We start from the raw sequence: 281,166 nt of genomic DNA on the forward strand, positions 1-281,166 counted from the left end.
TGATATTTAAAGAGCAACTGTCAACAGCTTGGCACACATAAATGATTGCAAGTCTTGGTCAATATATGACGCATACGACAAGTGTGCCAGCAGCAGCAGCAGCAGCAGCAGCAGCAGTGTCAGTAAATGAACTATATAGAGACTGAAATGCACGTTACACTAACGGCAAACAACAACAGCAGCAACAAAAACAACAGATATGACAGCAACATCTACTAACGCAGAGCTTTAGCCGGCGGCCACGGCTGCGACTGCTGCTGCTGCCGCTGCTGTTGCAGTTGCTGCTCTGCTTGTATCCCGACGATTTAGCTGATTTATGTTGATTTGTGAGCGAGAAGTGCCAGAGCTGCTTGCGTGCTGCCATACCCAGCAGCAGCAGCAGCAACAACAACAGCAACAGCACCAACAAATATAGTTAGTGGGGCTTAGACAGCCATCAGAGGCCCAAAACGTTTGCTGCGTCGCTGAGGCAGGGCAGGGCAGTAGCGTGAGCTTAATGCCAACAATAACAAGGACTTACCAACAGCTACAGTTACATACAGCAGCAGCAGCAGCAGCAGCAACTACTCACTCACACCCTTTGCTCCTTACTCTCACTCATTCCCACTCCCACTTCCACTCCCACTCTCTCGCTCTTTTCTTTCGCTTAGTCTGCTGAGAGCTGAAGCGTGCAGCTGTCGGCCCGGTTTAGGCTTCGTCTTTCGTGCTTCGGCTTCGAATGGCAGCTTCGGCATTTGTTTTCTGTTACGCTTCGTCGGCTCGGCAGTCGCGCCCAGCTTCGTGCTCTACTCTAAACACTGTGCCAGTCGGTCCTGCACGAAGAGTGCTGCCAGCCTGCTGCTTCTTCTTATTTCAGTTTCTGTGTGCTGAGCGCGTCGACGCTGACGCCGGCGACGACGCCAACGTAGGCGCTGCTGCTGTTACTACTGCTGCTGCTGCTGCTGCCCGAGTCACAAGTCCGAGTCCGTGTCCGTGTCGAGTTGAGTGCAGACGTTTTGTCCTCGTGAACGCTGTGTGCAAAAAAAGAAAGAAAAAAAAAAAAGAAAAGAAAAACAGAAAAAATAAAACAGAAAAGAAAAGAAAATAGTTCAAAGCGAGCCATAGATACATTTTCCACTTCTTCTCTGGTATGGCCAAGAGCAAACACAGTTTAAATAAATGCCAACAAAAATATGCCAAATTCCGCACAATGTAACTCACTTAAATTCGATAATTTTGGATTATAACAAATATGTATAAATATATATGTATATGTATACAAAGTGTAATATATATGAACTGTGCTTCAATCTGGCGCTGGGCGAAAAAGAGGCGTAGCTGCAAAAATCGAAGCCAACTTTATGCATATTTCTTGGTGTAGAGAGCGCGTCGTGCGTTTGTGTGTATGCGTGTGTGTGTGTGTATGAGTGTGTAAGAGCATAGCACAGTAAATGTAGGCTAAAAAATTGAAACATATTTAAATTAAATGTAATATATATATTTTTGGCTCAAATTTGAATTACAAAAAAAAAATAAAAATAAAAAAAAAAACAACTTTTTTAAGTATTCATTAAAAATGTAAAAGTGTAAAAAAAAATAGCCAAGAAAATTTTAAACGTGTACGCTTGGCATATACGCACAAACACACACACACTCACACACATACGCACAACAAAAAAGAAACCCTAAATAAATACTAAGAAATGTAGGCAAAAAGGAGTCTGCTGCAGCGCGTGTGTATTTGACTGTGTGCGTGCGTTCGTGTGTGTGTGTGTGTGTGTGTGTGTGTGTGTGTGTGTGTATACGTTTCTTTGCCTGTATTAGTGGCACTCTGCATAAGTTAGGAGCATCGCACCGCGCCGTCAAATTCGTCGGCGTCTTCGTGCGCTTCGCTTTGGCAGCCGCCTTGACGCTTCAGTTCTGACAGCCTCCGCCCCATGCGTCTTGCTAACTTGGCTTTGTTTTATTTGCCAGTAAATTGTTGTTGGCTTGGCCGCTCGTTGATTAGCCTGATGAGGCAGGCCGGCCCGCATATGCTTTTAATTGCCAAAAACGTGCAGACCCACATATCAAACAGCCAGCAGACACACACACACACACAGACAGTTGGTTAGCTGTGATAAAGGAGCTCGCTTGTGCTAATGATACTGGCCCCAAAGCTTAATGGCTTAAAGTCTTAGCCAGCACCTCAAGCGCTGGCAACTGAGCCGAGAAATATATACCTATATATATACCTATATATACAGAGTATGTATATATATATGTAAGATCTATAGATATACTCGGCAGACTTTGGCAGAAACTTAACGGCAAAAGCTGTCTATAAAATCTGATTAAGTAATTTGCAAGTTGGCCATCATCAAATATGCGAGCGAGGCTCCAAAAGTTGTTGGCAGCTGTATGGGGCCATGCATATTAAAGCGCCTCGTTTTGTAGGTCATCAAATATGTAAAACTCATTAATAAACTCTCAGACAAAGGCCATAGGCTCAGCACGCAGTTTCAATGGCAGCTTACACGCACACACGCACACTGATACACATATTCATAACTGAAACTTAATTAATATGAGCTAAAGTCTTATCAGGCATAATACAGTGCAGCGCGTATGTTCATGTACGCCAATCAGTGTGTGTGTGTGGGTGTTTGTGTGTGTGTGTGTATGCTTATGTAATTTATTTGGCAAGGCAAAAAGGCTTAGCTCCTCGCATGCCTTTTTAACAAGTTGAAACAACAGGCAAAACAGCCATGGCAACAATACAGCGCACACTAACACTCACACACACACACATACACACATTCGTGCACAATCGCATACAAAACAACAATATTTAAGCGTCTGGCACAAATTTGAAATGCTTTGCCACAAAATGCAATCAAAGCAAACGGTGAAGGCGAAATTTTTGGAAAGCAAAAACCACGCACACGCAAGCATAGACATACAGCCACACGCACACACACTCACTCACATACTAAACAAAACCAATTAACGAGATATGTGCAAATGTATAAAAAGGCACGAGAATTTAGGGGGAGAAAAAATAACATATTACAATGAGGAGGCGCCGGAAGAAGCCTAAGCGGCATACAAATCAAATGCGCTTAGAGAGAAAAAAAGCTAAAATTAAAAAAGAAAACACCCACACACACACATCCGTACATACATACATATAGCAATACAAAGGACCTACGCGCACTCACACACACACACACACACATGCAGCTGGCTGGTGGCAGGAGCCAAGTAGCAAGCGTTTATGCTAAACAGAGTGTAACTGCCGGGGTTGCCTGTTTGCCAGTGACATTTCTGCAAAAAGCCAAGTCCAAAAGGGAACAAAAACATGGCCCAAAGCACAGTCAAACAGACCGACAGACAGACAGCCACAGAGAGATGTCGAGAGGCAGAGTCAGAGGCTGAGCGTGAGCTGAAGAGCCTCTGCCTTTGCAGACTTAGCATACTTACAGGAGCGCGCTCTCTCTCGCTCGCTCGCTCTCTCTCTCTCTCTCTCGGTGTGAAGCAGGCTCAAGCTATTTTTGGCTTCAACGAACTCTCTCTCTCTCTCTCTGCGGGCTGTGCTCTCTCTCGGCCAACTGGCACTAACCAACTGTCAACGGGTCTGGCCCGATTGCCAACGCGGCCAAACGCCATTCAAACGCGCAGCTGAGAAAATGTAACGGACGCAAGCAGCCAGCAAAAATATAAATAGTATATATATACATATATATTTGCATATATCTATATGTCTATCTATATGTGTACAGTACATATATATGTATATATCTACGGAAGACGAAAGCTGAACAAGCAGAAGAAGTGGCAAAAACCAAACAAAATTACAAGTATACAAAAGAGCTAACGCATCTGTGTGTGTGTGCGTGTGTGTGTGTGTGTGTGTATGTGTGCGTGAGCGAGTGCGTATGTGTGTCAGTATAACTGTGCTGTTGATATGTGTCTGTGTGTCAGTATACTAATACGCATGCATAGATTGAATGCTAAATTTGCAAGGCTTTAGAAATTTGAAATGGAAAGCAAACTAAGAGCACAAGCTAGACAGATTCATATATGTATAGACCTATATATATATATATATATTTATTTATACATTTTGTAATTAACTGATATTGCTAAAATTGAAAATTATTATTAAAAATATATTCTAATACTGAAAAATTCAAAATTCCAAAAGAATGTAATGCAATATTTTAAAAGTGCAACAAAACTGTGAACTCAGATCAACACACTAAGCTGAACCTGTAAAGACAGAAAGTGACTAATTGGAATATATAAAAAAAATATTTGAAAAAATTAACTAAATAAATAAATTGACAAAAATTAATTCTAAAAGAAATAACAAGAAATAAAAATAAATCATAGAAATATGTATTTATTATATGAAGTTATATATACAAAATAAATATATAAAAAATATATATATATACAAGCAAAAAAAAAAATTTAAGCTAAATTAAAAGGAAAGTAAAATAAAGTAGAAGCATTAAAAAATATATATATATTTCAAAATAATCATAATAATATAAAAAATAAATTAATTAAAATAATAAATTAAAAATAATGCTCACTAAAAAAAAAAAAATTAATTAATTAAAATGAAAACACCTAAATTACAAATAAACAATCTTGAAAAAGTTTCGAAAATTCAAAAATAAAAATACAAACTTGAGTTAATATTTTTCTATCATGCAAAATATACACTAAATGAAATCGGCAGCTAACTAAATTTTAAATTCGGAATTCGTTAACCAAAATCACAAAACAAACATGTTTTTTTAAATATTTCAGTGTTGAACTATTAGAAACTTAACAAAAGAAATCAAACAATAAGGAAAGACACACAACTTAATTGGAAACATAAATCGTAGTAAAAATGTCAAAGGCTAAAGCTAAAGGCAAATTAAATACACGAACAATTCCCAAACCCAAGCACCTAAAATGAGAGAATTCAACTGCAACAACAGCAACATCAGCAGCAACAACAACAATAACAACAACAGCGGCAGCAGGCGCTGCTTAAAGGTCGAGGACAATAAAGGTGCAGTGCGAATATAGCAATAAGCAGGACACTTAACCAAAACAAACCACAAAGGCTATGGAATGGAGCACCTATTTGGATGACGAATTGAAAGAGCGACAAAGCGACAGAAATAGAAAAATGAACAGCATACTGAGCTAGAGTCGAGTCAACGCAGCAGCCGCAAAACGAATGAGAGAGAGCAGAGCGAGGGCTAACACGAGGCAATTGGCAATTGATGTGGCCGCGGACAACAACAACAACAACAGCAACAGTAACAGCAACAGGAACAACAACAAGGCAACGGAGCAGAGAGACAACAAACGAGGAGACGGCACAACAACAACAACAACATCAGCATCAGCATCAACAGGAGACAATCGCTGGTATAGTGTCTCATGCCAGTCGTCGTCTGCAGCGGCACACGCCCAGCGCAGTTGAGCTCGAATCGATCTCCGATTCAGTGCTGCTCTGTCAGCAATTGATGCTATTCGTTTTGGCATTGTTCTGGTTGAGCTACGCCTGGACAGCGCGCAGTCAAACGATATCGCATTGGCAGCGCATGTATTGAGACATTAACTAACACACGCACACACACAGAGACACGCTCACACAAAGACACACACACACACACCCACACACACATACACAGCTACTAACGCATGCACTGATGTACTGACTGAATGCCTCGCTGCCTAAACATACAACAACAACAACTAAATCACTGACTGAGCGACAGGAAATTAGAATTGGATAAGCAAAGAAGCTATACAACTGAACGAAGACAAAGAAGAGGAAGAAGAAGAAGAAGCAGAGATCATTACTTAACTAAATACTGCAACTGTAACTGTAAAACATCAACTAATACTTACTTTATACCAACAACAACAACAACAACAAATTACATTGTTAATGCCACGCTAAAGCAACAAAAACAAAAACCAAACGAAAAAATTTTTAACTAAGCAATAATACGCACCCTCGAATAAAACCCTTCCAAGTCAAAAGTAAACCCTTTTGACTTTTGCCACGCACCACAACAGCAACAACAACTAATTGCACCACCATGAGTGTTTCAGCAATGGATAAATTAACTATACTAACGCCCCGCACCCGGACGCCCCTGCTAACAATTTGGCTAGCCATAAATATGGCGCTAATCGTACAGGAGACGGGCCCCAAACGGAGCACCACAGTGCAATCTGCGTAAGTTATGCAAATTGATTGATTGATTGACCAACTGAATAGATGTAAGCCTTATGTAATTGGGAATGGTCTAATATCTTAGTTCTCATGAGTCCACTAAAAAAGTAAAAGCTGATTGACTGATTGCTAGACTAAATATGCATCGAATGCATTATATATCTTTAGTATGTGAATCAATTGAATATCAAAAAGAAATGTTTTTATAGAGTACACAGTCGATTGCATATGTAATCTTTCTGTATAGGAAAATTCCCGCATGTGGATAATAATAAATATCGTTTAATAGGAATAAAAACAGAGCATAGATTAATTACTATAAAGACACATATATATATTGATTGATATCACTGAGCAATATAATACAAATTTTTCCGATTATCCGATTGATATATCAGCACATTGACTTTTTGACACCCCCTAAATGAAAATACATTTGCCTAAGAGCCAAGCGCAAGTGTTGATTGAAACAATTAGTTGATTATTTGATTTACATGGTTAGGCTGATACTTTGAAACTCTTGTTGTCATTCCAATCAGAATAGATATAATTAATGAAGTTCACATAAACAAGTTATTCAATTTGTGGTAGAATGAGAAAGTTCAATAGTTGTTTGAATGATTGACTTTGTGTAATTAAAACAAAACTTTGAGATAATAGTTAGTTAGAGATAATAGTTAGCATAGTTTGATATACTTCCAAGTGCATAAAAAGGATTACTGAAGGGTAAATGGAGATAATAGTTAGTACCGATGCTATGATATACTTCGAAGTGCTTAAAACAGATTTTTCAAGACTTTCATTTCATATTCCAGTCTACTTGGCTTAGAGATTGAGATAGTAATAGAGAGATATCATATGGATAGAGTGCTAAGAAGTTACTATGAAAACCTGGATACTTATGATCAGTTTATGTTGAGATTATGTAAATATATTAGATACACAGATATAGTTACACCATATATAATAATTAAACATATAGTATTCATATAAAAATCAATATTTTTCTCACTCAACCTATCCAAAATGAATTGCTGAATAAAAAAAAAGCGCTTAAGCTCAATATTTTAATAACAATAAATTTTATTGTAGCGACAGTTTGCTGCAATGCACAACTGCAGCAAGTGCTGTGTGTGTTTGAGTGTCTGTGTGTATGTGTGTGTGTGTGTGTGTGTGTGTCGCAATGGAGTCATAGTTCATGCTAATTTATGATTATACAAAATTAGTTGACTGCGGCTGGCTCTGGCGCTGCCACTGAAAAATGTTCAGCGTGGCTAATTAGGCGCAATGACAGCTTGTTTTCGACCAGGTCAACAGTAAATGCTACAGTAAATACTGCTACAGTGAGGACGCGTTTTGCTTTTTTTTTTACTTTCGAAATAAATGTTAGCAATTTATTAAGCTCGCATTTGCATGCGGCCCAAGGGCCATTAAAAAGCGACGCAGGCTTAAAAATGACAACTGGCTGGCGCAGCACTCGTAATTACCAACTGGCTAGGTACAGGGTAGAGGGGAGCGCGAAGGGCTGTCACATACCTCTTACATATTAAAGAGAAAGGTAGTTTGTTTGGCTTTCGAGAGGTGCATGCGACATATTTGATTAGCGGGCCAAAAGAAATGTCCACAATTGTGGCATTTGGCAATGTTTTGCTTTTCCTTTTCGGGTTAACGTTCATTAGGCCATATTTACGTGCAGTGGAAAAAGAGAATGACAGAGGTTGAGGTAGTGTAGACACACACAAACACACACACACACACATAACATTTGCATAAGCCGCCCAAAGCAGGCAATTGAAGTAAATCAAATGGCTGGGCCCAAAGTCTCTGAGGCGACTGCCACTAACTAGAGCTGAGACATACAAATGCACGTTTAAGGGCTGAGCCGATCGCGTGTAGTGCCTATCCAGCTGGGCGGGGCAGGCAGAGGCAGAGATGGGGCCGCGAATGTCGTGGAAATGTGGCAAGTGGCACGATTTTCAGCACAGTTGGCTGCTTATTTGGGCCAGGCGGCATTGGAGTTGACTTTACGCCACTTTTTCATGCAACATTGCACAGCCAACACACATCCAGCACATGCAGCACAGCAAATGATAGCCTTGCTTGTACACACACACGCACACACACACACACACACACATACACGGAGTAAGTTGCCGCCAAGAAAGGTTAAAGGCCAAAGCAACACATCGACACAATTTGTGCGAGCACAAAAAAAATGAAATCAAAGAGGAAAAAAAGTGCGACGCCTGCTGCTGTTCACTTTAGACCCAACAACTTCCTGCCTGGCTGGAGACTGGACACGGCTGGCACTAGCTGCTGCTGCTGCTGCTGCTCCTGCTCCTGATTCTCCTCTCCTTCTCCTTCTTCTATCGCCCGCTGTGCCCTGTTGTGCGGCACTTGCCACACAAGTGCGCACTTCACTTGGAATTTATTGATGGCAGATAATGCCGAAGTGCCACCGACAAAGCAACACCGCCCAACTGACGACAGCAGCAGCAATGTGTATTGGTAGTGCGTGTGTGTGTGTGTGTTTGTGTGTTTGTGTGTGCCAAGCTGCATCGTTCAGCAGCATGAAAGTAGATTGTTTTGATAGGGCTTGGCCGACTCGCAAATGCACTAAAAATAGATGTGAGCGGAAGAGTTAGGGTCTGAAATATACTTGATTTAATGTGAAAAATGTTGACATTTATCTATTTTATTATTATTAAATTTTATATTTTTAAGAATATGAAATATAAAATAAATTTAAAAAAAAATAAAAAATAATATAATAATTTATAGAAAATTAAGAATATTAATATTAACAAAAAACTCAACAACGAATAATGTTGAATGTAATTTATTTATTAAATTACCTATAACTTTTATACGTCATCTTGAATTTGGAAACTACGCCGTAAATTCTGATCCAATTTTTAAGCAAGTTTTCCTCATTTTCCCGTTACACATTCGATAACCTTGGACCCATGCCCTATGCAAGTGTATTTGCAAAAAAAAATATCCTGCCCGAGACGCTGCCAGCAGCTGGGACAACAGCTCGCCGTCGAGTGCCATTGAGCGTAAATTGTTGTTCCTTCACATTTTGAGGATGATTGAGAATATCCACAAAGGGTCTGGCCACAGACAGAATAGAGAATGATGACGCAGGGGGCGAAAGGGGCTAGCTAGCTAGCTGGGTCGCTGTTCGGCCAGCCTTTGCCATTTTCAATGCGCTTTTCAAATATTTAATAAAGCCCAGACACGGCAGCAGGCGGCATTGGCCCCAGCCGTTTCATTCCTCAATTGTATCTCGTAATGCAATTCGCTCAGCAACATTTTTGCCTTTTCTTTTCCAATATACTTGCCAGCCTTAGCCTGGTTGCTAGACTCTTTTTGCGGGCTTCTGCTGTCTGTTGATGTTCATTTTGAAAATGTCAAGGACTTGTCAGACTAATGCAGTTTTTTTATGCATTTCCCCTCACATTTAGCTGTTGAATCAATTGAATTTGAAATTTGATTTCATCAAAACACAATCTAATGCGATGCTTAAGCATATCCCATAAGTGATGTAAGTGAGAGTAAAGTGAGAAATTTTCTCTTATGGGGTATATATTATATAGCTATGTCTATGCAGACTGTCTTTGGCTATATATACATATGATTAAAAAGAATCATTTATAATGATTTAAAAAAATATATCAGTTCATTTTCCCTTCAATTCTTTTCTCCAATTGTGTCCTCAATTTCGAGCATATTTCTAATCCCTCAAATATGTTTCTCTTTATTCGATTCAATAATGTTGTCACACCCACACAAAAATCTAGCTTTTATGCTGTTTGTGTGTGTGTTTGCGTGGGCGTGGTCAGCTGCTAACATGTTTATCCGGCCATTTTTCCTGTGCTCTCATGCTCCAAGCATCAGCTTTCGCTTCTGAAATATGTTTATTTTTAGGAAACGTCAGGCATCAAGTTATCACTTTATTAAAAAACGCTTAGTCACATGATGGGTTTCACAATTGCCGCGTAAAAGTCCCGAGTCACACACCCACACACACATACACACGGAGAGAAAGTCGTTTTACTGCGTAAAATAAAGGCCTTTGCCAAGTTGTGCTTATCTTGAAGCTGGCAATGCCAGCTAGACTTTTGTCTGACATGGGTGTCCCGGATTTGGAGAGCGAGAGAGTGAGCAGGAGAGAAAGAGAGAGGAAGAGAGAATGTGGTTCTAGCTGAGTGGCAGCAAGATAATGTTTTGCTAGCTGCTTTTTCATTTTCATTTTCATTTTTTTTTTTTTTTTTTTTTTTTTTTTTTGCTTTTGCTTCGCATTTCCGTTTTGTTTTAACATAACACTTGAATTTATGCAATGGCGCGTGTCCAACGCAACGTATACGTAATGGCCCAACGCTAAAAGTGCCACTAAAAACGACAATGACAACGGCAACGGCAATGGCAACAGCAACAGCAACAATCACAACAACAACAGCAACGGCAACAAACAATAACAAAGATATTTCTTACATTTTCATTTGCTGCCGAGCAACATAAGTTACGCAGGGGCGTTGCCACACACACACACACACCAGCACACTGTCACACACACACACACACAGAGGTACAAAGGCAAGCATTCAATGTGAGCAGCAACGCTACAGATAAGACAACAAAACAACTGTGGCCAGCGATAATATGGCGGATGGTGTTGGCATAACACTTGGCGACACGTTTTGGGCTTGGACCTAGCACTCGCTGCTGCGCATGACATTTTATTGTTGTTGTTGTTGTTGCTGCGGCTGTTACAACTTTTATTGTGCTGCTGCTGCTGCTGCTGCTGCTTGAAACTTGTGCAAGCCACTTTGCAATTTTGTGTGTTACTGAAAGGAGCAGAGAAAAAAGCATTGCCTACTTATGCGCGCAGTGCGCCTGCACAATGGGCCAAATAAGCACTTCTGGTGTTCAAAAATGTATGGCTGAAAATGGAAGTTTGTAGCGAAGTTTTAAGAGTTTTCACCAACATTCTCTAGCTGAAACTTAAATAAAATATTTTATTTTGCATTAACTTTTCGGAAAGTTTCAGCATTAGAATTTCCAATTAGAACTTTTATTTTGCTCGAAAAGTTGTTTTATTTCTATTAGCATTATATGCATTCACATTATGTCTTAGGTGTAATAAACATATTTATGCAGCAGTAAATATAACTTTTTATTAGTTCATGCACTTGCAGCAATTGCCTCAGGAAATATGTATATTACAATAAAAATATAATTTATGAACTGGGCCACACCCACGGCAGATTATTTTATACATATTAATCAAGTTATTATATCACAAATTATATTTGAAGGAAATTGAGGCTTTGCTTTGTGTATATATAAATATTTTTATACATTTTGCATACCCTGTAACATATGAGAATCTTTTATCAAACGCTCATGATAGACGAATTATCATGCTCTTGCTTTACAAATCAACATTGAGTCTATAAACAAATACTTTGCTTGAAGTGCATATATTGTATACCCTGTAGTCTAAAAGTGTTGGGCATTAGCATTTTTGACAGTTATTGCGAAGACTGTGAAACAACGGTTTCAAAATTATGAAACAAATCTATGAACATTATTTCATCTACATTTAAATCGTCTGCTCTAAATCAAATACCCTGTAATTTCTTGAAAGGAGTTGAGCACTTTTTCTGGCCATCATTCGAAATTTAAAATATATAATTTATATTTTTAGTAATATATAATAATAAAATATATATTTATATCATCTATGCCATTATTAAATACAGGGCAACTGCTAGTTCATCACTTTCGTTGGCTAAGCAGCTAGTAAAGCCTTACAATAAGATAACAAACAGTCAATTCAACTTGTGTGCTTGCTACATGTCTCAATAGGCAAATATTTGGACGCTGCTTGAATATTTTCGAGTGCACTCAATAGCCAAGTAATCCACAGAGACACACACATATGTACACACACACTCACACAGTTATTTACACATGTCTCCCCCTTGTGTTTGCATTGTGGCGGCTGTCCTCGCGCAGCTGCATAAATAAGTTGATAAAATGTGGCATTATAATTAGTTCAGCTCATTTGCATATGACGTATACGACATGCTGTATACGGCCGGCCACGCCCCAATACTGCTTGCCTAGCAATTGCCAGCGCAGAGCGCTGTCAGATTAAACATTTTCGCTGTCCTCTTCTGCAGCCGCCGTCTGACATGCTTTATGTACAAATATTGTAATAGGCGCAATAACAAATATTGCGCATACGCAGCGGTGTAGGCGCGTATGAAGTGCTGCCATCTTAAACTCAAATCAAATAGCAATCAAAACTTTTTCATTATCCAAAAGGCAAAACCGCATATCAACTGTTGGCAGCCCATCAACTGAAACAACAACAACAACGACAACAAGTGTAGGAGCTAGAAGCTTGCCTTTTTATTGTATACTCATCTATGTGCGTATATGTCTATGTCTGTATATGTGTGTGTGTATTTATAAATAGGCTGCCATTTTTTTTTTTTTTTTTTTTTTTCATTTTGCGGCGGCTTTTGGCTTAATGCGTATACATAAAAGAGACTCAAAGCGAGAGAGAGAGAAAGGCCGAATGAGAGTAAGAGCGAGCGAGCGAGCGAGAGAGAGAGAGAGAGAGTTAGAGAGCGTGTGCGCTCAGTCGAGACTGCCTTGATTACAGCTTACAGCTGCTTGCTAAATTAAAAGCAATTCAGCTCTAATAATAATTGAATCAAAATTTATATGAAAATTTTCAAAATGTGACAAAAGGAAAACGAAAAGCGAACAACGAAAAACGAAGCATTTTCTTGAACTGCGCGCGCGCACAAAGCAACTCATATTGGGTGTTTATTTACAGGCGTAACTTTTATTAAATTGTGATTTCACTCACGCACACACAAGAGCGGCAGGCATACACACACACACATACACTCGAGCAAGACAGTTAAAATGCCAACAAACGCGCTTTAATAGCACAGTTTAGCGCAGAATAGACGCAAATAAACAGAGTCACGCCAGGGACTTGCCATAAATAATACACACAAGCACACACACACTCACATACAGTACATATATGTGCACTCACATAAATAAATATATAAAATATATACATATATATATATATATATGTACATATATGTTTATGTGGCCCGTTTGACTGTTTGACTTTGCGTGGGTGTGTGCACTTGGTACCAAATAAAGTAAATGTAGCACAAAAGCACGCACACACACATGCATACATGTAAACATACATGCAGGCAGAAATACACTCACACACAGACACATGTACCTGCAGCAGCCTTTTCCATTTCATCCGTTTTTATACCCTGTAGCCATAAAATGTCTAGCAACGCAAGGCCTTAATAAAGTTGTATAAATGTTGATTACAGCCAAGAGCTCTGGCAGCTAGCAGCCTATAGAACAAATAACATATATGTATACATACATTATATGTCCTTATTTATATATCTTTTACAATATGCTTAAATAAATGCATATAGAAAATTTGTTATGTGAAGCACTTTTCTAATATACTGTATGTATGTTATGTACTCTGGATGTATGTGAAATAAAACATGACTGAGATATATATACAAATGAATAGACTGTATTCAAGTAACGACGGGACAAATGAATATCGGATTTGAAGATAATGTCTCGTAATAAATATAAAAGAAATCAAGGAGACAATGGAAGATGGGTTAAGATTTGCTAAAGAAGTTCTCGTCTTTTTATTTGCATTTCTCTTGGCTTTTATCTCACACTCCCTCTCTCTATCTCTCTCGCTCTCTCAGTCTATCTCTTTATCTCACTCATAGTCACTCTCTCTCTCTCACACACACAGCCCGTCTCTTTCTCTTGTTCTCTTTCTCATTATTTCTCACCTTTGGGTGTTTGATTCTTTTTCTAGAGTTTTCGGGCTATGTCTCAGATCTTAAAAAGAAATTCCTCCATTTTCTGTAGGATTACATCAATGTATATTTATAAAATGTTTCCTCACTTTTTATTACAGATTTTTCCAATTTTACTCCAAACATTACTTAAAATTGGACTATTTATTTTACTATAAAATTTTATTCTTCTTCTTTGTCTTTAATATAGAACTGGCGGCGGCAGCATGTTGGGTGATGTAAACATATCCGCTATACTCGACTCCTTTAGTGTTAGTTACGACAAAAGAGTAAGACCCAATTATGGTGGTAAGTACGAACAAATGAACCATTTAAAATATAAATAAATATATTAATATATGAAGAACAACTAGACAACACTATAAAAAAAAAAAAATATAGGCTAAACGCGGCTTGAATGCGAGGGGGCACCAACTCTATATATCAACAACAACCAAATATTTATAATGTAGCAAAGGCCGTTGCCTCATCATATATCTAGTTTTCTTTTAACTGACTAGCGTTATATACATATATATATTCCATATAAAACAATATATATCAGTATATATATATATACCTATATAATCATGCCGTGTTTCAGGACCTCCTGTCGAAGTCGGAGTCACCATGTATGTGCTATCAATCAGCTCGCTCTCAGAAGTGAAAATGGTACAAACTAAATGAAACTTTGTACCTTAAAATAATTTTTTTGTAACGTTAAGCGCTCTCTCTCTTTCTCTATGTATATCTCTCTGTCTCTCTCTCTAACTCGCTCGCATAATCTCTGTCTCTGTTGTTGGAATTATTTCTGTTTTCATGATTTTTTTATTGTATTTCGATTTCACTTTACTTTAGTATTTGAATTCTCAATAAACACTGCTTCAGTTATATAACAACACACACACATACAAATATATATATAAATAAATATTTATTAATAAACACTTGTTTTTGTTTCTGAAACACGAGTTCGTAGTACAATTTGTATAAAAGTAATTTTCTTCGTTTGTGTTTTCTTCTGGCTTTAATTATCAGTTTTTTAGCTCTTCTGTTTCTTTCAATTATGATTTAGCTTATCTTAATTTGAACTTCTTGTAGGTTTCTCGCCAGTTAGTGCTGACTCCTCTTAGGTTCAAACTGTTCGAATAATAGGTACCGAAAGTGAGGCAACCAGAAAAGAAACGAAATCTTGAAGTTGATCTTGAACTTGTTTATTTTAGAACTAACTACAAAACTAAACTTAAGATTGGCAATGCTTTTTTCCTAATATACGACTCTCACGCTTTTACTTAGTGTGTAAAACGAGATTCACTCTCACTCTCTCTGTCTCTCTCTGTGTCAATTTTGTTCTGTAATTGGTTACGAGCACAATTAAACAAGCTTTCCTTACCCTAATTACCTAATTAATCCAATCACACAACAATCTAGAGATTCATCCAACACTCACAATTCCAAAAAGAAAAAAATCAAAGTTAACTTTCGTTTAGCCATTTCATTGTGGATTTTTTGTTCGTCTCCTTCTACTTCCTGATTTTTAATGAGCTCTCTGTCTCCCACACCCCGAAACCACTCACTCACGCATATCATACAAGGCTTTAAGATACAAATTCTCTTAACTTGCAGCTGCCAACAATTCTGAGCCACTCAAAGCTTTTTCAAATGGTGTGTTTAACCGCTTTCACAGCAAACGATAAATTATAAATAATTTTAGAAAATGAAACTATTGTTTTTTCATTACGCTAGCGTTTATAGCTTTAATAGAGCTGTGCAAAAACATGACAAAAAAAAAAAAAATACTTAGAAAAAAACTCGAATAGTTGATTTGGTTTTCATTCGGCGCGTGCAATAAGACAAAAGCAAAACCTCAAGCACAACCAAATAAAAAATAGAAAAACGCGCACAACTGTACTTTATAAACTTAATTTTGCCTGTAAAAATTAAAAATAATAATAATAGTGTGAGAAAAACAAAATATTATATAGAGATAAGGACATTAAAGAGCTGACAGTGCTAGCAAAAAGTCTGCTGCCTGTCTGCATTCCTTCATGGTGTGTGTGTAAGATTCATACAATAATTTTTTGGTTACACTAACAACTACAACAACAACAAAACGACAACAACAAGAACCACAACAACAGCGACAGTCAAACACAAAAATAGCAAGAAAAAAAAAAGAAAATACCTCAATCGTCAATGTGTGTGTGTATATGTTGCAGGTCCCCCTGTGGAGGTCGGCGTCACAATGTATGTGCTCAGTATCAGTTCGGTTTCGGAAGTTCTCATGGTACATACCAACCAAATATAATTTAAAAAAAAAAAAAAAAAAAAAAAAAAAAAAAAAAAAAAACATCATTATCAACAACAAAATATATATATAAAAGAAAAAATAGAAAATCAAATTTTCTGTTTTCTTTCAAAACAAAAAAAAAAGAAATCATATGTCTTCCTAATTTAACTCTCAACCAAAAATCTGTACTTCTTATCTCTCTCTGTCATACTCTCCTATTCTCTCTCTCTCTCTCTCTCTGTCTCTCTCACTCTCTCTCTCTGTCCTTTTTGCCTTTACTCTCGCTTAACACACATTTTGTGTCCACAATTTATTCATAGTTCATTTCGCTTGATTTTAATTTCATATTATCGACTCATTTTTCATTTAAAAACATTGAAAGCAAATTGCAATTTTCCAAATGCATATATAGTCATTATACAAAAATATTTAAACTTTATTTTAAATATATATATATATATAAACATATATTCTAAAAAACAAAATTTTTAACAATTAAATGTTGTGTTCATAATTGTTTTTTTGCAATGCCATTCAAATTTGTCCTTGAGCCAAAATAAAGTACAAATCAAAGAACTCATATAACTTATTTTCAATTGGAATTTCATAGGCAATCGAGATAATCTATCTAAGTTTCAATCTTTTGCTACATTACTCTTTGCCTCGTGTTCTACTCTATGCTTTAAATCTGATAGCTTAAATTTAAAAATAAAGCCATATTTAAAATTTTTATTTTGAACATAACTTGCTCGACTCCTCATCTTAGTTTTTTTTTTTTTTTTTTTTTTTTTTTATTGCATCCCACACTAATTGGATAATCTTCATTAATTTTCTGTGCAAATGCTATTCTATTCAAAGGCTTTAAGCTACAAAATTTGTCCACTAATCGTACTTTATTATGGCCAATGGCAAACGATAATCACAGCAGTCCCCACAGACAAAAGGCTGCGCGCATGCGTTTTTGTTAAAAAAAAAATATTTATGAAAATATGAATGAATATGAATCATGTATGTCATATAGCATACTCGTACAATATATACATATATTCAACTCAATGTCATATGTGATATACATATATATATTCAACTACTCAATATAGCAAAACGTATATAAGTGTTCAAGATACTTCTGTGTTTAATTTTTAACATTTTCGACAGGTCAACTGAGCGCTACAGCAAAAAGACAAAAATAAATAAATTAAATTAATTCATATTTTGCTTATTCTTTCGAAAATTAATCAATTTTTTAGAGATTTTCGTTCAGCAGCCAAAGACTTAAAAAGACTTAAAAGATACAGACAATTGGATAAACACAAGTTTCTGTTCTAATTCCTTTAATACTCCACTTAATAAAGTAAACATCATGAAAGTTCTGCATTTGACTATATTATAGTTTTCTTCCCCCACGATTTTTCTAACGATTGGATAAATTGGCTCGAAATTTAGCTAAATATATATATAACACTTGCTAACAAACACTTCACTTGAAATGAGGTCGCTAGAGAATAGCATTCGATTGGCCCCCACCCAAGTAAGAAAACAAATAAAAACTAAAAAGTAAAATACTTTTGCGAGCAATGCCAAAACCCATATATGTATAAATATATGTGTGAAATCAGATACACCGTACTTAAGCACCCTCAATACGATACACATACTAACTGCACCGTTACCGGAGCGCACAATGCTGGGCGAATTGACACGTGCACTGTCTTTTTCTGGTTTTATTTGCTGGGCTTTGGCATCCAGTCAATAGCAATCAATTTATGTGAAATAAACGTGGTTAACATAACAGCAACATGTACACGAGATCGGGGCAACGCAAACACAAAACACGGCACACGAAACAATACCCAGCCGCCTCATGCCAACAGCAATAACAACAAAAACGACAACAATTTTGTAGTTTCTGTCATGCATACACCTTAACAGCAAAACTAAAACACGCGCATAAACATACTATTATATAACTTTATTTCATTTATAAGTTTACACTTTCTATATCGTTGAAAAGAGAAACACACACACTCATAAAACGAATAAAATGGGTATCTGAAAGATTGTTCAAAATAAAACGAATAGAAACAAGCCAAAAATTTAAGCAAGTGATACTAGTCGGAGCTTGAGAAGCAAATGTGGTTTCAAATATAGGATGGAATGGAGATATACAATAGGTGCCAATACATAGATATTTATGCTGATACAGATACAGATACAGATACAGATACAGATACAGATACAGATACAGATACAGATACAGATACAGATACAGATACAGATACAGATACAGATACAGATACAGATACAGATACAGATACAGATACAGATACAGATACAGATACAGATACAGATACAGATAGATTCAATACGACAGATAAATAGGATATAAATATATAATTATATTAAAGGTACCTTGACTATATGAATATAATATATAATTTATGATTTTGCCTAGAGTGGAACCTGTATATATAAATATATATAGCATATGAACACCTATATATATAACTGTCTGAACAGCCCTTTCTTATTTTTTGCTGTTCACCTTTGTTCAAGTTTTGTTTTTGGCGTGCCTGTACCGAGTGGAAACCAAATCTGCTAGAGTTGAACTTAAGCCTGAAACGTAGATTAAATAATTTATAAAAGGCGTTGAGAATTGCATAAATTATGTCACGAGTGCCTCGGGCGATTCTGTGATCAAGTTAATACATACGATAAAAGTACCTAAAAGTACCTTAGCTATGCGATTTCTTACAAATATCACTTGCATCTAAAAAATTTATATTTAATTTTGTTGATTTTATTATTTGAAGAGTACGGAAAACGATTTGTGTGAAGTCCAATCCTATAGCAACCAACATACACAATACACATACAAATGTTTAAACACCTATTGACTGTACCATAACAAAAATAATTCCTAAGCTCCCAAACCTCGCCTTGCCTAGCTCCAGTACCGCTTCCTTAAGTAAATATAACTATATAGAACGCTTTAGCTTTATGGCACTGCCAACAGCCGCAGCAGCAGGACAACAAAGAGCCAAGCCAAGACAAGCCAACCCAAGCTAGCAAAAGTTAAGATCTCTCTCTCTCTCTCGCTCTTTGTCTCTCTATCTCTAACTCTTTAGCCATCTTTCTCTCTTTTGCTGTACAAATGGATTTTATATAGTCATTTGCCTTAGATTTAGCGAACAAAATAAAACCTAAAATATAAGTAACAAATCTCTCAACTAAACAGAATATCTCTAAACTACTTCACATCACAGCAAATCAAACAATTTGTGAGAGGTTTCTGAACTGCTTACTGTATATAAGCTTGTCTACTATTACCATTCTTTCAACTTGATTTCATTTGATTTTTCGTTTCAAGCTTTTCAGTTTTCTTAATTTCAGTTTATTTCAATTTAAAAAATATATATTATTGCTGCCCAAAATATTGTAAGTTTGATGTTTTTGCATGCCTGAAACTTAAATGTATTTTTAGACCCACCCCTGCCAAAAAAAAAAAAAAAAGTAATACATAAAAAGAAAAGGCCCGTCCAAGTCCATTATATTTATAAATTGTTGCACGATATTGTTAACTTTTCCAATAATTTCAGTTGATTTGTGAATTTTCTTTGTGTTGTGTCTTATATAAAACGCATTTATGATTTTCATAATTAGCGAACTCTATAAATATACATACATATATCTAATATGAACTCTATTAAATCTGTGCGAAATTTTATTCTATTTTCCAAAATTCTTTAAGCAAAATTTTCTAAAACTTACTTTTCAATATATCTATATTAGTTTCATATATTCAATATTTTTTTTATTTTATACATATATATAATATTTAGTCCTAACTGCTATCAAGTTTACTAATAAGGAACAAACATCTCTTTTTGCTCCCACTTTGTAATTGAAATCGAAATCAATATACAAAAAAAAAAAAAAAAAAAAAAAAAAAAAAAAAAAACCAAACAAATACGTATGATTATCGTATATGATATAGGACTTTACATTGGATTTTTACTTTCGTCAATTTTGGACCGATCCTCGTTTAGCGTATAGAAAACGACCTGGTGTAGAAACACTATCGGTTGGATCAGAATTCATAAAGAATATTTGGGTACCTGACACCTTTTTTGTAAATGAAAAACAATCATATTTTCACATTGCAACAACCAGCAATGAATTCATTCGTGTGCATCATTCTGGATCGATAACAAGAAGTATTAGGTAAAAATCAACTATCTTCAGCAAATTCAATGCAAAATTTTAAAATTTTTTACAATCTATATGTGTATGTGTGTAACTAACTAACAAAAAACAAAATACACTTTTTATTAAAGAAAAAAAACTATTGACTGCAAATAGTACAAAAAAAAAAAAAAAAAAATTTACTAACAAAAAAATTATTTTTTTTTTTTTGTTCTTTATTAATTCTTAACCCTTCTTGCAACTTTGTACTGTTTTTTGATGTGTGTGTATAAATGGATGTTGTAATTTACTAATCCAAAAACAAAAATGTTATATTTAAAATTATTTTAAAAACAAAAGTATATTTATCGATATGAAACGAAAAGTTCAACAAAATGAAAAACAGTTTTCAATCAAGTGAGTTCAATTGGCAAAAGTGAAAGCGATCGAAAGTTGGCGATTCTTACTATATATATTCCGAAAGTACTTAAATAAGTAGTAAAAAGAAAAGAATATATTAAAATATCTATTTTGCATATTTCATTGCACAAATGAAGTTTGCAAAGGAAATTGTACAAACCCCTCCTCTGGGAAATCCCTTTCAGGCAGGTTACCAGTTGCAGTATCTCATGTGTCTTTTACACCACAAAAAGGTTGCGCACTGGTCACAGTAGCTACTGTAGCTACTGGGCATATAATTTTCTACTACCTTTAAACGAAGAATCTGTCCAAAATCTATGTATCAATAACCAGCAGCCGACTAAAACTCCAAACTCAAACCAAACTCAACTCCAACTCAAAACTAAACTATATTTATATAAATATATCTATATATGCTATTATGTATACGTAGTATTTAGGTCACAAAACCTCATGTTAATAACAAAAAAAAAAAAATTTAATTACCCTGCGCCACTCGCCTCACTCAACTACAAAAATAACCAAATGCCACTCGTATCACTAACAAAAAATACAAATGTTGTTTCTTAACAATTAAATATAAATGAATGTAAACTCATATCCAATTGAACTCGCTCTACTAGAACAAAAAAATATATATATATTAATAACAAAGAAAACAACTTTGCCCGCCCCCCTAATAATCCCTTAAATGTCGTAAATTATTTGCTCCTCCTCCGCTTATTTAATTGTTGTGTAACCATTAGCTGTGTTCATTCGCCAAATCTTTCAAAAACTTACTAATTATCTTCTTCTCTATATTAACTTCCCATTCCACAAAACAAAAACATAAATGAAACTTTCCAGATTGACTATCACCGCATCGTGTCCAATGAATCTGCAATATTTTCCAATGGATCGACAGCTCTGTCATATTGAGATCGAAAGCTGTAAGTACTATGGATAATTACTTTAACAAATCAAATTTAACAATAAAGAAAGGCAAAAAATTAAAATAAAATTAATATCAATAATTAAATTTGAATATCGATATAAAATAAAATTGTAAATGTATTTGCATATCGATAGATATATACATAAAAATATATATGTATCGATAAGAAATGAACTCATTCAGAATATGAAGCACTTTATCAGTATAAACCCTAAAAGTGGCCAAAGTAAAGTGCCGATGTGCTTAGTGCTGGGTAACACTCAACTGCCCCGACCAAAACGATATATATCAATAGCTCTGTTTTATATCTTATATATATATTTATAGTTATAGCCCTTAGCTAATTGCATCCGCACCAAATTTTGGCCACTAAGCTTAAGGCCGCGCGCTGTTTGTTCAGTGTGGGCAGAAAAACCATTTTAAAGAAAGCAAATAATAAAACAAAAAGTGTTAAAATAAGCGCTAGAAACACGCAGAGAATATACAACGATAATCGTATACCGTATATCGAAAAAGGAAATAAACTTTAGTTATACAGGGCCCTGCGTACCTTATTTTCAAAATCAAATTAAGGATTTTTCTCTTTAGTAAATCAAAAATCGACATAGCTCTAGATAGTGCTTACTGCGTAGATATTTATATACATCTATATATATATATACATACTATTGCCCAAGTTGTTTATGATTTTCGAGACCATTGTTTGCACAGCCGCCAAATCAGTTAAAACTTAATCGTCTAAAATTTTATTCAAGCGACTTATCCAGCAGCCATACAACGTACAACTCTTTAATTCTCATGTTTCATTCATGTGTCCCCGCCCTTCCAATAAAAATAAAAATAAATCAACAAAAACAACAACAATCTCGCAGATCAACTAACATGATATATGTCTGTATATCATATCGTAACATTAAAGCGAATGAATTCATAAGATTGGTTGGTTTTCGGTCGCCTTCTCACTTACAGCAACCGCAGAAGGCTCCTGATTGTGATCGATCGACTTGAACAGAGCCAAAAGAAACCAAAATATAAGAAATATATATGCTTAATAATAAATGATCTAAAATTATAGCAACTATCCATATACTTAAAAACAATTCAATGTATATTATAAAACGAACTTTTTATAGCACGCTTTAACACCAAGATCTCACAAACACACACACACACATAAGCAATCTCTATGTAAATACATACTAAATATGATTAAATTCTTTGTCAAAACACTCGCTCACCCTAGTTTTAAACTTACCTTATTTAAAATTTAAGTCTAAGCTAATTGTAACACCCCAAAGTGAAAACAATTGTGTTACTATACAAAATAGAGTTGTCAGAGTTGACGTTCAGAATAAGTTCAATTGAACAAGTGATGAAATCGAAACTACTAAAAATACATGCACTTATTGACTATGTCTTTTTAATGATGTAGTGAACTAGTGAAATAGTAAACGTGAACTAATAAACCTATTTCCGTAATCGTGAGCTAGTACAAATTGAACGAGAGACTAGCGCGCTAGTAAGTTAGTTTACTAGTAAATGTGAAACTAGTATGTAAACTATTAAACTGCTTTTTGTTGTTATTCAAAAGTTCAATTACGGTTCATCTTGGTCAATCATTCGTACATTCCTTGGAACTAACTAGCTGTTCATACGATTGTATTCACCAATACGACTAAACCTGATTGAATTGAACTTATTCAAAGTCAACTCTCCTTCACCTTCACAAAACAACAACAAGCGAAACAAACAACAATTACAATAATTAATTAACCACCTGCCCCCTTTTTGCAACAACAACAACAACTACCACTACAACAACTACATCAACAATAACTGCATCCAGTTGGTTACACGATGCGAGATATCCGATATTTCTGGAGAGATGGACTGAGTAGTGTGGGAATGAGCAGTGAGGTCGAACTACCGCAGTTCCGCGTTTTGGGACACAGGCAGAGGGCGACCGAAATAAACCTAACCACAGGTACCCTCCATACATTACAAATTCATACCAGAATCCAAAAACAGATCCAAAAAAAAAAAACAACAAATACCAAAACATTGTGAATGAAACACACACAAAACAGTTTTCTTTGTTGTGACTATAAAAAAATAATAAAAACACTTTTCATTATTTTAATTTACTTTCATTATTACGTAATCTGTTTTAATTTCCTTTCAAAAGGGTTTATAGCGCATTTATATATATATCTCTCTCTATATATCAATATATATACCAAACAACATGCACATTTTCTTTAGTTTTGTGTTCACCTATATCGAGTGCTAACTGTAACTTGTTCTACTAACTAAAAAATTTATATATATATATGTATATACATATATATATACATATATATATATATATATATATATATATATATATATATATATATATATATATATATACATATCTTGTGTTTCGAGTGTCCTTTACTAACCTCTGTTGTGCCATCATCATATGATTTAATAATAGTATATATATAAACAAAAATACTTAAGAACAGTACGCAGCAGTTGTAGACAAGTGTTAGAAAATGTTGTTAGGCGTGTTTGCGAGTGTTAACTCTCCTTCTCTCTATAAAAGTATATATGTTTTCACTTTTAATTACGAGCTCAGCTACAGTTTTTCATTTGGATTTATTTTAGCGCATTTGCTTGGGTAGGCTTACCAACAACAACGACAAACAAGAAAATATTTTATAAATCTTGAAGTTATGATACACATATCAATATTATTCATAAACAGAATACACAAGAGCACAAATTTCTGCCATATTAGTGTGCTTAACTGAAAAAAAATAAATATTACAAAAAATATATAAATTAATAAAAACTACTGCCAATAAGAACAAACAGTAGCTTTAAGTTTAGTATTAAAAAATAGAAAATTATTGTATGCTGTAAAATAATATATAAATACTTTGTACTTTATTGTATTATATATGAACAACATTTTAACTATACTTATATCTATATGAATGTAAATCAAAAAATATATTTGACAACACTTCAAGCAACAAGTTCTGAATGAGACTATTAATTACCAAAAAAATATATATATATAAAAAAAAAAAGAACAGAAATTAAAAAATGTATGAGAAGAACAAAATTGATAAAACTCACTATGAAATTCTTTTTTTGCCAATCATTAATAGTCTCACGAAATGTATTTTTTGTTTTGTGCATATTTTTCGTCAAATGAACAACTACTACGACAACGACCACAACATCGCTCTGCGCCAAAAAAAAAAAAAAAAAAAAAAAAAAAATTATAACAATCAAATCAACATAAAACTCAAAAATTTAATTAACTTATATGTATATATACACTATACATATATATATACATATAAATATAAATAGTCGGCTACACGATGCGTGACATACGCTATAAATGGAACGAGGGCCCGAACTCGGTTGGTGTCTCGAGCGAGGTATCGCTGCCCCAATTTAAGGTCTTGGGTCATCGTCAAAGGGCCATGGAGATCAGTCTTACCACAGGTACCTGTAGACGGTTACCGATTTTTTTATAACTTTACTTTTAACTTTATACATACATACATCAATATACATATATATTTAAATATATATATATATGTATATATACATACTTATTTATATTTACCTTTATCTACACACAATACATCGTATGTATGTATATACAAAATAGTGCTGATGACGATTTTAACTCTGCCTATATATATATATATATATATATATATATATATATATATATATATATATATATATATATATATATATATATATAATTTTTGCGTTTTCATCTTGAGTTCGATTTGTTGCTTAACTTTTAACATATTTTCATTCTTTATAACAACCCAACAAATATTTTTATAAAGCACTCGTATACTTCTTCATCTACCTAGAACAAAAAGTCGGGTTATATAACATACATATACATATATTGAGCAAACAAATTGCTAAGATTACATTTGAAAATTGCGTCGCCATATGACAAATGCATGAACTTAAGCATAAACATTTTGCTTTCTCTCAATTTACAAATAACGCTCAAAAATGTATCAGCAGATCAGATAGAACTAGAAATGATTTCGGCATGCCGAATAATTCATATTTTTGCAGATATCCTTTCACGATTCATAGGAGCTTTTCATTATACATTATTATATAGAGTTAGTACATTGCTTAGAAATCATTGTAATGATTTGAGCATTTCCAATCATCGATATATACATAGCTTATAATTGGAAAATATATTTTAAATTTAATATATACATTATTATCCGAATACCAATAAATTAAGAAAATCGATCGATTTTAACAGATTTTATGATTGAAAATTAGGAAATTGATATGAACAATATAATACTAATTTTCTTTAAGAATGAAACCTACTATTCACATAAAACCAGAGCATTCAAATAGGACAGCTGCAAGAATATACAAGAAAAGAAAACATTGCTTAGCCCATTACATAGAATATGAAATTATAAAATAAAAGAAGACGAAAAAAGACAATATTTTAATATAAGAACAAAAAAAAATGCATGTTAAGCTAGTTGGATTTTTTTTTCCTTTCTATTAATTTAGTAAACCATTTATTTGATTTATTTCCTTTCAAATTTATTTAGTTTCCAAATCTTCATTTCGTCATTGGTTCATAAACAAAATTAAATTATTGGCCCAAGCCAAAGCGAATCAAATTAGTAACTAAAATCAATTGAAAAGTTTTCCGTACTTCATACAACAACAAAAAATACAAAAAATAAAATTAAAATAAAAAAAATAAAAAACGAAAAAAAATCATTGAAAACCAGCAAACAAAATCAAACTGAAATTGAATTAGTGACATTTGTGTCATGGCAACCACTAAGAGTAAACTTTACATATATATATGCAAAAATAAAATTAATAGAAACATACGTATATCTTCTATATATCTATATATTGAACACCGATACAAATAAAAAATAGCTATGCTTAACTTTATATGGCTTTTATACCTAGATAATCATCCTTTCGATTTATGCCTGGCATTAACAATATATTATATTTTTCATAAACACACACACATATATGACTATATTACATTATTAACTTAGTCACATTTAGTTAATAATACTATAATGCCAAAATTAAATACGCTATCAATATTTTCATTAGCATAACCCGAAACAAAACCAAATAGCAAAACAAAATCACATTAATATTGTAAAAAGAAATACAGAAAAATACACATCTAAAAAATATATACTGCAAAAATACTAGAATTTTAAAAACTTGAAATTTTAAAATAAAAATCCGTTTATTTCCATAATAATTAGCAGAACCAAGCAAAATCTAACAATATATTTATATATATAGTTATATATATATATATAAAAAAAAAAAAAAAAAACAAGAAGTAAAAAATAGAAAAATATACAAAACGCCCTCCCAAGCATGCTCTCATCTTTAAAGTTTCCTTTCAAAAACTATATAATAATACATATATAAATCTGAATTCTCGCAGGCCAAAAAAAAAAAAAAAAAATAACACAATAATTTTCGCCTTAGGCTAGCTCTCGCTCGCTCTCTATCTCCTGCTCATGTTAACTTTTGGTTTGTGTTTTTTTTTTTTTTTAACTTTTAGTTTAATATTGTTTTTTATTAATAATATAACCAAAACATATTCGTCTTAACAGTTTTCAGTCTAGTAAGCGTTAAATATTTCATCTAATTAGCACTTAACACAATTTTGACAATATCTAGTTAATATAAACATACATATATAGCCCATATTATCATAATGTTATTTTTTTCGCTTTACTTACTAATCAAATACATCATCTTCATCTTGCATAAGTAACACATAAATATCTAAATTATTGAAGCGTTTTTATGGATTCATATCGATTTATCATGCAGACAACCCTAAAGTTCCTACAGTTAAATGCGCTCATCTTTTGTTATTAATTTTTAAATTTTGCTTTAATTTTGTTTGTTTTTAATATGTGTTATAAATAAAACTTAAATTTTGTTTAGTAAATAAATGATATGGAATTATAGTGAAACATTTACTAATAATATTTTTACTCTCTGCTCTTTTTTTCTCTTTCTTCCTCAAAAAAAAAAAAAAAAAAACTAACGAATTGCCGGCAATTACTAAATTTGTTGTATAAAACTATTAATGACTAATGACTGATGGTTAATTACTAATAACCAATGACTAATGACTAATGACTAATGACTAATGATTAATGACTAATGATTAATGACTAATGACTAATGACTAATGACTAATGACTAATGACTAATGTCTAATGACTAATGACTAATGACTAATGACTAATGACTTATGAATTGTGAATACCGATGATTGGTAATAAACAGGCAACTATTCGCGCTTAGCCTGCGAAATACAGTTCGTGCGCTCGATGGGCTATTATCTTATACAAATCTACATACCCTCTGGACTGATCGTTATTATATCATGGGTATCATTTTGGCTCAATCGCAATGCAACGCCGGCGCGTGTGGCGCTCGGTGTGACAACCGTGTTGACAATGACAACGTTGATGTCGTCAACAAATGCGGCGCTGCCAAAGATTTCGTACGTCAAATCGATTGACGTCTATCTGGGAACATGCTTCGTTATGGTCTTTGCCAGTCTACTGGGTAAACAAAATCTAGCGACAAAAATATAAACCTCAACCAAAAAACTAACATTTACCAAAAAACAACAACACATTCCAATTCCAAGTAGCCAACATAGAGCACCACACACACATAAGCATCTAGTACGAAACACAGACACACATATATATACCCTACATTTATGTGTGTTGCTTTATTTATCCAATTTAACAATTTCTCATTTTATTATTTAATTTTTCCTTGGCTAAAGGCTCCCGAACAAGCCGAAATGCCAATCTACCTCTTTAAAAAAAAAGAAAAGAAAAAACACTTCGCTTAGCGTTTTGCAGCATATAAAAAATACCACAACTACAAATACACTTTCTTTCAACAGTCTTTTAATTTTTTACAGCAAAAAAAAACACACACACACAGACAATCAAAAAAATTCAAGTGAACTTTAAAGAATATTTTTTACTTGAATTTTTTAACTTTTTTGCGTAGTTTTAAACTCTATATTCATTTAAAAAAAAAAAAAAAAAAAAAAAAAAAAAAAAAAAAAAAAAAACACAAAGAAATCAATGAATTTTTAATGTGCTTGAACTATAGTTAACAAAATTTCAATGTCTATGTATATACCAAATTTCCATCAAATTTTCGAAAAAATATATTTCAAGCACTTGTACTACAGTCCAGTCCAATGCTCTAACTTTAACTTTCTCTCTTAAAATCCTAACATCTTAAGCAACAACTCACACTTTTACCTACAAAAAAAACTCTCAACTCCGGTCAACAATGAAAAAAAGAAAACTAAAAAAAAGAAAAGAAAAAATCTCTTTTTTCGTATTTGTATGTTATTGTTAATTTTTCTTTACAAAGAAACAATGCAACTATCATCCAAAGAAAATGTATGCAAATTCATAGATATGCGCTACCTGAACAGTAGGGGCCACAAAATTTCCAAGCGAAAAGTTTTGCACACACACACGTACACACACCCACACACTCAAAGACATACATGCACTCAATACAGTTAGTTAACACACCTGCAGAGCTTTTAGTAACTCAAAGCAAAAACCCAACTGAAATCGAAGCATGCTTCTGCAAAAAAATTAAAAGTTTATATGCCAAAAACCAATTATTTTAGCTTTAGCTTTACTCGTACTTGTACTCTCGTAGACGCCTCCAGGTTGACATTGTGTTCCACAAAAAAGAAAAAATTTCCAAAAAACGACCAAAGCTTAAAATGAAAGTCATTTTTCATCATGATAACTGCATAGAGAATGCACATGAACGAACACATTTCAACCTGCAATGGTACCCAGATATTAATATACGCCCAGCTTCCACTCAAAAAAAATATGTATAATAAAACGCAAAGCCTACGAAACAGCCTACAACTAAAGCTACTCAACATACTACATACTATATAATGAAATTTAAAAAAGAAAACTGAAAAAACGCCATGAATTCAAAAGAATAATAACAAAAGAACTCCAGCCCAGGGGTACGAGCTAAAAACCGAGCGCATAAAAATGATAACAGCATGCCTTGCGTCACACCTGGCTTGAGTCGCGATTGAATTGAATATAATATAATATATATAGAAAGAAAAAAAAATCACAACACTGTATATAGACCTCAAAAAAGAAGAAGAATGTCCACGCCTAGCTGAAGATCTAAGAATCATACCTCAACAAAAGATATATATAATCATAGATATATTCAAGCATTTGGTTTGTCAAGTCTGAGGCATTTGAATGTATGTCGCAGACATGACAATCGCAAATGCTAATGCCAAAGCAATAAATATCTAAATATAAAAAATTTGAGGTTAGGTAAGATATGTTAGCTGTTCTCTATCCCATATGCATATATATATTACAGCAAAGGCGCTCTGGAACTGGGTAAGTAAACTTGTTTCGTTTAAATGTTCTTTGAAACTATATACTCTAATTCCTCAAAAAGTAAAGAAAAATATAAATATATACCCTATTCCAAAATTAAAGTACATAGAACTTACAGTGTGAGTGGATCTCATATTGGATCCCTGCATGCCCTCTCTATTTAAGAAGTCTCATAACCATACACTATATATGACATAAAACGAAAAGCTGGAAATTGTGTGTGTATGTGTGTACATTCCATATATGTAATACACATATATAAGGATGTGACCCTCCAACCCGCCCACCGATAACCCCTACCAGAGGCGATTGTTCAATGAATTTGCATTTGAGGCACGCACATCAACATTTTCCTTGAATGATGGTTTCTCAGACTGCAGATATAAAAAATTTTATACATAAATCATTTGGCTAACAAATTAACCTGTATTTTATATATATATGATAACATATATATATATATATATATTCGTTCACTCATTTCAACACAACAACAACAACAATAACAGCCACAACAACAATTACAAATACAACAACAGCAACAAATAACATTTGCAGCAGACAGACAGAGATACTGACAAAACACACACACATACACATACACACGCATACAAACTCACATCACTCTCACAAACTCACACACACGTTTAGCCGTTACACCTTTATTGCTCTCTATCTATCTTACTCTTTCTCTATTTACCTCTCACACACACTCTACACTTGCTTTACTCACAACTTTTTTTTGTTGCTTGGCTAAAGTACAGAATATGAAATTTATTCAGTTTTTATTTCACTACCAACTACAACAATAACAACAACCACACATACAAGTGACGTTGCTTATTTATACCCTGTACCTTGGAAAATTGAGGAAAATTAGCAAAGGAAAAATGTCACTTGGCCTACCTTAAGCGAAATCCATCCTGCATAAGTGAAAAGTGAATTACAGTTCTTATAAGATATTTCTTATAGAACATATGCAGATATTACAGTTCTTATAAGATATTTCTTATTTAACATATACAGATATATATGGCGATTTTTTTCCCCCTTTCTTTCTAGTTCTTAGACTCGATTTGTGCATAGGCATATTGCCAAATGCTATATACTCGTCATACTCCTATACAGAAATATTGAACATATTGTACAACTTCTTCTATATCACTTAAGCTATATAGAATATACTATTTTCTATAAATATTCTATATCTGTATCGAAATCCTAATAATATACACAGCATTCAGAATCAAATGATCAAATGATTTTCACCTATAGGGGAATCAAATCCAATTCATATACAATACTTCTTTAACATTCCTTTACCCATTTATACATATGGAATTACTATTTAGAGCTTATGTAAACTCTTTGCAATTATTTTCCATCATTTATGCCAAGTATAACAGTTTAACATTCCGGTACAGGGTATCCATCAGTCGAGCATTCTCGTCTGCCTTTTTTACCCGTAGTGCTTTTACCCCGTAACCCCAACACTTTTCCACTTTTGATTTAATATGCCAACCCGAAGACAAATTCATGTACATATATTAACATATATCCAAATTTTTATAACTCACAAATTTCTTATTTTCCTATTAATCTTTCTTCACATATACATATATATATATATGCATATACGTATATAATTGCATAACTATTTGTGCACACACATATGTATATTTGTATATGTGTATATCTATATGTGCTTTTGCGTACATATATAAATGAATGCCAAACAAAAAAATTAATATTTTACAACAACGCTCCATTTTCCCTCCATTTACCGTTCCAAAAACCGTACTTCAAAATTACCAAAACTGTGCAACAACAATCCAACTATTTGACAACAACTACAACTACAACAACAACAACTACAACAACAACCACCACCAACAATAACAACAACAACAACAATTATTCAACATCATCAAAAATCTCATCTGGAACGCGGACTTGATTCAAAATTTTACTATGCATCCGCATCAAAATCCCCAACAACAACAACATTTCCTCCCCACACACCACGTACCGCCCGCAACCGACCGCTCTGAACCATTATCAAAATTCTTAATCGCAATCAATTCTCTAAAACAAAAAACTGACTCAATTCGAAACTGTATCCACTATCCAATATATATCATATCGCAATCGTAGAATACGCCACCGTCGGCTATATGGCAAAACGAATTCAAATGCGAAAACAAAGATTTATGGCGATCCAAAAGATAGCTGAGCAGAAAAAGCAACAATTAGATGGTGTGCAGCAGCAGGCCAATCCGAATCCGAATGTCGGAGGCGGACCCGGTCCTGAGCATGGACATGGGCATGGTCATCATGCCCACAGCCATGGTCATCCGCATGCGCCCAAACAAACAGTGAGTAACCGCCCAATCGGCTTTACAAATATCCAACAAAACGTTGGTACGCGCGGTTGCTCGATAGTGGGACCCTTGTTCCAGGAGGTGAGATTCAAGGTCCACGACCCCAAGGCACACTCCAAGGGCGGCACTCTGGAGAATACGGTGAATGGTGGCCGAGGTGGCCCCCAGCCCCATGGACCCGGCCCGGTACCCGGCGGTCCAGGCGGACCCGGCGGCGGTGGTGGCGGAGGCGGCGGCGGCGGTGGAGGTGGCGGACCTCCAGATGCTGGCGGCGACCCGGAGGCGGCCGTACCAGCACATCTATTACATCCGGGCAAAGTAAAAAAGGTGAAAATCCCAAATTTTAAATATTTAAATATGATCATAGCCAGTATATCATATATTTTTTAATGAGCATCCATAAAGTTGAAAAGTAAAAGCATGCGAAAATCATAGCATGGCTTAAATGCCCTTTCCTCTGTCTTGTTGTATATTTATAATTCACATTCTTATATATAATGTATAATATTAATAAATTGTATATTATTTCCTCACAGGATATCAACAAACTGTTAGGCATTACGCCTTCGGATATTGACAAATATTCGCGCATTGTGTTTCCCGTGTGCTTTGTTTGCTTCAATCTGATGTACTGGATTATCTACCTGCACGTTAGCGACGTCGTTGCCGATGATCTTGTCCTGCTCGGCGAGGAATAAGCGGCCATGCCCCCTAAGGGTGGCGCGGAGCCGGAAACGGAGCCTGGCCGGAGGCAACAAGTGAGACAACAGCGCACGAGAGAGTTAAACTGTGCAACGCGCTGAAAAATAAAGTTAAAAAAAATCATTAACCAAAAGTAATTTTAACTAGAGATATGGAAAAAGCAAAAGGCAACATATTATTGTTAAATACTAATAAAAATAATAATGATAAAAAAAAGAAAAGTAAACCAAAATGGATGAAAAAAACACACATATTATGGACGAGAGCAAAGAATATTGTTAAATAGATTTACGCAATTAAAAAAAATAAAATAAAATAAATATATATATATATAAATATATAAGCATAAATAAGAAGAGGAGAATGCAAAAGAACACGATGAATAATCAAAAGCAGCAGCGTATAGCAAATAGTAGAACAAATCTAAACTGAAACAGCCGAAGAAGCAGTAAATTAATTAATAACTATTAATATTTAAACAACAGTAAAAAGAAAAAAAAACCAAACAAAAAAAAACAAAAAAGAAAAACGATAAGATTAATGAAAGAATTAAGTAAAAGAAAAACGGAACAAATAGCAAAAATAAATACACAAAAAAAAAAAAAAAAAAAAACAACAACAACAATAAAAGCACAGTCAAACAAATTTATTTCCGACTCACATAATTCCAATTTTAAGGACACCCAATGCAATTAAATATATAGAAAATGAATCATATAAACAATTTAATAAATCAAAATGGAAAAATTAAAAGAAGAATAGCAAATTGTTTGGATAGATTTTTACGTTTCCCAATTAATTTTCAAGTTTCGATATATTTTTAAAAGTTTTTGTATGCCATGTATGTGAAAGCCACGTAACATCTAAAAGATCTGGACCTCCCTTAATAAGTTTACGGTTTATGTCGTTTGTCTGTTTCGAAATTGAAAAGTAGGAATATCAATATTCTGCAATACTACATTTGATTAAATAGACTCTTCGAAAGTGAAATTAGAATATTGCCTGTCCGTCCTCTATCATTATCCTTACTACTTGTGTAGACTCTCTTAATACTCACACAGATGATGTATGAAAAACACTCTCATATATAACTCACAGTCATGGCAGCTGGAATGCTTCTATCAAGAGGTGAGGGTATACTCTAGTCGTGACCACGCCGACTAGAGTGTACACATACTTACTTATTTACTTTGCCATTACTTCCCCTAAGCAGACAGTCAAATGGTCTTCCTTAATTTAGGCAACTGAAAACAAACTTAATTTAGTTTATGGTTTATGAAACCCCCTTATATATTAATTGCACACCTCATCTACTATAATGCCCCTTTAAAAATATATATGGATCTACTATGTTTCTTGATTTCTCAAAACTGAACACTTTTTAGCGCTTCCAAGAAAAATGGCCAAATTTTGTAGGAAATGTCGAAGAACAAATTTCGCAAATTAAGCAAATCATTTAATTTAAACTACTCGACCATAAATATATATATATAAAGTAATATATATATATATGAAAAGAAAAGAATTTTTAAATAATTTGCACATGAACAAATTATACAGAAACAAATTACTTTCAAGGGCACCTTTTGTAAGCGAAAGGCATCGGACAGATAGATATATACAAAAAATAGTTGATATGATTCGATTTTTAATAAAAATGGATTTTAGTTTTACCAATTTTATATAAAAACAAAAACACATGAACTAAAAAACATATTTTAATTGCACTCTAAAACTAAATCCAATAGACGAGTTACAAAACGAAAGAAAGAACAAAAATTTGAATGAAAAAACTGCCTAAACAAGAATTTAGAGATTAAGCAACAAACAAAAATAAAAAAAAAGAAATACTAAGTATAAGGAGTTAGACGTTAGTTTAATTGGGGAGATTTATAAAATATTTATTTTCCACAGAGGAAGAGAAACAATTGTAAATAAAACTCAAGAAATACACACTAAACACACACACATACACAAAAAGTAGGAGCAAAACTTCGCAAAAAGTAAGTTAAATTAAAGTTAAAAAACAACAACAATTAAAACAATTAATTAAATATTAGTTAATGTAATTACAGCTAGTTAAATACAAACATGTTCAAGCAGTCAATAAAGCGCTAAATCTAGCTGATAAACAAACAAACATAAACAATGCACCATTTAAGCTTAGTAAAAGACAAATACACACACTAATACACATACATACGGACACATATACACGTACATATATTTGAAGTTTTGGTAAAGTTCCTCAATGAAATTTTTCACTTTAGTTCAAAATGTGAATTTTAAGTTTGTGAATACCAAAACCTAGCACAATACTGACTAAATTTAATGATAATTAAATACTATATCAGCGTAACGTTTTAATTTCTTAATTATAATAAGTCGAAGCTGAGGCAGCGCAGGTTTTTTGTACAGTTAGCTGAGAGATATATATATATATATAGCTAATGCTGAGGTATACACCATATGAGTAGCAACTAAAATATTTATGTATATGTATTATGAGCATAACTATTATATAAATACATAACACACACACAGCCACACACACATACGAACACACACACATCTACATATTTATATGAATGTATGGATGTACTTTATGCAATGAGTATATACAATAACATAACGTATTTAAGCACTTATATGTAGCACGAGTTTTTTATATGTAAACCAAAACAAAAGAAAAAACAAAACAAACAAAAAAATATATAAGAAAAAACGTGAAAAAAAGAGAAGAAATAAACAATTAATTTTATATAGACTATATGCAAAAAGTACTCCCATAATAAGGTACACTGGCAGTTATAAGCAAACAACAAAAAATACACAATTCTAGGCGCAAGACTGTCGATAAAATGAGGAATATATAAAGTATATATAGATCATGGCATATATATATTAATCTACACAGTCAACAATGAATGAAAGGAAATACTCTATATACATATATACATACACTTAACCTAAAACATACCCTAACTAATAATAATCTGAATGTAACAACAACAACAACAAGCGAAAATTACTTTATTAACTTTCTAGACAGACAAACACAGACTCCAACACACACACACTAATAAACATACACACTCGTAAACGTGTAACCAATTGAAGAACTTTTACCTAGATTTTTGTATTGAACCAGTTGAGCCAGGTGGTACTTAGCTACTTAGGATTTGACCTAACAAAATAAAAAAGCAACTGCAATTGATTTACACCAATAAATAGGAAAAATTTAATGAAATAAGAAACAGCAGAGTTAGTAGAAGCAGCAAATGCAGTGAAACATACAAAACTCAAATTTAAGCTTAGCCACACACACAGAATTTTTTCAGAACACACTCACCCACACACACACACACACAGACTTAACTCGACATCAAGTGAAATCGGTGATAACATGAATATATATAAGTATAACTGGGCATATACTATATATATATATATATTTTGTAGCTATACAGGTGTCGGAATTCAATTATATATATGTACATATATACATATATACGTATATGACCGAGCGAAAAAAAATAGTTAAATCAAAATGTTTCTAAATTGCGTTAAGTGCGTGTTATGTGAGAGGCTTAACTGTAACGATAACAACAACAAGCCGATTACAAAATCGATAACAACAACAAATAGCTGCTCAACGGTTTCGGAGCGTATTTCCAAAAAAAAAATATATAAAAAATAAATACTTTAGTTATAAAAGAAGAAGAAAACAAAAAAATAGCTGAGAATTTTTAAATAAACAAAACTAATTAAGTTAATATATTTACTTTTCGTATTCTTTTTTACTCTACACCTAGTTAATGGTATCATTTGTCGAGAATCGAAAATCGAAAATATTTAGTTTGGCTATAGTGAAAATTTTTTAAATGGAAATGTTTAAGAATATTTATAAAAACAGCAAACAAAACGGAAAGAAATTTCAAAACAAAAAAGGGCAAAGCATTTAGGACAAATAATGACACAAGCCCCGCAAAAATATACACAACAATATATATAAAAAAATATATATATATAAAAAAAATAAATAAATAAAGATAAAAAAGAAATGTTTGAAGCATTTTTGGTGCCGTTTTTTTAGAGAGCGGCACCAACACACACAAAACAAAAACATGATTATGATAAATATGTATACATATAATGAGAGTTGTATGTGCATGATGTAACAATTACATCATGTATGTGCGTAATGATGTATAAATACAAATTGTATGTATATTATATATGTATGTATGATGGTCTCAACAAAATGAAATTCTAAAGTATATAGATAAGGAAACGAAAAACAGTTAAGAACTTAAGGCATTTAGTTAAAGAATAAAATCTAACACACACACACATACACATACACACATATACGCACACACAATCATTAAAAGCGCACCAAAAAAAAAAAAAAAGAAAAAAAAAGGAAAAACATTTTTTAAATGCAAAAAATATATATAATAAATAAAAAACAATTATAATTCTTTAAAACATATATAGAAACAATATAAAATAAAATAAACATCAATTGGATAATTGCACAAAATAAACTGCAAAATGAAATTGAATACTTAACACACATACATTATCACAAACAGACACACACACATATACTTATGGTTGTACATCTTTTTGATTACCTTTCAGTTGAGCACAAAGCTTAGAATTATAAATAATTATACAACTTAAGTCTTGTTAACTAAATGTTTAATTTGATTTGTTGCTCAATTATTGTTAACAGCATACCATCCTTAAAGAACAAGAATAACGAAAAACAAAGAAAAGTCCTTAGCACAACTCGCTGCATTTTCGTAGTTTTCTTTCAAATTTTCTTCAAACTCTTTCACATCCATCATGAGCTGCCATAAACCAGCTAATATAATGTATCTATTGTTATTATTTTGTTTATCCGTCCATTAATAAAGTTCCTAATTTCAATAAATGAACTATTTGTTATGATTAACAGCAGTCAGCGAGAAAAACTCTAACTCTAACTCAATCTCAATCTCAATCTCAACTCAACTCAACTCCCACGGAGCAGTCAATTCTCAATTTGTCTTATGATCGCTTTTCAGTTTATCGCATCTCATCTACAGCTCGAACTCTCGTCAATTATATTTTCAAAAATCTCTCTCTATCTCTCTCACACTCATCGTCTAAGTTTGGTTATTTCCTCCCGATGCACGTTTTTGTTGCTCAATCAATAATCAATCCAGTATAAATACCCCAGAAGAAATCGTAGTTAAGCCAGCATTATGTAACTGTTCAATGCATAAAAACAAAACCCAAAAAAAAAAAAAAAAACAAAAAAAAAAAGATAAATATTATAATGAAAAATAATTTAAAACGTAATGAGTATGTAATGATTGATCACTGATCACAAATTTTGACTGTGTTAATTTCGTTATATAAATAAAACTAAAAACAAAACAAAAAATAAAAACCAAATGGTAAATAATAATAATAATAATATAATGAAATATCTATAGCGTATAAAGAACAAATAAATACACACATAACAACACGCAATAAATGTTACGGAAAGAACAAAAACAAAAAGAACCTATAAACTTAAGTTGAATGCTAAATGAAATGCGTCAAGTCAAGACAATGGGAGAACATCCAAACCAAAAGCAAAAGCAAACAAAAAATGAAGATAATTATTATAATATTGCAAATGAAGCGAATACGAATAAAGATATGAAGAAAAAAAATTATATAGAAATTTGTTTTCTTAACCAATGATAATGGAACCACAATCATTCTGAAAACTTAACTGGGAATTCCTTGGCAGAGTCAATACACAAAATATTAGATTTTGATAGCACAAAGGTCATTGTTAAAGCTGAAACTGAAGAGGACATCTCTATGCTACGATTGAGGTGATGAAAACAGTATCGAAGGAACAACTAAACAAAATGACAAAAATTGATTATCTTTAGTACATGTAAAATGGGTAATGGTTGACAGTTCACACAGCTTAAGGTTTCAGGATCTTATCAAAACTGAAGAAATGTTTACTATTTGTATTTTTCTAGGGCATCTTCTATCAACTATATAAGAGAATCCTAATTGATATATTTAATTGAATATTCTTTATATTGCCTAAGTACTTCTTTCACACTTCAATAAAAGTAACAAATTTTACTGTTTTGAAATGTTAATTTATTGATTAATCCATTAAACAGAAGTTTTGCTTATGACATGAGCTTTAATTGTTTCACTGGAAAATTAACATACAATAAATTATGGTATATTTAATTTATATTTATGTCATATACATATATATTTATATATATATATATATATATATATATATATAATTATTTATATGAACACTAAGAGAGTTGCTCATATTTGAGTATTTTAACTAGATGATTCGCGAAATTTGAATAGGCATTTCAGGTATAGTAAAAACCAATCAAATATATTTGAACTAAATTGCTAACACATTGAACTAATTGATGAAGAATTCTTCTTCTTCTTTTTTTCTTTTTAATAACAGTGTACAACAATATATAGTTAAAGAAATCAGAAAACATACATATATATATATATATATATATATATATATATATATATATATATATATATATATATATATATATATATATATATATATATATATATATATATATATATATATATATATATAGGTATATGTGTATTTGAAGCCAACTAGATGATGAGGAATTTGTCTATGCAACAATTCCTAGTGCTAACAATGAGTATATTTTTGTTTACTTTTCTTGTCTTTTCCATTCGCAACAGAACTTGAACTATGAGTAGAAATTGCTTTTGGCTGGTATTCGTACTGTTAATAAAGCGTAATTAAAGTATATATATTAAATTTTCTCTTTTAACTAGTTTATGTTGACTTAGATATATACATACATTTATATATATATATATATTGCTCGATAATAAGCTGATATTCGAATATCCAATTCAGAGACTGAGAGAACTACAACACCAGCATAACAATATACATTCATATATGTATATTATTCAGTTAGTATGCATATATATGGGTCTGTTCTATTGAGCTGTTTACACTATGGCATCGTTGTATTAGATTATTCTTTGTATTAGATATATCGTATATTGTTTATTGTTTTGAGTGTTTGGTGTCTGGTGCTGTGAGGATTTCAATACAGTGTGATTCTCAGCTGTGAGCGCTTCGGCTATAGTCTCCATATATAACATATATATATATAGATCGTGCTCAATGGTATGTGCCCTAGTTTATAACGAACAACATTTAATTAGCCAGGAAGTTTGAATGGGCCTGCGGCGCTTAGGCATTCGATTCCTTTAGATTCTCTAGGCGTGCCAATTGATTCGAGTCTAATTCTTCGGGTATGCTGGCTCGACCGCCAACCACCTGTTTGGGTGCTTCAATAACATCCTCTGCTTGTGCCTCGGGGTTCATATCCAAGCCGGTCGACTGACCACCGCCACCTCCTCCCCCTCCGCTTGCTGCTCCTGCTCCACTGCCAGCAAACGCATCATCGAAATTAGCATCGAAATTTGCCTCAAAGTCCGCCTCAAATCCCGCACTGGCACCGTCAGTAGCAGCAACAGCAGCAGCCACAGCTGGAGCCGCACCTGCCGCAGGTTTCTCAACAAACGGATCCTCAGGCTGCTGCACTACGGCTACCGTCCCATCAGCCGAATCGAAAGATTGATGTTCATCCTCTGCTGATACATGATACTCGGTCAGTGTTATGGTTACAGCAGGAGCCACTTGATCCTCCACTGCGTCACTTTTACCAACATTACCTTCTTTTGGCGGCTGTTTGTGGGCCGCGATTTTCGCTGCCGATGGCTTGGGCACAATGTCTGGCTTTGGCTTGGCCTTTTTCTCCACATCCGGTTGCGGCTCCTTCGTTTGCTGCGATTCTGTATTGTCGCTCTCTCCTACTGGTGGGAAAGATTTATCGGCACCGTCTTCAACCATTGGGGTTGCAGCGGTAACAATTATTTGTGCCATACCTAAGTTCAAAGTATTCGCAACGCCCCCCACATTTCCACCAGCGGCCACGCCCCCAGGCTTGACCAACTGCGGTGGCGGCAAAGACGGCGGCGGCTTCTCATCGTCGCTGAAATCGTCCTGCAATAGAAAATATATAGAGTTAATCCAATTTTTAAAACAAATGATTAATTTAAATAGATGGGAAAGGTTCTTTGTCTAGTTACCTCCATGCCAGGCTCTTGTATAAGCACTGAGTTAGCATTAAATATAAATGAGAGAAGAGAGTTTCTTTAATCAATTTGATCGTAATACGATTTTAATATTTTTTTTTTTTTTTATTAAATTCACATAGTATTTTTATAACCCTTTATCGAGTGAGTAGAGCGATGAGAATACAATTGAATATTGCAGGGCTCAATTCAAAGGGTACAAGAATCAAGATATTCAGATACATATAAATATATATACAAGGAAACGGATTTGAACTAAAGGGATTATAACACAAATACGAAAAGAGGGTAACGGATAGGGAATTGCGTTTGAGGGGGAGGTCCATGCACATGCTACATATAGTAGACAATAGTTTCGATAAATTTTAAAGCAAATACTTTCAAATATTATAGCAAATATTTAAAGTCGATAGCTCATAGAGCTGAAGAAGCTTACGAGTGATAAAAAAATCAAAGACGTCAATCGAATTGATTGAATATATTGAAGATACGTGTAAATTACAAGGAATCTACCAGGTTAATAATTATTATCTTAAAGTCAGAATAAGTTATACGATCTTACGATATAAACTTGAATATATGTATAATGGAATATAATTGAACATTCAAACGAATTCTAGTTTATAAATAACAGGGTGTTTCGGACAGATTCAAGCAATATATTGGTTTCCAAGTTATTTATGACGTTTATATATTAATATGACGCATTAAGAAGAATTAAAAATATTTGACTTAAATAAAGTCATTGTTGTTTTGAGAAAAAATCAAGGTGTAAAGGGAGGATAGTATCAAAAAAGTTGACATTAAAAACGGATTCTTTTTTTATTTTCAAACTACAAGGTATTTCGGACTTGTTTTAATCAAAAGAATTTAATCTAAGTTTGGTTTGTAAGGGGTTTCAAGATATCTTTCATCTTAAAATGCCTCCGCTGCTTACTTCTCAACTTGGGAAAAGTCAACAAAACTAGCAAAAAAAAAAGTCTTTAATAAACATAAACTACAAACTATTAATACAGAAAGAATTCCAATTTTATGTACAACATTATCAAAGATTAATCGAGAAAGCTTGAAGATCAGAGATAGGGAAGATATCATATATAACACATATATAAATATCATATTTTTGAGTAAAGATAAAACCATTTAAACACGAATTGCAGCTTCTTACACTGAGCGAAAAGTAAATACAAATTGTGAATAATACCAATATAAAGTAAAAAATTGGTGCCAAACAAAAAATGATACTACAAATTAGAGAAAAATAAAAAATTATTGAACATCTGGTTAAGAATAGTCGAAATATTGAAAGATCGTAATCGTAATATATCGAGATCGTAATTAGTAGCATAGCAGGAAACACCAACACACACGAAGAGGAGGAGACACGTTGTTAAGCAGCCTAAAGTACACTGTAAAAAATTGATTTTTAGTTCTTAGTTTTTGTTTAGCTTATTCATTGGCTTGCAAAGGACACATAATTCGAGATTGCTGTTTCGATAGCACAATAAACGGAGAGTGTTACGAAGAATAGTTACAGTGAGTGAAGGTGGTGGTGGTTGAGGTAGTTAAGGTGGTTGTGATGGTGGTTTTTGGTAGTAATTGGTAGTTAGTGGTTGGTTGGTTAGTAGTTGGACGAGCTGCAGTTGAAGATTAAGTTTTGGCTACCTCTAGAGAATATAGAAGCAGGTATCAAAAGTACTTCGAGTATTTTTGTTTTATTTTGTTTTAGGTGAAACATAAAAAAAATATATATATTTAAAGAGAGAGAGCGTAAATCGGATATGGATGTGTTGTATAAAGAGAAAGTCTTTGATAAGAGAAAGAGAGAGAGTGAAGTAGAGCGTAGATAATTTTTGTTCATATAGAATGAATTACCTGGCGGAGGCATGCTGGGTACGCCGGCGCCATTAGGTATATAGCCACTATCCCGATCCTCATCTGGAGTGCGGGCGGAAGGAACGACGAGAGGGAGAGAGACGTATTGTATACACCATGTAAACGCTCTTTGGCAATCTCACCCACCTGCTGTATCCTGTGAGGCAAACATATCCTCCGTTATGTCTGTTAGCTCGTGGGCGTACTCTGGCGGCAATGCGGGCGCTGGGGGCAACGCAAAGCTGGGCGCAGCTGTGGGTGTTGGTGACTCGTCGCCATCGCCATCACTGAGTGGCTCACCCATCTCATCGCATTCCTCCACGACCAGCGATGGGAAATTGCCAAATTTGCCATCCAGTTCGCCCTCCCACCAGCCATCGTCGACGCCGTGCGCCGTCTTTGTTATGATCTTGATCTTGTCGCCCTCCTCGAAGGTTAGCTCATCCTCGGCGGTGGCATCGTAGTCGTAGAGCGCAATACACCATTCGGTGTCGGACTTGACACGCTTCTGGGGCGCCATTATGACTGACACCTGATCGGGCGATTGCATCGAGTCCACCGTTTGATCTTCGTTGTCAACAGTATAATCGACAGATGAGAATGAAATTTGTGTGCGCAATTGATTGGCAGAACTACCATTGAAAGCCCCGTCGGCAGCCGCATCCTGCTCGATGTCCAGATAATTGTGCGGCACGTAGCCCTCCTCGCCGCGATAATTGCGTGCGCGCAGCCAGCCATCGCCATCGCCTTCGCCAACCACTTCCAGCTGTTCGTTCTCCACAATGGTCAACTCATCCGGATTTTGAGCCTAACCAAAGAATGCAAGCAGTAGATTAAATTCTCTTCTATTTCTCTTAAATCTTCTCCCACTCACCGTATAACTATAGAGCGCTGTGCACTTGAAGATCGCCTCCTTGGGCTCCGGTACAATCGGCTCATCCTTGTCATCCTCTGCCTCGTCCCAATTAACCTCGGTCGGATCATCCCATCCGCTGGACATTTGCACTGGAGCCGCAGCTGTTGGCTGTGCTCGTTCGCGCTCCTCGGCATCATCTTCGCTGTCGCTGAAGGTGCGATCCCGCGAGAGCTGCTGGTCCTGCTTAGGCTTCGTGGCCGCCACAGCTGTGGCACCGTCCTCCTTGTCGCTGTCGTAGAAGGAATCAGAGCTGGGATTTTCGCCCTGGCCGGAGGCATCGGTGCGCATCGATATGGAGCTGGCGGATCGTGTTAGCTCCTGTACGCCCATAATCTCCGCCTCCTGTACCCATTCGTCCACATTGATGCCGCCGTCGCGTAGACACTGCAAACACGCCTCTGCCTTGGCCTTCTCTGTCTCCGAGCGACGTATCTGATCGCGGAACTCATCGATCTTCGTATCCAAGTCGGGGCCATTTGGATCATTGGGATCTGTACGCTGGCCAGCATCTCGCAGCGACTGGCACAGTGCCAACTTCTTGGCATACTCCCGTATTGAGGCATTCTCCTTGACCACACGACCGGCCAAATTCTTCGCCTCCTTGGTCAGCGTCTCCGCTGCTGACTCGTGCTCGGTGGTGACCTTACGCACCGGATCATTGTCACATGCCTCAAAGTCGTACTGAATGTGCTGCTTCAGCACCGGATAGAATAGATAGCAGCACTGCAGATTGTACTCCCGCGTCAGCTGTTGGGCCTGGTCACGGATCTTGCCAAAGCTGTTCTGCATGGCCGAGCAGGTAAGCAGCTCAGTGCGTCTGTTGAGGATGATAAATGACAGGTTGGTTAAACGAGAAAAACATGCAACAGGCAGAGAATCTAGTCTAAGACACTACCGATCTAAGCAACCTCAAGGCTTAAGGCTTTACCCCCATATCTGAAAAGTCAATTTCCCCAACTAAATTACCCTCCGAAAGAATCTGTCTCTCCCGATCCTTACCCCATTAGCATCAGATACTCGGCAACTCGTTCGAACACATAGTTCTCCATGGTGGTCATTGTCGTCTGCAGGTCCACAGTGAAGTAGCGATTCTGATGCGCGTTCGCTGCGGCCAGACTCAAGATGTAATCGTTGCGAGCGCCCGACGACTTCTCCTCGAGTAGCTCCTTGCGCGACGTGACCCGGGCGCTGTTCTTCTGCAGCGATGTAATTGACTGAAAGAACGAGCCCTTCTTTTTCTTCAGCTTCTCCTCAATGTCTTTGGCCTTGTCGCGGACATCGTGTGCACAGTGCTCCTCGTCGAAATAGGATTTCTTAGTCTTGTCCACGTCGCCGACGCTCAAGTGCAGCTCCTTTTGCACATTGACTATGCCGGCGAGCGCGCGTTTGGCTATGGCCAGCTTATAGTCTCGGAGAACTTTGGCCTCATCCGCTATTTGTTGCTGGAACACCTCGATGGCAGCGAGCCGAGCGCGTGCCAGCTTCTCGTTCTCCTCAAGCACAGTGCGCCAAACGCTCCACATATTCCTGATGCGGAAGTGAAAAAAAAGAGAGAGAGAGAGAGAGAGAAGAGTGGTCGTAGACTTTTAGGAAATAATTCATTTTTTATCACTTACCATCTCTCCTCCATGCCATCCATTTTAATATCGGGTATATTTGGTATTTTCTTATTGAGATACTGCGATGAGATCTTGAGCAGACCCTCGCTATATGATTTCTCAATAGCGGAGCGCTTGATTGTGAATTGCCGTATATCCTCCAGTAGATCGCACTCATGTTGATTCTTTAGCTGCAACTTGGCTACCTGTTCCGTGTGCAAATTCTTTAGGAATTTCACATAGTTTCCCTGTTGAAGCAAAGAAATGTCATATATTAAATTAAATATAAACATAAATTAGATCTGATTAATTTTTTTAATATATGCTTTAGCTGGTTTACCTTGCGCGGCGGCGGCTGCATTCTGTTCTAGCTTGGCTACTAGCGCTTGATTTTTTTTTTTCAAGCAGAAGCGATTTCTTTTTCTTTTTTTTTTTTTGGGTTTTTGTTTATGGTTTCTTGTCGCGCTTCAATCAAATGCCGTTACATTACCTTTAGTAGCTGCAAATGGAGTAGGGGGTAATGGGGGAGTTGTTAATGGCTTGAGTTAATATTTGGTTCGAATTGTATAGCTTATAGAATTGGAATGTGAAGCGTGCATCTAAATTAGCTTTCTTAAGCACTTTTACATAATCGCGGAAAATGATTGAGAAAATGTTGTGTGAAAATTTTCACAGCATTTCCCCTGCTGATATCGATTTATGCTGCAGCAGCGGATTTTCTTGAGTTTGTTTCTCGCGTAGCTTTACGTTGTCAAAAGTAATTCTATTGCTCTAACACTTTTCTTCGACATGCTCTAGTCACTAGGCTACCATAAAAATTCGGAGTTTTTTTAACTAATTTCTTAGCCAATTGTGTAGTAAACTTTTTCTTTTCTCTAGCTTTCGCACAGTTTTGCTTTTGCTCCTGCCCTTGCGTACTTATCGATTTCGATTTTAACGCCGTTTTAACAGTTTTCCAAGCAGACACCGTTAGCTGGCTGCGTGAGAGCTAGCATGAATGGGAGAGAACAGAAGAGCGGGAGAGTGCACGCAATATTCCACTTGCAGAAACAAGGCGCCCACTCTGTCTTCCTCTCTCTCTCGCACACTTTGCAGTACATTCTCTGTTTTTGGTGCTTGTCACAAAACAGGGGTGGGTGCTTAAAGTTTCATTCATGGCCTTTTAAAAATACTCCGCTCATGCGCTTAGCCAAGCCAAAGCCTAACACGTAAAATGCATCCAACCAATCTCAACACACCCACGCACTTTCTTAGCCACTCTATCATTATTTAAAGCTCAATTCCGACTCTTTCCATAGCGATTCACAAGAATACTGAATTATATTCGACAATTGCCATGACTTTTGCATACTGATAAAAACCAAGAGTATGCTCCATTATCAATAAGCACTACATTGATAAACAATTTTTGGTGTTCGAAAATTGATAAGGTCAACGGTTAAAAGTATGCAGTGCTTTCAAATCGACTAGGCGTTGAGTATAACAATTTTGTAAGGCTGATACGGTGTGTGCGCAGCTGTATGCATAAGTGTGTGTGAGTGTACGATATACAATTTCGAAATAGCAATGTAACTGCATAACATAGAAACTATCGCCAATTCGATATATAAATACGATGTAAATAAAGCTGTAACGGCTGTCGTAAAACGTATATAAATGAGTGACTAATTAAAAAATCAGGTTTGCAAATCCAGTTATAAATTAAGAAATCGATAATATTATCATTTAAGATATATAATCTTGTAGTTCATTATACCCGACAGTAGAGCAGACAAAACACATGGGGCTCATATCGATATATCGATAGAATGGTGAACAGCTGTTTAACTGCTGGAATGCAATAAAACGCAAAAAAAATGAAAGAAACAAATAAATGCTGCAAGGGGCGGCGGTGGCAGCAGGTGTGTTCGGGCCATCGAAAACCTGTTTTCGAGTCAAGAGCAAACAAACAAAACGGCATACCGCGTCGCAAAAGTGTAAAAGTGTGCCGCCAACGAAGAAGCAGCACCAACAACAGCAACAGAAGCAGCGCAGCCAACGTCAAGCTCGAGCAGCCACTGTGATTTCACTTTTCAACAGTTGCCAACAGAGAGCAGCAAACGAGTGCACGGATCAGCATAAATCAGCAGTTAATAGTTGAATTGTGCAATACATTGGATTTAGAAACTACCGTTACAAAGATGAATCGAGTGGGTGCAGTGATTATGCAACAAATGCTGCGACAAAGGATGCAGCCGCGGCAGCTGCAACGATGCCTCGAACAAGTCTCACCTGTTGAGCAGCCACACCTGTCAACTTTCACTCAATTACGATGCACGTCTGCGTCAGCGGCGAACAACAAACAGGTGACTCCACCGCGCCACGATTGGAATCGCGCCGTTAGCGAGGCGGAAAGGATCGTCGGGTATCCCACGTCCTTTCTAAGCCTGCGCTGGCTCCTGAGCGACGAAATCGCAAATGTAGCGCTACATCTGCGCAAACTGGTGGGCAGTGCGCATCCGCTAATGAAGACAGCCAAGTAAGTGGACTACAAATCATGTGCAGATTCAGATTAGAAAATTCCTACTCCTATAGGCACCTCCTCTACAACGGCAAGAATACCATGCAAGCGTGGGGTCTCATTGTCTTGCTTGTATCCAAGGCCGCTGGACATGCTCCTAGCATACCCGATGTGGAGCAGGACAAGAGCGCCGGGGTGCTCCACTCACAGCGCGCGCTAGCCGAGGTCACCGAGATGATACGAATCTCCCATTTGGTGCACAATGTAAGGGAATCCTTTAAATGCGAAAAATTTAGCCTAAACAGTTTTCCACTCGATTCTCTTTAGAGCGTTGTCAACTTGCAAAGTGGCACTGAGGCAGGCCAGGATACAACCACCTACGATGACATGTCATTTGGCAACAAGATTGGCTTGCTCACCGGCGACTATTTGCTTGGCCATTCCAGTGCGGAGCTTGCGAATCTGCGCAATCAGGAAGTGTCCGAGCTCATCTCGTCAGCTGTGCGAGATTTTTCCGAATCGGAGTTTATAGGGGAGCGCGATGAGCAGAACAACCCGCTGCCCTTCAAGCCGGGCACATTCCAACGTCCCTCACTCACCGTGGGCGTCGACTTCAACGAGCACGATGTGATGACGCCCATGCCGATTGGCCAGGTGATGGGTAATCCGGAGCAGGAGTGGGAATGTCGGAATATCTTGAATGCGGGTAGCCTGCTCGGCAAATCCTGTCAGGCGTCCCTCAAACTGGCCGGCCAGAGCGAACAGATGCAGCGGCACGCCTACCGCTTTGGCAAGCATCTGGCGCTGGCCTGGCAGGCTTGCCTCGATGCCGAGAGTTTTCAGAGCCCAACGCTGCCACCGGATGCAACCTTCAGTCTGGTTAGTGCGCCTGTCCTCTTCCATTTGGAGCACGATCCCAGTCTTTATAAGCTAATCGAGCCGGGCAAAAAGTCCGTGGACCTCGTCGACTACAATCAAATACACAAGGAAATCCTTGCGGGTCCAGCGCTGGCCAAGACAAAGGAGCTGCAGCGAAAGCACACGGAAGCTGCCCTAGGTGTCCTGCAACATTTTCCAGCTACTGATGCGCGCCAGGCTCTAGAGAACATTATCCTGGCCATGCAGGACTTGTGATCAACTAAAAGCGGCGACAGGAAAATGGATGCATAGAAACGGGTTCAGGGTTATAGCATAATGACATTAAACTTAAAGTGAATCTTTAATCTTAAGGCAAAAGACAAAGTTTTTATAGCTGTGGGAATTTATGGTCTTGCATACGATGCAAATTGTTAAATATTGTACAAAAATATTTCTATTTGTTGCAATCCTCTATGCGAAACTAAAATAAAATCTAACAAACTGTTTTATTTATAAACACAAGTGTGTTCACATTTAGGTAGATTACTGTACAGTAGAGGCGTCAACGTCTGCTAATGCGCATCAGCACCAGCTGCGGGCATCGCTCATATTCAAAATATTGTGGAAAATCCAAAGGCAACTCCTCCATGCGCCAAGGCTTCTTCAGTATTTGCCTTAGGAAATGCTCATACATGGGCGCCACAGAATCACAATCCTCCAGGGTGAACACATAACGCTTCTCCATGGCCATGTAGATGCACTTAGCTCTGCCAGTCTTCTCTCCACGCTCCAGTATGTGCTCCATGACTGCGACGAAGGCGTCGGTGAGCGTATCATCATAGACGACATCCGCTGCCAAGATTATATCACTATCATCGATGGCGGCAATCAGTTCTTTGCTGAGCTGAGATCTTGGAGCAAGGAAGTCATATTCCAGCACAGAGATGTGGCCTTGCAGCAGCTGCCTATTTCGTTGGACATTCTTGCGCATCAGCTCGAGAATGCAGCCGAGATTCACGTCGGTACAATAGACTTGACCTTTGTTCATCATAGCTGCTGTAATGCTGGTCAAACCAACTCCAGCGCCCAGCTCCAGGATTGTCTTGGAGCTCCATGCTTCCCTTTGATGAAAGGCAAAATCTGCCAGGAGCAACGCTCCACGCCAAACTTGGAGACCAACTAGCTTAAGTTCCGTTGCATCGGAATGTTCGATTTCTATGATGCCGCGCTTTGGACGCTGCACCTCCAGATCACCATCATTATCTACTTTAGCTTTACCGTTAGGTAGCTGCTCGTCAGGATAGCGAAAACGAAATTTTGATACAATGTTGCCTTCAGCATCGTGCACTGGCTGGTAGTTTGTCTCGCTGTAGATTTCCGACTTGACCGTGTACATCTGATTGCCTTATATACCAACATCCAACTAATAATTTATCTATTTTTCTGGCTGTTTGCCAATTTCGTAAATAAGCGAGCGACATTGAAAATTGTTAATGCTTTTATTAGAGATGCAGCATTTAACTCTGAGAGCTGAGCAACTAACATCGATTACAATGCTAACTCATCACGAATCTCTGTAAATGTGACCGCTGCAATTAGTACTTAACAGTGACTCGCGCGGTCTGGCAGCCGCAATGTTCGAACTTCGAATGTCACGCATCTCACAGATACGACTCGCTGAATAAGAATGGCAAAAATCACACGAGCGCCAATCTCTATCCAAAGTGTGGCTGAGCCTTATATGAAAAATACTTCCTTAAAATACTGTAATTACGCTAGTTATTAGATTTGATTTTGTTAGTTAAAGATTCAAATTGTAGCATTTAACCACTGACCAGAGAACACATAGACTAGACATGTAGAACAAACTTTTTCAACACCGAAAAAATGCGCTGAACAGACCGGACAACTTCGTATTTGGTCGGCTCGGTCTTCTGAGGCTCAGGCAGTGAAAATAAGGCAAGACAAAATCAGTGTGCTGCGACTGCTGCCACGAAATGCACGCATTATTAAATGAAGCATGGCTATGCGCTCTTTTTCCCTTACTCACTCTCTCCCTCTCTTTATGGTCTCGAATAGCAGCAACGCACAAAAATTGAATATTGTTCGCGACGATCCCAGCTCTTTCCTCTTGAGTGAAGGGTATACCGAAATCATAAAAGCATTTGTCACGCTCATGCAAACAAAATGTAAGCGTTTCGATGGTTATTCGTGGGAAGGGTATGAAAGCGTTGATACGCATAAACAATATTATTTCGCGACGGGCAAGTACACACACACTTGTAGTCCCTTGCTACATGTATGAGCATTTGTGACCTGCGTGCGTTACTCTTGCTGCTTATAGAAGACCTCATAAGACCGAGCCGACCAAATACGAAGTTGTCCGGTCTGTTCAGCGCATTTTTTCGGTGTTGAAAAAGTTTGTTCTACATGTCTAGTTTATGTGTTCTCTGGTCAGTGATTTAACTGTGTGATTTTTGTCAACTGCTAACTTTTAAAAATATATTGAGAATTAATAAAATTTTTTACTATAATTTACCGCATTCGGTATATTGTAATTTTCATCATTAATTGTGTTTTTAGCAAATAGCACAATTATGTTAATTCAATAATGGCTATGCTGCGTATAAACGCACAAATACAATTAGTGCCATTTTGAGCACTTAACAGTGACCGTATTGAGTACAGCAGTGCCATTTTGAGTTTAACATTACCCTTTTTACATCAGCGTGGCAACGCAATTTTTTAGGTGAAAAAATTATTAAAGTCGTTGTTAAAAAAACAGAGTGCAAAAAACAGCAGCAACTACACACAATTAATAAAGCAAAAGCAAGAGAAAAGCAAAGCAAGCGTGTGCTGCCGCCTCCATTTCTTAGCCAACAAGCCCGAAAGTGTCACCGCCAAGACGTACGTGCGAAAAATGTTTTGGGACAAGTGTTATGCGCCCTCTGCTAATATAGAGGCGCTGCTCGAGAAGGAGGTGCGTAAAAGTGTGTGTTGATGTGTGAATGTGCATATGCATGTGAGTGCATGTGCGTGTGTTTATATGTGTGCAAATAACATTGTTCAATATACTATATGTGTGTACAATTTCGTCTCCATATAGAATTCCACAGTGGAGGAATTCCTGGACGAGGAGGATATATTGCAGGAATGTAAAACGCAAAAAAAGAATTTGGTCAACTATTTTACACGACCAGAAGTGATTCGTCGTCTGGTCGAGCTCATCACAACGGAACCATCAGAAGATTTGCCGATGTCGCAGCGTTTCCACTACGCAAACATGTCATGTGAGATACTCACACTGTAAGCAACGCCCCCAACCCCTACTATATACATACATACATAACATATATTTATATTGTTGACGTTTGTTTCTTAGTGGTCTACCTTCGCTGGATGAGAAATTGCTCTCGGATGCGGATACATTGCAATTGCTGTATTCATATTTGGAAAAAGAACCACCGTTAAATTCATTGCTATCGTCGTTTTTTAGTAAAACATTTAGCATGCTCTTTACGAAAAAGCCAGAACAAGATTGGTTTTTGTATCAACATATGTGCCTACAATTTTTGGAGTATATTAAAGCGCAGAAGAACTTTTTGGATTACATTTGTAAACACTTTGACACACCTGTTATACCCGATCTAATCATGCAAATGATGAAGGACATCGATGGTGGTCAACTGAAGCGCAACCTATTCGAAGTAAAATGATTGAATATAATACCTCAATTAACCAATTGCTTACGATTATTAATATTCATATTTTCTTTTCGATTCTGCAGTGGTTAACTGAAGACAAACTTGTTGAGAGACTGATTGCAATATTGCGTAATCCTCTGGAGACCGATAAGCATGCAAATGTTGCGGACTTTTTTTGTGATCTTATTAACCAGGGCCGTCTAATGCGTCAAACGGAGCAGGAGAATGATTCATTTGAGCCGGCCTTTGATGGGTCAAATCCCATATTGCGCACGATTGAATCTGCACAGACAATTGAAGCCTTGTTAAATGTGATTTTGGAACCAAACGCTCTAGAGAGCGCCATCTTATCAGGAATATCGGTTGTACTTACGCTTATCAAGCCCCTTACATTCACGTGAGTCATCGCGAATACAACATCAAATTTATATATAATCACTTATCTGTTTATTTTTCGATTTGTCAGTTATGAGCCGACTTCGGATCGCCAGCGTTTGCTGCAGAAACGCGAGAGAGAATTCCATCAGGAAATTCAAGAGACTGTGATTGTGGTGATGGCGCCTCGTTTACATGAATTTGTGCATTTGCTGAAGAATCCGCCAGCGGTTCGTGTTCAACGGTTTAACGAAAATTCGAGTATAATGTATCCAATCCCTCTTTCAGAAACCGCAACTGGAGACCACAGCAGCGATTCTTACTCCTCCATTTGGCAAAACGCGCCTACAGGTCTGTCGTGTATTCACCGCTCTGCTAGAGACCAAACACGAGACCATTCAACAGGCGTAAGTTGCAGCTAGCTCAACCAACAAGTGTCACTAATCTGAATTCTTATCCCTCTCACAGCATCTGTGCCACCGAATACTTTTCTCTGCTGCTGGACTTTTTCAAGGAATACTGCTGGAATAATTTTCTTCACAGTGAACTGGAGAAGGCATTGCATTTGGTCTTTTATAATGAGCTCTCGAACAATAATACAAATTCTACGGACTGCACCGAAATATTCCAGGATGATTATATATTCAATTGCTTAATGAAGATTACGAATGATGCCATGGGAACGACCACGGCCGAGGTGGAAATGAAGAATGCTTTGAACGATGTAAAGCGCGCCGAGGGCGGTAAAGAGAATCCAACAGGAGAAATTGAATTTGAGGCAGCAGCAGCTCAGCAAGAAGCTGAAGCTGAAGCAGAGGCAGCCGCCATCGCAAAGGCTGCCAATGAAGTTAAAGAGGCCAATGAAGTGGAGGGCACGCAGGCGAATCACATTGAAAACAATGCAACTGATGAACCTGCCTCTACATCTGCTCCTGATGATAACCAAGCAGAGCCAAATACGACGACTGATGCCACTCAGGCAACGCTCAACGATTTGGACAATACCAAAGCGCCAATAAACAACCCGCCCACAGAGATGCAAACATATGTGAGTAGAACAAACACAGTGGAACTTACATTCTTAATAACTTATTAACTTTTTCACAGCTGATTGTCAATTGCCAACTGGTGACCAAATTGGTTAATTATTGGCGGCACAATGCAGAGACGCAGTAAGTGAAATGCCAGCTGAATAATTATTAATTTATTATTAATCACATATATGTACTTTTCTCATCCATACAGATCAGCGGAAAAGGGTCGTCGGCTGGGCTATATGGGCCATCTGATCAAGATACTCAGACATATTACGAATTGTATATCGGAATCTGAACATATCGCTAGCCTGATTGCATCTAGTTTTGATAACGAGGCGGACCTGCAGCTCTGGCAATCGCTAATCGCCCAGGAAGGAGAATTTACGCTGGCCGTTGCGCAGCAAAATAAGCTGTTGGCCAATTGCAATCCGCACGAGGATAATGAGTATAATGCGGATAACTCGCAAGATTTCTTGAGTGAAGCTAATACTTGGGACATTTGCACCACATCGTACAGCAAGATACATGGACATGAAATGGATAACACGCCGTTTGGCCTCAACATCGACGACGACGATGATGATTATAGTTTCGATGGCGAAAAGTTTGCCTATTTCCAGGAACATTTCGACATTGCTTTCAGCGCTCTGTGCTTGGCTAATACCCAGGCGCCTTTGAATGCTGCAGCGCAGTCTACGAGCAATAGCTCGGAGCAGCAACGAACGCTGAACGAGGACGATGTATCTATGACTGCAACCGATAATCTGGAATCGATCGTCAACAATGATGACCAGCAAGCGGAGTACGACAACAACGCCAATGTAGAGAAAGCAGCTAGCGATAAGCTGCAGGAACTAAACGATGTTGATGCATCCGCCACCACGGCAGCCACATCGATTGTAAGTCGATTGCAATCGGTGCTGCTCGCCGGCGAAGATGATTATGAGGATGATGAGGGCATGTGGACGAAGCCTCTAGGCGGCAGCAATCAGTCTGATACAATAGCCACCGATCCACAGACAACACTCATCACGAACGGACCCAGCAAAATTGCCGAATTGTAAGCGAGTAAAAGAAATTGTGGTTCAGTAGAAGTTGTGGAAGTGTGTGATAAAGTGAACACCTAATCTATGTTCCAGGCAGGCTTAGACTGCAATCATAAATACTTTTGAGACAGGAACGTTAGCCAATAGTAAACTGAGCTAATTCTTTATAATGTAGAAGTTGGCATTCAGGCATTTACATTTATATGCATAAGCGTCAATCTATAGGATATGTGATATGATCTGATATGATATTTAATACTTATGGATTACAGCTAGACCACGAACGGCTGTGGTTACGCTACCTAAGCAACTACTGCTGCATTTACTAATGTTTTTGTTGTGTTTATTGCAGCAACCATGCCAACGACAACAACAGCAGCAACAGCAGCAGCGGCAGCAACAACAGCAACAACAGCGAAGCACGCGACGACAGCAACATCACAATTGAAGCAGAACCGGAGCAGCAGCCAAAGAAGTCGGAGAGCATAGCTACGGCTGCCACAAAAAATGCGGAAATTGCAACAACGACAACATAAATGTGCCGACACACTCACGCTCACACACACACCTACACTCAACATACCCAACACGCAACACGCCCGCATGGCCCACACTATATACGCACACACACACATACACACACACGCATACATACAGCCTGAGAGACGACGTCAGCAACTGCAATTTGTATAGCATATACATATATATACATAAAAGAATGTGTCGAAAAGTTGTAAACATAAAATGTAAAGCCTTTGATTTGCTCTTTAATCATTTCTTATACATAAGCATGCATACATATTTAAGTGTATATATGTGAAAACCATTTGTGTATAATTGAAGCCCGCCCAAAAAGTTGGTAAGATTCGAAATTATGTTGTTGATTCATTGTAATCCTCTCTTGCTCTCATCTTATTGCCAATTTCCTATTTATTATAAGCTATCATTTGTTTTCACATTCAAATACTCTATAAAAACAAATGAGCATTACTTAAGAGCTACCCAACAATAAATTTTGTTTATTTTTTTTTTAGCTTGCAACATGTACTATATACATATATGTTTATTATTTGTATTAATTAGAGACTTGTGTTAATTTTTGTTTGTACTTTGAAACAAAGCAAAACCAAATAATCAAACCCTTGCTACCCACACTCACACAGTTGCTGAAAGCACAAAACAAATGCAGGTATATATATATATATATATATATATATATATATGTGGGAATATGACATATATTTTTTGCCCTTTCTCAGACTAATTCTTGTACCAAAAAATGAAAACGAAAATGTATTCAATGTCGAAAGTACAAAAGAGAGAGAACTACTAAGCAACAACAGCATTTGTCACGCCCCACACAAAACAGACATACACAAACACATGAATAAGACATATGTGTAATCCTTGTAAAACCTTTTTATACTTTTTTAAAAACAATGTACGTCTGAGCAGACATATATATAGATATTGCAGCAGTATATATATAACTAATTTGTGCAGCTTTGTTGTTGTTGTTGAGAAATGTTTGTGAAAACAAAAAAAAATATATATACAAAAAGAACAAAACCTAAATGAAAAATGAACAGATATGCCATCATTTGCTTCCAAATAATTATATTATAATTATGTTTAAAAAAATAAAATGAGTTAAAAAGAAAAACCAATTCAAAAAAACAAAAAAAATCTACTTTAAAAGTAAAATTTGATGTTTATTTCGCACACACAATGAATAATTACAAAATGACATCACATGCCTAATTAAAATTAATTGTTATAAAAAGTTGATAGACATAATAAACACTCGAAAGGTCGATAGTTGAGGAGGCAACATATCAGCTCAACATTAAACCCAATCTCTAACTGCAATGAGATTTGATTACAAAAAAGAAAATACATTAAACATACAATTTAATAATTAAAAACAATAGTCATAAGGAAGCACTAATCTAACCAAACAGCAAAAAAAAAAAAAAAAAAAAAAAACAAAAAAAAACTTTAAACCCATAAAAAATGCTTGCACAAATTTCAAATCGCTTGCTTTTATTTTTGCAATAAATAAAACAAAAATTGAATGGAAAAAAAATTAAGTAAAAACATAGGAAAAATGTTTAAACTATCTCTGATGTAAACTGTGATAATTAAATGAAGTTGCAGGGTATTTGATATAAAAGGAAAAAAAAATACAAAAAAAAAAAAAAAAAAAAAAAAATACAAAAAAATACTGAATAAAATGAAAACACGAAAAGCTCAACAAATTGTGAATTGTAAAACATTTTGTTGTTCACACACACACACCAGCACTCACATTCACACACACACATACACCGACATAATTTCTTATATGAACTACAACAAACAGCAATAAGTACTGCAATAAAGTCTCTCATTGAAGAAGTCTATTATTATACGGCATACGTAAGGAATTAATGTTTAACCCGTAATGAACCCAATTTTGTAAACAACTAAATTTGCTTGTGAACCATAGACAATTTTCATTATCGTTTCGGTCTTCCCTAAGAATTGTTTTTGTTCGTCGTCTAATAACCAGCAACCGAATCCTTCCCTCGTGCATATGCCTTACCCAAACAACTTCAATGACAACTTTCGTATGGAAATTGATTGGATTATACTATGATGAAGATTTGTTGTAATACCTTATATGAGTAGAGATAGATTTACTTACATACTGTGTGTCTTTTAAATATTAAGCAAGCATATTCAACTTGGACAGCTCGATGGATTCGAGAAGCAGAGTATTTCCAATTTAAGCTGATTTACTAAAAATATTGAAAAAAATAAATAAATAAATAAAAAGTGAAAAAATGAAATGTAGACAAAGTCTTGTGCGCAGCTTTAAGCAATTTGTTAAAGTGCAAAAAACCACAACAAATTGAGATTTAAACAATAAGTGAATGAAAATATTAAAATTATATATATATATATTAAATACCAAACGTCCAATGTTTTGCATGCGACCCATGCATAAACAAAACTAACAACAATTGTGAACATTAAAGTCTTCAACAAGAAAAAAAAAAAAAAAAAAAAAAAAACAGTTTTGAGATCTGCTAACTAACAAACACTTATACTCGTACATATTAAAGTTATATATTAGATAAAAGGAAAAACCAAAATGTAAGAGTGAAAAAAGGAAAAGAAAAACCAATTGTACTTTATAATAAACATTTTTTGTCTGTGTGTGTTCAGCAGTTCAGTATTTCAATTAAGCCAAGTTAAATCAAATCCAAAACGTACTAAAACCAAGGTTTCCCATTGAAAACCAAAACAAAATTATAAAAAAAAAAAAAAAAAAGTGAATTATTAAAAACTTAAGCGTAGCGAAATTAAAGAGAATGCTTCAAATAAAATTCGGAAACACTTCAAAGATAAAGAACCAGCGGGAACAACAACGATCGAGCACGAGCAACTGTAATACAACCAAAACTTCATATATATACTACTACATACATATATATAAATAATATACATACAAAGACCCTCTATTAACTGCATACGTACATTTATTCAAGTAACTGTAATAAATGTTGTTAGTATTAACTTGAACAATTGCATAATATTAATAATAATAACATTTTGTTAAACGAAAAGGAAATCGTAGTTAACCGAACCCAAGTGTGCTTCATGTAAGAATTTGTGTTACGATTTTTACAATGCAATAAAAAATTCCAATAAAATACCCCACACTTTAAGCTAGTATATATATATTCATGTATGTATTCCTAAAAGTCTTAAGTATTTACGATCGGTGTCTAATGTGTATATGTAAACCTTATGTAACGAGTAGAGACTTTAAAGCCAACAAAAACGTATCGTCAAATATCCAAAATAGGTAAAAACGAGAAAGATTAGCTAAACCTTGCATACATCTATATATACATAATACGAATAACGGTTTAATTATATACTAAGTGCTTCAAGTGATAAATACACACCCACACCCACACACACACACACACACACAAACATACACCTACACAGCGTATTGTCAACCTTAAGAATTTTCTGTTATAACTGAATCGAAACTACTTGAAACAAACCCCCCAAGGGACACTCTGGAATAGAAATTCCTTGAGGTAGTGCCTTAAACTGTATAAGAACAAGAACACAATGTTTTGTTTAAACAAAAGAAGACGAGAAATGTACTAGTTCCAGTATCGTAAACAAATATATAGTTAACTCTATGCTCCGATCTATATACTACATAAACACACACACACACATATATGTGTATATATACATACTATATTGTATTTAATAATATACTCTTAACTTACCGTCGCATTTTCTACCTTATACTACAATATATATGTATAAATCTTGTATTTTTGACTATTTTGGAACATGTTTTGCTCAAACGACAGTTTTCTAACAGCACACACATACACACACCAACACCAACACACACACACATATATATATATATACATAGTTAGGTATCGATCTGCTTTGACATAGTTAAAATACATTTTGTGATTGCTTTGCTGTATGATGTCTGAACGCCCAAATGGGATATCCTGAATGTATTCATCTATATTTATGTATACAGTCACACATACACACACACACATACACTAACTGTTATGTATGTGCTCGTGTGTGTAGATGTGAGCGAACATTATCGAATAATTAATACGATTTGTGCATTATTTCGATAGAAATACACTTTGATTACGTATTGAAATGAATAAAGCGATTAAACAATTTGATTCATTTGATTTTATAACTTGATTTGACTTGAGACCCTGTGAGGAAGTGGAAAGAATGAAGGATGAGCGCAGATTAAAAGTAATATATATATTCTAAACATCAGCATCATATCCTTATAAATGATAAATATAAATGATCCTCTCTCTGTCTCCAACCCTCTCTCTCCCAATCCCTCTCTCGAAGTGAAAGATCTTTAAGCAATCTATATCATAACAAATTATTTATTTCGACTCTGCAAGTCTCTACGGGATTCCAAACCCAATCACAGCCAGACTCCTCCAAATATAATCTATCCAAAGTCCTCTAAATATATACAGCTTTATATAAATCATACAATATATAATCGCTGCCACGCCCACACTCAGCTATGATGCGGCACGGCGCTCTCTGTCGCCGACGCTGTTGCAGTTGTCGTAGTGCTGGTTGCGGAATGTCGCGTCTCCATGTGCCGCTGCAGATCTCTGGCCCGGGCAAGCGTCTTGTGGCAGATCTGGCATTGGTAGCCCGTCTCCTGCTGGCCATCGGCTTCGCCACTGCTGCCACTCGGCTGCGTTTGTAGGTGGAGGCGCACGTGCTTGTTGAGATTGCTCGGATCGCCGAAGGGACGCAGGCAGAACTTGCACTTGAGTGGCTTGAAGCCAGTGTGGGTGCGTATGTGAATCTTCAAGCCGTACTTGCGCGAGTAGACCTTGCCGCAGTAGATGCACAGATGGCCCTGCTTCGAGGCGCCCATATTGCTGACGATCGCCTCGATCTGTGCGGCTGCGTTCATCGGATGCGGTGCAGCCATCGCTGAAATGGAGGGCAGATAGGACATCGTTGCTGCCGGCGGCTGAGAGCTGTGTGGCAAGGGCAGGCCAAGCGATTGCATGCCAGCCAGCGGGCGAAAGGCGGAGAAGCGTGCGGATGTAGCTGCAGGAGGCGGTGGTGGCGAGCGATTCGGCGAGGCCGAGGATGTCGAGGAGGTGGCCGGTGTGGGTGACAGAGTAATCGTTGTTGTTGAGCTGGGTGCCGTCGCCTTCAGTGCGTAGTGCAAGCGCATCCACAAGAGATCCATAACGCTGCGGCCACAGCCCAGGGCCAGATGGATCTTCAACGGATGTGGCGTCTCGAAGGTCAAATGGCACAGATGACAGGTGTACCGATTGTTGCCTAAGGGAAAAGCGAAGTTGATGGGAATCCTATTAGATTTGGGCATCATATGGTAGAGTGAGTATTGAATAGTATCTTAAAATGTGTTTGGACTCCAATTGGATAAACAATGCATGGCAAATTGAAATATTTTAAGGTTGTACTATAGAACCATAGGCAATCACGCTATTAAATGCAATTCCAATTGGATTCGCGTATACTTAAAAGTCTTCATTCTAATTGGACTTTTGTAGAGAAAAGAAACTTCAGTGATCATTCACAATTTTCTGATTTCTTACCCTGTATATTGAGAGGTGTGAGAAAGGGTATGCCCATGAGCAACACCAGCTCCTCGCCGAACCAGGCCACAATCTCGTCCTCGCGGCCCACGTCCCGCACCAGTCGAATGCGCAGCTGTCCGGCGTGCAGCTCGAACAGTGCATTGAAGCTGTAAATGTCCTCGGAGAGTTTGATCTGTCGCAGCATCGAGGCGGATAGCGCCAATTCGCCGTTGGCCAGACTGCAATGCACGTGGGCGTCGCTGGCAGTGGGCGTGCCCATGGAGCTGAGCAGCGCTGCAGTGGGTATGCCGCCGGAGCACGTGTCCTTGGGCGTATACTGAGCTGTATAGACACCTGGACGCAAGCTGCTCCTGGCTCTCTTAGCGGGCGCCTGCTGGGTCGAGATGGTGGGCGTGGCCCCTGTCGTTGTTGTCGCCGTGGTGCTGCCGGGCAGCAGCTGCTCGATGCGAAAGATCATGCTGGCGGCGCGCTTGGAGCCCTGTCCACTTGATTCATCCAGTTCCAGGCTGTCGAGTTGAGCCGTCGTGTGCATCGCTCGCGTTCGTAAACGATTCTGTTTTCCAATTGGAAGCCGGCCGCTGCTTTTATAGCGACGCAGCTTCCCTGCTCGCTAAATGTCCTGTGTTTGGATTTGTTACGGCTTGCAGTGTCAAAACAACTCCGGCGTCAAGTGCAAGAATTCCCAGCGCAGACATAGCTACGCACTTTGCGGCCCTCTCGCTCGCACGCACCAGCTCAGACCAGGACGCGGGCATCCCTTTGCGCCAGGTCCTGGTCCGCACGGTGGTAGCTGGCTGTGCGCGGCAAGTGCAACATCATGTACATCGGCACTAAAGCACTAAGCATCAAGCTAAGCGGCCCTGTAGCAAGTGTGCGTATTCCTTTGCCTAATCCTCTCATACCCAAAACCCCTCTCTGCCCAAGCCCCTTGTCCTTTTCTCTTTTTTTTTTGGCTTTTGGGCTGGCTATGCCCAGGCAAATGTTTTTAATTGAAATTAAACGATCGTTTGTTGTCCTTGTTCGTATTGTTGTTGTTGCTGTTGTTGTTGTTCTTTCTGCTGTTGTTGCTGTTGTTGCTGTAATGCCACCATATACAAATCGCATTCGCTTTCGTCAATGCCATCCCCCTCGTCCTTGCCGGCCCGGTCACCCTCATTGATAATGCCTTAATATATTGGTGTGTATCGTTTTACTATTTGTGGTTTAGGGTGGGTCGTGATTTTTGTTAAGCGAGCGAACTGACGGGACTCAAAGGGGCCCAAATATGTAGGAAAGTGAAAAGCTAGAGAGATGTAGGAAAATGAGGAAGATGTTCTTATATCTATAGCTAACCATATAAAGTTGTGTAGGTTCCTAGAGATTTCATTGTGAAGTTAGGAGTAAAAATATAGTACTAGCTTGCCATAGATCTATTCATCTTCATATAAATCTTGTCTAGTATTACCCAAGCGGATGAATTCTCTTAGCACTTATCTATATATAAAATTGAATAAAAATAGATCTCGACTTGTCATCGGGCCCAACCGCAGCCGCAGCAAGTCCGCTCCTGTGCCGCGTAAAATATGCTTCGACACTAATGTTTTCATCATTGGAAAGGCAACAACCCCGCCGCTAATATATACTCTGAGGCGATGCGATCAACAGGACAAGGCGAAAAACATGTGTTGCCAGTCACACAGTCACAGACGCCTGGGGTGGGGGTAGGCATAGGGCGAGCGACAAATCTGGGGGAGGGGTTGTGGTTGCGCAGCCCTTAAGTAATGTAAAGTGTGCCAGCCAATTTGCAGGCAGAGTCACAACCAAAGGCAGAGGCAGAGACAGAGGCAGAGGCAGAGGCAGGCACACCTGGCTCGAGCCAATTTCGAGTTGGTGTTTGCTTGTTTTAAATAAGTGGGCCAAGACCAGTTGTTGTTGCTGTTGCTATTCGGTTGTGGCTCGAGTCCGTGTTTATTGTTCAGTTTTCTCAATTTAATTACTTTCGATAGACATAGCCCCCGGGGGCTGCGTCGCCGCCGTCGTCGTCGCAATCGTGACAGCCTCCACTGGCGGCCAGCTTATCGAGTGCCTCCTGTATCTCGATGGGTATGGGCGGCGGTGTGGGCAGATGATCGCCCTGCGGCTGAAAGCCATTCTCGTCGGCTATGTAGGTCAGCGAGATGCTCTCCCCCTCCGGACTGCTGTAGGAGAAGGAGCCCTCGGCCACCTGTGCCTCAGCACCTTCGACGCCAGGATTCTTCAGGTAGCCCATCTCCTCGGCCTTGATGCCATTGCCCGTTTCATATTCGTACTACGGAAGCAGAGAGAAGCGAGTTTCAGCAGCTTTCATTTAGAGGTTAACCAGCTTGTCTCACCATATAGGAGCCATCGGTATTCACTTTCGATTCCAGCTTGATAATGGGTATAATTTCACCTCCTCCGCCGCCACCGGCACCATCGCCATTGCCTCCATTCGAAGGTGGCAAATAATTCTGATTAGGATTACTGGGCGGCGGACCGTAGCTGTCGCGTGGTGGTGCTGGTGGGGGCTTCTTCGGTGGTGCTCCGTATGTTGGCTTCGGGGCTGGCACAGGTGGCGGCGGTGGCTTTGGTGCTCCATATGTTGGCTTCGGTGCTGGCGCAGGTGGCGGCGGCTTTGGTGCTCCATAGCTGCTGCTCGGTGGCTTCGGCTTGGGCTTCGGTGCTGGCGGCTTGGCCGGCACATAAGTTGCAGGTGGACGCGCACTCGGATAGCCCGCCGGCTTAGCCGCTGCCACATGCAGGCCGATGAGCAGAACTATCCACAAAGTTGTTCGTTCCATTTGGCTAATGCACTTCTGATGCCCATCGATGCCGACTGACGGCTGCTTTTATATCTATGGCCAGCACTTGCTGTTGACCACAACCTGTTGCACCTGGGGGTCAGGCACGTGCGTGGCCATGTGGCCAAATGTGTTGCATCGGAAAATGAAATAATGCAAAACCGAAAACTGGGCCAATGCGAATGCACTGCGCGAAAATGAGGGCAAAGATCTTGATACCAGCTGTGATGAAAGGAGGCAAATCATATATAAACTTAAATTATATATTTTTACTGATAAGCTGAAATGCTGTGGCCCTCGCATAGAATTGTACTGGGGGATACATAATTTTATATTATTATTTATTTATTTTTTAAATTTTTTTTTAAATTGTAGTTTCTATTCAGTTCTCAGTTCTCAGTTTTCTTCTCTAATAACTGATCTCTAGCACAGCCATTGGAAATTCAGCATTCATCATTTTATCAAATACCCCCCTCTCTGCAATTCTCAAGTATTGCATGAGCTTTTTGCTGCTCAACAAACACAGTTGATGAAATTGAATTTTCAGTTCCTTATCATTAATTACACTGAAACAGTTAGCAATTAAATCAAATCTAGATAAATCGACAAACTAAAAATCTTACATTTCCGCAACTAATCGCCAAAAACAACAAAACCCGCTAGACCTCAACAGAGCAGAGCTATGAAGGGAGCTGGAAGCGGACGCTGTAGGATAAGGATCAGGCACGGCACAGGCAACACCTGCAGCGGCAGCGGCAGCGGCAGCGGCAACCACCCCCAGTATGTTTGGCAACTACTCTAATGCACTTTGCCTGTCCCAAACGAGGGCGGGGCGAAGGTGAAGCAGGGTGCTAAGCCCCTGGAGTTGTCGGCTTTAGTCAATCGTCTATTAACTTTTTGCCCAGGCTCAGCTCAGACCAACGAGTGCAGACTGTGATGCCGCTAATATTGCCTGGGCAGTGGTGGTGGTGGGCTGGCTTGGCTGGCTTGGCAACCCTGAACTGGATTCTGGATTCTGGTTCAGGTTCTGGTTCTGGTCCTGCTGCTGGCACATTGGCACTGGCCTAGCTAATGGCAATGTTGTTGCCAGCTTGTTCTACTTGTAATGTGCTGGCGCGCAGCTGACGGCTTCCCAGGCGCTGTGGATTTTTGAACCTGTTCAGCGATTGTCAGCGTCAGCGTCAGCTGTTGCCCAGTTGGGCAGTTGGCTAGCAACCACCGAAAGCCACCGAAAACCACCAACAATCCACCAACTAACCACCACTCCAGCTAGCACCAAGCGCTGCACCGGCTGCCAAAACCAACAATTGTCGGTCTATCGGAGTCATTCGCTCGACATTTCGCCACGCACCCATTGCGCATATTTCGCGCCCGCATTTGCCAAAAAGCGAAACCTCGACTCTCAACTTCATGAAAGGCATTTTGACAGAGCGCAACGATCTGATTGCGATTTCTGGCGCTTCGGCCGCTTCAGCCACGGCGCCGATTAAGTTCTTCTGCACGCCTAAATAAACATTTTGATGCGGACCCTTTGATAAATTATTCGCAGCCCACATTGACAGCCCAAATGTGCATATCAGTATATGTATATCCGATTCGCGGGAGTTCTAGCAACTGTTGATTAGACTAGTTAAGGGTGGAGTACTCAAATCGATTCATGGATATATCATTTATCGTTTATTAAAAGTATTTGATTGTATTATATAACAATTTTAATTTATAAATAAAAAAGATTGAGAAATTTATTTAAAAATAAATTATTTGAGTTTTAGCAACTGTTGATTAGACTAGTTAAGGGTGGAGTACTCAAATCGATTCCTGGAAATATCATTTATCGTTTATTAAAAGTATTTGAATTAGTAATAAATAATAAATAATATAACAATTTTAATTTATTAAAATTGAGACAAATATTAAAAAATATATTATTAGTTATTATTTAAAGAAGGCGCTTTAAAATAAAGAAATATATGATTTTATGTTTTAATAATATTAATAAGTTTTAAAAATATTATAAAAAATACTACAAAATTTATATAAATTGTATATAAATTAAAAACAACAATTTTAAACTGTAAACAAATATATACAAATATATAAATTTATTGATAAATACCAACTTATTCAAAACACAAAAAAAGAACCAGAAAAAAATGTTTTAAAAGCAAATACACAACAATCGCTTTAGTTATATAATCGATTCATTGGTGTGCCAAGAACTGTGCATAGATTCTAGGGGACAAATCAAGAACAAATTCAATTTATTTCTGCCTTAGGCAATCTAAAATATTATAACATCAATTAAGCACTTGTCTCAAATTACAGCTCAAGCAATGTTCAAATATTTATGTTGATTAAAGTTGATGATACAAAAGAAAAAAACTACACGAATCCGCTTCCAATGCTTTAGTTAGCTTTCTTCATGTTCTGTTGTTAAAAAAAAAAATCTGTTGTTATTGTTCTTTTTTTATTTTTTTTACATTTTTGTCTTTCTTTTTTGGGGTTTTGACTGAGAACAAAAGTTGAGCCATAAACTATGACGCAATCGGCATCACAAAGGCTGGCCGCTCAGATATATTTGTTTTCATTATCTTTTAGACTTATTTCGGCTGATTTGCTCATCTGAGCCACTGGCAAAACCCATTCGCAGTCTCTGGCATCAGTTAAAGTCCAGAAACGAAGACGATTAGACTGAAATACGAGAATAATTGGTTCGAATTCTTGCGAGGATATTCATAATACAAGTTATAAATTAAATACATATATTAATAGATTAGTGCAATGAAATTCGTAAGCTGAAGATCGAATGGTGCATTTATTTTTATTACTTATATCATAATTCCCTTTTCAGGTACAGTTGAGTGTTGCTTTACTGCTGCTATCTATGGCATGGGCTGAAGAGGCCGAAGAGCGTCAGGAGGAACTGCATTTCGGGTAAACTGCATAACATTCTCACATTATAGATCTATACATATTCAAAGGATCTCTATAGCTTTCAGACAGAGAATGGCTATCATCGGTCGGAGGATATTACCTACAAAGTCAAAGTGAATCCGGATCAGCAGTTAACTGAACAGCCGGAGAGCGAGCCGACTCCCAAATCTGTGGAGTATCGCGGTGGCTACAGCTTTATATCGGCCGATGGCTATGAGTATCAGGTGTTGTATAAAGCGAACAAAAATGGATTTCAGCCCTATGTGACAGCGCACAAGGTGAAATCGGCGAAGGATAAAGCTTAAAGATCTAATATGTGTATATACAAAAGTGTGATCTACAATATTTAAAATAAAATCAGATATCCATTATCATTATACGATAAGCGCTTTTCGAACGAGACTCAATTGACGCGATCATATATGATCGATACGGTATACGTAAACATATAACTCAAGCGGAGAGAAATTTTAGTGATACGATATAGCATCATTCGATGTGTTGTACAATATATGTATGTATAACTAGAATAATAGTGTTTTGCACTCGAGTTACGATCGTCTCGATTACAACGATAAACTATGGTATATATGTAGCTCAAAAATAATGCCCACATAGTAAATATCGAAACATTCGATACTTCCGATAAATATCCTAATAATCGTTTATATAGACGGTCTACTAATGTGCTAATTTCTAGGGTATTAAAAAGCCCTCAAATACAGCCCTTATACAGCTTTCTTTAGATCAACGATTTGAAAGCTCTCGGATGGCTGCTGTAGTATTATGATGATCAAAGCTTTAAGCTCAGCTTGAGAGAGCGCTTGATTAATGCGCGCTGTATGCGTAGAGAATATACATACATATATCATTGCCAATAGGCATGTGAGCAGCATACATGATCTTGTATAAGATTTAGCATAATTAAGAATTCGTATAAAATTCAAGTTTTCAGCGATCAAGGCGCTGTGTGGGTAAATGCGCTAATACATGCCACATAAACTTTATTACTATGTGAATTCCGTCTTCATATATGTTAGAGCATCCAAACTTTTCATTGAGGTCTTTTAGGTTTTTTTTAATGATTTCGAATCAATTTTGTTGTCGGCTCATCATGCTGCGTGGTGCTGTTGGTCTGTTGTTGTTGTTGGTCTTTTATGTTATGTTCGGTTGCGAAGTGAAAGGGTATATTAGTTTTATGCAAGTTCCGGTTCGACTAGTCGTCTACCCGATCGTTCTTCCTTCCGGCTGCGCGTCTATCGCTAGAGAAACTTTAAACACTTATTCATCCAATGGGCGCTACTGCTATATACTTATAAAGTTACTGCAGACTCTCTCTTGAGATTAACCAAAATTTATGTAGCTGATTTTCAACCGTGAACGAGTATGTTGTAGTCGGTACCGCCCGACGGTGATATTCTTTCTTGTCTTTACCTTTTGCTGCTTTCCTTATGCATATTTATGTGAAGCAATAGTGTGACGGCAGCTTAGGCCTTACTCAGCGCTTTATTGAGCATACGATTTGAAAGGTTGGCATCGTGGCCACAAGATGTGCCCCTCCACGGGCTCTGCAATCAATTCACAGCTAGCTGTGACAGAGGACGGTTGCAGCTATCGAACACTATGGGCGCTCAACGTAAGACTGTTAGCAGCTGTCTGCTGTTACTCCTCATAGCCAACATTTTATGGAGTACGGAGAGTGGAGTTGGTGCTTCTTATTCGCCTAACAGTGTGGTGGAGATACAATTGGGCGATCTATTTCTCGATCAATTCAAATACATACCCACCCTAGAGGGCTACGAATATGGGTAAGTCTAACTGCAATATAGCAAGAGAAAGAGAGAGAGAGAGAGGGTTGTTTAAATTATATTCTTTTTCAGTTACACTTTACCCAATGGCACACATCGCGAAGAGCTGGCCGAGCTGCTCAACGCTAATTCCACACCTGAGGAAATAAGGAATGCCAACAATTATGCTCGTAACGCAAGGCCATCACGGCGTCCGGGTGTCAAGAATCGTAAGCTCTCGGCCAAATCTCTCTCATCGCTAGCTGGCTAAGTAACAGGAAGAGCGAGAGCGGCAGTGAGAGCGAAGGTGACAGTGAGAGTGAGAGAGAGAGAGGGAGACGTGAGGCATCTCTCAATATTCTTTGTGAAATTTTAAGCGCGGTTTTGGTAAAATTTTCAATAGCCAATGTTTGTTATGTTTAAATGTTTTTAGCTACAAATGTTTTTAGTGCCTTTACACAACAAAACGCACTTCAATAAAGTATTGATTAAAAATAATATAATAAAATAATGTTTGTTTGGTTTATGGCTCGATTCATAAACTATAGCCCACTCACTTTATGGCTTGGAATGTATGAAAAGTATTTACAGACGATGGTTTATATTGGTATTAATGCTTTGTGGCAAAACCTAAACTTTTCGATAAAATTAACATATTTAATGGGCTTATCAGAAATGTTTTTTACTATAATTTAGTTTATTGGGAACTAAGTGAAAATTGCCAAAAATGGCTGGCTCAGACCTATAAGTCGTATAAACATGAAATTTATGAGGAATTATGAAGAATGCTCTATATAGTGGGGTTCAGGGTATCTCATAGTCGAGCATTGCCGACATGACCTCTCTTTTTATTGTCTATATACTGTTTTGTTTTATTTATAATTTTTTTTTCTTGTTTAAAAATAACGCATACTTCCTCGCGGAGCATCATATTCAAAATTTTTCACTTTTGCTACATACTTTTGTGCGGGGAAAAATGATAAACTTTAGGATGAATAAAGTTAGGCAGAGACATATAGATACTTGTATGATTTCGAAAAAAAAGGACATGACCCATCGAACGTTGATGGAATGGTAGTACAAAATCAAAGAAATTAAATAAATTATTCTGGGAATTAACTTGGAAAGGGCTATATATAAATGTACCCAGACTCCACAATACTCTTAGCCTAAGAACTATGTTTATATATATATACATATATGTATAAATATATCCTAGATTAGAAGTATGTTGAAAAATTCAAATTCGTATGCTCCTGCAACAGATGTTTTACAGGCTGGGTCTCCATTAAATTGAATGTAATTAACAAATGAAATTTGAAAATTAAAAATAATAATAATAAAAACAAGTAAGAACGTTGCAGTCGGGCGATACCGATTGCAGAAGACTCATTCACAGCCCAAACGCTGTCAACCAGAGTATATAGTGCAATTTTCAAGTCTAGTGCGCAACAAAAAACAGGGCATGATCCCATTTAAAATGGGAAAATCATCGATAGCTATTGCTATGATCATTGCATAATTGCATTCAAATTACATGCATATGTATATAGTTTATACAATTTTGACTTTTAATAATATACATGTATTTATATCCATATATTGGATACCGGCTTCAAGCTAGCAGCAGATCAGCGCGATTTTACTATACATGTGCACACACTCATCGTCTATTCTATGCGTACAGACAGAAGCGCGCCTTTTCTCACATTCTTAGAATTTCGATTGATTTCTGGACTTTCTAGCCGTTACTGTAGTTTTGTCTGATGACGCTCTCTTATTAAGCTATTCTATTTTAGCAGCTGAGTGCTCGAGTAAAGCAATGGCGCGGGTGCTAAGGGCGACGCAAGTAACGTTAGAGTAGGGAGGTTCGAACCTCTACTATGTTTTTTTTTTTTTTTTTCATACATTTTTCGTTTTTTATAAAATAGATATTTTATTGGGAAGGTGCGAGCTTGACTGAATGGCACTTAATACTTTTCATTTTCTTAGTCGAATAATTTTATAAGTTTAAATTTGTTTCTTCTTAAATAGCCCTCAAATACATATATGCAAATACATACATATGTATATATGTAAGTCTGCACGCATAGCATCAAGCATTCCAGCCTTATACACGCGCTCATTTGTATGTGTGTATGTATGCACACATAAATGCGTACTCTAGCATATTCTAAGAATCTCGTTGCGATTGATTTGTCTTTGCATTGTTTTTGAATTTCCAGCCACCACTCTGGCTTTTCTTTGCTATGTGGCGTCATAACAATAATGTGATTTCGTTTTAACTTCTATTGATCGAAACGACGCGGTGGTGCTGTAGGCTGAAGCGCCGACGACCATTATTTTAGCTATTTTGACAAACATGCTGTTTGGGTTGGGTGCGAGTTCAAATCCCGCGGAAAACACTTTTTTGTAAATTGCAAATTTTTGTTATTTTAGCTTCTTTTAAATTTTTTTAAATTCATAAAAATGTTTCCTTTTGTATTATGAATATCTATTAAGCTTATTTATATGTACAAATGCATAAATAGATGGCTGACGCATATAAATGTCGCGATACGGGCACTGTAAATGCCGATTGCCACGCCCCTAGTGGCCGTCGACTCCTCAATTTTAGCCAGTTCTTAGAACGAGTAACCGGTTACCTAAATGCAAAATTTGAATTCTTACGCTCAAAAAATGTGAAAATTACAGGGTATTTTTCGATATGCCACGCCCCTAAAGAGGCTTAAAAATTATTTTTGGGGCATCGATAGAGGAGGCTACCAGTAACTTAACTATCCAAATTTGAAGCTTCTAGCTCTTAAATTGTAGGAGATATAAACTTTTGCGGTTTGCCACGCCCCCTATGGGCGGACATATATCTACCATAGCTCGTTGGACTTGGGTGATCAACCCGCGTATATATACAAAATTTCAGATCTCTAGCATCAATAGTGCCTAAAATATAGCAGAATTCGAAAAATCACTATATCTTCAGGTCCGATTTGCCACGCCCCTAAGGGACGTAGATATATAATTTTTTCACCCATCTTCATAGAATTAAAACATTAGCTTACGTGCAAAATTTCAGCATTCTAGGTTTATAACTTTAGGAGATACAGTTTTGTCCGATTTGCCACGCCCCTAATGGGCGGAGATATATCCGCCATAGCTTGTGATCTTGGGTGGTTGGCGCGGACCTACATACCAAATTTCAGCTTTCTAGCTCTTCAACAAACATGATTTCTGGTATATCGGAAAATGCATTTTCCGATTTGCCACGCCCCTAGTGGGCGGATCGGGAAAATTTTAACACTTTATAAATCGGAGATATACACGAGTACGTGTTCCAAATTTCAAGTCTCTAGCTTCAATAGCGCCGAAATAGATTGCGTTCATACGGACAGACGGACAGACGGACAGACGGACAGACGGACAGACGGACAGACGGACGGACAGCAGGACGGACATTGCACAAAACCAATATACTCATTTCACTTTCGTGAATGAGTCTAAAAATAAAATACGAACTCATAAAACGTTTTGACGCAAGAGCGTGACATTTACATATTGAAATTGCAATACGCACACAAAGTTACTCGGATGGTCTAGTGCGAAGCGGTAGACGGAGCGAGGGATGAGAACGGGGAAAATTAAACAAAACTTGGCTTTAAGACATTGCCATTAACGCTAAAGTGCTAATTTAGCTAGCATCTACGAGACGATGTAGCCAAAGCTATACCAAACTAAGAAGTAAAGTTAAAATAAATAAAAAAGACAAATAAAAAAAAAAAGAAGAAGAAGAAGAAGCAGATGTCGTCGAACATTTGAAGAACCGGTAACCGAAACACAATCCGTCCATCTGTCCGTCTGCGTTTCTCATATCTAAAGTCTGGCCAAGATCTGGCTGGTCAGATGACCTTGAAGATGCGAGCAACCTGATCTGAGCACATTTTAGCAGCTGTATATGTATTTGCTGATATATATACATATATATATATATATTTATATGCACATATATACATCTGAAAAGGGACAGTGATATTAAAAACAGAAAGAGAAATCGAGAATATATACCGATAGAAACTACTTGCGTAGAACCTGAAGATGGGCGAATTTTACTATACAATACCAAAGATAAAATGGCCTTTTGCTAATGCGATATCAGTAACGCCTTCGATTTACATAAGCATAAAAAAGTTTTTGAATACCAATTATATATATCTTATATATGTGCATTTTAATTTATAAAGTTTTTTCGGCTTTTGGCATTAAACTAGTTTTTCGTCTTCGTTGTCCACATCGGCTTACTTACTATAAATACTCCACTGCCTGGCCCTATAACTCACGGTTACCTTTGAAGTCTCAAACGCGCAACACATTACCTTAAACATGAAGTTCCTCATCGTCTTCGTTGCTCTCTTCGCCCTGGCAGTGGCAGCTCCTGCTCAATCTGATGATGTCCAAGTTCTGCGCCAGGACTCAAATGTCGGCATTGATAACTTCCAGACCAGGTAAATGAAGCACATGAAGCGATTCTTTGAGCTTTTACTTATCCTTGGATACTTACTTTCCATCATACAGTTTGGAGCTGAATAATGGTATCAAGCAACAAGCCGAAGGACAACTGAAGCAAATTAGCAACGAGGAATCCGCCATTGTCGTTAGGGGCTCGTACAGCTGGGTTGACCCTTCGGGCCAGCAACACTCAATTACCTACATTGCCGATGAGAACGGCTACCAGCCACAGGGTGCTGACATTCCCGTCGCACCAGTTGCCTAAGCGAAGTTGAACTCCTTAAATAAATTGATTGTTTTATAAATTCTCTTGATGTTTTTATTCGACAAAGGGTAATTTGTTGTTTATAGAACTGACATCTGACATCCTGCTTATCATACGTGAAGTTATCTCTTCATATGTGTCAAGTACAAATGGTACATTATTTTTTGTTTATCATTAGTTTGAAATATTATGAGCAACAGAAGCAGAAGCTGAAGAATGGATAGTTATTAATATATATCCTTGTTTATTTAAAAACTAAACTTTGATTTTTTGGGATCATAAATTGAATATATGTACATATTGTTATATAATATGTAGGTTAACATTATATACATTTATATGTATATTCATCTTATGGTCAATGTCAGCTGGAGAATGTCCTGTGTATAGATCAACATTTAAGAGGTTGTACTGAGTTTTGGGTATTGAGTATAAAAGGTCGGCATAGTCAGAAACTCGATTGACTGGCTTGCCAATTTGTAGCTTCTTCTTCTTCGGCTTGTGCTGCTGCACCAGCCGTCGCCGCTATAGCGGTCAACTAAGGTGGAATGCATACGCACACATACAAAAACCGATGGATATACATACGTATGTACATATTTATATGTGAGAGAGCTGCATGTGCAATACATCAATCGAAGCTGGCTGCAAAGGCCGTTGCATATGTCAAGAGTCAAGTCGCTTTAGCTTTTACCGATTTGCGAGTAGATTCAACATCTGTATATATATATACATATATTTAGAGTTTTGACTTGATATGAACTTGCGGCCCTCCTAACTGTTAAACTGTTGCCATCTCATTGACAACGATCAGAATCGCATCTGAAATTATTATGCATTCAAATAAATTTAACATCGTGTTACTTGGGCAATAAACCATCAGTTGGTATGGTCTTTACAAATACTATAAAAAACAAGCCATTTACGCATTCATTTAACTAACATTCAGATACATGACAAAATATTCAATCAGCTTTTTTAATACACTTCGAATAGCAGGAAAATATTTTCATAGTCATAGAATATATAGCAAGGAAGGAAGAACGAAATATATGTATGACATATTTAATGAGAAATGAAATGAAATCTTAAATAATTACTATCCAGACTCAAATGAAACTTAAATAAAATATTTTAGTTCGGAATCCTTGACTGGAATAACTGAAAAACTTGGCTCAAATTGCTCGGCGAAATGCTATGCATTAACATTCGAGTCATTCATTCAACTATCTCACAAGTCAAATGCTTGACTGGCAATTCAGTGCTAAAACCTATGGTACTTAGTCTTCAATCAAAATATTTGCTTCGATTGCTTCTGCCAAGTGCATCGGGCAGTTGGTGCAGCCAGAATGCGGATTTGGTAATGTCGCGTCAGAGATTCGCTTTAAATGTTACTTGTCGCAGCGACTTCTGGCTGAGGCTGAGACTGAGGCTGAGGCTGGCGGCTGGGGGCTATTGGTGAACTGTTGGCAAATTAAATACATTACCGGACGACCGCGAGAGCCCTGTCTATGTATGTCTTCGGCCATACAATTGTGCAAAAATTTATGACGTTGGCAAATTCTGCGAGTGTGCGGGAGCTATATAAATGCAGTGAAGATGCGGCATTAGCATCATTGGACGCTCGATAGTTCAGACGCCAACACAGACAAACGCACGAAATTCTCGACAAGATGGTGAAAATGGTAAATGGATAGCTGCTAATCGATAACAGACAACACGAATAATCGATCAACCTTCCCAATCCTTGAACAGATGCTAGTCGCTGCTCTGCTGCTCTTGGCTGCCGCCAGCTGCAGCGCTCGCCCACAGAACGACGTCGAGGTTGTGGAATACGAATCGGATAACATTGGCATTGGTGGCTACAAGTTCAGCTACAAACTGAGCGATGGCACCACCCGCACCGAGGAGGCCGTCATAAACAATGCGGGCACCGAAAACGAGTCCCTATCGGTGCGTGGCTCCGTCAGCTGGGTGGCTCCCGACGGACAGACCTATACGATCAATTTTGTGGCCGACGAGAACGGATTCCAGCCGGAGGGCGCGCATCTGCCCAAGTAAACTACATGGATAACGCACATGGATAATGAGAGAGAAGGAGAGAGGGAGAGAGAGAGAGAGAGAGAGAGAGAGAGAGGAAGTTCGAGTTCATGTTGTTTGTGCTGTGCAACAGTCAATCATTCATTCTTCAATCAATCATTCAATCAGCCAGTCAGTCAGTCAGTCAGTGAAGTTTGTGTCGTGCATTGTAACTGTTAATCGCATTAAAAATGAATTTCGCTACGATAATTATGTTTATTATTTGGACTGCTTAACACTCGTTCCAGACTAAATAATCGATCTGTTTCAGTTTGCCACATAATTCAACCAAGCACTGGCAACTGCTAACAGTGCCTTCAAAATATATTGATGCTAGCTAGCTTTAGAGCTCTAAAGCTGTCGACAGCAATTTATGATCAGCTATAGAAATATAACATAAATATATTTAGCTTTTTTGTGCCACAAATGGTAAGACTTTGGCACACCCAAGTCAAATCCCAAGACTAGAAATCAAATTGAGAGCACAGATTTTAATGAAGGTGAAAAAATAGTCAATAAACTATATGTCTCTATAATTCGAATTCTCAACTCAATATGGTTGCCAGCAGACTCCGTCGTAGAAGAGGAAAAAGAAGAATAACAAACTGGAAACGAATTCAAAGGTGTTAAACTCTATAATAAATTCATCGTGCATTCTAAAAATATAAATAATTCTCTTTTGATGGTATGCTTTATATTTATTGTTGATTATTATATAAGAACTTTAACTTAGAATTAAACTTTTGGTATGTGCGCTCCCTCGGGCTGGTAGCCATTCTGATCGGCCACAAAGTTAACCTGGTAGGTGACGCCATCGTCGCCCACATAGGAGTAGGTGCCCTTAACGGAGATGGCCTCATCCTCGGTGCCAATGTTGTTTAGGATTGCCTCCTCTGAGCGCTTGGTGCCGTCGCTTGTCTCCAGCTGGAGGGTGTAGCCATCGGGCCTCACGTCAGCCGTTTGGCTGACAATTGTGGCATCATTGGTGGGTGCGGCTGTGGTAAGCGCCACACAAAGGCCGAGGCAGACGATGGCTAATGCGCACTTCATACTTGGACTGCGGATAATAATGTTGTGTGCTCCTGGATAAGCGAGCGCCTTTTTATATCAGCTGGCGACAAGAGCAGCTAATGCAATTAACACTTTATTTTGTTTATATAAACATTGCTCTTTTCTTCTTTTTTCACGGCTATATCTATGTTGAGGCCAAAATGTGTTAATTGTCGCCTCTGGAAGCCAAACTAATTCTGAAAAAAAGACAACAAAAAAATGCAGAAGCAAGCAGCTGAAACGTAAACTAAAGGCTCGAGCAGACTCTGATGAGCTGTCGACAATGAATGGCGCTTCAAATCCATATCTTATTAATTTACAACTTGTTTTACGTATAGGCAACCGGTTATTATGAAAAATATATAAATCGATTATGTCTGGCTTCATTATCATCCTTAGCGTTATAGTTAGTTGATTGTATAGAAATAAGTCACATGCACTAAATTTACGTGCTAAAATGTGTGTGTGTGAGTGTATGTATGTATGTAGTACCAAAAAGTGCTTATTCGGTCGCAGTTCTATGAATTAACATCATTATCGTCATTAATTAACAATATCATTATTGTGTTCATTATAAAGTCGTGTAGCCATTGCTATAAATATTTTATACTATTACCATTGATAAATAATTCAACATTTAGAAGAATTATTTTAAAGCCGTTTTTTTTTTTTTTTTCAAAAGTTTGAATCTTGACTTAATTCCAATGAAAGCTTGAGCAATTTGTAAATTAAATATTAATCACATATGAAGAGATAACTTCACTATAAACAACAAATTACCCTTTGTCGAATAAAAACATCAAGAGAATTTATAAAACAATCAATTTATTTAAGGAGTTCAACTTCGCTTAGGCAACTGGTGCGACGGGAATGTCAGCACCCTGTGGCTGGTAGCCGTTCTCATCGGCAATGTAGGTAATTACGTGCTCCTGGCCCGAAGGGTCAACCCATTTGAACGAGCCCTTAACGACAATAGCGGATTCCTCGCTGCTAATTTGCTTAAGTTGTCCTTCGGCTTGTTGGTTGATACCATTATCCAGCTCCAAACTGTATTATGGAAAGTAAGTATCCAAGGATAAGTGAAAGCTTAAAGAATCCCTTCATGTGCTTCACTTACCTGGTCTGGAAGTTATCAATGCCAACATTTGATTCCTGGCGCAGAACTTGGACATCATCAGATTGAGCAGGAGCTGCCACTGCCAGGGCGAAGAGAGCAACGAAGACGACGAGGAACTTCATGTTTAAGTAGATGTGTTTCGCGTTTGAGACTTCAAAGGTAAACGTGACTTAGAGGGCTGTAAGCCTGAGTATTTATAGCAAGTCAGCTGCTGGCCGCACAAAGGTGAAAAACTAGTTTAATGCCAAAAGCTAACCAAAAATTCACAACTTAAAATGCACATAAATAATAAATGAATACATTTATATAGATTTGTACGTATAGCATAGATATAAATACATACTTATGTATATGTACATATATGTTTTTATAAAATGATATTAATCAATTTTACCAGTTATAAGTGTTATAAGTTATATATATATAAATGATGATATGAATTGATTAACCAATCTAGGCTTGTAAAAGGAGTCTCTGACATTTTTCTTCGTGAGTTCAACTGGGAAGAGTACTTGAGTTGACAGAATGTAGTGAAATTCTTTATTTATGACAGTATACAATATACACAGGTGCATCTACTGAGACATTAATGTCATCGTGCACCTTATCTCTCTCTCTCTCTCTCTTATTTTCATATACCGTATAGAAAATGAACAATATCAATAATTAGTAAAATAAAAAATTAAATAATAAATTAATAGAATACTGACAAACTAGTTTACATGTGACGCAAATGATGTCTGTCTATATGCGTGGTTGGTGAGGAATGTGGTAATGGTGATGGGATCATGAACATAATAATGATAGGGATGATAATGAAGATATGAAAATAGTGATAAAGATGATGATGATGCTGATATTGATGATAACTGATGAGGTGAATAAATATAATCATGTACATTCCATTCGCATAAGCGTCAACTAAAATGGCTAGTGACTTCCTATATTGTATACCCATTGAGAATAGAAACTTATTATATAATAGCTTTAAGAAATAATATGTAAGACGCAGAAAGAGACGTGGCAGATATTATAAAAATAAATATATTTTTTAACAGAGCAACGAACTGACTTCATATTGTCCTGTCCGACAATCCTGCGGAATGTCCGTCCCTCCATATATGCCCGGAGATCCCACATTATGAGTTTTGATTTTGCATTTTTTTTTTTTTTTTAGCTCGTATCATCATCAATAAAAATGTTATTTTAAAACTTGAATATCAAAGAAGATATCAACTTCAACTTTATTAGGAGTATTGAACTAATAAATACAAATATTTCGTACATCTTGAATTTTAAATATATTTATATATAAATACTGCAGACTTGTGCTTAGGCAAATGTCATTACCACATGCTGAAAATGTAATCAAGGTGCATCTGAGAGAACAGTTATATTTATATAGCTCTCATAGCAAATTCCCAAGCGCAGCAACACTAGCTTTTAGTGCGTAGTAAGCCGACCTTGTGTGTATGTGTGCGTATGTCTGTGTATATTTTCTATATGTGTAGAATTGAGGCGTATAATGGAATAGCAGCTCCTAAAAAGCTCCGGATGTATCCTACACCAATTCTCTACTTTATGTCTATATAAAGTATCACATCTGTAGCTTCTATACCTTGATCTTCGGAGTTGGAGTTGGAGTTGGATTGGATGTTCAATTGATGCTTGCATTAAACCATTTTTATTAAATAAAATATATAAATTCAACTTCTAGGAAGTAAGAACAGCTCTTGTGTGATGAAAATTAGCTAATTTAGTGGCTAATTGGAACATTGGGCAAATGGGCGCCCTCTGGCTGGAAGCCGTTCTCATCGGCCACATAGTTCACAGTGTAGACCTGGCCATCCTCAGCGGTAAAGGAGTAAGAGCCACGGACAGAGATCGCTTCGTTCTCGCTGCCAGCATTGTTCAGGACACCCTCTTCATCGTGCTTCTGGCCGTCGCTGGTCTCCCAGCTGTTGAGGGATAGCAACAAATGTGATTAGAGAAAGGCTTGCGTTGGTGCAATTCGGTTCGTAATTTACCCAAACTTGTAGCCACCGGGCTGGACATCGGACTCCAGACGCAAAATCTTTGCATCCTGACTATTGTCGAGTGGAGCAGCCAGGACAACGGCCAGGAGGGCGGCGAAGACAATAGCGATTGTATATTTCATATTGATTGGCTTCGAATTGCGAACGCGAGCTACGGACTGTGAACAGTTGTTGATTTGTGATGTCTACAACGGCTGTCCAGGGGCCTTTTATACCCAAAATGGCTAATACTGAGTGTCCACCAAATAAATGACTACAATACGATATAAATGAAGAAAAGTTTGTCCAAAATCCGATGAAAAAAATAAATAAAAATGACTAATTACACAGCTCAAGCGCATCAGCTAACAAATTGGCTTGAAAAAACTTACCAACAGGTCTCTCTAGTCTGCGTGTGAAACGCAAAAAAAAAAAAAAAAACAAAACAAAACAAAAATCAACGCCAACAACAACAACAACAATAGCAATAATCGATAATAACAAAAACTTCTAAGGCAAACAAAACAAAGATGTTCATAGGAAATATCACAGACATCATTATGATATGCCACGTTTATCATAATCAACTCGATAATCATGATCAACATTGCGACGAATTTGCATTTTTCGTGAATCAATCAAAAAGCTTCAATTTCATTTTCGACATATCTCAGATAGACATCCCCACACAGCCAAAGCTTATTTACCCTACAGCATCAAAGCTCAATGAAAACAAGTCCAAATTATCATCGAAATATTCATACATATACATATTTTGTATATACACTTATTTGCATATACTTATGTACATATATATATATAAACAAATTAATCTTTTTTCAATAACTCTTGGCTGCACCGGAAATAGTAGGAAACACATTTTACACCCAAACTAATTTGTAATTGAAATCTGTGTCAAAGCCAATCAAACTGAAATGGAAAATTATATATATTAATATATAAGTATTATTTTATTTTATATATATGTATTTTTTACATTATATATAAACATGAATTTTACATTATAAATAAAAATATGCATGCATAAAAAATATATATTTATTAATTATTTTATTTTATTTTTTTTATGTACATATGTATATGCATACATATATTTATTGATATACACATTGTGTACTAGTTAGCTTATGTTTTTTATTTCTTATCTTCATGAAAACATGTTTCTATCTATTCTCTTCTACTTTTTGTTGACTTTTGTTTTATTTATTATTATTATTATTATTTTTTTTTTTCAAATTTATTGTTTATTTTCTATTTCTTTTTCGTTTAGTAGCAAGTTTTCGGCTTAAAATTTAAATAATTTATTTATAATATATGGATTGTTAAAACAGATGTTCGATTGCTTAGTCGCAGAGAAGGTCAGATCCTGGTTTTAAATTTCTGATTTGTGAATATTTTTCTGTTTGACTTCAATTAGGGGTAGTCCTGCCTGTCAGATAGAGAGTAAAAAATTACGTCTCTGTTGAGCTTAGTTTCGTTAGGTTACGTATTCATTGCGGACAATAAGTGATTAAGTAATGTGCCTGAGTTAATAAATTGACCTACTTGTATATGCTAATTAGTTCTAATTATATATTTTAAGAAGATCCAGACTGATAAATAGAAATTAGTCTAACTGTTACTGGTTATATTATTATGATAATCTGGCATTTCTGATTTCATGTTTTTGCCAGTTTATCTAGTTTGACTGAACTTTTTCAATTTTTGCTGCATAAATTACTTGAATGCATTTTTTTTTTTTTTTTCGATATTAAACTGCTCAGGTTGTTATTTGCTCCACCTATAAATACCCCACCAATCTGTGCTCTCAGTTATAGTTACCTTTGAAATCTCAAACGCACTACACATCCGTCTAAACATGAAGTTCCTGATCGTCTTCGTTGCCCTCTTCGCCCTGGCCGTGGCTGCTCCTGTTGATGTTGTGGTCGAGCGTCAGGAATCCGATGTCCAGCCCGAAAGCTTCCAAAACTCGTGAGTGTCACATGTTGTGAGAATACTAAAGCACGCGCTGATCTTGACTTTTCCCAATATAGATTGAAGTTGAGTGATGGCACTTTAATTGAATCTCAAGGTCATCTCCAGAATGTTGGCACAGAGCAAGAATCTCTTGTCGTCAAGGGCTCGTACAGCTATGTTTCCGATGATGGTGTAACATACACTGTTAACTACATTGCCGATGAGAACGGTTTCCAGCCACAGGGTGCTCATATCCCAATTGTCTAAAAAGTGACAAAGTCAACTTCAAATAAATCGATTGTTTCATCAACCTGCTTGGTGTTTTTTTAATTCTTTCCTTATTGTTTAGGTTTATCTAATAACAGTTACTTTATCTAGTCCCAAGCTGGATTGCATAGCGGAATATTTGCCATTGCCTCTAGGCTAAGCTTAAAGAGAGCTTACAAGCTGTATTGCCACTATTCACTGGTGACAACAACTGATCGCATTTCAAAGTACAGTCGAGTCTCGATAATTTATACTAAATAAAACAAAATTTTATCCACTTAAAAAAATTCGTTCTAGATAATTCACGATAATTTGAATTTAATTGTATATAAAAAAAAAGAAAAAAAAAAAAAACACTGTTCGGCTTGCTATTTCGAATTATCGGAACTCAACTGTACCTGTGAATCACTTTTGACTAGCATTAAAATTTTCGCATTGAATTGATATGCGGCGACATCGTGGTAGAAGATAACGGGATATAGATGAGCACCGTTGCAGCGATAAGTTTTGAACGTTTCATTTAATCTGCTTTTAAATGCTAGAGCCATTGAATCATCTTCTGCAGTGGAAATCAATCAAAATCTTGTTGGCGTTCGTTGTTCAGAGGAATTCTTTGGCTTTGTGTATATGTATATGTATATTTGTATATTTTCTGAAGCAGCAACCAGTAATGCCTACAGCATCTACTTCATCCCTATCAACTGCAATGAAGGACATTTGAAGCAACTCATTGGGCAAGGGCAGCATTTTATGCGTTGACTCTCCAAATTATCACCTAATTAAATTTCCTAAATTGCATTGAAATATCACTTGATAAAGATTTTAATGGCTATCTCCGCAAATTTGTTTATCCGTTGACTTAACGGAAGGCGAAGCGGCTACAAACATAAACCATAGCTCAAAATCCATATATTCATATATGTATGTACATATCCACATTGGTTAATTTACATTTTATGAAAAGCATTTTGTTGCTGTTTGAATTCAAGTTATCAGCATAAAATATAAATTATTTATTTATAACATATTCGATTCGCAATTTGTATTTGGCGAGTAGCTTTTAGTGGTCATATGCGAGTAGGTTTAGTCCTGCGAAGACATTTATAGTAGATAGAGTCTTTAATATAAAATGGTGGCTAATTTGTAGTCTCGGATTTAATTGATTAGTCGCATATCCTGACCTACTAGGAGATGCTAATTAGTCCTATGTATGTCTTTGATACATCAAGTCCGAAAGCATATATCAGTAAAGATTTAACCGGTTATATTATTATCATAATAAGACAGTTCTGATTGCTAGATTTTCGATTTTAATCTGTCTGGTAATCTAGTATTTGCTTCTATTTTTGGCAGCATAAATTAATTTGCATGCAGATTTTGAAATTTTTAATAAACCTGCTGAGATTTGTTTCTAGCAATGCACCCACTATAAATACGCCACCAAACTGTGCTGTTAGATATAGTTACCTTTGAAATCTCAAACGCACTACACATCCGTCCAAACATGAAGTTCCTGATCGTCTTCGTTGCTCTCTTCGCCCTGGCCGTGGCAGCTCCTGCGGAGGTTGAAATAGTGCGCCAAGTATTGGATGTCCAGCCTGACAGCTACAAGGAGGAGTAAGTGAGACATCTATAGCGTCCTTAAGCACTTGCTGATTCTTGAGTTTCCCCAATACAGAACGGTGCTATCTGATGGTACTAGCTCTCAGTCTGAAGGTGTGCTGAACAACGTTGGCACAGAGCAAGAATCTCTTGCCGTCAAGGGCTCGTACAGCTTTGTTGCCGATGATGGTGTAACATACACTGTTAACTACATTGCCGATGAGAACGGTTTCCAGCCACAGGGTGCTCATTTGCCCGTTGCCTAAGCATTTGAAAGTTGCCAAGTTGAACTTTTAATAAATTGATTGTTTTATAAACTCTTTTGGTGTTTTCAATTGTACCAATAGCTATTATCAATCAATGATACAATAGCTAATACTACATAGAGTAACTACACTTAACATTGTCAACTGGTAATCTACCATGAATCAGTTGAAAATCCAACCAGAATACCCTCAATCATGAAGCAGCCCATCATCAATAGCAATAGCATTTTAGATTTTTTGATCAATACGAGCTGCTAACTAGAAACTGTTAAATCTAGGCCTCTTGCTTTGGTGAAGCGTCAATCAACCATCAGTCAGTCAATCTGCCTAGATATTTTGTTGAAACACAGTTAATTGAGATGGAAGAGAAACCGGTGGCATTTTATTCAACATGACAATGAGTTGGTTTTCGCTATTTGTTTGTTCGCTAGCGTTGCTTGAGAAATGATTTTGTTTGATCTTAAACCTAGTTAACATATGGATGCTGCATGACTGAGCGCCGTCTGTTGACTGCTGTGCACTGTGTGCCTATTGAACGGCACGGGGCAAGTGATCGCCCTCTGGCTGGAAGCCATTCTCATCGGCCACATACTTGACCGTGTAGGTCTTGCCATCGTCTCCCACATAGGTGTAGTAGCCACGCACAGCGATTGCCTCGTGGTCGGTGCCCACGTTCTTCAGCTGGCCCTCCTCATAATGCGCTTTGTCGCTTGTATCCAAGCTGCCGTCGTCGAAGATGAGCCACAGTGAGCAAGAGAGGAAGAGAAACCAGTTTTCATTTTCGTTTTGCTGACCTTGACACAGTCACAGTCTCCGCTACGAGCGATACTCACCTAAACTTATAGCTCTCTGGCTGCACATCCGAATCGTAGCGCAGCACCTGCGCCTCTTCCTGAGCTGCGGGCGGTGCTGCCTGCACCGAGACGCAGGCCAGGCAAACGAGAGCAGCGGCAAAGGCGTACGAGTATTTCATCTTGCTGATTGGAGGCTGTTGGGGCTTGGTGCTGGATGGCTAGTGTTGTGATACGCACAAGGAGCTTTCAGGCAGTGCATGCCCAACGTAAACGCAAGGTCCAATTTATAGTCAGACTCTTGCCAAAAAGTTCCCTTAAAAATTCCCTAAAAAATATATATATATTTGTATATATATTCATATATACAAGAGATATTTATGTACGCGCACTCGTAAACCCGTTTTCCTGCGACCAACCTTTATTACTTAACTTGGCTGGGTTTATCTTTTGGCAATTGGCTTTGATTGCTTGCAGCCAAACCTCACCCAATTATTTTTGCATTGTCTTTCTTTGCCAGCTAGTCAGCTAGGCGTGAATTGGGATAGCCACAGATAGACAAATAGACATATAGATGTAATCATTGCTAACGGCTAACGGGGTCACTCGCATTTGGCTCAAGTGCAAGTGAAATGCTGAAATCATTAAATCGAATCTCTGAAATTTCAGCATAGCATATTTTATCTGGCATTTGCAGAGCTTGTTAACGTTTGGCATCAACATATGTTGTTCGTTTGCAGCTTAAACAATTTTCAGACTCAAATACAAATTTCTAAATATTTGTTATTTGTAAGAAAATTGTAGACATGGGCTTAGCGACTCAAAGGGAGGGTAGAAAATTGGTTTTGAATGCATAATAAAATTGTGTATTTATATGATATTGTTTTCATATGATAATATAACACATTTATATATGTATATACTTTAGTTTACAAAAACTCGCTTTGAAAAAGATTTCCTATAATAAAAATGTCTTAATTTGGTATTGAAATATTGAAAAAATGCCTCCAGTATTTTGTATTATAAGCTTATTCTAAATTTCATATAATTTGCATCCAATTAATTGCGATCTCGTTCGATCTGCTGATAATATGCAAACAAAATACAAAATATATTTTTGCAATGCAAAATATTAGTCACTCGGCCGCAGCGATGCAGTAGAGTTGGAGACGTTGCCCAAGATGCTCGGCCTTATCATTCTGATGGTCAGTTCGATTTGCATTTGGCATTACGCCGAGGCAAATCGCAAGTATTTGGTAAGGGTAAATGTGTGGTTCGCCTCAGTTACGAGACGATCGCCTCAGTTACGAAGCACGCCGACACCGACCTGGAGGCCATTGCTGTGCAAGGCAGCATCCACTGGGTGGAGCCTAATGGCGTCCACTATGAGCTCAGCTATCTGGCGGACGAGAATGGCTTTCAGTCACGAGTCAAGCAGCAAGCCAAGCAGCTGCCGCTTCCAAAATTCGATCCGATCACTGATCTCATGTGTTAAATGCTAAAAGATGACCATAAATATATATCTACATACATATCGAGTATATGTTTGTGTATTGATTGTCGATTCCTGATAAGCTTCGCGCATCAATTTCCATACGTCAAATGAATTCTAACACAGCATGAAATTAGCATATGGCATCATGTGAAAAAAATGCTTATGCGTGTGTATTATGAATATTATCATAGATGACGGCAAGCCGCTGTTTAAATACCCTAACTCTAACTATTCGTCTATTTTTACACTGATTAAGCCCATAGATATGAGATCAATATTGTGGAGTCTATATGCTAGACTAGATTCACCATGTATGCAATGATCTATAGGGACTCTAGGAATTTATCTTTTACCCGATGGGTACATGCACAACATAGTTAATGGACTCTGGCTGAAGTAAGCCCATTGCTCGGACAGTTATGGCCGTTGCGTTAACAGAGTCAGCTGGCCAGGGCCGGAACCGGTTCAATAAACACGCTTCAAACAAAGACAGCAACGAAAGTGAGAACTGCACGGCAACAGCAGCAGAGAGCGGTAATACATTTAAAAATATAAAAATAAAATAAAATAAAAAATAAAGAAAAAGGCTAAGAAGAAGCAGAAGCAGATATGAACAGCAAAATCAAAAGTCAGCTAAAGGGCAAACTAGTGCAGCTGGGCTCCAGCGGCTCATTGTTGGGCAATTAACGCGCTGCGCGGCGCGGCGCATCTTTCGGCCAAACGCCTCATTTATCAATCGTTAACTGCAAAACAATCAAACGATGTCGAGAGTTACGTATGTACGCGGCTGATTGATGGGCAGCCAAGGGAGCGGCAGACGTGCAGACGTGCAGACGGCCAAGCTGCCGGCAGGGCCAGCAGGGATGGACAGCAGCACAGCCACTGTTGAATGTGCTACAGCACATTACGCATACGCCCTGTACAGCCAGCAGCTACAGCGCGCAGCTTGTTCGTTATTCGTTTTTACTCTCCTCTTCTTGTTCCTCTTCTCTTTCATTTTATTGACTAAGGTCATCAACATACAGACACATTGAGCTGTTGCTCGTTGAATCTCGTGTCGCTTCTTCAGTTAACAACTGATGCCCGCCTCCGCCCCCGCCCCGCCCGTCAGCGGCAGTTGCTTGCATTGCAGGCTCAGCATGCTGGGCTTTTTTAAGGTCAGCTTAATGCAACGAAATTGTGTCACCTGCTGATAAATAAATATAAAAATGCCCGTAAATTACGATTAAGTTCTATATAAGCCGAAAGTTTCCAGAAATACATTAAACATGATCGTTAAAAAAAAAAGTTAAAAAAAAAAATTGTTTTATACTTATGTGAAGGCTGCTTGATCTTAAGCTGATAGAAAGAAATAAATATCACATTTTATATTATTCGTGGCATACAAAAATATATAATACTTTATCTGATGTCTTATGCAGCAAGCAAATTTCGGTTAAAATAAAAATATATGTAATGACCAATTTAAAAAAAAAAATAATAATAATAATTTTTTTTAAATTATATATATTTGTCAGCAATAATAAAATCTTGGTTCTTCATTTTAAATGCCCAAGTTACCCAAGAGCTTGGCCCTGGACTAAGCTAGATTCAGCTAGTTGAGATAATATATTCTTTTTATTTTTTTAATTTTGCACATTATACACTCGTATGAACTGTTTCCTGCTAAGTCTCTGCTTCCTAAATTAAACTGCAATTAAGCCAACTATAAAGTACATGTACATAAATATATTTAATAAATTTTTGTTTTGTTTTCTTGTGGATTTCTGTGCAAGTAAATTCAGACGTTGACCTATTGCCACAGTTAGGCAAACACGCGCGACTCTGCAAATATTTGCTAGCACATTTCATTATCACTTATCCATTGCGCATTATTGTTATCGTTATGAATGTGATCATGATGATGATCATGATTAGGCATTGGCAGAGGAGATGACTCTTGATGGCCAATTGAAATGAGATTTGAGTGTACATCAAATGCTTAATGGGTTTTGTGGCTTGTTCAATTAAGAGCTTAAGGCATACACAACTACATGTACGCACACGCACACGCACACTCACACTCATATATACATACAAATAGGGTGCCTCTTTGGCATAGCCAGAGCAAAGTCAACAATTATATAATTTGTGTGTGCACTAAAGACGATTGTTATGGCTACCTGACTGTGTGTAAGCGAGAGTAAGTCTCTCCGTGTGTGTGAGAGTGTGAGTGTCAGTGTAAGTGTGTGTGGGAGCAGTTGGGTTTCTGCCAGACGAACTACTATAAATAGCTGGCGATCTCATTAGCGGGTGCCACATAATTCGTTTGCCTTCAATTGTGACAACTGCGGTAGCGCGTCGTGAACCTCCGAATCCTCAATAAAGATGCATTCCATCAACGCTTGTGCCTTTGTCCTGTGCGCCTTTGCGCTCGTATCCAGCAGCTTGGCGGCGCCCTTGGATGACTCGCAGCAGGCCACAATTCTGCGCTACGACAATGAGAACATCGGCACCGACGGCTACAACTTTGGGTGCGTATAGACACGATGGGATATACATATGTATAGGCAGCTAGAAAGGCAGACAGGATATAGAGTAATGTGCCTTCCCTTTGCAGCTATGAGACAAGCGATGGAGTCACGCGCCAGGAGCAGGCAGAACTGAAGAACGCCGGCACCGAGCAGGAGGCGCTCAGTGTGCGCGGCTCCGTCAGCTGGGTGGCACCCGATGGCCAGACCTACACGCTCAACTACATTGCCGACGAGAACGGCTTCCAGCCCCAGGGCGACCATCTGCCCCACAACTAAGGGCCAAATCCTCCAAGTGGCCAAACACAGATCAGTATTTTCTCTGCAAAGTAAAACAGAATAAAAGTAAATTGTTAAAAATGAATTCAATTATTGATGGGCTTGAGTGGAGGTCAAACTGCTTGAGGAGCTTCGAGTCACTGAGCAGCAGATTAGCTCTATATCACGTAAACTGAATATTGACAATACTCTTACAGCTTGACATAGTTGAAGAGGAAGCAAAGACATAGACACGGCTCTAGAGTCTCAGCGCTGCTTGTTAAATACAAATGAATTGAAAGCGAAGTTGCCATCAGAGGTAGCGTAGATATTAAAAAGAATCTTCAAACTTTATACAGATTCAGTAAGAAGTATAGGCATGGACATAAAGCAAGAGATTAGAGATTTAGTATTAGAGTGTAGGTATTGATCGGCTCAACAATGGTATGGACATAGGAAAAGGCCGAATGAGTAATGGAAAAATACTCCTAAAACTTGGCATAGATCTAGGTAGTAGACATGAGCACAGGAACATAAATACAGTTATAGTAGTGAGCAGAGGTTTAGCAATCGAGTCTAATTTTAAACTGAAAAGTTAAAATCTATTTTGAATAGAGTAGAGTAATCCGTGTATATAGTTTCTGCTGTCTTTGCCTTGCTTGATAAATACTAAATATTTCAAATCTAATATGCCTTTATTTAAAGTAAACTTTCATTGAAACTTGAATAGATTTGAGCTTATGTCATGCTAAGGTCATAGAAAATCAAAGTCAATCAAGCTCTGGATCTACTGCGCTGCGATGCAACGCAAAAGCAATTCGCAGTAGATTTATCATAGCTAAATAATGACAGATCAGTGATATTTTGATTTAGCTGACGTTTTTATATTTTTGATTTGTTCTTTCTTTTTTTTTATTATTTATTTTTTGTTTTTAGCATTTGTGGAATGACAATAATTGATTTTTATTTTGTATTTTGTATGCATTTGGCTGTGATGCCCAACCAATGTGTTAATCTGTAATTAAAAAGTATTTTATTGAATTTGTTCATTAATTTGTTTACTTAGCTTGCGTTGCGATTTCTTTTTATTATTATTATTATTATCTTATTTTGTTGGCGATTAGGATAGGTTTAGAGGCGAGAATCGGATATAAAAGCAAACGGCGTTGCGGTCAATGGGTTAGTAAAGTGCAGTCAAGTGTTAACCGAACATGCAAGGCTCTACCCTGTTCTTTGTTGTCGTCTGCCTGGCGGGTAGTTGCGTGCTCGCACTGCCCCGGCCAGACGATGCGCAGGCGGAGGTCATTCGACTGGAGACGGACAACAATGGCGTCGACAAATACTCATTCAAGTGAGTTCTGATTACATTGCGCATGGGAGCTCGATAGATATACATAGATCCTTCCACTTGGCAGCTACGAGACGAGCAACGGCATTGTGCGCAGCGAGGAGGGCGTGCTGAAGCCGGGCGTGGGCGATGCCGAGGGCGTGCTCACTGTGTCCGGCTCCAGCAGCTGGACGGCGCCGGATGGCAAGAAATACGAGATTACCTTTACGGCTGACGAAACGGGCTATCATCCCACCATCAAGCTAGTTGCCTAGACACTACAACGGATCCCAGCGGAACACCACGAAAGACACAACACCAAAAATATCAAACAGTTGAAAACATTTTTAATTAAAATACAAAAAAATAATGCAATTGTTCCACTTGAGTAAAAAAGAAAATTTAAACTTAAAAATTAAATTTAATTTTAATAAAAATAAAAAGCTATGCAAATTATATATATTTAATCCGAATCAGTGTAATAATAACTGCCTATATGCATATACATACATATGCATATTGAGCATTGTAGATAAGCCAAAAGCTATGCTAATTATTCTTTTATTGAAGATGCAAATCGTCAAATCACAAATGCAAATCAAATAGATCTGATGGCTACTCCGGCATTTACATAAAAATCGATGCTCAAACATATGCACATATATTATCAATGCGAATACTCTTTAAAAATGGGCATTGAGGGTAAACGCATTTTGAGACGCTTCATATTCCGTTAGTATAGTTTTTATTGTTTATATGTTTAAATTTGTTGATAGCTGCTAGGATAGAGTAACTCCTAGTTGAATTAGCTTCTTCCATGATCTCAAACAAACAACTATAAATAGCTGCCTGCTCCATTAGTGGATGTCATACAATGCGTGACCTTCACAGCTGCTGTGAAGTCTCGTGCGCTTCGGAATATTCAGTCCGCCGGGTGGTACCAGATAGCCAGTAATGGGATAGATATTCCTAAATAGAACTGCTCTTTCAATCTAGGTAATATTCTATCTGTATATATTATGGAGGGACTGGCTCGCCTTCTGGCCATTCAAACATTGTCTCAAACTAAACTGAAATTCTCAAAATGCTATATAAAAGAATTCCCCGCTAGATATAAATACATTTTGAAAACAAACAAAATAAAGAAGCAAGGAAAGTTATAACCCGGATCAGTGTGCTAAATAACCACTTTTAGTTTCTATGTAGCTAGATAACTGACCGTGTATATGCGCTAGAAGTTATGCTAATGGCTAGATTTTTGATTCCTAATTATTGATTTGCATAACGTGTTCTAGGTCTGAAGCGAAATGAAAAGTATTACGTAACACTGGCTGGCTGATGGCTGGCTGGGCCGCATCATAAAAGCCGAAACTCGATTTGCATACATACAAACATACACACGCATACATATATAGTAGGTGCATATATATTATAATTTGTATTATTGTTATTTTCTTTTTCCGCGGTCTTCTTCTTCTCGTTTCACGCGTACGCACCGTGCTCGACCTTCGCGTTAATTTTGCATCATCAACGGAATTCGCAAAAATTTGTGTATGTGAAAAAACGAGTTTTTACTCATTTTTGGTGGCAATTTGGTTTCTTTGTAATTAATAGGTACATAATGAAAGCTATGCATCCACAATTTTTGGGCAATTAGCAGAGAGCAGCGAATCAAAATCGAAAATCAAAGATAAAAATTAAAAAAAAAAAAAAAAAAAAAAAACATTTTTCAAGGTCAATTTCACAAGCTGTAAATATGTATAACCATAAAAGTTGAAATACGACTGATGTGAATGTGTTTCAGATGATACTAATTGAACTGTCGGAAATAAGCTGGAACATTGCTCAACACTGGTTAGCTAGCTCGGAGTTTAGCCTTAGCTAACGTAAACATATTCCTAAAGCCATAAAGTCAATTCAAATTGTTTTAGATTCTACAAAATATTTGCATAAAGATCAATAACCTTTTTCTCTATATATATATATTTTTTTTTTTTATTTCTCAATCATTTTTAAATTCCTTCTTTTATAACCCAATTATAAACTGAAAAAAAAAAAATAAATAAATAAAATACAAAAGAAGCCAAAATTGTCTTTAAGATTAGCCAGCTTTGTAAAAATCTCTCATATAAAATAATAAGCACTTGAGTTCACTTTGCAGCATTAAACAAGTCATGCACAACAAATCAAACAGAAACAACAAGGCTTCAAGCTACAGCAACAATGTTGACATATAGCCAACTGCAACAAAGTATAAAGGTTTGGGTCAGCTGTGAGCTTCGATCAGTCGCAGCGAGTGCTTCGATGCGCAGCAACCTGTTTGCTTTGATTGCTCCATTACGATTAGAGGCAATTGGTGGATATTGAATTACCCTAGTTTCGTATGGCGTGAAGCACTTACGCCGATAGATCTAATGACCACATAGTTATGCACACTTAAATGGTGTGAAGAACTCAAACTAAATGAGTGCGAATTGATCGAAGATGGATGCAAATCTATGCAGATAGCTGCATGAATTTGAGATGCAAACTCCATAGACATTTTAACGATATGCGTGTAATAATATGAATATAGATATATATATAAAGAAATATACGTATATACATATCTGTATAACATCTATATATCTATCGCAAAATATATGATGATACATTGATACAAAATGCAGATAACTAGCTCTATTCAATTAAGAACCGAGCTTTATTTATGTATTTAAAGCCTTACCTATTGTTTATCCGCATTTAACGGTCAGAAATAACAAAAGAAAAACTAAATCGAATTAAATTTGCCACATTTTGTCTCTCAAATTCACGACAAATAATGGAAGAATAAAAAGTTCATCTGAGACAGACTATCAAATAAATGAAATAAATATTACAGGGTATTTGTAGTTCATCCCACCACCTATAAGTATGTGTCAAGTTGCCATAGCTCGCACTTGGCAATCAAAAGCCAAGTTCAACTTTTGGGCTTCATTTTAGAAACACAATCAAAACAAAAGACTTAGGCAACGAACTTGAGTATTTTTCATTGCATAATTTTCGGCAGTTGCAATTAAATCAAAATAATGTTGCTTATTTAATATGTTATTGAAGTAGCTGCAGTTGCAATCTATATGCAAATGAAGCGCACAGAAGTGCGCTCAAAATATACCTTGAGCTTGACAGCAATATTTTACGATACAAGAAGATAACTGACAGCTCACTCGATGCATCTTCGCAGCATCCGGCAAGTGCAACGCATCTCAGGACAGGCTAATTAATGATGCATGCCAATCGAACTCTTCCTCATTGCATTCACATTGTTGACAACTGAGCGCGGCATCAATGGGCAGAGCTGATAAATCATATTGAGCGTCTATTTATAAAGCCGGCCAAATAGTCTTCAATTAGCCAATTGACAGAGAACGCGTTGCCTACTCAGTCCTCGCAGGTGCCAATAAATATAGTTATTACCTGATTCATGTATCTTCCAATTCGCTACGAACTATGCAAATCAATGGCATAATGACAACTTTTGAGAAATACCAATAATTATTTATACTGGAGTATATGAGGTGTTCTCTCAATAACAACAACTTGTGTATACCCTGTAAAAATTTAACATTTTTAATAGGAAATTACTTGTAATTATAAAAAAAAATTAAATAAAATAAAATTGAATTATAAAATGAAATAGAGCTATATAAAGTATAAGTTTAATTATATTAATTTAAAAAAATATATTTTAAAAATAAATATACACTAAACAAAAATATAGAAAAATTTCAAAAAATATATATACAATGAGAAGGAAAATGTATTACCTATAAAATAATGCTCCTAAATATTGTGAATTATTTTATTATTATTATTTTTGATAGCTTTAATTATATACATTATATTTTATATAAATATTGACCTCTTTTGAATTTCCCTACTTTTTGCAAAACCGACTTTATAGGCTTTAGTCCCGATTCACATCAACAAACCATCTAGAATTCAGCATTTCAGAGCTGGTTCTAAACATGTTCACAAATATTTCAAAGAATGAAAGAGATCATAAATATCTATATACTCAGTTTGTTTATTATATCTATATCTACATACATATTTTATATCTCAAATCTGAAATCTTATCACCTTAGAGTCTGCCAACTGATGAGTATAAACAAACAAATTATCAAAGGGTATTCAGTGAGCAGAAGCCAGGCATGAATGAGGTAGCTGAATTGCTAACTCACCCATACACACACGCGCGCACGCACACCGACAATATACATACAATACACAGCAGTCTCTGTAGCTGGCTCATCCAGCTGTAGAAGCGGACAATGTTTTATAATGTTTACCAAATATTATTTAGTTTGTCAATTGGTCGACGAACATCGTGGGGTGTGTTTCAGCTTGTCGCCTGCTCAGCCGAGAGACGCGTCGCATAACGGCACAGCCACGCATTAATTAAATTTCAAATATAAAAATAAATTATAGCAATATATAAGCTGAGTTTAGCTAAAAAAAAAAGTCAATTAAAAGTTAAATAAATTAAAGCAGCTGCAAAATGAGCCAAATGTTTTTGGCACTCGCTTGTGCAGTAAGTGTTCAGTGTGTGTGTGAGTGTGTGAATTAATTTATAACTGTTTAATTTATTTAAGCTGCTGACTTTATTGTGCTGTCACAGTCTGCTGGCAGCCACTGTGCGTCCCTACAAGTTCGGCTTCACCATAGAGGAGCAGCAGCATCGGTCCGAGAGTCGAGGTGAGCAGCAGCAAAAGGATTAGTTTAATTGATTATTTAATGTGCAATCAATTGACCCACATACACATATATACAGATGTATGTGTATATATGTAAATTGAGCTGCATCATGCTGACATAAAAGGCATAACTGGCCATTGTGCAACTGCCACAAACCGAGACGCAACTGCCCCAACGGCTTGTGCAATACACGTTTAGAGGTCTCTAATTGCTGCAGCTGCTGACACCCGACGTGCTGCGGGTCAATATCAATTGAAATGCCTCAGCTCCACAGCTCCCCAACTCCACAACTCCCCAAGTCTCAGTGTTGGCCCCAACTCTGTCTACAGCTACAAAGGCTGCCGTTTTGTTTTGTCTGCTTTTCGAATTGGTAATAAAGTTTTTCAAAAACTTAAGAACCCCTTCAATTAGCATAACATGTAGAGTCAGCGGTGTTCCATAGCATGTCTTGACATATTTATGGATTTTGATCGTTATTTTTATCGTTTTCATATCGTTTTTAATACGAATTCAAATGGCCGAAAATCTCAATATTTATAAATATATATTCCTCGGTAAAGCAGCCAACATCAAATGCCAGAGTTGAATGTGTTAGGAAGCGCGCACAGACAGACAAATCGCTTGAGTAACTTGCTGTGCACGGTCTATGGAACGCATTTGCATTTGCATAGAGAATGAATTATAGTTTTGGAATAGTTATAATTTTAAATCGTAATCGTTATTAATAGACGTGGGAGCATTCTTGAGGGAGTTTTCTTCTATAGGTGTTGGAAATAACGGTGAAGCTGAAGGTCAATATATTTTTATTTTTCATTATCATTTAAAACAACTGTTTCAAATCCTAAAAATATTACACAAAATAAACAGTCAGGGAAAATATAAAAAAATATAAATTATAGATCAAAATATATTAAAATGAAAAAGAAAATATATATAAGACAATAGAAAAGTTAAATATAAAAAAATTTAAAAAAAAAAATATAGACATAAAAATATGAAACTAGTCAAGCTGATTTTTAGGTCGAAACAAATGTGCAAAACGCCCAAATTTAGCTCAAAAGGCATACATGATTTAATTTAATAGCTGAAGGTCGACAGCCTTTCTGATCAATGACAATGGCCCGGGAGTAGCTATCAATTATTTCAATTCAGCAGTTCTGATCAATACAGAGACTCTGCCGCATAGCTATATCCTATGGGTGCAGAGTACATATACATATATACAAACAGATTTTTGGAATTTAATTAACATGAATATTATTAAAGAAGAAGTGGCTCGGAAGCCTAAAAAATACCAAACGAGACTATGAGATTCCTGAACATATAAGAAACATAAAGATAGAAGATAAGTAACTCAAAACATTTGAATATCTAAGAATATCTCTCACTTTTTATATACATAGCTACTAAAGTATCCCATTCCTATTCAAAATCTTTACAATCAAGCAAACAAAAAAAAAAAAAAAAACAATATTATTTTCTGCTAACTTTTGATATTTCAAGTGACATTTGAATACCCTATATACTAAGATCTTACACAGGCCTTAACGTCTGAGTCGGCCATAAAGAATTGACAACCGATTATAGACATTGAAATAATACAAACAATCGCGCAACAGGCATTAAAGCGTTTAAAGAACGCGATCGGCGCTCGATAAGTGCGAAACGAAACTCGTTTAGGCTCGCCGTGAGCGCAACAAAAGCAAACCCAAACCAAGACAAACTGACTGTGTCATGTGCTGTACAGGTGGGTGGCTTTAGTTGTAGCAGGATGTAGATGCTAAGTTTTCAGACTGAGCATAACTCTCGACATATGTATATTCGCCCCCCATGCGCTTGTGTTGACAAAAGAAGCAGCGGCAGAGGCAGATAACAAGATGACGATCAGCATCATAACACAACGGCTTATTAGATGATTATCTTTATAGCCGAGCTTCAGCGCCTGTTTGGCTGGTTTGTCAAACGAATTATGAAAAAGAATTGAACCAGTTATGCTTTCTGAGCTCCAATAATGAAGGTAATTTATGGAATGTTGTCACAATGCCCTGTACCTGATACCCTGGAATACTACTAACCTTTACTTCAAGTGTTTGCCAAACTGTTGTAAAAATTTTAAATGATATTCCTGATCGCTATCGATTCTCCGTGAAAGTCTGCAGAATATTTTCTTATTTTTGTAGATCATTCAGAATATATATCGCGAATTATTAAGGTAATATTAGTTATATATATATAGTATACAATATAGTATATATACTATATATCGTATACTTTCCAATATGTTTCCCCAAGAAAAAATACGATAAATATCGATAACACATCATCGTGTGCTCTAGTATTACAATAGCATTACGATTTCAAGGGAAAGAGAATATAGTTGATCCACCAGCACTCGGCAGCTACAACTTACAGAGCATAAGTCGGTTAATCACTTACGACTAGGCCGGCTTAACGCGCCTATGAAATGTTAATCAGTTTGTTTTCCGCCCTTTTGACAGACGAGAATGGAATTGTAATGGGCGAATTCGGCTTTATCACCGCCGATGGCATCTACCATGTAACTGTCTATGCGACTGACGAGAATGGCAAATTTCGCATCATCTCCATGAAGAACTTTCCGTATGCGGGTCCCAAGGCGCCCAGTAAGTATAGAAGAAGAAGAGTGAAGTGCTCCACTTGTGGAGTCTCAGTTCAAGAGGCCCCTCTCTTTGCTAGGACTGCACAATTTATGTTTGCTCATAATTTATCTCACTGACAGAGAGCCCGCCGCCCACGACGAGCACGCAACGCACCCCGACGCCTGTGACCAAGCACAATTTCCATACGGTCGCCTGTTCGGGCTGCTTCTTGGGCAACTCCTCGCCAGAAACGAAGAGCAACCCTGCGAGTGCTGAAGGCAATCGCAGTACGAAAAACGAGATACGTCCGCTCTCGCAGCCGCTGTCCCCGGCGGCAGCCGCTGTGCCAGGTGAGCAGTTCATAGGTCACACGCACACACAGACACGCACACAACAGACACACACACAGAGTGGAGTGCTTGGCCAGGCGATTTTGGAGAATGCGGATGCTTTGCAGGAGGCATCCGTACATCTGGCCATTCTAGCTGAGCACCCGGATTCGATTAGCTCTCAGCTGACACCAGGAGCAGCACCCACGACTGCCACGCCCACAGATGCGACGACCACACTAGCACCGGTGGTGGTCAATGCGCAAACTGTGGCCTTATCGCATGCCATTGCCAAGGTGCAGGGTATGCTGGTAACGAGCAGACCCAGCACCTCCGCCTCAGCGCCGCTGCCACAGCATCTGCTACCAGAGATCATTCTCAGCTCTGCGGTAGAGCAAGTTCAGAAGCTGGCAAGGATTCCGCTTGCTGCGACGGGGCCAAAGGACTTGGCTAATTTTGCCTTTGGACCACAGCCAGGAAATAGACAGCAGCAGCAGCTTCATGGAGCTCAACGCCTCAATGAGAACGTGGTGAAGTCCGTGAAACAGTTGGTGCTACCAATAGCCCATAAGACAGTGGAGCGCTTGACCAGGCTTCCGCCTGCATCAACTAAAGCCAAGGATTTGAATAGCTTTGCCTTTGGTCCACAGCCAGGTAATCAGCCGCAACAGCAGCTGCTGTCCAACAAGGCGCTCGAGGCTCAACGCCTCAATGAGAACGTGGTGAAGTCCGTGAAACAGTTGGTGCTGCCAATAGCCCATAAGACGGTGGAGCGCTTGACCAGGATTCCGCCTGCATCAACTGAAGCCAAGGATTTGAATAGCTTTGTCTTTGGTCAACCACCAGCGAACAGGCAGCAATTGCCGTTAACCAAGGTCGAGGCGCAGCTTCCCAAAGGAAATACGTTGCAACCATTTGCAAAAGTAGAGCTGCTGCCCAGGATTACGCCAGCCGCAACGGGATTTAAGGATATTAAAAACCTTGCATTTGGAATTTTGACCTCTAGCAAGCAGCAGCTGCCCCCAGCTAATGCTAAGCAAGGCTTAGTCAAGGCTCCAGGCGTCAGTGGCATTGGACTAAGCAGCTTGGCACTGCCTGGCATCGGGAATCAGCAGTTGAAGGATAATACTTTGACACCCACACCGCCACGTCCTAATCCCATTTCAGTTGCAGCAGCGCCCAGTCCAGTTCGATTCGCAACATTTGCGCCAACTTCTGATTCATTGTTAAGCACACAAAAAATAACAACACCAGCACAAAAAACACACACCGTTGCACACACACAGCCACTGAGTAAACCAATTAACCAATTTGCATTTCAATGAAACTTAAACTAATTTAAAATTCAATAATCAATAGGTGTTAAGTCAGTTCAACAACCAATCAGTACAGTTGGCAATGCGGCAGCTCGACCAGCCGTGACAGCGACCCAGCAACAACAACAACCAACGCGTAAGTTATGACACCAATCAACTACTCGTTAAGTTTATTTACTCTTACAAATATTCACAGCACTAACCGGGGCTCAGCCAAACCAGCGACCGCAACCAGTTAGCAGCAGCTTTGCCAATTTAAAGCCTAGTAAGCCTAGACACATACCCTTTCGTTAACTCCTATTTATATTTCATATTTTCAAAGACGTAGGTGCAACTCTGTCGCAACCAGCTACAGGCAACTCAGCCAACTTCAAGCCAAGTATGTAATGACTGCTTTATATTTGTTAAGTTTCATTTACTTCCATATATTTACAGCCTTAGGTGGAACTCAGGCTCAGCAGAGACCGCAACCGTCAGGCGGCAGTTTAGCAAGTTTCATACCAAGTAAGCCTAGACAACTACCGTGAGCGTTAAGATATTTTACGTTTTATGTACACTTGCAGCAGCAGCAGTTCAGCCAGCCGTGACAGGAACCAAGCAAATACAACCACCAAGTAGCGGCTCAGCAACTTATACGCCAAGTAAGCGAGTGCAACCAAAATTCCATTCGTTAATTATAATAGCAAACGGTTTGTTTTCAGCAAACACCGCACCGCAGTCAGCAACCAACAAAGCATCGAAGTCAACAACCAGCACAGGAGCGGCTGGAAGTGCTGATCTATCCGGCGACTTGTACAAATTCAAATACCTGCTAGACTACAATGGACACGAGGAGACTGGTAGCCGGAATGGCGATAAGGTGGGCAACTACTTTGCCATCGGCGACGATGCTGTCGAGCGTATAGTCGAGTATATTGCGAACGAGTTCGGTTTCCAGCCGCACATCAGCTGGCGCAAACTGGAGGGAAAAGAGGCATCACTGCCTGCCGAGAACTCCCTGAAGCACTACGAGTTCAAGTGGTTCAACAAGGACTCCGAGTAAAATAATAACTATGCCAATTAGTGACAGATTACATGTAAATAAAGTAAAATGAAGAAAGGATTAGAAAAACATTCGGTTTGTTGTTCTTGAATTGGGTTTCAATTTTTGTTTTGTGTTTTTTTTTTTTTTATTTTTTTTTTTTATTATTATTATTATTTTGTTAAAGGTATTCCACTTAAATCAACTTAACGCTTACAGGGAACAGTTGGGACTAGGAGTTGGGGTACACAATGTGGGCGTGGTGGTTGTTTTTTATACTTAGCTATATAATATAATTTGTAAAGTTACATTCAGAATTTAAAAATTGTATACATTTAGATGTAGCATAAAGTTGCGTATCTCAATTACACACACATTTAAAAATTACATAAGTACATTTATAAGTATCGATACCCAATGCGAGGGTACATATATATATTAATATTGTTAAACTTGCGCTTAAAAATTCTAAATATTTTTTATACACACAGAAATTTTGGATGTTAGTTTTAAGACTATATATATTGTTTTTTCTTTGTTATTTTTGTTTTTTTTATTGGATTATGTATTTAGGTTAGAAATTATTCAAGAGATTATAACTGTACAATCAACTATCACAGTCAACCATATAGAACTGATAGAGAATATTCCAAATATTGTAGATATTAAAAGACAAGACAAAAAAACAATAAACTATATTGAAAAACAAAATTTAAATGGTAGCTAGACGAGTGCTCGCATAGCTAATACCCTGTACCATACAACGGGTACAGGGTATGGCACAACTTAAAAATATTCTATGCGTTCTTAGATCTAGCTGCTATATATTTGTATATTTACAGTTCGCTGTTAACAAACAGATTCTCTATTAAGCGAAAAATGATCGATAACATGTTATCGATTGGGCTTACAATTAATATTTTGAGGCGTTAGTCGCTCGAGCAGAAAGACATTGAATGAATGATCCATTAAGACTTGCTTATCGCTTACTATTAACAAGTGGCAAATGCTAACAACAATTCAAAATATTCCATATACACATATATCTATATATTTGTATAGGTATATGTGTGTATGTATATGTGTATATATGTATTTATATACATTCATATTTGTAGGTATGCTAGCTTATAATCGATTATTTATACTAGAACAATTCTGAAGATTTGCGAAATTGTTTTCGTATTGGAAAACTATTTTTGTTTGATTCTCATATGTATATTTTGTAGTTAAGAGTTAAACCTATGGAAAAACAACGTCTAACTAAAAATAGTAAATACATACACGCACACACGCACTCTTACATACACCCATCACATACATACATGTATATAATTATGTATTTGATCAAGACACAAAATATTAGACTCTATCGTAGCTGAATGATATTTACAGACACATGCGTCACACTGAGCTCAGATTTTAGCTGATCAAGAATATATATATTCCATATAATGACCATTATCCACATAGCCTCTTGCACATAGAATCTTGAAAAACTCTTAAAATTCGCAGCGATTACTTTAATCAGTGATGAGAATAACAATGATTGACTGATTGATACCTCAAGCTAAAAGAGCTGAAAGATTTGCACTACAGTTGGCATTTACATAATAGACAACAGATTTCTATCTACCATAGTAACATGTCTCAGTCAAGCTGATATTCTCTCTGATATTATGTAGCCCTTCAAATAGCAAGAATATTATATACTATGTAAATTTTCTTGATTAGCATCAATAGTCTAGAAATGGAAAATGCGAAAGAAATCAATTGATTTGTTCATTCATTGAAAGTCGGTTTCTTTATTCTACAATCCCAATGAACTTTGAGTTTCTTTTTTCAAACAGGTCGATGAATTTACAATTATCGATTATTTCTGATCATAAGGTATAGAGATCTTGCCTGGCAATATTCTTCGAACTGCTTGACACGCTTTACGCTTTTCCCTCGCTTGATTTGGTGTTGCAAAGACGTTCGTCAAGCTTCTCTAAAACTGCAATTGCAGTTGTTACCATAGCTAATACGTAGAGCTCTATACAAATCTCATCAGAAGCAATTCAGTTGCATATCAAGTAAAATGAAACTTCTTCTGTGGTCGCTTACGATATTGCTGTGCATTTTGGGGATTTACAGCAGAATGCCCACACTACGCTGCTTGAGAATTGGACGAAGCTGCGTAAAGAGTTCCGAGTGCTGCAGTGGCAATTGCTTTAAGTCACTTTTGTGCGTGAAACGTAATAGAAGAAGCAGGAGATAGTAATTTACATACATAGGTTTTTACAATTTAAAATAAAAAAACACTGCTCGATTTTTACCAAGAACAACATGTGCTGCAAGGGCGAGTGGCGCGGAAAGCGAATCCCTGGTGTGGCAGATGACCATGGAAGGGCATGGTCTTGCCTAGAGCATTGTATTGTGAAACAAGAACAAGAAACAAGATCTACAAGTAAGTAGTCCAGCTTCAGCTGCTTTTATACCTACTAAAGCAAACGGATCTTCATGGAAGCAAAGCTCACAGGGGAATATCAGATGCAAAGCTCAGCTGCTGAGAGATGATAATGAACTGGACTTTGTAGCTGCTGCTGGGAATGGTTAGCACCATCGATGCTGATGCATGCCATGAGTGCCAGCCGGGTTGCAGAGAGTGCATCAAGCCCACAGTGATGCAATCTCTGGTGGCATGCCTGATCAGCCTATCTACTTCAAATGGTTCTTTCGCTAATGCCTAAGAGTAAAATCTGCTGCTTTCACTAGAGTATGGTTTTTCTTCGCTATTTGTGTTTGTTTTTCTTTGATTTTCATTTGGTATTTTGGTGGTTTTGGTTACACTTACAATAAAAACGTTGCCTGCTCGCCTTTGACGTCCACGTAGTCGTAGAGCGAACGCTCGGCATAGTTGCCGGCGTAGGCCAGGCCGCCGCTGCTGCCGTCCAGTGCTGAGTCGCCGGCGGGCGTGGCCGCTGGCGGTGGCGGGCCGGCGCCCAGGCTCAGCCCGAACTTTTCCAGGTGGCATCATTTGAGCAGCGTGGGCAGGCTGCTGTTCATCAGCCGATTGCCGACGACCAGCGAGTTGAGCGTCGAATTGCCACCGCCTACGCCCACGCCGACGCCCACACCAACGCCCACGCCCACGCCCATGCTCATGCCGTGCACGCCCAGGCCGAAGCCCGGACTGCTGTGCGCCGGATTCTGAGCCTCCAGCACAGAGCTGCCGGCCGCATTGCTCGAGAGATGCGAGTGGCCTGTGTTCAAGTTGTTGCTGCTGCTGCTGCTGCCGTTGTTGTTGCTGTTGCCATTGTTGTTGTTGTTGTTGCTATTGCTGTTGTTGTTGCTGCTGCTGGTATTGTTGCTGGTGGTGTTGCTGGTGGTATTTGTTGCCGTGCTGCCAAAGCCGCTCATAATGCCCGCGCCGCCGGCGACACCGACGCCAACGCTAACTGCGCTGCCGCTGCTAGCGCCGGCATTGTTCTCATATTATGATGGTCATGCATAGTGCGGATAGGAGCTCAGGTGCGGCGCCACATGCGACGGGGTCACATGGCCCATCGAGTGCGGCTGATACAAATTGGTAGCAGGACTGCCCCAATTGCCCCACGAAGCGGCCGTGGGAAAGATGGAAGCTGCAGCGATAGAGAGGCAAACAGAAACTAGTTAATAAAACACTCAATCCCTTTGGCATCTGCTCACGCACCTGAGGACGAGGTCATGCCGTGATGCGGACTCATAAACGAGCTCAGCTTGGCGCTGTGATGATATGGAGTCATGAACAGATCGCTCTGATACTTATAGGTGGGATCGCTGGCCGCCGGCTGTGTGGCAGCCGCCAGGCCCTGGAAGTCGAACTTGTACGCGTAGCGCTTGCCGTGCACCTTGGTCATGATATTCTTGTCATAGTAGTATCTGCAACAGAAGGGGATCATCAAATCACAATTAGCCAGCAAATCGATGCAGTGAAATAGCAAAAATCTGAATGGAACTTGGGTTCACTTCTCATTCATGCCTTGAGCTCTTTAATGCTGCCCTGCGCCCTGCTGCCCTGCTGCCCTGTGGGAAAGCCAAACAAAGTACTGGCACTGGCCACGTATAAATAATTACAAAATAATGCTCGCTTTATGCGTTTTAAGTTAATTTGCTGACATTAAGGCGATTTGGGTGCTAGAGACTTTTGCCAGTGACGCCCTCGCCCTCGCCCAGCTCCAGCCCCAGCCCCACCCTGCAGCTGCCACCCTCAACAGACAGGCGAGCCCAACCACAGGTCGAGCTGCCCTCAATCTCTGGCCCTGCAATTAAATGGCGAACGCCTGGCGCACAAACTCAAACAGTGAAATGCCGTGGCTCGGGGCCAAGCCAAATTGCTTGGGCAGAAAGCCAAGCGGCGGGCAGGGAGTGGGACTGGTGTGGTGCTGCGAGGCGCGGGCGTTGTCTTCGGGGGCAAACAAGACAGACGATAACAGACCGAAATGTTGTTTGTCTTAGCTGACCGTGCCAGAAAAGTGATTAAGTTTACAGCCAACTGCGAAAACTAAACAAATATCTGACTGATCTCAAATAAATAAATATTATGGGCTGGGAGTGCTAAGGCTCAACGTATAGTTACACAATAATGGTACATTTGGAAGCAAATCAGGTAAATCACATTCTCTACAGTGGCAGTTGAATTTAATTTACACATTTTGAGAGAGAGAGAGTGAGAGAGAGAGGCAAAGAGAGAACAAATTGAATTTGAATGAGACAAATTATGCTCTACTTAACAAAGTAATGTTATTACTCTGCTAAAAACAGTATGGTAACAGTATGCTGTAATCTGTGCTGATTCTTATACTCATTTACGAAAGTGAAATGATTATATTATTTATTTAATTATTTTTTATTTTATTTTATTATATATTATTTAAAAGTAGAGATTGATTTTGAGTAACTTTTTTTAAATTTTATTTTTAAGTTTCTTTTTTGTTTGTTTTTATTTTTTTTATTTTGTAAATTATCTTCGTCTGTCTCCTTTAATATCTAACAATTTTTTTTTTTTACATCCCTCTCTGGCATTCACTTTTTTTTTACATTTCCTCACAATATCACTTATACAATTGCTATGATATATTCTATATAAATGACTCATAAAAATTATATTTTTTTTATATACATATAATCATTTTAATTTACATTTACTTTAAAGACAATTGTCACACCAATACATGAACAGCTCTAATGGGGGAAAAAAAAAAAACAGAGTCTTTAACAAATGTTTTATATTACTCTTTTATTGTTAATTCAATTGAAATTAGCATAATTGCTTTAAGAAGAAATATTAATTGAATCGTTCTGCTTTCGCTGTTCGCGTCATTTTATTACGTTGTTCAGCGTGTCGAATTGAACTTTTGCAGCGACAAACATAAAAAACACCATTCAAATTAATTTCGATTTCAATGCTCATTGTCATTTTTTCGCTCGCTGCGCAATTGGCCATAAATTATGCCAATTAAGGGCATAAATTAAAGCTGCACAAAAGACAATGAAGCTGACTCTGTCTCCCATTCTTTCGCTCTCGCTCTCTCTCTCGCTCTCTCTATATATGTATCTCTCTTTATCTCTTTATCTTTAACAGCGAACAAACAATCAGAACCAATCAATGGCTGCTGATGGACGCGGGCGGAACAAAGCACACAATCAGCGAGACAAACAGCAGAGCAAAAAGGATTAAAGTAAAAGCCATTTACACATATCTCTATCTCTGTGTGTGGGTTGATGGGTGTGGCACGGGCCAAGTGGCTAACAAAAGGGCAGCTGGCTGTAAATAAACATGCCAAATGAAGCATTAAAGCACTTGTCCTTGTTGTCTTTATGTGCGGCTGCCATCCACAGGCTCAGCTGCTCAACTTTCATTCACACACACACACGCACACATATGACGACATATATGTATTGCATACTTTGCGATGCTCACATTTCTTAGCCCACATGAAAGCCGAGACGGCAACTGAGTTCAATTGAGCTGAAATGTGTGAAAAAAAATAAAATAAAAAATAAAACATAGAGAAATAAGAAAGAGCACAAAGAAGAACGAATAGTGAATGCACTAGCAGAGGCATGTATATAAATACATATTTGTATACATCAAATTATTTATTGAGTATCATTGAGTAACCATAGAAGTAAGAAGAACGAATATAGCCTCGTTTTCAATAGAATCTCTCTGAAATTAGTCTAATACAATCTTATATACAATCGAGTCTCGATAATTCGTACCCCGCTAAATCGAAAATCGCGTTAAATCAAAACAAATTCTATCCCCTTGCAAAAAAAATCGTTCTCAATAATTTTCGATAAGTTGAACTTTTGCGTAAGTCGAAAGAAAGCTGATCCCCTCGCCCTTTCGATTTATCGAGATTCTACTGTATATATATGTATAATATATCTTCCAGCTGTTTGCCATCAGCTAACATATCAGCAGATGTACCTATGGTAAGAGCATAAAAAAAGGATAACACGCAGACAGACATGAGTATTAACAGAGTTAGAGATAGATAGAAAGAGAGAGAGAGAGAGAGAGATGGAGACACAAGAGGCAAGAGGCAGGCCTTCATTGAACGTGTCGACGCTTCCGCACATCATCAAACAAAACAAGAGCAAAAAAAAAAAAAAAAAGGCTTTCCTTTGCTTTGTTGTCGCTTATCCAACACTTTTTACATTTATTTACATGTTGATTGTGCCCGTGTGTGTGTGTGTGGGTGTGAGTGTGTCTGTTGCAAATTGGCTGTCAGGATTCTTCCACTTGAATTGTCAGCTTCTCCTTCATTGGCACTCATTGGCCAACTGATTGCAACTGACAGTTTTCAAGGAGCCAAAAAGGGTTGCCAACATATACTAAAAAAAAATAAACTGTATAAAATTCCTCGATTTAAGTCCTGTGTGCTTAGCAAATTGACCGTTGCGCAAATATTTAAATAGTTGTGCATATGTTGCTGGCAATGCGTTGAGCAAATAGCACGGAATGAAACCGAACAGTTGGCCGGCGCCTTTGACCGGGGCGTGGCTGTGGCTCGACCAGGGTTGGGTCAAGCAATCACATTCCCAGCAATTAGATTGCCAGATTTCATATTTTTATGAGTAGATTTTTTTTCGATTTTATTTCTATTTTATTTCTTGATTACATTTCGACGCACAAACACAAGTTCATATTGAATTTGTCGAACGGGACACGCCCACATGTTGGCTGTGTAGGTAAACGTTGGCTTATGTTGAATACTCGCTCGTGAAGTTCGCTAAAAAGTATATTGGCTTTATTTATTTAGCGTAAAAACATGAGAGCTCGAGTAGGAGGGGGATTCGCAACAGATTAGATTAGAGGGAGCATAAAATATTAGATATATCTATTGACTCTCAGGACCTAACTAGTTAAGGCATACTACAAGAGCTCTATAAAGTCGTCAAACAGTAGATTGCATAACAAATAATCTTTGAAAAATCTGTTTAGCTATCTTTCTCTATATTCATCGTCATATATCGCATAATTTATATAGACTTTTAAGATTATATTTATATATATTATATATACTGATAAATTAATGACTACAAATTTCAATTTTCCATCATTTCATCTACACTTTTTCACAGTTTTATATTTGATTTACATTTCTGACTGTTGCCTGTTCTTGTCCAACAGTCGTATCTAAGCTTATCTTATAAACATATCACTTACGAATTCTATAGCTAGTTTTTAAGCTACTTTACAGCATCGCTCATTGTTATCAATTGTGCTGCACAAGCGAGCATCAGGCAGTCAGCTACGCCCTCCACTTCTTGTCAGCTCTATCTGCTTCATAAGCCGCCTCCTTTACTTTTTTTTTTGCTATTTTCTGCGCATTTAGTGGGCCAATTGCTATCAAAGCAGCTAATCAGCCTCGAATCGAATCAATCGACAATGATGAGACTCAGATTTTGCTCACAAATTGGACACATGCCCACATTTTGCTGGGCAGAGTACTCTTGGACTAATTAGCAGCACTTGAGCGCACAAAACAATATAAATAGATACAAAGAGAAAAAAAGCAACCCCTGTTCTATGGAGCAATTGTGTGAGACTTACCTCAAGGCGCGACTCAGCTTGTCGTAGTTCATGTTGGGCTTCGATTTGCGCTCGCCCCAGCGGCGGGCCACTTCGTCGGGATCGGTTAGCTTGAACTCGCCGTTGGTGCCCTCCCAGGTGATGCAGCTGGCATTGTTGCTGTCCGACAGCAGCTCGAGCAGGAACTGCCATAATTGTATCTGTCCCGAGCCTGCAACAGAAAATATTACATATACATATGGAATATATACACGCTATATGTAATAGAAATATAAAGCTATTTAATGCCAGTATTTTGGCTGCCTAAATGTCCGTCAAAAGAGCATATCCTTTGGCCCCGCTGGCCCCGCTGGCAGGCTGGCAGGCTGGCTGCCATGGAATTATGTAACATTGACTGACCCGAAAGCTAAGCATTTTGTGGCATGCAAAAGTGCCATAAAGTATTTCCGACACGCTGCTCAACTCCCGACAACCACTTGACCAGCTCGCCGAGGGGCATCTGCACTCTGCAGCTCCCAATTTATGTAATGCCACAGAGCAACAAAATTTTTATACCCTGAACCCATTGAAAATGGGAAATCAGGGTATAATGGTTTTGTTGAAATGTATGTAACAGGCAGAAGGAGGCGTGGCAGACCCCACAAAGTATATATATTCTTGATCAGGGCGACGAGCTGAGTCGATTTAGCCCTGTCCGTCTGTCTGTCTGTCCGTCTGTCCGTCTGTCCGTCTGTCCGTCCGTCCGTCTGTCCGTCTGTCCGTCTGTCCGTCTGTCCGTATGTTTGAACGCGTCGATTTCCGAAGATATAAGAGCTAGAGACTTGAATTTTTTTTTAAAATGACCGTATATACAGCGCGGACGTCGAGTTTGCTTTTAAAATTCGATAAATCATCCCGTTATGTTTTTATCGAGTAAAAACATTCAAGTTCAAATCAGGTGCCTCTATAGCTAATTGTGAATGATTTTTCTTTTTTCAAATTTCTCAAATATTCAATATAATATGTAGATCATATGCTGAAAGTTTCATTAAATTCCGTTCAGTCAAAAATTAATAAAAAATAATCAAATATTTGGCCAATTAACAAACGCACGTGCAGCAGCTACAACAAAAACATTCGTTGAATCACATCAGCTGTTAGTTTCGTTTAGTTTTGGTAGATGGCGCTGCAGCAGTGAATCTATTTGAGTTTTGCCAGCGCCACCAGAAGGAGTGGGGTGGCCTAGTGTGTTAGGTGCATGACGCTCGATCAAGAAGTCGCGGTTCGAATCCCGATCGGTGCAACACTGATGTTTTTTTTTTTTTAATTGTTTCAAAATATTTTTATATTTTCATAAATACGTTTTCTATTTAATTTATATTTTTAAATACACCGAAATTGAAATTTTAACTATACTTTATGTGCGTTTTTAATAGTTTGGTTATTCTAGCAGATTCTTAGAATCACATCAGCAGTTAGTTTCATTTAGTTTTGGTAGATGGCGCTGCAGCAGTAAATCTATTTGAGTTTTGCCAGCGCCACTAGCAGGAGTGAGGTGGCCTAGTGTGTTAGCAGCATGACGCTCGACCGAGGAGTCGCGGTTCGAATCCCGGTCGATGCAACTGATGTTAATTTTTTTTTAATTATTTCAAAATATTTTTATATTTTATTAAATGAGTTTGGTATTTTATTTATATTTTTAAATACATCGAAATTGAAATTTCAGCCATACTAAATGAGCATTTTTATTTGTTGGGTTCAGGGTAGTATCTAGTCGAGCACTCTCGACTAGAGTTTTCTTACTTGTTTATTTTGGGATTTACGATCAAGTCAAGAAGGGCCGAAGGAAATGGTATGGCATGTAAGTGCAAGTGAAAGACAGATAAAATATGTACTAAATGATATTTGGCATTCAATTGAATATGTATATGAGCGAAAGAGGCTTCTGTATATCAATTACTATATGATATCTAGTATCAGATAACAATAAATTCTAGAGCGCATAATTATGGTAGTGAAATGGAGATATTTCTTGTAAGTTTAATGTAAGTCAATGTTTCGGTAAAGTAGGCTAATAAATTAAGGTTAATTTTACCTGCAAGTTGAATTATACCAGGTGGCATATCTAAACTCCTTAATGTTTCATATAGCTAAGAGGAATATTTCACACAATCAAGCACTAGCTCATGACCTCATATTCAACTGGGAGCTATCATAAAAATATACCAAGGACAGCTAAATATTGTCATGAAATATTATATATGTATGATTTTTGTTTAAGCTACTCAGCCATAGCCTCAGCACATCTTCAGTTGACCTTTGATATTTTAGCAGCTCAAATCAGAAACCAAATGTCGTCGCGGTCGTTACATAATCTCCTTCTCTCTCTCTCTCTCTCTCCCTCTCATTTTATATATTTATGAGCACACTTTGATTTTTCTTTTGTTGTGCGTGCTAAAACATTTACGAAATTATGATTTTCGTATTGTGCAAAGGATTCGACACGCATTCAACGCAGACATCATAAATCGCTTAATCATTTGGCAATTAGGCCCAGCCCCAGAACAAACTCTCGCTCTCTCTCTCTCTCTGTCTCTCTGTTTCTTTCCCTCTTTGACTCACTCTATCTTTCTTGCGTAAAAAAAGGACTCACACATACACAAAGCCTGCTTGCTGGGGGTTGAAACCCCTGACAGCCCTGGGAAGCTAAAGTTGAGTTGAATGTCGTCCTTCGGGTGGTGGCTGAGACACGAGCTCTGAGCTCTGAGCTCTGAGCTCTGAGCTCTGAATTCTGAATTCAGTTTGTTCATGTGTGAGAAACGTCATGAATATTGCGTTAATTGCAAATCATGGTCAAGAGAATGTGTTAAGTGCCAGCACGACAATGATGATGATGATGATGATAATGATGTTCTTGATGACATGAGTGATAGCTCAGCCAGCTATGTAGGCGTGCCCAGCAATTGACATGCTATTAAAAGTCAAAGACAATGGGCCAAGGCATTACAGTGGGCACACCTAATGACGGCCAAAAAAATGTAAGGTCGGATAAGTATATTTTATATATGAAAAATTAGCTTTGTCTTTGTTTAACTTTGTATCAAAAATATTTCAAATGCCAAATATTTTTAAAGTGACTAATTTACATATTTCATTATATGTATAGCTCATATTTGCATGCATAAAATATAAATAAATAGGTAAAGCAGTAAGATATTCATGCCTATTATCAAAGACTACATTCTTTAGATTGATATTCTCCTATGATTTAAGACTAAGCTTAACAATTTGATTCTCTTTTCTACCATTCAGTTGATTGTTGGGCAACTTTTTTATTTGCTTAGATGAAATTGAATCGAAATACGTTTTGCATCACCTCGCCTGCACTTCCATAAAATCTAATTCAATTTCCTTGGCATATTTATCTTCAAGCTTATCCTTTATCACTGTACAGGCTAGCAGGTATCTTCAAGTCGGACACGCCCTAATTTGGCCTCTGCTGGCCAATTTGAGGGCAATTTGGTCACAAAGGCGTTGACGCCGCCGCCTCTAAGAAATGTTAATTTTATATATGTGCTTAACGAATAGAAAAAGAAGAAGAAGAAGACGACGATGTCGGAAAGGCAAAGTAATTAGCTGCAGGAGCAGTGGAAATGTTGCTTTGATATGCCGACAGAGGCTGCAGGCTCCCAACAGTTTTTTTTTCTCTTTGCCTTTTTTTTTTTAATTACAAACAAGTTTTTGTGCTGTGGCTGGCAATTATGTCACGACTAGAGCTAGTTTTAGGGTTTAGTGTTGTTTTTTTTTTTTTGTTTAGTATGTTTTGGTTGCATGCACAGGCTGCAGCTGTGTCTGCCATGCAAATGAGACGCGAGGCAGGAGGAGCGCAGCGCGAGCTCGGCAGTTGAGACCGGACTTGGCTAACAAAGCGGTTCCGTGTCCAAAGGAAGCCATAATTAATCAAAAACAGCATTTTTGCCACCCAAAAAGCGAAAGCGCACACACATGTGTGTGTGTGTATCTATGTGTGTGTTGGGGTCATGTGTATGTGTTTTTCTCAGTGAGCTTTTGCGATTAACTTGAAGTTGAAGTCAACTTGGCAACGGTCTAAGCCTAAACAACAAATGCAGCACGCAGACTGCGCGAGAAAGAGACAGCTGGAGACCGAGCTAGAGAGAGAGAGAGAGGAAGATATGCCAAGTGCAAAAGAGAGGCAGCTATAAATGGGGAGCAATGGCGTTCGGCGCGTGTAAATGTCGCGCCGGAAAATGTTGGGCGTCTGAGTTTTTATGCTAATTCCGTTCAAACGCCATGTTTGTGCGCCGCCTGGTTGGGGCGGGGGCGAGGGCGGGGGCGTGGTAAGGCGGCGTGTGGGCATATTGGGGGCGATTATTTAGAGGGGTGCCAAGCCACACACCAGCACACAGACACACACCCGCACAGACACACACACAGCGTAGCGGTCAGCAATGGCGGCAAAGCTCACACAGCCGCAGGATCAATAAAAATTATTGATTTTGTTTCAAACTTTCAGCTGCAGCTGGGCAAAAATTCAATTAAACTTTAAAAACTTCTGAGTAATACATAAAACTGTGTAATAGCATAGTAAAACTTTACAAAACTGTACTAAAGCGAAAGTTACGATAGCTTTGGAGCCAAGCAAGTTGTAGCTTAAGCAATGGTTTAACTGACATTTATAAATTAAAGAATTTTATTAAATTATCAAAATTGATTTTAGATTTACTTAAGTTTATTTCAAAAATTAAATAGATGTTCATTAAATTTAAAGATATATGGAGGATTCCTTACTTTCGCTTACTTAGTCTTAGGAATAAATTATTAAATACTATAGGAATAATTTATAAAATAATTTAAAAAAAAAAAAAGGCAAAGTCAAATATTTATTTACTGAAACAGTATTCCATTTTACTCCATTTTCCCTACTACATATTCTCCTATACTATATATTCTCCTATACCATATATTCTATACTATATATATTCCGGGGGATATACTTTATTCGTGTCTAGTTTAATATTTAGATGTTTTCTGCTATAGTACTTCCAAATTTTCTACGATTCTAATAGATAAATCTGATAACTATAAACGCTAAGGCTGAGAATGAATCTATAGCCCATATTTCAAATCTGTATGATAGAGGCGAAAGGCTTTGCGTTCATTAGACCCTAACATCTATCTAATACTATAATCATAGCTTATGATACTCTATCCACACTTTATGCAGATAAATATATTCTATTCCAATATCCTCATGTACTTACTATACATTAATGTTAACTTATATATTATATGATAAAATCTGTTATTTATGTATGTATATCTAATGTAGAATATTTTAAGATATATATCATCTATTCATAACTTTCGAGAATTCCTCTCCCTGATGCATCATTCCTCGATTTTAACTGATTTTTTGTATGAGTTTCATTTAAGCCATTAATCATAAGTGATAGATGCACACCTACTTTTTAACCCTTTGTTAAGTCCCTTTTACAGCTAGAGACTACTTTATATGTATGACTGACTATATATACATGTATATAAATGTATGTATATATAGTTTTTGTAAAGTCAGCCTTTGGGCGCGTGCTGCAGACAAATGCAATTCAAGTCAAATAACGAAAAATAATTGCCTGGCCACGCCCACTGCAGCGCTTAGACACACGCATGCGAATAATAAATGTATTCCGAAAATGAAACAGTAAAAAATGCACAAGTTTATAACACCTTTCGCATAAATTAGAAAGGCAAGTAAAAGCCCGCAGGGTTGAGCGCTTTTCGACTTTTTGCTTTGCATGGCGTGGCATGCAACGGGTTAATTTGTTAGGGTGCGCCGAATCTCGGCCAGAAATTGATATGATAATGCAGACAGCGAGACAGAGGCAGCCAGAGAAACAGAGGGTGAGAGAGAGAGAGAGAGAGAGAGAGAGAGATTGGGGAGTTCCTTTAACGTTTTATACGTTATTCAACTTAATCTAAGCACCTGTATCTTTATGCTTTTGTGATTTCTCAAACTCACCTGAGCTGGCGAGTCGGCTGCTGGTGGGTCCGAACATTTGATATGGATCTGCAAAAGAGGGTGGCAAGACATTAGTTTTTTACTTTACGCTTAAATGTGTGTGTGTGTGTGTGTTTTATGCAAATGAAGGACCTCTAATGAAGGACCTGCCAAAACGGAATACATTATGCATAAAAATACAGAAGGAAAAAGAATTGTGTACGTGGGCAAGTTGCGTTTCCGCTGATGAAATGAAATGCATTACCAAAACTGCATAAAGGTGTATGTGTGTGTGTTTGTGTGTGTGTGTGCTTACATATACACAGATATACAATGTATATATATATATATATGTATGCCTGGCATATCCATTTCACTTATTATCCGGCGCGCGTTTCCTGGCTGAGAGCAAAGCGAGAGAGAAAAAACGTTGCATACTTTCAAGCGCTGGTTTAGAAGCCAAGAGAGCCAAAGGTTAGCGAACATTTTCGATGCAGCTACAGCATAATCCCACATAATTCGCATCATAAGCGCATATACATGAATACATTTATACACACACACACACACAACTTGTATATGTTCATGTGCATTGTTTGCTGGCGTCTTTTGTTCTCAGTGCACAATTTAATGCGCATAAACAGGACCGTCGGCAGTAAGTCGCGCTGGCACGCGTCCTTTTCAGGCACGGCCGTCAAATTTGACAGCAGCGAGCAAAAAATATAATAATAATAAAAAAAAAAAAAATGAACAGAAATAGAAACAGAGAACCAGAAAACCAGAAGAGCTGAAAAGCAAGCCAAGTTCTCGGCAGCCTCGTTGGAGTGCGTCTGGGACTGCGCTCTAATTGAGAATCCTTTATGGCATTTCAATTGTTTCCATTACGCTTCAACTGCGGCTGCGACTGCGACTGCGACTGAGGCTGCGACTGCGAATACTTTTGTTTCCATTTCCATTTCGAGTGGCGTATTTAAGGTTTTGATTTGCGACAGTATTTTCTGAGGGTCTTTTTTTTTTTTGGACTACACTTTAAAGCAACGGCGCGCGCTCTCGCCGAGAGTAGGGGTAAGTGTAAAGGGACGATGGAGTGGACGGCATTGAGTGGAGGTATGTGTTTCAATACATTTGGAAGAGCAGTATTGAAAATAAAAAAAAAACCAACAACATCGAGTGCCCGAATTTCAAGTGGCTTTGGCAGCGTGCGCACAATTTCAATTGAGAAACTTTATTAGTGTTGGTAAACAGCCAACAGGCACTGTTTATATTTGAATTTGGGCTAAACAATGCGGCACGTGAGCTCAAGCACCTACTCTTAATATGCCTTTAATGCCGCAGCGACTCAAACCTTTGCTTTGTTTTGCATAAAGCAAAAACTACACACGCACACACATATATACATACATATACAGAATTTATTTGATTTACTCACCAGGTTGCCGTAGTTGTGAGTGCGGATCATGTTTAATGCTCAAGGCATTCGAGCTGTAGCCTGCAAATATTACAAATGAATTTGAATAATATTAGAGCTCTGAGTGGGAAAGAGAGGCACATACATTAGCATACAAATAAAATGTTGAATATAGAGTAATGAATAAAGTTATAGCTGAATGCATTTAATAGAGATAGATGTTATCTATATATGCCGTCCAAAATTATAAGCGATTCTTTGGGAGATAGAGGTAAAGTCCTAGCGTATGTGTGGATGTTTGTTATTAGCATTAGTATTAGTATTGCTGTTAGTACATACATGTAATAGTAGTTGTATTTGTATAAAATTTTATTATTATTAGTATTATCAGCATTAGTATGAGTATTGCTATTAATACATATATGTATTAGTAGTTGTATTTGTATAAAAATATTCTATTAGTATTAGTAATGCTATCATTATTTGTCTTAGTGGTTGTAAAAAATATTATATTAGTATTAGTATTGCTATAATTATAGATAGAGGTAAACTCCTAGCGTATGTGTAGATGTTTGCATTTGTATTAGTATTATCAGCATTTTTTTTTTCTTATTATAATTGTTTTAAGCGCTGAATCTGTACAATGCATGTATAGTACCTCAACAACACAGTTAGATTATATTACATAGAGCCTAACCTACAAATATCACTAAACTAAACTAATGTATTATCAGTTTTAGGTTTTAGTATTGCTATTAGTACATATATGTATTAGTAGCTGTATTTGTATAAAAATATTCTATTAGTATTAGAAATGCTATCATTATTTGTCTGAGTGGTTGTAAAAAATATTTCATTAGTATTAGTTTTGCTATAATTATTTGGTTCAGTTTCAGTATTATTATCAGCATTGGTATATTTATACTGCTATGAATGCTAGCATTCGCATTGGACTCTCTGATGAAAATGTAAATCTACTTGTTAAGCAACGCGATCAGTCGGGCTAATGATGTCTGGCTGTGTGTCTGTCTGTGCTGTAGTAAATCGCATTAGACTGCCCCAGGCTAGGCAGCCAGGCGTAAAGTCAACCAGTTGTCAGTTAATATTGCGATGCCCACAACACTTGTCATTTCGCACAATCAAAGGCATCAACTCAACCGCAGCACACAAACATTATCATAGTTCTGTCATCAAAGCAAATCAGAGCCAAAGGCTACACAGGAGAGGGAAGCTGCAAGAGCGAGAGGGTAAGGGAGAGAGAGGGAGAGAGAGAGCGACTGTGATATGAGCAATGCGGCAGGCGTCGGGCTCTTTCATTTTAATGGAATATGATTGTATAGAAGGCAAAACAATGCCGCTGGCAATTCAATTTAAAATGCGATGAGATCTCGACCAGAGCGGCAGATGGATAGAGAGAGAGAGAGAGTGCGAGAGCGGGAGAGGTGTGTCAAAAAGCGTTGAAAGTTGCGGCAAACTTCACGCTCCATACAAATTAAAGCCGCAGGCAAAGGACACAGGCGGGGGGCAAAGGACTCTTGCTACGGGCATGGCTCAGTGGTTATGCACCGCCCGCTGTTGTTTTCGTTGTCACTCATTGTGCAAAAGAATATATGTATAAAAAAAAATACAACAAAGCAAAGAGTGTGAGTGAGAGAGAGAGAGATAGAGAGAGAGCGGGAGAGAGCACAACTTTTCTGTATGACATTTTTGGGTTTACGCTTTTGCGTAGCCACTCAACTGCGAAGAGCACAAAAGATGCCCGATTGCATTTGAGTGTGGGAGGCAGCGGCGGTGGCTCAGTGGTTGGGTGGTTGGGTGGCTGGTTAGCTTGGGACACGCGCAGCGAAGCTGAAATTTTGTATTAAACACTTTTGCAGTTTGTCGCCAAGATTTTAGCTCGAGGCTTGGAAGATCGTCTCGTTTTATAATACACGTAATTTTAATTAAGTTCTATCACTAATGAGCAGACTCTGCTCACACACACACGCCCTCCTCCTCTGTCTCTCCCGCTTCCTCCCTCTATCTGTCTCTCTTTTTGCTTGCACGCTTCATTTAACAGCCGCACAGCCCTTTGACTGCCCCGACTGACTTGCTGATAGACAAGAACACGTGTAGGCAACACCTTTTCAATTTGTTCCCACCTTTTTATTCATATTTCCATTCAATAGACTGAATAGCATTTTGCACGGTTCACTGAGCTCCCTTCATGTGTGTGTGTGTGTGTGTGTGCTGGCTGCTTTGCATACTAATCAGCATCAGTGTGTAGCCATGTATTTATTTATTGGCTTTTTAAGTGCTCCTCGGTTGATTTGTGGCCAAGAATTTGATGCCATTTTGACTGCCAACAAGTATCGAAGTTTTTAAGCAGATCTCTGCTTCGTGGGAGCGCAAACTTTAGCAAGTAGCAAAGTTTACGGATTAAGGATATAGGAATACTTTATGACAAGGATAATCAATATAAAAATACAAGTTTTTACGAGTATAAATAAAACATCACGTAGTCTAGCTCTTATCAATGTAACATACTCAAAATCTATCGAGATGAATAACATTACGTATTACGTATGCTTTGGAATGATAGACAATATAAATTAAATGGAAATTTTTTAGCAGATAAAAATTAGCTCATATATTAACTTTATGCTCAGTTTTCAGCCTATTTCAATTTACTCAAACTGAGTCATATTCCCTACTTATGCCAATAACATTTCCCATTTTGGCTCGCTCAACGCTTTCCTAATATTATCGAAAGAAAAGACGGCATTAAAGGAACAGCTGAAATTTTTAATTTTAATTTTAATTTTGATGCACATGGAACTGTAAATCATTTTTAACATTTTTTTTTTGTAAACACAAAATTCCACATACTTTTCGAACAGACCCTGAAGATATATTACACACTTAGGAATATTAATATAATCTAATAAGTATAAGATAAAGAAATCATTGAATGCAAGAATAAAAAATTTATATATCCTTTGGATACATACAGAGAAAACTGTTCAGACTTAGTCTTAAGACTTCTTTTTTTAAGCTAAAAAAACTTTAACTTTTATTAAAAATATTTTAATATGTACTTTGCTAGCTCACAACTTCAGATTCGCTTTGCAACTCTTAAATTTGATTATTTTTCTTCTTTAAAAATAAAACTATCATATGAAAATGAAAATAATTTTTATCAAATAAACTCATAATGTGTTAGCCCATTACAGTTTTAGTTATTATATATGATATTTCAGTACTTAATTATGATATTTTATTTATATTATCGTAGCTCACCTTGTGATTGTGTGGAGCTGTGGGAGCCCCACGACGATTTGTACGAGGAATCTGCAACAGAAGAGAAATTGCCAACGGTTAGAAAGAGGTAAGGGAAATGGAAAAGCTATGAATATGATGTGAAAATGCAACTATGTAAATGCTAAGCTCGTTAGATAACTATGACTAGATATTTATTATTTATTTACTTGGATTCCATGTGGGATTGCCCATCACCGTTGGCCGGCTGGATTCACACATCGCCCACTCACCTGCGAAGAGCATTGAGAAATTGCTGAAGCTGCCTGTGGATCTCGACAAATAATCGGCGGATGATTTAATGTCCAGCATTGTGGATGGCAGCGACGCCGATTGCCGGCGGTGCAGCTGCTCCTTAGCTTCTTCCTCAACTAACACAAATGAGTGCCGAAATACACACGCACACTCAAATAAACAAACTCACACGCACACGCACACACACACGCACGCACACACTGGCCTGTCTAGTCAAGTGTTTGTTGTCCAATTGCCAATTTAATTTATTTAAAAAAAAGTCAAAACGCGCGCGCGCTCCGGAAAACGGAACGGGAACGGGAACGGGAAAGGGAAAAGTGACGATCGGAACCGGTTACCGTTACCGGACACCTTCACTTCCGGGGCCGAAGCTAAACCCAAAATGCACTTTAGACACTGCTTTATATATCTCTATATATATATATGTATGTATGTATGTATGTGTGTCAATCACGGTGTTTGTCTTCAGCTTTATGCACATATATACACATATACGCTTATAGATATCGCGTATACGCAGCGTAAATCACTTTCAGATGTGTTTGACTGCTGAAAACTGTGCGTCCGATCTGTGGCACGGCAGCGTAACAATTGATTCCATTCCGTCGTCAAATCGCGCATATCCTGGCATATCCTGGCACTGCCAGCCAGCCAGCCTGCAAGCCAGGCAGCCAGCCAGCCAGGCAGCAGCGAGTCGAACAACCCCCTCGAACGAAAGGCGCAGGCTCGGCCAGTCGCATTGTGGGGGTGGTTGGGTGGTGGGTGGTTGCTGCTACTGCCACTGCTGCAGCTTTTGTGTATCTATCTGTCTGGCCTGCTGCTGTGCGTGTGCGTGTGTGTTGCTGACTCTGTTTGACGTGAGCGTCGCTGCTGTTGTCCTTTATGCTCGCCAGGATATACTTAGGCTATAATCCACACCAAAAGGCAGCCACCCCTTTTCCGCTCAAGCACCAATCAGCGTTGAGACAAGGTGTGGCCTAGCTCTCACTAACACATGCACACACTCACTCACTCACTCTCGCTCTCTCTCACACACAAACACATATGCACACGCTTAAGTGAAAGCTTTTGCAAATGTGTTTTTTTTTTTTGGCAAACATTTATACTTTTAAGTTATATTAGAAACTTCTACTATCGATTATCTACTACCGCCCTCCCCCCTCTCTCTTTACATCTCTTTTACGTTCTCTATCCCTCTCTCTTTTTGGTAGGTCAGCCCACGCGCGCTCTCTCTCACTCTGTCTCTCCCTCTCTCTCTCGCTTGCTCTCTGAGGCTCCACTATGCTAGTGCTGCCTCGCTCTGTGGCGTTGTCCCTCTGCTGCTGCTGCTGCGACGGCGTCGGCTCCACTGAGAAGTGGCGTTGCCTTTTTAGTGGGTGACACGAAGCAACAAGGACGGATGTATTATCCACTTCCTTTTTCCTTCCACCAAACACAAGGATATTACCGTTTCGTCGCTCGCCCACATTGCGACTACACCCACAAATCCAACTTGGAGAAATTCAAGTGGGCGTGGGTGTGCATGCGTCTGTCTGTGTATGTGCCTATGTGTGTGTGTGTGTGTGTGCGTGTGTGTATGAGTGGGTGGCTCGCTGGGCTACACCTGAATACAATGCCAGCTGGCTCAGCTGGTGTGAGTGTTGGCCATTCAAACCGCTTGCCAGGAGCTTGTGGCACAAATCGACAATTGTGTTGTTGCGCCGCTGATTGCACAGTCTGCGCTGGCTGCGACGCTCACTGCGCTGCTGGCAGCAACGTCAGCTGCGCTTTAGCTCAAGTGCAATTTTACTTGCTGCCTTTCACAGCTCCGCTTCCAGCTATGCAAAATAACTGATATAGACACACACACACACACACACATGCATACATACGCACCCACACACCCACTGTCCTTTGCCTGGCTTAATTAATTTTGGAGTTCATTGAAATTGTTTTTATTTTCCATTTTCTTTCTCTTTCTCTTTCTCTTTTTCCACTCTGTTCTTTCAGTTGCAAAACTCATTTCAGCTTTTTGCTAATCTAGCCGCTGGCCTCGCCTCGCCTCCACTGCTGCTAGGTGGGTGGCTAATTCACAGGCGTTAACATACAAATTGCAGCTGCTCACACACACACACGCACGCACACACTTACACATGCATGTGAACAGCGAAAGCTTTTGATAGTTTTTTATTTTTTTTTTTTTTTTTTGTGTGCTGCTAAAAACAAATTTCGCTTTTTCGCAAAAAGTTGGCAACTCAAGGCAATGTGTATCCTCATGAGTGTGTGTGTGTATGCGAGTGTATATGTGTGCGTGTGTGTGTGCTGCCTTGCTTTGACAAGCAGTTATTTAATAAAACTTATCTGGAGAACGGCTTCAACTTTTGGCTTGATGGCAGCCATTTAACATCTGAGCTGCACTTGAGACAAGCGAGGGGCGCTCAAGCAATTGGGAAAAAAAACTAGAGAAATTGTAGAAAAAAATAAAAAATAAAATACATTTTGATTTCCCATTTTCAATGGGTTCAGGGTATTAAAATTCAATTTATAATTAAAATATGATAAATGAACAAGAAAATTAAAATGAAAGTTATATATTATTTTATTTTATTTTTATTTAATTTTATTTTTTTTAATTTTTAAGTATTTATTATTTTTATACTAAAATTAAAAAATACAAATCTTTTTAATAATATATTAAAATTAAAAAATACAAATAAATGTTGTAGTTCAGTCGCCCAAACTGAAAGTTAAATTTTATATTAAAATAATTTTTAGATAATAAAAATATAAAGAACTAAAATTATCAATATTTTACAGAAAAATTTTATAATTATAAAAATTTGATAATAATTTAAATGAATGTTTAATAATATATCTGAATATTTTTAAGCCGAAGACATTTGTATATATACAGACAGGCATACATAAAGATTGACAGACATATTGACTTTGTGCCGGGCAGGCATAGTCTAAAACTAATATACTCTTTTCACTGCCTGAACGAGTATAAGGCTTTTGCAGCTCTTCCTTTCGAAATGGTCTATTTAAGTCTCTTAGACTTTTTATATACTAAATATAAATCATACTCTTTAAGCTTCCCTCGTAACTAAATACGTTTGTCTACAAGTGCGTGTGTGTGTGTGTAAGTGTGTATGTGCGAACTCTTGCTAATGGAATCTAAAATGGCTAAATAGCAATTTGCTGTTCTTGGCAGGCAAAGGCAAAGGCGTAGCCGGGAGCCGTCTGAAGTAGACCAAATCCAGTTAAGTTGGCTAAAATGTTTGCGCCAACTGTATGTGCGTGTGAATGGGTGACTGTGTAGGTGTGTGCGTGTGTGTGTGTGTTGGCTGTGCGAAATTTAGCTGGTATTTTAATTGCATTCATTATGTAATTTCATTTTCACGCTCTGTGGCGAAAACTTTAAATTAATTTCTTTTGTGGCGCTGTTTCCGCCATTTTGCATGCAAAGCCAAAGCCCGTGCCGTGCCGCCCCTCCTCCTCCCTCTCTCGCGCACTGACGTCGCGGTTGCTAAGTCGCCAAAAGTGCCACGCCCTCACGGTGTGGTGCGGGTCGAGGCGCTCTAATGCGTCATCTTAAGGCCAACCACCAGCGCCACAACTACGTCGAATGCATCGAAGGTTCGTGTTCCATTTGTTTGTGTGCAGCCAGAAGAAGTCAGCGGAGCGTCAAGACAAACATGACATGAAAATAGTGGGGGAAGGACAGGACAGGGCAGAGCGGGGGGCAGGGTGGTGCAGCGGCTGGCAAAGGTTGCTTGACAGTCAGCATATTGTCTGACTGGGGCAACCACCAACATTTGCAGTTAATAAGAAACGCAATCAACGCTGCGATTTGTTTTCTCAAGCTCAATAAAGCAACAGAGCGAAAGAGAGAGAGAGAGTGACAGAGAGACGTGTGGGAGGGAGGTAGAGAGGCAGAGTGAGATTGTAGCTAATATTACGCGCCTGTGTCTATGCAACAAAAACAAACTGCCTACAATAACAACAGCAAGGCGCTGTGCACGTGGCCTGTAATGACGTATGAATGATATAACACGCGACGGCACGTGGCCAACTGGACGACTGCCTGACTGACTGAGAGCGCTGCCTTTCCCTGCCTAGCCAAGTCGAGCCGAGCCCAGCCCAGCCCAGCCCAGCGGGCATGACAGGACGCGTTCTGCAGCTGGCCAGGACCATGGGCCGCACACTTGGAGTGATTGCTCCTTTCTTTGGCCAGCGTCGCAGCGACGACTGCTCATTTGGCCTGCAGCGTGATTTATTTTTTTTTTTTCGCGCTGGTCGAAAATTGCGTATTATTCCAATAGGTAGTATAACGGGATATGTGTATGGAATATATGAATAATATGACTTGTTATTATAATAATATATGCGCAGCTTTATGGGAATTACAACTACTTTGACTCTGACTCTAACTTTGACTTGGACTCTGACTCTGATTCTGATTCTGACTCTGAGTCTGATTCTGACTCTGACTTTGATTCTGACTTTGACTTTGATTCTGTTTTTGACTCTGACTCTGACTCTTACCCTGAATGTAATTCGGACTCTGACTGTGAGTCTGATTCTGACTCTGATTCTGTTTTTGGCTCTGACTCTGACTCTGAGTCTGACTCTGACTCTGACTCTGACTCTGTTTTTGACTCTGATTCTGACTCTGACTCTGATTCGGATTCTGATTTTGATTATGCACAGCATAGAAAGAAATGGTTACATACATATGTCATTTTTCTAATCAAAGGGGCGGTAACCTCTATAAAAATACCATAAATACCATAAATCAGCGATGAATGGACTTTCAATAATAGCGAATGTTAAGTAAAGGGGCGAAGCCATATCAATGGAAGCTGAGCATTAGAAGAATGCTATTGTTATCGAAGAAACTGTTGGAGCAGGGGGTAGTAATGGATACATTTGTGCAGCAGATTTGTAAGGGATACATGAGATATAGGATAAAATGTTAACACAATTGAATATAATAATAATGGACTATTAAATACGGTTATTATAATATAGAAATATTAAAACTCTTAGCATTGTCTGAAGAAAACAAATTTTTCTTATATATTTATATATTTCTTTTTTTCATACAATTTCTCAGACCACCCTCGCAGATACAGCCTGAAAGAAATACTCCACGTTGCTAGACATTTCTCTACCATCCTACTTAAATAGTTTTCAATACCAAAAGACAGACTGAACTTTACTTTTTACGGCACTGTATGTCACAACTGTTAGCTGTGAGAAATTTCTGCATAGTTCTTAAAATATTTACTTGACAAATACAATTAAGTTATCAAACTGTTATCAAAACTTCCCACAGAAGCCAAAAGTGAAAATTGTAATGAAAACAAATTAGGAAAACACGAAACCCAAAGAGACAATAAAAAAGGAAAAGCATATTGTTAGTGTACCTTTTTTTTTTTTTTTTTTTGGTTGTCTATGCAAACAATGGGTGCTATAATTGCGCAATTGAAACTGGCTGGGAAAGGCGGTGGGTGTGGTGCGAGGGGTGGTTGAGCGGTGACTGTTGCGTGGTGTGTGGTGCGTGGTACGCGACTCCGATTACCGTCGGTTAACTGCGGCGTTTGACTTGAAGTTGAATGTTTCACCTTTTTTTTTCGTTTTTGAAAGCTAACATATTCACACGCCAAATCTAGAGAAGGGACTCAAGGGCCAGTTGACAAGCAACAGCAAACAAACAATTAACAGACAACCTACACAGGGCAGGGGCAGAGAGAGGGTGCTGCAGGCAACAAGGGGTTGAGCTGAGGTTGAGGTTGAGGTTCACGTTCACATTCACGTTCACGTGGCATTGCAGTCATAAATAACAGCGCGGCTTGACTCGTGCGACTGTCAATTGGCCCGATTGACTTTTAGGCCATTATTTAGCTCTCACGCTAGCCAGCCCAGTCGCAAAGACCCACTCCCAATCCCATTCGCAATCCCAGTCGCTCAGTCTATTAGAGCTTGAGAAAAGTGAGCCACAAATAGAAATAAAAAGTGCAACACACAATAAATTGCTAAAGTCGTAGCTCATAAATTCAATTGACAACTAAATTGCAGTCCGCTTTTGGCCAACCGGAGACGCTTCGACACGGCCACCTCCGGCTCTGGCTGCGCTCCGTTTCCGGCGGTAGGTGCAAACGACAACGTTGCCAGAGTGCGAGCCGCAGTCGTCGCCGTCGCCGTCGTCGTCGTCGCTGCCGCCATCCTCATCGTCGCCGTCGTCGTCGCCGTCGTCGTCGTTTCTAAACTTTGCAAGTGCGCGTGATTTTTGATATTTCATGTCGGAAGCGGGTCATTTTCAGCGGCATAAATCACAATGGGCCCGCAGCGGAAACGACCTGTTGCCGTACCTTCTCTCTTACACACACTCTCTCTCTCTCTTTCTCTCTCTGTCTCTCTGTCCCTAACTCTCTTTCACTCTCGAGCATTGCACCTCTCTCCCTATCTGCTTCTACCTATGTTTCTCGAACAGTTTTTTTGTATTCTTCATATGGTATATTCTACATACTAGGTATAAGAGTTTGCTGTGTATGCAAGCGGAATGCTACAGGCTATAAAGTATATATGTATTTGTATATATTTATATTAACGAAAATAAAGATAAGCGTAATAATAAAAATGTAAAAAATGTAAATAATTATATTAATAATATTACTAAAGATAAATGTAAAGATAATTACGATGATAATATTTATGATACTGATAATAATACTAACTTAGTAAGGATAATAAAGAAAACTGTACTTATTAATGATAATAATAATGGAATTAATTAATAATTAATAACTAGACAAACTGTAATGATGACAATGACAATGAGAAAGATCATAATTTTTAATGATGATAATAAAAGTGATAATAATAGATAAATTAAGACTAATAATTTTAGAAGAATGCCAATTGACAATATGTTCATAATAAGCAGAAAGATAAAATAATTAACAATTACGACCATGATTAAGAGGACAATTGCAATGCCAATAATTAACTCGTTCTAATGCCAATCAACTCTTAAAAGAAAAGGTATCTCCCAGTCAAGCCTTGCCGATCCACTTGACTTTTAATTGATTTTTAAGTTTTTTTCTTACGTAGCCGTTGCCTTAAGCAAATTGTTTTTATCGCAGGGCGAAATCAACTGCACAACTAAATTAGCAACATTTTCCAGCTTGTTGCCGTCATCGACATTACTATCGACAACTACAACAAGCAGTTCGGGAGGGAGAGGGAGCGCGTGGAGCGGGTGGCCATAACAATAACAACAATGAATTGATTTATGAGCAACTCGTGCAGCTCAACAAATCTCAGGGGGTTGCCATAATGACTATGCTGGGAGTTAAGTGAACCGCGAAAAGGGCCATGAATAAAAATATTTGGACATCAATAGAAGCGCGCACACAGACACGCACACACACACTCACACATGCGAATGTACAGCGACACGTAGCATGGGAAAAAGTTTTTCGAGCGCTTGAACTTTTGTAAACCAGGCCAAGTCATGCTCAAAAAAATAAAAAAAAATATTTTGAAAAATAGGAGCGGTTGATGGGGCATTGTCTAGCAGCGAGTGTGCAGTCCTGTGAGAGGTCCTTGCCAAATTTTAAGCACTCTAATTTATGTCTAAGCCCAGACGATTAGCATACAATTATCAAGAAACAGTTCGCATGAGCAAAAAGTGAAATAAAGACAAAAAGTAAAGCTACAGACAATTTGTGAACAGCGATCGATACTCTGAATCTACATATACGAACCCACATATACCAAAAAGTTATGTCAGCTAGGCATTTACTAATGTCTGGATTATGCATTGTATATAGCCAACTCTTCTGCTTCTTCTGTTTGCTGCCATATCAAGATATCTAATATTTAGGCAAATGCTTTTCTCTCTATATATACATTTTTACCTCAAAATGAATAAACTTAGCTATAAAGCGAGATACTAGATAATAATAATGATATGAGACTGAGGCAGATGTATGAACTGAATGGACGGACTGATACACTGACAGAGAAAGTATCGAACGGATAGTTGGCCATGGCTAGATGGACTCAATGCATTACCCTGATCAAATATATTAATAACTTATTAGTCGACCTCCTTCTCCTGCACTTTTAACAAAGTCTGGCTATTCAAATATATTATTTAAAGTATTCATTTTGTATTTAATAATTTAAACATTTGATCATTAGTACTTTTCTCAGACTACCCTCGCTACAGCTACAGCTACAGCTTATTGATGTTAATCAAGATATGGGCTTTATGTCAGAGTCGCTTCCTACTGTCTGTTACACACACATTGGCGCCAAACCTTTACGGCCCGCCTTATCCACTGCATTCATGGCGAGGCTTCATTCCATTTCTTTTTTATACATTTCATTTTTTGTAGCATTTAAAAAATATGAAGCGCATAAATTGAAGGCGCAGCGCGTTAGCGCGCGAAGCTGTCAAAAAGGACGCGAGGCAGAAGAAGAAGAAGAAGAAGAAGCAGAAGCAGAAGCAGAGCTCGCTGGCGCTACGGCTGCCAGTGTTGCCAACTGTCGCACAGTTGGCACAGGCAAACATTTTCAATTTATTTTCACAGCCTGAAACAATTACGAAAGCACAAGCTAAAAAAAAAAAAATAAAAAATAAAAAAATCACAGAACGAACAGAATTACAAACTGTGCGCAAATGAAATCAGAAATTAAATTTCAAGTGAGCAAAACATACGGCGCCAAGGGGAAGAAGGGAAAGAGGGAGGGGGAGGGGGGAGGGGTTGGCGACAGGGGTTGGGTTTTGGTGTTTCACAATGTGACAACGTGTCGCAGCTTTGTGGGCGTTATCCGTTATATGTGTGTGGGTGTGGCAGCACCCGCTGAGTGTTAAGCGCCTGGATGGGGGTCTAATGTTCAGAGATTATGAGATTACGTTGGAATATTTGATGAGAGATGCGCGATAGGCGAATGTCAAAATGCTCGAGTACTTGAAATTATTTCATTAAATGGAATTAGAAAATATATACTATATTTCATATTTACACTATGACTATTGCAGTTGTAATTATATTTGCGCTTTCGTGAAATGAGAAATATGAGAGATATTCATATATCTTCACATAGAAGAAGCGCTACATTTTATCTGTAGACTATATTTTTCAGTATTAATTACGGTAAGATAAACTAAAGTCAATTCTTTTCAACTGAACATCATAGGAGTGCTCTCGAGCATGCTTTACGCATAATTTAAAAATATAAATATGTACAAATTACAAAATAAATATATTCAAATATATGCTTAATAAAATAAATTTATGAAAAGTATTTCACTTTGACAACAAATATACGCAGCTTCATTAGAGACAATCAAAGAAGTTGTAATTGTCATTAAACTTCTTCTATATATCTCTCGCCCTCTCCCAAGCTCCCTTTTCAGAACTTTTGCCATTCTCCAATCTCTGTCTCTATGCTTCTAAGTATCTTTCTTTCTCTCTCTCTCTCTGTCGCTCTTTCTTATTTTCGCTATCTCTCTCTTTCTCTCTCATTCCTTCCCTCCATTGAGACTTCTCTTTCATTCTATCTTAACATTCATTTTCTGCTTCTGCTTATTTCTGTTTTCTTTTCTCGATCCTTGCCTATGTGTCTCTATCTTTCTCTTCCTCTCTCTCCCTCTCTTAATTTCTCTTTCTCTCTTTCTTAGTCTCTGTGCTTCTCTCTCTTTTCAATCTACCTTATTAGCACCTTTTCAATACGGTCCCTCTTTCACTCCCCCATCCCTACTCCTTTTACCTCATAAATATTTTAATTAATTAAGCAATAATCGCAGGCAATACAAATAATCACAGTTTATTTTTTTATCTAACCCAAAATGAAGTGCGCCACTTCTCAGTTGCCAATGCTAAATCAGTATATCTCACACTTTCGATTGAGCTACCAGCTACCCTTCTGCTGCACCCCTCACCCCATCCCTCTTTAGCTACGCTGTCAACGACGCGTGCGCCCTAATGCGCTTCACATAACATTTTGATCATTTTATGATCTGTCGATTAGCCTCATTGTTGTTGAGTTCATCCCCCTCTCCACCCGCTCACCCTCTGCTCATCCAGCTATCTATGCCAATGGGGTTGCCTTCCGTGTGACTGTCACTGTGACTGTGTGTGTTTGTGTGTGTGTTGTTGGCAACACGCTTAATAGGATTAGCGCTGAAGAGCACTTAAGAGTCAAATTATCAACGGCTGGCAGCGCTGGCGCTGCCCAAATTGTTTTGACTGTTGCGTTTTGTATGTTTACAGTGGCCATAGACTATGACGATTGTTTGCCCAACTTTCCCACAAGGCTGTCAAGCGCCGGCTCGAGATTACTGCAGATTGCAGGCATCAAAGTCAAGTGGTGCTTGCAATAGAGACATTACGGTAAGCCTCATTGTTCCCAATAGTTCACATGAGACCGGCCTTGACCATGGGTGCATGAAAGGTAGTCTATTGCATGATGAAATATGCTTGACTAGGTGGAACTTACGGACAGTGAATTACAGGAACTGTTTAAGCACTAAATGGAGGCAGACATAAGTTTTTATTTGATTTACAATGCATAAATCAAGCACTGTACATCACTGTGAATTTATATACCTTTTACAATACTTAAGACTTTTCAACACTATATTACAAAATACCGTTTATATCATTTTATTGCTCTGATTAAAAAAGCTGGCAGTACTGCAGATAATGCCGAATAGTAATTGATTAACTGATAATTGATTTTCATTTACTTTAATTTAATTTAATTTCAATAATTTGCTAGTACAGTCTATATAACAAAAATAGAAATATAAAATAGTTATACAGCAATATAACGACCCAGTCAGCACTTTGACAGCGCCATCTATTGCCGCGTAGCTGTCAACTGCGCGTGCAGTTTGTCACTGGTTTTTGTCTCAGCTAGAAGAAAGCTGTCAAAGCTCACAGGATTGACAGGCGATATGCGTCACTTGAAGCCAACTTCAACATAGTCTTGGGCTATATATAAACTATATATTCATGCAACTGAACTGATACTTACAGAGTGAATTGCTGGCATTGTTGTTGTTGTTGGTGTTGCTGCCGCTGCTGCTGCTGCTTTTGCCATGGCTGGACGCAGAGGCTGCTGCGCTGGAGGACGAGGCGGCGACAGCATGCGAGGACGATGTAGCGCAATCCAGCGAGGATTTCTCTGTATGAAAAATGAGCAAAACATATAACAAACAAAACAAATTTTAATTGCAATGCAGCACAAATTTGCACGCGTCGGCATTCGACATGGCGTGGATAGCGAGAGCGAGAGGGAGGCAGAGTGCGCGAGCTAGAAATGGGCCAAGTCATAAATCTCAGCATAGATAACTACCCGTTTATTTATTACCCAAATTATGGTTGGCTGAGAGTCGGCGCGCGCTATGCCCCGACCCGACCCACCAGTCAGTCGACCAGCCGACCAGCCGACCATGACGTGGCTGACACGCAACGGCGCTCCGCTCAGCAACAGCAGACAGCAGAGCACTCACAGCAGCAGCAACAGCCACCCTCTCTTTCAGCCGGACAGAGCCTGTGAACCGCAAACGATATAATCGCGAGGGTTGTCACTTCTCAGAGCCGACATCAACCAGCAGCCGTAGCCGTGTTTAATTGCCGTAAATCTTTGTTTGATGTAAACAACAATAAGCATAGGTCGTCCCATTCGCAACGCTTTCCAATTGAAATGTCAATGCGAATCCTGATGACCATATCTGATAATAGCCGAGACTAAAATTTGCATCCATGTAGCGCGTGTGGGAACGTGACTGTGTCATAATTGAGCCTCGAGGGATAAGCTAATGGAAATGGATATGGGACAAGGCGAGAGCACGAAACTGGTGCATAGATATAGAGGTATATATTAAATCTGAATTCTTATAAATGGATTCCTATGTTTAGCGAGTATTTTTGAGCCAAGTGCTCAAACTGAGATTTCTTCCATAAAATCCAAACTTCTTATTTGAGCTCAAGTTTTTTGGTATACGGTTTGTTTCTATATATACATATCTATGTTATATATGCATAATGATCTTATGGCATTATACAAGATGGGAAGTGTAATTATCTTTTATGTGCTTTGTAAGCCAAACGGCTCTGGAGCAAAAAATAATGAGTTACGCATGACAAAGTTCTTTTATGCGACAGCAGCAGAGCAGAAGGCACAAAGTTGACAGCAAAGCTCATAAAGAGAGAAAAGAGATAGAGACAGACAGGGAGACAGGGACAGAGAGCGAGTGAGAGTGAGAGCAAGAGAGCTATGCAGCCTTTAAGAGACAACTGAAAAGGATTCATTGCATGGATTTGCTTAAGGCAGAGTTCGAGTCGGCGGCAGCGAACGGCCATTTTGGTTCACCCTAAAAACCAGCCAGAAAAGGACTCGCCCGCTTGTCATATTGAATTCCGGCTTACAAAGCCAAGGCGATTAAAAAGTCAACCAAGAAAAAAATTTAAAAAAAAAAACAAAAACAATACAAATAAAAAGAAATACGAGAGTAGGAAAGAAAATTTCTTATATAAAATTTCATTCGATATAAATGCTGAAGCAGAACAACATAGACGGAGGCGGCATAACAAATTCTAGCCAGGCACGCGATGATATTACTGTGGACAGTGCATTTTTGATGTTTCTATTCGCCTCCTGCCCCAGCTCCTGCCCCTGCCCCTGCTCCGTCGCGCTGGCCACATTATAAGCCACATCCGTTGCGCCGGCTTAAATTGATAAACAGTTTGGGTTTGAGTCAACAGCGAAGACCTTGACGTTTATATGGATAATTCAATTTGGCTTTTTATACGAAAATTCTCGTTTCCTTGTTTCGGCTAAAACAAAAATGGCCTTTAGCCGCCTTTTTTTCGCCATTTCTGTGGGTGGCTTTTATGTTTGGACACTGGTCAACATATGTTGCCCGAATGTGTTTAAATAAATACGCGAAAATTGTTCACTTTTGCAAGAGAAACAACTTTTTTTTTTTTTTTTGCTTTTGGTTTGCTTTGGTGGCTTCGCTGGCGGAAGCGCAGGATTTGTTTTTCCGCCATTTCGCTGACATTTGTGTTAGACCATGGCGAGAGAAGGTCAGTGGGCTGCTGGTGGGTGAGCTTATCGGGTGGGTCAAAGGCCGCCATACAAGCTGCCGGCATGGTGTTTGGCTGGCTTTACGAGCGGCTATCATATGCTTCGAACAATTTGGATTATCTTTATTATCGAAAAACATATTGCAGGGGAAATCTATGGTTTGCAGAGTTAAGTGGGTACATATAGGACCTTACTGCCATGGAAATGGCAGATCGGATTATGTATGCTTCTTAGATTTGATTATTAAATGAAGATCTCTGATAAACCTCTACCAGAAGGCAATAGAAAGTCTTTATTCTATATAGGAATAGAAATTCCTTTTTTACCAACTATTCATTATAGAATGTAGACAAAAGTACGCCTCCATTCATATAGACCATATAGTGTACATTTATATACATATTTTATATTGAATCTTTACTTGTTTCTAGCTGTATATAGCTATAGCTGAATATGTTCATATAGGGGAACGGATCGTGTAGTACTAGATCATTCGATGTAGATCAATCGATATAGATAGACAAGGCCAGCAACAATATTCTTAAGGATTCAATCTATTATACACATTGTCATATAAAGATCTTAAAGATTTAACTTAAAGCTAGAAAGTATAATTCGATATATTATCGATTATTATTATTGAATCAAGCGACTCTTACCTGTTCGCACTTTGTGCTCCACATGCGAGGTGGTTGACGCTGACAGCGCCGGTGGCAACGAGGGCGAACTGGCCACCACATCCAAGCTGGAGGCTGACAGCTGGCCCGCGCTGGACGTGATGACTCCGTGCTGGGTGCCCGCTGGCGAGCAGCCCGAGGGGGGCTGCAGTGTATCGAGGCGGTGTCGCTGCACGCTGCTGCCAAGCACGCCGACGCCGACGCTGCTGCTGCTGCTTACGGTGTTGTAATTAAGCACGCCCACGCCCACACCCACACCAACGCCCACGCCAGCGCCCGCATTGTGTGAGAGACCCAAACAGTTGCCAGCTCCACTGCCATTCTGCATGGCGGGCAGCGTGTCCAGCGTGTCGCTCAGCCGCTGGCTGGAGTAGATGTCGCTATATGAATGAAACATATGGTACATATAGCATAAAGATCTTATATGGAGTTCTCACCTGAAGGCGCTGCTGGCACCAAAGAAACTGCTGCGATCTTGCAGCGCCGCCTTGGCCTTCTCCACGCTCTGCTTCAGCTGCTCGAACGTCGACTGATGGAAGCGATATGAGGTCCAGTCCGGCGAGCACTGGCCCAGGGTCAGGCAATCCTCCGTCTTCACCTGGGCGAGCGTCGGCGGTGACACGCGCTTCAAGTCCAGCGCCGTTTGATACGAACACGAATTCTCGTACATGGCGCGACCTTCCGAAGCGTCAACGGCTACTTGTTGGTGAACCAATGGATTCCACTTGACTCTATAATATATAGAAATTGAGATACGAAATGGGACTTAAAATATGTACATTTATATATGTGTCATAATATAGGTTAGAAATTCAAAAGGTGTTGTCGGAAGAGAGGCAGAAGTTTGGTGAGAGGAGTACAGTAGAAGAGAAGCTCTGGGTGAACCGATTAGAGGACAGTAAGAAAATGTTGGCAGAGAGCAGCTCAAGCTTAGAAAGAGCAGAACCGAACATGTGGTGCAATTGCTGATAGACAGGCAGAAGCTTACAGAGAGGGGAAGAAGAGCTATGCGGAAGCTATTGAGCAATGCGATGTCTTAATAAAAATTATTTCAGCTCAACATTTTTGAAGATTTTTTATAGAAAAGTAGTTAATTTATCATTTAATTCATAATTTATTTCGGATTTTTATTATCTAGGTTTTCAGTCCAAAATTAAAGATTTAAGATTTTTTAATATGTAAATTTTCAAGCTAAAAATTTTTTCAAAACTGTTATACTTGGATATACAATAATAAATTTCTTCCCAATTGCTGTAACTTTTACAGTTAAAATGTTTGCTTTACATTATTATTTATGGATTATATAAACCCAAATTTTTGGCTAAAAAATAAAATTAATTTTCAAGCAATTTTATTTTTAAATATTTAATTTAAGCCAAAGAAAAATCAAATTCTGCGCCTATTGAAGTTTAATGAGTGACTCAAATTTATGAATATCAATAATATTTTTCTGAGTGTAAACGTCTGCATGTATATACACTTATACATAAGCATATGTATAGGTTTATGCACATATCTATGCCTGATAATAAGCACATAAATCAGAGTTGGAATAGCCCGCAATTAATGACTGCAATTTCAAAATATTTCACAAAATGCAGCTCAGAGCTATTACACTAGCCAACATAATTAGTAGAGCTCGTTGGAAGTGTGTTTCTGTGTGTGTATATAGTCTAAGATATGTGCACAACAAGCATAATTATCTCTGTGCTGGGCATTATTTATGAAGCGGCGCAGGGCAACGCTGCGTATGAGCGTTATGCGTGGGCGGGCGGCCATTTGAGCGTATATTTTCTAATGGCTAGCTATTGTATTATAGCCAGTGTATATGAGTGTGCTGTGTGCGTGTGTTGTTGTTGTTGTTGTTGTTGTCGTTACTGTGCTGCATGCCATGCAAATTTTTGCACTCTGCCTTCATCGGAAGTTGCTGAATTTTGATTTATGCCAACGAAATTTATGCTACAGCAACGGCAGGAGCAGGAGAAGGAGCAGGAGCATGGGCAGGAGCAAGGCTTCAATTTCATTTTGCAACGCACTTTCTGACAGCTTTAAGGCAACAACAGCAGCAACAACCACGGCAACAATTTCGCTTATCAGCTGCAGCCGCATCTAGTGAAACATCATCAGGCAGCAGACATTATAAACGGCCCGCACACGCCTTGTTTATTATTTATCATTGTGTTTGCTGTTTGGCAAGCAAATTGCGCGTTTGCCAATAGAGCAGCAAGGACACGGCGAAGGACAACCATTTGCTGCCATTTTGAAGTTATCACACACAGAGGCGAGAGAGAAAGAGAGAGAGAGCGAGCGAGTGAGCGAACGCACGCCGGAAATACGCGCAGGATGCCGGGAAGCTGCGTTGATGATGGTTAGCTGAGAAGTTGTGAAGCTGAGCAGGACGGCCGCGTGGCTGCATAAAAAGCGAAAGAAAAACACGAGACACACACACACGCACAGGCACACTTTGCATACATACATATACATGTGGACGTATATGTGTGTGTGTATCTGGCTAATGACATAATGCTCGTGTTGCTGCTTTTAATTAACAGGATGAGGACACACGCGCCGTGGCTGTGGCACTTTAATGGCTTGTAAGATTTTACCTATCAGCTACATTTAATGGCCTTACAGCTGTGCCGCTGGGCGGCCAAGGGGGCGTGGCCACTTAACACTTAGTTATACTGAAGATTTGTTAAGGGCAACAGCAGCCGACGGCGTTGGCTATGGAAGCTGTGGAATATTTTGAGTTGACAATAGGAGAGCAGTCAGTGGAGGCAGTGATAGAATCCTAGCAAGGATTCGAAAAGATTCGAAATACATTTAAAAGGATAAATCAATATACATTGGAATTAGTAAAAAGATAACTTCAAAATTTCTACTCTGTAAAATTGGTGTGAAAAGTTTTTACTAAAATTTATTAAAATAATTATCATCTTTACTACATGTTGGTATATTATTTTTATTATATTTTAACCAAAACCATGAGAAACTGTAAATATTTTGCTAAATACTATAAATATTTTATATATAATTCACAATGAATGTACAATAATAAGCGAATTTCTCACGGATTGCTTAAAGCTCTTTAATGTAATTTCAACTTTTAGGTAAATATTCCTACCCAGATTAAAAGCTTTTATAAGTATATATTTATTTTTAGTAGTTTATATTTAAATATTTTCTCGCAGTTGACTTAATTTAACGGTTTGATCAGCGGGCATTAGAATACCTCCAGAGCTAGTCACAGCTTGCCCCAAGAGGAGAGGATTGAAGACATTGCAGTCTATATTATCAGTAGGATAGGATAGTATAGTAGAAGTAATACTATGTTTTAAGTCAGTGTGATGGACTGATACATTTACAACTGTCCTTCGTTCCTTTATTATTACTTATAGCCAAATATAAAATATTAGAGTAGTAGAGTATTAGAGTATATAGGATAACTAAGAGATGCAATTGGAAAACTTGATTTAAATTCATTTCGAAGCAGTCATTAAGTATGGAAAGCAAATATAAATAGCTCATAAATTTATCTCTTAAATAAAGCTTAAGCTTAATTAGCTTAACTTATTAACAAAAGAATTGCTCTATGTATGTATATAAAATTTAAAATGAAATTATATTAATATAAAGCAATAAGATAGTGATAATAATAAAATTTTATTTGTTTATGAATCTGTACATATATACATATCATACATACATGCATAGCAGACAAACTAGTTATTAACCTTTAAAGTAACAAGAGGCAAGAGGCATTTCAAATTATTAATCCAATCCTTGCACTCAACTCACCTCAGGATTATGCTGGTTCCTTAGTTTAAGTTTATCCAAAAATTGACAAATTTGAAATTCTTGTATATGTTTTTTAATCAAAAGACTTGAAGTCGAATTGTAATTTATTTCAGTTGCAATTAATTCACTTTCTGTTTCAATGGCTTTCCTTTTAATGGACTCAAGACTTCACTTCACTTCGGTTCACTTCACGTCCGTTGGCGGCATTTTGTTTGTGTGTGTGTGTTTTTATTGCCGTTTACCGTTACATTTGGCAAAGCGGAAACGAAATTATTGTCCAAAATGGCGACGGATGTGCGGCAAGCGAACGAGTTGCGGACTGATGAAGGCGCAGCAGGAGCAGCAGTGGGAAGAGAAGGAGCAGGGGCTGCAAAAGGAGCCAAAGGTGGGGAGCACTAAAAATAGGGACTACGCAAATTGTTTGTTTAGTTTGTTGCAGTTGTTGTTGCTATTGCTCACTGTCGTTGCTGCTGTTGTTGTAGTTGTTATTGTAACGGATATGCACGGAAATTTGTCAGTGCGAAAGGGACGAAACGCCGTCGGTGACCGTCGCAACGCGTCCCTTAAGCATTGCCGTAAGGACACTTTCCAGGGCAGAGCGCGCGCTTGGCCAACAAAATCAAAAGTAAAATTTCAATAATTTCCGCACAACAAAATTTCGCACACACACACACACGGTGGGAGGGAGGAGGAGTGTGTGCCACGCCTACTGCGAGCAACAAGCAAATTGTATGTGTGTGTCTATTTTTTTGTGTTTTTGTATTTTATATTTGCTCGGTTTTTATTTGTGGCTGAGTTTTTATTTTTTTCTGTTTTGTCCTCTTGGTCAGAGACGACTTTGGACAGGCCATGCAACGTGTGGCCGACGAATCCTTAACCGCAAAAGTACCGTTATTATCCTTGGTGCTCCGCGACGTGTTCGTAACGGTAACGCGCACTCCAACTTAATGTGTATGTCCCGCTCGTCCAATCCATAAAGCTGGCCAAGAGACAGAGCGACAGACAGACAGCAGGCAGCAGGCAGCAGGCTGGCAAGCGAGCAGTCAGAGGCACAGACTGGGCCACACAAATCATCTCGCTCTCAAGATGGCGACACACTCCTCCCACAATCACAAGGGACCATCGAAAAGGATGCCCAAGTAGCAGCAGCAGCAGCAGCAGCAGCCCGCAGCCTTTGCGGTGGTTGATGCGCCTGCGCGCTCAACATCCACACACAGATACATATGTACAGCTATCTCTGCTGCTGTCGCTGAGTGGGCGGAGCCACAGCTTCGACTGGCGCTTCTAAGCACTTGGCCAGCGCTGTATGCGGCGGCATCATTAGTCCAAGCAAAGACCCCATTTCAGGCGGAAGTGCGTATGAGCAATATTTTAACAATGGCGTTTAAAACAGTTAAAGATCCAGCACTAACACACACACACAGAAACACAAACACACACACACACATTGCAACAGCTGAGCTTATCTGTGTGCGGGCCATTAGGCGCTTTGCTTGGGGCCGGGCTTCGCATCATTTGCGGCTTCATTTGGAATGCAACGCTGCCTGCCTTAAAGGCTCCACAGAGACTCCCCTCCACGGGGGGCTTAGTTGAAAGACGACGCAGATAAGCGCACACATAATAACATTTTAATTTCGCCAAAAATGTCTGCTTGAAAAAGAACATAATTAAGTGTGTGAGTCCAATAAAAAAATGTACGAGGGCGGTGCGAAGAGTTGTCAATTTATTAAATATACAAAAAATTATTATTATTATTAAATGCAAATTCATAACACTTGAGTTTATATGGGCAGAGCTATTTCCTAGAGAGCTGATTCATCATAAAGCACAAACACGAAATTGGGAATGGCAAATTCTAAACGAATACAAAGCAGTCCGAGTTCAAGCACCCGCAAACTTATTCGGCTCGTGATGCAGATTCCCGAAAATAATAATCATAAGTTATTCAAAGTCGAAAATTGCGAATTCGGGAGCCAGATCAATGGCGTCACCAATTGATGTGACGCAGTAGACGAGACAAACTTCAAAATAAAGCCAATTAAATAGTTGTCAACACATTCTTAAGCACATACATCAGTTAGCCTAACCGGATTCATACCTTTCCATCTTCTCTTTATATAAATTGTGAAAAGAGGTTCAAGCAGATCAAGTTTGTGCGAGAAATAAAAAGACACATGCTTGCTGTTGATTTTTATGTTATTTCTTTTTAATTTAAATAGTTCACACTTGACGCACATTATTATAAATAATGTTGACAACTGAAATTAAAATTTGAAAAAATGTTAATTGAATTAAATTATAATAATAATGCACATTAAACTTGATTTTTATTAAACTAATATTCTTCAAAATATATAATTTTTACTCAAACTATAAAAAACCTTTTTAGTTCAATCACCGTCACTGATAGAAACTAGTTCTGATCGTATATATTTTATACATGTATAAATATACTGGTCAACGTCTGGCTGGTATAAATAGATGATATGCTACCTAATGATAGTCGCATAGTCCGATTAGAGCTCAGAGCGACAACAACTGAAAAGGAATATTTTTGACATAATAATAGAAACCTAGATTTGTTAACGATGAAGTTTATCAACATTTATTTATTTACGTTGTGTCTTATAATGGGATCTTTGTGCTGGATTAACGCGGCGCCATACTATCACAGTGCTAGTGCGAGGAGATTTGAAGGGAACTTTTTTGGGTGAGCTAAAACACCTTTCGGTTGTTATACAAGTACTTTAAAATCAACTGTTATATTTCATATGCTTACAGCGAAGGCGTTCTACGGCCAGGCAGTGATACGGGCGAAGGCATTTTTTCGGAGATAGATGCGCCAAACCATAGTCCACCAAATGTCAATCAATATAACAGATACAGTTATAATTAGATTAACAACTTCAGGTGGACGACGTCATCAAATGACTTCGCGTGTGGGATCGGCTGGTTGATCAACTTTCTTTGTTACTGTTATAACATTTATAAGTTTAGACTAAATTAATAAGCAAAGCTTGCAGGAGTTGGTATACACTTAGCATGGACACCAACCCACAATGTGTAAAAGAAGCTTAACGTAATGCAATCATTTATTAATTAAAACATTTAAGTTGTACATAGAAAAAAATTTGTTCTTGTGTTTTTAGTCTGTTAGCAATCATTAATTGTCACATTAATGCATGCTTCCGAGTTTGAAATATAACAGCTGTTAGTAAATGAAATGGCTTGGCTTGGAGGACTCAAGAGACAATTAGCTTAGACACAACCCCAAAATACACATAAGGCGCTTTACAAAAAATTTTATACATTTATAAACAATAAGTTTTATTTAAAAAATTGTAATTTTTCTTTTTTATTAAAAAATTCACACATTTGCATTTATCACATGAGTAGTATATATGATAAATAGTTGTTGCAGCTCATAATCTATTCAGTTTCGCACTTGTTCTGTTTGCCAACAATAAAATAATTACATATTAATGATATTATGTGGGTGTGTGCATGTGAGGAATGGAAATATGTGTGTGTGCGTGATCGGGTGGTGTACGTATAAAAAAGTAGAGGAAAGTATACAAGTTTTCATAAAAGTATGCACAAGTAGCATCTATATACGGCTCTTCGAGCTAGATCTCACATCAAACAGTTTGCGAACGAAAAATACCTGCAATTAAAATACGATTATTAGCTATATCTGACACACACTCAGTCATTCGATTTGTCTCACCTGAATAGAGCAGGTGATCAGTATGACAATTATTTGACTAATTGAGAACGTTTGTATGTAGGAATTATTATCAAGCAGCAGCGCATAATCCCTCGACTCTCGATGTCTGCTGTGCGCCTGATAGCCCAATATTTCGTTAATATTTCGCTCCACTGTACCAATAGTATTTGTGAAATTCTGCATATTTAGCTGCAACGCCTCAATTTCCTTTGCGTATTTATCCCAAGCATCGTATTTAACCACTGTTATATAAATGTTAACCAATTTTCCAGCGAAGCGTGAGAATTGATTATCGATGCATACGGAATAATATCCTCCGGGCGAGACTTGATCAGTATAGTCCGCTGTGGCTTGCCATTGATATGGCTTAACGATCGTGCCCGCCGGATTGCGAACGGCAAAACCAGCCATACCATCTCCTCCACGAACCACCTAGATAGGGAAACGCAAAAATAAAGTTACTCCTAATCCATGAACCTCGGTTACATTTACTTACACTAAAAGAAACGTAAAAGGTAGCACCCGCTTGCACATACTGATGATAGCAGTCCTCTTTGCCGGCATCTATATGCACCTGTTTATTTAGTTAAACACAAAACAAATTAAAACATTTGTTGTTGTTTATTTCCGTGTTTTTTCCATCGGCTTCACTTATATTTACCTTATAATCCATTGCAACAGCAGGCAGATTTTCATACCATGGCTGTTGTGCTTCCTGTGCGCTAGTAAATGCAATTAATTGGCAAGACGCTATCACTGCAATTACTAATATTAACAAATTAAATCTCAACCGCTGCCACGTCAATCCCATTTTGCTTTTTATAAACAAAAGAGAGTTGCGGAGTTGGTTCGTCTGAGCGATGGCCAAAGAGTGAACTAATCACTGCTTAAGCACTTGAGTAGTTCATTTGGCTTGCTTTCACTGTTAAGGTATCTCTTGAGTGAAGCAACAGCTGTGCGCTTCAATGTTAATGATCATCAAATAAACTTCACTTGTTATTGTTTTTGAAGGATCCATATATGTGTGCACTATTTGCACTCGTTGAAAATAATGCTTATTAATTGCTTACGAAAATACGTATGTATTCCAAAACACCGCACAGCTGCGTCTTAACATTTATCGAATGCGCAACAAGTGGCGCTGTAAATTATCGAAAGTATCTTAAGAATTTTGAGTGAGTATATTTACACTGATATGTTGTTTAACATGAATCGATTAGCCTGAAGTATCGAAAGCAAAAATATATCGATACAAAGTATAATTGCGGCATTCGAATCGCACAAATATTGTTTATGAAAAGATAAAAAGGGTACGCAGTACGGACAAATCTATATAACGAATGTACACATACACTTGAATCACATTTGTGGTGAGCATTATCCACTTAGCAAATAGATTAGATATTTCACGTAAACACTCCACATACATATGTATGTACTTAATTGCGGTTGCAGCGAACGCTATTTAAGCAGCTGCATATTGGCAATTAACTTCATTAACAAAGAGTTGTAAACATGGTGCACGTCACGGAAGATGTTTTCGCTACTGCAGCAGTGGATCCCTTTACTAAGCAGACGGGTCCGATTCGGCGCTTTACGCTCTCCAATGATGAGCAAATGTCAGTGCAGATTTTAACGCTGGGAGCAACGATCAGTAGCATTAAAGTGCCCGATGCTCAAGGTCAAGTGGAGGACGTGACTCTCGGCTTTGATGATCTGGCGGGCTATCAAGAAGAGAATAATCCATATATGGGTGCGACAATTGGACGCGTTTGCAATCGCATAGCCAACGGCAGGTTCCAACTGGATGGCCAAGCAATTGAGGTGTCCCGCAATAGAGGAACATTTCAGCTGCATGGCGGATTTATAGGATTCGATAAGGCACATTGGAAAGTGTTGGAGGTGCTACCCAATGGAGTCAGCATGACCCACACCAATCCCGATGGCCACGAAGGCTATCCAGGCGAAGTCCAGGCTACAGTTACCTTCACTTTAACTGAAGACAATTGCCTGCATGTGCGAATGGATGCGCTGACCAGCAAAGCGACGCCTGTGAATCTCACAAATCATTCCTACTTTAATCTAGCCGGCCATAAGGCAGGTCGGAAGGGACTCTACGAACATAACATATCTATCAATGCCTATGGCATAACGGAAACCGACAACGAATCTATACCAACAGGCAAAATATTGCCTGTGGATGGTGGGAAATTCGATTTACGCTTAATTAGCAATCTGGGGGAACGCCTTGAGCAGCTGCAGCCGGCCCTGGGTTATGATGACAACTTTTGCGTGCAATTTGAGCCGCCGCAGAGCTTTGCCAATGTAGCTAGAGTATCGCACCCTCCAAGCGGTCGCTGGCTAGAAATTGCCAGCAATCAACCGGGCGTGCAGTTCTATACATCCAACTTTTTACCAGATACAGCAAAGGGAGAACGTGCGCTGGCTGGGAAAGCAGGCGCAGCGTATGTCAAGCATGGAGCTTTTTGTCTCGAAACGCAAAAGTTTCCGGATTCTGTGAATCATATAAACTTTCCCTCTACCATATTGCGACCGGAAGAGAAATACCATCATGAAGTCATCTACAAGTTCGGCAGGCAACGTTAAGCCAATAATAATATATATATGTGTATAGAGAGAGATATATATATGTATGCTACCATTATTAAGCATTTAGCAATTTTGAAATTGTAAATTAAACAAAGATAATTTTAAACTACCCAACTGTATGTATGTAAACTATTCGATATGGATACATACTGTATATGTACTAGTACTCAAGTTCAAGGTAAACTCAAGCATACTCTAAAAACTCTCTATTCACAATCTAGAATCTGTATTTTATAATACACAAAGAGCAAGTTTCTATTGTATAGAAACCCTTATAGAAAATGAGTTAATTTTGTTGTTTTTGCCTTTAGCTATTAAAGAGATAGCACGTTAATAATTTGTTAGGTAAAACTTAGATAAGCAGCAATGCGCGTCGCAAAAGCTATTAAGCGCAAGGCTATATAAAATGCAAGTTCAACTCAATTGCATAGAAAAAATAGTATGAGTAAGTTACTCCATCTAGTGGGCCTGCTGTTCAGTTCCTGTCTGGTTTTTGGTCAGGGACATCCGCGTATCACCAATGGCAAACCGGCCTGGCAAAAGCTGTTGCCCTACCAAGTGTGGCTTGAATGCACTTTCAAAGAGAGTGAAGATCCATTCTATTGTGGCGGCACAATCATCTCCAAGCGCTGGATTCTAACGGCTGCCCATTGCCTGCAACTCACAGACCATGAACTGTAAGTATTTACTTCAACTATAAATTCATATTTACGAAAGATCAGTTATTAATCCCTTACGACTTGCAGTGAAAATGTGCTTGTTTTCGCGGGCATCGTAAACACAACAGACGACGATGAACCGGGCCGTGTGGAAATACTGGTCGATAAGCAGGACACCATTGTGCATGCAGAGTATGATGAGCACATCGCAACCTATGATATTGCACTAATTCACTTACCAGAGGACTTAAAGCTAAGTGCATACATACAGCCAGCTAAGTTGCCCAAGAGGAAACCTCCCAACAAGTATGAAGGCCGCAAAGCCCTTGTCTCCGGCTGGGGGCGCATGGCCAACCATGAACCTGCTGAGATCTTGCAATTCCTGCAAGTCAGAATCATTCCGAATACACTGTGCGAATCATTGTGGAACAAGGAACTAGTGGGGGAAAAGAAACTAATATTGGACTCATTTCTGTGCGTTAACACGCATCGCGGTATGCCCTGTGTCGGCGATTCGGGCGGTCCGCTGGTTCTGGATGATGGCTCTAATGTTGTGGTGGGTGTCGTCTCGCATGGCTACGATTCCGAATGTAAGAGACCTGTACCGGATGTATTCATGCGCGTCTCATCGTTTCTGGATTGGATTGAACAGCACACGGGTGGACTTACAAAGCATTAAATTATGGAAATTTTCAGCTTTACCTAAATATGTGAAACAACTTTCTTATAGTAGACAATTATATATTTTTTAGAGTAGAATGATTGCCATAACAGATCGAACACTCCCGACTATCTTGAATAAATCTTCATAAAAATCCAAGCCTTCACAGCAGACAACAGCTCCAGTCTTCACACACACTTAAATAAAGTAGTTTTCATTATAGATTTCTTTTCAAACATGTGCTTTATTCTTATTACTCATACAAACTCCATACACTCTCCATGCTTTCCATACTTTCATAATATTTCTTGTGGCTTTGCTAAATTTGTTATCTTTTTGTTGTTGTTTATGGTTTGATAGTGTGATTGTATATATGTGTGTGTGTGTGTGAGTGTGTGTTAAACAATTCGCTTATGATAATGCTTGAATGTATTCTTTTGTGGGATTCGTTTGTTTCGCTTATCGTGTGGCTAATGTTGCTGATTAATCATGAATTAATTTGTATATTATTTTGTTAATCTTTTAATGTTTTCTTGTTGCAGTTTCTCTTCTTCTTTGTTGTTGTTGCTTATGTAAATGCAATTTTCAAATGTACAAAATCTAATATTAAGGGAAATGATAATGCGGTAGCAATACTTTTTATCATTTGGTTCAAGAGCATTTCGTTTATATCATATTTACTTTTCTTTATATAATCCTTGTCCTTTTTAAATTAATTAATTACATATGTTTTATGTATATACAAAAGTTGAAAACGATTTGATTTTTTTTTTTTCTTTTTTTTTTTTTTTTATTAAAAAGTCTATACAATTTGTTAAGAGTGTTTAAGAATTTAGGAAAAATAAATAAGGGTTTGCTTGATTTTTTATTATTGTTTATAAGACAGAGAGAGAAGGAGAAATTTAGAAATTTAGCTTAAAATTTGTTTGCAATTAAATTTAAAAGGTTTTTTTTTAATTAAACTATAAAAATATTTTTTTTTTGTTTTCCCTTTTTTTTTTTTAGGGGGGGTTTTGTCAAATATTTGTTATTAGTTGCATTTGTTCATATATGAAATATTGTATACATTATATAATATATATATTGTGTTATAGAATCGAGCATTTTTTGTTAACGTTATTCAAAACCAAGAATTTTGTATTTTTGGAACACTGCGATATGATATAGGGCTTGCTCATATGAATGTGATTTTATTTATATAATATTTGTTGTATAAAATTGTATTCTTTTATTTTTTGCTGGGTCGTAATTATCTGTTGTAACATACGCAAAATATATCTTTTTGTATATATTTATTTGTTGTGTTTAGCTTAAATATATACTATATATATATATGTATAAGTAATTATTATTTTTGCTAACTTTTTGCTTTTTTTGAAACAGTAACTTTCAGTCATCTTGTAATCATAATAATACCTATATGCAATATTACATACGTACAATATCATTAATAATTATTATTTGTATTTGTATTTGCATTTGTATTTATTTATATATAATTTATCATTTATTTATATATTAAGCGTCGTGTACAGTAAAAAAAAGAACGCATTTCTTATATAGTGTGTCGTGTTTATAGATATAAATTTATATGTAATTTATAAGTTTTCGTTCTGCTCTCTAATTTGTTGTATAAAAGCTAAATGTTTAATGCTGCGTATGAAAATTGTTTTTTTTTTTTTTTTTTTTTTTTTTTTTGTTTGTTTATTTTCCACTTTAATTGCTTGACCTCAAAATCGTTTGCTGTATTCAAACAAAATTTGATTCCTTTTTCAACTTCTCTTTGGCAGTTTTCGTTTGTTAGGTTTACATCTCATGTTTTGTTTTTGTTTCTTGCTGCGTTTTATTATTTATTGTATATTTGTTATATTTGTTTAATATTATTATAATGTATATGCTAAGCAACTAACATTGGACCATTCCATTGCGCGACGCACTATATAAGAAAACTAGCTACTCGATTATTATTATAATATATTTCGCGTTTAATATACATATCCATATATATATTTATATATACATAAATATATATATATATTTATATATATATACTCATATGATATATCGTATCTGGTATGTTATCAAAATTTGAATATCCAGACAATGGAGAATATCTGCAGCTAGTTTCAGCTAACAGACCAGCTCGCTGCCAGCGAATATATATTGTACAGATAATGGAACAACGAGAACTGTCTGTTCAGGCAGTAGAGATTGAATAGCTGCAGCAGCTGTTGCTGCAGCTGCTGCTGCTGCATCATGTAGAAAATTATCATTATGACTAGAGCTAAGACTACGGCCAAAAAAAGTCATCAGTCGCACTCGGGCCCCTCCGAGAAATGGTTGCGCACATCGAGCGCCGATGCCAGCTGGAATATGATGTGCGACAGCGAGGGATGCTCGAGCAGTTCGTTAGCCGGCAGCTGGGGTTCGCAGCGCGGCCGCATATGCCTGCCACGGAAACCGCGATGCAAACGCAGCACCACATCACAGAACACGAAACGTAGAATGAGTGTGCGCAGAAAATCGTCCCCAAAGAACTGAACATACGAGGAGTCTGCAAGCGAGGAATACGAATTGGAATGATGTAAATATTTTAAACACTTCTAGCTCATTTACTTACCTATAAAGCCTATGCCCTGCTCGATCTCATCGATGCGACAGCGCGTAACCAGACGCGAGGCTTCGGTTATGAAACGATCCACATAGGTCTGACAGCGTTCCCAATGATGAATGGGCACATCTCCCACATTGCAAATGTAGCAGAGCGCTGTCAGCGGGGAGTGCAGGAACAATGTAAACAACGAACCATGATGCTGTACATCGGCTGCAAGTAAAGAAGTTTTAATAAATACTCAGTAATGTGAAGGAACTAAAGAGAACTAGAACTAGAAGTAGATAGATCATTTCTTATACAAGTTATACTACAAGTGCATAGATAATTTCTTATACATAAAGAAATGTAGAGAGCTAATTAAGACTAGCTAGGCTTACCTTGAAAAGCGGGCGGCACATCTTGCGGCGACATGAGAATGACCAGCGGCTGTCCAAAGTAGCGGGGTATATGCTGAAAGACAAACGAATTATCCGAATCGATGATAATGAACATGGGCCGACGCGTGAACGGATAGAGATCGCCGGGATAAAGACAGTGGTTCTCCTTGTAGGACTTCCCGCGGCACGACAGGCCGCCGCCATCGACGCTATCACGCTTCACACTCGTGCCCAAGCCGCCCAGCTCATAGCCATCTGTAAGAGAGATAGAGATCAGTGGCGCTACGCTTCAGGCGTACATGCAGCTAGCTGTACTCACAGTCCTCGGGATGCTTGGTGGTGGAGAAACAGCCGTCCGCTGACATGTACAGGAGCAGAGCACCGCCCAAAGGTAGTTCCTTGAAGCCGCTGGCGAGGAACACCAGCAGCTGGCTAATCGATGGCTTGTATAGTAGATATTTATGTGGATTGTCTCGACAGTCTCGACGGCCATTCTCCATAAAGCCCTTGGAGCCGGGCACTCCGTATGGTGGTATGCGACTGGCCGCCGGGCTCGCATCGTGCCCATGCAGCCCATGTGACATGCTAAGCGGATTCGTTGCCGATTCCGTGGGCTCACGTTCCAGCGTTTGCAGCATTCTGAAATGAATCCAAATCAATTAACAACTAACCTAGATGAAATTTCGATTTCACTCACCTAAACATGTCCATAGTGAGCTCGGAGAACTTGGCCTGCTCACAGGCGGATCCAACAATCAGTATCTCCTGCAGGCTGAGCGTCATGTGCGGTGATCTCTCGCACGGCGGCGTCGTCAGCGGCGATAACCTAGAACCGGAACCACTGACCATCAGTCGATGTAGTTGCGCTGGTCCACAATCAAATTGCGGTGGCCCGTGCTTTCACAGAAGAATTGAGAATGCGGCGCACTAATGAGGTGATATATATGGGTGGGGAATAGAGGGGTGTGTGGGAGTGGTGTGAGGGATAACAGGTAGGAGAACATATGAACTGATAATAAGTTGTGTGTGTGTGTGAGTGAGTGTGTGTGTGTAACATTTACCAGCTAGATCCTGAGATATAATATAGGAAAAGTTGACTGACTCTAAGATTTGTATAGAATATCTGTAAGATTCACTGATCGTGAGTAACTGAACTATATCGAAGTGTATATTATTCAAAATTTTTTTTAAGGCACTGTTATATGAACATATATAACTAAAGCTCATAAGATTAATACCATAAGAACTAATACCATTAATACTAATACTAATACAGCATTTATCATTAACGCCATATACATTTGTCATATACCTTTAGTCTTTAACTAGAAGATATATGTTTAGTTAAGAGCATATATGATAACTATAATAAAGAGATCTTTACTAGACAGATCTACACAGATATTTCAGTTCTATATCATAATAATTATGAAATATGTGAAAATTTTATAAATCTTAGTACTAAAGATATTTTTGCTAATACTAGAAACTTTTTCTTTAAAAGAGCTTAAATTAGTTTTATTCTTAGCTGGGTCATGTGTGTATGTATGTGTGGAGGGAATTTGTGTGTATGTGTGTGTGAGTGATTGAGTTGAGGGGATAAACTGAATGGAAAAGTGCGTGATGAATGAGAACAGTGAGTGTTTCTTTGGTGTTTTCAAGTCTTCTGTGATAAGCACAATAAAATGAAACAATTGATAGCAACAGAACAGAAGCAAAACTTGTATACCTACGCCTACAACAAACAAAAACAAACCAAACATAGAGCCCATAGAACCCATTGTACAGATAGATAGATAGATAGATATATATATATCCGACCCCACAAGCTCTCCATACTCCTACTCCGCCGACGAAAGCACGGGCAAAGTGTTTGCTGTATGGTAACAAGGATTGCGCCAACGACTCACCTGTGCGACAAGATGATGGGATTGGAGTCGGCATGCAGCACGGCGACTGCGGCCTCCGCCTTGATGAAGCCCTTGATCTCCTCCAGAACCAGGGACCATTCCAAGTGATCTTCCGGCTCGTAGCTGCAAGTGGCATTAAAAGTTTAGATACGATCTGCAGATCTGCATTCGATGGGTGATTTTACGTGTTCGTGTACTCCTGTATTTGTTTCTCCAGCTCCGTGACCAGCTCCCGCACCAGCTTCATCTTCTTGAGCAGCAGACAGACGACTATGAACCGTGCATAATATCGCAATTTCTTCACCATCAAATCCGGCCGGTCCTCCTTGGCAGCGCGCGAGTAGTACGCACGTCCACGTATTGCCGCATAGAACTGATACGCCTCATTCAGGTAGTTCGTTTCGCTCGTTCTTAAACTGCGTTCAAGATAAGAATGGATATGAATTAATATTACAGATGTATGAGCACTACATACTCTTAATATTCAGATCTAAATATAATTACAGCCTATAAGAGAGAGACTTGGGATACTCACTAATAGTGATAATAAAGCTGTCCGATTTTGCTGGCTATTTCGCCAATTTGCCAACGTTTCAGTCCATATTTGGAGTCGAGGACCATGCGATGTTGCTGCTGAAACTTCCAGAGTTTTGTGTAGACATCGAAGGTGCGTCCAAAGTACGCCTGCCACTGACGATGTCCATACTGCGGCAGATCTCTACTTGGACAGAGGAACAGCATTAATATTATCGAATATATCGACCTATATGTATATCAGGTTACCTGAGCCCATTGAAAAGCTGCTTGGATTTCTCGAGCAAATGGCAAAACTCCAAAACAAGCTTTCTATCCTGTTCCTCAGTGGACTCCATTTTCACCATGCCGTTCTCTGCCGCCCCAAAATGTTATGTCTGCGAACTGGATGTGCTGGAATAGGAATATACATATTTGTAATAAATGGAGCAAAAAAGAGCTAATGTTTACTTTATACTCTCGATGCAGCACTGAGGGCGCTCATAAACAAACTGAGTCTCGCAATTCGCTTTAATCTCTGTGCAGCTTACGTATCTATCTATAATATTTGTATATCTTTGCTTCCATGTACCCACATCTATATGCAATAGACGCTCGGCAAGCACTGCCCACTTAACGTTCACTCAGCCTCTCCTCATTGAGCCTGCCATAACGATTATCAAGATGCTAAGAACAAGTGGGCACCAGTTGTGGCTGATCGGTGTGGAAATACCCTAGGATATGTCAAAGCCAGAGGGTTCAAATTGAGATTTATCTCATTAGAGTCTTAGTCTCAGTCCTACTATCACTCTCACTCTCACTCTCAGTCTCAGTCTCACTATCACTCTGAGTCTCAGTCTCAATCGCAATCTCAGTCCCAGTCCCACTCTTATATCTATTCTATCAACTCTTCAATTCTATTAACCCCTTCAACCCATATAGGTATACCTATTATAAAGTGCAACTGTCGATTGTTACATACTTTCCATGACAACCAATATACCCACTTCACTCAATAACTACTGCGCATAATGATGTTGATGCGAATGCCATTGTCAATATTCGTGGACTACAATAAATGGCAATGCGGCGTATGCTTAATGGGCATTTTGTTCATCTTGTGTGCTTTATTATTATTTTAATTTTTAATTTTTATGCCACACATAATATACCCATATAACATATACATATATTTAACCATATGGAAAAGGAGTATTAATGTAATTTATGTGAATCAGTCGCAGCTAATTTGGATGATGCAACCAATCGAAGAGCTGAGAGCATCAGAGCTCTATTCGAGTTTAATTAAAATTTCAATCTTGAGCGGAGGGAGGAGATGAAGACGGATGTGGAGCAGCTACAGCTGGACCCAGAGAGACAATCGATGCTGCCATCGGGCAGCAATGCTGCAAAAGCTCAATTAATAACGCCCGAGCAGGTGACTAAGTCAAATTGAAAACAAGTGAGCAAGCACCAGCTGACTGATAAATGTGATAGACTAGCAGATATCATGGGCTGGCATTAAGCTATACATATGCATAGAGTATAATTTGAGAAAATAACTAAATATACATATATAAATTTTAGTCAACTATAAACTTCTTCCATTTGAAATAAAATACCAATTAAAGTCGATTAAAATTACTTAAGTAGAAACTAGATTTTAATGCATTATAATAATTTATATAACTATAATAAATTAAAAAAAAATACAATTAATTATTTTGGAACTTTTCAAATGAAATGGATACTTTCTCTACAATTGTTTTTCAATTAAACTCTGTCATTTGGCAAGGGCTGAACGTGTGCAGGGTATGGAAACTATCCAAAGAAAATGTTTGTGGAAAATGAAGAAAAAATGATGATTAAATGCTGGAAAGGAACGGCTGGAGTGGGGGCAGTAGGTGGATAAAAGAGACTCAGCAGAGCAAAAGGGTCGGCAGTGCAAATGGCGCCGCGGCGACCACATTGATTTTGGTTGAACCAAACTAGGTCGCTGGCACAAAAAAAAAGAAGAAGAAAAAAGGCAAAAACTTTCAATATGAGCTCATCAGCAGCAGTCACAACTGAGATGAGAAAGAGATGAAGCAGGAGATGGACAAGCAGAAGGAACAGGAGCAGGAGTAGGAGAAGCAGAAGGCAGCAGGAGCAGCAGCTGCCAGCGGCGTAAATATGGGTTTCAGTTGAACTGAGCATAAGGAAATGTGGCACTTTATGTTTATGGCGGCTCCTAATCAAATTAAGAGTCCATTTAACAAGTGCGAATTACATAATATGAAAATTACGCATACGCAACGTGGACAAGAAGAAAGCGAGCGACGTGGAATGGGCGATGGGCGATGGGTGAAGCGAGATGTGCCAAACAAAGCTGATAAACTAACAAGCTGACTCACGCCTCTCGCTCGGAGTGCTCACTGCTGCTTCTGCTGCTGACTTCATTATGATTATTATTATCATTAACAGCAGCAGGAGGAGGAGCAGTAGCAGCAGGAAAAGGAGCAGAAGCAACAGCAGCAGCATGTCAACATGTGGAAACCGGAAATGAAAAAAACACAAATACTAAGCAAAGCCGTTGCCACTATGCCAATGCTTATTAACACATACTTACACACACACACACACACACGAATATATATAAGTATGTATGAGTGCAGCAAGAAGGACATCCAGCAAATCAAAGCAGGTTCGTTTTAGTTTCGGCAGGCAGAAACTTTTCACTGCACTGATTCTGAAAACAACTCTGTTATGATATTTTAGGTAAAGCTCTGAGATCTGAAGAAAAATATACGCTTCAAGAAATGAATCAAAAGAGCTACCCGACTTTGCTTGGCATAGTTTGAATCATTGCTTTAAGAGAAGACTTAAAAAAGCTTGAAGCTTTAAAAGTTGAATTCAATAAATTAAATTAACTATACAAAAGTACCCTGCTCAAATAAATAATACGTTCCAGGCATACATATAAGAGATGAAAAACCTTGTAAGCTTATGCAACAAATCGAATAGACTTTATATGGCTATGAATAGACTATATATGGCTCAGACATATGCCTATAAAATTTAGGAAAATTTTATAACTATACGAAAAGGTGCACTACTCTATAGACTGCTAGCTGCTGTATGTTTGAGGCATATTATAGATAAAAAAAAATGTACACTTTAAAGTTTTTGCTACAAATTTGATGTATTACCCGTCATTATTCAGCTTTAGTAAAGCGAATCTCATTTATTATCTTACAGGAATAGACTAAAAGCCTTAAATCTAACTAAAGTAAACACAATTCTTAGCCAATCTCACAAGCGCTTCAAATTGTATCAATATGAAGCTATCTTTTATAAAATCTCAGCACAAACAACGAACAAATCAAAGAGCTATGGAGTTTGTCATATGTTTCTTCTTTATTTTTTATTGCTCAACGCAAAAGCGTAAATGGTCAAGGACATTTTTGTCGCCTGGCAAAACCAACTGCATGTTGTCAACGTGGCAAGAAAAAATAAATATATATATAAAACTGTGGCTGCCTCCTCCTTCTCTCTCTCTCTTTCCCTCTCACTCTTTCTCTACTGCTCACACACGCACATATATACGGCTGGCTCTTTTAACTAGTTGTTGTTGCAGCGCTTTGTTGATGTTGTTGTTGTTGTTGTTGCTGCTGCTCGGGGAAAATCCCAATTCGAGTCAAACAAAGCGCGCTAAAAAGTATGCAACGCACTTTGGCGCTCAACGCTAGACGCTTTTTGACTAACTGCCAAGCGGCACAAACACACACACACTAGTGTGTGTGTCTACATACATATGTCTGTGTGTGCGTGTGTTTTCAATGCCCGCCGGCACTCTGGCAAATATTACTCGCTACTACTCCATGCTCTCTGCCATATTTGACAAAGCAGCACATTTCTTTCACTCTGCTTCTCCTTTTCATTTTCAAAAATTCTTCCTCTTTTTTGTTTGTGATGTATGCATGTGCGTGTGTGTAATCCTTCAAAGGCATTGTATGCCACACACACATACACATGTACACACACTTAATGGCATTTTGACACTGATAATGATGTTGTCATTTGCATCCGCAGCAAAATTATCAAGTTCAGAGGCCTCCACAAAATCCTCGCATTGAACACAATTCATCCTGAATATGTATATTTATACATAAATGTATATGTATGTGCGTGTGTGCGTGTGTTGTATATGTATGTATTACTGCAAATTGTGCATTTTTGATGACAGCTGTAATTACAGTAAACATTCTATTGAACAAATCTTTGCTTAGGGTCAGCAATTTTCAACTCTAAACTACCAACTTTATCATTTATCGAGCTTTCACTGTGATACTACTCTATGAAGATGTTCCGGTTGCGGCTTCTTGTCTGTTGACTAGCCAAAAATAAATAAAGCAAAACTTTCAGTCCTCGCTGGACGCTACGATTTGTATGGCTCCATGACTGGAGGCAGTTGAAATTTGTTGTGAAATCTGTATTTATCGAATTGATTAAGTTGCGCTGCCTGAAGCAGCAGCAACAGCCGCACAGAGCAAAAGTTGGCAATACATAAAAAAATAAAAATAAATTCAAAAGCCAATTAGAATCAACCAGAGAAAAGGCAAAATTTGCTGTGGAGAAGAATGCATGAAGCTTTACATAGAGTTGCAAGTCCTTAAGTTGGCCAATTAGAAAATACTCAAAAGGGGAAGCTAAACTGGCCTAAAAAGCAGCATTAAACAGTCAAATATAGCTAAAATACCATATTTATTTGTAATTCTAGCTATAATAAAAGCCAAAAGTTAAACTAGTTTTACGAATATATCGAATTTTAGCTAATTTCAGAAATAGCTTTTCATTTTAAATGTTGCCAACATCATAAAATGCCAATAAAGAACCTTTTATTATATACAAAATCTAGCTATTTGGGCAAACTCTGTCGATTTAGGATATGGAGCTCTGTATTACAACTCTTGGTCTCTATTTGCCATAGAATGATAAATAAAAAATAAAAACACAATCAAAGCAAGCCCTTATAGTTAACTCTTAGTCTTGGGCTTAGCCTCACGCTCAGACTTTACATTAATGTTAGCCACATTCTTAGCCTTATAGCTTTAGCCCCAGCCAAGTTGCTCAAAACTTAACAGTTCAAAAAAAAATAACGCTTGGGCCTCAATCCGCCACAAAGCAGAGCATAAAAGGAAACAAAACTAACCCCACACATTCATCATTTTTTAGCCATAAAATAGCTAACCTATTCGGCTAACTGCTTTGCAATTTGGAGTTTTGCGGAACAACCCTCCCGCTTTAATTGACATCGAGCGCCATTTGCAATTTAGTGCACACTGCATTTTTATTGACGGCCTGAGTAGTGGCGCAGGGGACGGGGGCAGTGAGGGGGTGAAGGAGTAACTTACCTTATCATTGTTGTACTCGGCTCTTCCTCTGCCTCTGCCTGTGTCTCCGCCGCTGCCACCAACAACAACAACAACTTGAACAGCAGCCGCCAGCGCAGCCTTTGCCGTCGCCGTCGCCGTTGCCGTTACCGTTTGTCAACTGCTGCCGCTTAAAGCTGGGCGCGTCGCGCTGCTGCTCCGTTCGCCGCTTCCGCTTCTTCTTTCTCGCCCTCTTCGCCTCCGTCTCGCCCTACAGCTGCGACTCCTACTGCGACTGCGACTGCGACTGCGAGTCCGCGCCGTGTTTGTTGTTGTTGTTGCTGTTGATGCTGGCGCCGGCAGCTCACTAACAGCGCTCCATAGCCACACCTAACATATTGCGAGTGCCGTACAGTATGTGTGTGTGTGTGTGTGAGTGTTTGTGTTTTGCTTATCTTCTTTTTGATTAACAACTTTATGAACTGCTCTAATGGGCTGCTCCTATGTCACTTTCACTGTACGCTTTGTGGCCCTTTGTATCCTTTTTGCCGGTCGCGTTTCACGCACTTTTCGCTGCTTTTGCTACTTTACTATGTTTCTCTTTCTCTTTTTGGCGCTGCGTGGACTGCAGCTGCTAATTGTGTGCGAATTTCGAAATTTAATTTTGCGAACACGAGTTCTGTTTCAACTTTTATTCTTCTATTTCTTGTGGCAACGCGTTGCGACCGTCGTGTATGGCTGCACAGTATTGAATTTTTCGCATTTACATTTTTAACGAGCGGGTTTGGGGTTGGGGTTGGTATTGATTTTTTTGCCCAAAAACTGACACTTGCTGGTGCACACGCAAGCCGCCAGATGGCGTGTATTTTGACAATCAAATTGGGGGTTGAAGCACTGCCAAAACAGCTGACCGCGTGTTGAGTAACGGTTAAGTATTCGAAAACCAAATCGCTGCACGGAGTTGCCAGATAGTTTAAAACCTCACAAGAAATCAGATTATTTTAGATTAATAAATATCATAAAAGTTACGTTTGAGTTATACTACATGAACACACAATGATTTTTATTATATTAAATATATAAATAAAGTACCATAACATTTACAAATTGCATTACATGAAAAGCGCCGTTTTATCAACCATACTTCTATATATAGTTCACTAAAATCATTATATTCTTTTTATCAGTATCTGCCTTTTTGCACTATCACAATGATTCAAACTACATTGTTCAGCTTTTCCATTATGTTAAATAACTATTCATAAATTTAAGATATACATATATTATAATATATATATTTAAGTTGTATCTACAGTATGTTTAAAACCAATAGCTACATGCATAAAATTAATATATGTATTCCATAATATGTATGTATTGTAACTTTTTGACTATATAAATTTAAGCACTTTTTGTTTGAAAATATACTACGCATAGCTTTCAGTCTTTAAATAAATCCAAAATCAATTAGAAACTGCAATGCTACATATATCATCATATCATATGTATGTTTATATTGTTTGTATATGTTTTTGTGACTGTATTAAAATTTGAATAGTTTAAAATTTGGCTGCATGATGTTTCTCAATCATTTGCTACTTGCATTCGATGTACAAATTGTTATGCACCGGCCCCCAAATATAAATGCACTCAATGCCGCCAGATTGTTGAGGAATGTAACGTTTCGGCTGATGTCCATTTAGTCTGGATGGCTGTATGAAAGACGGTTTATGTTTAGCTGATCTAGAAGTTGGCTCGATGAGGCCTCCTAAGGTATATGCATATGTTTTGCATTTCTTTCTTTAAATATAAAATTATTAAAATTTGGCTGCATGATGTTTCATTCAGTTTCTGTTTCGATGTACAAATGTTCGTGTAGAGACCCCTAATGCAAATACACTCGGCGCAGCCCTACCGCTAATACTTTGGAATGTGTTTGGTTAATGATGATTAAATCGCAGTTTTGGATTTTTAGAGTGCACTATCTTAGGGGTCTGCTTGAAAGACGGTTTTTGTTTAGTTGCACGAGTTGTTGATGGACGTTGCCTACAAACGCGTTGCTTCCGACACGGTGGCAACGTCGCAGCCGTTGTCCGTTGGCTGCTGTTGTCCTGTGGAGCTGGCCACATCCTTCGTTGGCCTGGGCAGGTGCGAGTAGTAGCCCAACTGACAGGAGTTTTGATGAGATAGCTTTTGGGTCTGACTTAGCTGATATTGCGCCGCCTTCAGCGCCTGCTGTTGCTGTGGCGTTAGGCAATCGCAGGCTGCCAGGAGCTCCTCCGTGGATTTGGCCGTTATGGTGGTTGTTGTTGTGGTCGTCAGCTCACCCACAAATTCGGTAGGAGGCGGCGCATAGTTCTCCACATCGCCATAGGTGGAATAGCGGCCATAGGGATTGCGCCTAGGCATGGAATGCCGTTGTTGTGCTATTTGCAGCTTGACCGCCGGCCTAATGGCAACTGTATCCAAATAACCGTAGTTGAAGCTCTGGCCCACAAGCGTCTTGGTTGCTAGATTGTCCCAGGATTTGGGCTTCTGCACGTAAGCAATGGTGTTTGGATAGATCTGTGAGGGCTGCACTTGAGTAGCTGTCATATGGTAATGCGGATGATGATGATGATGTCCATGTTGTTGTTGCTGCTGTTGCTGCTGATGTTGTTGCTGTTGCTGCTGCTGCTGCTGCTGGGAATGCTGCTCATAGGATTGCCTGGACTTGGTCGAGTGTTGCCTGGAGGACTGTGCAGCCTCGCTCTTGGGCTCCCAGAACAACGTATCCGTGCTAATGGAGGTGGTATATGACGCCGAGTCAGCGGGAGCGAACTCACTAGAGGTGCAGGAATGCAGGCTACAATGGCTAGCCAAACCAGAGGCTAAGTCAAAGTAGCGGGAGCGAACGCTGCTCGCTTGGGAAGGCGCCTGATGATGATAATGATGATGTGGTTGCTGCTGCTCCTGTGGCTGTTGCTGCTGCTGCTGCTCTTGTGCATGTCGATGATGATGATGATGGTGGTGATGATGATGATGATTCGGCTGTCGATCCACGGTCGCAGCTGGCTTGGTTACATTGGCGCCAGGCGAGGCATGTGTCTTGGTTGCCTGCTTCTCTTTAGACTCCAATCTCTCCTTTTCCTTCTCCCGCTCCCTCTCTCGATGCTTGTGCTTGTGCTCCTTGTGCTGGCGATGGCGACGCCGTGAAGGCACGCACTGTGTCTCGCAGCAGGGACTGGCCAAATCGTAAGCATCCAGGCTCACATTATCGCCGTTGCTGTGCGACTTCTCCGCAGACTTCCAGCGAAAGTGGCCCAGGCAGGGATTGCAGGAGTGTCCATTGCCATGGCAATGCTTGGTCTTCTCCTTGGCTGGTGGCTTGTGCTTCTCGCAGGTACGCGGCGGTGGCGCAGGTGGCTTCACTGTGCTAGCTGCTCCGCTTGCTCCTCCTCCTCCTCCTCCGCCTCCTGCACTCGCACTGTGGTACTGACTGTTAGCTGTTACCTGGCTGCAGCTATTGGTGTCCAGTGACTCGGTTCTCTGCAGCACATAGTGCTGATCCCCACCAGCAGCTGCTGCTCCTCCTGGCAGCACATAGCGATACCGATAGCTGGGATCCAGATAGTGATACGTGAGCATAAACTGCGCGGGTGGAGGAATTATAACTGGCTGCTGTCTCAGTGCTATATTAGCCACATCCTCTGTGGACAAAGCGGGTCTATAGAAGCCCGGCTCATTCGCACTCGCCTCTGTTGGAGAGACACCTTCTCCGTCACTCGGCGAGGTATTGGCGTTTGCTTTCTTTCTCGCCGGCAAGCTGTGCGTCTTCCACTTGCCCTCCAGCAGCTCCCGCTCACGCAGATGCACTCGCTCCAGCTCGTTCATCTTCTGCTGCAGCAGACTCTGCAGCTGTATATAGCGCATGTGCAGATCAACCTACACATAAGAACACATTTCCTTAGAGGATTATCTACAGCGTTTGGCATGCTCAAGCTCACCTTTCTCACACAATCCTCGAAGAGCACAACCATTCGCATGCGCATATCGCATTTCTTGATAAACTCCACAATGGTCTTATGATCCGCCTTCTCCATATCGTTGCCATTGATGGAGAGTATAACGTCGCCTTCACGCATCCCAGCTCGATAAGCCGGTCCACCGTATTCCACATAGTCCACATACGTAATCATCTCCAGCTCTTCGTCGCATTTGTAGTGTATGCCATAGCTTTGCAGTGTGAAGCCATACGAATCGTTTCTCTTCTCCACAATGATCGTGCGACGTCTGCGGTCCTCGTCCGGCTTGGAGCCAGGCAGCAAACGCTCCGATTTATAACGGCCCAAGATGTGAGTGGAGCGTGAGAGCTGCGAGTGTACGGAGAGGTTACAAATTGCTCAAAATATTGAATAGTAATCGGAGTACATGGGAGTAGATGTGTGAATGTAAGGAGGATTTAAGTCATAGAAATGCTCTTGGAATAAATGGTGAGTCGATCATATTTTCATTCTGCTTTTAGACTTTCAAAATATTACAGAAAATACCTAAATGCCTTACCAACAAGCATCATCCATATAACTCTATCAAGTATATATAATTTATAAAGCTTAACTTAATCCTCATTAACCCTTCAACCCTTAGATAAATGCCGTTTCTTGTTTTCATTTTGAAGCGCTTTAAAAGGCGCAAAACTAAGCCATTTATGTCCTCACAAATGTCCTAATACTTTCTCTCCTTGTCTCGGTCTTTCAATATATATATATAAATCTGTCTGTTGCCTCCTCTCGCCTACTCGCTCCCCTAAGCAATAAAGCTTTAATGAAAAGCCCAGTCGCTGTCTATTTAACTGTGCTGTCTGTGTTCGTCTTGTTTGCCTGCCATTGTTTCAAATCCTATCTCTTCTGCTCCCCTCTCCCCCTCTTCTAACGACCATTTGACCCGTCTAAAGCCCAGTGAAAGTGTTAGCTAGAAGGAAGAAGTCCTCATACCATATTCATGAAATACTTTTTTGTTAAAAGCCGTGACAGCTGGGCAAACATCATTTGGTTGTGGCGTTGCCTGCGGGCATTCGTTGTGCCACATTTGTGGCTGGCCATAGATGATGATGATCCCCAGGTGTAAACTACTATTCATACCCTGTAAGCTGTGGGCGGGCAGAAGGGCTTGTATAGCTGTTGAGCCATGTAGTTTACTGTTTATACAGAGGAGGGTCAAAATTACCGGACTTAACTTGTCCAAGTAGTAAAATATATTTCTATAAATATCTTAAACTTTCGTATATTTCATAGTTGCATGAGATAGTAGTGGGTACACACTAAAATAAACTTATATCCCATACCTAACACACTATACCTTACACTACTTATCTATACCTATATATAGATATATCCCGAGGCTACCATTGGGGTTGTACACCATTCGTATTTTCTTTATAAATATTGAATGTAATGAGTGTCTAGAAAACACAGATGCAATTTGAAATTTCATTCTAACAAGAACTTAAATGAAGAAAAGCAAAACAAGTATAAGCTTAAAGTTGCCCAACGAAAATACTGAAAAGAAAATGCAAAAGCAGAAATATTTAATGTTACAGCAACATATGAAACCCCTAAAAGGTCTATCCATGACAAACAGTTCCGGTTTGGGCTTCATTAAGCATAGCACAAAAATCTCATAAAAAAACATAATTGAATTAATTTTGTGAACAAGAGAGTGTGGTAGAGAGTGTGGGTAGGAGATGGGGAAGAGAAGTTGTGGCAAGGGAGGCAAGGAATAAGCAGTGGGGGAGGTAGGTAAAATATTACGTGGAGTGAGAAATAACGAAAGATTGATGATGGAATGGGAGGAGATAAGGATAGACGATAGAAGACTAGATGAACAAAATTGATGAACGAAGAAGCTGTAATTATGTAGAAAAGAAGAAAATGCACAGGGGAGTAGAGCAACAGAGGAGCATAGGAGCACGTAGGAGCATAATCATAGCAAAGGTGAGCAGGAGAGACGGAGGTCAGCTATTTCCGTAACATTAAATTATTGAAAACTGATTTGAGCCGCTGCTTTGGTCTGCTTTTTGCTTTGCCAATTGTCTGGCCAAGCGTAAGCTTTGGCTATGGAAACGGACTAAAGGTTAAACAGCTGAGGCGGCTTTCAACCCCAGCTCGACCCACACCAACGGGAAAAGCCACCACCAAGGCAAGCACATACATATGTATAGAAAGGGAGTGAAAGAGAAAGAGCTAAATTCACCACCCGCCGCCGCCGCAAGGCGATTTCAATTGAGCTGCAGGACAACACATTATGACTCAATAAGCAGCCAGCTGGCGGTGGGGGAGGAGGAGCAGGAGGATGAGGCTGATGAGAACTTTGTACTTTGTCGACTTTTGATTTAATGCATATTAGTCACATTACCTGCGCATACTCAAGCTCCTCGTCGCTGGCATCAAGACTCTTGTGATGGTACTTTAGACGACCCAAGCTGCCCGTTCCATTCACGTAGTGGGAAGCCGTTGGCTGTTGGCTGCTAGCGGCGGCTGCTATCAGTGAGCCCACCGAGGTGGCATTGGAAACAGACATGGAGACGGCTGCAGCTGTTGTCGCCGCCGACGCAATGCTCTGGCGGCTCATGCTGTTCATAGTTTCTTTGTCTATTGATTTCTACACTCAATCATTTTGCTAGGTAGGCAAAAGGAAAAAAACCCGACAACAGATACCGACAAAAAAAAAAAACTACACAAATTATATCGCGTTTTATAAATAATAATAGATGTCTATATATATTAATAAACATCTGCGCAACAGCTCGCTTCAATCACCGACCACGTTACAATTGCAATTAGTCATAAGCATTGACCAGCAAATGCTGCGCTACTATTTGTTTTGTTGAAAAGAAACTTTTTTCATATTCGTTTGTCGTGTGTGTTTCCGCTTCGTTTGTTCCACTTCCGTTCGAGCTTGGTGCCGTACTGAATGTGGCAGCGGCCAATGGAGAGTACGTGCAGCCAGAATATTACCGTTAGTACTTATATTTATGGCACATGTTGACTGTCAGCCGTTCATGTTGCATATAGAAGGCAGTAGAAATACAGTGCGCTCAAATTTAAATGCGCATGCGCAGAGTTGCCACCTAGGGAGAGCATGACAGTAGCAGGAGCGTGCACCGAGCTGAGATGACCAATGAGGCATTCGACTACGAGCAGCTGGTAGCACTCTCTAGAATAATCAAATGAAGTGCTCGGTTTCCCTTTATTTGTTTATTAAGAGTTGCCACTTGGAAGAGACAACAGCAGCAGCCGTAAATGGCAGCACCATATAGGGTGACCAAATGAAACAATCGAAATCCTTTTTCTTATGTGTGTTTATTATAAGTTTACATGGCGCAATATATTGCTATTCAGCAAGCTCGCCACCAGGGACCAACTGTAATAGGTGGAATAATATTAATACTACATATATGAGAAATCTCAACCACCCGCTGTATTACTCACCATTGTAATGTTGTTACCGTTTAGCAGTATCTGGTCGAGCTTTGTAATTCGGCGTCCATCGGGCGTATTTTCGTACTCTGTGACATCGTCTAGCAACATGTTGACGAAATCATCAAAGCCCAATAGAGTGCCCACCATTTCCTTGTCGTTTTTCATGATGATGTGAATCCGCGAACCGATGCATTTATCCACCAGTTCTGCCGGCAACACGTTAAACGTTTTATATTTTAAACAATGCACGTATTTCGTTACTTACCCAATGGCATAAGTGTGGATATGTTAGCGGGCGGCGGCACAGCAGTCATTTTTGGGAATTTAAGTCAATAAACTTAATGGAAATAACAAAACGCTTGCCGCACTTAATATGTATCGTATAATGTCAATTGCTTGCGATAATCCCTGAACGAAAATGAAGTATCGACTATCACAAAAAACGATTGCATATGTATGTGTGGTGAGTTTCAGACTATCGATAAGTTTCAAAAGCGTAGCTATAGCTGTCGAAAAAACAGCCGGTGTTTCGTGTTTGGTAAAATAATTAAAATCGTAACAATGAACGACGGTGAGCTATTCTCAGTTTATAAAATAAAATGTGTAAAAACTAATTGGTTTTCTATGCAGAGGAGATTATTAAACAGCGCTTGCTTATTGATGGCGATGGCACAGGCGAAGATCGCAGGCTGAACATGCTGTTAAAGCAGTTTCTCAAGTGGGCCAACTCCAAAAACGATTCGCCGGAGACCAAGTACAATTTGATATAAATAATAAGTATTAAATATTAATAGGACTAAAATTTCAGTCAAATCATGTACGACCGTTTGATGGCACAGTTGGCGCAATGTCAATTTGCAGCACTGAAAAATGTATACACGTTACGGATGATCAAGGAGGAGCAGGAGAACTACGCGAAACTAGCTGAAAAACATAAAGAGAGCATCGAACTTGCAAAAGAGGAGATCGAGGCAAGCAAAAAAGAACTTATCATAGCTAAGGAAATACGCAAAAATAAAATGGAGTACGATTTGCTTGCCTCCTTAATCGAGGAGCAGCCCGATCGCAAGGATACAGAGAAACAAATCGAAGTCATCAAAAAGGAAATCGACAAACTAACACAAAAGAAGCTAAAGATGGAGCACAAATTCCAGAAGCGTCGCAACGATTTCACACTCTTAATGTACACCATACATGAGCTAGAGCAGCAGCTGGAGGAGGAAAACAGCTCAGGGTCATCAGACTCAAGTGAAAGCGATGCCGCATCCGAATCGAATGATAATAATGGCATCATGGAAGTCAGTGACGATGACGATGATGAATTAAATAACATCGTTACCACGAAATTCGATAGCAATCGAGGCAAATCGAAAGAAAACTCTGCCTCAACCGAAAGCTCCAAGGAGCCCATGACCATGTCTGTAGATGAAGATGCAGTGCTGGAGCTAAGCATCGAAAAGGATGACCATGATGTGGACGTTGCAGTGGCCAGTTAAACGAGAGTACAATTAATTTTAAGATGTGTTTACATTATATAATAGACCTGCACAGCCATCGATGCGGGCTCTACTCCATATTTTAAGCAATCGAAGATGTCGATGGTTCCAGCTTAAATTTAGAGAGCTGTTTCAGTAAAGATAGGTTGACAATGTTCAGCCTTTAACGGTTTGTAAAAAAAAATGTTTATTATACAAAAACGACAACAGAAACTATTATAACAACCAAATCGATACTATCGACAGTTTATATAGCTCTAACTATATAGTAAATTGCTATTAACAAGATTTAAATGCTAGATCCGCAACGAGAGCCACATGATCTGAGGGGAATTTAATGGATGGTATAGCCTCATTCTCGCTCAACTGTTCCAGCGTAGGCAACGGCACAGATTGCAGGAGATCAAAACAGTCTCTTTGATAGAATATATAATCCAAGCAGGCAGCGAATAGAGTTGTGTAGTTAGTGTAAGGCGGAGTGCCACAGGCGGAGCTCATTAGGAAAGGCTGTCGAAGTTCCACATCTTTGACAGCTTGCTCTTCATTGCTGCTCCAATCCACAAAATCCTTGCCCACAAATTGCTCCGTCATCAGCTTATAGATGCCGCATTCCGGTACGCTGTTGAAGTCCCCACAAAATATTAGACCAATATTTTGGGAAGTGATATTGCGCTCCTTTATGACTTGTTTGTAGATGTGCTCCACGAAGATGAGCGAGAAGCCGATCTGCAGCAGTCGTATATGATCGGCATCTGGATGAAAGTATAAATGGGTGTTGGCCACCAAAACATAGCGACCAGTCTCCTTTACCTGCAGCAAGGACAGCTGCAACGTGGTGGATCTTTCGCAAATGCGCTTGGCCAACTGCTCGTTGCTCTTGATTATATTCCACAGTGGCGTAAAGACGGGCAGCGTGCTTATGTTATCACCCAGGTGCAGAACATAATTCTTCACCAACTCAAACCTCGTGCTGCGATAGAATAGAGCAATACCTTCCGCGCAGGTTCCCTTGGGTGTCATGATGCCAGTAAAGCTGGTCAGTACATGCTTTAGATCATGCTCAAAAATCTTCAAATCCACCTCCTGCAGGCACATGAGGTCCGCATTGTAGCCCAGCAGCTCCTTGATGAACAGCTGCTTACGGTAATCGATTTTAAGTGCATTCGCCTCACAATAGGGAAACAGAGTCTTACGCGCATAGTCTCCATCCGCATAAAGATCGGCCAGCAGATTGTAGCTGACCACCCGAATTGCATTGGGATCACTTAGTGGCTGCTTAGTATATTGATGCCGCTGTTCAAATGGACAGTCAGTGGGTCCTGGCAGCACGGACAATTTACTGATGCATTCTGTAGCTGGGCCAAGGATACCCTGCTCGTTGCCTGGCCTGATCACCAGCTTCAAATGATGGTCAACGTCTGACGAAGAGGTCTGATAAATTAATCCTTCTGCACATCGCTTCCAGTTGGTCTTCTCATTAAATATACCGTTCGCTGGTTTTACGGCCCTATACCACTCTGCTCTACTGTGCTCCCGGCTGGCAAATTCCAGCTCAAGCTTTAATGGATAAACCGGAAATCCAGCTAAAATGGAGCTGGGTAACTGTACTGAATCAATCCAAGGCTGATTAAGCAGCACATCAAAGTTGGTGTCGTGAATTCGCAGCTTTAATCCATCTGCCGAGTTCTTTAGCAGCTCTTCAAAGGTTACGCCCAGAATTTGCTCCTCCGAGCCTTCTCGACGGAACTCCACAACAATCTCGTTGGGAGTGATAGCCAACGGGGTCTCGGCAGCTGCTGCTCCTTTTGATTTCTTTTTGCTCTTTTTGGTGAGCTCCTTTTCAACATTGTTGCGTATGCGTAGGAGCGCTTCATCCACGCGCTCGCTCATGCGTCGACAAAAGTTAAAGCTGCGATCCAATTTGAGCCCCTGGTTGGCATAACGAAATGTAATGTGAAGTTCCTCTGTGTTTTGTGCATTGCGCAAATAAACTTTGTCCATGGCGACGGCTGTGCTATGCGGCCGTAAGCTACGTAAAGAAGTCGAAAGTGCAGATGCTCGCAATTGTTGATAAACTAATGAGTGTAGCGAACAACAATGAATAAACTTTCCAATCATTGCCGGTGTGCTGCACTCTGTTAAATTAACATACAAATGTTACGGCGGTTAAATTAAAAACAGGTAGCATTTAAGAAAATAGTGAGTTAATAAACAATCAATTTGAACCATATAAAAATAAGTAGTTATATTGCACAGTTTGCCCTATTTTGCTTTAAAAGGAAGTTGACTCCTTTTAAGTTGTGTTAATATAAATAACAATCAATCGATGTCAGTGTGCTCGCAGCTATCGAGCTGTTAACTATCTGTGCTATCTGTTATTTTACAGCACTAGTTCATTAACTCATTTGTTCAGTTTATTGGTCGCGAACTGGTAGCAAACGTTTGGACACAAGTTAAATGCAAATATAAAATTGCACGCCAAAACTTAAAAGTTAAATTTGTAATAATATTAAGTAGGTAGCACTGCATGCCCAAGCTACAATCCATCATACACAATGACGAGTGACGACAAGAGGTAAGGAATAAATATAAAATAAAATATTAAGCAAAACTTTGTGAGGTTATGTGTGTGTGTGTGTGTGAGAAATTTGTGTTGTGTGTATGTATATTAATTTACTTTTTTCAAGCAGTTACGACTCCAGTGACAACAGCGAGGCCGAGGAGCGACACGCCAAGCACAAAAAGTCTAAAAAGCATAAGAAACACAAAAAGTCGAGCAGCAGTGAAAAGGTGCACAAAAAGCACAAGAAATCGAAAAAGCGCCATCAGCGTCACAGCGAATCTTCGAATGCATCCGAGAAGCAGCAGCTCATTCGAAACAATGCAGTGGCTCAAGGTCTGAGTAGCAAATTTACTGAGTTGATGCAAGCCAGTCGCGAGCGTAGCTCAAAACTGACGCCCAATGGCGCCGACTTTCGTATTGTCAAACCAAATACAGACCCATGCAGCTTGGTTGAAGAGATTACCAAGACCATACAGAACAAGGTGCGGCCTGTACTTGAAGTGGCCACATCTGGTAGTGAGAGTGATGTGTAGGTATTGAAGATATATCTATGTAACGCGTAACTCATAGATCGTATGTATTCTAGCCCCATTGACATAGCCAGCCCTGTGTTGTTGCCAGATAAGCTCGAAGATGAGCTAAATTTGGAGGAGCTAATGCGACAAAAGGCACTTCTGCAAGCACGCCTGGGTGCCTACATGTCTGACACTGAAGGCGATGAGACTCGTTCCAATTCGTTGCAGCTCAAGCGTCCACTGCAGCAACCCCAGCAGCCACAGCAACCCGTTGTTGCAGCTATCGAGGCGCCGAAGCGTAGGCCGAACTCGCAGTCTGCACTGCAGCTGGCAACTGCAACTAGTAAACATGCTAATAATAAACAGTCTAACATCAATAACTCAAACGAACCCGATGTTATATTATTGGATGATTCTAGCGGTAGTCAGCGTACGCCCTCGCCCACACCAGAGAAGCGAAGACGACAATCATCGCCCATCCCACAAAGAAGTCGGCCACAGCAGCAGCGTGACTCGCGAGATCGTCGTTCGATCCGAGATCAACGAAGTCGCACGCCTCGCCGACGCAGTGAGCAACAGCTACAGCAGCAACAGAGACGTCATCACCAAGAGTACAACAGGAACATGGAAGATCTGCGACAGGAGATCAATCGTGACAAGCAGCGAGAGCGACGCGAACAAAGTCGTGATCGTGAAAGGAGACCAGAGAGAGATAATCGACAGCAGCAGTCAGAGCGTGGAGGTAGGCAGCGCGAGCGCGAACGAGAGCGTGATCGTGATCGTGATCGCGATCGCGATCGCTGGCAACGTCCACGTTCGCATAGTCGTAGTAAGTTTGAGTCAGATAGAAGGCGTGAGCGTGAGCGTCAGCTGGAGCAGGATCGGGGCGGTGAACGTGGCACAGGATCTGGACGTGGAGCACGCTCTGGCAATGGTGTGGGCGCCGCCGATCGCGATCGCTATAAAGGCTCTTTAAGCGAGGGGCAGAAAATGCACGAAAAGGAGAGCAGCGACGAGGAAACCAGTCTTGACATAGATATCAACGAGGACGAGGATGATGAGGAGCGTATCATTGAGATGCGTCGCAAGCAACGTGAGGAGCTGGTCAAGGTAAGTCCAACGCAAGTAAATATAGCTCCTATTACAAATACTTATTCCATTTCGTTCCTAGAAACTGGTTACCACTGAGGGGAAATCGCGTACAACCAGCCCGACGCCTCGGAAATCGAATTCATATGAATCGAGAAGCATCTCACCCGTCTCCTCGAAACCCGAGCAGATGCAGCATTCGCCAACGATTGAAAAAGAAGAGCAGCCGGCTGCTAAGCCCGAAGCGTTCGATGCAAATGCTTCGAAGAACAGCACAGTTAAAGAGAAACGCAACGAATGGGACATGTTTGCCGATCAGGATGTTGATTCGAATTTCGATGTGAGTCACAGGCTTGTAAATGTCGAGCATGCAACAGCTTAAACAGAAACTTACTCACTCACTCTCTGTATTTATAGTCCCCCAGTACGATAGTGCACAGTAAGCATCAAATTGAGAATCCTGCTCTAACTGACAATTGGGACGATGCGGAGGGTTATTATCGTGTGCGCATTGGTGAGGTACTGGACAATCGCTACCTCGTCAGTGGCTACACAGGACAAGGCGTGTTCAGCAATGTGGTGCGCAGCAGGGATCAGGCGCGCGGCTCGGCCAATGTGGCTATCAAAATTATACGCAACAACGAGATCATGTAAGTGGGATCATCCAATGTTTGTTTACGTCGATGTCATCAACAGTAATGTAATTAATTCGATATTTGCTTTTTCTATATGGCCAGGCATAAGACAGGTCTACGTGAGCTGGAAATCCTTAAAAAACTCAACGATGCGGATCCTGATGATCGTTTCCATTGCCTTCGTTTATATCGGCACTTTTTCCACAAGCAGGTAAGGGGTCTCGATATATTCTCAAAAATCAATTAGTAATCCTCTGAACCCTCTCTTCGTAGCATCTTTGCATGGTGTTTGAGCCGCTGGCCATGAATCTGCGCGAGGTGCTCAAGAAATATGGCAAAAATGTGGGTCTTCACATAAAAGCGGTGCGCAGCTATACTCAGCAACTGTTCCTCGCTCTTAAGCTGCTGAAAAAGACGGGCATACTGCATGCGGACATCAAGCCCGATAATATTCTAGTTAATGAGAATAATTTGATATTGAAGCTGTGCGATTTTGGCTCTGCCTCGGCCATCAGTGAGAATGAAATAACGCCTTACTTGGTATCACGTTTCTATCGAGCACCTGAAATAATATTGGGTATACCCTATGACTATGGCATTGATACGTGGTCAGCTGGTTGCACTATCTACGAACTATATACGGGCAAGATATTGTTCAGTGGCAAGAGCAACAACCAGATGCTTAAATTCTTTATGGATGTAAAGGGCAAGATACCCAATCGCATCATACGCAAGGGACAATTCAGAGAACAGCATTTTGATCAAAGCTGCAATTTCCTCTATCACGAAATAGACAAATTAACAGAGAGGGTAAGTAGACGGATACATTTGGATATATATATATGGGTAACTAAACTCTAATATCATTGACTTTTCCAGGAAAAGATCGTCGTGATGCCTGTGGTGAAGCCTACCCGCAATTTGCAACAGGAGCTAATCGCTGATCAGAACTTACCCGATGATCAGCATCGCAAGGTGACACAGCTCAAAGATCTGCTGGAGAATATGTTTGCCTTGGATCCGGGCAAACGTATATCGCTAAATCAGGCACTCACACATCCCTTTATACAGGAGAAAATGTAGCTCCAAACAGCACAGAGAGCGACACAATAAACGTAATTCAATTATTTGTAGACTATAAGAAATTACGTTAGAACAAGTTTATCGAGTTATTATTATCACCCGAGCTACAAAAACCACACACTCAGCTATAAATAGACTATCTACTACCTATCTATCTATCTTTCTATATATATATAAATCCGTATATATCTTGATTGTAAGCATATGTACATAATGTTCAGTGGTTCGACCGAATTGTTATTTGTGTGTGCGTGCTTACACTAACTTAATATGTATAAAACTAAGTAATACATACTATATATATATGTATATGCATGTACTTCAGTTACTACTACACACACATACAGACACACACACACACACAGACTCGCAATTATATAGTGTGGTATATATACATATATAACATCTAGCTGCAGTTGATTCAATATCAGAAACTATTATTAATATTTGATACCATTTCAGTGGACCTCTGCTGATCTATAAAGAAATGGAATCGAGCTGCGCAACTGGTAATAATTTATTTTTGGGCTCACATCAGTAAAAAAAAAAAAAAAACATTTATGGGCCAACTTTCTATATTATTTTTTCCAACCCCAATTTGGCTTATGTTAAACTCTCAGTTTTAATGCTGTTTGTTTTCTCTGAACTTTGCAGCTAATTCGGCCGAAATTGTGGAAACTGCGCGTCTTGAAACTTTGACACAATTCCACGTCCGGGCGTAAGTTGTGTTTTCCTTTGAAATCGCGTGTCTTACTGAGAAACATTTCTCTTTCTCTCTCTCGTGTTCTGTTTCTACTATCACAGGTAAACCAGGAGGCGAGGATTCCTCTTGCGAGCAAGCCACAGGTAAAGTAAACAATGGATTGAATTTGTTGCTATTGCTTGAAGTCCGTTAAGAGACTGTTTGGGTCAAAGATGATTCAATAGGACGTCCATGGCGAAAAAGCTTAGATTTGTTAGATGACCTATTTAGATCGAGCACATGAGTTGTTTGTAAATCAAGTTAATGGAACATGATTCGTCAGTCTGAAATATTATAATCAATTTTGCTGTGTCCGTCTGTGTACATTGCGAAGCTTGGAAAATTTGATATGCCTGTAAACTGGAATTTTAGATATTTAGTAAAAATGACATGATCCGGAAATGATCAATTTTCATAGTTTTAATGCTAAATATAGTGATTCTTTAGTGCCTTATGTAGATTTTTAGGGTGCTCGGGCCTCTATCAATAATATATTAGGAATTGGCTAACCTTGAGAAAGACTTTTTAAATTGTGAGAGCTCAAGCAGTTCTAGATTTTAAATACACTTCATATAAAGAACTTTTTTTTATCTAGAAAATTTATATTGAATACTAAATTTGCTATAATATAGTCAGCATTTATTATCCTAGACATTAGCTTACAAATTTGTTTAATACAAGTAAGAAGAAATGAATTCCTAAATCTTAAGTCTGACAGAATTGAACAACCTTTTTAAGTTCGTAAAAATTGTCTACACAGATTTGTATTAGGCATGTTAAATATATGTATATAATATACATATATTCATATTATATATATACATATATTCATATTATATATATACATATTCTCGGTTCACTTTCACGTTGAGCCAGCATTTACATACTTTAGATAGCATACAAAAGAAATTAGAAATTTCAGATAGAAAAAAACTGAAAATTTTCATTCACAGACTAGTTGCTTAGTACATTCTAAACAAATAAATATCAATCAGTCAGCCTTAATTCTAGGTTATTCATAGTCGTATAGTTCAATTGAAACCACCTAGTCAAGTGCGTCAGTTGGCGTGGGCAGAGTTAATGCTAATTGTAGCGTCTTGCTTTCATCCAAGGTGTGTAATCGAGGCGGACTCAGTTCGCTGCGCAGCAAACACTTGAATTTCTTGGGTTTCCAGTTGTTGCCTTCGTTCGGATCGCGCAGTAGTCCAAAGGCGCACTCGAATACACCCACAGAGCGTTCGGCTGAGTGCAGTGTGCCACAGCAGAGCACTATAACTTGGCCGTAGGGATCGATGCGTCCTTGGACACCAGAATGCGATAAGTTAGGGTTGAAGTAGAAGCCAAATGTCTGTTTAGCTTTGACTAGGCATTCGAGCACCTGCTCTGCGCTGCAACATTCAAAGTCGCTGGCTCCATCATCCGCAATGACTTTCATCTCCAGAGCTGCATCGCTCCAGAGATCGGACAGAATTAAGCTATCAGAATTATACTTGTTGAAAAACCATTCACCAAATTTGCGTGCCATCAGATGTATTGGGTAGTCCTGTTCGTTAGCTATCTGCATTAAGGGTGCGTCCGCATGAGTGGAGTCCGGAGCTTTTGAAACTGCCCCATTTAACTGTTTGTCCCAATACTGGATTATTTTCATAACCAAATCGGCTTTTGTGAAGTCTGTCGAGGTGCCAGGTAAACGTGTGTTCAGGTATCTAAATAACAAATCTTTTGTGATATGTCGCTTATGTAGAAGTTTGTGTGTGTCGCCGACCTGTGTTATAAGGTAACCTAAAGCCTCTGTGAGAGAGAGAAAATTTGTTCATATTTGTTCGTAATGTTTTTTTGTTTTTTGTTTTTACCCTCGGGCTCATCGATGCTGCACACATTTTTTGTTACACTCCTTGCCAGTTGCAGCAGCACGGGTATATTTGTTTCATTACACAGTAGATCGCGCAATCCTGAGCGATGCTGCTCCGATATGGACATGATCAATTAGCAATTGTTAATATCTAAATGAAATGCATTTCCAAACATTTGTCGTTTACTAGCCAGCTGCGAGACACCGCTTTAAGTGTGACCGTAATCGCTTTTACTCAGAATAACTTTATTGCTCCTTTGTGTGCACACTGGTTGATAGTGCTGTAAAATGTGCATATCATAATTAATTGCTAACTAAACGCAATTAATTTTACATTTACTTTTTTACGGGTTTAATAAATTTAATTTTATAAAAATAATAGCTGAAAATATCATATATTTGGTTGTATATACTAGTCACGCACTTATCACTGCATAAACGTCGTTTTTCTTAATTCGCTTTCATACGCATATTCGCAATAAATATTTACGTTTTGCAAAACAGGTTTTTATAGGTATCGGGTACATAGTACAAATAGCTTTGCCAATAACCGAGGGGCTGTTCCTTATCTCTTATCGTAATCGTGTACTAAAATGTCTGCGACAATCGAACAGCAGTTGTAAAGCCAACACAGAGTGAAGCTCGAACAACAAATTTCGCTGGTTTACTTAGTGTCTGTGCATACGTAACCCAAACAAATAAAAATAAAAAGAAAGGAAGCTTGGACAATGGAAACCGGCAACGAGTCAGCGGATGTAAACATGAGTGGTCCCTTTATTGGCGCCATCGATGAGGGCACCACATCGGCACGATTTATGATCTTTCGGGCAGGCACCGATGATATTGTTTGCTATCATCAAATCGAGGTGCCGTCCATTTTTGTGAAGGAAGGTTGGTGCGAACAGGATCCGCGGGTCATTACCAACACTGTCAGCGAGTGCATTGAGGGGGCATGCAAAAAGCTCGTTGCACTAGGTGGCAAAGTCAAGGTGAGCATTATTTTACGGCTTTCATGGAAGGGGTTAGACATGAATGAACAGCAAGCATCGCGACTAGGTGTACCTTATTAAAACGATCTTTTATTGACAAACACGTGGACACGTATAGAGAAAGGATTATGCTGATGCTTATATGCAACATTTACGCAGGAAGGTGCGATAGATTTCCGCCTCGTCAATGCGCTCCTGGAGCGTGCGTGGTGGCAGATTCTCAACTCGCTCGTCCAGCTTCACATAGATTTGATCGTTGTGCCCGAAGTCCCCATTGCGACGGGGCATAACATGGAAGTGTACGTGTGGCACTGTCTGACCGGCATTGGCGCCATCCTGCACGGTGACCGTCGCTGAGGTGGTGCCATAGATAGCCTCCAGCATTCGTTGCACTATACAAACAGTGGCAAATAAATCCGTCACTTCTGCACAGTTGAGTCCATTGAGCCGTGGAGTAATCCTCTTCGTGGAGACCAGCACGTGACCCTTGACGACGCAGCGCAAGTTGGTGAAGGCCCAACAGTGCTCGGATTCGTAGAATATGGTTCGCTTGTCCACGGTGTTGTTTGCAAAGGCGCGATCCTGTCCATATTCCGCACTGGATGGACTCAGATTGAAGGCGGTCAAGCTGTAGATGTCGTTGCGTCTATGCTCGAAGCAGGGCATGCTCTGGTATATCTTGGCCAGTTGCGACAAGTCGATCTCGGCTATACCCACGGCTAGCTTTTCCTCGCCGCCACAGTCCGCAAGAACGACGCCCCATGGACTGATGATCATGGCGTGACCCCAGCTCTGGCGTTTCTTATTATGCCATCCTTGCTGTGCTGCAGCGATTACAAAGCACTGCGTCTCAATGGCACGAGCACGAAGCAGAATCTCCCAGTGGGCTTTGCCCGTCGCATGGGTAAAGGCTGCCGGGTAGGTGAGCACCTGGGCGCCCAGTTTGCGCAGCAGCAGTGCGGGCTCTGCGAAGCGCAGGTCATAGCAAATCTGCAGACCCACCTGCCCAGCCGGCGTGGCCACTGGTTTCTCTAAGCGCTCGCCCGGTGCCACTGTATCCGATTCGCGCAGGCGTATCTCTTTCGTTGTCGCATCGAACAGATGCAGCTTGCGATAGATGGCCGCCACCTCACCCAGATCGTTGATCACTACGTGTGTATTGTATATCCTTTGCTCCGTTTTGTCATCTGATGATGGTGATGTTGTTGTGGATGCCTTTAACTCGTGTACGCCGCCCAGAGACAACCACATCTGATGGCATCTGGCCAGCTCCTTGTATTTGGCCATCAGCGGTCCGTCCAGCGACTCGACCAGCTGAAACGTCTCGTTGCGATTCTCACCAACAAAATCACAGCATTCCGGCAGGAAGAGCATTTTCGCCTTTTTCTGAGCTGCAAGCAGAACTAGCTCTTCCACCTGCTGCAAATTGCCGGCTTTATCGTTCGTGGACTGCATCTGGCCAACGGCCACAATGCTCGGGCCACCGATGGCTAAGCCGCCACTCGGTAGAGCTGACATAATGCGCAACTGCTGTTTGTTTCTGACGCTGCTGCTGGTTCTGATTATCTGGACGACACTTCGACTGAAAATTTTGACTATGTTTGACATCGAGACGAACAAACAAAAGGTTGATCGAAACTTAACAAGTGTTACGCAGTTAAATGTAGTGTTTTGTATACATATATATTTCTCTTATCAGCTGGTTTTCGCTGTCTTCATTTTTCTGTTGATTGGCCGTCTAGTGCTGCCATATCGTTACAAATGGCGAGCACAAAACGGAATGACTAAATACTTGTTTCATTGGAATTCAAAGTCTTGTACAACACTGGTAACTTCTTTTGCACTTGTCTCTATTTTCTTATCAGCCGTTTGTGCCATTTATTGTTTATTATTTGTACAGTACTGCCATCCTTTATTGTGTCTTAGTCATTTAGTGCTGCCGTACTGTGGAAAATTTGAATCTTATGGTTCGCGCCAAGAGCTTGGATCCCAGAAAGAACCTAGCTTAGGTATAAAGTTATTTAAAGGTCAAACAACAACTTTATAAAACTATAATATTTTGTAATTAATTGCTATAATTATGTGTTTCTTAATTGTAAACATTTGTATTTTCAGGATATTTTGGCAATTGGCATTACCAATCAGCGCGAGTCCACATTGATTTGGGATAAGAATACGGGCGAGGCGTTGGCGAATGCCATTATTTGGCTGGACAATCGCACCACCAGCACTGTCGAGGATTTGCTGGAGACAATACCGAATAATGCGCGCAACATTAATTATTTGCGACCATTGTGTGGTCTGCCGCTTTCGCCATACTTCTCGGGCGTTAAACTGCGCTGGCTGAGAGATAATGTGGCGACGGTGAAGCGGGCCATGGATGCAGGAGACGCCATGTTCGGCACCATTGATACCTGGCTGATGTACAATCTAACGGGTGGCGTGAACGGAGGTGTGCACAAGACAGATGTGACAAATGCATCACGCACTATGCTAATGAACATCGAGACGCTGCAATGGGATGGAAATCTGCTAAAATTCTTCGGACTGCCAAGAAGTATTCTACCAGAAATCTGCTCCAGCGCCGAGCATTTTGGCGTCATTGCTGCGGGTTCGCTGAAGGGCATACCCATCACAGCGGATTTGGGTGATCAGCAGGCAGCGCTGGTGGGTCAACAGTGCCTGTCCAAGGGCCAAGCGAAGGCCACCTATGGCACCGGTTGCTTTTTGCTGTACAATACGGGTCCATCAATAGTTCATTCCCAGCATGGATTGCTCACGACGGTGGGCTATCAACTAGGTCGCAAGGCCTCGCCCTATTATGCCCTGGAGGGCAGTGTGTCCATTGCCGGCGCCGCCTTTAATTGGCTGAGAGATAATATTGGCCTCATACAGAATACGGGCCAAATCGAGACGATGGCCAGCATGGTGGATAACTCGCTGGATGTCTACTTTGTGCCCGCGTTCAATGGCCTGTATGCTCCTTATTGGAATCAGGATGCAAGGGGCGTGCTATGTGGCCTGAGCGAGGAGACAACCAGTGAGCATATTGTGAGAGCCACGCTGGAGGCTGTTTGCTTCCAGGTGCGCGACATACTTGATTCCATGCACAAGGATTGCAAAATACCACTCGCTAAGCTGATGGTCGATGGCGGCATGACTGTCAACAATCTGTTCCTTCAGCTACAATCCGACCTGGTTGGCATTCATGTGCTGCGCGCCAAGATTGCGGAGACCACAGCGCTGGTACGTTAAAACTCATTGGCCCAAACCCAATTCTGGTCAGTTCTTGCTTACTTACTTAATCTCTTCCAGGGCGCTGCAATGGCTGCCTATAAGACGATTGCTCCGCAGTATAATATGGAAGGCCCGTTGTCCAAATCGGATGAACGCGATGTTGTAAAGCCGAAGATCAATTCCACGGAACGCAATTTGCGCTACCAGAAATGGAAGATGGCCATCGAGAGATCTCTGAACTGGGAGACCTCCTCGCTTGCTCAAGGCGAACGCGAATCCTTTGATGGTGTTTAAGCTGCGGCAGCTTCCAAAAGCATAACCATGGCAAATTGTATTTAATTCAATAAAATATTGTTTTTGTTGTTGAAATTGAAGCAAGGTATGGTGTACAGAAGGTCTAAATCAAGACTCTCCGACTAGGAGCTACTCAGTAACAACATCTTTAAGGAGCAGACGACCTGAAAGGGTAGCTGTTAGTGCATCCGAGTTGCAGCTGTTCTTTTTTGGCTAACGTATAAATGGTATGTTATAATTTATGTGTTCGTTATATTTCGATAGTGTATACAAAAAGTTCGGTTTCAAAACGTACAAAGCCTTGCTTCGAGAGGGTGCGTGCAGCTAGCTAAGATGGCAGTGTATAAACTCTAACCCTTGGGGTCGATCTCTACACGTGTTCATCAACGATGCCGGGTGGAGCATTTGCTGCGGCTGCATGATCCTGCTCGTTTAGCACGACGCCGCCGGCGGCTTCATCCACAGCTACAACAACATCAGCCGCCACGCCCACACCAACCAGGCCAACAGCAGGTGCAGCCAGATCAACATGAGCATTCACAACAGCTATGGCGGGCGGTGGAATGGGATTGCCACCTGCAGAGTGAATGCCAAATAGTTATCAACCAAATAAAAGAGTACTCACACTAAGTCGTACTCACTTGCATCTAGTTCCAGAGGTGGATCGGCATTCGCCTCGGCGAGATTCGTAACAGACTTGGACTTAACGCACTGGAAATCGACATGACGGCTCTTGGCTTCCTCCTTCTCCCACGACATGTGTATGAATGGACGCTGAACGTAACTATAAATGACTTCAGCTCGGCCGCCAGGACGTCGACGAATCTTCTCCTTGTGTGTGGGATAGCCCTCAATGCCGCAGCGTATTTTCTTTAATCCTCGATCTTTCATCACCTGCTTGGCCACATCACGATTCTCGATGTACTTGAAGAAACGATGCATGGCAGTGCTGTGCACAGCTGCAGATAGAGAATGATGAGAAATAAAACATATTTATATATGTTGGACATACTCTGGCAATACTCCTCGCCCATTTGCGGGGGGAATTCCTCATCCCAGTCGACCATGTCGTCATCGAGCAGTACTACGACATGGCATTCGCGATCGCCGCGCTGTGCTGAGGCAACCATTAAAGGCAATATCAAATCCTCAAGAAAGACTTCGAACTGCTGGCGGGCTCCCTCGTTGCTCAGCTCATGAAGCAGGCCTCCTTTTTGGTGTAGCACAGAGAGATCAAGTAAAAACAAACGAGAAAAGCAAGAAACGGGGGACGGCACTTGACTAAGAGACGCCCAGCTGCAGCAGCAACAACATACTCACTTAGGTTCTGGCAGCGCACAGTGGTCGCGTCAAAGGGTATTAGCAGATAGTCGCATGCTTCCTTCAGCTCAGGCACCGATACAGTGGGCGGGCAGCGAATAACTCCACTTTTGTAATACTCCAGTATGGAACGGAACACCAAGTGAGATATGCCATCCGCTAATTCATATTCACCGCGCTCATTGGGATGAACAAATTGAAAGCCTGTGCCGAACATCGTGCCCAACATGGTATTGGGATGTGCGGTGAGCAGCGTTTGCTCCACTGTGAAGCGTACGCCATCCACCAACATCGATATGCGCTCCGGTGGACCCAAACGCACTGTGGCAGCTGCTGCAGCAGCGGCGGCAGCGGCTGCGCTGCTTGTCGTTGGTGTCATCGACTTGTCATGTTTGGAAATCGCACCACTACTCACGCTCATAGCGGTGTGCTGCTGTCTCTGCATGTAGGTGCTGCTGCGACTGCGATTCTTTAGGATGCGCCTACGACGCTCCTCGGCAGCCTCTAAATTCTCTTCGATGCTGCTGCTGTCACTGTATGTATCCTGTTGCTGTTGCTGTTTTTGCTTATTGTTGTTGTTGTTGTTGCTATTACTACCACTACTATTGGAATTTGGAGTTGTTGACATTTTTCAGGAATTTTTATTCGCACTCGACCGAACAAAAAAAAACGTTTGTTCGAGAACTTTATTCCAGCAAAGTGCAGACAAAGAAATGCATTTGCACTAGCGCAGCTTCGTGCGGACGGTTTCACTAAAGTGCTTATCGTTTGTTTTAATCTGTAAGTCGCAATAACTATTTGCCAGCGAGCATCTCCTTACATTATTTTATGATGTAAAAAAATTTGTGCGAACTGTTTTTTGCGCTTCTGTATATTCTCTTCGTTTGCTATTTTTTTTTTCGGTGGTTGACAGTTATTCGATAACAAATTGCCAGTGACATCGGCGTGTCCAACGAAGGCTTATTTATAATAAATCGACAACAAGCGACATAATTAACAACAATAGAGAAATAACCAAATATTTAAATACTTTGACTTCTCAGACATTGAGTTACTTAGCTCTCAATAAACATTAGCATTTTAATATTTAGGAGTTGTTTTTGTTGTGCGCGTTGTATCGGTTCCGCGAACCAAGGATTGAAGCTGGTTTCGATAAGTGAAAGAACGAACTAACAAAAGCAGAGAGCCGCTATCGATAATCGATTCCGGTACAGCTCTAATAATCGATAAGCCGAAAAGCAAAATGGCAGACGTAGAAAAGGAAACCGAGAAGAAAATCTTGTAAATAATCCGTAAAAAAATTGCATATTTGTCGCAAACATTATGCCAATTGCGCGAAACGCGAGTGCATAATAAATGTAATGTGCAATTTGTTTGCTAGATCTATTTCAACTACCACAAAGTGCTCGCGTGTGTGTCTGCGGCGGCAAAAGCAAAGCCCAGAGTAATATATCCCAATCGAAATTCGCTCGAACGCGACAACCAAAACAGGCAGCAAACAAAGCAACAAATGTGGCGACAATGCCAACCAGCGGGCACGGGCATAATTTCGCATGCATTCTTAAAATGTGCAATTTGCAAAAACAAATAATATTACTACAATAAAAAGTAAGAAAAAAAAATAGGTGCAAAAACGTCGAATCGAATGTGAATGAAAGAGGGGGGAGCAGTGAGCTGAAGAGCGGATGAGACGTTTGCACAAAAGCTGACGGCTGCAGCACGCACGGTCAATTCCATCTCTCTCACACCAATGCCGCGAATGCGCGCGCCCTTAAAACGAGCGTGCGAGATAGATGGATTTTTTGGGATGGCATTTAATGTGTTGTTTGAGTTACACAGCAGTCAGCTTTTGCTATGCCACACGCGTTTTGATATTTTCCTTTTTACTGTCAGTTTCAGGTTTTTTTCTTCTCTTTTTTGTGTATTTTTTGTGACGAAAAGCGCATAGAAAATGTACAAGAAAAAAGTTTGCAAATCGAAAATCGGTTAGTCGCAAATATAATTTAAGTGTGTTCTTTTCGTTTAGGCGGGCAGTGAACAAAACAAAAGTGTAAGCCTTAGCATACACTCATACACACACACAGAGACAAAGTGCGTGCAAAAACAAAAATAGTGAAGCAAACGGTCGAAGAAACAGAAATCGAAGGAGGGGTAGCGGTAGCGCGCATCTATTGCTTATAGCAGTGCATTGCACAGACTGCAAAGTGGCGGCGCTACTCGGGATTAGTGCTGGTGCAGCGGCAGCGGCGTCCATGTTAAACGGGCGGCAGCAGCAGCAGCACAACAACAACAACAACAAGAACTATAATTACAACAATAACGATAACAATTCAATTAACAACAACAACAAACAGCAGCGGAGCTCGCAACAACAGCAACAACAACAGCCGGCGGTGTGGCTGTGGTGTCGCCAATTGTGGCCTTAAGCATGTAGTAAGAAATGTCCATAATAAATTGCATCACTTAATTAACAACTGCCCTTCCTGCACCTCCGTTCAACCCATCCATAGGTCGCAGTTGAGCAACAAAAGCGGGCGGTCTAAGTAGCACAAGTCGAACCCCTCAGCGCAGGAGGTTCCACAAGGCATAACCAATAAAATATATACACACACCCACACAAACAAAGAGAAACAACACACAAATGAAAAATGTCACAAAGAGGTAAGCGCGGTAATCAGCAGCAGCAGCAGCAGCAACAGCTGCAGCAGCAGCCGCCGCAACAGCAGCAGCGACAAGACGTTGAGCCGCAGCCGCCGCCCACAAAGCGACGAAAAGGACGGCCGCCCAATGGAGCGCCGGCGACAGCAACAGCGTCATCAACAGCAGCAACAGCGACAACATCAACGACAGCAGTTGCTGCTGCTGCAGCAACAGTTGCTGTCAGCGACCAACAGTCAATATCGAAGCTGCCGAGCAAGGCTAAATCGGCCAGCAAAAGTAAAGCGCAAAGCAACAGCAACAACAATAATAGCAATAGCAACAACAACAGCAACAACAATAACAGCAGCAACACCTGGCAAGCGCGCTCCGTGGCCGATATCAAAATGTCGAGCATCTACAATCGAAGCTCAACCGAAGCGCCAGCTGAACTGTATCGGTAAGTCCAAGAGAAATCAATATATATATATTTTAAGTCTATAAAACTTGCTTCTAATATGCCCATTTTATGCTCTATTACAGCAAGGATCTCATTAGCGCAATGAAATTGCCAGACTCAGAGCCATTGGCCAACTCCGAGTATCTGATTGTAACTGATCAATGGAAACAGGAATGGGAGAAGGGCGTACAGGTGCCCGTCAATCCCGATTCGCTGCCCGAGCCGTGTGTCTATGTGCTGTCCGACCCAATTGTATCGCCAGCGCATGACTTTAAACTGTAAGGATTTGGTTAAACCAAAGATATTCAGATATATAGCATATAAATAAATATACATGTTTATATATATATATATAGGTAGGGAGTACTGTATTCATATATTTTCATTCTTATTGCAGTCCAAAAAATCGTTTCCTGCGCATCACCAAAGATGAACATTACTCGCCGGACCTGCATTGTCTGACGAATGTTGTTGCACTGGCGGAGAACACATGTGCCTATGACATCGATCCCATCGATGAGGCTTGGCTGCGATTATATAATGCCGATCGAGCACAATGCGGAGCATTTCCCATTAACGAAACGCAGTTCGAGCGGGTCATCGAGGATCTGGAGGTAGATTGTTATACGATAAAGCTAAAAATCTTGACCAATGCTCAATTATCTCTTGATTAGGTTCGCTGCTGGGAGCAAATCCAGGTCATACTTAAGAAGGAGGAGGGTCTGGGCATTGAGTTTGATGAAAATGTTATATGTGATGTTTGTCGCTCGCCCGACTCCGAGGAGGCCAACGAAATGGTATTCTGTGATAATTGCAACATCTGTGTGCATCAGGCTTGTTACGGCATTACAGCGATTCCATCAGGTAATACAAAGAGTGAAACCTTCCTTGGAGCCAATACTAAATCACTCACTCATAATCGCTTTCCAGGCCAGTGGCTCTGTCGCACTTGTTCGATGGGCATTAAGCCAGAGTGTGTGCTTTGTCCCAACAAGGGAGGCGCCATGAAATCTAATAAATCGGGAAAGCATTGGGCGCATGTCTCTTGCGCCTTATGGATACCAGAAGTTAGCATTGGCTGTGTCGATCGAATGGAGCCGATAACGAAAATCTCAAGCATTCCTCAAAGTCGTTGGGCATTGATCTGTGTGCTTTGTCGCGAGCGTGTGGGCAGCTGTATACAGTGCTCGGTGAAGACGTGCAAGACGGCTTACCATGTCACCTGTGCGTTTCAGCACGGGCTCGAGATGCGCGCCATTATCGAGGAGGGGAATGCCGAGGATGGTGTGAAGCTGCGCTCCTACTGTCAAAAGCATAGCATGAGCAAGGGCAAAAAGGAGGGTGCGCACGCATCGCATACATCCGCATCCAGTTGCATGCAAAAGCATAACAACAAATTCTCGTCGAGCAGTGGGCATGCTGGCGAGGAGGGGCAAACAGCAGGTGCCAAAGGCGAAGATCACCGAAGACGCAAAAACCATCATCGCAAGAACGATATGACCTCAGAAGAGCGCAACCAGGCGCGTGCGCAAAGATTACAGGTGAATTATATATGACAATTTATATTGTTAGATTGATAACAGTTATATGTGTATATGTCTATATATTTGTCTATGTATCATCATTATTCAGGAGGTCGAAGCGGAGTTTGATAAACACGTGAATATCAATGATATTAGTTATCACTTGTACGATGTGGATGAGGACGCCATTGAGGCCATTTATAATTACTGGAAACTGAAGCGCAAGTCACGACATAATCGTGAGTTGATTCCACCTAAATCGGAGGATGTGGAGATGCTCGCACGCAAGCAGGAGCAACAGGATCTCGAGAATCATAAATTGGTTGTACACTTACGCCAGGACTTGGAGCGCGTGCGTAATCTTTGTTATATGGTCAGTCGACGTGAGAAGCTGTCGCGTTCGCTGTTCAAGCTGCGCGAGCAGGTGTTCTACAAGCAGCTCGCCGTGCTGGATGATGCAGTTGTGCAGCGGCAGCAGCAGCAGCAGTCGGGCGCAACGGACAACAGCAAGGAGCAGCCCGCATTGGACACAGATGCCATACTCTATGCAAACGATGGACCCACTCTCTACGATCGGTTCTACAGCTCGGATCAGCTAACTGTGCCGGCACAGTATCAGAGCTTGGAATATATATTGGAGCAGCTAAAGGGTAAGAAGCAGGCACGTGGACGCGCCTCTCAATCGCCCAACAAGCGCAAACAGCAGGCGGCGGCTAGCAAGGGCTCGCCCAAAAAGAAACTCAACAATGGTGCAATAACTACAACAACAACAACAACAACAACAAACACAACAACAGCAACATCAACATCAGCATCTGCAACAGCAGCTGGAACAATGGCTAACAAAGCACCCAAGTCACGTGGCTCGCCAAGGGCGCCTACAACGGCGTCTTCGGCGGTGCCGTGTGCGGGGAGGCGTGCCTCAAAGAGCGGCCCGGCAACGACGGCGACGTCGAGCCATCAACAACAACAGCAAACGCAGCAGCAGCAACAGCATAAATTGTCTAAATCCTCGAATGCTATTGGCCGCGCGTCCGCCCCAACGATTAGCGGCAGCTCGTCATCGGCTGATTCCAGCTCGGCGCACGGCAGCAGCAGCAGCAGCGCCAGCAGTAGCAACAGCAGCTCCGACTCCAGCAGCGAAAGCGATTCAGGCAATGAGAGCCACAGCTATCGCAGCTATCGCAGTAAAGCCCAGCCAGGAGGAGGTACAGCCACTGCCACAGGCACATCAACAGCGGGAGCAGCCAAGCCCGCGCGTAAGCAATCCTATGCGCGCAGCGTTGAGCAGCGCAAGAAGCAGCGACAGCGGCGTCAGAGTGAGGCAGCTGCGTGTGCGTCTGCTGCGTCTGCCAATGCACGCAGTAGCTGCAGCAGCAGCAGCAGCAGCAGTAGAAGCAGGAGCAGGAGCAGCAGTTCCTCCAGCGACGACAACGATGAGCGGACGCAGCGTGTCAAGCGTGTCCACAAGTCAACAACAGCCACAGCCACAGCCACAGCAACCGCAACAGTACCTGCCAAAAGTCAAGCAACTAAGTCAAAGCAAAGCACAACTGCAACGAGCACAGCTCGACGAAAACTGTCCAGTAGTGGAGCAGCAGCAGCAGCTGCAGCAGCCGCCGCCACAGCCTCATCATCTACAGCGCCCACAGCGACGCGCGGCCTTGCTCAGATGGACAAGGAAATGCGGCAGCAGGACCCCAACAGTTTGTCCAGCGATGAAAGTGAGGAGCTGCTGCCTGTGAAGCTAGGCGAGCGACACGGGCGGACTCACAATGCGAGCACAGCGAACTCAAACTCCACTCCAGCTTTGGCCGGAGCAACGGCGACAACAGCACTGCGCAAGCCGGGCCAGCACATCTACTCCGATTCGGATAGCTCGACGACAACGACGCCGGAGCGTGAGGTGCCCAAGCGGCTGGAGGAGGAGGAGCAGGCGGCAGCCGAGAGCAATGTGAGCGATTCACAAAATCAGCAAACGATACGCACCAAGGCCGCCATGAAGGAGTTTGTGCCAGGCACAACGGCAGCGACAGCGACAGCGACAACTGGCGCAACAACAACAACTGCAGTAACAACGACAAGCAAATCAAAGGCCAACAAATCGAAAGCCAATGCACCCGTCTTTCCGCCCGTGGATCTACTGGTGGTTCCTCAACGGCAGGCGGCCAAGAAGGCAAGCGAAAATATGCGCATCTCCACGAATCTCGCCACTGCGCTGCTGCCCGATGCCAACGAGCGATTGAGGGAGCCGGAGCCAGGCAGCAGCAGCGCTGGAGTAAGCGCGTCCAATGCCACCAGCAGCAGCAGTAGCAGCTCGAAGAGCAAGGCCAAGGAGGCAGCCAACCGCGTGCTCGAGGCGGATAAAGCGCGACCGAAGGAGCTGCAGAAGACGACGGGCAAGGCGGCGGGCGAGACGACGGCGGAGCGTGGCAAGCGGGGCCGACCGCCCAAGCAGCAAAAGGAAAAGGAAAAAGAGAAGGAGAAAGAGAAAGAGAAGGAGAAAGAGAAGGAGAAAGATAAGGAGAAGGAAAAGGAAAAGGAAAAAGAAAAGGAGAAGGAGAAGGAAAAGCCAGCACCCAAGAACAATGAGCTGGCCAAGCTGGGCAACTTTGCCGTCTCGTATGTGCCACAGCGACAGGCCGCCAAGAAGGCAGCCGAACAGCTGAAGAGCAGCGGCGCAGCGTTGGTGAAATCAAGCCAAGAGTCGAGCACAAGTGCTGCCAATGAGGAGCTGGCGACAGGAGCGAGTGCAGGAGCAGCAGCGACAACATCAAACACGTCGCCCCTCAAGTCCGCCAAACAGCAGCAGCAGCAGCAGACGACGCCAGTGCGTCGCAACTCGCTGTTGAAGGAGACGCCACGACGGCGCTCCAAGGAGGAGGTTGCACCAGCGCCTGTCAAGCGACGCATTGCACCGCCTAATCTGTCCAGCACCAGCTCGGGTGATAGCAACAGCAGCAGCAGCAACTCCTCCAGCAGCAACAGCGACAGCAGCAGCAGCGGCAGCGGCAGCGATTCGGACAGCGACAGCGAGCCGCCAGTCCAGGAGAAGCGCAAGCCGCCAGCTGCAGCAGCAGCGGCGGCAACAACCACAGCTGCTGCCTCAACCTCTGCATCCGCATCCAACTCTGTTTCCACCTCCGCATCAGCCTCCACTTCCACCTCCGCCTCCGCCTCTAGCTCAATTGTGCCAAAGCGTTCGCCGCGCAAGTCGCTGGACAAGCCCGCTCCGGCTCCAGCTGCAGCTCCATCTGCACCTCTGTCCAGTCGAACGCGCCAGAATTCCACAAATAAATCGCCAAAGAGAACGCCGCAAAAGTCGCAAGCGCCGGAGCCAAATGCCACGCCCAAATCGTCGCAGCGGCGCAAATCCTCGTTGGACGATCTAAGCAAGCAGACGCCGCCGGAGGTGAGTAAACGTGCCACACGCAATTCCAAGTCGCGTCCGCCCTCACCTGCCGTGGTCAGCCAAGCGAAGGCCAGTCCGGAGAAGCCAATTGCTTCCCGACGCAAGTCTCGTGCGGAATCGCCGAAGAAGACGCCGCCCAACCTGGAGCATGAGATTGCGCAGCGTAAGGCGGCGACGGGTCGGACGACGAGTGCACTGGATAAGCTGCTCGACAAGAAGCAGCAACAGCTGAACAATGCCACGCCAACGCCGACGCCCACAGCAACGCCTACCACAACACCGACGCCTCCAGCCAAGCAAAGAGCGCCGAGTCCCGAGGCGGAAACTCAGCGGCCATCCACTGCGCAGCAGGAGTCGGGCGAACAGCCCATGGACATTGACGAGGAGCTAACCACGGCGCCCACCCACACCCAGCTCTCGGCCAACGCCAGCAAACTGGCGGAGCTCTCGGCGGCGGACATCGATGAACGGCCGCCGGCAGCTCCGTTGCCCGCCTCGCCCACACCCACGCCCTCGAACGATGAGCTCTCCGATGAGGCGGGCAGCGATCAGAGCGAGCGCCGTCGCAGCCATACCTGGCGCTCGCGCCGCAGACGCCGGCGCACGCGCGACGAGGACGACGAGGAGCAGCACACGCATCACACGCAGCATCTGCTCAACGAGATGGAAAATCTGCGCGAGCTGGAGGAGGAGCGCAAGAATGAGCTGATGGTGAATGCAATACTCCGCATATACTCCGCATCCACGTCCTCGCCTGCTGTCACGGTCATTCCACCCGAGCCGCCAGAGATCATTGAGCTGGACTCGAACTCCAATTCAGGCGAGCAGCAGCAGCAGCAGCAACAGCAACAACAACAGCAACAGCAAGCGCAGCCGCAGCAACAGCAGCAACCGCCGCAGCAGCAGCAACCGCCGCAGCAGCAGCCACAGTCGCTGCCTTTGCCGGAGGCTGTTGCCACACGCTGCGCCACTTCGGAGCTGGATCAGCCCATTGTGGATACCATTCTGGAGATGGAGGACAGCAAGTATACCAACAGCTTTGCCACCAATGTGGCTAATGTCCTGAATCCGCCCAACTCGGGTCCCATGAGCAGTCTGCTCGATAGCAGCGGCCCTGGCGCCGGCAGCAAGCAAATCTTCGAGGAGGACAGCACGCTGGCGACGCGTAATCTCGTCGAGAAGTTGCGCAAGACGAAGCGCAAGCCAATGCTGGACGATTGCAAGGACTCGTTGGACCTGCTGCCGCCCACGCCAGCGATACCCTCGGTGTTTCCCTTTCACAATGCAGCTGATCCTGAAGATCTGATCCATGCGCAAAAGGAGCTCCAGCAGCAGCAGCAGCAGCAACAACAACAGCAGCAGCAACAGCAGCAGCAGCAGCAACAGAGTTGCCTCTTTGGCAACTCGGCGCCCAATTCGGTGGCCAGTCAGCTGACCATCAAGGATTCTCCCCTGACGGCCAACAGTGGAGGCAGCTATGCCAACAGCTTGACCAATACGCCCAATGCCACGCCCACCACAAATGCGAGTGCCAACAACCTGGGCTACGGCAACGTCAACTACAGCTGCTACCTGAACAAATCCTCGCCGCAGCTGGCGCACAAGCCGAGCAACGGCAACCAGCTGGCCACGACTCCAACTGCGACACCCACCACGCCCGTCTCAGTGGCCGCCCCACCGCCCACGCCCGACTTTGTGGATCTGGCTGCGGCGGCTGTGAAGAACAGCCTGGGCGGCTATGCAGCGAGTGCTGCAGGAGGCGCCTCCTCGCTGCCGACGCAGGCGAATGCAGCCATCAACTCGTCCAACTCGCAGTCGAACAACAAGCTGAGCGACTACGACGAGAACACGCGCATGCAGTCGCCATTTGGCGGGATGCAGCGCTGGAATGAGAACGATTTGATCGCAGCCAGGCGCAGCAGTTCGCCCAGCTCGGTGTCCGAGTCGAACGATCAGCCGCCGAGCCAGCTGGCCCAGCAGCTGGACAAGAGCTACTTCAACAGCTATGCTGCGGCGGCGGTCAGTGCGCCGGCTGGAGCCGGAGCCGTAGCTGGAGCCGGACCAACGGTTAATCAGGGTGCTCCAGCCAGCAATAACAACAGCGCAGTATCCGGCAGCAGTGCGGGCAATGCCTTTGGCAGCCATACGCCGCTCGTCAATGGCATCGATGCCATGTCCATGTACAACAGTGCGACGCAGCAGCAGCAGCAACAGCAGCAGACCACGCCCACTCACCCACAGCGAACGCCCAACAGTCAATACAATGGCGGCATCTATCCACAGCTGGCGGCTATCATTCAACAGCAACAGCAGCAGCAGCAGCAGGTGGTGCAGGCAACGCTTGCCGAGCCGAGCGCCCAGACCTTGTTCGGGAACAGCTCACAGCCCAATACGCCCTATGTGAGCACGCCCTATGCCACGCCCAATCTGACGCTGACCACTACGCCCAATCATCAGTATCCAGTGGATGGCAATCTAACGCCTTATCCGCTGCTGAGCAGCTGTGCAGAGCAGTTGCCCGCGATGATGCAGCAGCAGCAGCAGCAGCAGTCGGTGGAGCAGGTGCAGCCAGTGCAGGTGCCGCTGCCGGTGACTGTGCCCGTGGCGGTGCCTGTGCCCGTGGCGGTGCCTGTGCCCGTGCCCGTAACCGTGCCTGTGGCGGTGCCCATAGCTGTGCCCGTCGCTCCACCCCTGCCGCCGCTGCCCCTGCCCAGCAAGGAGAGCATCTCGCCCACCAAGCGAGGCAGCAACAATTCCGCCAAGCAACAGCAGCAGCAGCAGAAGCAACAGCAGCAGCTCCAGCACAAATCGCCGCAGCTGCCGCAGGGCAAGTCGCCTGGCAAATCGCCCAGGCAACCTGTCGCGCTCCATCCGCCGCCCACGCCGCCGGCGCCCATAGCCACGCCCACGCCGACAGTCACGCCCGCGCCGGCAGTGCCGAAATACGATCCGCTGACGCACACGCTGACAGGCAAGCCGCGTCAGCGGGCGCCGCGTGGCAGTGGCTCGCAGACGGGCACGCGCGGTCGAGGACGCGGCCGTGGCCGTGGCCGAGGAGGCAATGCAGCCAACACCATTCTCCCGCTGCCGCCTGCCATTGCCGACTACGGCCGGAACACGCACATCGTGAGCAACCTGGTGGGCACGCCCTACGAGTTCAACAACTACGATGACGAGCTGAGCGGGCCCGGCGTGGAGAACTTGCAGTCGTTGCGCGATCGCCGACGCAGCTTCGAGCTGCGCACGCCGAATGCGGGCGCAGCCGGCGGTGCAGCGGCGCCGAGCAACACCACCAGCTACTCGAGCTGCAAGCTGCGTGGCCAGAACAAGGCGAATAATCCCCTGCTGCATGCGATTGTGCAGCCCGTGCTGCCCGGCCCAGTGGATATGCGCACCTACAATCTTGGCTTCGAGGCACCGCACAGCACCGCCTCCCAGGAAGCCTACCAGAACAATCTCCTGGGCGCCTTCGACTCGGGCACTGCGGATCAGACGCTGAGCGAATTCGACGAGGAGGACGAGCGACAGTTTCAGTCGGCATTGCGCGCCACTGGAACCACCAGCAGCAGCAGCACCACCACCGCCAATAATAATAACAGCAGCAGCAATAACACCTCGCCCAATAAACCACCAAGTGGAGCCACTGCTGCGAGTGGTGCAGCTCCTAGCAGCCTGTTGAGCAGCGCATTGCAATCCAGTGAAGCGAATCAAGCCCCGCCCACTAACCAGCTCGTCTCCGAGCTGGTGGTGCCTGCACTGGAAGCCTCACTGGAGGCCACGTCGGAGGAAATATCCATCGACTCAGACACCACCACGCTAACCACCAAGGCTGCCCTGAACCAACTGAAGCTTAAGATCAAGGAGCCGCTCGCCTATCCGGATCTGCACTACAGCAGCGTCACGAACAGCAGCTGTCTGTCCAGCAGTGGCAGCCTGGTGCAGGCGAATGTGGTGCAAACCACCGTCACAGCACAGCTGAGCGGCGCCACTGTGGCCAGCACCTCGGCGGCTTGCACGCTGAGCGTGAGCGGAAACTCGCGACGCATGCGAAAGAAGGAGCTGCTCAGTCTGTATGTGGTGCAGAAGGATACGCTGAACGACGACAGCTCTTGTGGCTTGCCCGCTGCCTCGGACAGCCAGCCGCTGGAGAACATGCGCAAGTCGGATGCCAGCGAGCTGGACGACGAGCAGCAGCAGCAGCAACAGCAGCAGCTGCCGGCAGGCGGCGGCACCACCAAGCGCTTCAAGAAGACCGCCAGCAACAGGGAGCTGCGTGCCCTCGATGCGAATGCCTGCCTCGAGGAGCAGCTGCCGGCGGGTGGTGCAGCTGGAGCGCAGCCGTCGGGAGATGGCCGGCGGCGCAGCGCCTGCAGTTCGGGCAGCGCGGACAATGGCAAAACGGGGGCGGCGAGCAGTGCTGGCAAGCGACGTGGACGTAGCAAGACGCTGGAGAGCAGCGAGGATGACCACCAGGCGCCCAAGTTGAAGATCAAGATTCGCGGACTGCCAGCCACAAATGAGACGAATGCCGGGCTGTCGGTCAGCGGCTTGGATGGCAGCAGCAGCAGCTACAGCTACGAGATGACGCGACGGGCCTGTCCGCCCAAGAAGCGGCTCACGAGCAACTACAGCACCCCGACGCTGGAGGAGATCAAGCGCGACTCGATGAACTATCGCAAGAAGGTAATGCAGGACTTTGACAAGGGCGAGGACAACAACAAACGGGAGCTGGCGGGCGACAATGAGACGCTGCTGGCCAAGCCGAAGAAGGACAAGAAGGACAAGCCGAAGAAGGACAAAAAGGAGAAGAAGCGCCTCAAGCAGCAGCAGCAGCAGCAGCAACAGTTGCTGCAGTTCAGCAACAACAACAGCACCACCACCACCCTGACGACCATGACCACCACGCTGATTGAGAACACGGTCAGCGACTCGCCTGGCGAGAAGCCAAAGCTCATATTGCGAATCAACAAGCGCAAGGCGGAGACAACGACCACCACGAAAATCAACGCGGAGCAACAGGCGCAGCAAGAGCAGCCGCAGCCGCAGCCGCAGCAGCAGCAAATGGAGGCTCCGCTGCGCCTGAAGATCGCGCGTATTTCAGCTGGAGGCGCCTATGTCATCGGTGCCAAGACGGACAACAAGGAGCCAACGCCAGCGCCATCCGTTTCCCCGGCGGCGCCCGCCGAGCTGCCGCTGTTGCCACTGGTCGGTGTCGGTGTATCGCCATCGCTCACCAACAACAATAGCAGCTTCACGCCTCACTCCCAGAACGCGAATGCCTCGCCTGCACTGCTGGGCAAGGATACGAGCACGCCCTCGCCGCCCTGCCTGGTCATCGACAGCAGCAAGAGTGCGGATGTGCATGACTCCACCTCGTTGCCAGAGAGCAGCGGTGCAACGGCTGCCTCGGTCGTCAGTGGTGCTGGTGGAGGCGTGGCTGGTGCTGATGTTGTTGGTGTCGGTGTTGGACCCACCTCGCCGCTGTGCGTCAATGTGGGCAACTATGATAATAGCAACAATTCGTTGCCGTCGGCCAGTGGCTCTGGCTCCGGGTCCGGGTCCGGGTCCGCGTCCAGCAATTCCTGCAACAGCAATTCGAACAACAACAACAACAATAACAATAATAATAACAACAACAATAACAACGGCAACAACAGCAACGGCAGCCGCACAGGCGGTTTACTTCCACTGAAAAAAGACTGTGAGGTTAGATGATAATCATAAAGCCAGCGTTCGACCAAGCTATATATGTATATGAAACACACATATATATATATATGTAGATCCGACTATATACATACATATATATAGGGAGAGAGAGAAACGATTCAGCGATCGTTTACTTCCAGCAGCAACAAAGTGTCCTATAAAAAAAAGCAAACCCTACATAGTTATCCACTTTCATGCATGTTCTTTTGTAAACCCATCTGTAAATCATTTATTTTTATCCCCCTTCCGCAACATTTTTGTAAAGCCCTATTTTGTACAGTTAGTTCATAAGTCCTGCCCCAATTTTGTTGTGCACACGCAAGATATTAAAACTATATAGGCATACTATATATCTATATATATAAATATGAATTATACAACAACGTACATAAACAAATACTAAATAATGATTGTACATTTTTAATTAAAGCGAATTTTATATATAGTTCCGTAGTCTAGCCTATGTAAAAAATCAAATACTGTATTAAAAGTTAAACACGAAGTAGAAATTCGCAATTATGTTTAGCCTAAATATCAGAGAAAGTTAAAAATTAATAAACAATTCAAATGCTCGGTTTATATAGCGCATACGGATCAGCATGCGTTATTCTAGTTAACCCACTTCCATAAAAATACCTACTCATATATAAAATTAAAGAAAAAAAAAACTAAAATATATAAAAATAAATATATATTATTATTATATATATTTTAATTATTTATTAATAACTATTTAAAAATGACACAAAAATAAATGAGAAAATTCATTAAATAAACACAAAAAAATTTAAAAATAAAATAGAAAATTTGTTAAAAATCGAAGAAAAAAACAGAAATGAAAAGCGAAACACTTAACAGTTGTAGCTCGTAGTCATTAATTGTAGTTCATAGCGAAAATCGAAAGTCGGCTACCAACATTTTGGGGGCGTGGCCGCAACTAAGTGCATATATTAAAGCGAAGAGCAACATATAAAGGTAGAATAGAAATTTAAATGAAAAGTAATAAAATCAAGAACACTTTTGGAGAATGGAAATGTTTGTATTTTTAGATTCTAAGCCAAAAGAAAAACCGTGTCGAAACTCCATAAAAAAAAATTTAAAAATTGCAACAAAACACTTGAAGTTTATTATTTTATAGTAATTTTTGTTGAAACATTTTTGAACATTTTCGAAATAGTCCAAAACAGTTTTTGTACAGACAACTCGAAAAGATCTACACAACCATTACACTACGTACAGCTGCGGGCATAAAAATAGTGGTGCGGCTGAGCACTAAATGTTATATACAAAAACTTTGTGTTTAACTTAACAATATCTAAATGAATAACAAATCAAGTTAGTCTTAATATTCGTTTAAAATTTTGTTAGAAACATTAAGTTTATCCCAGAGGTTCTTTGTTTAACATTTTGAGTTTAGTCCCACTTCTATTTTTAGTACCAGCAGCTGCATAAGTTATTATCAGACGCTCCATGTGATTGCGCATTCCAGTTCTAGTTCCAGATGATAAAGATGAGTTGAAATCCAAAATGAATGAAAAAATCTCTTTATGCCTCTAAAAAGGTTTTTAAATTACAAAACTTTAATCAATCACATCGAGCAGCTTCAACTGTATATATACATGTATGTATATGGAAATTTTTTTGAAAAATTCGGCTTACCAATTTAAAAAAAAATCAAGAAATGACACATTATTAAAAAATTAAAAGTTAAAAAGAAATAAATAAATAAAACATATTTATTCCAATATATTCAACAAGCAAACAGAAAATTGTAATTTTAGAACTATTCGGAGTTGTAAATGGCAAAGATTGTAAATAGTTGTGTGAGTGTGTGCGTGCCTGTGTCTGTGCGTGAATGAAATGTTTTTTTTTATTATTATTACGTTAAAATTATATTATTAATAAATACTGATTATTAATTTTAAATTGTAGTTTTTAGCGAAAATTTAAATAAAACAACAAGCAAAAGCCTTATTTAAAAAAAAAAAAAATGAATCAAATCATTTTAAACATTTTAAACTTGCAATCTGCACAAGCCCAATTTTGTTTTTCATCAATCTATATGCTAATCCGATATGATAATATAATGATCTGATACTTTATATCGTGAAGTTGGCAAATGTGGGGAACCAAAAGAAAGAGCGACTATATAGCAGAGTAATCCTTGAAAACAATTTGTCAATTAAAAAGCAAAATGTAAAGTATATGGATAACATAAAAATCATGAATGGAACTGGGTATATACATATATATGTATATATACATACATATATAATAAAAAGTAGGGACACAATATTTTTGGTGCCGTATTTTGTACAAATCAAGCAATATTCTCTGAACTTGTTAATGGAAAACACACAAAATAGAGAGAAATAGATCGTATATTTTTTAGTTCCCATATGCTCGATACAGACCAAACCAAGCGTTAAATAAATGTAAAATACTTGATATAAGTCAGGAAAATGTCATATATATATGCCTAAAAAAAAAAAAGGGAAAACTTTTCAAGAATTACATTTCTATAAGCAAAATAGGCAAACAATAAGTATTACTAATGAAATTATTATCATTATACCATTATTATTATCATTATTATTATTATTATTAATTATTATTATTGATATGATATAGGTGTTGAGCAGATGACAACAGTTAGTTCGTAAGTACGTAGGGCTACATAGGGAAATCTATAGTGCTAGTATAGTGTCAGGAACTAAAGATCGATATGTAGATTTAACGATGGGTAGGTGTTATATAAGTATATAAAACGAACAATCTAAGCACATGCCTAGTAAATCCAAATATATAAGTATTGTGTAACATACTACAGAATATATATATACAGATCTATATGTATATATATACATAAATCAACTTTTTTGTATGTTAAATAATTATGAACATGATTTCTAAACAAAACTTCGATATAGTATATGTAAAATACGGAAACAAGATAATGCTGTAAAAATATGAAAGAATTAAAACCAACCAACTAGTAAAGCTAAGTTGTATTATAAATATGAAAATATAGAAGAAATTATACATAAATTATTAAAAACAAAAGTCTTTTACTTACCTCCCACAGTACTTTCCATAATGATATAAAATCATTACAATTTTTTTTTGTATAGATATATATTTCCTTTTGTTTTCTGTATAAGTACATATATATTCATCTCTTTAAATATATATAATTGTTTTACACATCTTAGAGTTTTTGGGTTTTGTTTTTCGTTATAATACTAGAAAATTTGCGTGTGGAGTGAGCCTTGTTTATAAGAAATTAGAATCTGATATTTGAATGTATTTGTTTTTTCTTTTCTTATTTTTCAAAAAAGCGTCTGCACAAAAGCCAGATGAAAGTTCTATTCGAAAATCTCAAGGCTTATTGCTACTTTGGCCACACACACAGTCTGTACACTCAGAGAAAAAACGACTGCACTTGCGATATTTGTTGTTGCAATTATTATAAATTAAGTTAGGAATTTTTTCAAAATTAATAAGTTAAATTATTGTAGCAAAATTAAAAATATCTTAATTTCATAGCTTTTATACTTAAACTAAGCATTCAAAAATACTAAATGGAAGTAGAAAATATCTTAAAGTATTTCTTTTTAAATTAATAATTAATTCTTGTCAATTTTATAATATAAATATTTCCGTAAAAAGAGTGAAGTGCAAACTTAAATCTGCTCCTTCTTCGGCTTCATTTATTTAGTATTTTTTCTCTGAGTGTAAAGTCTGGTATATTATTGTTTTACAACCAGCTCCATTTGATTTCAAAGTTTTAAGAGTGCAGCTTATCTATCATCTGGTTTGTGCATATATCGTATATATATTTATTCCGAAATATGTTTTCTTTTTGTTTTTCATTCTTTGTTTTTGTGGATTATAGCGTTTCTCTATAAGTTACACTTAAATTGTCTAATCGCTGTGTTCTTTGTGGGCTTTACGAACCGAAATGAACTATTTACACTTTGAGAAAAATTTCGTTAACAAATATTACTATAGTTTAAATAGAACTGTCAAATATGAGCTTAAGATTTTTGCTTTTTTATTTTTATTTTAAATTGATTTTTATTGCATGATTTTGTATTTGGAATAATTTTTGGGAATTTTCTTTCACTTTGTGTATTTTTGTAGCTTTTCGACGAAGACCAAAAATTGTTGTCCATTTTTGTTGTTGTTGTTGTTGTATTTATTAATAATCACACAAAAAATATAGAGATATATATTTTGCATGGTATATTTGTTCTTTTTATTTGTTTTTCCTTTAAAGTATTGCGCTCTTTACTCAATGTAAATGTCCTCGATGGGATAAGCGGTTTCAATAAACTTCTGATAGAAACGCTGAAAGGCGCGACTGGAAGAGAGAGGAGAGGATTGTATAAATGAGATGAATTGATGGAGTTATCATTGTGTGTGTGTGTGTGGCTGGATGCTTACCCAACTGCCTCGGCCACTGGCCTTGTGGACTCGGAGCCCTTGAAGACGTGACAGGCGAATCGCTGCACTGTGGGATGCTTTGTGATGAACCCAATGAAGCGATGATCGCGCGGATGAAATGCGCAGAAAGAGACATTCTTAAGCGAGTAGAAGTAATCGATGCAGGGTTTCTTCTCCTTTTTGTTCTATAGAAGAGTTATAAAAGATAAAACATATAGAGAAGAAGAAAATGGAATATATAATATAATACAATTAGAGTATTCAGGTATCCAAAAGCGAAAACATATAGAGAACATTTCTTTTATTAGAAGATCCTGTTGCTCAATAGTCTAGTTTTTGAGAAATGCTTGGACACTAAGTTCATAACCATTTTTAGGCAATTTAAGGAAGTTAAGGAGGTTGATTACTTATGCGTATATTGTTCACTTATAGAGAATCATCAGAAATGGGTTCTACCAACTCGTAAAGATTTTGTTTAATGAAATATAGTTTTCGGTCCACTGTCGCATATGATTCTCTACGTTGAAAGACTCCCTTATCAACAACATAAATTGTCTATGCTTCATCTATTACTCTAAACATTCCCTTCACCCCACTTTCAGCTCGCACTTACATTTGGCGCCGAGCGATCGACCATGCGTAGACCCTGATCGGATACCTCCAGTATGCAAGTTTGTCCCGTTGGCGAGTTGCCGTACTCGCCCACAATTTTGCGCACCGCCTGGCAGACGACGCCGGTGCCCTTGTGTGCCAGCGTCTCCACGGAGCCCAGATAGCCGAGTAGGTAGCGCTCCTTCTTCACCAGCTGCACCGTCGGATCGAACTCGTTGTAGTCGAGATCCACGGCATAGGCCGAGGGGAAGATGCCCTGTCGACCTGTGCGCAAATTCACGCCCTCGCACCACAAGTCCTCGGCCTCCTTCTGCACATAGATGGCGTCGCCGATCTCCAGCTCGATCTCGTCGTGGTGTCGCGGCACAAACTTGTGCAAGCCACGATGCGTGGCCTCCAGCATCTCCAGCTGGCCAAAGGGTACGCCGCCCAGGGTTGGGGGAAACGGGGATTGCGAGACCGGGGATGTGATCTGTGGCGACATGCTCTTGAAGTCGTTGGGCGAATGGGCGGTGCTATGACCGCTGTCCACATCGCCCAAGCTCTGCAAACGCTCCGAGTCCGGGCTGGAGTCCTCGTCCAGCAGGTAGCCACACTTGAGCGATAGAAACGAGCGCTGAACTCCGCCGGGTGCACCACCCACTCCTGCTCCTGCTCCTCCACCGATCCCATTGCCAGCCGCCTCGCCCATGCGAAACTCCTCGGCCAGATTGCAGGCAGTCGAACCACCTAGAATATGCAGAATGGAAGCTGCAACGAGGCCATGAGTAGATTAGCTTCAACTACGTGGGACAGAGTTTCATCTCTCTAACTAAGTCATGCATGGATCGCTATTAACTTTACTCGGAGTATTTCGATTGAATATAATAAACGAGAATTCATAATTATCGTGTCCCACTCACATTTCTTATTCTTTGGTATCTCGGGCAGCTTGCGACGACGGCGTGTGGCTGCCGCATTGGGCGTCAGCAGCTCCGTGATGGGGCCCACGTTGGTCACAGTCGGAGCTGGGGTCATGCCATTGATGCCAATGAAGCCGCCGATGGCATCCTGATGATTCAGCGGATGATGGCGATGCGAGTTGAACGAATCGTTTGTATCGAGCGAGCCGTCAGAGGACAACGTGACCTTTAAGCCATCGCCCAGCTCATCGTCCTCCACCTGACGCTGCAGCTTGCCATCGGCCATGACATCCTCCTGGTCGGAGCCGTCGCTTTTCGACGAATGCGAATCTTCCAGATCATCGTTGGGTATTAAACTAGTTAACAGGGGAAATTTGAGAAATTTTGAGATTAGATAGGAGTTATGAATGATGAATGATGAAAGTATCAAGGCAGTGAATGCTTGATTGATTGGTAGATGGATTGATTGATATCACAATACATACAAAATTTTCATTATTTTAGAATGTTTGACTTATTGGCTGATTGATTCTGTTATTTGTTGACTTAGCTAATAAATATTCGATAGATTAGCAGTCTGATACATAAATAATGTTCATTATTGTAGAATGATTGACTAATTGGCTAATTGATTGATGAGTATATACATTTTATGGCAAGCTGATTCTGTTATTAGTTGACTGATTTACTTAATATATGATTTATTTATATGATTGATTGGCAGTCTGATTGACTTTTGCTTGACTGATTCACCATTTGACTGTCTGCCTTCTTTTCAAGGATCTATGCAAACTGGTGTAGTAATTTGGGATACATTTGTTGCCCAAGGTAAAGCCGGACAGCTGTTAGTACCCTATATACCCCATATATCCCATACACTGAATCTCTAGTCCATACTGCGCTGCATTGGAATCTTGTGCAGTACAGCAGCTAAATCCCAGCATCCTTGAGCTCAGCTGTTGCCCGACGCACTGTCTGTCCGTCCGGGGCTAATCTGCACCGAGTCTGGCCCCCCCACCGAGTAGAGTTATTTGGAACACGTGTTCGCCCACTCAGTCGATTGATTTTTCAAGTGTGTGCGTGTGTGTGTGTGTGTTTTTTACACCAATTTACTTACGAGTAAAATGCATGTGTGGTGTTCTTTTTGCCAAATGGGGCGCTGATTGCATGTGGCTCAAAGATGGGCCTGTGGAATTCCTCAAATTCGCTGTCGGCCATGGCTCTGTTAAGTGGGCGCAGCTGCCACGCCTACCAGCTAGAGGCTAACTAACTTGGGCTTTACTTTTCACTAGATCTGTATATTTATCGATTGCAATTGCCTTCAAGATTTGCAGCTATCCGACATATCCGCAGGCAGCCGAAACACTTTTTCACTTCACAAACTTAAAATAATCAATAATTTCCTTGACGTCGCGTATTTCTTCTCGTACTTCAGCGCAGTTTGACGTCCACTTCGCAGCTAAACTCTTCCCTGGGACATTTCTGTGCGAAGCCTCAGCTGTCAGGAGCATGCTCCATTGCGCTCATAATTTCCCATACGCTTTCGCTCTCTCTCTCTCTCTCTCTTGCTTTCTCTCCCTCTCTCACGCTCTTTTGCTGTAAGCGTTCGTAACTTGTTTTTGTTTACAAGCAGCCAAGCCATTCTGGAGCTGCATTTTGGGGGTTGCGAAAGCACGCGCATGCGCATATTGTGTCGATTCGATTCCCGCATGCATTGGGGGTGAGTGCTGCGAATTGCAATGCTGCTGCTTGCCACAAGCGGATGTCGCACGCCGGAAGCCCTAGTTCATTTGAACTGTGGCGCGTGTTGTTGCGATATTCAATGGGCTAAACAGGAAGAGAACTTCGAAAAGTTTCAGTTTTCGAAAATATATGTAAAATTGAAAACTAGAATTACGATAATTTACTAATAAATTTATAAACAATTACTTTACAAAATCTGCTATAATTTCGAAAATCTCTTTCGAGCTTAAAATGGGTTCGACTTACCCAAATGAAGAATAGAGTTCAAATAGTGCAACTTTTTGAGCTTGTATAGGAATCCTATATCAATTGATATTCACACAAACATTTTAAGTTCTGATAGTCCACATCATCATCATTGCATCATTATATAATTATTTTAGCTATAAGTTGGATTGATATTTGATATACATATATGTAACTTTTTAATCGAAATCTCTGTCAACTAAATGAAGCCCAAACCTCGAAATTTATATATGCACTTTTGATTCTCTTTTTTCTTCCTTGCTTCAATTCAATTCAATCAAGCTGAGAACCGACTAATGGCCGCCCTTTTGGAGTTAGGTATTAAATAACTCAAGACTCAGCTAGCATTAGCAACTAGAGATAATTAGATAAGCAGCAGCAGCAAATCGAATGTAAACGAAGTGTGAGAAAATGAAAGCGAAATCGATATGAATTGATTATAGACAGACCTAATGAAGATGGAATAAAGGGTGCAAAAGCGAATGCCTGTGCACTGAGAGAAATTACTAAGCCAAATGAAAATCCACAATACTTGTATTAGGTATTTAGAATTTGTATGAACTTAAATAAATATTTTGAAAAGCAATATAAAGATTGTTTTTCATATATATAAATATGTATATAGCATAGGTATATATGTATACATCTGCATGTACAAATTCACAATGTCAATGTCTATTCATTCACAGTTGCTTTGCTAGGCTAGGCAAGGCCAGGCCAAGCCCAGCAAGGCCTTAACTTAATTAGACGCAAATCAACAGAAATCAACACACAGAAATCAGAAGCGCCATTCATTGGTTCATTCATTCACTTAGTCATTCATTCATTTAGCAGCTGAGATATGGTCCCGGGGGTGGCTGGATCTTTAAAAGGGTCTTTAAGAGGCTTCGCCTGCTATAAATCCATCAACTGTTTGCCGCACAGCAGCAGCAGGAGCAGCAGCAGGAGCAGAAGGAGCAGCAACAGCAACAGCCGCAATCACTTTGAATGTCCGTTTCAAGTGTGGTTAAGCGTTTGTGGAGTGGGAACTGAGGTGGAGACAGAAGTTGAGTCCGTGTAGTAGCCATTACGTTTATCACATCAGCCCACACATTGTGTGTGTGCGTGTGTGCGGGTGTGTGTGTGCTACACCCGCATATTTTAATAGCCAAGTAGCTCCTGCTCAAGCAGCAACTGAAGTTGTTTTTTCGTCGTTGCTAGCTGCAGCTCCCCAGCTCGTTGTTTGCTTTTCTCTAAGCGCAAACAATGGGCCCCCAAAGTGTAGCAAAAGCAGAGCCGTAAAAGAAATTGCCATTTATCTATTATTGACTCTGCCACTGGGGCACAGCTCAACTCCTTTCCTCTTAACGTCTCTCTCTCTCCCACTCTCTCGTTCTCGTTTGCTCTGTCTCTCTTTTACAGTGCGCCGCGGTGGCCGCACATTGTCAAAGCAAGCGCATCAAGTGGTTGCCTCGTCATGCCGCATGCCACATACCGTGAACTGGCCCAAAAGGCTGATTCTAGCTTGGCTCATTCTAGATTTTGTATAACAAATATTTTATGTTTAAGCTTAATACAAAAAGCATATAAATTATATAAAATAATTATATAATTAATATAAATAAATATATATATAGTATACTCTAAAAATAGCTTAGACTTGGGATTTTTGGGAGATATATTTTTTTAAGCAGACCATATTAATATATGTAAATATTAGGAATTTTATACGAACTTATAAAATAGAAAAAATGGAAAAAATATTTTTAAATTTTTAAATAAATTTTTATGATGTATGATTTACAAATTTCATACAATTTTTAACATAAATTTTCATCTTATATATATTTTTTAGTTTTTATTTTTATTTATTTCAAAAAATTTATTTTTATGTTTTTATACCCTGAACCCATTGAAAATGGGAAATCAGGGTATAATGGTTTTGTTGAAATGTATGTAACAGGGAGAAGGAGGCGTGGCAGACCCCACAAAGTATATATATTCTTGATCAGGGTGACGAGCTGAGTTGATTTGGCCCTGTCCGTCTGTCTGTCCGTCTGTCCGTCTGTCCGTCTGTCCGTCCGTCCGTCTGTCCGTCTGTCCGTCTATCCGTATGTATGAACGCGTCGATTTCAGAAGATATAAGAGCTAGAGACTTCAAATTTCTTTTAAAATGTCCGTAATTACAGCGCGCATATCAAGTTTATCATTAAAAATCGATAACTCATCCCGATCTTTTTTATCGATAAAAAACCTTATCGAAAACCAGTTTTAAAATTATATCTTCTACACCTTTATTGCTAGAGTCTCCAAATTTTTAATGTATGCTTATATGCAATTTATACAATTTCGGTTTTTGTTAACATTTACCCCCCACCCTTAAATTCACCCCCTCACCCTCACTTTTGTAAAAAGCGTATTTCAAATACTAGAGACTTGTGCTTTGGCAATTACATGCATATACATGTTATAATCATAATCTGAAAGTTTCATGAAGATCGTACGTCCATAAAAAAAGTTATTAAACAATTAAGTTCTCATAGTAAGCGCACACTGCAGCCCATGCGTGTTTATGCGTGGGTGCTTGTGTGTGTATGTGTTTGTGTATGTGTGTGTATGTGTGTGTGTGTATGCGTTTGTGTGAGTATGCGTGTGTGTTTGTGTATGTGTGTCTTTATGCGTGTGTGTGTATGTGTGCCTGTGTGTGCGTACGTGCCTGTCTGTGTGTGTGTGTGCGTGTTTCTTGTGTAAGCTAAAAGTCGCGAAAAATTATTGAAATATCTATTGCTCCAAGGGTTCAGGGGATCTCGTAGTCGAGCAGTCTCGACTAGAGCTTTCTTACTTGTTTATCATAAATTTTCATCTTATATATTTTTATACCCTGAACCCATTTTCAATGGGAAATCAGGGTATAATGGTTTTGTTGAAATGTATGTAACAGGGAGAAGGAGGCGTGGCAGACCCCACAAAGTATATATATTCTTGATCAGGGCGACGAGCTGAGTTGATTTGGCCCTGTCCGTCTGTCTGTCCGTCTGTCCGTCTGTCCGTCTGTCCGTCTGTCCGTCCGTCCGTCTGTCCGTCTGTCCGTCTGTCCGTATGTATGAACGCGTCGATTTCAGAAGATATAAGAGCTAGAGCCTTCAAATTTTTTTTAAAATGTCCGTAATTACAGCGCGCATATCAAGTTTATCATTAAAAATCGATAACTCATCCCGATCTTTTTTTATCGATAAAAAACCTTATCGAAAACCAGTTATTAAATTATATCTTCTACACCTTTATTGCTAGAGTCTCCAAATTTTTAATGTATGTTTACATGCAATTTATACAATTTCGGTTTTTGTTAAAATTAACCCCCCACCTCTAAATTCACCCCCTCACCCTCACTTTTGTAAAAAGCGTATTTCAAATACTAGAGACTTGTGCTTTGGCAATTACATGCATATTCATGTTATAATCATAATCTGAAAGTTTCATGAAGATCGTACGTCCATAAAAAAGTTATTAAACAATTAAGTTCTCATAGTAAGCGCTCACTGCAGCCCATGCGTGTTTATGCGTGGGTGCTTGTGTGTGTATGTGTTTGTGTATGTGTGTGTATGTGTATGTGTGTGTGTATGTGTGTGTGTGTATGCGTTTGTGGGTGTATGCGTGTGTGTGTGTGTGTATGTGTGTCTGTATGCGTGCATGTGTATGCCTGTGTGTGCGTAAGCTGAAAGACGCGAAAAATTATTGAAATATCTATTGCTCCAAGGGTTCAGGGGATCTCGTAGTCGAGCAGTCTCGACTAGAGCTTTCTTACTTGTTAATTTTGAACTTTTATTTATTTATGATTTTATTTTTGTTTTATTTATTTATTTATTTTTATGTAACTAGCTTTTCATCTACCTTAGCTACATCAGCTCACCTTTTAGTTCTCCTTATTCTCCTCGTCAACACCTGCTCCATTTCTCTTCTCGATCATTAAAACATTTTCAATCATTCTTTTCCACTTAGTATAAGTTCCATCTTTCTTATTAGTTAATGTCAAGCTAAGCACATTTTTCGCATCTCTATGTCAGTTCTTAATGATTGCTGCTCCTTTATTTAAATGCTCTAACTACTCCGTAAATTCACTTTCCAATTTACGGTATTTCATGCCCGCATAATTTAAGCAAACGCATTTGAAAGTCAAGCGTTGACAGCAGAAGAAAAGAATATAAAATGAGGCAGAAAAGTAAAATTAAATAAAAATAAAAGTTCAACTCGAGCTCAAACTTGTTGCTGCCGCTGCGGCCGTTGATTAGAAAGTGAAATGACGTCATGCGTTATAGAGCTAGCCTGATTTCAGTGTGATTTGGCCAATCAAAACGAGCTACACCCACACACCCACACATACAAATACACACACACGAGCATACAAAAGAGGTGGAGTCTGTGAGGCAGAAAGAAACAAACAGAGCAAAAAAAAAAATCACTTGTAGCTTTTATATCCTTGAACAAATTTATCTCGCTACGCACACTTGATAAATACAATTGAATATGTATGTAGCTATCTATCTACTCATGTGTGTGTGTGTGTTCTGTCTCTGTCTGCTGGCTATAAAAGGCGCTGGCCGTGCGACAGGATCTCGCAGTTGCCGTTGCGTTTCGATTGCGCATACGACGCGTGTGCTAAAACATTGTGAATTTGTGAAGAAGTGCATTAAAACTGAATTGGATTACCATTGATTATTTAAGCAGATATATATTGAAAACTATATAGTTATATCGATTATGAGTGCATCGGGCAAGAGTCTTTTGGGCCTGTGGCTATATCGCAGCGGTGAGCAGGAGTGGGCCGTCAAGCAGGGCAGTCCGCTCCACACTCCACTCAAAAAGGACTCCAACTCATCCCCGTCCCCGTTGCCGTCCACCACCTCGTCCTCGTCTCATGCCACTCTCTCACGGCACGCCTCCGCGCCAGGTGACAACTTCCTCTTGTTCTCCAACAACAAGCAGGCTGGCGCCACGGACGCAGTGCAGCGCTCGCATGTGCCCGGCGAGCGCATCTCCATTTTGTTCACTCTCAAGAATCAGGTGGGCAATCTGGCACGCGCTCTGCAGGTCTTCCAGGAGCTGGGCATCAATGTGCTGCACCTGGAGCTGTCGCCCCTGGAGGTGAGCAGCAATCAGGCGGATGTCCTGGTGGATGTCGAGTGCGATCCCCGTCGCTTGGATCAGGTGGTGAAGATGCTCAATCGCGAGGTGGCATCGGTCAACTATACGTCGGTGAATGCTCACAGCTTGGCCCGGGCACCGTCTCTATCCGCCTGCTCCAGCTTTGGTGAGTAGCAAGTGGAAGTGATTAAGGAGAGATTATCGAAAGGTGCCACTGGCAAGCGAGGATTGCTATTTATAGATATTTGATATATTTTATTGAATCGTTTATAAAGTGAGCTAAGCTGGGCTCATAAAAAACAGCCAATAGATTTTAATGTCGCTGAAGACTCACAAAATACAATTAAAAAAACTGTTAAAATAATGCATTGGTAGTTTATATCAATAAATTAGCCAAAGTCTGTTTCTATATTTTCTATGTTTAAGTGAAAACTAAAGACTAAACTTAGTGAAATTTGAATAACAGAAAACTATTTCAAATAAACTGCAACTAAAGAAATTTTATGTATAAATAAAAAGCTATAGTCTGCAGTGCCTCTAAAACTATCCCATCTAATAAGCTATACAAATTAGAGATCCCAAACAGAAATCACTTGACAACTGATACAGCTTAGACTCTGACCTACCTCTATCATCTATGGCTATGGCAGCTTTGATAAGGCATTTCTATATTATCTATCAAGCTTGCATCAAGCTACCAAAATCTTGAACTTGAAAACAAATATATCAAATCACAGACTATTCACTGACTGAGACTCTAAAACTTTTCTTTATCTATTCATTTTTTTTTTTTTTTTTAATTTTATATTTTCTGCTTTTTCGACAGCAAAGAGTTATGATTTGACTTTTATGTAAAAATTGATCTGTAATAATTATTTTTGATTTTTATCATATAAATTATTTATAATTAAAAATAATTAAAAAAAAAATACAAATAAATGTTTATTCTTTTTTTGAATTAGCCGGGCTTCTTTTGAGCCTCGATGTTTTTTTTTTCATCTCTTATTTGCGGTCCCTAGTTAACTGATAAACGGTAATTTCTTATAAGAATGTTGGGTCGTAGCCGTAGCTGATTAAATATAATAATCAAAATTCTAGCTTACAGTTAATAGAGTCCATATTATTATCATAAATTTCTGCAACAGACTTTGGTGACATGGTTTGGTTTCCGCGCAAGATCTCCGACCTGGATCAGGCGCAGAATGTGCTCATGTATGGCTCCGAGCTGGATGCTGATCATCCCGGCTTCAAGGATCCCGTCTATCGCAAGCGGCGCGAACAGTTCTCGGCCATAGCCAACAATTTCAAGCAGTAAGTCAGCTCTCTAATCTATTGCACATTCAGTTCCAAACTGCTTTCTCCCTCTCCCTTAGTGGCAATCCCATACCCCGGGTTCAATATACGCCGGAGGAGGTAAAAACTTGGTAAGTGCAAATTTAATTCAATTTTAACTGTTTTTGTTTATGTTTGGCAACTTTGTTTCGTGCGTGTGTGTGTGTGTGTGTGTGTGTGTGTGTGTATGTGTGTGCATGTTTTAGGGGCACTGTTTTCTTGGAGCTGCATCGCCTGTATCAGCTGCACGCGGTGCCGGAGTACATGGAGAACTGGCCGGAGCTGGTCAAGTTCTGTGGCTATCGGGAGGACAACGTGCCCCAGCTGCAGGATGTGAGCAGCTATCTGAAGCGTAAGACGGGCTTTCAGCTGCGTCCCGTTGCGGGTTATCTCTCGCCGCGCGACTTTCTCTCCGGGCTGGCCTTTCGCGTGTTCCACTGCACGCAGTACATCAGGCACTCCTCCGATCCCTTCTACACACCTGAGCCGTAAGTGCGAGCGAGTGTGTGTGTGTGTGTGAGTGTGTTTGTTTGTTAATTGTGTTATCCTTTTCCAGAGATTGCTGTCACGAACTTTTGGGTCACATGCCGCTGTTGGCCAACTCGAGCTTTGCTCAGTTCTCACAGGAGATTGGCCTGGCTTCTCTAGGCGCCTGCGATGCGGATATTGAAAAGTTAGCCACGGTGAGTTGAACATTGAATACACCTGCTCGATACTTCTTCGTTATCTGCTCTTGTTATCTCCTTTACAGCTCTACTTTTTCACCGTGGAGTTTGGCCTGTGCAAGCAGTCGGAAGGCACCTTCAAGGTCTTTGGCGCCGGCCTGCTCAGCTCGGTGGCGGAGCTGCAGCACGCTATAACGGCACACGACAAGATTAAGAAATTCGACCCGGAGATAACCTGCAAGGAGGAGTGCATCATAACATCCTATCAGAATGCCTATTACTATACCGATTCCTTCGAGGAGGCCAAGGAGCAAATGCGGTAGGCAGACTCTGCTCATATACGAAACTCTGCTTTAGCCATACCTTCTCCCCCTTCTTCACAGCTCCTTTGCCGAGAGCATTCAGCGTCCCTTTGGTGTGCGCTACAATCCCTACACGAGCAGCGTTGAGGTGCTCTCCAATGCACAGAAGATAACCGCAGTGGTCAGCGAGCTAAAGGGGGATCTCAGCATCGTCTGCGCTGCGCTGCGCAAGATCTCGGCCACGGATGAGAATCTCGACGTGGACAGCATAGCGAATATGCTGCACAAGAGTCTCAATGTGCGTGCCGCTGGATCAGGAGGCGGCAACAGTCCAGATAATACCGAGAACTATATAGCTGAGGGCGACTAAAGCGCGATGAGAGAGAGAGAGAGAGAGAGATGGAGATGGGAATCGAAGTGAAAACGTTGTTGGGACCATAAGCTATATATACCAGATGTTACAAAAATATATACAAACAGATAAATCTCTATATATATACACATATATTGATGTCTAAATGTTTGGCAAATACTAACTTTATTTCAACTTATGCCTAATAATTACATCTTAGCTCTAAAAAACTTAAATAAATTTCAACTCTTTGTGTGTCTTAGTCAAGTTTTAAATGGATTTAGTAGGGGAGGAGATGGAGAGCCTTTGCGAAGAATTTGTGGCGAATTTAAGTTATATTCTGTATAACGAATTCTTTTTAGGGTGAAAAATAACTTTTTCAGACTGGAGCTACATTCCATTTCAGATCATATAATAAAACATTCGTATATGAACACATGTCCTAGGTTGATCTTAAATTAAAGCTATTAATCTAACAGATTCGGGAATGCTCTTCAAAGTAAAAGATAAGGTCAACCAAATATAAAATGTTCTACATTTATTTCTTAGCAATAAAAGCTCGATTAACACAATTCTATTTCGTGAATCTTAATATAAAAACTTTTTTTGTTTTTCATTTATGTGAGCTCATCAGATTTGTAAACATTAACTAGATTTTGAAGCAGTCATTCCTCTGCCTATGATAAAGTAGTCTGATTTAAACAGAAATTAAACTTAAAGACTCGCAATTGCACAAGTTTGAATAAGTTTATCATATAAGATCTAGATTGTCGGTCATATATATAACTGACCTCTATGTGATATAGTTAATCGATTCGATTAGCTTTTATATATGCTACGCCGGCAGTCAAATGCCGTAGCTGTACAAAGTTTCATCAGCTTAGCTGCCCGCCGAGTCGAGTTCCGATAGGCGGACAGGCAGACCGTCTATATAGGGACTATATGTATTGGGCGATTTCTCTGCCCTTGGGTGTTATACAATTCGTTAAGTATACATATTAACCGATTCTAGGGCATACACAGTTAAGCCTAAGCAGTTCGAAGCGCCCTCGAGCTATTTGTAGATCATATCACAGTCGCTGTTTAGAAAGAACTTTCGGCTGATGTAGCTGGACGTGTACTCCAGCAGCCAGTTGGGTATGGTCCAGACGGTGAAGCTGAGCGCCAGCTTGCGCCACTGCGCCACAATGTGGGGCACGTCGTACAGCCAGCTGCAGCGATTGCCCATGCGGCTGGTCACCTGGTTGGTCACCTTGCTGGTGACACCGCGCACCACGTCGCCTGCCAGGCCCGTGACGCTGACCTTGCGCCTGCGCTTCGACTTGGGTGAGCCGCTGTCCTCCTTCAGCGAACGTCGCGATCCTCGATGCTCCAGCTCGTTCTTCATCTCGACGCGTGGCGCAATCTGTATGCGATCGACTGTATCACAGATTTCCTCATTGCTTATCAGAATGCCAGCAACGATATACATCAGCTTAAATACTCTGCAATGAGCCGGAAGTGGAACAGAGATGGAGAGAGAGTGAGAGTGCGAGTGAGAGTGAGAGTATTAGCATTCGGCTATCTGTGCACATGTTCAGTTCCTTTGGTGCTCACCTCACTGTATGGGAAATCATCGCAGCGCGACGAGTTCAAAAGTTGCAATGCGACTTGATTTCTAATTTTTTTTGCGTGCACTAAGCGCGGCGACTTATCAGTCAGGCGATTATATAGCGCTATATTTGTGTATATATTTAAAATATATACTATAATTGGTCTTTTTTCGGTTTTTATGGTGTGCTTTAAAGGCTGTTTTACACTTTTTGTAGAATTTTATGATGTTGAGTCTTTTGGTTTTTAGGTATTATTCATATATATGCATATGTGTCTGGGTTGGCAGCACATATAATAATTAATTATATTTATTAATTAATATTTCATATTACTTTGTAGTTCATTTGACAATTTAAAAATTATGCTTGATTTAAATTGATTTTTTTTTTCACTTGTTCAGATTTTTAATATCTAGGTATATATATATATTATTATAGTATATTTATTTATATAATTATTATTATAATTTTATTTTTTATATTTTATGTTTTTTTTTTCGTAAATATTTTTCTCTTATTTTATGACACTTTTAAACCTATTTGCAATTTAGTTTCTTTTAATTTCTATATATTATTTATATATATATATATTTTGTTTTTTTCTCAAAAATCCGCGTATTTTGCTTATTCTTTTTGCTCTTCGTCGACTTTGTGTACCGCTCTAGACTATGGCTAAAACTCAACTAAATCAATGCCAGCAATCGCTAGATTTTTGAGCGCTTCGCTCAACCTCAACTGATAAGCGGCGCAACATGTCTGCGATAAGGCTGGATTTTAATGGTTACCAATGGATTTCTTATGCTCCGAAACATATTATTCTATCTTTGTCAAATATATATACATATATATATATATATATATATATGTCTATATATATATTTTGCATTTATATATATATGTCTATAAATTTTTATTACTTAATGCTTATCGAGTATCTTTGAGGCAGTCGAGGCCTCCGGCTCTGGCTCTGGCTCTGACTGGGCCCTCTCTCTGTCGTCAGCTTATCTCACACTCTACCCATAGTTATTGATAAGTTGTTATCATTCAACTTGTACATATATCAGTCTAAATAACTCTGCTTGGAAACTACGTAATGCCCGTTTCATTTCGTTTTGTACTTTGGAATCGCTTCGAAAGTCGTGCATGAGTTGCTCAGCGGTTCGTGCTAACGCATTGCTCATAGGATGGAGGGAATTATTGATATATGTATATTTTATTTATTGGAATCTCGCTGATAAGCAAACATCTGTTTACTCGTTAAAACAAATATATATAAACATATAAACATTTGTCTAGACATGTTTACTCAAGGCCGAGATTACATCCCAGTTAAGATAACTGGGAACGCACATTTCATGATTCAATTACAGACATGTAACAGATATCAGCTATTGCCTAAAGTGTTAAACAAATAATAAAAGTAATAAATTGCCCAAAGTGTTGAATAAATACTAGTTTAATTTAAAAATAAATATATTAAAAATATATTTTTATTTATTTTATTTATTTATATATATGAATATATTATGTAACGATTGCTCAACCGAACTTAAATGCATGTGAAACGCATGTGCTTGCCTGTAGTGGTTTGTGTACGTGATAAAGGAAACACAAGCTAAAGATTTAGCAAAGACAACAACCTTCAGTATGTGTGGAACAGCGCACTAGCGCCATCTATGTTTCAATAAATTTATTCTTGGGAAAACTGATAAATCAGATTATCAATTCTAGCATTAAAAATTTAATTCCAAACTCAAGCCGATCTCAGGTCATAAGACGTTACTGGTGCTGCTTGTAATTCAGCTCTAAAGAATTTTCTTAAATAAAAAAAAATATTAGTAACTTAGAAAAATGTTCTGCTATTATCTAAGATTTCTTTACAATTCATCTGTAAAATCGTATCATATTGATCTATATGGGCATTACTAACTACCAAATTTGTATTTTATTAGTAAACGATTTGGATGAGCTATACCTATTAGATAATTTTCTTTGGCATATTTACATGATTCATTAATCTTTAAAAGGAGAGATAGAAGACAAAAGAAGGAAAATAAAAAAATTAAGAAAATTTTTTTTAAAACTACATTTGTTTTTTAAAACCATTTATCTATCACTCTATAATATTTGCTATATAATCTCTATTTTAGTCCAGTATAGCCTTTCTTTTATATTATTCTATACTATATTACTTTAGTTTCACTTCATAAATTTGTCATTTATTGCTCTCCTAATTCTATTCTTAACTTGTCAATTTAATTTTTGACATTTCATCAATTTGCAATCATTGAAGACTTAGCCAGCTATTTAATTAGTTGAATAATCATTACATAATCACCTGCAAACTATTTAAGCAAGTCCTGCCGACTCCTTCTAGCTGAACTCAACTCCTTTCAGCTTCGCACTTCCAAAAATCGAGCAATTAAAGTGTTTATTTAAAGCCAATCACGTTTGTGTGGCAGGCAAAGAGCATTTAATTTGCTAACCTGATATATTTGCAACATAATTGACTCAAGTTGCCACACACTCGCACACACACACACACACACACACACACACACATATATCCTATCCTTAGCTGGAAATTCTTAAGCCAAAATCAAATAAACACAAACACATACTCAGACACACATGGAGAAAGAGTAAGAGAGACTTTTCACACATAAATTATGTAGCCGTCCGGTTGGCTGCCACGCCCAACCACACACACACACTCACACTCCCACACGCCCCTTTGCCTCAGCTTGCTGACCGGAATCGTCCGGCTGTTGGTCTACGAGACTTGATGCGTTGTAAAACAAGATTATTTACAAATGCACAAACCACAGAATCTTAAACAAAAAGCCAAAAGGCCACTCAACAAGCGGCAACAACAGCAGCAACAACAACGACAACAAGAACAACAACAACAACTGCAAGACAACAAGAAAAACAATTTTCACACAATTTTCGAGAGCAAAAATTGAGGCAGAGCTGAGTGAAGGCGAAGGAGCTGAAGCAGCAGCAGCAACAGAAGGCGGAGACGAAGGAGGTGGAAAAATAAATGTGAACAAAGCCAGCAGCAGCAACAACGACAACAATAACAACAGCAGAGCAGCCATAAGTAGCACACACACACACACACACACACACACACAGAGAGAGACTGAGGGAGTGTCTAGGCAGTCAGACAAGTCTGAGTTGTGCTAAAAGGTATTCCCCAAGAATGTCGACGGCAAAGTGCCAGACCAGACAGCAGCTCACACACACACACACACACACACACACACAGGCAGAGGCTGCTACACAATACACACACAAACAATACTGTTAAGTCCAGAGCGAGCGAAAGAGAGCGAGCGAGCAAGCGGAGCGGGGTGGAGCTGAGGAACTTATTGTTCGCATCGTCTTGGAGCAGGAAGCGGCAGCAACAACAGCAGGAGCAGGAGCTGGAGCAGCAGGCGACCTTGACACACAATTGTACCACAATTGCCACAAAGAGACAGAGACACAGCAGAACAGCAGCAGCAGCAGTGAGAGGGAGCTAGCAAGTTGGCAAGAGAGTGAGGCAGATGCCAAGTGGAAGCTAAGCAAATGCTCAGTCAAGTGTCCATTGGCTTGGCCTTTTGAAAAATGATTCCAACTGCTACAGCACTGGCCACATGCCGCATGCCACATGCCACACACACACGCACAAGTCAAGCGTGCTGCAAGGCCAGTGGTCAGTGGCCAAGGACTGGCTGCAGCTTCTTCTTCTTGGTTAATTGGCTGTGTGTTGGCTTACAAATTTGTTGTCTGCTGCAAAGGAGCAGGCCGAGTCCTTGCCGAGTCCTTGTGCGTGTGTGGCTGTGTGTGTGTGTGTTGCACATGCAGATTTGTGCTGTGCGACGTCTTGCCACTTGCTGCATGTTTATTGCAGCATGCATCAAGGCGCCAAGCTCAGCCCCTGCTGCAGTTGCTCTGCTCCCTCTACATCTCTCTCTCTCTCTCTCTCTCTCTCTTCCTCACCATCTCCATCCCTGTCCCTCTGCGTGTGTGTGCGGCGTTTATTGCTTGAAGATTTGTTAAGTGTTTGGGCACATACGCACCCAAGGGACACTCAGACTCAGGCTGGCAGGCAGCATGCCACATGTTGCACGAAAGTGTCTCAATTTAAGTTTAAAGCGTGAACCGCTCTGCATTTGGAAAAGGGAAAAGCGCTTAATAAATTGCCAAGAGCAAACAACAACAAAAAACACTACAAATTGGTAAATTGAAAATTGAAATACGAAAATAATGGAAAATGCATAAAAAAGTGCTTGGAAGCAAAAGTAAATCGAGCGGGGCGGAGGCGTGGCAAGGGCAGCAAGGTGTTGCGCCTGAATATGATATATGATAGAAGTAAATGGAGTTGGAGCTGGAGCAGGAGCAGGAGTTGGAGCTAAGAGCCGAAGCAGGTGGTGCTAGCTGGTGGCAAGTGAGAGCAGACACAGCAGAGGAAATAATGGCAACCGCTAAGCATTGGTGGGTGGTGGTTACTCTCTCTCTGTATGTGTGTGTGTGGGTGTGCAAATATTGAAATGCTCGAGCCACCAAAAACAGCCAAAAATATGTACGTAGGGACAAAGAAAACTAAACAACAGCAGCGACGCTGGCAGCGACGCGACGTCGCAACGTCAACAGCGACAACAATAACTGCGGATGGTCAAGAAGAAGCGGCGGCTGCTGCTGCGGCTGCTGTCGCTGATTAAACGCGGTGGTGGTTGCTGCCACATGCCACATGCCACGAATGCGTCGCGAGGTGTTGCTCAGCTGAAGGACACACACACAGACACACACACAGGCGCACACAAGGCAGGAGACGACGTGTCCAGACAGCAGCCAGAGGCTGAGGTGGAGACAGAGCCAACGGCAGAGGCACAGACCCCAACTCCTGCCGCGGCCTCCGTTACTCCTCCTGCTGCTGCTGCTCCTGCTGCTCCTGCTGCTGCAGTCAAGTGTAGCTGGTTGGTTGGCGCTTGGTTTGAGTCTCGGGTGCAGCTTCAGCTCCAGACAGACGACGACTGAACTGGGAACTGGGAACTGGGAACTGAAGCTGGAACTGGAGCTGGAACTGAGATTGGGTTTAGCATTTGAGCATTTGATTTGGGGTTTGGGTCTTGTAGCAACATTTCCGACGTTTCATACAAAGCAACAGAAAACTGCAGATTGCAAAAAATCAACTAGAAAACTGTCTGCTGCCCGCATATTTGTTGGCCTCACACACACACACTCACATCCACACCCATACACACATGCATGCATATATTGTATATAAGTACTGGCGGATGTTGTCCGGCTTTGCGCGGACTAGACTGGCTTAAATCTTAAATCATTTCTAAGCAATTAAAGGTCGCAGACTATATAAATTAATACATTATCTATGATAACAGATTAATATTTTTTAAAAGTAATTTTGTTAATAACTTTATAGCTAGTATACCTTAAGAAGCTTTAAGCTGAGGTCTTCAATCACTTACTCAGAGAATGCGACAATCAATCAGATATTGATTGGCTCAATCACTGACTGTTGGACTATTCAGTCAGTCTGCAAATACCTTTATTGAGGCAATCAGTCAATCAGTCAGATCATTACTGATCAGTCAATCAATCAGATCATTACTGACTAACTACTTAACTCATTTTTAATCGCTCATTACCTCAATCACTGAATTTCTATGGCATAAGTCAAGCGGTTATAACAGTAGTTCAATCGTTTATAGTCATTCATTCAATCATTAAGTCAGCCCAAACATTTATGTATATAAATATATATATCATAACGATAGATTTTGTCTCATGCTGACTTTTCAGCTGTTTTCCATACATATTTTTTTCTCTCTCCCTCCGGCTGCCATCTAACATTTCCGGCCGCTGCCCGCTCTGCTCCGCTTTATGTTTCCGCATTTCTCTAAATTATTTCATTTATTTGTTTCAGGTTTGAATTCATTTTTATTTTTTTCGTGAAGCTTTTGATTTGGTGCGCTTCAAGCACTCGCATGCAAATGATGTTGAATGCGATAAGTGTTCGAAGGATCTGTCTAGCTCAATGCTGTTCCTGCTGCTGCTGCTGTTGCTGCTGCTGCTACCACCAAATACGAGAAAATATATCTATATAGATAGGCACACACACACACCTAAATATTGGGAGCGAGAAAAAAATACACTTGAATATTGCAGACAGCATTGAAGACATGTGTGTGGGGCGGAGCGGGGGCGTTGCTTTTGATATATGAACTTGTGGGAAGGACTCGCATTGTCTGCGCTTATTATGCGACAGCCAAAAAGGAAGGGGTGGGCGTAGCCAACACACACACCACACACACACACACATGCACATACATGCACAAATAATTAAAGGTGAAATTTGATTTATTAGGATCGGTTTTATTAGCGTCTGCCAATGGCCAGCCAATTCCCGCTTGCTAATTGCTGGGGCTGGAAGGTTGGAGGGCATACAAAAATATATCTAGTTTCCAAAATTGGATTAGATAGAAATAGAAAATGAGAAACATTTCTGAAATATATTTCGACATAGTTGAAATTACATTAAATTAAATATCACTGATTGAAATTGATCCATAGCTTGTGTTTGAATCTGTAGAAAAATTAAAAGAGAAAAAAATAAAAACTATTTTGTATTTCTGTATATTAAGATTAAATAAATGATTATATTAAGATTATATCTAGCTGATATCTGAAAGTATTAGCTTAATTATATTAAACTAATATTTCATATTTTACGTTTTTTATATAGTTTGACAACTTAGTACCAAATATTTATACATTTCATATGATTTTACAGATACACATCTATCAGGTAAGATACATAGCGGTATCAATTTGATACCTTTATACTTGTATAAACGGCTTGATTAATCTGATTTGCAATTTGGGCTTTACTTTTCAAATTGAAGAAGCTGAAATTAATCAAATTTACTCAACTTGAAAAACAATTAATTTTATTAAAATATAATATACTCTTATATTAAATATAATATATTACACCTTTTATTACTCTTGTATTAGTTACTCATTATAGAAAACTAAAATTTCATAATTTTTTTTTTTTATCAAATCTACAATTTTATTTTAATTTTCTCTAGTTCAAATCTTTGATTCCTTAAGCATTAAGTATACGCCCCCAAGAGCAATTTCAGTGTCATTGCAATCGTGCTAGTTTGGCGGCCTTCAGCATTAACCCAGACTCCCATGGAGCTCTCTTTGGCTAGCTCTCTACGGGCCCACTCTGCCGGCTCAATGCTGAGTCCCAGTCGATGTCGTCGATACGCTTGGCACTCGTTCGCTTCAGATGTTGTGTCTTTGGTTTTCATTTAGTTTTCTTTTTGCTGCGTTTTTTTGTTGTTGTTGCGCATACGTCATGTATGTAATTTTTTGCAATTTTCTAACAAAATTTGATATCTTTTTTCTTTTTTGATTGAAGCTATTTTATTTGCAGCCATGATGGCTGCTCTGCTGGCCAAAGGGGCCAAGGTTTGCTTTGTGCCCCAGTCCACATGGCAGACGGAGCACGTAGGAATATCCTCAATGTCCAGCTGGACATGTGTGTGTCTGTGTGTGTATGTGTGTGTGCGATATAATAATTTCATATGACGTGCAATGGACCTGTCCGGACTGTACGTCGTTGTCGTCATCCGTTTCCTTCCTCGGCTGCTTTGATATATATAATTTTTTGCATTTTTTAATGCCTCGATTGCCCCGAGCTGCTGCTGCCGCTGCCGCTGCTGCTGCTGCTGCTGCTGAGAGGAGACGTGCAGCAGACAGTAGAAGGAGTTTTGGACTGTGTGGACACAACACGTTAGTGTCCTCTACATTTTGGCAGCACATAATCTCATTTATTTTCCGGCAAAACGCTTTTTCAAATCAAATTTCCGCTAAAACATTTTCTATTTGCCAACAAAAATGATAAAATGCAAAAATGCAAAAACGCTAAAAAAAATATTTCTTTTTACTAGCAAAGAGTATAAAGTTTGAGGAATCCAAAGTTTTGCTTGCTTATTACAATGTCCAATAGAGTTATTCAATTTCGTGCACAAGGCGAGTTTTTCACTTAACTCCATGAGAAAATGAAGTTTGCCAAGCAAATGGCCCAAGCTGAGCAAATTCTTTGGCTTTTGGCATCTTTATGCAATGCATTTTTGCATATGTTTTTATTGCCATTTTTTCATAAAAACAATTCATGTTAGGCAATGGAACTTCATTTCTCATTTAATCATATTTGTAAGGGAAATATCTACAAGAAATCAAAATGTAATCGAAAATCGCATTTAGGGCTAATGAAGTTTATCTGAGCCTAAGTTCCCAGCAATGTATTTTCTCCTAAGTTAAAATTCGAATTACTTTCTGTGAGCAGAGAGTTTTTAGCAAGCATTATTTCTCAACTCTTGGTGAGTTGAGTGTTTCTTGGAAAAGGTTCTATTTTATCTTTCCGAGAAACGCGTTACTCTCAGAAACTTGTTCGAGATTTTGTTTCACAAGTTAATTAAGATTACCCAAGATTTTCGATTATAAAATTTAAGAAATGTTAAAAAATTGTAACTAATTTTGTTGTATGGGTATATGAAATTTATGATAAAATGATGAAAAAATATGTGGATTCAAATAATATAAAAATATATGTATATTAGGAGAAATTTACAATAATAAGAAATTTCAAGCTAATGAGAAACAATACAACAAATAATGAATAAAATTTTATTGTTTGTATTTACTCATTATTTCAGGTGCTACTCTTAAGGCATTTAATTTCAGAAGCTTATGACCCTAGACCCCCATAATTTATATAGTAAATCATATAGAGCATATGAAGCTAATAGATAGAGATCAGATTGAAATCATATAGACGCTATAGAGGTTTTTTATTTATTAATTCTGTCGTCTATTTATAAAACATTTTCTAAGTTTTGCTGAAACTATTCAATTTTATTACTAAACTTCTTTCATTTATTCATAATGCAAATATTAGGTTTTTATATCAATCTAATATAGTCCATCAAGTGTATATAGATTTCGTTGTAATTCTCATATTTTAATTCATTTTAGTTTGGCCGGCATTTTTTTGTTCTTTCTTTTTTTAGTTGATGCGCCGCTGTCTGTGTCTGATATAATTTAGCGTGATTTGCAGTTTGATTGATGCTCAGAGCTTTGTTTGTTTGCCTTTGGGTTTTTAATTCTATTATTTTTTTTCTTTTGCTCTATGTGTTGTCAGCGCATAAAGCTGATATAAGCCCATGCATCGGTCAAATGCATATATCCATTTCCATTAAAATTAATGGCCTGGATTTATATGTGCGCGTTGCGTTGGAGGAGGAGCTGTTGTCAAGTAGAAGAAGTAGCCGAAGCGGCGCCTCTTCTAACATTTAGAAGCAACCACATTGAATCATGGCCATAGGCTCCGCCTTCCGAGCCAGCCATCCAGTTGGTGCTCGTCCTCGACACACGCGTTATATACCAAAAAACTAACGGCAACAAGCGATAAGAGCAATTGCCACGAAGAAGACGCAATACTCTGGAGAGAGAGATGGAGAGACAGTGAGCAGGAGACAGAGTGAGAGAGAGATGCCTAGCAGCCTAGCTGAGCTGCGTAGCTTTCAGTTTGCGGGTACGTGGCGAAAGAGGCGCAAAAATTGCGACTGGGCAAATGAAAATGAATGGCAGGCGCCTAAAAGTAGGCAACGCACAGCGTAGCCCACTTGTACATAAGTGCCGAGGGAGCCACAAGGCGAAGGCTGGCGCAAGGGAGCGGCAGCGGGGAGGCTGCACACTGACTTGATGTCGAGGCGCAAAGGCAGAGGCGGAGGATGTTGGTTTGAACATTGACGAGCACAAATAGCAAAGCAGGAGGTGATGGAGCAGGAGCAGTGGGCCCAGTGGGGCTACCAAGAGTAGGAGTTGCTCTGGGGCAATAACTGAAGCCGGCAGCTAGTTCTCAGAAGAAGACGAGTCGCAGGACGCGGAGTTTATGGAGGGGCGGCACAGCCAGTCAGAGATCAATCATGAAACCAAGCTAGATTTATTTTGAGTGCTAAATAATCTTTGTATTAAGAGCACACGCACACACACACACACACACACACACACAGATGTATATGCATATACAGTCACACACACATGGCACACAGTCGAGTCAAACAAGCAAAATGTTGAAACACTTTGCTCAATTTAATTTGCTAATTAACTGCGGCACAGCCAAGTGCTTTGCTCGTCCTTCGCTGGAAGGATGCTATCCCCGACTCACAGCTGCAGCTGAAGTTCGTTAATGTGCGTTTGTACTCTCACACACACACTCACTTACTCTGCTCTCGCATGTCCTTTATGTGCCTGCTGCTTGGCTGTTGGTAATTAGCCACACACGTTTGTCCTTTAACAGCGACCCACTGGCTGCTGATCCTTGTTGGCATTAAATTAACTCAAAACAATTAACAACGTGTCCTCACTTGACAATGCCTTTCCCTTTTCGCTTTTATTGCTATATTAAAAATACATGTACAACAGATATACATATATAAATTTGATATATATAAATATAGAGAGAGAGAGAGAGAGGAAGAGAGTGAAAAAACCCTTTTTTTACGCTCTGTTGCCTAACCGCATAATGAAGTGTCCGAGCAAGGATAACACACGAAAACGGACTAGCAATAAATAGAAATGAGCAGGAATATTAATACTCTGTAAACTTGTTAAGAATTTCTATGACTAGAATTATATTTATTGAATATACTTTATGCTCATTATTATCTAATTCATATAGAAGTTTTATAACTTAAATATCTTTGACATAGAAAGTTGCTTGAATATATAAATATATTAAAAAATTCTTTGGATGCATTTATAGACAATAAACACATCCGGTTTATATTCAAATCTATTCGCTAATATAATACAATATTTATTGAACAATTTATAATAATTTGAGGAATTATAAATATTCACTAAATTATTCAAAAGTCAACTCTAATTTTATTTAATCCGTTAAACAACTCTTTCTCTCTCTCTATCTCTCTCTCTCCCTTCACTCTTGCAAACAGCATGTCATAGCATATATACCCAATTCTGGTTAGGACACACAAATGAAGACCATTTCGCGCTGACAGCTCTGTTGGTCTTCTGCATACATCGCCGCTCGCCATTTTCAGCTCTGTGTGTGTGTGTGTGTTTTATTTTTTTGCTGTGCGGCATTTTTGTTGGCTTGTTGGCGCTAATTTGTTTTACTTTGTTTATATTAAAAACATTGTTTGGGCTATCGGATATCCGGAGTTCCGGACACCTCGACACCAGCGACAAATGGAATTGTGTAAACCGCAAAGGATAACATATGCCCAACACCTAACAGGCAACTGCCTGTCTGCCTGCCTGCAGGAGACGTCATCTCTCTCTGTGTGTGTGTGTATGTGTGTGTGTTTGTGTGGCCTTTGCATCTTTGTGCCACTGTCACATTATGCCAAGGCAGTTAAATTGTCATGAGGTCCAGGTAATTATGCGGTTGGGGCAACAGGACTCGGTTTTGACTGCCAGCGATGTGTGTGTCTGTGGCCAGTTGGGGCTGAAGAAGATGCTGCACAAGCACCTACGGCGCCCGCCCCGATGGCCGCCCCCCTCCTGAGTTGGCGGTTGATTCTTGCGGTGCAGCAACAGAAGCGGCCAACCACTCAACCAGCGCCAGAGTTGAACAAAACTCTAAGCAGCTTAAAAGCTGTGCATAAATGCCCCAGATGCTGAAGGCTTTACGGCATTGAGCCCAGGGCTTAGTTCGAAACAGGTTAAATATAGATGAACTTTACTAACATTAGTTTCTGTATATATAGGTGAGCTGATCCAGCCAATTAGCAGAGCAGCTGCAGTTGCAATTCGAGCTATTGGGTTGGCTAGATATGAGAGGTGAGGCTGGGATTTGTTAGGTTAGATATGGCTAGGATTATTCACTAAAGCCTAACAATTACTTTGATTGAATGCAACAAGCTTGAACTAAACAGGTGCAAAGTTAATTTTAGTTAAAGTTGAAGGCGAAAATGAAAGGAAATCCTAACCTAAAATAGTGCAAATATGAAGATGGTATTAAAGACTACCCACCCTTTGGTGAGCTCACCTCATCTTATCTCATTATTGAATATAAGGAATTAAATAAAATACAGACAAATCGCTTTATCTTTATCTTCAGTTCATCACAAATCGCTTTATCTTTATCTTCTGTTCATCACAGATCGCTTTATCTTAAACATCGAAGTTTTGCATAGATTTCTGCTCTGGAAAGTTTAAGTCAAGACTGATAAGGCCCAGGTGATAAAGCTAATAAAAACCTTTAAATACAGTTGAATTTCTAATCTAATCTATTAACTTTAAGTTCCATCAAGCATAGCTCTTTTTTTTTTTTAGAATTTTCTACACAATAATTATAAAACATGAACATAAGTAATATCATAAAAGATTAACTTAAACCTTTCTGCATGCTTGTATAAATATTTAAAAAATTAATTAAACTCATTTTCAGTTTACCCGTTGCCTTTTTCAAGTACCGCTAAACGTTTTTGACCTGTGCGCAAATACTTGATTTGTTTAACCTTTCGCCTCGAGTGCTCTATTTGCGCAGGGCTCTACTCAAACCCATTTGCTGTCAGACAATGTCCTTGGCAAGCGAACAATCAGCACATGATCCGTGAATATCCACACACAGAAAAATGTTGCCAACGCCAACTTGTGGCGTGTCCTGCCTGCTATTCAGCCTCCTCCTCCTCCTCCTCCTCCTCCTCTGAGTACTCCTTCTCCAGCAAGCTATGCTATGCTCCTTATCCTTTTGCCTGCGTTTTTGGCACATTCTCGGTTTTCAGTTAAGTGACCGGAAAATTGGGATCCTTTACGGCACATTTAATTCACACATATGAGCGCCACAATTACCAAAGCACGCCCAGGACACAAGCAGACGCCAACATACACACACACATACACATATATATACATACGGCGTAAGAGACACACACAGTGGGACGTAGACAAATAACACTTAAGAGCGATATGCCAGCCGTGGATTCCAGGCTAAAAGGAATTGTGCTGCTGCTGCTGCTGCTGCTGGCCAAAAGGCACGCGCCACAGCAAGTCGCGCGTGCCACACACACACACACACAGACATACACACACACACACAGTGAAAGCCACTCAGCTGCAACCTCAGCAAGGACAACGAGCTGCCTTTTTTCCACATTTTTACGCACACACAGTTAAAAATATATATATATTTTTATATGTATACATATTTAAAAAGGAATTTATTCTAAGGACGCCAAACATTTTTCTGGGGTCTGCCATGCAAAAAAGGGTATATATAGATATATATAAATAAATATATATGTGTGTGTGTATTAAAAACAATGCCTCGACGGGCTGGCAGTCAAGTCCTGACGAGTCTTGGCATGCTGTTGCCTTTATTTTTTATCTATTTTTCTATTAGCTACTGAATGCCCTTTTCAAGCTGAATATAGTGAATATAAGCATAAATTCAGCAACGAAAGAAAATGGTGTTGATAACAATAAAAATACTGGAAAAATACTAGAAAATTATAAAAAAAATATATATGTTTGACAAAAAATTGTTCAATTTTTCTTAATTTTTTTTTTGGCATAATATTTTTAGATTTCAGATCTGTTCATATTTGTTAAATTAGCACAAAAATTAAGTATATTAAATATTAAATTTAAAAAATTTCTTCATTATAAATTTTTTTTTTGTTATAATTTTTTTTATTATAATTTTTTTGTAAATTATATTTTTTTTTTTTTCAAGCAATTAAACAGTTTGTAGGGTATTTTAGTTTCGTTCGCCGCTTGACTATTTTTTCAGCCAACAGATAAGTTCAGCTTACAGATTTATTTATGTTAGATGTCGCATGATGATGTGTGGCAAGCCGCATGCCACAATGCCAGGCGACAACAACAACAATGGCAACAAAAATGGCCACAGATAATTGTTGGCTGTTGTGGTGCGCTGTTATGCGGCTCTGTGGCGCCAGCATGTGGGTTCGTGTTAAATGAGATTTTAATGAGAGCTGGAAGACAATTTGAGGCTCAGTTCACAGCGTTGCAAGTGACACCAAAAGAAGCAGGCAGAAGAAGAAGCAGAGGAGTTTCGGCTTTTGATGATTAGTGGTGCAGCAGCTGCAGTGGGTGCGAGGCCGGCACTTTGCATAGTTAGCTAACGCATAATCAAAAACTGAAAAGCAGGCAGACCCAATTGCCAGCCAATATGCAGCTCCAGCTGCCACGCCCATTACACACACACACACACACACACGCACACACACACCTCTCTGTAATACAGCCAGGCTCTGTTTTCCTTTTGGCTGTGTACGAAATTTTCTTTGGCTCAAACAAAAATTTTTGGTTTGTTGCTTCGACCAAATGTTGTTTGCTGTCTTTGGGCCAACGATTCAGGAACTGCTCCTGCCTCAGCTCCTGCTCCTTCTGCTGCTCTAGCTTCTAGCTAGTGCACCTGAGCTGGTTCCTGTGCCTCGGCCTTTGCTTGGAAATTGCGTTTCCGCTGCACCAAAACCAGGCACCAAAAAAAAAGTCAAAGAAAAAAGGCAGAGAGAGAGAGGGAGTTAGAGACGGAGGTTGAGGCAGATCGAGACAGCGAGGGAGGGAGTGGGAGTTGCAGCTCTTTCTAGATGCACGGCGACACAGCGCATTTCCTTTCAGCATCCTTTGCCGCACACACACACACACGCATACACACACATGTGTGTGCGCTTTGTTTGTTTGGTTTTTGGCGGAAATTTTGCGCTTGCAAATCGCATGGAAAATTCGAGCCCCAACTTGGGAGAACGTAGCCCATGTCCTGGCCATGCCATCGAAAGGATTTTCATTTGGCAGCTTAGCAACGATGCGGGCTGCTGGACACACATAGACGCACACCAACACACACACACGATGCTGCAGCTGCTTTGCGACGAATCGCGCCAACGACTTTTGCAGCGGCTAAAGCAACAAAAGCGCCCCCCCTTGAGCCAAACACACAGAGGCGCAGCTATGCAGCTGATGCAGGCATGCAAAGTGGCGGGAGGAAGGTGACGAGGCTGGGAGACGAGCTCCTAGTTAGAAGGGAGGAGTCTGGGCTGGTCAGAGCTTAACAACGACAACGGCCAACGGCGACTTGGGGGCTCGAGCATCGATTGAATTTATTTGCATTGTACGCAGCAACAGCAGGAGCTGGAAAAGGAGCAGCAGCAGGAGCAGCAATAGCAGCAGCAGCGAGCAACGCAGCAGGAGTAGTAAAAAGTATAGAAAGAAGAGCAGGAAGAGTAGTTGGAGCAGGAGCAGGAGCAGGAGTAGCAGAAAGAAAAGCTATAGCATGAGCTGAAGCAAATTCAACTCCCTCTAGCTTTGCCTCTACCTCTTGCTCTTTCTCTCTCTCTCTCTCCCTCTCGCTCTGTTTTTGTATGCCTGCGTCTAGTTTGTAGGCTGGTTAACAATTCTTTCGATTTTCATTTCCGTCTAGCAGCAGCAAACGAACAACAATTGCATGAGGCGCTGACCAGGAGGGGCAGGAGCCTGGGCGTGTGAGTGGGGTGGTCGGGTGCGGGGATTACCGCACAAACATGGCGCAAAAATCATTAGAAACTCTTTTGTTAGCTAGCGCACGTTGCGTTGCGTTGCGTTTGCGTTTGCGTTTGAAATAAAACTGGAGAAAACTTCAACGACGGCAACGGCAACGGCAACGGCGACGGCGACGCTGAGTATACATTTTTTTACAGCAGCAGTGGGTGGAGGGAGTAGTGGGCAGTGCAGGGCTGGGCAGGGCAGCAGCAGTAGATGGACAACGCGTCGTATGCGCAATTTTCTAACAGCAACAGCAGCTAACCAATTGACCAAGACCCAGGCCTAGGGCAGAGCCAGCTGCTGTTGCTGTGGCTACTTCTATTGTTAAAGGGCTACACGCACACACACACAGTGAGGGAGTTTGCTGTGCCTTTTTATGTATGTGTGTGTGTTTTTTTTTTGTTTGTGTTTTTTTTTTTTTTTTAGCTGGCTTTCGTTGATTTTGCGTGATCTACACTTTAAGCATTTGCAATTGCAACAGCAGCAGCTGGGGCAGCAAAAAAAAAAAAGTTGCTTTTGACCAAATCATTGGCAGACGCCATGGACCAAAACAATGCAGGAAAGCGCCGCAAAAGGATGCGCCAGGATGCGCCAAGGATTATTCCGTTGCCTCGCACAATGATATGCTACACTCGATTGTGCTTTGGCTTTACTGGGTTGAGAGCCATGAAGTAGGCATAGACACAAATTGAGTTCTGATCGGCTTTAAGCGCTAAGAAATTCAAGAAATTTTCTTATTTTAATTACGAATATTCTGAAGTTAAAAGTAAGCAAAGGAAATGGAATGAGAGAAGAGAGATTCTTTGTTAAAGAGAAGGCGTTAAAGACTTTGACTTAGCTCGTATTATCCGGTTTTGGGTCGCTCAAGTTGGCTGCTTTTAACATTGGACAACAAATTGAGTTTGAATTATTTTGATTTCTATATGTATTTTGTCCTATTTTTTATTTTTTATTCTGTATTATATGTTCTATACTCTATATGCTATCTTTTGTCTTTTATGTATCTTATGTTTTAGCACTTTATATATTAAACAATAGATTTGGTTTGTATTCTTTCTGTTTCTCTTTGATCTTCTATATTATATTTTGAAAAAAAATCTAGTCTTCAGTCACATTACCATTTTTATGGTCGCCTGTGTGCAGAAATATTATACAACTTAAAAGTGAATCAAGGATTGCTATATATTATACGGCTATACAACTGGGACTCCAAAACCATTGTGAAATCTATTTTCTAAACTATTTTCTTACCTTTTTATTATTTACTGGAGCAGGAGCTCGTCTAGATAGATGAGATGAGAATGATTCTTACATGGATCAAGTAAGTAACACTCTCGGTTGATCTAAAAGCTCCTTTTAATCAGATATATAGATTTTGAAACATCTGCATATGATGATATGATGATATGATGATATGATGATATGATGATATGATGATATGATGATATGATGATATGATGATATGATGATATGATGATATGATGATATGATGATATGATGGTATGATGGTATGATATGATGATTGAAAAGCTTAGAGACAGTTTAACACAATGGTATTACAAATACCTTATAGATAATTTAACAACATGGTCTCTCATCTTTTTTAGCCAATTCATAGCTCAAAAAGTGTCTTTAACGCTGTTTCCAGCATCTCTGTTCTTAGCTTGAAACTTTTCTGAAATACTCTAGATATCTCTTCACTAGATATCTCTTCAAAGTCCTTCCCTCTCTCTATCTCCTTCTTTTTCGATCTTCGTACATCTTGCCATTTCGAATTCTTCAAATGTCCATTTGAAGCCACTCAAAATCTTGAAGTTTCGGCCATTGCCTTTTGTCTTTTTGCTCAACAGACATCAAATACCCTGGCAGGCTCTTGAGAGAGTTTGCTCTATTTTCAGTTTTTTGTTGCCGATTGGTTTGTTGCTCAGTTCGATTTGTAGGTGAGCTTTTTGCCTATACCGAAATGCCAGCTCCAGGGATATTCCACTTGATGTCCACTTCTTTTACTCTGTTTTGACTTTGGCCTGTTTTGCTTTCGCTTCTTCTTTCCAGTGGCAATGTCCATTTCCTGTCGCCATTTCTTTGACTTGCCTCGACTGCTTTGGCTGCTGCCAATATAAACTCTTTCGCTTTGCTAGCGGATGTCCTTTAACGTGGTTTCCACACCGTTGCCCACTACACTGTTATTTTTTTTTTTTTTGCATTTTTTTCACGCTTTTCCCTCCAATAATTTGCACTTTGAAATTTCCTACTCGCCACGGCGGAACGGAAGCCAATACTCGCTAGTTTTTCTTCTTTTTTTTCAATTTTTAGCTTTTACAATTTTTTTTTTTTTTGTTTTTGTTTTTTTTTTTTTTGCTGTCATCTTTGAGTTGGCGAATGCGGAAAGGGCTTTCATTTCCGGCGCAACAGAAATCGACTTGAATAAATGCAAAAAAACGATTGAAGGGAGTACTGCTAAAGGAGTTGGAAATATCTAATGAATACATCTATTTTATGCTGGACAAAGTTTTGCAAAACATTCTTAACTATTTTAAAAGTCAACTAAAATCTAAAGTATACGGCTGGTGTGTGATATCATAGAGATTGTCTCCTAGGTTTAGGGAATCCAATTTAATAACAAATTCCAATGTTTTAGTTTTATAACTATTATTATTATGCGAAATACGATTCCTAATAATTATGATTGTTTTAGAACAAAAAATACGTTCAAAATAAATGTATTTTTATTTTTTTTTTTAAGTATTTTGATATTCAGGGTTTTTTTTTATTATTAGTATAGGTTCGTTTATAAAAACAATTGAAGAATCATCTTTTCAATACAGTTTCTACAATGTTTATGTAATTTAACTAAATATTTATTTAAATTTTAACAAGCGTTTTTACCCACAAATAAAATATTCAAAAAATTGGGAAGGCCTTACTAGGTAAGTTTCAAATACTTTTGCCAAATATGAATCAGTCTATAAAAGTTATAAATATTTATAAATAAATGTAGCACATTGAAGTGCAATATAACCCATTTAATCTAGAATTTTTCATATATTTCTAAATTATTTTATTTCTGCTACAAGTTAAAATACTTTTTAATTTTTATTAATTTCTATTGTTAGATTATTTTCAGTTGAGCTTTGAATACTAACATATATATGCATGTGTGCACTACATTCTCAAGTCTTAAGATATAATACAAATATTGAATATATTCTATTTTTGTATACATATTAGCAATTTGTCATTTTGTTACTCGCATTGAAATTGATATATACATTTATATAATCTATAGACGCATTAAACAATTTGCTAAGAACTATTAAATAAATATATATGTACATGTATATATAAATATATGTATGTATATTCAAGCAAATGATTTTGATTCGCTTTTGTAGCTCGGCGGGCTTTCGTGTTAGCCGAAGCTGCCTGCAGAGAGGCCGAAGAGGCGCTTATAAATATTTACGATGCTACGCTTTTTTCTACACACACACACGTGTGTATATAAATATATCTATATATATGTATAAAATTTATATATATATATATAAATTTAAAATGCCAGCCAATGGGCGTTGAACACGAAGCGTGCGAGCGGCTCGCCAAAGCGCACGAAGCACAAAAAAGGCCAAAAAAAAAAAGCGAGAAAGCAAATCAAATAAAATATGCAAAATATACAAAAACAAACTCACACATATACACACACACGCACGCACGAGCACACACATACACACACACACACGCAGGGGCTTTAGTTTAGTTGTTGTTATTGGTTGCGCACATGTCAACCTTACAACAACACCAACTACAGCAACAACTGCTGCAGCAGCAGCAAGAGGCCTACAAGCAACAACAACTGTGCGAGCTGCATATTAAAAATGCGTTCGTGGCGCCGCCTACCGAGTGACGTCACCAGCAGCAACAACAACAGCACACGAACAACAACAACTATAGCAAGTTCGCTCACTCGCATTTTGCATTTCCTCTTTGGCCACTGCACATCTTTCTGCTTATTGCCTTTGTTGTTTCTGTTTCTTTTTTTTTTTACTTTTTGTTTCGCGCAAAAGTTTTTGCTCTTTTTAGCCTTGCCAATGAGCGGCGTCTAAGAGAGCGTCGCAGCAATGCTCGGCTCGCTCTCGCTCACACGCGCGCTAACCGAGTTGAACTATACGAAGAGGGGGGAGTCGCCTCTCACCTAAACTGCTTGATTTGTGCTGTGCGCTTGTGTGCGTGCGCTTGTGTGATTGTGTGATTGTAGGGAGCGCAAAGCTTGCGCGCTCGCTCACACCCGTGCATTTTGTAGCTAGCTGTGCTGTGCCGAGAGGGCGTGGCCAAGTGCTGTAGTTTTTCTGTGCTCTTTGCGCAGTAGTTGGCCTAAGCAGCACCGGCAACAGCAACAACACCAACATAGCAACAACAGCAACAAATACCATGAATGGCTGCAATAAGCTGAAGATATTCGTCGTCGGGGGTTGCGCTAAAAACTATTTGCAACATTTTCTTACTGGACCAAATGCAGCAGCTTCTCTCTTTCTTTCCGGCTAAAAGAATGAGGCACGCAATTGCTGTATTGTTGTTGTTGCTGTTATTGTTGTTGCTTATGTTGTTATTGTTGCCGTTGCTGCTGCTATAATTGTTGTTGTTGGTGCACTCGTAGGCGCAGTTTTTGGTTATGCGTATCTTGACGTTATTCGCGATTTTTATGTATTTGCCTTATTGGCTCGTGAATTGCCTGCTTACCCCCAACCACTGCCCACCAGCTTCCTCCTCCTCCTTCGCCTACTCAAACTTGCTCCAATCAAAGCTGCGACTGAAGTCAAATAAATGCATAGAGACTTGTCAGCCGCGACTTGCTCAAGTACAGTCCCGCTTGACTTTTGTACATATAAAATAATTATTCATTAATTATAAGCAGCACTTAATCATTGATTCTTGAAAGATCACATGCAAATCCAAGCCCACAGCAGAGAGTGCACTTTGCCGCTCTCTTAAGCAGCTCCGTTAGGTCTCTTAAGACGCGCTGCTCAACGAATTCGCCGCAAAAAACAAGCGGCATTAACATATGCGGCGTTTTGCGCTCTCTCTCGTTCTCGCTCTCTGGCTTTCACGCTCGCCCTCTGTCATGCTCTCGTGCTCGTGCTCTCGCAGCGCCGCCGTCGCCGACGTCAGCAGCGCAGCTGACGCTGCGTTTCGAGTTTCATTCATTGTATCTGTTAGATACTTTTGCCGAGCAATCAGTTCGTATTTAACTTTCGTCGTGAATGCAACGCAACGTTTGGTCTGAGCAGCGTATGCCGAAATATTCAAACAACAACAACAACAATAACAACATCAACAATAATAATAAACGAATGTGCCGCGTCGTTGTCGTCTTGTTGTGTGTGCGTGCGTGTGTGTGAGTGAATGAAACAAAAAACAAACAACAACTAAGCAATAAATAAATAAATAACACAAAAAAAAAGTAGGAAAAAAGTAAAACAATGTGTTGCACGCGCTGCACAAACTGAAACAACAATAACAAATGTGCGACAAGAAAACCTTGGAAAAGCTACGTGGAAAACTCAGTTAGTTTTGTATAATGTATGTGTCATAATTAATTATTGTAATTACAAAAAATACAAAATAATGATAATGATAAATAATTGCATTACAAATAATTGATAAATATGTAAGCTTTAGTTGTTTGTATCTATGAAATGGTGTATGACTATGTATGTCTTTATATGTATATATGTTTGTTTATGTCAATATGTTAGTTGAACAAGTTTTATATTTTGATATAATATTTATAGTATATGAATATAAATGTTTATAGATTTATGCATATATATATATATATATATATATATATATATATATATATATATATATATATATATATATATATATATATATATATATATATATATATAAATTATAAGAACACACACACACATTTTACAGCTTCTGCTCTTGCCGTTTCTTAGTCTTCGGCGCTGAAATTGTAATTTATAAATTTATAACGTGTGCACGACCCCCTGCCACGCCTCCTTTGCTCGTAAAAAGTTGTTGTTGTTCTGGTGCTGCTGCTGCTTCTTCTTCTTCTGCTTCGTCTTCCACTTCTTCTTCATCTTTTGCGCCCTTGCAAAGTTTTATTTTTTTTTGGGCGCTCAGCAGCAAAACTTTGCTTCAGCTCCTTGTTGCCCGCCAAAATACACACAGCGCACACACAGCACACACACACACACACATACACCCACAGACAACAGACAGCAGACAGAGTCATAAAAAGGCAGGCAACAACAGCTACAACGACAACAACAACAACAACCACTGCTGCTCTGCTGTGTAATTTATTATTTGCTGCATAAATAATAAATAAGCGTAAATAAATAAATACAAATATATATATATACATTTATATATATGCGCATATATAAAGGTGTATGTGTGTGTGTGCCGAGTGCTGTATGTGTGTGTGTCTGTGTATGTGGCAGGCAGTCAGGCAACTGCTACAAGCAAGCAAGCGCTGCGCAAACTTCGAAGGACTCGTAAATTAAATAAATAAAAATAATAAATATTAAAATAATAAAAACAGTAAATGCTGTGTGTGCGTATGTATGATTATTGTTGCCGGCCCGTACTTCTTTCTACATACATATACATATGTGTACACATATATATTTTTAATGTGCACATTTTTATTTTATTTTTTATGTTTTTTTTTTCGCTCTCTTTTCATTTATTTATTTTTTTGGTCTTACATTTTTTTTGTGCTTCGCTTCAATTTTAATTTTTATTTTTATGCGGCGCAACAGCTGCGCGCATTATAAATAATTAATCAAAAAACAACAACAACAGCAACGTGCAGGCTTCACAGCATTACGATTATTTATATATAAAAAAAAAATATTTTAACCGGAAATGCCCAAAAAAAAATATGTATATATAAAAATATTATTATATATATGTAAATATATATAAATTTATATATATTTAATTTTTTTTTTTGGCATTTTTCAAACAGCCAAAAATCAAGGCCCAAAACAAAAACAACAACAGCAATAAAATAAATAAACAAATAAAAAGTTGCCAAAGCAAGAAAATTTAGATGAAGAAAAAATCAAACAAAAAGTTGCCAACAACAACAACAACAATAAATAAATATGTAAGAAAAACAAAACAAAAACAAAAGCCATTTCATATAACAAATTGTTATTGTTGTTGTTGTTGCCGTACCATAAAAAAAAATAATAATAATAATAGGTCTCGACTTGAGCGCAAGAATTTAATTGGAATGAAATAATAAACATAAAACAAAATAAGTGAGAATTCCGTGAATGAGCATAGCTGACTGCACAATGCTTGCTCGGTTAATAATCGCAGGCTAAATTGCTGAAGAAATCTATATTTGACACGCCCTCAACGTAGGCGTAGCTATATTATTTAGAGATCTTGCTCTTCCCATATTGGCTTTATGGATTTGCTCTATAAAAACTTGTCTAGTCTCATGTTCCAATTAGATATTCTAGTTCATATATGCCACATATACTCTATACTAAAATGGTATAACCCAAGTTCCTATATGCCACGCCTACAATGTGTATTCACAACAGAAAACCAAATTTAATTAGATCTCCATATACACAGAGCAGATATACCCAAATGTCAATATTCGAGCTGCTAAGGCCTGGCATTTTTATAGATACACCATCAAGGAGATGTTGCATAAAACCAATATACCCATTTGACATTTGCTGCACAGGCATAGAGAGACGCAAAGTCGCAGAGTCGCAGAAGAAGCAGCAAAAGAAATATAATAACAATAATAATAAAAATAAATTAATTTTATGGCTCACTGTGTTTACACACACACACTCACAGAGAGTCACACACACTTTCAAAGGGAGACAGCAAACACACATTTTTGCAGTTCTCCCACACACAGTTTGAGAGCCAAGCGCTGTTGCCCACTGCCACGCCCATCGCGCCCACATACGTATATGTAGATTAATGTACATACGAATATATTTATCTATATATATTTATATGTATATACATATATATTTAAATAAATATAATTACGCAAATGTTCAGCGTCAGCCATAAATAATAATATTTAATTAAATATAAATGTATTCCACTTATTTATAAAGCGAAACAGAAATGAAATGAAAAGATAATACAGATATATGTATATACACAATATATGTACATACATATATATTTATAGAATATAAAACAGATAATAGTTGGATAAATGCGTGTATGTGTGGATATACATATATCTTCATATATGTATATGTATGCAGTCGCTATAATTGTTTGGAAAATCTCCATAATAAATTAGGCCGAAATGAAATATAAATAAATTTTTGCGTTTTGCTAATAAAATAATCAGAGGACTGAGGAGACGCGGATGGTTGGGGTGGGAGGAGGAGTTATGGAGGCCAAAATGAATAGAAATGGAAATGCTCGAGAGAGCAGCAAAGATTAATGGACTTATTTAATAGAGTTATTGAGCAAGCAAAATATTATATAAATATATATATATGTATAATGAAGCTGAGCTATTTGTAGAGAAAAATATATAAATAAATAAAAAAAATATATATATATATATACAAATTGTATATATAAAGAAAATTATATATTATATTTCAGTCTATGTTTAGAAAGTTGAATCACCTAACATAATATTATTAAATGTGTTAATTTTATAAGAAAAAAAATAAAAACATTTCTATATATAATATTTTATGAAAACATTTGGCTAGAGAATCTAAAAACAAAATTTCAAGTCGAAAGTTTTTGTAAGTTCAGAGATCGTTGCTTTAATAAAAGCGAAGGAGAGAGACAGAGAATGACAATATATAGAGAGATAGACAGGCAGGCAAATCGCTAAATAATGGTAGATCAATGCTGTTTCTATAAATATAATAAATTTAATAGTTTCGGGAATTCATTTTGGTTTCATTTCGTTTAATCTTTAAAATAAGTCAAGAATTTTTTATTTATATCCAAGTTTCGCCAGAATTTTCTAGAACAATGTATAAATATCTATCAATTAGTTTGTGCCTAATTGATAGACATTTGTACATTGTTTTAGAAAATTCTTGCGTAACTTGGACATAAATAAAAAATTTTTGTACACAAACAAATATGTTTATGTTTAATATTGAACTACCATAGAATAGATCTGTAAATTTTATCCATTCGCCTCATTAATTTATTTCAAATTATCTGGATGTCTGTCCATCTTCAAAGCTATCTAGCTATTCAATGAGAAATTTGTAATCTAAAATATATGTGTATAAACATTTCATGAAATTTAACAAGTGACTAAATATAGACAATGATAATGATAAAAACAATGACAATGACAATAACAATAACAATGACAATGACAATGACAATGACAATGACAATGACAATAACAATAACAATGACAATGACAATGACAATGACAATGACAATGACAATGACAATAACAATAACAATGACAATGACAATGACAATGAACAATGACAATGACAATGACAATGACAATGACAATGACAATGACAATGACAATGACAATGACAATGACAATGACAATGACAATGACAATGACAATGACAATGACAATGACAATGACAATGACAATGACAATGACAATGACAATGACAATGACAATGACAATGACAATGACAATGACAATGACAATGACAATGACAATGATAGTGATAATGGTCATAAATGACGTAAATAATTATATGAGCAATAGAAATAATTATAACAATTATCACAAAAAATATAGTTCCAATGATGATGATAATAAAAATAATTGGACTGATACAAAAAATACATCACTATCTTTGTATTGCCGTCATAAACTTGTTCGAGTCCGTAAAGATATATGAATTTATGCATATACGTGTATATGTATATGTACATAAGTGTATATTTATATAGAGATATACTCCAGCAATTATCATAACATTATATTTTGCACTGAAAGTTTTGCTTATCTTTTATTTATCCATAAGATTTGCGTTTGCTTAACGATTTCACTGAAAAGAAACAAATTTGCATTTTGTGTTTCTCCTCTGTTTTATTTCTCTTGCAGCCGAACAACAACAACAACAATTTCTCGACTAGAGAGAAACAGCCGTAAAATGTGCTAAATAGGGAATAAGGAGAGAAACAAACGAAACGCATCAACAGCAGCTCGTACAAAGTGAGAAGCCAACAGAAACCGTACCATGGACATGACCAAGGACATTATGGACTTCGAAAGGAAGTCGCTAGACAGCAGCTGCGGCGAGCAATTCGAACCCAGCGACTACACAATGGTTAATGCAGAGCTGGCCAAGCAGGCCGCACAGTCGGCACAGGCGGTGGACCAGGTGGAGCTCGACCTGCCGCTAGAGCTGGCCAAAAAAGAGGAGCCAGAAGCACAGCCAGAGCCGCTGCAGCAGCTGAAGGAGGAGAATCGAGCCGTTGCCGCCGAGAAGCCAGCTATGCTTAATGAACAGGCGCTGACCCCACCGCCACGCCCACTCACCTCCAGTGAGGTGGTGGGTCACAGTGAACCCAGCGACCCGGAGCTACAGATCCAGCTGACGGCCAAGAAGAGTCGCTCCTTGCCCGTCTCCCCACAGCCGCTCGTCGCTCACAATTTGGCCGCCATTGGACTCTTTGAGTTCGGCAAGACGGGGGAGACGCCGGAGCTGAAGCCCAAAATGAATCACAAACTGTTGCCACCTGTCAATGTGGGCGTGGCGCCGCGCAAGGTAGCGCCCAGCGCGGGCGGGGGGGATAACCAACAGTTTTGCCTGCGCTGGAACAACTATCAGTCCAATCTGACAAACGTCTTCGATGAGCTGCTGCAGAACGAATCCTTCGTGGATGTGACGCTCGCCTGCGACGGCCAGTCGATCAAGGCTCACAAAATGGTGCTGTCCGCCTGCTCGCCCTACTTTCAGGCACTGTTCTACGATAATCCCTGCCAGCATCCGATTATCATCATGCGCGACGTCAACTGGTGCGATCTGAAGGCTCTGGTCGAGTTCATGTACAAGGGCGAGATCAATGTGTGCCAGGATCAGATCAATCCTCTGCTAAAGGTCGCCGAAACCTTGAAGATACGCGGCCTGGCCGAGGTGGGCGCCAGCTCGACCGCAGCGGGCTTGGGTGCTGCCTCGATGCTGCCCGAGCAGCGCATGAGCGTCTACGGCGATGAGGAAGATGAGGATGAGCTGGCCGCTGCGGCAGCCTTGCTGAACGACGAGGACGAGGATGAACTGCTAAAGCCCAAGCGTGCTCGCCTGCTGGCCAAGCTGCGCGCTGCTGAAACTGCGCTCGATCTCAATCAGCGCCAGCGCAAGCGTTCCAGAGACGGCAGCTATGCCACGCCCAGTCCGCTGCGATCGGAGTCGCCCAGCTCGCAGCTGCCGCTGGCCATGACCACGTCCACCATAGTGCGCAATCCCTTCGCCTCGCCCAATCCACAAACGCTGCCCGCCTCCTCCGGCTCGAGCAGCAACAGCAACAGCAACAACAGCAGCTGCAACAACAGCAGCAGCAACAGCAGCTCCACAGCCACAGCAGCCGCACAGCCGACAGCCACAAACTGCTCCAGCGCCAGCTCGGCCGGAGTTCCCTCGAACGGCTCGTCATCCGCTGCCTATCGCTCGCCACCGCCGCCGCCTCCACCGCCGTCCTCGGCGCACAGCAATGGCAGCTCCGCCGCTGGACTGAGCTCACCAACTGGCAATAAGAGTTCGGCTGCAGCAGCTGCTGCACAGTCGCAGCTGCCGCCGCACATGGCCGCCGCTGTCGCTGCCGCTGCCCACCACGCCTCTGCCAACGTGCCGCCTCCGCCGCCGGGCGCCGCGGCTTCCATGCACCATCATGCAGCCGCCGCTGCCGCTCAGCAATTGGCCGCCCAGCACCAGCTCGCCCATTCGCATGCCGCCATGGCCAGCGTGCTGGGCGCTTCGCTGGCCGCCGCTGCGGCGGGCGGCGCGGCTGCACCGGGCAGCGCAGCCGGCGCTGGCAATGCCCCATCCTCGGTGGGCGGACATCATGACGACATGGAAATCAAGCCGGAAATTGCCGAAATGATACGCGAAGAAGAGCGGGTGAGTTGACCTTTGTCGATGATGATATATTAAATATGATATGATATGATGATACTGTTTATAGATCGATTATACTAATCGAAGCTGAGCTATGAATGTGTTCAAGAGATAGATAATGAATACATCTAGATTTTTTTCTATAAATGCTTTTTTTAGTATCTAAATATTTTACCTCAATCCATATTTAATGTACATAAGCCACAAATTCTTGATTATTCAGCTGCCATGTGCCAGAACTTATACTCTTATGCCAATAAGACCAATTTTTCCTTTTAATAGTTTTCATAACTCAATCAGAGACTTTTCCAAGTATAACTTGTATAACTTATTCACCAAGAATTTTCCAGAAATTCTTCAACTTTTCAATTCCGTTGATCGAGTTCAAATTCGAACTTTGGGTTTTCCCCTTCCTAATTAAATTCGATTATATCCAGCAAATATTGTTTGTTTTTATTGCAAAGTTCTTTAACTCAAATTGATTAGCGGTATTTTTTTATAAATTGTTTAAAACATAAATCGACTACGCATAATCTTCATAAGTGGCTGATGATTTAGCAAATTTTGTTTAAAGTATAATATAGTTATGACTACTTGAACGTACGCACAATCAGTAAATAGATTAATATCGATGACAGATTAACTAATTGGCTAATTAGGGCCAGGTAAGAGCACACGTAGAATGTGTCTTTATATGATATGGAATATTATATATGCATATAGTATTGTTAGCTATTTTTCTTGCATTTGCTAACAAGTCAAAGGCCTTGCGATCGAAGTTGAATTAATTTTGAATAGTGCGCATACGACGCGTGTGACTAAAAAACAAAATATACCGAAGACAAACAAACAGCAAAGTTGGAAAAGTGCATAAATGCATGCCTATTACAAATGAATTTACACAACAACAACAACAACAGCAACAACTAAAGTGTGTTGGTTGTTATTTCTATTAGATAGCACATTAAAGTCGATTTTCTATTTGTATAAAGTAAAAACAAAAAGCCAAATTGCGTTGCATTTGCAAAAGTCTGGGCAAAGGAGAGAGTCTAGAGCGGCGGAGTGGATGGGTGGGGGCAGCAAGTGGTGGAGGGCTTGAGGTCTCGACATTAACTGCGTCAACGACTTGAAAAATAATTCAACATTTAATGCTAATGAGGCCAAATTGCGCAATGCACGCATAGACCAAAGAAAAGTGGGCTTCAGCTACAACAACAACAAATTAGTTAAACAAATGACAAAAATTGATGGCAATGCAAACAAAAGTGCGCAAATATTTGAATTGCAACACGTCTTGTTGTTGTTGATTTTCTTTATTCGTTTATCTCAAGGAGTTGCATTGCATTTATCTATAATTCCGACTAATGCGGCTTTAATTTCAACATTGATTGCACTCCAGATGCAGAGTGCAGCGCGTGCACTGAGAGAAACGGGTGGCGAGCAGATGAAACAAAAGTTAACTTAGCTTTGGCAAAAATCATAAATTTCTACACTGAGAGAAAGACGTAGCTATGGATGCTTGGGTAAGCAAACACTGAGCGAAATGGGCAGTGAGTTTAGCAAGTTCATTGTAATATAACTGAAGCTGAGCTGAGAGAAATGGCTGATGAGTATAGAGAGATCAAGAAATGCATTAAGTTTTTTCTCAGTGTAGCTAAAGTCTTGTCTATAACTCTAGATATGTATATATTTATTTGAGTTTGTTTCTAACTTATGTTTGACTTTGCTTGCTGCAAAGATTTTTTATGTAAAACTCTTGACATTGAATTTCGAATGGATTTTTTTTTTGTGTGCTAATATTTTTCATATATTATTTTTGCACTTAAGAAATACCTGTATGCATTATATAGTATATAAATATGTGCATATATAGATATTGTATTTGTATATCTAATTGTTTTTGCTTTGTTTTTTGTTGTTGTTGTGTTTGATTTGTGGCATAAATAATGCATTATATGCGTCGTTGTCGCTATTCGATGGGTGTATATCGGAATGTGAATGTGTGTGTGTGTGTGTGTGTGTGTGTGTGTGTGGCTTATGAATATGAATGCTGAGCTGTAGATGTAGATGTATATATGTATATATACATATATAAATTCAATATGTAGCAGCTGCTGCATAAATGAGGGGCGAAAAGTTACAACAACAAAAATGAGAAATGAGAAGGAGAAAGAGAAGGAGAAGGAGAAGGAGAAAAAACAAAAGCACACGATGGCAACCATTTTCTTCATTTTTGCGCTTAATTATCTTTTTGCTGGCGCAATTTACTGTTGCTCTGTTAATTTATTGAAATGAAATCAAGAGAAAATTGTAATAAAAAAAGAAATAAATAAAGATGAAGCAGCAGCAGCGGCAGAGGCAGAGCCAAGAAAAAGCCAAAAAAAAAAAAACTTTTTTCGGCGCAAAGCAAAAACTTGAGCAGACGCCTGGCTGTCATCAATGGGGAAATCCCCGTCAAGAAGAGCCCCCAAAAAGACCCCACAGCCCAGCATCCCCACCCACCCCTAAGACTCGACGGCAACAGCTGCCCGATGAAGTCAACTGCGTGTAGGTGGCAAATGTTGGCCAAAAAACTGAGCGCCTATTACTTAATAGAGTCACAGCCGTCAGGGCACTTGCTCTCTGAACTCTCCCGAGAGGCGAGCGAGCGAGAGCGCTTAGCTGAGCTTTCATTCACAGACAGTTTGTAGTCAACACGCACACTCACACACACGCAGACACACAGCCAAACACACTCTCGCACACACATTGAGAGCGCTGAAATACCAAGCAGTCAGCAAAAGTTACGCGAAGTAGCAAATGCCATGGCTGCTGCGTATAAGTTGATGGGCGTTTGAGAGTGAGAGGGTGGGCGTGGCAGTGTCGGTGTAGTACAGTTCTTGGCTCTCTGCCCCACTCCCCCACTCACCCAATCGCTCACCCTCGCCCGCTGCCCCTCTCGATGTGTTTACACATCATTTTGTGTGACGCTCACTTGAGTTCCTTGACTTTTTGGTGGATTCTCCTAGCAAGGCGCTTGTGTGTGCATACCACGTAGCGGCATTTTATTAAGGGTGTATCAGCTGGGATATATATATAAATAAAATTATGAAAAGAGTTAAATATTTTTTAGAGAATATAGATTAGAGAGTTCTACCATATCGTAAGATCTGAAGACAGTTTATTTTCCAAATTTACAGGGTATCTCTTTGGCTTGCATTCATGGCAAGCAATTGTTTTTGTAAGAAAATTACTGAAAATTGCCAAGTGCGGAAAAGTTCTTTGACAGCTCAGTGAGCAGCTGCCGCGAGAGAGATAGAGAGAGACTGAGAGAGAGAGAGAGGGCGAAGGAGGGATAGTCTTTGTCTGCAGTATTAGTCATAACTGTAATGTGCGAGTCGCAGAGTCTGCGAGCTACTTGTCTTTAAGCCTCGATGTCGAATGTCGATGTCGATTTATGCAAATCAAGTTGCTTGAACTCCCGAATGGAGCGAGCAGAGCGCAGGTCGTCAGCTACTTACAAGTGATACCGAGAGAAAGAGAGAGAGAGAGAGACAGAGAACGAATAACATAGAGAGCGAGCGCGCGATTGTCTTTTTAGGGATCGTGTGAATCAGTGCTTGGATCAGTGAGTTTGTCAACTGTTTCCGGAGTATCGAACTGTGGGGTCGGCGGCTCATTAGGCCAGTTTGATTGATTTCCACTCTAAAAAGCCGCAAATAAATCAAATTTATGTTTTTGGGGTTTTAGTTGTTTCTTCTTTTATTATTTAACATAAATGAAAACCTTTTAAGACCACCACAGTGTAAATATATGAGCGGGGCAGGCATAATTCTCTTTACCCCTTTCTTTTCCTCTCTGTGTTTATTTGCCGGCTCACTTAAGGGCTTAATAAAGTTTTAAGGTTTGTTCTTTGCTTTTGTTTTTATTGCTATTTCGAAAAAAAAAAAAAAAATTGTAGAAATCTTGTTCTTACGAAATTTATACGAAAATATAATCAGGAAATGAACATGCTCTATAATTTATGGCACAATTTTCGATAATATGTTGTGCATTAGCTGCTTCTTCATTTTCGACTTTTGCTTAAATCATTGGGAAAGCAACAACAACAACAACAACGAAATAAACCCATAAAATGTGATATTATAAAACGCACGTCAAAGAATTCGCCTCGGGCCGCATACTCGAAATAAATAACTAATTTATTTTATTGAGGGGCAAAAGGCAACAGAAATAATAATAATAAAAAAAAAAAGCTAAACGAATGTATATTAAGCACCATATATAGATCTTATCGCTGGACAACTAATGCACAATATAATAATAATAACAAATGCTTGTAATCTTTGGGTTTTTTAAAAGTAATTTCCTTGATAAGATTCCTCCATACGCTCAATCCCCCCTTTGTAGTTTCTCTATTAAATATAATACCTAGACATATTGGCTATGTATGCAATCTATATATATATACTTATATTTATATGTATATATGGAGTTCAGTTATATGAAACACGATACACAAGCTAATCGCTGGCAATTAAATGCGCTAATTTAAACATTTTCCATTGTCAGAGACATTCGACAATTTTGAATGACTTGGAATAATTTATCTTTAGACCCGTAACACAATTTACAGCCTAACGGTGATTCGTTTAAATAAAAACCGATTATATGTTGTGCCATAAAGTGTTATATAAATACAAAACTCTTGTGATATTTACGTCAATTGCTCGTGCTATTTGTGGCTAAAAACAAAACTTATCTACACAATAAAAATGCACAGAAAAACCAAAGAGAAACCAAAAAAAAAAAAAAAAAGTATTATACTTCAATTAGAAAATCTATTTTCAGATTGCTATATCTTTGGTCGGATATGTTTTTATTAAGTCGCAATGGTATGGCATTTGGAACTTGTTCTTAATTGCACTGATTCCGCATTCCTCTATATATATACGCATATGTATATGTAGAGGTACGATTATGCTTTAATCTGTTCCTTTTCGATATATTTATCATGTTTCATTGCCATCGTTCTCCTCTATTCCATTTCATTCCGGCGCTATTCCTACCAGTTCGAGCTATTTGCAATCCATTTCTCTGTTTTGACTTCGCTAATTTATTATAATAAAATCATTCCAATTGTTTTCTATAATTTAAGCACTAGTTCCATGTGACTTTAGCTCACTTTTGTTCCATTCTATAGAATATCATTGCATTGCAATAGTTTTACTTATTCACTATCAATTTCTTTAATATAATTAAGATATCTTTCTGTCTTAATTACCTACCCCCTCGAGTTTATTCGTCATGTTCATTCCCTCTCTCTCTCGCTCTCTCTTGCTTAAGATCTTTTGCTTTTGGGTCGTTGGCCGCAACAAAGACAATTTCCATTGGCAGCAAATTGAAGACAACAGCAACTACAACAACAACAACGATAGCAATAATTCAACATTCATATTTTCCAGGCACATTCACATCCATTTACATCTTCATCTCAGTTCCCCTCTCTCACTCTCTCTCCATCTCTCTTACACCTTCTGCGCGTCATTTGTTTGCGCTGCGTTAAGTTTTGTTATATTTACATTTTTGTTGTTGTTATTTTTATACCCTGAACCCATTTTCAATGGGAAATCAGGGTATAATGGTTTTGTTGAAATGTATGTAACAGGCAGAAGGAGGCGTGGCAGACCCCACAAAGTATATATATTCTTGATCAGGGCGACGAGCTGAGTTGATTTGGCCCTGTCCGTCTGTCTGTCCGTCTGTCCGTCTGTCCGTCTGTCCGTCCGTCCGTCTGTCCGTCTGTCCGTCTGTCCGTATGTATGAACGCGTCGATTTCAGAAGATATAAGAGCTAGAGACTTCAAATTTTTTTTAAAATGTCCGTAATTACAGCGCACATATCAAGTTTATCATTAAAAATCGATAACTCATTCCGATCTTTTTTTATCGATAAAAAACCTTATCGAAAACCAGTTATAAAATTATATCTTCTACACCTTTATTGCTAGAGTCTCCAAATTTTTAATGTATGCTTATATGCAATTTATACAATTTCGGTTTTTGTTAAAATTTACCCCCCACCCTTAAATTCACCCCCTCACCCTCACTTTTGTAAAAAGCGTATTTCAAATACTAGAGACTTGTGCTTTGGCAATTACATGCATATCCATGTTATAATCATAATCTGAAAGTTTCATGAAGATCGTACGTCCACAAAAAAAGTTATTAAACAATTGAGTTCTCATAGTAAGCGCTCACTGCCGCCCATGCGTGTTTATGCTTGTATGTGTATATGTATGTAATTCTTTGTGTATGTGTGTGTGTGTATGTGTGTGTATGTATGTGTGTGTATGTATACCTGTGTGTGCGTGCGTGTGTGTGTGTGTGCGTGTGTAAGCTGAAAGACGCGAAAAATTATTGAAATAGCTATTACTCCAAGGGTTCAGGGGATCTCGTAGTCGAGCAGTCTCGACTAGAGCTTTCTTACTTGTTATTATACCCTGAACCCATTTTCAATGGGAAATCAGGGTATAATGGTTTTGTTGAAATGTATGTAACAGGCAGAAGGAGGCGTGGCAGACCCCACAAAGTATATATATTCTTGATCAGGGCGACGAGCTGAGTTGATTTGGCCCTGTCCGTCTGTCTGTCCGTCTGTCCGTCTGTCCGTCCGTCCGTCTGTCCGTCTGTCCGTCTGTCCGTATGTATGAACGCGTCGATTTCAGAAGATATAAGAGCTAGAGACTTCAAATTTTTTTAAAATGTCCGTAATTACAGCGCGCATATCAAGTTTATCATTAAAAATCGATAACTCATCCCGATCTTTTCTTATCGATAAAAAACCTTATCGAAAACCAGTTATAAAATTATATCTTCTACACCTTTATTGCTAGAGTCTCCAAATTTTTAATGTTTGCTTATATGCAATTTATACGATTTCGGTTTTTGTTAAAATTTACCCCCCACCCTTAATTTCACCCCCTCACCCTCACTTTTGTAAAAAGCGTATTTCAAATACTAGAGACTTGTGCTTTGGCAATTACATGCATATTCATGTTATAATCATAATCTGAAAGTTTCATGAAGATCGTACGTCCATAAAAAAAGTAATTAAACAATTGAGTTCTCATAGTAAGCGCTCACTGCCGCCCATACGTGTTTATGCTTGTGTGTGTATATGTATGTAATTGTTTGTGTATGTGTGTGTGTGTGTGTGTGTGTGTATGTGTGTGTGTGTGTGTGTGTGTGTGTGTGTATGTGTGTGTGTATGCGTTTGTGTGTGTATGCATGTGGGTGTGTATGTGTGTCGCAGTTCGCAGTTCGTGTCGTGTTTCTTATGTAAGCTGAAAGACGCGAAAAATTATTGAAATATCTATTGCTCCAAGGGTTCAGGGGATCTCGTAGTCGAGCAGTCTCGACTAGAGCTTTCTTACTTGTTTTTTTTTTTTTTTTTTCATTTCTCATTTATTTGACTGGCTTTCATTACATTTTATTTATTTATTCCACATTTATTGTAGGGTACACAACATTTCTATATATCGTTAGTTCAGTTGGCGACGAACAACTCGACCGACTGTTGTCTTTATGACGACAACGACGACGGCGACGACGACGACGATGATGATGATGGTGGTGATGATGATTATTATTATTATTATTGCCGTTGTTGTTGTCGCTGTGTTTTCATTGTACGAAGACATAAGAAAATTATAGGTATCTGCCCTTATGGCGCAGCGCAGCGAAGCGAAACAATAAAATATAAAATAAAATATGTACGAGTATGTTTACGCAATTACAAACAAACAGACAAACAGATCAACAACAACAACTACAGCTACAACAATAACTGCACATACACATAGCTAGAGCTGACTTGCAACTGCCGCAAGAGTCGCAGCGTTCGCCGTTCTTGCTTTTGTTTTTGTTGTAGGAGATGAGGCGTCTCTGGCAATACAATATTTATAACTGACAGTAGCAGCAGCAGCAGCAGCAGCAGCAGCAGCAGGTGCTGGGTACAGTTACACACACATACATTCAAAGCTTTGCCTTATGTATCTTACAGATACTTTCGACTGCAATGCCCAATTACAGACAGCCGAATTTTATTTGCCAAAGTCCACAATTTGCTCAAATTTTCGTGCAATTATCTTTTTGCTGATGAAATTACTTGAAGATGTCTATACCTAGGCATAGATATATACATATATGAATGAAGTTTAATAAATATTTAAAGTATATGTGTATACTTTAACAACGATTTCCGGTAACAGAAGTAACAGTTCCAGGTAGAAAACAATTTTTCTTTTAATATTACAAATTTCTCAACAAAATCTTAATAAGAATATTTCAAAAAATTTCATAAAAATATATTTAAATATATTCCTTATTTAGAACTGTTCTTTACATGTAAACCTCTTTTTATTTTTAAAGCTAGAACACAATGAAAATAAATATATTATTGGATATTTGTTCTAGGTATGATTATGAGAATAAAGATAGTCTAGAGTTATCTTGATATCCCCATTTCAGTTGTTCCTAAATATTCTAACATAATTGCCTAACAATATATGTAGTTGCTCGCATTTAGCTCCATTTAGTAGTGCTTTTTGCTGCCTCTTTGCTGCATCCATATCATCATCATCATCATCATTATCATTGTCATCTGCATTATCAGTCGCCCTCATCCGAGTGACAAACAGTGTCGAATGTTGCGTAAAAAAGGACAACGCGCTAAGTAAACGCCTCTAATTTGGCATTAACTAAAAAAAGAAGAAGAAGAAGAGCAGAAGAGATGCTGTTCTAACTGCACTTAGTCGGCATATTAGCCAAATGCGTCAGTGGGGAGACAGCAGAGTGTACAGGTGTGCAGAGAGAGAGGGAGAGAGAGAGGTAGGGTAAGAGTACATAGCTATTCACATAATTGTGCTGCATTTTCAGCCCCCGTCTCCTGCCATAATACACACACACACACACACATACAGAACTTCAACTGCAACTAGCGCACATTCTGTGATGCTGTTCGGCTGGGCGAGTGGGTGTGGCAGGGTAGCTCGACAAGTGGCGGCAGTCTTTATGCAAAAGCAATTTGCTGGAAATGTTCGATTTGCTGGAGCAAACTTCGCTTTCCCCCGCCCACCTTTTACACCTCCTTCTCCAAGCGAGTCGAGTCGAGTTGAGTTGAGTTGAGTCGACTCTGGTTTTCCAGTTGTTTGACGCTGCGGTCGAGCCTGAGCTCCGCATATCGCACATCGCGTTCGCTATGGCTGCCGTGCGTATCCTTTTGTGTGCCACTGTTGGCGCCAAGTGTGCGTATAATTTGGCTACAAATTGGCTTACATCAGGCACGTTTGCTGCCTGCCCAATTGAGCTCGAGTTGAGCTCTAAAGAGCTAAGCGAGAAAGTAAAACAGAGAGTGCTGCACAAAGCTCCGTTTAGCTGCTTAGGCTGGCAGAGTGTTGAGGGTGTTAATACACTGGGAGAAATGTTTGTGAAGGTAGTTAGAGTCTAAAAAGCTGAGGTTCAGAGTGAGTGAAAGAGAGAGATGGTTAAGGGGAGTGGAAGGATTCTACTAACTGCAAGACGAAAAGCACTTTAGCTAACTGTTAATATACTGCATGATAAGTGAACAAAGGTCATAAAACCACTCGAATATGCACTCGCATTATATGATGCTAAAAATACACTGAAAAAAATGTTGCAGAAGCTATACTATCTATCTAGCTCTTCCCTCTCTCTCTCTCTTTCGCTAACTATCTCTTAATCTAGCGCTTACTCCTTCTTATTTAACCACTTAGTACTCTATAAGAGATAAAAACACTCGAAGAAAACCCTGAATAGACTAATTTATACTACTCTAATATTCACTCACATTCCTGAGTCCACGCATTTTTGAATTCCAAATATTTCCAATACTAAAACACTTGTAATGCCATTTTCTTGCAGTGTATTCGATCTTGTCTGTTTATTTATCTACGACTGTTTAGTCGCAAACTGTAAATAAAATATTTTGTACCTATGTCCGTCCGTTCGCCTTTGAAGTTTTTCACCGATCAATTGCTGCTGCCTGCTGCCTGGGCCGTGGACCGTGGACCGTGAGGTGTGGGGCGGGCATTTGAGGCGGGAGGGGGCGTGGCATTTTCGTTTGAAGCATCTTTGCAGCCGCCGTCGATTGGATGGATGCTGTGTGACTGTGTGTGCGTTAGATTTGTTATTTTATTACTTTACGAATTTTAACACATCTGCAGCAGATGCATTTGTAAATTATTAAATGCATCTTGGAAGACGACTGGAGAGGGAAGACAGACACACAGAGAGAGGGAGAGAGAGAGAGAGAGGGAGAGAGATAGAGCGAGAGAGCGAGATAGGGCAGGCATCAAACAAACACATGTAAATGGCATGTTTGGCCAGTTGCTCAGCGTGTAGCTGTATCTTTAGCCATGTATCTGTATCGCTAGCTGTATCTGTGTATCTCTGTGCATGTGTGTGTGCGCGCATATCAATATTTATTACTCTGTGTACTGTACAACAACAGCAATAACAACAACAACAACAGCTTTTGCTTTAGTAAAATTCTGTTTTCATTATTTATTTCTTTTACTTTTGCCGCTCGACTTTTTCTTTGTTTTTCTTTTGCTTCTCTTTTTTTTCCATCATCTTTTCTCCGCGCTGCCCGCTGCCCGCTGCCTTTTTGAATGCATTTCTTTATTTAGGCAGCCCTCTCGCATACCCTCGCACCCCCGCATCGCATCACAGCGCTAGCTCAGCTCCGGCTGAGATCTGTTAAATAAATCGAATCATCTGTGCGCCTCGCCTCATCCATTGCATCCATTGCATTTGGCTTCCTCCCCGGTGCTAGTGCTGCGTGTAATTATTACGATTCTGGATATATAATTTGTAAAGCGAAACATATGTTCGTATTTGGTTTTTAATGTATTTCCCTGTTGCAAGCAGCAGTTCTCTTATTTATGTATTTTATTAGTTGTGCTGCATGGGGGCACATTTTATGGCCACATCGAAGTCCGCCTTCACAACTTGCTCGATATATTGTTTAGAAAGTAATTCCAAGACGTTGCTTTCAAATGGATTTCTATTTTCCTTGATTTTTGAGTGCCTGCCCAGCATATGGCAATCTACAGTGCTTAGACCAAGGGCTGCTGCTGCCGCTGCAGCTTAGGCCTGCAACAATTTGTTTCGAATGTGGCAATTGATTGAAGTTCAAACGCATGCAAAGTAGTTGAAGTGGGAAGCATATAAATAGATATATAATATATATAGGAAATTATAGATGGAAGAGCATTTAGCTGGATTTCACAGACCGATAAGTCAAGTGCTGAGCCTGAAAATCTGTTTGGATCTAGCTTGGTTATGGAAGATAAGCAGAAAATCTGGCTTTTTCTATAGCTTAGCATTTAAATGATTTTATATGGACTGAAATCGTTTCATTGCAAACGAAAACTCAAGGCAATGGCGGCTTTTGTATTTTCAAATGAAACACATTAATTTGTATTTAGTCTTCTAATACATAAATTCACCTTTGCTTATGTAATTTACAAATATATAAAAATAACAAAAGCATGAAAAACGAAAAATTTCTAGACAATTTTGGCATAGCTTCGACTACATTAAGACAGAGCAGATAGCAAATAATTTCAAGAATTTTGTGAAATGTTAAGATCCCTTGGCTGACACATAAATGCTAATGGGCCACCCTCGCATTAACAGCAAATAAGTTGAGCATACAGTGTATATATACAAAGATATATATATATGTATGAGCTATCTATACAAGAAGACTTACACCTGCGGCCTCTTGGGACTTACCTGTGCACAAAAATGCAAATGCAAGAGACTAAATACGACGCTGTCAACGTTTTGCTGTCTACATAGATAAACAAAGACAAAAACAAAAACAACAGAGAGAAAAAACTATCGTATTTACAATATTTGCTTAACGAATACATTTTCAACTCAATATTTGTTTAACTGTAACGCCAAAGTCAATAGGAAAATGCTTAAACAAGGCAGATAAACGCTAACAGCGACAGAGACAGCGACAGCCACTTGACCACGCCCCGTTGCTAAATTGACACCGTTAATAGAAATGAATGATGAATTCTTTGAGGCCAAGATGCTGTTAGACAGCAGCAGACTATGCCAGCAGACTGTACGGCAGCAACAGTTGCTGCTGTATATGTTGCTGTCGTGTCTGCTGCCGTTGCTGCTGTTGCTGTCAACGCACTTTTTGGTGTCACTGTGCGAGACGCCGCATTAATTCTTAGGCAATATTTATAGTTGTATTTTGTCAAATATTTGCACAGTTTGTTTCGCGCGCTGCCAAAGGCATTTATCAAGGCAGGTCCGCTGTTGCAACAGCGTACGCCGCGTGCTAATTGCAGCCGCTGCCGTTTGTCATTCTATACACAGGCATATTAATATATATATAATATATACATATATATGTATGTACGTGTATGTGTATATGAATGCCTATGGCTGCATCTTTAGCTCTTCATTCATTATATTGTCGCGCGCTTCTGTTTCTGCGTGCGTGTGTGTGCGTATCTATGTGAGGTCAAATTTACTTTATTAATTTCAACAGCCAGCGACAGCGGCTCGACCATAAATTCAAATCTATTTTTTTTTTTTTGCGCTGTGTGTGCGTCGTATATTTTTCGAGAAAATTGAAAATTAAATGCTAGCTAATTTTTTTTTACTCAGCCTTTTGCCACACGCACAAATCGCTACTCGAAAAACATTTATAATGAATGGTATTTTAAAAATACTAAACATCGATGGTGTGAGCGCGTATGGCTATATGAGTATGTGTGTGTATATGTGTGCGTATAGCTCGATCTGTACAGACTAGTTTGTGTACATATATCATCAGAGCGAATAACATAATTCAATTTTTGACAAACACAAATAGTAAAGAATTGAATGCACTGAGCGAAATAGTTGGGTATTATGATGAATGATCAGTTGATGATGATCAGTCCCATATATGCAAAGAACACAGAGTTATTTGAACGTTATGTTCCTAATGCAGCTTGGAGTAAGAGTAAATATAAATGTATGTATAAAGGGTATTATATATATATATATATATATAAACAGAAATATGTGCAATAATTAGTACCTTTCCAATATATATATATAATAAACAAATTCTAAATTTATAATTGTTGTCTTATAATAAACAACTTAGCACATGTATTATAAATAAAAACACTTTGTAGAGTGGTATACACTGAGAGAAATTTAGTGAGTAGATATTTTGGCTTAACATAAAATTCGTTCCAAATCACTAAAATTTATGCAAATTATCTTTATAAAAATATGTACAAATAAAAATTAATTAAGCTTAAAGAATATAATATTTGTTATTAAAAGTCTGAAGTCTTCCAACTTTAAAGTCCTGTCAATTTCTTCAAGTGTACGTGGCTTACTAATTAATTATAACAATATTAAACAGCTAAATGAATACCAAAATTGTTGTTAACTTGCTTGCAACTACAAATTTGTTTTAATTACAGTGTATACAAGGCACACACACACACACATACCGATATCTATAATATATATATAGAGAGAGAGAGACACATGTTTCTTAGCAATTTGCAAAGCTGGCGCAATTTGTTTAGAGCGCAAAAGTTCCAGGAACGAATTGTAGTTTTTATGTTCGCAATAATTAATTAAATATTTTCATATAAGCTATATATATATTGATATATATGTGTATATACACTCATGATGAAAATAATAAGTACACCCAAAAATTTTTGAAGATTCTGTCATAACTAATTCATTTTTGATATTTTTGAAAAAAAAATCAATGGTAACTTTAAGAGAGCAATCTGACAATATGATGCATGCAAAAAAAAAAATTATATTTCCCCCTAAATTCATAGTAGTCACAATAAACTGAAATGGGCCTGCTGAAAATAATAGGTACACTCCATTACTTCAGCCCGAAAAAAAAAGTTTAGAATAAGAATGATTTCTTTTATTGTTGTAAAATAGTAGGTAACCTTCCTACAGATGTTTGATGTAAAAAAAAATTATCAATATCATATGTAGATGGGTCGAAATATTAATTGTTCGAGTCAGGAACGCAGAATTGCTAAAAACCTTCGAAGGAATGGCAAATCTTTGCGTGAAATTGCGAAACTGATGAACAGATCTCTTAGCGTTGTGCAAAATGCTTTAAAGATGCACAATAAAAAGCGAACACGTGGAAGTCCATCGAAAACCACACTAGAACTGGACCGACGCATTATAAGGATTGCAACTTTTCCGACCCTTTCAAATCTTCAAAGGTCATTGCTTCCGTAATAGATAATATTATTAATGCTTCTTCAATTAGGAGATGACTACATATGGCTAAACTATCAGGTCGTATCGAAAAAATGGTTGAAATCGATGCGCACCAAAAATTTTATGATGATGCAAAATTTTGCTAAAGACCACATCACCTGGGAAGGATCTGAAAGTCAAAAAAAAGTGGCGTATTACCCTATTTAACGACGAAACCAAAATTTGCCATTATAGAAATGACTATTCCATGCATGTAAGACTCCTCACATGTAAAGAATTCGATCCTCGCTACACAAAAAAAATAGTCAAGCATGTCGGTGGAACCATTATGGTGTGGGGCTCCTTCTGTATCGTCTGATTTTCCTAATATCTGACGTTATGAGAGTAGCAGACTACAGGGATATTTTCGAAAATATAATGTTACCATATGCTGAGGATAACATGCCTCTGCGCTAGGTTTGACAACAAGATAACGGCCCGAGACACTCGTCTACAATAGAATAAGCTTGGCTCGAGGTTAGTAAGGTGGACACTCTCGCTTGGCCCAGTCATTCTCCTGATCTGAATCCAACCGAAAACGTGTGTAGTGCATTGATAAAGCAGATGGTAAAGAAAAAGTGTGACATTAAACGCCAAATAATGGACTGTGTCCAAGAAACCTGAAGGAAGATTACGAATGGGACCTGCCAAGCTTTAAATAGGAGTATGACCAATCAGATAAAAAATTTGTATGAAAATAAAAGAGGATATACAGGATATTAATCCAAAAATATAATAGCAAAAGATTTTGAATGATTTGAAAATCAAAAAATTAAATACATCTTACGAAAGTAAAGTGTACCTATTATTTTTGTCAAGCAAAAAAAGCTCCATTTTTGTTAATTTGTTTGTAACTTTTAAAAAAATAATATTTTTTTTTCCAAATTTATGTATTTTCATTAATATATACCTAATACACAAATGTGCATTTAAATTTTCATGTTAAGGGCAGTAGAAAAAATGTTTTGCTAAACTAAACTCAAAAAAGTTTAATTTTAAGGGGTGTACCTATTATTTTCATCATGAGTGTATATTAATGTGTGTCTGTGTTTGTGGGGGGCTGATTAATAACGCAGTTGAGTAAAACTAAATAAATGTTTGTGCAGAGCTATAATTAAATTTATGCGGCTGACTCACATATTGTGCTGAATAGCCGCCAAGTTGGTCAATGGTCTATATCTATGTCTATGTCACTCACGATATACACACACACACACACACACACACACACACACACACACACACACACACACACACACACATAAATAGATATATCTCTCAATACATGCATATATTTGTAATGAAGTTGAGCAAAAATGCTGCGTCAGCCGGCAGTAATTTAGATACAAATGTCGCTTCAGATACAAATGTATCTTTTTAGCGGCAACCGTAATGCATGTTATTTATTTTTAATGCACATGTCTAATCATATTTTTTCTCAATGTATATATTTATTCAATATCTTATTTCGTTTATTCGTTCTTTCTAGCGAAAATCTGAGCAATGTTTTTTCCTAGATATTTTTCTGCATTTGTTCAAATAGCATTTTTAATTATTCTTTTAATACAAATTTTTCGTAGTCTCTTTTTTTTTGTTTTTTTTTTTTGGGCTCGCTCGAATAACGAACAGGTCTTTGAACTGTATTTGCATGTGCGCCAGATACAAGATACAAAATCTATCTCTCTCTCTCGCTCACACTCTCTCGCTCTTGCTTTGCACGGACAAGTTATTAAAGTTTTATGTAAATGTGCATAATTATTTCAAATTGTATTCTAAATTTATAGTTTGCAATGCAAAGAAACAATTTCGAGTTGTTGTTGACTAAGCGAATTGCTGTGTGGGGTGGAGATGAGAATGCGGCAGGGGCAGGGGCAGGGCCTTTGAGGAAATCAACAATTGTTTGTAAGTTGATTTAATTTTTTTTTTTGTATTCTGCGAGCGCCCGCGATTCCTCTTGATCTGCTGATTCATGTCATCGAAATTGGTTTATTAATGTTAAATTATGGCCGGAGTCTGAGGTGCGGCCAGAAAACAAATAATTTGTGAGTCAACTTAAAAGCTGTTTTAAATAATGATATAATAAATTGCTACGACTTGTCACAGACGTGAATACAATTGATATATGTGCGTAATTTATAGCCATCATTTACTGACCCCAAAAACTAGTTTCAAACTTGTCATTAAATAGAAATAAAAAAAAAATACAAAAAGAAAAAAAATGAAAAACCCACTAATTAGGCCTGGAAAAGTTTAAATATATAGTATATAGGAAAACAAAATATATAGAACAAGTTATGATATATAATTAAGCATATTATTGTATTTTAATATGTGAAGCAGGCGCTCGTTTCAATTAAAATCCACCTCTCATTAATAGAAAACTGAGGCGAAAGCGTGCACGAAGTCTGAATACTCTTTGATGTGGTATATACCTAGGTTGAATTATTTAAAATGTGCTAAGGGCAAGTCTTCGCAAAGACAAAAGATTAAAAGAATGGTGAGATAACCTTATGTCAGCTATACGATATAGTTGGGGGATCTATGCTATATAATAACATAAATTATTGTTTATTGAAATCATTTATTGTAAATTAAAGTAATATATTTATATTTATCCTATAACTTTTCAAGATATAAAAATTAACTAATCAATCAATATACCCTACAAAATAATATGATATTTTTACACTCTACAATTCTATAAATTCTTGTATCCTTCCATTAGAAGTCAAACGCATATATTATCCTTAACTGTTTATGCTTCAATATACCCAACATAATACCCTACAAATGTTTTGCGCTACAGCTTAAGATAAAGGCCACAAGCAAGACAAACAATTTTCTTTTTTAATAATAATATCAAGTGGGCAAGACTTTTGTAGACTTCTGCTCTCTGTAATTAAAGACTATATAGATATACATATATATATGTATATATGTATAAATATATAAATTTATATGGTACTGGGGTTCCGACATATCATAAAATATATGTGTCTAGCCATTGGCATTGTGTTGGTGGTGTAATTTTTATAGTTTTAATTAATGGTTTTTAGTGCTTGGGTTTTTCTTTAGAGGGTGCGTCACATTTCCTACACGTATGTCTAATGTGTTTTTCAGCATTTTCCCCTCGAGTTGCCTTTTTCTTTTTCTTCTTTTTTTTTTTTTTTTTTGTCGGTCAGCCGCATTACATTTGTAATTATTTTCATTGTAGCTATGCATTTTGGGTTTCCATTTATATATATATACATATAAAATTTTATATCGAAGTCATCGTGACTTGGCACTTCGAGGTTTTCAAGCTGGAATTAGTTTTTTATGAAAATTAAATGCTGCTAACTGAAATGATTTTTGGTATTATTTTTATAATAATTATATAAATTATATGCATTTGCTTAAATTATTGAACTTTTTTTTTTTGTTTCCGAACATTATTTGAATAATTATTTATATATATTTTAATATGCATATAAATCAAAATTTAATTGCATATATTTATATAAATACATGTATAATAAATTTATATATTTCAATATATGTATTTATGTTTGAGGGGTTGTTGGCGGCACGTTTTTATACCCTAACACAGAGTATGTGCGACGGTAGATTGAGCTGCGATAAATTTGTGGTTGGTCTGTATGGAGCGATGTACTATACAGTGCTCTTATTATTTCATGCTAAACATATATATTTTACATAAAATTAAATAGCCACGATTTCCATAGACAATATTTAGACCCATTGGAGCTCGCATAGAAGAACTTTTGCTCACATTACAGGATATCTAATAGTCGTTTTAAGCTAAGCTTAATCCATTCAACTTGTAAGCATTTATTTTCTGCTGCTTTTGTGTTTATTTGCATTAATTATTTATTTGCTCGTTTGGCAGTTTGCGCGCATGCGCAAATGGTATAAAAAATATATATAAAAAATTCAAAAAAAAAAAAAAAAAATAAAAAAAAATTAAAAATAAAAAAGATAAAAAAGACAAAAAAATGGAATGCTTAAAATTTATTTTAATATACATTCTGCCCCGTGGCTAAAAGAGATAGATGGTGGCAGAGCGAGAGCGAGAGGGAGAGGGAGAGAGAGCTGGGCATGCCTTTAGCTCTTGTTGCTATTCACTTCTATTAGTGAGAATTAGTGGTATTGTTGTTGTTAACGCTATTATTGTTGTAACTATTATTATTTTTGTTGTTGTTGTTGTTGTTGCCTATTTGCATTGGCAACGGCGTGTGGCGGCTGTCTAATCAAATCAAACATTCGTGGAGCTAAAAAATAGCGGCATTTTGATTGATACGCTATGTGAAGTCGACTCAACGTCGACTTGAATTGAAGCTGAACCGAGTCGTTGTCTAGCTAATTATATAACATTGGGGGGTACGCACTGACCTAATGAGCCATTTATAGTAAAAAAAAAATAATAATAAAATAAAAAAAACAACAAAAATAGACTTTCAAAAGTTTTTCAATTTCAATCGATTTTCTTTTGCTTTTTTCTGGACTCTATCTAACATGACGCTGCGCATTGCGATCCAAATGCTCAAATGTAACTAAACAAATGGTCCCGGCTGCATTTATTAATCAAAACGTATCTTGTTATCAAATCTAACTCTCTTTATAAATTTGCTATTGTTGTTGTTGTTGGCGCTGTTGCCGTTGCTCTTGCTCTTGTTGTTGTTGTTGTCATAGTGCGTGGCATATTTTCGTCAATGTTTACTAATAAAATTTAATTTATTTAAATTTAAAATAATAAAAACTTACAAACACAAGCGGAAAGCGCACAACTGCGCTATAAAAACGAATAAAAAATAAATAAATATATATATATATACAATATAAATATCGTATACATATATGTATTGGAATAGCAACATTTCTCAATCAGAGCGATATAATTTATGCCCAATTCCGATGGCCAAAAGAGACACATAAATATAAATTGTCTATAAAATATAGAAAAAAAAAAAAAACAAACAAACTGGGAAACAACAATAACAAATTTAGCTCTGCATCTTCTTCGCAAACATAAAAAGCAAATTACACAAATTTATAAATAATAAAACTAAAACGTGTCTGCATAAATTAATTAATAAGTCAATTCCAAATTCGATTCCCAAATACGAATGCGAACGCGAATGAAGACAAAGCCAACCGGCATATCCGATATATTTCAGGTTTTGTTTCTGCTTTATCTCGTTTTATCTCTTTTTATTTGGATTTCTCATCGATGTGTATTGAAGCTGAATTGCGAGTTCACATGAAGCGCGAGCTTAGCTAAAGGATAACTTATAAAGAGCAATATATCAAATTGAGATATAGCAAAAAGGCAGGCGTTATCGATAATTGGTTATCGGTGTGTTATCACTTCATACACATCACTTACAGTTAAACTGTGTGAGCTTCAGGGCATAAAGATTATCGATAAGTTTCTGATACCTAAGCAAGTAAATCGATAGTAAGTATACATCACGTGAAGAACGTTGAAGATTAAAGATAATGGCGTACATTAAAAAGCTATCGATAACAGCTATTCATACATATGTATGTATTTCATATTATAATCAATTAATGTTAATAGTAATGATAAATAATAATGACTAAACAAACAATCGATTTGCTACTGCTTTTTATCGATAGCAATTTAAAGCTATCGATATATTTAATTTTATTTTATACTAAGACTCATGCTTCAACATAATCTAAATAATGAATATATTTTATGAATATTTCATCAGACTTATTGATTATTCATAATTTTTTACAAAACCTATAGATATGAAGATATTATGGAAAAGTTCTGCAACGACTTTTTTATCCCACACATGCAGATAAAGTAGAAAATCTCAAAATTTTGAATTTATGTTAAACAATTTTGTTTATGGTTTTTATGACCAACTTAATAGCTGTTCCGTTTCATTTCCATGCCGTTCTGTTTTGCGCCAAGTGCTCTTGACGTATTCACTGTAATTGGCGAGCAATAAAACTAAAAAATAAGAAATGAAAAGATATATATACGCAGATATAAGCAAATCCCTAATAAAATAAAATACGCATGAGTTGGGATAGAGACAAGCGCAGAGCTATATCTATGTGTATGTATATATGTTTTAGGCAAATAGATACTAAAAGATATATAAACAGCAACAACAACAATAGCAAACACTATTACAACAGAGATTCCCGCCTTGGAGCAATCTGCTCATTAAAAATAAATAAAAAGCGAGACTAAAAAACAATCGAGCATTTTGTTTGTTGAAAAAACAATGTTAGGTCCATAAAGGCAGGCATTTAATATACATATATATGCATATAAAAAGATATGTACGTAAAGTCAGATATGTGTGCATATACATATATGTAAGTATGTATGTGGATGGCTTTATGAGATGTGCAACAACAACTTGAGAGGCGCGACAAAAAGAGATTTGTAAATTTCTAAAGCCAACTCGTGAGCGACTGGGCACGCCCTCAACAGAGCATACACAGACTTTTGTGTGCACGATTTGAGATCGGAGACGCATTATATAGTTTACCAGCAGCCACAGGGAGACAGGGAGATATATAAAGAAAAGAAGCAAATTGTATTTGATTTATTTCGTTCGCGGCCAAAAATAAAAAACGCAAACACACACAAAAATAAAAAAAATCCAAAGAAAAAAGACGAGAAAAAAAATGTTAAAAATTATTTTTGGCATTTATATTTATATTATTAATTTGAGCTGCGCGTGTTGAGGTAGTTATTGCTGTTGTTGTTGCTGTTGGTTTTTTCATTCACAGTGATTCACTTATTAAACGCTGCCATTTATTATTATTATTTATATTTCGAGCGTTTATGTAATGCCTCGCTTTTCAACAAATTTTTCAACACAATGCCTGGCTCTGCCTTCAATCCCTTCCCCCACACTCCCTTCAGTTTTTTTTTTGTTTTGTTTATAATTAAGCAAAAAAAAAAAAAAAAATCGTATTTCTTAATTATTTATTTTATTATTGTTTATTTTTAAATGGGCTACAGACAATTTCCTGCACTTGAAGCGAAACAAATAAAAATGACGCAGCCTTTTGTTGTTGTTGTTGTTATTGCTTCCACAACCTTGTTGCTGTGTATATATATATATATATATATATATGTTTATAATTTATATAGATATGTGCACATAATATTTAGATTCACAAATCTTTATTGAAATGCAAACATCAGCTAATGCTATATGCTATATCAGCCATATATTTCGCTTTTGAGAAAAATGATTTTTATGGCTCGGCAAAAGGCAATTTTTATTTAATTACTCAGCACAAAAGCACAAAAAAAAAAAAAAAAAACAAAAACAAAAACAAAAATCATAAAACAAAAACGAATTTAAAATGAATCCGAGTTGTTTATGGGCATTATTTAAACAGCTTTTCTATGAATTCAAATCATAATGGGTATCATTGAGTTGAATGGACTTGCTGTGGGGCGAGTCGACGAGCCTAAACTAAAGCTGATGCTGCATAAAAGATATTGTGTGAAATGTTCTTCTAGAGATCCTTAAAGAAAATGAAACTAGTTTGCCTTGGGGCTACAAATTCTATTTTAACCCCCAGAGCGGTCCTATCAGAGATATGCATTAACTACCTCTTAGCTCCCATCTATTTCAATGCACTCAAACTTCTGTTTTGTTGTCTAGTTTAGTCTGCGCTGAGCTGCATGCACAAGTCAAAGCCAAAGCAAAGGCCCTTTACCAAATGGCTAATTGGCTGCGGCTCTAATGCAAATTTAATTCGTGTGTATTTGTAATTATTTTAGAAATCCGTGCAGCAAATCAAAGAGAAAGAGACAGAGACAGATAGAGAGACAATATGCAAGGATTTACAATACATAGACACGAGTGTGTGTGGGTGTATTAATTAGCTTAAGCAAAGCGCGCGAGCGCAACGTTTGCATGACCAAATCAATACTAAGCTGACCACATAGATATCTATATATGCTTGTATATATATCTATATATAATATATTTAACTACACATATATATAGTTATATATACATGGTCTTACTTATAGCTACAACTGACAGAGCAGCTGATGCTCTGATGCGTGTGTCTATATAAATGATGCAGCAGTTGCTGGCTTGCGCACTTTAATGAGCTACGCATTCACACACGCACACACACACATACAGTTGTGCGTCTATACTATGTGTGTGTGTGTGTGGCAGCTCAGCTATTGCATTCATTTAGGCGCAACTGCCTACGAAAAACAATCAAATATGCATTTTAAAACTCGACTAGAAGTGCGCTCCCCCATGGCCTGCACCTCAAACAGTCGCTGCAGCAGACCAACCATATTTGTCTAACCTCGTCGCTCCACACACACACACACAGACACATGCAGCTACACACTCACACACACCTGCATACACGTTTGCTAGCGTGTCCAGGTGCGCGCCTCTATTTGCCCAGAGCCCGAGTGCATGCTGCGCTCTGTTTTAGAGCTAGCCTTTGCCCTCTCCACTTTGCTCCCTCTCTCTCTTTCTCTCACTCACTCCCCCCATCTCGCTCGAGCTCTCTTTCTCTCTATGCTATTCAAAAAATTTAATGGCATTTTAAATAAGAAATTACAGAGGCTGTGCATATTTCATAAGATTTTCGTATGGGCACCGGCAAAATGTTCGACGTGGCGGCTGAGAGTTCGACTCGCCGCTGCCTCGCCTCACCTGGACGACGTCAGTCTAACATGCAGCGCCGAGGCGCGGGGCGACCTCCCAAAGGTATCAAATACAACTCAAACTGAAAACTGAAAACAGAAACTGAAATAGAAACTAAAAAAAAAAAAATACAGAAAATAAAAGCGAATAAAATAGAAATAAAAATGTGAACGCGCCCGCTAGAGTCCCCGACTAGCTAAAGAAATGCATTCCATGGCTATAAAATACTCTATGTATAACAGTTGGATTGCAGTTTTTGGCCTACAGCAGAGGCCACTACACTGCCAGAAATAGTTGAGTAAAGTGTTTGAAGTGGGGACAAATGTGAAAGCGAAAGTTTCCAAGTTTCGTAAACTTAAATCAATAATTTGTAAGTCAAAAAACTAACGAAAATAGGTTCCAATTATGTCAAGGTAATACACTGAGAGAAACAAGTGATAAGCACTAAAAAAAATAAAAGCAAAATAAATAAAAATAAGAAAATTAAGTAAAAATATATTTTTTTTTTCTAAGAATAATGCCCAATTAAAGTTTTTACCTTACAAAAATTATAGAATCAAATTAGGAGAGTATTATTTTAAATTATTATTGGTGAAAAAAAAATCTTAATAAATTTTAAAGCAAACTTCAAAGCATATATTAACTCAAACTTAACTAAAGTCACCAAGTCATATTGTTTTCTATTTAGTACATATAATTTCTCTCAGTGCATCAGCTCAGATAGAAAGAAAGCACTAGCATAGAAATATTAACGCTCGAATGTGTTAGCTGTAATTCTTGTTTTATACAGCACGGAGCATGGAATGGCATAGGCGTTAGCTTGGGGTTTGAGTTGGAGTTAGTTGCGGGATGCGAGGGGGAGCTCGACTTTTTTCTTCATTCTTAAATGTAGACAGAGAGAGAGAGCGAGGGGGGGGGCAAGGGAAGGTGCAACAAAGTTGTGTTACCTTTTTGCATAGCATTGGATTTTGCTAAGTAACATAGCGGCATTCATTTAATATTTATGTCTCTCTAAATATTAAATATTATTTCAAGGCTTTATGCGACTGCACATACAGAGACTGTACCAGTGTGTATGTGTGTGTGTGTGAGTGTGTGTGTCGCTGTGTGTTGGGTGTGCGTGTGTATGGCCAATATATGTGTGCATGCAGTTTTTGTGTGCTGCTTTTGAAGGGGCTTTGGCCGCTTCGATTGGCCGTTGTGCCTGTAGGCAGGCGTTCTCAAATATGCATTAGCTATGCGTGTCTGTGTGGGTGAGTCAGTGTGAGTGTGTGTGCGTGAGATTACGTCTAAATGGCATAGCATACATTTGTGCGCTTGACCGAAATGCAGCCGCTCCTGCTGTGGCATTTCGCCTTTGTCTTTGTTTCGTGTCTTGGTATTTGCTTAGCCGCTCGCTTATTCACACACACACACACACACACACTTATATATATATATATGTCTATAGATGCATGCATATATTTATATGCCCGTTAGGACAGGCCACGGCTGCGTTTTTGTTTCTTTTTTCTTAGCTTCTTCTATTATTTAAACTTGTGAGATTTGAGGGCGAGCTAATGAAGGCGTTGCAGAGCATATGGAAAAGTGGGCGAGCCATTTCTATATAATTCTTTATTTCTTTGTGCTTTGTGCTTTGTGCTAGCTGGTACTTACATATTGAATTAATATTTAATGACTGTGTGCAGGCGTTTTAACACTTTGTAGACAGCTCATCAACTCGACCACTCACTAGCTTGCTCTCTCTCTCCCACTCCTCCTCTCGCGTGCTCTCGTTCTCGTTCTCTCTCGCTGTCTTGTGCTCTCTCACTCACACTTTTCAATCAGCTGAAAGGACACGCAAGGCTGTGGCCATTAAAATAACAAACAATGTGTAAGCTTTAAGCGTGGGCCCTGCCAAGCAGCTTGACTGTCGGGCCATATATCCTCATTATCCTGCATGCTAAAAACAATAAATTACTATTTGCAAAAGGTTAATTTTTACTTCGAAACAATGAGAACGAGGGCGAGAACTGAGCCAGCCAGGCAGCTAGCCAGCGATCGGGTGTATGGGTAAGGGGAGGCGGGGCGAGGCGCCATCAAATGGGGCTAACAAAAAATTACATGAGCAAAGAAAAAAAAAAACAGTTGAGCAAAAAGTTGCAATTACCAACAATAACAACAACAACAACAATAATGTAAATAACATCAGGCAACAGCAACAATAACAACTTGTATAATAAACTGCAACACATTGCAACATTGCAATGTTGCAAGTCCTGCCCTTAGAGCTGGCAACGTGAGCGTCGTGGAAATGCATTGAAAATGCAATGAGAACATGACTAGGATATGGGATGTATGGGATAGAGATACAGTATATGAAGTAGAAGACGCTAGCTAACAGATATCAGAGCTGAGATATGAGATATAAGACATGAGTTATGAAATATGAGATATGAGATAAGTGATATAATACATGAGCTACAGCAAATGAACTATATATAATTGTGACATATAATCTCTCTGAGATATACCAGCCGTATTCCATGTATTACCTCTCATTTCTTCAACCCGATATTTAAGTACTCCACCTTAGCTATACATATATAGTTTCAAGCAGGATCCCCCTCATCCATTTAAAAAACCTGTTTTCACGCTCTCATCGCTAGCTGCAACGCAAACATTTCTCAACTATTATTCCCTTTAGCCCTTGAGTTCGAGTGCGAGTTCCTTCAGCGAAGGGTTCGCAGCTTGACTTGCAAAAGGGTTTCCATGTCGAGGTATTTATATATACGTATATATATACATATATTTTATTTTATTTATTTATTTATTTTTTTTTGGGCTTGGCCCTGTGTAAGCTGCCCCCATTTGAATGTTTTATTGTAATTTGAGTTGTTTGGTTGTTCGGTTTTGTCGGCTGCTGGTTAGCTAGCAACAACAACAACAACAAGACTAGCCACACCTCAATGCGCGCTCCACTCAACACTTGCTGTATAATTATTTATTGCATTTAAATTATTGTTGCATGGTGTTCTTGTTGTTGTTGTTGCTGTTATTGTTGTAGCAAACAAAATGAAACGAAACTTTCATTGCGAGTGCTACGAGACAGAAGTGAAGTGTGTGTGCGTTTGTGTGTGTGTGTAGGAGCTGCATGCACTCGCACTTGATTTTATGATTACTACAATTATTGTTGCCATTGTAGTTGCTCTGGTGTTATTGTTGTTGTTGCTGTTGCAACAATTGTTGTTGCCGCTGCATTAACTGCTGACACATTGCGTTCAAGTCCAGCTCCTTTCGCAGAAATTGCCACTGCAATTGTTTTTTGCCGTCTTCTCTGGCATTTCCATACAAGAAATAACATATTTATATATGCATATAACGATATATATAGATATATATATACATATATATATATATTTGTATATAGAGTGAGTTGGCGCATACAACGCACCTACAAAATATATTGTATTTCCCTCTGGTAGCTCCTTCTTTTGCGGCTTCGCCCTCAGCGCGAAATGTGTTTTTCACATTATTTCATGAATAATGCATTTGGCTAATATGCATATTTTATGTGAAATTCGTGCAATAAAATACTATTAAATATTTAGTTGTTGGCAACGCCAACTGCTGTTGCTGTTGCTGCCACTGCCACCAGCGTTGCCTCTGCTACCACGAAGAAGTAGTTCCAACGTTAAGCAAAGCAGTTGCATACCTACCTAAAGATGAGCTCGAGCGGTTTTTTGTCTTTGGTCAACAGCTGTTCGAACTGAGAGAAGATTTCAGATAAGAGTTACAATAGGAACTAATCGATAGAGAAGTGGTTTGAACGGTAAAAAACAGAATCGATATTTAGAGAGTTTGCGTGAGATAAAGAACAAGTTTTTATAAATATATATAGATGGATAGATAGAAATACTGTAGTATAGATAGATTAGAGATTTATAGATCATAGATAAAGAATTCGACAGTTAGATAGATAATTGGATGGTAAGATAGAAAGATGGACAGATTGATAAATAGAGCTAGAGAAACTTATAGAAAATTAATAGTAATTCCTCTTAGCGAAAATCAAACTATTTATCATAAATCTGCAAAGCCCCTAAAGCCACTTAAGCTCTTTAATTTATTTTATTTCTTATTAATAATTAATTAAACTTTTCATATTGAACTAAGTTTACTCTCTATTTAAAAATATTGATTTACTAAAATAGATGCCCAAGTTCCCAAAGACTTTTATTCCATTCCTCTCTACTTTACATAAAAGTTCAATTAACATCATATTGATTTTGAGGCATTCACGGTTTTTATAGCTATTTGGCCCACTGTGCGATGACTGTGTGGTGCGACAAGTTGAAGCACTTTAGAGCGAACTAGGAAGTAAGGTCCTTGAGGATGTTGGGGACTTTGTGGCGTATGCGCAGGCAGAGGAGTTGCCATTTAAATTAATTATTTATTATGCCAAGCATTGCTTCTTATAAAATTAATGAATGGCATGAGCGCAAAAACTATAAAACCGGGCGCGGATAAAAGACGCGACGGTCGGGCGCGAGCGAGACGGAGAGCGAGAACAGGAGACAGACAACGTGCAGAGATGGGCTGGGGGACAGCCGAATGTGGGGGGCGTGTGCGTGCGGTTGGTTGAGTAATATAAATAAATGAATGAATGAATGAGCGTCGAAAGCAGCAGCAAAGGCAGAGGCAGCAGAGCGGCAGAGGCAGCGGCAGCAGTGGCAGCGGCGGCAGCTAGAGAAACAAGGCATGGGGAGCAGGAGGCATATCTTAGTATTTAGTAGTTGGCAGTAGTAGTGAAGGCTAAGAAGCAGCAGGCGCACAGCAAACGCAGCCAGAGCCAAAAAAGGAAGCTCAAGAAATGGCCAAGAGCAAAAGGCAAAGCAGGTGGTGCAAACGGGAGAGAGAGAGAGAGTGAGAGCGAGTGAATGCGAGTGTGTTGGTGCGGATTGTGGTTGCAGACAAGAGAAATAACAAACTTGAGACGCCGCTGTCGCTGCTGGCGTCGCGGCTGGCGTCGCTGCAGCAGTAAAAGCACGAATCGAAAATGAATAATAAATAAAGTGTTATATAATATAAGAAATATAGTCTGCCAGCTGGTGAGAGAGGAGGAGAGAAGCGAAAAGGGAAGGCTGTGTGAGGGTGTGTGTGTGTGTGTGTGCGTGTGGCAAGAGGAAGCAACAAACTACAGAGAAAAGTTCTAAGGCAACAAATAAGGCACAAGCGAAGGAGGGAGGAGAGAGAAGAGCGGAGAGGGAAGAGAAGACACCGCGACGCGTCTGTAGTTTATAGTGTAAACCCTTCCACCCACCCCGCCCACAATTGCTATTGCCATTGCTATTGCTTTTGCTATCTGTGATGTATGAAGGGCTGAGGGGGCGGGCGTCAGTGGCTGGCTGACTCGCTGGCTGGCTGACTGGCTCTGGGTTTTCGGGGGCTGGTGTTGAGTTTATGTGCTCGCTTGAAAAATAAAATTAAAATTGCATTAGGAATCCAACGGGTTTTTATGGCCGCGCGGTTGGGGCGTGGCAGACGTTACTTGAAGGCTGTTGAAAGACGTGTGTGCGTGTGTGTGTGTGTGTATTAGTTAGGATTTAAGTGCAAGGGCAAGCAGTTAGATTGATATGCCCTATCTATATATGCCATACATATATACATATATAGCTTTGCCAAAATCAATAAAAATGAACGAAGGAAAATCTAATAAGAAATAATAATTTCTTTTTATAGAAATTTTGTAGCGCATAAAGTTAATTAAATAAATTATTATGTGAATGGGGCGTGTGCACACGATGAGTAATTGGCAAGAACAAGAAGACGATGAGCCGCAGCAGCAGCAGTGCTGACAGCGCGACGTCGACGTCAGCGGCGGCAGCGAAGCGCCGCAAATTAAATTAAATGAGTTGAAAGAAAGTTGAATGCGCGCACGCTTCAAAATTGTTGTTGTTTTATGCTATAGCTTCTGTTGTTGTTGTTGTTGCTGCTGCCGCTGCTGCTGGCGGGAAATTGAAAATTTAATTAATTAAACATTTTTGAGCACAGCAGCAGCAGAGCAGCAGCAGCAGCAGCGGCTATATTTTATTATATTGTATGTCGTATATATTGTGCCGAGGCGAGTCTTATAATTGTTAGACGTGACTTGGCTAAGTGAAGGGGGAGGGGGTGGGGGGAATGAATGTTTAGATAGATATGGAATGGGTATGTTGGGATGGGGCTACATAGCTAGCAAGCGGGAGGAGGGGGGGTTGGGTTTAAAGGTCGTCATAATGCATTGGCAAAATGACTGGCAAAACGAACAATGTAGCAATGACTAATGGCTGCCCTCGTTGTAAGCAATTATATTGAATTGATATGTGAGTCTTGGAGGAACTAGTGTGAATAATTCCAATTGTCTTGCATATGCCATCAAAGTAAACTTCGTTACAAACAGTTAAATAGTTAGTTATTCATTAAATTGTATCAAGCAATTAGAATCTAATGGTCAAGGAAGCTGCTAAGAGTTTCCAGCAGAAATAGTTGTGGGTATGTCATATATACATATACATATATATTCAGAGTATCGCATTGTATTTTTGTATTGTCATTATCATTAGCATTTTTCTTAATCATTGACTTTGTCATTATGATTATTATTATCAGTTTCTGTACTATTTTTATCATATTAATTATCATTATCATTATCATCAAAATGCATTGCCACTGGGATCATCATTAGCAATATAATCCCCATAATGCCCACCATATGTACTCTCTATAAAGCTAGCATACCAGGCAACATATTGGCGCTCCTTAGCATTCTCTCTCTCTCTCTCTCTCTCTCTCTCTCAGCCTTTCAAGCATTGCAAAATATGAAATATGAAATGCATTCACATTTATTCATTCCGCAAACGATTTCTCAGCTCTTTTGTGCATGGAGAGTATGCCTAGTTAGCTTGGTAGCCATATAGCTGCCATGTCAGAGGCTAATTACGTGTTTTACATAACTCCCGACAATTTTTGCTACTGGCTCCGGCCAATTCTCATTAAAAGTAGAGCAACAACAACAACGACAACGACAACAACAAGTTGGACCAACTGCCCTGACGCTTTGCCATTAACAAAATGCTTAACATAAAAAAGCATTTTTAACGCCATTTTGTAGCGTGGCTATGGGGCCTCTGTGGGGGGCAGCAGCAGCGGCGCGACGTGCTGCTTCGGCTAGTGTAGAATAGCAAAAAGAAACAAGTGAACAAAAAATTCTACTGACTTTTCAATTTCAATTATTCATACATTTTATGACCTTTTTCCTTAACATGCAGAGGCTAACAGTCTAACAAATCCAATCCAAACATGGCCCAAAACCCGTTTCAAATATTTAAGACTTGCACTTCCACACACACACACACACATACACTTATATAGATATATTTATATATATATCTATATATATATGTATATAGATGCGCATTAGTATATGCTGTTTTTGTTGCTGTTGTTGTTGCACATAATTTGTACGGCTCTCGCCTGTTGGCCATATAAAATGCATGGCTCTGTGCAGTTGGGCCAACGCTGACGAGCCTCGTATAAAAAAAAAAAAAAAAAATGGGCGGCGCTACGGCCTGGTCAGCATTGGCCAATGCATCCTGTGGCAGGTGCAACTCTTTCGCTTTTTCTGCTCGAGAAATTAACTACGGCTTTGCCTTCATTTCTGCAACATTCGACTTTTTTTTTGGAGCTTTTATTAATAAATATTAAGAGCTGTTGTAACTGTCTGCGCCTCTGAATTAGAGTTGATAATAATTTATTTAAATTTTTGCTTCAGCTTAATAATTGATTAAATTATTGCCTTATCTGAAATTATAATTTTTTGGCATTTGCCTGAACTGAGGCTACACTCAGCGAAAGTTTCAACAACAACGAGCGTAAGGTAAAAGGAAGTTCTTTGTGAGCGACTTCCTCTACTGTCCCATTGATTAATTTTGGCTTTAGTGTAGTTCAGATAGAGTCATAGCGGATGGCATCAAACTGGCTGAGAGAGGGAGGTATACATATCTAATAATAGCAATAAATAAATAGCTGTTGTTGCAGTGGGGGGGCCATAAAAGTGCTGAAGACAAAAGCGGCAGCAAATCGTTGTGCGCTAGCCAAGTTTGTATACTAATTCGCATTGGCGTTTGCATACCAAAGCGCTTTGGGCCCAACATTTATGGCATTAATAAACTTTTATGGCCGACATTTTCGCAAGTCGCTGCTCTGCGGTCGCTGGCTTTGTCACACACCACACACACACACACCACAGTGAACTATACTGGCAATGTAAGCCTTTGAACAAGTAAACGACAATTTAGCTTATCTTCCGCTTTTCCTTTATTCCATTGCAGGCCAAAATGATTGAGACGAGCGGACATGCCTGGATGGGTGCACCGGCAACAGGCGCATCTGTGGCGGGTGAGTTAAAGAGAGTCAGAGAGGGAGTGAGAGAGAGAGAGAGAGAGAGAGAGTGGCAGAGCTGCCTTCGTGCAAAACAATTAGCATAGAGTCCGGAACAGGACAACTAAGTTTTTGTACCTGTTTTTTTTTCACTTTTCTCCAGCAGACAGCTATCAGTATCAGTTGCAGTCCATGTGGCAAAAGTGCTGGAACACTAACCAACAGAATCTGGTGCAACAGCTGCGCTTTCGTGAGCGCGGCCCACTCAAGTCCTGGCGCCCGGAAGCCATGGCCGAGGCCATATTTAGCGTCCTAAAGGAGGGCCTCTCACTCTCGCAAGCCGCTCGCAAATACGACATACCCTATCCGACGTTCGTCCTCTATGCAAACCGTGTGCACAATATGCTGGGACCCTCCCTCGACGGCGGCAGCGATCCACGGCCCAAGGCCCGCGGCCGACCCCAACGCATTCTGCTCGGCATGTGGCCCGACGAGCTCATACGCAGCGTCATCAAGGCCGTCGTCTTTCGTGACTATCGCGAAATCAAGGAGGACATTAACGCACATCCCTATGCCAATGGCCAGCCGCATGGTGTAAGTAGAAATTTATGAAATATTTCAAATACATGCATGTACATAATATGATGTATGATGTACGCATAGATCATTTTTAAATAAAATTTACAAATAATTTAAATTAAAGAGATAAAGCTATGCATTTAAGGAAAATTATAGGAAATGCACGAATTCTATTTCAAATCAAGCAAACTATGAAATTTCTACTTCTTCTTTGCCTAAGTTTCTATAAAAATACTTCAGACAATAACTGGAATATGATAATATATTTTTCATTCTATTAGAAGATTTCAATAAATGAAATATATTTATATAATAATGAGATTTTTGTCAGATAATAGATAATATTTCGAATATGATAATAGATAGTTCAATCTTTCAGAAGATTTCAATATATGAGATATATTTTTGGACTCAGATAATAAACAATTGTTTTCAATCTATAAGAATATTTATATAAATCAAACATTGTAAATTTTTAGCTGAGTCTAAAATATCTCGAATATGATAATGGACATTTCATTCTTTCAGAACACTGCAATAAGTGGGATATATTTTTTTTATTCTAGATTAAAATACACGTTGTAAATAAAAGTAAATTTCTTTACAGAAAACGTCAGCTATAACTTTAATAAACCCCTTTTAGAGCTAGATACTTTGAATGACAAAAGCAGTTTTATTACAACATATTGGTTTTTATTTCCATGACAATTATCAGCCCTATTAAAATCGTCTCTATATATATACTGACTGCCATTGTGAAACAAATTTCAGCAAAATATCATTAGTAAAGTCTTCAAGTTAAACGTCTAGTTTGCATAAAAACAAATAGTCAAATATATACGCATAAATATAGTTTGCTAATCGTGGAGATAAAACCAGATAAGATAGAAAGTTCAAATATTAATAAATAGTATTATTGAAAACTCGTTTAAAAGCCATCAACACGTATTTAATAAACACATTTAGAAACACGCAAAGTTTGGCTATTTCGATATTTATTTAAACTCAATATTTTCGCTAACGATATTTATGCCAACTTCAATCGATCTTAACGCACTGTCTTCCCCATCTTTTCTCCTCCCCCTTCTCTACATCTACCCATAGGCCCACTACGGCAGCAACTCGGCAGCTGCTGCCAATGGCTATCACAGTGCAGCAGTCAAAATGGCGCCGCCCGACGCCAGCAATCCGCTGAGCACCATGACAGAGACGCTACGCCGACAGATACTCTCCCAGCAGCAGCAGCAGCAACAGCAGCAGCAGCAACACCAACAACACCAGCAACAATCGCCGCATATGCAGTCGATGAACATGTACAAGTCGCCGGCTTACTTGCAGCGCTCCGAGATCGAGGATCAGGTGTCAGCGGCAGCGGCTGTGGCCGCCGCCAAGCACCAGCAGAACGAGCGACGCGGATCGGAAAATCTGCCCGATCTGAGCGCATTGGGTCTGATGGGTTTGCCTGGCCTGAACGTGATGCCCACGCAACAGCAGCCGGGCGGTCATCAGCGCGGCGGACCGGGCAGCGGCGGCGCTGCTGCCGGCGGTCTGCATCCCAACGCGGCCAGCTATGCCCGTGAGCTGTCGCGTGAGCGAGAGCGGGAGCGCGAGATGTCGCGCGACCGCGAGCTGAAGGAGGCAATGCACGCACGACAGTACGGCAATCAGTCGCGCGGCTCGAACTCGTCGGCGGGCAGCAAGTCGGCGGCATCAAGTCGTCCCGGTGCCGCCGCCTCGCCCTACTCCGCGCACTATGCCAAGCACGCCAAGGAGCATCCCAGCTATGCGTACAACAAGCGCTTTCTCGAGAGTCTGCCGGCGGGCATAGATTTCGAGGCGATTGCGAACGGTCTGCTCCAGAAGTCGGTGGACAAGAGTCCGCGCTTCGAGGACTTCTTTCCCGGCCAGGACATGAGCGAACTGTTCGGCAGTGCCGATGCCAGCGCCGGCTCTGGTGCCGGCTCAGCGGCAGCAGCAGCAGCCGCCGCCGCAGCAGCGGCCGCCTATGCGCCGCCGGGCATGCGTGAGTCGCCGTTGATGAAAATCAAGTTGGAGCAGCAACAGGCCGCTGAGCTGCCGCACGAGGATTGAGTGGAGAAGTTGCGGCCAGGCCGCTGGGTTGGCGCTTTTGAAGAGGCCAACCCTAATCAATTTGGACTGCTATTTTAAAATGCCCCCTCAAAATAAAAAAAAAAAAATGAAAAAGAAAAAAAAAAAAAAACATAGCCCCCACCCCCAACTAATGTTTAGGTTACTTTAACGAGGTTCCAAAGGCCGAGTTTTTGAAAAATGCTTGCAACATAGGCTTAAGGCACTAGATTTATACAACGGTACGAGTATTAACGTTACCCCACCACCAGCCCCAACACACACACACACACACAAACACACACACACATGCACTTCAGAACTTTCCTGTAAGGATAAGATCTCGCCTATTATTTATTTATGCATTTCGTATGCGCCTTAATTTCTTTGCCAATATGAGAAGAAGATGAAGAAATAAAACAGTTAATACAATTTTTTAATATTTAAATATATATATATTACAATAAATATATATGAGTATATACATATATATATACATACTTGCTACAATTAACAGTTACAATTAGAGACTTGTGCATTTCTTAAATGTAGTTTAGAATTTAGTTTAGCTACACACACAAATACACATATACACACACCCACACACCCTCATAAATATTCATATTAAGCATACGCAATGTTGTCTTTCAAGTAATTAGATTATAGTACATATAACATACACACACACATACACACACACAAGCAGCAATTGTATTTCCAAATGTAAATGTAAATAATGTACAAATTTCCATAGCTATAGGGTATATACAAACAGTAACGGACTTAGTCTTAGGCGCGCACAACTTTTCTCTATATTGTAATAATCCCCCGAAAATTAATTAAAGTAAATAAAGCAAAGTCCCCAATAGATATTTACATAATTATAAATACATATATATATATATATATATATATATAGATATTATAGATATGAGTATGCGTATGGTATGTGTACTAATTTTATGTAATACAAACACACACACACACAGGCACACCAAATCCCAGTGAACGGACACACACACACGCAGCTATTTAAATGCATATGTATTTGTAAGATGTTCTTAATGAGTGAATTATCCAATAACAGATAATGAGCAGAATGCATAATTCATTATTATTATTATTACTATTATTAATTATTATAATTATTATTACTATTATTATTATTATTATTATTTTAGTTAAACCTAAATTATATACAACTGAAACAGAAATAAAAGTGAAGAAGTAAATGTAAAAAATAATCCATTTAAAACTGTGATTTTATTTGCTTGGCTGGGAATGGGAAGGAATTTAAAATAGAATGGGAATAGAATACGCGATGGGGTATTCATGCTACTTATATAAACTATATACAAAACCGATGAGCGACTTTGATAATTCATTAATGATGAATGATCCAGCTAATGAGGTATCTTAGCTCTAACTGAGATAGACAGCTTGGTTCTGAGCAAAGATTATTAAAGATTAAACATAAATGGATCCAAAAAGTCAGAGATATCTGCTTTTGCACTGAATACAGATTAGCTTAGCTAGGCTATAGCTAAATGAATTATGATACTTATTTTAATGAGACGTAAAAGTTTTCTATATATGTGTTTAATCAAATAAAAACAGTTCTAAGAAAGGCAAAAGATTAATGTGAAATATAAACGAAAATGAGACAGAGAGGGAGAGAGATAGAGATTGACAGAAAGAGATAGATTGCGAGAAAAGGAGGGAGAGATTGAGAGAGAGAGCAAAATATATAGAAAGAAAGATTGAGAGACAGACAGAAAGTGACAGAGAGAGAAAGAGAGAGAGAGAGAGAGAGAGTAGGAAAGAGACGGAGAGAGAGAGAGGGAGAGATAGTCAGATTGATATAGAAAGAATGAGAGAAAAAGAGAGAGCAATAGCGAGATAGATAAAGAGATACAGACACATAGGGTGGAAGAAAACATGAAAAATTTAGAAAGAGAGAGTGGAGATAGAGAGATGAGGTAGCGAGAGGGAAAAAGGTCGGGATAGGGATCGCGACTTAGTGAGAGACTGACAAGAGGTTAAGAGTGTCAGGAAGAGATATAGAATAAGAGAGAAATATGATTAGAAAGAGTGAAACGGTTATGAAAGACAGAGACATAATTGGAGCTTTAATAGAATGTTATCCCTAGTTCTCTAGTCATTAGAGTTGACTACTAAGAAAGTTTGAACTTGATACAAAGAAATTTAAAGAAAGGCATATAATGAGCGAGTATATTACTCATGAGCTCTGTCTCATCCACAAACCCAGTACAACCAGTAGGAGAAGAAGAAGAAGCAACGTGATAGTTGAGGTGCAGCATAATATAGTGATTTATCAAAAGAGATAGCGAGATAGCGCGCTCTAGTCACACAGCTAGCAAATTATATGAACTGCCAAGTTAATAAGCATTCTGGCCAACTGTTGCTGCCAAAGTTAAAAATCTGCCAAAAAGAAAAGCAACAGGCAGCAGCTGGAGCAACAAACAAGTTAAACAGCTGCCAACAGGCGCCGCCCAACATTCAAGGTCAAGTGCCAAGTGAAAGGGATGTCAAAGTTGTTGTTGTTGTTGTTGCTGGCGTTGATGGTGAAAGAAAACACTTACTTTGGCACTTAACAGCTTAACACATCAGTTTACACGAATGCAAAACTCGAATCGAGCAGCAGTTGCTGTTGCAGCTACCAAAGGGGGAGTGGCTAGAGTCAAACCGAAAGCCAAGGGCCAAGAGCGAAAGCCATAGCAAAGCGGGCGCTTAGCCAACTCGAAAGGGGATGCTGAAGATAGAGCCATAGAGAGAGAGAGAGAGAGACGACCCTCAGCGTGTGCTCTGCCGTCATGACAAACGTTCAACTGTAATGCTCAAGGTCATTTGGGCCAGGCCGCAGTCAAAAGGAGCTCTCGTGTCCAGGAAGCAGACATTGCGGCGGAAGCAGCCAGCAGCCAGCAGCACCCCATGCAGCATGCAAAAGGCAGCCCAGACCAGACCAGGACTGAGCTGACTGGCTTGCTGGCTGGCTGGCTGACTGGCTGGTCGGCCATGAATGGCAAGTGGCTTTCATCTTGCGAGAAGACACCCACAGCATCAGAGCCAACAACAACAACAACAACAACAACAACAGCAGGCTGGGCAATAAGGACAATAATCGCCTGGCAAAAGGGTCCTCGGTCAGCCTTGAATGGGTGGGAGGGAGGCGAGAAACGAGGCGACCCACAAACAACTTCCTTCTGGCCAAAAGGACTGCATCTGATTGCCTTCAGCTGGCTGACGTCCTTGCCAGCAATGCGGCTGTGGTTGAGCTCAGGCTGCCTGCCTGATGTCTGTATGTGTGAGCCAGTGTGTGTGTGTGTGTGTGTGTGTGTGTGAGTCTGTCTGAAGTTAAGCACTTGCGGCTGCTTCAAGCCCAAATTCCCGGCTGCCTCTCAGACAACGAGGAGGACAACGACAACGACAACGACGAGGACAAGGACAAGGACGTTAAGCGACGAGCAACCACTGCTGCTGCTCCAACTCCTGCTCCTGCTGCTCCTGCTATCCATCTTGACAAGTGGCTTGAGCATGTGTGTGTGTGGAACCCAGCATGTGTGTATGTGTGTGTGTGTGTGCTTTGGCTTAAATGTTTGCGACGGACAGACTTTTGGCTCTTGGGGTTGGGTGCAAAGATGGCGACGTTTGCTCGGAGAAATTACAGATAATTTGTTAAATATGGCACACAGAGCAAGTGCAGCAAAAAGGGGGGCGTGGGCCAAGTGAAAGTGCACACACAGGCGAAAGAAAAGGAGAGACAGAGAGAGAGAGACAGAGAGCGGGAGTGAGAGAGACAGAGAAGTAGCCAGGGCTAAGCTGCCACATGCCACACTACATGCCAAAAGCAAAGTGAAGTCAACTTGAATTGAGTCCGCGTCGAGAGTCGAGACATTTTGCCAGACAACTCTAGCTGTGTGTGAGTGTCTCTATACGTGTGTGTGTGTGTATGTGTGTGTGTGACGGCATTCCTCAAGGTTGTTGCTTGCGACATGATTTCAATTTTATTTTAGCTGCATGCCTGTGTGCGAGCATGTGTGTGTGTGTGTGTGTGTGTCTGTCTGTGTCTTCTATTAAAGAAATTTAACCTAGCTTGTGTGCTGCGCTCTCTGTTGCGCACACACACGCCTAGCGCCATCTCGCTCTGGCATTGGCATTGCACAGCAGGAAGCTGTTGATATGTCGTGTAATGTGGCAACATTATTTGCTTGATTGCTTTATTTTACGCAAAAGGTGTTTGTGGTTTGACACCCACACACACATACACACATATACATATACACACTCTCACGCACACACACACACACGCATGCAAATTGTAGCCATGAACATCTTGTGAATGTTTTTGCTTGAGCAAATGTTTGCCTGTCGAAAATTTGTGTGTTTATTTATTGGCTCACTTATAGACTGCCAGGATGTCTCGGCCGGCACGCCCCCTTGCGCCCCCCGGCCACCGGCAGTGTGTGTGCGTCTCGTCTCTCTTGGCCAAGTACAATTTTGGGCAAATATAAATTGCAAAGAAAATATTTTGTGTAAATAGCCTTTCGATTCATCTGCAATTGCATAAGAAACTGCATTTTGAGATTTATGGCCAAAATACACTTGTGGCTTGGGCTTGGCTCGGCTTGGCTTGGCTTTCTGGTCAGTAGACACACACACACGCACACACACACAAAGCACTTGCCACACTTGTGGCAACGTGTGAAAGTGTGAATATTCCTTAAGGATGCTTTTGCTTGCATAATTGCATGTGATTTATTGAGTTTGCCTGTAAAGACGGCTTGAGGTGAACTCAACACCCAGGCTAGACAAATACCAAATGCTAAATTCCCATCGAAAGTGAAATTCCTTACAAATCAATTCTGTTGCATCGCACCTCACTTATCATCATCAATCGTGTGTGTCAAAGTTATTTAAAGTCTCTGCATAACTAAGATAAGTCAAATTAGACATGAATTGTTTGCCATTTGCTGCTTGAGCAAAGTCTTTAATTGCTGGCCAATAACAAGACGGCATTTGTTTGCCATGGAAGGGCTTTGCTTGATGGATATGTTGAGCTGATGTTAGATGCATTGCTGCTTGACTCGAAAGAGTTTTTAGCGAGGGCTAGGTGGCTTCTGGTTAAAGAATTTTACCATAAGGAATGTAAACAAGATTTTAATTATGTTTAAGTCTATATAATTGACGGTGCTCCCGTTCTAGATATAAGCCTATTACAGAAGTCATTTCATTTCCAATCCTTCGCAGTAGAATTAGATATCAATATAAAGTTTATACGAAGTTCAAGAAACTCGATTATATTCTCATATTTTTAAATAAATACTAACATGATTCATAGCAGTTTCTTTATGGCTTCTTCATGACAATTTCCTAAGAATTATTTTTATCACATTTTTTTTTTTTTTTTTGGCAACATTTCATAATTCATAACCATTCAAGTTATATAAAAAAAAAAAACTGTTTTATTTACAGTTTCTAGAGAACTTTATTAATTTTCACACTGAATAATCTCATTATCTAGCCATTTGGCAATTGCCGTATAATCCAAAGTATTATTTAGATATTTTTTATAGTAGAAATAAAAACTTTAAACTTTGTTCCGAGTAGTTTATGACATTTGCTGTGCTGCGTGCTTATCAAATAATTTTTACTTTGTTTTTTAATTTTTTATTAACTTGTTGCCATTTTTTACGTATTTTATTGCTTTAAGACAAATGTAATTTGCTGAGCTGTTGAAAAGTAACAAAAAAAAAAAAAAAAAGCTACAAAACAAATAAACAAAACTTGTGCAAGAACTTATACATACAAACATACACCCACACACACACACACACACAAAAAGACATACAAGCACAATATTTTAATTAAAAATTCAATTTTAATCAATGCATTAGCAAAATGTCTCGCTCTCAGCTCTTGGCTGGCAACGGAAACTGTAACGAGCTATGTCCCAGGGATCACTGCAGAAAGGGGTAAGGGCTCGGAAAGTGGCCAGAGGGGAGGAGTGGGAGCTGGAGCAGTGCTACAACAATCCACTGCAATGGCATACAAGGCAGCAAAAACACAAGTTTTATGCGACGTCGAGCTTGAGAGCATTGAAAAATAATAAAAAATCGCAGCAACGAAAACCGTCTGTTGTATATATGGATATACAACAACAACAACAACGACAACAACAACAAGAACAGCAACAAGCAACAGCAGCAGCAGCAGCATCACGAATAAAAAAGTTGCGCCACTCCAAACCAATATTGAAGGAAAAAATCTATGAAAAGTAGCCAGAGAACCAGAGCAAGGGTCATAAGTGAGCGCCTCCTGCAGCTCTGCGAGTGTGTGTGTGTGTCCACACTAGTACATGGCAATCTATGCATACATATAAATATCTATATATATATATATATATAAATGTATATACACATGGTCGCATGTCTGTAAAATGTGTTGCATTTTTATTATAACTTGAAAAACGCTGATAACTCCGCCTATTTCTAACGAATGTTACGTATACGTAGCGTATACGTAATGCTGAAGTAGTCGAGTATAGAAAAAAATAAAAATAAAAAACCTGCAAAAAATAGTAAAAAATATAGAGAAACGAAAACGAGAATGAGCATGAGAACGAGTGCAAAAAACAAAAACAAAAAAAAGAATGGAAACGAAACGAACGCAGCGCATAGAGGAATATCGAGTATAGAGAATACATTCGATTGAATTTAATATGCATGCATACAATGGCACACACTCACACACACACACCCACAGACATGGGTATAGACATGCAAATATGGATGAGGTGGTGTTTGGCTCAACTCAAATTGAAGTTGGAATATTGGCGACTCCTCACAAACACACACACACACACACAGACATAGATGAGCATAGTAGTAGGTATCAGAGAAGGCAGCTAGGCCGCATGTTTGTGTGCGTGTGTGTGTGTGTGTGTGCAGCTGCAGAGTTTTGTGCGGGCAAGTTGCGAGTGACTGCGAGTGAAGGTGGTGCTGGCTGGGCAGCCCCACATGCATACATGAGCAGCACCCACTGGCAGCAGCATCAAATACCAGCAACGGCGGCAACAGCGGCTTAGCCAAAGAGCAAGCAGAAGAAAGGCAAGAGAACAGGCGACATTGCGAACATTTTGACTGCAGCAACTTTTTAGAGAAGCTGCGAGGCGATACAGGGTTAGAAATAGTTAATGAAATTAGAGGAGAAGCAGATCTAAGGCTAACACAGTTATTAAGTCAATAATTTATTACTATAATTTTTTACTATAAATATCATAGATCAAAAGTGTTTTGCTAGATGATCAAGAAGTCGTAAGCTGCGCTTATTATTTATAGAAAATATTTTATATATTTTTATTTCATTTTTAAAAGCAAAAATTACATATTTTTATAGTTTATTCTTATTTATATATTTATAGCAAATTAATTTCAATCACTATCAAATTTCGTGCAGTGCAATTTATCAATAGACGACGCATAAAAGGGGGGAAGCCCCCTCACCGGATGCTCAAATGTTGTTTCTCGTCAGCGTGGACAAAGTTGTTTTTGGGGAAGGCTGGCTCGATGAGGTCCTATGCCTGTGCCTCAGTCGATACCTGCTGGCTAAGTGCAGCAGCCAGAATAGACACACACACGCACACACACAGACACACACGTACAGAGAGAGAGAGAGCAGAGGACACATTGATGCAAAAGCATCAAAAGCCGCACCCGCTCAACAACAGCAACAACGGGCTGAAGTAGAAGAAGAGCTCCAGGGAGTGGGGAGAGCACCACGACGACAAGGGAGCCGCAGCTGTCCGTAGTAATAGCCATAGCGACGCGGCCTGTTGATGACGACGACGGCGACGGCGACGACGATGACGATGACGATGACGACGACGATGGCCGATGGCAGAGAAATGACGACGAGATGGCAACGACTACAACTACGAGGCGAACAACAACAGAAACAACAACGACAACAATGACGATGGCGATGGCGACGCCGAATTCAGTTCCGGATGCGTAGCGTGTGGGCGGTCAGGCAGAGCTGCAGAGGGAGCAGGGAGCAGGGAGCTCTACATGTTCACAACGGGCACATAACTTTTGGGCTAGTGTATATGTGTATGTGCGTGTGTGTTTGTGCGTGTGTGTGGTAGGCGCAGAGCGTTGCCCATTTGCAAAATTTCTAATATGTAAAATGTTCAATAGAGAAAACTATGTATGGGCCACAGGACGACAACACAGGACGAGTGAAGTGAGAGTGAGTGAGAGAGAGAGAGAGAGAGAGAGAGAGAGAGAGATGAGCTAACGGTTGGCAGGAGGCGCAGAGGCAGGCAAGCCGAAAATACAGGCGCAGGCACAGCAACATAGCAAAAACAAACTAAAAACGATATATGGCCGCACACACACATACATCATGTGTGCGTGTGTGCAGATTGAAAAGTATGGCAAAGAAAATGCCGCCAAAGGCGAGGCACTGCAGAGGCGAACATTGAAAAAATGTGCTGCCTGGCCTGGATGAACGCATATAAGGCGGCTGCAGTTGCATGCATGTAAATGTGTGTGTGTGTGTGCGTGCGCGGGGGTTTGTGGGGCGAGTGCGTGAGTGGGTGCTACGTCTACGTGTATGTAACAAGAAAAGCGCAAAGCCGAAGAGTGCACATGCTTACAAATGAAATGAAGATTTGCTGAAAGTTTCTATAGTTGTTTGAAAACAAAAAAAAAAACACGGAAACTTATTTTAAATAATATATTAATATATGCTTACATATCTTTTCATCTAGATAAGATTTTTGTGTTATGTACAGGATATTTTAATACTTCCTAGAACAATTAAAAAAAAAAAAAAAAGAGTTTATGTTATTTTTTTTACTATTAAAGGATTAAGAAACTAGCTCAAATTTATTTAACGTGCAATGTCTATAAAAAACCTCTTCAGACCTTTAAAAAAGAAACAAATTGCAGACTGCTCAGGCGATAAAATTTTGCATAAGATTTGTCTCAATACTTGAACAGTTAAGAAAAACACTAGGAAAAATATAACAAATATTTATTTTTTTTTTTTTTAATATTAAAAATATAAGAAAATATCAAAAATAGCCAAAATAACCAAATAGCAAAAAAATGATTAAAAATAGCCAATATAACGATTCATTAGAATATATTTGCAACTA

General features: G+C 39.5%; 38 protein-coding genes, 1 long non-coding RNA gene and 1 pseudogene across 76 annotated transcripts; 21 read left to right on the plus strand and 19 right to left on the minus strand.

Annotated features, from left to right (window-relative positions):
- The first annotated feature begins 927 nt into the window (after positions 1-927).
- Positions 928-38,841, plus strand: Rdl (Resistant to dieldrin). 12 transcript variants are annotated; one of them, XM_018007465.2, is made up of 11 exons: positions 928-1,127; positions 4,780-6,214; positions 14,312-14,409; positions 14,705-14,772; positions 20,388-20,614; positions 21,842-21,924; positions 23,776-23,913; positions 28,287-28,571; positions 32,591-32,811; positions 32,899-33,144; positions 33,354-38,841. In XM_018007465.2, exons 2-11 carry the CDS (start codon positions 6,075-6,077, stop codon positions 33,513-33,515), a joined length of 1,668 nt encoding a protein of 555 aa, XP_017862954.1. In that variant the 5' UTR covers positions 928-1,127; positions 4,780-6,074; the 3' UTR covers positions 33,516-38,841. The 12 variants fall into 12 exon arrangements, with proteins under 12 accessions (XP_017862954.1, XP_089324442.1, XP_089324446.1 ...); XM_089468322.1 differs by lacking the exon at positions 23,776-23,913 and adding an exon at positions 25,296-25,433 and having other exon boundaries at positions 929-1,127; positions 32,896-33,144; XM_089468323.1 differs by lacking the exon at positions 23,776-23,913 and adding an exon at positions 25,296-25,433 and having other exon boundaries at positions 929-1,127.
- An 885-nt stretch (positions 38,842-39,726) lies between these two features.
- On the minus strand, positions 39,727-47,615 carry nwk (FCH and double SH3 domains nervous wreck). 15 transcript variants are annotated; one of them, XM_089468311.1, is made up of 11 exons: positions 46,924-47,073; positions 46,454-46,612; positions 46,132-46,361; positions 45,515-46,042; positions 44,474-45,332; positions 44,236-44,407; positions 43,747-44,166; positions 43,600-43,662; positions 41,719-41,744; positions 41,302-41,632; positions 39,729-41,217 (listed from the first exon to the last, which is right to left on the minus strand). In XM_089468311.1, exons 2-11 carry the CDS (start codon positions 46,472-46,474, stop codon positions 40,817-40,819), a joined length of 3,051 nt encoding a protein of 1,016 aa, XP_089324437.1. In that variant the 5' UTR covers positions 46,475-46,612; positions 46,924-47,073; the 3' UTR covers positions 39,729-40,816. The 15 variants fall into 15 exon arrangements, with proteins under 15 accessions (XP_017862939.1, XP_089324433.1, XP_017862938.1 ...); XM_089468312.1 differs by having other exon boundaries at positions 41,302-41,442; positions 41,515-41,632; positions 43,747-44,407; XM_089468313.1 differs by having other exon boundaries at positions 39,730-41,217; positions 41,302-41,439; positions 41,515-41,632; positions 43,747-44,407.
- Positions 47,616-47,919: 304 nt separating this feature from the next.
- On the plus strand, positions 47,920-49,993 carry Pdss2 (Decaprenyl diphosphate synthase subunit 2). The gene is made up of 3 exons (XM_018007468.2): positions 47,920-48,631; positions 48,688-48,877; positions 48,941-49,993. The coding sequence occupies exons 1-3, from the start codon at positions 48,294-48,296 to the stop codon at positions 49,745-49,747; spliced, it is 1,335 nt and encodes a 444-aa protein (XP_017862957.1). The 5' UTR covers positions 47,920-48,293; the 3' UTR covers positions 49,748-49,993.
- On the minus strand, positions 49,959-51,808 carry LOC108613764 (methyltransferase-like protein 22). The gene has a single exon (XM_018007469.2). It carries the CDS (start codon positions 50,865-50,867, stop codon positions 50,034-50,036), a length of 834 nt encoding a protein of 277 aa, XP_017862958.1. The 5' UTR covers positions 50,868-51,808; the 3' UTR covers positions 49,959-50,033.
- Positions 51,809-51,842: 34 nt separating this feature from the next.
- fmt (phosphatase 6 regulatory subunit 1-like protein fmt) lies at positions 51,843-60,363 on the plus strand. 2 transcript variants are annotated; one of them, XM_018007458.2, is made up of 11 exons: positions 51,843-51,924; positions 52,200-52,451; positions 52,578-52,777; positions 52,854-53,178; positions 53,259-53,572; positions 53,642-53,780; positions 53,839-53,957; positions 54,019-54,598; positions 54,658-54,722; positions 54,796-55,647; positions 55,986-60,363. In XM_018007458.2, exons 2-11 carry the CDS (start codon positions 52,392-52,394, stop codon positions 56,167-56,169), a joined length of 2,838 nt encoding a protein of 945 aa, XP_017862947.1. In that variant the 5' UTR covers positions 51,843-51,924; positions 52,200-52,391; the 3' UTR covers positions 56,170-60,363. The 2 variants fall into 2 exon arrangements, with proteins under 2 accessions (XP_017862947.1, XP_089324440.1); XM_089468314.1 differs by lacking the exon at positions 51,843-51,924 and adding an exon at positions 51,996-52,018.
- A 247-nt stretch (positions 60,364-60,610) lies between these two features.
- On the minus strand, positions 60,611-62,334 carry Prdm13 (PR/SET domain 13). The gene is made up of 2 exons (XM_018005093.2): positions 61,795-62,334; positions 60,611-61,516 (listed from the first exon to the last, which is right to left on the minus strand). Exons 1-2 carry the CDS (start codon positions 62,327-62,329, stop codon positions 60,726-60,728), a joined length of 1,326 nt encoding a protein of 441 aa, XP_017860582.1. The 5' UTR covers positions 62,330-62,334; the 3' UTR covers positions 60,611-60,725.
- A 1,316-nt stretch (positions 62,335-63,650) lies between these two features.
- Cpr65Az (Cuticular protein 65Az) lies at positions 63,651-64,715 on the minus strand. The gene is given in 2 exon segments (XM_089466913.1): positions 63,651-64,084; positions 64,149-64,715. Coding segments are annotated over 2 exon segments (882 nt in total). The 3' UTR covers positions 63,651-63,769.
- A 2,477-nt stretch (positions 64,716-67,192) lies between these two features.
- On the plus strand, positions 67,193-67,906 carry Cpr65Ay (Cuticular protein 65Ay). Its single transcript, XM_018007473.2, has 3 exons — positions 67,193-67,385; positions 67,447-67,529; positions 67,588-67,906. Exons 1-3 carry the CDS (start codon positions 67,377-67,379, stop codon positions 67,832-67,834), a joined length of 339 nt encoding a protein of 112 aa, XP_017862962.1. The 5' UTR covers positions 67,193-67,376; the 3' UTR covers positions 67,835-67,906.
- Positions 67,907-69,055: 1,149 nt separating this feature from the next.
- Positions 69,056-69,827, plus strand: LOC108613766 (uncharacterized). The gene is made up of 2 exons (XM_018007472.2): positions 69,056-69,337; positions 69,410-69,827. The coding sequence occupies exons 1-2, from the start codon at positions 69,153-69,155 to the stop codon at positions 69,585-69,587; spliced, it is 363 nt and encodes a 120-aa protein (XP_017862961.1). The 5' UTR covers positions 69,056-69,152; the 3' UTR covers positions 69,588-69,827.
- Positions 69,828-73,627: 3,800 nt separating this feature from the next.
- LOC108613768 (larval cuticle protein 65Ag1-like) lies at positions 73,628-74,121 on the plus strand. The gene is made up of 2 exons (XM_018007474.2): positions 73,628-73,812; positions 73,883-74,121. The coding sequence occupies exons 1-2, from the start codon at positions 73,691-73,693 to the stop codon at positions 74,079-74,081; spliced, it is 321 nt and encodes a 106-aa protein (XP_017862963.1). The 5' UTR covers positions 73,628-73,690; the 3' UTR covers positions 74,082-74,121.
- Positions 74,122-75,639: 1,518 nt separating this feature from the next.
- On the plus strand, positions 75,640-76,370 carry LOC108613769 (endocuticle structural protein SgAbd-6-like). Its single transcript, XM_018007475.2, has 2 exons — positions 75,640-75,766; positions 75,837-76,370. The coding sequence occupies exons 1-2, from the start codon at positions 75,755-75,757 to the stop codon at positions 76,140-76,142; spliced, it is 318 nt and encodes a 105-aa protein (XP_017862964.1). The 5' UTR covers positions 75,640-75,754; the 3' UTR covers positions 76,143-76,370.
- Positions 76,371-76,832: 462 nt separating this feature from the next.
- Positions 76,833-77,251, minus strand: LOC108613770 (cuticle protein CP14.6 pseudogene; annotated as a pseudogene).
- Positions 77,252-78,018: 767 nt separating this feature from the next.
- LOC108612219 (larval cuticle protein 65Ag1-like) lies at positions 78,019-78,506 on the minus strand. The gene is made up of 2 exons (XM_018005094.2): positions 78,328-78,506; positions 78,019-78,257 (listed from the first exon to the last, which is right to left on the minus strand). The coding sequence occupies exons 1-2, from the start codon at positions 78,447-78,449 to the stop codon at positions 78,059-78,061; spliced, it is 321 nt and encodes a 106-aa protein (XP_017860583.1). The 5' UTR covers positions 78,450-78,506; the 3' UTR covers positions 78,019-78,058.
- Positions 78,507-79,988: 1,482 nt separating this feature from the next.
- LOC108612657 (larval cuticle protein 65Ag1-like) lies at positions 79,989-80,555 on the minus strand. Its single transcript, XM_018005609.2, has 2 exons — positions 80,355-80,555; positions 79,989-80,285 (listed from the first exon to the last, which is right to left on the minus strand). The coding sequence occupies exons 1-2, from the start codon at positions 80,483-80,485 to the stop codon at positions 80,084-80,086; spliced, it is 333 nt and encodes a 110-aa protein (XP_017861098.1). The 5' UTR covers positions 80,486-80,555; the 3' UTR covers positions 79,989-80,083.
- Positions 80,556-82,167: 1,612 nt separating this feature from the next.
- Positions 82,168-82,629, plus strand: LOC108612220 (larval cuticle protein 65Ag1-like). The gene is made up of 2 exons (XM_018005096.2): positions 82,168-82,334; positions 82,397-82,629. Exons 1-2 carry the CDS (start codon positions 82,222-82,224, stop codon positions 82,584-82,586), a joined length of 303 nt encoding a protein of 100 aa, XP_017860585.1. The 5' UTR covers positions 82,168-82,221; the 3' UTR covers positions 82,587-82,629.
- A 1,409-nt stretch (positions 82,630-84,038) lies between these two features.
- LOC108612653 (larval cuticle protein 65Ag1-like) lies at positions 84,039-84,505 on the plus strand. Its single transcript, XM_018005604.2, has 2 exons — positions 84,039-84,203; positions 84,265-84,505. The coding sequence occupies exons 1-2, from the start codon at positions 84,091-84,093 to the stop codon at positions 84,452-84,454; spliced, it is 303 nt and encodes a 100-aa protein (XP_017861093.1). The 5' UTR covers positions 84,039-84,090; the 3' UTR covers positions 84,455-84,505.
- A 303-nt stretch (positions 84,506-84,808) lies between these two features.
- LOC108612704 (larval cuticle protein 65Ag1-like) lies at positions 84,809-85,519 on the minus strand. The gene is made up of 2 exons (XM_018005664.2): positions 85,288-85,519; positions 84,809-85,175 (listed from the first exon to the last, which is right to left on the minus strand). Exons 1-2 carry the CDS (start codon positions 85,425-85,427, stop codon positions 84,983-84,985), a joined length of 333 nt encoding a protein of 110 aa, XP_017861153.1. The 5' UTR covers positions 85,428-85,519; the 3' UTR covers positions 84,809-84,982.
- A 3,503-nt stretch (positions 85,520-89,022) lies between these two features.
- Cpr65Av (Cuticular protein 65Av) lies at positions 89,023-89,614 on the plus strand. Its single transcript, XM_018008659.2, has 2 exons — positions 89,023-89,253; positions 89,340-89,614. The coding sequence occupies exons 1-2, from the start codon at positions 89,108-89,110 to the stop codon at positions 89,527-89,529; spliced, it is 336 nt and encodes a 111-aa protein (XP_017864148.1). The 5' UTR covers positions 89,023-89,107; the 3' UTR covers positions 89,530-89,614.
- A 1,059-nt stretch (positions 89,615-90,673) lies between these two features.
- On the plus strand, positions 90,674-91,302 carry Cpr65Au (Cuticular protein 65Au). Its single transcript, XM_018008660.2, has 2 exons — positions 90,674-90,859; positions 90,924-91,302. Exons 1-2 carry the CDS (start codon positions 90,720-90,722, stop codon positions 91,108-91,110), a joined length of 327 nt encoding a protein of 108 aa, XP_017864149.1. The 5' UTR covers positions 90,674-90,719; the 3' UTR covers positions 91,111-91,302.
- A 3,867-nt stretch (positions 91,303-95,169) lies between these two features.
- l(3)mbn (lethal (3) malignant blood neoplasm) lies at positions 95,170-100,948 on the plus strand. Of its 2 annotated transcripts, none has more exons than XM_089467706.1 (10): positions 95,170-95,408; positions 95,470-95,572; positions 98,071-98,214; positions 98,331-99,812; positions 99,879-99,971; positions 100,032-100,100; positions 100,158-100,214; positions 100,271-100,339; positions 100,399-100,476; positions 100,537-100,948. In XM_089467706.1, exons 1-10 carry the CDS (start codon positions 95,376-95,378, stop codon positions 100,875-100,877), a joined length of 2,469 nt encoding a protein of 822 aa, XP_089323832.1. In that variant the 5' UTR covers positions 95,170-95,375; the 3' UTR covers positions 100,878-100,948. The 2 variants fall into 2 exon arrangements, with proteins under 2 accessions (XP_089323832.1, XP_089323833.1); XM_089467707.1 differs by having other exon boundaries at positions 95,171-95,408; positions 98,331-98,540.
- Positions 100,949-104,342: 3,394 nt separating this feature from the next.
- Positions 104,343-138,503, minus strand: Ets65A (DNA-binding protein D-ETS-3). 2 transcript variants are annotated; one of them, XM_089467709.1, is made up of 10 exons: positions 137,450-138,503; positions 134,089-134,382; positions 133,634-134,031; positions 130,917-131,066; positions 119,607-119,657; positions 116,349-116,408; positions 114,941-114,988; positions 108,943-109,132; positions 104,551-104,759; positions 104,343-104,479 (listed from the first exon to the last, which is right to left on the minus strand). In XM_089467709.1, the coding sequence occupies exons 2-10, from the start codon at positions 134,319-134,321 to the stop codon at positions 104,343-104,345; spliced, it is 1,476 nt and encodes a 491-aa protein (XP_089323835.1). In that variant the 5' UTR covers positions 134,322-134,382; positions 137,450-138,503. The 2 variants fall into 2 exon arrangements, with proteins under 2 accessions (XP_089323835.1, XP_017864146.1); XM_018008657.2 differs by lacking the exons at positions 130,917-131,066; positions 133,634-134,031; positions 134,089-134,382; positions 137,450-138,503 and adding an exon at positions 119,858-122,242.
- A 1,163-nt stretch (positions 138,504-139,666) lies between these two features.
- Positions 139,667-140,833, plus strand: LOC149268984 (uncharacterized). The gene is made up of 2 exons (XR_016269861.1): positions 139,667-140,159; positions 140,231-140,833. It is a non-coding gene; the product is annotated as an uncharacterized LOC149268984 (long non-coding RNA).
- On the minus strand, positions 140,775-142,296 carry loj (p24 family member logjam). The gene is made up of 4 exons (XM_018006946.2): positions 141,838-142,296; positions 141,673-141,750; positions 141,177-141,608; positions 140,775-141,113 (listed from the first exon to the last, which is right to left on the minus strand). The coding sequence occupies exons 1-4, from the start codon at positions 141,985-141,987 to the stop codon at positions 141,057-141,059; spliced, it is 717 nt and encodes a 238-aa protein (XP_017862435.1). The 5' UTR covers positions 141,988-142,296; the 3' UTR covers positions 140,775-141,056.
- Positions 142,297-142,386: 90 nt separating this feature from the next.
- Positions 142,387-144,071, plus strand: LOC108613456 (galactose mutarotase). Its single transcript, XM_018006941.2, has 2 exons — positions 142,387-142,546; positions 142,632-144,071. The coding sequence occupies exon 2, from the start codon at positions 142,692-142,694 to the stop codon at positions 143,781-143,783; it is 1,092 nt and encodes a 363-aa protein (XP_017862430.1). The 5' UTR covers positions 142,387-142,546; positions 142,632-142,691; the 3' UTR covers positions 143,784-144,071.
- A 21-nt stretch (positions 144,072-144,092) lies between these two features.
- LOC108613459 (collagenase) lies at positions 144,093-145,344 on the plus strand. Its single transcript, XM_018006945.2, has 2 exons — positions 144,093-144,463; positions 144,533-145,344. The coding sequence occupies exons 1-2, from the start codon at positions 144,228-144,230 to the stop codon at positions 145,122-145,124; spliced, it is 828 nt and encodes a 275-aa protein (XP_017862434.1). The 5' UTR covers positions 144,093-144,227; the 3' UTR covers positions 145,125-145,344.
- A 1,424-nt stretch (positions 145,345-146,768) lies between these two features.
- LOC108613451 (protein SCAI) lies at positions 146,769-156,747 on the minus strand. Of its 2 annotated transcripts, none has more exons than XM_018006935.2 (10): positions 155,914-156,747; positions 150,791-150,934; positions 150,543-150,725; positions 150,193-150,423; positions 150,008-150,130; positions 148,795-148,938; positions 148,417-148,736; positions 148,098-148,352; positions 147,727-147,930; positions 146,769-147,660 (listed from the first exon to the last, which is right to left on the minus strand). In XM_018006935.2, the coding sequence occupies exons 2-10, from the start codon at positions 150,886-150,888 to the stop codon at positions 147,416-147,418; spliced, it is 1,803 nt and encodes a 600-aa protein (XP_017862424.1). In that variant the 5' UTR covers positions 150,889-150,934; positions 155,914-156,747; the 3' UTR covers positions 146,769-147,415. The 2 variants fall into 2 exon arrangements, with proteins under 2 accessions (XP_017862424.1, XP_017862426.1); XM_018006937.2 differs by having other exon boundaries at positions 148,795-148,923; positions 155,914-156,746.
- A 149-nt stretch (positions 156,748-156,896) lies between these two features.
- Positions 156,897-163,043, minus strand: ssp6 (PDZ domain-containing short spindle 6). The gene is made up of 3 exons (XM_018006932.2): positions 162,265-163,043; positions 159,858-160,223; positions 156,897-159,795 (listed from the first exon to the last, which is right to left on the minus strand). The coding sequence occupies exons 1-3, from the start codon at positions 162,487-162,489 to the stop codon at positions 157,918-157,920; spliced, it is 2,469 nt and encodes an 822-aa protein (XP_017862421.1). The 5' UTR covers positions 162,490-163,043; the 3' UTR covers positions 156,897-157,917.
- Positions 163,044-163,192: 149 nt separating this feature from the next.
- LOC108613461 (U6 snRNA-associated Sm-like protein LSm5) lies at positions 163,193-163,740 on the minus strand. Its single transcript, XM_018006947.2, has 3 exons — positions 163,597-163,740; positions 163,341-163,537; positions 163,193-163,272 (listed from the first exon to the last, which is right to left on the minus strand). Exons 1-3 carry the CDS (start codon positions 163,643-163,645, stop codon positions 163,243-163,245), a joined length of 276 nt encoding a protein of 91 aa, XP_017862436.1. The 5' UTR covers positions 163,646-163,740; the 3' UTR covers positions 163,193-163,242.
- A 27-nt stretch (positions 163,741-163,767) lies between these two features.
- thoc7 (THO complex subunit 7) lies at positions 163,768-165,066 on the plus strand. Its single transcript, XM_018006942.2, has 3 exons — positions 163,768-163,902; positions 163,962-164,085; positions 164,140-165,066. Exons 1-3 carry the CDS (start codon positions 163,788-163,790, stop codon positions 164,825-164,827), a joined length of 927 nt encoding a protein of 308 aa, XP_017862431.2. The 5' UTR covers positions 163,768-163,787; the 3' UTR covers positions 164,828-165,066.
- Positions 164,990-167,191, minus strand: LOC108613450 (2',5'-phosphodiesterase 12). Its single transcript, XM_018006933.2, has one exon. It carries the CDS (start codon positions 166,943-166,945, stop codon positions 165,107-165,109), a length of 1,839 nt encoding a protein of 612 aa, XP_017862422.1. The 5' UTR covers positions 166,946-167,191; the 3' UTR covers positions 164,990-165,106.
- A 41-nt stretch (positions 167,192-167,232) lies between these two features.
- On the plus strand, positions 167,233-170,862 carry Prp4k (Pre-mRNA processing factor 4 kinase). Of its 2 annotated transcripts, none has more exons than XM_018006930.2 (8): positions 167,233-167,402; positions 167,515-167,919; positions 167,977-169,015; positions 169,077-169,334; positions 169,412-169,644; positions 169,732-169,840; positions 169,903-170,439; positions 170,509-170,862. In XM_018006930.2, exons 1-8 carry the CDS (start codon positions 167,383-167,385, stop codon positions 170,710-170,712), a joined length of 2,805 nt encoding a protein of 934 aa, XP_017862419.1. In that variant the 5' UTR covers positions 167,233-167,382; the 3' UTR covers positions 170,713-170,862. The 2 variants fall into 2 exon arrangements, with proteins under 2 accessions (XP_017862419.1, XP_089323831.1); XM_089467705.1 differs by having other exon boundaries at positions 167,234-167,402; positions 167,518-167,919; positions 170,509-170,712.
- On the minus strand, positions 169,903-173,594 carry LOC108613458 (uncharacterized protein C3orf38 homolog). The gene is made up of 2 exons (XM_018006944.2): positions 173,308-173,594; positions 169,903-173,245 (listed from the first exon to the last, which is right to left on the minus strand). The coding sequence occupies exons 1-2, from the start codon at positions 173,432-173,434 to the stop codon at positions 172,500-172,502; spliced, it is 873 nt and encodes a 290-aa protein (XP_017862433.1). The 5' UTR covers positions 173,435-173,594; the 3' UTR covers positions 169,903-172,499.
- Positions 173,595-173,607: 13 nt separating this feature from the next.
- On the plus strand, positions 173,608-177,901 carry Gk1 (Glycerol kinase 1). Its single transcript, XM_018006938.2, has 3 exons — positions 173,608-174,295; positions 176,411-177,541; positions 177,611-177,901. Exons 1-3 carry the CDS (start codon positions 174,035-174,037, stop codon positions 177,824-177,826), a joined length of 1,608 nt encoding a protein of 535 aa, XP_017862427.1. The 5' UTR covers positions 173,608-174,034; the 3' UTR covers positions 177,827-177,901.
- NitFhit (ntrilase and fragile histidine triad fusion protein NitFhit) lies at positions 174,366-176,304 on the minus strand. The gene has a single exon (XM_018006939.2). The coding sequence runs from the start codon at positions 175,901-175,903 to the stop codon at positions 174,434-174,436; it is 1,470 nt and encodes a 489-aa protein (XP_017862428.1). The 5' UTR covers positions 175,904-176,304; the 3' UTR covers positions 174,366-174,433.
- Positions 177,902-178,058: 157 nt separating the features above from the next.
- On the minus strand, positions 178,059-180,219 carry mri (BTB/POZ domain-containing protein mrityu). Its single transcript, XM_018006940.2, has 4 exons — positions 179,147-180,219; positions 178,839-179,036; positions 178,468-178,785; positions 178,059-178,402 (listed from the first exon to the last, which is right to left on the minus strand). The coding sequence occupies exons 1-4, from the start codon at positions 179,772-179,774 to the stop codon at positions 178,197-178,199; spliced, it is 1,350 nt and encodes a 449-aa protein (XP_017862429.1). The 5' UTR covers positions 179,775-180,219; the 3' UTR covers positions 178,059-178,196.
- Positions 180,220-180,323: 104 nt separating this feature from the next.
- On the plus strand, positions 180,324-196,305 carry rno (PHD finger protein rhinoceros). 5 transcript variants are annotated; one of them, XM_089467700.1, is made up of 8 exons: positions 180,324-180,754; positions 181,155-181,579; positions 181,657-182,243; positions 182,327-182,521; positions 182,641-182,857; positions 182,918-183,107; positions 183,174-183,784; positions 183,876-196,305. In XM_089467700.1, exons 3-8 carry the CDS (start codon positions 181,795-181,797, stop codon positions 192,891-192,893), a joined length of 10,680 nt encoding a protein of 3,559 aa, XP_089323826.1. In that variant the 5' UTR covers positions 180,324-180,754; positions 181,155-181,579; positions 181,657-181,794; the 3' UTR covers positions 192,894-196,305. The 5 variants fall into 5 exon arrangements, with proteins under 5 accessions (XP_089323826.1, XP_017862417.2, XP_089323827.1 ...); XM_018006928.2 differs by having other exon boundaries at positions 181,173-181,579; XM_089467701.1 differs by having other exon boundaries at positions 181,173-181,576.
- Positions 196,306-196,931: 626 nt separating this feature from the next.
- On the minus strand, positions 196,932-200,394 carry Aplip1 (JNK-interacting protein Aplip1). Of its 2 annotated transcripts, none has more exons than XM_018008893.2 (5): positions 199,965-200,394; positions 198,848-199,203; positions 197,947-198,674; positions 197,334-197,518; positions 196,932-197,250 (listed from the first exon to the last, which is right to left on the minus strand). In XM_018008893.2, the coding sequence occupies exons 1-5, from the start codon at positions 200,063-200,065 to the stop codon at positions 197,178-197,180; spliced, it is 1,443 nt and encodes a 480-aa protein (XP_017864382.1). In that variant the 5' UTR covers positions 200,066-200,394; the 3' UTR covers positions 196,932-197,177. The 2 variants fall into 2 exon arrangements, with proteins under 2 accessions (XP_017864382.1, XP_017864381.1); XM_018008892.2 differs by having other exon boundaries at positions 197,947-198,695.
- A 5,014-nt stretch (positions 200,395-205,408) lies between these two features.
- On the plus strand, positions 205,409-208,875 carry Trhn (tryptophan hydroxylase). Its single transcript, XM_018008547.2, has 7 exons — positions 205,409-206,123; positions 207,103-207,268; positions 207,331-207,381; positions 207,496-207,777; positions 207,846-207,972; positions 208,041-208,273; positions 208,338-208,875. The coding sequence occupies exons 1-7, from the start codon at positions 205,574-205,576 to the stop codon at positions 208,624-208,626; spliced, it is 1,698 nt and encodes a 565-aa protein (XP_017864036.1). The 5' UTR covers positions 205,409-205,573; the 3' UTR covers positions 208,627-208,875.
- LOC108614429 (uncharacterized) lies at positions 208,764-210,908 on the minus strand. Its single transcript, XM_018008548.2, has 2 exons — positions 210,205-210,908; positions 208,764-210,092 (listed from the first exon to the last, which is right to left on the minus strand). The coding sequence occupies exons 1-2, from the start codon at positions 210,222-210,224 to the stop codon at positions 209,663-209,665; spliced, it is 450 nt and encodes a 149-aa protein (XP_017864037.1). The 5' UTR covers positions 210,225-210,908; the 3' UTR covers positions 208,764-209,662.
- Positions 210,909-231,021: 20,113 nt separating this feature from the next.
- Positions 231,022-272,218, plus strand: bab2 (bric a brac 2). 3 transcript variants are annotated; one of them, XM_089469267.1, is made up of 5 exons: positions 231,022-231,465; positions 235,885-237,901; positions 269,270-269,336; positions 269,482-269,912; positions 271,002-272,218. In XM_089469267.1, exons 2-5 carry the CDS (start codon positions 236,021-236,023, stop codon positions 271,986-271,988), a joined length of 3,366 nt encoding a protein of 1,121 aa, XP_089325393.1. In that variant the 5' UTR covers positions 231,022-231,465; positions 235,885-236,020; the 3' UTR covers positions 271,989-272,218. The 3 variants fall into 3 exon arrangements, with proteins under 3 accessions (XP_089325393.1, XP_017864034.1, XP_017864035.1); XM_018008545.2 differs by having other exon boundaries at positions 231,022-231,377; XM_018008546.2 differs by having other exon boundaries at positions 231,022-231,377; positions 269,485-269,912.
- The last annotated feature ends 8,948 nt before the right edge of the window (positions 272,219-281,166 follow it).

The sequence above is a fragment of the Drosophila arizonae genome, chromosome 4 (assembly GCF_054131065.1).
Source record: "Drosophila arizonae isolate 15081-1271.41 chromosome 4, UAZ_ARI_1.0, whole genome shotgun sequence".
In the NCBI taxonomy this organism is placed as follows: Eukaryota; Metazoa; Arthropoda; class Insecta; order Diptera; family Drosophilidae; genus Drosophila; species Drosophila arizonae.

Excerpts from the sequence above, each read along its gene's own strand:
- Rdl (XM_089468316.1), top strand. The coding sequence starts at position 6,075 with ATGAGTGTTTCAGCAATGGATAAATTAACTATACTAACGCCCCGCACC. Across the intron at positions 20,615-21,841 it reads TCGATAACAAGAAGTATTAG|ATTGACTATCACCGCATCGT; the intron begins GTAAAAATCAAC and ends GAAACTTTCCAG. Across the intron at positions 25,434-28,286 it reads GGAGATCAGTCTTACCACAG|GCAACTATTCGCGCTTAGCC; the intron begins GTACCTGTAGAC and ends GGTAATAAACAG.
- nwk (XM_018007450.2), bottom strand. The coding sequence starts at position 46,474 with ATGCAGCCGCCGCCGCGCAAG. Across the intron at positions 46,362-46,453 it reads TGCAGCCGCCGCCGCGCAAG|GGAAACTATGTGAAATTCCT; the intron begins GTAAACCAGCTA and ends TTGCTTCAACAG. Across the intron at positions 45,333-45,514 it reads GAGTATCTGATGCTAATGGG|ACGCACTGAGCTGCTTACCT; the intron begins GTAAGGATCGGG and ends CATCCTCAACAG.
- Pdss2 (XM_018007468.2), top strand. The coding sequence starts at position 48,294 with ATGAATCGAGTGGGTGCAGTGATTATGCAACAAATGCTGCGACAAAGG. Across the intron at positions 48,632-48,687 it reads CCGCTAATGAAGACAGCCAA|GCACCTCCTCTACAACGGCA; the intron begins GTAAGTGGACTA and ends CTACTCCTATAG. Across the intron at positions 48,878-48,940 it reads TCTCCCATTTGGTGCACAAT|AGCGTTGTCAACTTGCAAAG; the intron begins GTAAGGGAATCC and ends GATTCTCTTTAG.
- LOC108613764 (XM_018007469.2), bottom strand. The coding sequence starts at position 50,867 with ATGTACACGGTCAAGTCGGAAATCTACAGCGAGACAAACTACCAGCCA.
- fmt (XM_018007458.2), top strand. The coding sequence starts at position 52,392 with ATGTTTTGGGACAAGTGTTATGCGCCCTCTGCTAATATAGAGGCGCTG. Across the intron at positions 52,778-52,853 it reads TCATGTGAGATACTCACACT|TGGTCTACCTTCGCTGGATG; the intron begins GTAAGCAACGCC and ends TTTGTTTCTTAG. Across the intron at positions 53,958-54,018 it reads CACGAGACCATTCAACAGGC|CATCTGTGCCACCGAATACT; the intron begins GTAAGTTGCAGC and ends TCCCTCTCACAG.
- Prdm13 (XM_018005093.2), bottom strand. The coding sequence starts at position 62,329 with ATGCACACGACGGCTCAACTCGACAGCCTGGAACTGGATGAATCAAGT. Across the intron at positions 61,517-61,794 it reads CACACCTCTCAATATACAGG|GCAACAATCGGTACACCTGT; the intron begins GTAAGAAATCAG and ends CTTTTCCCTTAG.
- Cpr65Ay (XM_018007473.2), top strand. Across the intron at positions 67,530-67,587 it reads CAGGAGGAACTGCATTTCGG|CTTTCAGACAGAGAATGGCT; the intron begins GTAAACTGCATA and ends GGATCTCTATAG.
- LOC108613766 (XM_018007472.2), top strand. The coding sequence starts at position 69,153 with ATGGGCGCTCAACGTAAGACTGTTAGCAGCTGTCTGCTGTTACTCCTC. Across the intron at positions 69,338-69,409 it reads CTAGAGGGCTACGAATATGG|TTACACTTTACCCAATGGCA; the intron begins GTAAGTCTAACT and ends ATTCTTTTTCAG.
- LOC108613768 (XM_018007474.2), top strand. The coding sequence starts at position 73,691 with ATGAAGTTCCTCATCGTCTTCGTTGCTCTCTTCGCCCTGGCAGTGGCA. Across the intron at positions 73,813-73,882 it reads ATTGATAACTTCCAGACCAG|TTTGGAGCTGAATAATGGTA; the intron begins GTAAATGAAGCA and ends TCCATCATACAG.
- LOC108612219 (XM_018005094.2), bottom strand. The coding sequence starts at position 78,449 with ATGAAGTTCCTCGTCGTCTTCGTTGCTCTCTTCGCCCTGGCAGTGGCA. Across the intron at positions 78,258-78,327 it reads ATTGATAACTTCCAGACCAG|TTTGGAGCTGGATAATGGTA; the intron begins GTAAGTGAAGCA and ends TCCATAATACAG.
- LOC108612657 (XM_018005609.2), bottom strand. The coding sequence starts at position 80,485 with ATGAAATATACAATCGCTATTGTCTTCGCCGCCCTCCTGGCCGTTGTC. Across the intron at positions 80,286-80,354 it reads CCCGGTGGCTACAAGTTTGG|CTGGGAGACCAGCGACGGCC; the intron begins GTAAATTACGAA and ends ATCCCTCAACAG.
- LOC108612220 (XM_018005096.2), top strand. The coding sequence starts at position 82,222 with ATGAAGTTCCTGATCGTCTTCGTTGCCCTCTTCGCCCTGGCCGTGGCT. Across the intron at positions 82,335-82,396 it reads CCCGAAAGCTTCCAAAACTC|ATTGAAGTTGAGTGATGGCA; the intron begins GTGAGTGTCACA and ends TTCCCAATATAG.
- LOC108612653 (XM_018005604.2), top strand. The coding sequence starts at position 84,091 with ATGAAGTTCCTGATCGTCTTCGTTGCTCTCTTCGCCCTGGCCGTGGCA. Across the intron at positions 84,204-84,264 it reads CCTGACAGCTACAAGGAGGA|AACGGTGCTATCTGATGGTA; the intron begins GTAAGTGAGACA and ends TCCCCAATACAG.
- LOC108612704 (XM_018005664.2), bottom strand. The coding sequence starts at position 85,427 with ATGAAATACTCGTACGCCTTTGCCGCTGCTCTCGTTTGCCTGGCCTGC. Across the intron at positions 85,176-85,287 it reads CCAGAGAGCTATAAGTTTAG|CTTGGATACAAGCGACAAAG; the intron begins GTGAGTATCGCT and ends CGACGACGGCAG.
- Cpr65Av (XM_018008659.2), top strand. The coding sequence starts at position 89,108 with ATGCATTCCATCAACGCTTGTGCCTTTGTCCTGTGCGCCTTTGCGCTC. Across the intron at positions 89,254-89,339 it reads ACCGACGGCTACAACTTTGG|CTATGAGACAAGCGATGGAG; the intron begins GTGCGTATAGAC and ends TTCCCTTTGCAG.
- Cpr65Au (XM_018008660.2), top strand. The coding sequence starts at position 90,720 with ATGCAAGGCTCTACCCTGTTCTTTGTTGTCGTCTGCCTGGCGGGTAGT. Across the intron at positions 90,860-90,923 it reads GTCGACAAATACTCATTCAA|CTACGAGACGAGCAACGGCA; the intron begins GTGAGTTCTGAT and ends TCCACTTGGCAG.
- Ets65A (XM_089467709.1), bottom strand. The coding sequence starts at position 134,321 with ATGTACGAGAATTCGTGTTCGTATCAAACGGCGCTGGACTTGAAGCGC. Across the intron at positions 116,409-119,606 it reads CAGCTCCACACAATCACAAG|GCTACAGCTCGAATGCCTTG; the intron begins GTGAGCTACGAT and ends TAATATTTGCAG. Across the intron at positions 109,133-114,940 it reads CAGCCGACTCGCCAGCTCAG|GCTCGGGACAGATACAATTA; the intron begins GTGAGTTTGAGA and ends TTTCTGTTGCAG.
- loj (XM_018006946.2), bottom strand. The coding sequence starts at position 141,987 with ATGGGATTGACGTGGCAGCGGTTGAGATTTAATTTGTTAATATTAGTA. Across the intron at positions 141,609-141,672 it reads CCTTTTACGTTTCTTTTAGT|GTGGTTCGTGGAGGAGATGG; the intron begins GTAAGTAAATGT and ends TTCCCTATCTAG. Across the intron at positions 141,114-141,176 it reads TGATCACCTGCTCTATTCAG|GTATTTTTCGTTCGCAAACT; the intron begins GTGAGACAAATC and ends TTTTAATTGCAG.
- LOC108613456 (XM_018006941.2), top strand. The coding sequence starts at position 142,692 with ATGGTGCACGTCACGGAAGATGTTTTCGCTACTGCAGCAGTGGATCCC.
- LOC108613459 (XM_018006945.2), top strand. The coding sequence starts at position 144,228 with ATGAGTAAGTTACTCCATCTAGTGGGCCTGCTGTTCAGTTCCTGTCTG. Across the intron at positions 144,464-144,532 it reads CAACTCACAGACCATGAACT|TGAAAATGTGCTTGTTTTCG; the intron begins GTAAGTATTTAC and ends TACGACTTGCAG.
- LOC108613451 (XM_018006935.2), bottom strand. The coding sequence starts at position 150,888 with ATGGTGAAAATGGAGTCCACTGAGGAACAGGATAGAAAGCTTGTTTTG. Across the intron at positions 148,939-150,007 it reads CCCATCATCTTGTCGCACAG|TGGTTCCGGTTCTAGGTTAT; the intron begins GTGAGTCGTTGG and ends ACTGATGGTCAG. Across the intron at positions 147,661-147,726 it reads GCAGGGCATAGGCTTTATAG|ACTCCTCGTATGTTCAGTTC; the intron begins GTAAGTAAATGA and ends CCTCGCTTGCAG.
- ssp6 (XM_018006932.2), bottom strand. The coding sequence starts at position 162,489 with ATGAACAGCATGAGCCGCCAGAGCATTGCGTCGGCGGCGACAACAGCT. Across the intron at positions 160,224-162,264 it reads AGGAGCTTGAGTATGCGCAG|CTCTCACGCTCCACTCACAT; the intron begins GTAATGTGACTA and ends GTACACTCGCAG. Across the intron at positions 159,796-159,857 it reads TCGAGGATTGTGTGAGAAAG|GTTGATCTGCACATGCGCTA; the intron begins GTGAGCTTGAGC and ends TCTTATGTGTAG.
- LOC108613461 (XM_018006947.2), bottom strand. The coding sequence starts at position 163,645 with ATGACTGCTGTGCCGCCGCCCGCTAACATATCCACACTTATGCCATTG. Across the intron at positions 163,538-163,596 it reads ATCCACACTTATGCCATTGG|AACTGGTGGATAAATGCATC; the intron begins GTAAGTAACGAA and ends TGTTGCCGGCAG. Across the intron at positions 163,273-163,340 it reads ACGGTAACAACATTACAATG|TTGGTCCCTGGTGGCGAGCT; the intron begins GTGAGTAATACA and ends CACCTATTACAG.
- thoc7 (XM_018006942.2), top strand. The coding sequence starts at position 163,788 with ATGTGTGGTGAGTTTCAGACTATCGATAAGTTTCAAAAGCGTAGCTAT. Across the intron at positions 163,903-163,961 it reads AATCGTAACAATGAACGACG|AGGAGATTATTAAACAGCGC; the intron begins GTGAGCTATTCT and ends TTTTCTATGCAG. Across the intron at positions 164,086-164,139 it reads AACGATTCGCCGGAGACCAA|TCAAATCATGTACGACCGTT; the intron begins GTACAATTTGAT and ends CTAAAATTTCAG.
- LOC108613450 (XM_018006933.2), bottom strand. The coding sequence starts at position 166,945 with ATGATTGGAAAGTTTATTCATTGTTGTTCGCTACACTCATTAGTTTAT.
- Prp4k (XM_018006930.2), top strand. The coding sequence starts at position 167,383 with ATGACGAGTGACGACAAGAG. Across the intron at positions 169,335-169,411 it reads ATGTTGATTCGAATTTCGAT|TCCCCCAGTACGATAGTGCA; the intron begins GTGAGTCACAGG and ends CTGTATTTATAG. Across the intron at positions 169,841-169,902 it reads GGCACTTTTTCCACAAGCAG|CATCTTTGCATGGTGTTTGA; the intron begins GTAAGGGGTCTC and ends CTCTCTTCGTAG.
- LOC108613458 (XM_018006944.2), bottom strand. The coding sequence starts at position 173,434 with ATGTCCATATCGGAGCAGCATCGCTCAGGATTGCGCGATCTACTGTGT. Across the intron at positions 173,246-173,307 it reads CAGCATCGATGAGCCCGAGG|AGGCTTTAGGTTACCTTATA; the intron begins GTAAAAACAAAA and ends TCTCTCTCACAG.
- Gk1 (XM_018006938.2), top strand. The coding sequence starts at position 174,035 with ATGGAAACCGGCAACGAGTCAGCGGATGTAAACATGAGTGGTCCCTTT. Across the intron at positions 174,296-176,410 it reads CACTAGGTGGCAAAGTCAAG|GATATTTTGGCAATTGGCAT; the intron begins GTGAGCATTATT and ends TTGTATTTTCAG. Across the intron at positions 177,542-177,610 it reads TTGCGGAGACCACAGCGCTG|GGCGCTGCAATGGCTGCCTA; the intron begins GTACGTTAAAAC and ends AATCTCTTCCAG.
- NitFhit (XM_018006939.2), bottom strand. The coding sequence starts at position 175,903 with ATGTCAAACATAGTCAAAATTTTCAGTCGAAGTGTCGTCCAGATAATC.
- mri (XM_018006940.2), bottom strand. The coding sequence starts at position 179,774 with ATGTCAACAACTCCAAATTCCAATAGTAGTGGTAGTAATAGCAACAAC. Across the intron at positions 178,786-178,838 it reads GGGCGAGGAGTATTGCCAGA|CTGTGCACAGCACTGCCATG; the intron begins GTATGTCCAACA and ends CTCTATCTGCAG. Across the intron at positions 178,403-178,467 it reads ACCTCTGGAACTAGATGCAA|GTGGCAATCCCATTCCACCG; the intron begins GTGAGTACGACT and ends TTCACTCTGCAG.
- rno (XM_089467700.1), top strand. The coding sequence starts at position 181,795 with ATGTCACAAAGAGGTAAGCGCGGTAATCAGCAGCAGCAGCAGCAGCAA. Across the intron at positions 183,108-183,173 it reads CATTACAGCGATTCCATCAG|GCCAGTGGCTCTGTCGCACT; the intron begins GTAATACAAAGA and ends ATCGCTTTCCAG. Across the intron at positions 183,785-183,875 it reads CGCGTGCGCAAAGATTACAG|GAGGTCGAAGCGGAGTTTGA; the intron begins GTGAATTATATA and ends ATCATTATTCAG.
- Aplip1 (XM_018008892.2), bottom strand. The coding sequence starts at position 200,065 with ATGGCCGACAGCGAATTTGAGGAATTCCACAGGCCCATCTTTGAGCCA. Across the intron at positions 198,696-198,847 it reads GATACCAAAGAATAAGAAAT|CTTCCATTCTGCATATTCTA; the intron begins GTGAGTGGGACA and ends GCCTCGTTGCAG. Across the intron at positions 197,251-197,333 it reads CCAGTGGCCGAGGCAGTTGG|TCGCGCCTTTCAGCGTTTCT; the intron begins GTAAGCATCCAG and ends TCTCTCTTCCAG.
- Trhn (XM_018008547.2), top strand. The coding sequence starts at position 205,574 with ATGAGTGCATCGGGCAAGAGTCTTTTGGGCCTGTGGCTATATCGCAGC. Across the intron at positions 207,778-207,845 it reads CCCTTCTACACACCTGAGCC|AGATTGCTGTCACGAACTTT; the intron begins GTAAGTGCGAGC and ends ATCCTTTTCCAG. Across the intron at positions 207,973-208,040 it reads ATATTGAAAAGTTAGCCACG|CTCTACTTTTTCACCGTGGA; the intron begins GTGAGTTGAACA and ends TCTCCTTTACAG.
- LOC108614429 (XM_018008548.2), bottom strand. The coding sequence starts at position 210,224 with ATGATTTCCCATACAGTGAG. Across the intron at positions 210,093-210,204 it reads ATGATTTCCCATACAGTGAG|AGTATTTAAGCTGATGTATA; the intron begins GTGAGCACCAAA and ends GGCTCATTGCAG.
- bab2 (XM_089469267.1), top strand. The coding sequence starts at position 236,021 with ATGGACATGACCAAGGACATTATGGACTTCGAAAGGAAGTCGCTAGAC. Across the intron at positions 237,902-269,269 it reads TGATACGCGAAGAAGAGCGG|GCCAAAATGATTGAGACGAG; the intron begins GTGAGTTGACCT and ends ATTCCATTGCAG. Across the intron at positions 269,337-269,481 it reads AACAGGCGCATCTGTGGCGG|CAGACAGCTATCAGTATCAG; the intron begins GTGAGTTAAAGA and ends ACTTTTCTCCAG.